At 43.2% G+C, this 288,358-nt stretch overlaps 7 protein-coding genes across 23 annotated transcripts; 1 reads left to right on the top strand and 6 right to left on the bottom strand.

Moving 5' to 3' along the window:
• Positions 1–38,635: 38,635 nt before the first annotated feature.
• On the bottom strand, positions 38,636–59,620 carry B3GNT2 (UDP-GlcNAc:betaGal beta-1,3-N-acetylglucosaminyltransferase 2). Of its 3 annotated transcripts, XM_065632057.1 has the most exons (3): positions 58,884–58,989; positions 41,391–41,519; positions 38,636–40,900 (listed from the first exon to the last, which is right to left on the bottom strand). In XM_065632057.1, exon 3 carries the CDS (start codon positions 40,889–40,891, stop codon positions 39,698–39,700), a length of 1,194 nt encoding a protein of 397 aa, XP_065488129.1. In that variant the 5' UTR covers positions 40,892–40,900; positions 41,391–41,519; positions 58,884–58,989; the 3' UTR covers positions 38,636–39,697. The 3 variants fall into 3 exon arrangements, with proteins under 3 accessions (XP_065488129.1, XP_065488131.1, XP_065488130.1); XM_065632059.1 differs by lacking the exons at positions 41,391–41,519; positions 58,884–58,989 and adding an exon at positions 59,550–59,620; XM_065632058.1 differs by lacking the exon at positions 41,391–41,519.
• A 15,202-nt stretch (positions 59,621–74,822) lies between these two features.
• Positions 74,823–154,013, bottom strand: COMMD1 (copper metabolism domain containing 1). The gene is made up of 3 exons (XM_065632182.1): positions 153,793–154,013; positions 125,918–126,199; positions 74,823–74,958 (listed from the first exon to the last, which is right to left on the bottom strand). Exons 1-3 carry the CDS (start codon positions 153,979–153,981, stop codon positions 74,851–74,853), a joined length of 579 nt encoding a protein of 192 aa, XP_065488254.1. The 5' UTR covers positions 153,982–154,013; the 3' UTR covers positions 74,823–74,850.
• Positions 154,014–155,535: 1,522 nt separating this feature from the next.
• On the bottom strand, positions 155,536–160,806 carry CRLS1 (cardiolipin synthase 1). Its single transcript, XM_065632869.1, has 7 exons — positions 160,265–160,806; positions 159,701–159,838; positions 158,983–159,112; positions 158,429–158,514; positions 157,940–158,008; positions 157,524–157,615; positions 155,536–155,954 (listed from the first exon to the last, which is right to left on the bottom strand). The coding sequence occupies exons 1-7, from the start codon at positions 160,652–160,654 to the stop codon at positions 155,867–155,869; spliced, it is 993 nt and encodes a 330-aa protein (XP_065488941.1). The 5' UTR covers positions 160,655–160,806; the 3' UTR covers positions 155,536–155,866.
• A 2,102-nt stretch (positions 160,807–162,908) lies between these two features.
• Positions 162,909–180,510, bottom strand: MCM8 (minichromosome maintenance 8 homologous recombination repair factor). The gene is made up of 18 exons (XM_065631053.1): positions 180,396–180,510; positions 180,135–180,209; positions 179,548–179,630; positions 179,218–179,367; positions 178,379–178,482; positions 176,335–176,533; positions 175,473–175,558; positions 173,816–173,967; positions 171,718–171,916; positions 170,867–170,897; positions 170,398–170,538; positions 168,633–168,774; positions 167,811–168,006; positions 167,327–167,540; positions 166,083–166,292; positions 165,418–165,494; positions 164,744–164,933; positions 162,909–163,455 (listed from the first exon to the last, which is right to left on the bottom strand). The coding sequence occupies exons 1-18, from the start codon at positions 180,508–180,510 to the stop codon at positions 163,363–163,365; spliced, it is 2,457 nt and encodes an 818-aa protein (XP_065487125.1). The 3' UTR covers positions 162,909–163,362.
• A 375-nt stretch (positions 180,511–180,885) lies between these two features.
• On the top strand, positions 180,886–196,106 carry TRMT6 (tRNA methyltransferase 6 non-catalytic subunit). 6 transcript variants are annotated; one of them, XM_065631056.1, is made up of 11 exons: positions 180,886–181,027; positions 183,193–183,320; positions 183,735–183,844; positions 186,719–186,810; positions 186,899–186,982; positions 188,003–188,127; positions 189,359–189,723; positions 189,961–190,046; positions 192,977–193,079; positions 193,164–193,250; positions 195,172–196,106. In XM_065631056.1, the coding sequence occupies exons 1-11, from the start codon at positions 180,927–180,929 to the stop codon at positions 195,286–195,288; spliced, it is 1,398 nt and encodes a 465-aa protein (XP_065487128.1). In that variant the 5' UTR covers positions 180,886–180,926; the 3' UTR covers positions 195,289–196,106. The 6 variants fall into 6 exon arrangements, with proteins under 6 accessions (XP_065487128.1, XP_065487130.1, XP_065487127.1 ...); XM_065631058.1 differs by having other exon boundaries at positions 195,167–195,291; XM_065631055.1 differs by having other exon boundaries at positions 194,619–195,249.
• A 4,499-nt stretch (positions 196,107–200,605) lies between these two features.
• On the bottom strand, positions 200,606–211,219 carry CHGB (chromogranin B). Its single transcript, XM_065632085.1, has 5 exons — positions 211,161–211,219; positions 207,162–207,205; positions 205,714–205,807; positions 202,097–203,868; positions 200,606–200,911 (listed from the first exon to the last, which is right to left on the bottom strand). The coding sequence occupies exons 1-5, from the start codon at positions 211,207–211,209 to the stop codon at positions 200,828–200,830; spliced, it is 2,043 nt and encodes a 680-aa protein (XP_065488157.1). The 5' UTR covers positions 211,210–211,219; the 3' UTR covers positions 200,606–200,827.
• A 9,544-nt stretch (positions 211,220–220,763) lies between these two features.
• Positions 220,764–283,790, bottom strand: SHLD1 (shieldin complex subunit 1). Of its 10 annotated transcripts, none has more exons than XR_010605912.1 (9): positions 283,661–283,790; positions 283,235–283,484; positions 282,592–282,703; positions 279,753–279,922; positions 239,083–240,000; positions 224,089–224,291; positions 223,609–223,708; positions 222,831–222,926; positions 220,764–221,326 (listed from the first exon to the last, which is right to left on the bottom strand). XR_010605912.1 is itself a non-coding variant. In XM_065630900.1 (5 exons), exons 3-5 carry the CDS (start codon positions 282,681–282,683, stop codon positions 239,480–239,482), a joined length of 783 nt encoding a protein of 260 aa, XP_065486972.1. In that variant the 5' UTR covers positions 282,684–282,703; positions 283,235–283,484; positions 283,661–283,790; the 3' UTR covers positions 234,690–239,479. The 10 variants fall into 10 exon arrangements, 5 of the variants coding, with proteins under 5 accessions (XP_065486972.1, XP_065486973.1, XP_065486975.1 ...); XR_010605913.1 differs by having other exon boundaries at positions 220,764–221,323; XR_010605914.1 differs by lacking the exons at positions 220,764–221,326; positions 222,831–222,926; positions 223,609–223,708; positions 224,089–224,291 and adding an exon at positions 231,557–231,632.
• Between the last annotated feature and the right edge of the window lie 4,568 nt (positions 283,791–288,358).

Genomic DNA, 288,358 nt, shown 5'->3' with positions numbered 1-288,358 from the left:
GTTATTTAAATTGAAAAAGCCCTATACTAAACAGAGAAGTTACATGTCTGCAGCTGGGGAGGCAACTGTGCTTTACTGTCAGCCAGAAGAATTTTGGCGGTGGTGGTGATGCTTTTTGCAACCACCATCTCAATAACCAACATGCATGCAAGCATCAAAACTGCTATCCCCATCGCTCAGCACGGGGGATCCACATGCCATAACCTGGCCAGGAGTCTCTCCAAAAACAAAATCAGGCCTTGCTCGTGTTTATCAGGCAAGCTGCAAGAAGTTCCACTTCCATCCTCAGGTCATGTCAGGGCTTCCTGTAGAGCTCTGTAGCATCAAGCACAGATGCAAGAATAATCTATATTTTCTTAAATGAAGCACCAAACCATTTTTTTTTCCCTTTAAAAAAGTATTTAATTTCAATGGACTGGGGGAGTAAGTCAGAAAAAGGTGTATGGCAGTACAGAGCAATCACCTTGCTTTCCAAGCTGAGCAAGCAAAAAAAAAAAAAAAAAAAAAAGACAAGGAAGACCATGGGATACTTGTGGTCTATAAAACACACCAGAAGGGTTTGCGCAGCCAGTGGTGTGTGTCAGCTGGTGAAGGGAGGACCGACTGTGCAGGTCATCAGGGCCACAGTGTGTTTGGGGGAGCCCCGGGGCCTCCCTCAGAGCTGGGGGCACTGCTCCAGGAAGACCCACTACGCCTGGCTGGGGTGGGCCCGGGCTCCCCACAGCCACTCAGGGGGCCTGGCCCGCAGCTTCAGCTGGAAGGGGTCAAGGCGCAGGCACTCCCCTAGGTCGTGCAGCTCCATCACCGGCTCCTCCACAACCCTCGTTGGTGGCTCCTCAAGGCTTGGGTTCCTCCTGGAGTGCCATCCCTGCCTGCACAGGACACCAGCAGCCACCAGCATCGCCAGGCCAGCCACAATGGCTGCCCCCACCAGGATGTCAGCATGTTGGAGGAAGAAGCTGATCCCTGCAAGAGAGTGCCACGGCCTCATCCTGCTTGCTCCAGCAGCCCCCACTGTGCTCACAAAGTCCCCCACGTCACGGCTGGAGCACTCAGGGGTGAGACCTGGAGCTGTGGGTGCTCCTCCAGGAGCGTCAAGACCTCCTCTGCTGCCCTCTGGAACCACTCACAGCCACCTCTGGGGCAGAGCATCCCTCCCAAACCCTCATCACAAAGAAATATTTAGACCAAGAGCCAGCTTGCAGGATCAGCACAGGGCTGGTGCTACCTCAGGAGAACCTCGATAGAGCAGAGCCATTGCTAAATCCACATGCAGCTACATAGAGGCTAGAAGACCTGCTGCCATTCCCATCCAGACCCGAAAGGACCTTCTCCTTGATCCAAGAGATAAGTATGCATTTGTAAAATCCTTTATATATAGAACATAACACCATATCCAGCCGATCTGTATAGGCTTAGACTGCATAACTGGTTAATGAACTTGGAGCTGAGAGGATGGATGAGAAATGCAATTTGGCTGCAAGCTCACATTCAGGTTGAAGCCACTTCCAGCATTTCGGGGATAAGAAGTACTTTTGGTAAAGCAGCAGCAGTGTTTTGAGCACCTACTGCAGAATATTGGTGTTTTTCAGTCTGGGAGGCCCCATTACTCTGTGAGATTCAATTAGCCAGCTCCAATTATAGTCAAGTACCATATGCCATCTGCTTAGCCTTGTGTCAAATATGTCAGGGGAACACTGGGATAAACACCAGCAACATCAATGTTGTTCTCACAGTGTGACAGGAGACCACGAGGCACTCCGAGGAGTGATCAGGTTTGCTGATCCCATCAGTTACAGTAGAGGTAACTCATACGTCACCAGTGGCCACTCTTGGCTTATAGCAAGAAGTTCAGAGCAGCCAAGGCCAGAAGATGCAGAAGGTCTGGGGGAATAAAGGCTCGCACATGCCAAGTTTTAACCCTGATGCAGAAAAAGAAGCAGACTGTGGAAAGAGAGGCTAAGCCTCATGGAGAGGTTACGCTTGGAAGTGCCAATGCAGCCAGTGAACAGAGCACAGCAGCAAACACCACAGCCTGTTACCAATGTTTAATACTCCAGAGTAAGCTCCAGGTTCAGGTGCTGGATCTCACATTGACTCAGTGTTCCCAGGAAACATGAGCTTGTCCAAGAGTTTCCATTCACAGAATCACAGAGGGGTTGGGGTGGGAGTGGACCTCTGGAGGTCGTCTTGTCCTACCCACCTGCTCAAGTAGGGCCATCTACAGCCAGTTGCCCAGGACCATGTCTAGACAGTTTTTTAATATCTCCAAGGATGGAGACTCCACAATCTCCCTGGGCAACCTGTGATGGTGCTCAGTCACCTTCACAGCAAGAAAAAAAACCAACCAAACAAAAAAAACCAACCATACAAAAAAAAATTCCTGATGTTTGGAGGGAACCTCCCGTGTTTTTCTTTGTGCCCACTACCTCTGGTCCTGTCAATGGGTACCACTGAGAAGAACATGACTCAGTCTTCTTTCCACCTTCCCTTCAGGTATTTATATACATTGATAAGACACCCCGAGACCTCGCCAGGCTAAACAGTCCCAGCTCTGTCTGCCTTTCCTTATAGGAGGAATGCTCCAGTCCCTTCCTTACCCTTGTGGCCCTTCATTAGACTGTTTCCAGTACATCCATGTCTCTCTCGTACCAAGGAGCCCAGAAATAGCAGCATTCACTAACAACTCCAGGCACCAATCAAGAGAGCCTTTGGGAGCACAGGTGTCACACAATTACACCCAACAAGCAGCAATACTTTAACCTGACAAAGTTAACTGATGCAGATCACGCTTATCTAAGCTAATTTCTGAAAGCTAATGCCTTTGGAGTCTGGAAAAGACCATTTGTCCTTGGAGTATAAAACTCTCTTCCTAACTTAGATACCCACACTCCCTAAGCCTCACTCTTCCATCCTCCCTTCAGTTTCTAAAAGGATCCCATTCACCTCCAAGTCTGCTCATATCTGAAAACAGCTCCCAAAGAAGAGTTCCTAAAGCAAAAGGAGGAAGCCTACGGGGACACCCAGCTGGGAACTGCCTTGGAAAGAAAATTATCTATTCTTACCACACCAGGCTTGGACATCTAAAGCCACCACCCCAGTAGCTGTGCCATTTTTAAGCATCACATGCAACTCACATGAGTGGAAGCATAGCTGGTAGGACCCCCCAGTCAAGGACAGAGTCCCTTACCCTGATGTGCTCACTCCAGGTTGCATGTGGCAAGACCAATGCCGCACAAATTGTACACACACGTAAAAAAAAAAAAAAGCTGCAGGAGAAAGCAGAGCTGCTACTTCATCCTCTACCTGATCGGGGAGTGCGGATGCAGAGGGTGCCCGACTTGGTGGGTGAATGATCTTCGTAGCCCTTTTTGCAGCGGCAGAGGTACGTGCCTGCGCTGTTGAAGCACTCTGCCTCCTCTCCACAGAGGCCGACCCCAGCACTGCACTCGTTCACATCTGCAGCAGGGGAAATGCATGCCATGAGTCAAGTCAGACTTGGCATGAAAGAGTTTACCCCAGAGAAAAGTGAAGCACCCACCTTCAACCAACAGTGAAACAAGCTGCAGCTTCTTCATGCCTACTGAAGTGCCAAGCAGCTCCTCCAGCTGGGAATGCAGGAGCAGAGACATGTTTCTCTCCTCTGGCTTCAGGTGCAGCCAGAAGGTGAGCAGCAGGTTGGCATCACTTGTCCTGTGGGTAGAGAGAGCCCAGGGTGAGGCAGGAGGAAAGCATCACCACCAGGCCCAGCTCTAAAAGCTCATTTAGACCTCCTACACTCTCATATTAGATCACGGTGCTGTAGCCTCTTGCAAAGGTTGTTTGTGACAAGAGGCAGCTTCACACTCAGACCAAGGAAAAGAGGAAAGCCCAGTAATAGCTGCTAACTTGAAGCTAGGCTGAAGTGTAAAAGCAAATTGTGAAAAGTGAAAAGAAAAAAGCGAATTGTAGCAGCAATTCACGGCCTCAGGTCAGCTTCAACCAAGTGTCCCAGGGACCTTGCTGACAGCTCCCAGATTTGTCCAGCAGACACCATGCCAGGTGTGAGGATCCTCATTTCCTCCAGAGTTTAAATTCATCTTAGATCTCTAAAAGCCCTACCCAGCACTAAACAACAAGTTTCACCATATTTCCTCTAGGAAATAGATTTTTTTGTGTGTATGTGTGTGTGTTTTCAGTGCAAATTACAGATCACAGGAGAGGAGCAAGGATGGGTCTCCTGAGGAAGGAGGACGAAAACACAAGCCACTGCTATCCAAGAAATATTACAGGCTATAGCAGAGTCACTTGCCAAGCCAGTGGCACAGCAGTAACCCTACCTTTTGATTTCCTTTAACTTTATTTCATTGACTCTGTTGGCAGAAAGTTTCAAGTTCTCCTGGATCTGCAAAGGAACAGAGTGACCAGTGCTGATTTGATGTCTGATGTACAGCAACAAGCAGTTTCCTTTCTCAGTCTACCTCCCCACCATGTTCTTCCCCTTCACAAAACACACAGGACATGTTAGATGTCCCATATCCCAGTGGTTTGAGCCTTTTATCTAGGAAAATACTAATTGCTCCCATCTGCTTAGCTTCAGCTTAACCCCCACAAACACACAAGGGAGTGTGGGGAGAGGAAGGACAATAGTAACCCCAGGTGAGCATTTGAGTGCTAAACCATTGCAAAGCAGTGGATGGACAGTGGCTTTCTAGGCAAGGCAGCAGACTGAACCCTCTACCTTCACACCCTAGGAAAGAAGTTTAGGTGCAGCTCTGAAAGCAGATGCTCACACACTTGCTCTCTTGTAGGCTCTGGCTACAAGCTCCCTGATTTCCAGAGGCAAGTTACAGCCCCAAATTGATTGTATCCCTGTCTCTGCAAGCTCTTCTGCTGCCTTGTGATGGCACGGCACTCTGAATGGCTGCGGCAGCTAAATGCCAGCCACTGCAGCCATGCACCCTGCCAGGGCATTGGCCTCAGAAAACGACAGGCACAAGCAACTCAGATGCTGATTCATCATGTGGAATTAAGGGCACAAAATGGTCTCTTCTAGTTGAAGATTTGGGACATCACATTTATTTTTTCTACTCCTCCCTGTGCCCAGACTTACATGATTCTTCACAGATTCAAGAAGACCCTTTTGGAGCTCACTTCCACCATGTGGAATCCAGTCCTTGGCTTTGATTTCAATAGTTACTTCAAACAGCACATCTACCAGAAGACACAAGATCCTAGCATGTTGAACTTCACATAACACAAACAGGGTCCTTAAATTAGTTAGTCCTTAAGCATTGACACAAGCAGAACAGCTTCCAGAAGGACACACTTGTGTTAGTCAGTACCATATGGGTATTTTCAGAGGTTGTGCACCAGGTATTAACAGAACAAGTTGTTGAGTAACAGGTGGAAACAAACCTCACCTGATGCTCAGTTCTGAATATGGGAATTGATCTTTGAGCAAAAAGTGTACAGAGCATTGATGTGCATCCAATCACTCTCACATTTCTTTAGCTATTATCTTTCCCAAATGTATCATCATAATTTGTGATGGAGGCTAAAAGCCCATTTCTACCACTCATCTGTTTGGGATCAGCTTAAATAAACTGCTGTGGTCTGGCTGAATCCAGGCTGGCACAGAAATACCAGAGACTGTTTTTTAAAGCCTATTTATTCAGCAATATTTCTCCTGTTCAAAGCTCAGGGTCCTTCTGTATTTACTCCTTTTTGCAAGCTGTTTCTGTGGCTTGTTCTACCATAGAAGTCCAGTATTGTGCTGCTTAGTTCCTAATGCTCCCCTAAGTGGGTTTTGCATCTTTCCCCAGTCTGCTCCAGGTGGTCACAAGACACCCATTGGAGTATATTGGAGGAACTGAGGCTCATACACCTCAGAAAAATCTTTATAAAGCCAGCAAGTAATGCCTGAACTCAAACCACTCAGCACTTCTGCCAGGTTTAGCACATGAACTCAGGTTTCTCCAGGGTAAGAACAAAGTGGCCAAAGCATGACTGCAGGATTGCAGTAATACCTTAATTAAAATCTTCAAAGACTCTGCACTGCTTTCTAAACTTAATGAGCACGTGATGTCCATGCACAACTCCAATCAGCACACTGAACCTAGGGCAGTGTTTTAAAGACATGCTTAACTCTGCATCGCTCACCTCCAGGATGGTGCTGGGATTGCAGTGCCACATCATTCTCCAGAGATGCCAGGATAGTAGCCAGATCTGTCAAAGCAAGGGAAAGAGTCAGGCTGCTAACCTCTGCATACGAGTAACAGGACAAAAAGGTACTTTAAGTACATGTCACTTTGCATGAAGAGTGCCACGTGCTAGCTCCTTTCTATATTCCTTGTACTGAAATTGTATATCAAGCTCTAAATTCAATCTACTCTACAGTGTGAAGTTCTCTTCAGAAGGAAATAATCCCAATAAACTTCGTTTCCATTTCCAGAAGTGGATGAAATGTTATGCCTGTGGAGTCACCAGAGCTCCTTCAACTAACAAAGCTGCCCTGGACCATCAGTGAAGCAAAGAAGCTTTTGCTTTGTACATTACATGCCAGCAACTGCAAAAGAGCCTCCTCACATCTACAGTGAAGAGGCAGAAACAGATTGTAGGGGAAGACAGACCAATTGAAAACATCTTCTCTTCAACTTTCAGGCAGAAATTGATATATATCAGTGGCTAAATATTTTTGTAAAAGATGTTTACCATCAATTTGTAGATTTTCCTAGGAGACAAGAGCCTTTCCTACCCACCCTCCCTCTAACTTCTAGAGCTCAAACTCTCTTATCATGGCTAGAAGCATCATGCCAGGCTACAGCCATGGGAATCAATGCAAGCCAGAGCTGTTGAACACCAAGATGGACATTTGCAATCTGCTTTGGGTACAAAGTCATAGCTGAGGGACTAGCTCCTCCATGGATAATACGGAGTACTTGGATTAGGAACCAACCTCTCCCTGTTAAGAGGAGCATCAGCCCACAGATGCCTGTTTTGCAACAGATAACCCTATGTCTTCTCAAGTACCACCTTCCTTGTTTACAGAAGGGAGTCTGTTTACAGAAGAGTGCTACCACATGGACCAACTGAAGGCAACAGCCATGTCTACAGAAAAAGCATCTTAAGAGATTACTGCATCACTGGAAAAGGATGTTGCACAGTGTTTGGCATCAGTTCAGCCACAAAAAACCAAAACACCAAAAGTGCTTACCAAAGAGATCTTCTTGGCTTTCTCTTGTAGACACCATATCTCCAGCAGTCCCACCAGGAGAAGGGAAGAGGGAAGGTTTTGTACTCATGTTTAGCAGTGGCTCTTCCAGCACTGGCATCTGCGTGTTATGTGCAGCAGCAGTGACCACCTCTGCCAACAGACTGTCACTGGCCAGATCCAGGCTAGATGACTTGGCAGAGAGACCTATGTTGTTGCTGGGCACCTCTGAGGAGGGGACACATGCTGAGTGACATTGTACTACAGTGACCGGCGCAGACACCATCTCTATGTCCACCTTTGCAATCTCCAAGGTAGATGGCTCAGCTCTACACCCAGCATCTTGCCCAGCTGGAGCCGTCTCCACCAACACATCATCTGTGATTTCTCTCCCCTCAGTGCTACCATCCTTAAGTATCCTTTCCAGCTCAGTTTCATCCCGCAGCTGATCATGCTTGCTCAGATCAAGCTTCCTCAGGTTAGCACCAGACTGAGCATCTTCCATGATACTGTGAGTGTGTTGAGCCTCTTCATCTTGGCTTACAAGCTCAGGCTGGATCCTGCCACCAGCAGGCACAGCCAATGGACTTGGAGAGGTTCTCAGCATAGACAATAAATGTTTTGTTACCACTGTCCTCCAGCTCTCTTTTTTAGATGTCTCCTGGGGAGCTATGGTAGCATTTGAAGACCCCACAGTTTCAAAGTCTCTGAATATATAATACTGTCCTTTAAAGTGTCTGTATTCACGGCTTAGGGAACCACTCCCTGACAGAAACAATATATGGACTGCAGTAGCTTGTGTAGCAAAGATCAGAGTACCTTGGTTGTGACAGGCATACACCATTTTGGTTTCCACACTTGATGAGACCCCCTGAAAGATTATCTTGTCCTGGTTGTTGCCACAGCCATCGCTCCCCTGGAAGCCCTGGACATAGATGACAATGTGCTTCTGGGAGCCTGCCCATATGGTCCAGTTGCACCAGATGTTGGTTTTAATGTCAGCATGCAGAGGCAGGTAAAACATCCCAGATCCATCCTGAAAGACAGTGTGGCAGCTCCTGATGGGGAAGTACTCCATCACCCAGGGACGTCCTAGCCCTGACACATCAGAAAGAAACACAGTTATTGTACATACCAGGACATGGATATTGCGCTTCTAGGAATGCTGCAAATTATCAAAAAAGTCCCATTTAAAATCTTCTCCTGCTGCAAGATTTCTATAGTTTCAACCCCTAGAATCACATCTCAGCTCTGCAATTGGAGCTGAGCCCAGGCCCCAGCTCCTGTGCAGGTGTTTGGCCCTTTGCATCCCATCCAGCCTCCAACAGTTTAAACTGGGGTTTTTTTGCTTCCAACAGAGGTTTGGCCAACAAGACCACCTTGTTGGAAGTCTTGCCCTCCCCAGACAGCTGGATTTCACTTGCTAGTCTGGGACTGCAGGTGATAGACACAGCCTCCTCCTTGCCCTCACCGAGTACTTTGCCTTCTAAAGATAGCTTACAGGAGATATGAAGTATCGGGAGACCTACCAGCATGTTTCTGTTGGTGTCCTCCTGGCATCCAGGTGTTTCTGGGTATAGGATCAGAGGGATCCTGAGACTTTTGGTCTTTCGACACTGTTTCTGCCCCCCGGGCCACAGGAGGATCAGGATGTGCAGATGTAGCACTTGAAGAGGCATTTCTCCTCTCTCCTGCACCTACTCGGAGAACTTCCGTGGTTTTCTGCATTTTAAATCCCCCAAGGATGGAGGGCAAAGCTGGTTTGTCACTAGCAGTCATGCCCTGATGCTGTACAGGCACCATGTGCTCCTCTCTCCTCACCCCCCAGGTGCCAAGTAAGGAAGCTGTTGCCACCCCAGAGCCACTGCTCGCATGGTCCTTAAGCCGAGGAAGCCCCACGCCATGCTTTGCGCCAGTGACAGAAGCTGGGGAGGGACCCCCAGCCAGCGAGCCCACTAGGGCTGAGGCTTCTCCTTGCTGGCCACCCACCTCCTTCACTGCCAGCTTCTGCGTCCCAGGGCCAAGGCATCCAGGGGGCTCACCCATGCCTGGTTCAGAGGCTGCTGATGGGTGGTGAGGTGAGGAAGAGGACACCATCTCCTGTCCTCCTGGGCTAGTTGTTGAGACACCTGCTCTTTGTCTGAGGCTGACAGGGTCCAAATCAAAAGCTGTTGGTGGAGAGAAGACAACACTGAATACAGGCTCCACTTCTGGAGGAAGAGGTGCTTTGGAGGTGAAATCAGTAGAGCCAAAGTCTGCAGGGACAGGTTCTGTGCAGGAGCCCACCAGCGCAGGGATTTTTTCCGTCTCTAGGGTGGACACAGCTGTGGGAGCATTCTCCACCCCTGTTGGCAAAGGGGGTACAGCCAGCCCCAGCTGTGCAGCTCTGTCAGTTTGGTGGTAGCAGCTTTTTACATCCAAGAAAGACACACAAGCTTTCTCAGTAACTGGATAGTTGTGTGCTTGAGCATTTTGGGGCAGGCTCCTAGGGTCTGCAGGGGCTGACTGCAGGATGTGACTGCTATGGCCACACGAATGGGAATGCTCTTGGAGTGTGTCCCACAGTGTTGTGGGATGCAGCACTGTTTTCCTCTCAACAACTCCCTCAAAACTTTCCACGGGCGAAATACCCATGAGCTGTGTATGTTGGAGGCCAGTTGTTTCCAGCTCAGGTTGAATTGTGGACAAAGCCCCAAAACTGCTTTGGCATCTTTGGCTTCTCTCAGGTAGCAGATGTGAGTGGTCCCCACTTACCACTTCATATGGGCTACTCAAGCTGGGCATCAGGCCCTTTGCAAGGCCATCAGCATCATCGCTCACTGTGCCATCAGCCAGGACACTCAACTGGGCATGGCTTTCACCCTTCTCTAAACCGATTGTACTGAGCCCTTGGTATGTGGCAGTATCTGTGCTCTCCTTGCTTTCTCTTCTGCCGGGGAACAAAGTCTGCAAGTGTGCAGCCAATTCCAGGAAACTTGTGTGTGTTGGTTTAATGGCAAACTGGAGGTTTCCCAGATCTTCTGGCCTCAGGGTAGGGTGCAGGAGGGACTGCCTGTTCTCCAGACCCACACCTTCCGGCTGCAAAAAAGACTCTGTGACCTGCAAGGTACCAAGTAAAGGAGTTTCCAAAAGCACACTTGAAAGCCTGCATGTATAACCAAAACCCAGAGTGATGTCCCCACTCACAGAGAGACTCTGGCCGCAGTTATCCTGTGCTGCAATGGGGATTACACCCCCAGGTGTTTCCTTGTCTTGAGCTTCCTTGCAGCACCTCAGACCTCCTGGCAGCTCAGACCCCAGCACAGAAGCAGCTTTTGTTTCTAGGAGCTGTGTCCTTGCACATTCATACGGAACAAGTGTAACAGGACTTCCCACAGCTGTAGTAGCCAGCGTGACCCCTTTTCCTTGCATCAACACACCGCTTAACACTCTGGTCTTGCCAAGGCTCATGGTGCTACGTGTGGTTGCAAAGCTCAGCACATCTTTAACTTTTTCAGCCCATTCAGTGTGAAAAATACTATCTTGCTTTGGTAGTTTTGGAGCAGAAGTTTCAGAAATCACATCATCTTTGGAAGAAGAGTCACCTTCCTGGTCTTGGAAGATGTAGTACTTCCCTTTAAATTGCATGCCTCTGCAGTTTGGCAAGTACCTCTTCAGCAACACAACATGGACAGCTTGAGCAAAGGTGGCAAAAACATGTGTCTCCTTTTTCCAGCAAGCATATACCACAGTGTCTTCCACCAGTGAAGAAACTCCTTCAAACAGGATTTTGTCCTCATTTTTGTTGCAGCCCTCCTTAGTGATAAAGCCCTGTATATAAATTATTATATGCTTTCTGGAGCCTGCCCATATTGTCCAGTTGCATGAAAAGTTTATGGGGGAATCACTACGGTACATTGGAGGAGAAAACTCCCCATAGTTGTCCCTCAGGACTCTGTAGCAGCTTCTTATAGGCACATATGCCAATATCCAAGGAAACTCTGACCCTAGAAGGCAAGAAACAACAACGTCAAGTTTTCCTCCACTTCCCAGAAAGAGTTACTAGTCCTTCCAGAAATTATTTTCAAGGTCCCTCATCTGCCGATTTTGCTACCTACCACTCCCATTTGCCAAGCAATGTGCAAATCCATCAACAGGAAAACATGCAAATAACCCTGTATCAGGTCCTGGGTCAAGGGGAAGAGGCCACTGGAGCATGCACCCAGGCACCATCCCAGGGCTTGCCCAAAAGCGCCATCCCTTCCAGCCCAAGTGACTGTTTCCATCCATACCTGCAACCTACCTCAAACCTTCTCCCCATCAGCGCTCAGCCCACCAGTACTTGCCACTCCCGAGTACACAGAGGGCCGGGGGAAGCTACAGAAGCCCTGGCCACCACCATCACCACCTCCTGCCCCACAGAAAGCCAGGTTTCACCTCCACTGCTACCACCCCAGAGCAGGGCATGCTTGTGCTTTAAGTCCCCTCCCACCCCCAACATGGCCATGCAGGAGCAGAGAGACCCCAGCACAGCCACGCAGTGGCCATCACTGGTCCCAGGGAGGCAGGTTCCCAGCCACAGGATCAAGCTGTTTAGGGACCAAAGCTAAAGGCTCAGGAAATTGCCACATTAGGACAAGTTACAAAACCAAGAAGCATGGCATTAGGTTTGGTCTCAGCACATGGAAAAGGAAAGGAAAGCTAGCCTGAGAAATAACTCTTACCTGGTTTAATCTTTTGATACTCCCAAGAGGACCCACACACCTATGAAGAAAAGAGAGTCTTGTTACAGACCTAAGCACCACTGCCCAAGCTTGTAACACTGCTCAGAGAGATCCCAGCCCAATCTCAGTGGGAAGGGAGAATCAAGTCTACTGTGTCCTGGTAGGTTAGGGTTTTGCATACACCTGGACCAAGCCCCTAGGCCACTTAATTTTTTTTACATTGGATAGTAAATATTCACCCTTCCTTACTTCCAAAAGCATTACCTAATTTATGTTGTTAGATCACAGCCAATACAAAACCACCCCCAAAACACAGCAAGCAAAGCCTCACTGTACTTTAATCCATAGGGGCCACACAGAGAAGGATTTATAAGCAGGCAGGATATTGCGCCTGGGAAGGGAGTCCCCAATTCCCCTCGCTCACCCCCAGGGCAGCACCAGCAGCATCGCAGCCAGCAGCATCACAGCGGGACCTCAGCGTCACTCCAGGAACCCACCCCCCAGCAGCCCATCCCTGCGCCCAGGGCACCAGGAGCAGGGCCAGAAGCATCAGAGAGAGCAAAGGCTTCATAGCAGAGGTTTACAAGAAACACAGCATTAAAATGAAACCAAGAAAAGAAAACAAAACCATCTCTCTTCCTAAAATAATCCCCCAGGCAAACCAAACACAGGATCACCGCCTTTCCAAGCCCCTCTCCAAAACACACATCCTGGTTTGGGAGCCCACTCACTCATATACTGCCCTGCTACCCCTGTGATCTCAATTAGCTAATCAATGAAATGAGGCCAGCTGTCACTCATTAGGGACAGACCTGCTGTTTCAATTCACCATTCAGTGTTCCTCCTTTCCTGAGTGTTTTGCTGAGAAGGCATTATCCTTTTATAATGCATAATGCTATAAACTGCAATTAAAGTGATGCTGATACCGCAACCTGACCCAGAAGCAGAGCCCAAGTTGCTCGTTCTCTCTCTCTCAAAAAAAAAAAAAAAAAAAAAAGGATTCAATTACTGGAAGGGAAAGAAAAAAAAGCCCTAATGTAAAAGTGAGTGTTTTCATCACAACATTTTAGCTGGCTTCTGCTGAAGGCTGTGATTTCCCCCAGGGCTGCGCTGTTCTGACACAGGACAGAGTGAAACAGGTGGAACTGCCTTGAAAGACAAGTAGCTCCTCTCCTCATCGCTTAGTGAAGTGTAGAAAGCAAATAGCCCAGGTGATGATGTGTAAATTATTAGATGCTTAAAATTCTTTCAGCTGTGATAGTCTAACTTGTCATTAGGAGCCAAGCATATAAGGCAATTAGGCTGTTTGACATGCAGCTTTGACAATATTCCTTTTAAAATGTCAATCATCATTTAGCAAACTAAAATTTAAAAATCCTTTTTTTCCTTCTAAGTCACCACAGCTTGACAGGCTGATAGATGTTCAGGGACAAATACAACTATTTTTTTGTGGGTTGAAACAAGCAGCACGTCAGACCTTCCCAGCCGCCCAGGGTTCACAGTAGTGTTGGTGTGAGCGACCGTGTCCCAGGTCCTGATTTTTAAGCTTTTCCACCCATCCCATGTGCAGTTCCAGTGGGCCAAAAGCCCAGCAAGAGGATGTGATTCTTCCAGCAGCACAAACCTTCTCCTCCCATGGCTGTGTGTCTGCAATGACACCCCTCAGTCGACCCCAAATTCCCTCTTGCTGTCCTACAGCAGGTGCGGACAGACCTGCAAACCCCGCTCCACCATCACCACATCAGTGGGGTTTGCCCTCATGAGCATCAAACAGGGTTGTGCTACCGCAATGTAAAGCCTGGAAGACAAGCATCCTGGCTGGACATCCCATTGCAAAGCGGGGAGGTCACTAAGGTGTCATTTGGTCTGCAAGGAGAACAAGAGCGTTCGCTTGATTTTAACTTAGCAGATGGTAGAGTGGAGATGGTGAAATAAATCATAAGCCTAAGTTTATTTTTAGTTTGCTGATATGTAAGTATTTGAGTGAGGAATTTTAACATATAAGAGTTTTTGTTTGGTAGCTATTTTTTTTGAGTTTTATCGTGATTATTTCTATAAAAACATAAATTGTCCATTAGGATGCTTGGCACTTTTGACTAAACCCTTGTGCTCAGTGCTTGCTGATTTTCTTATTTATTTTGGGGCCATCTAGCCTTAAAGTATCTTTTGGAGGAGAGCTGGTGGCTGCCTGAATGCTGTCACCTGCACAGTCAAACTGCACCATGGGGCCAAAATACCCAAATTGCAGGTCTCATCCTACCAGCTCCTGCACTCCTGCTTTCTCAGGACGGGGTTGAACCTCTCCCAGGATGAGCCAATGGACCCGACACAATCCTTGGCAGCTGGGTTGCCAAACACGATCGCCTTGGCGACCACCACTGTGGGGAGGGCCATCAAAGGGAGAGGCACCAAAATTAAGCTGATTTCAGCAAGTGCTCAAAATTTGTACCCCCCCCACCCCAGGCAGCATGATGTACCGACTGGTGCTACTTACAACTGTTCTGCTGTCATTTATAAGGCAACATGAACCAGCTGAGAGACTGGGATAGATGAATCTGCTGTTTACCTCCTTCTAGTGATTGCATTGCTGCCATCGAAAGAGAGTGAAAATCAAGCTGGAAAATCTTAGAATTTCTTAGAAAATCAAAGTAACTGAACGCTGTCGGTTTTTTTCTGTTGCTTATTCATTATTCTCTTACGCACCAAAAGTAAATGGGAAGAGTTAAAGGAGGATGAGAAATTAGGAGTTCATTCATCACATTGCTAACTAGAAATAACTAGAGTGAAAAAAAAAAGGGGGGGGGGCTAAGGGGTGGCATCTAAACAGTGCTGCAAAAACAACACTGATAAGCTCCTTTTTTTTAACAGCTTTCAAAAGTTATGTTATTCCTTAGAGCTCAGCAAGGCACTCAGCTTAGTACCAGGGGATGTGTCCTGGGTGCCAACGTTAATGGCTCCATCTGTCCAAGTGAGCTGAAAGTGCCGTGCTTACAGGGGCTACTCTATTATTTACATATACATTATGTAGAACAAGACCCCTGTATTTAGTTACCAGAGATAAGCATCAGTTTAATTTTAATTTCTTTGTGTCACTTGTGCCAGACTTTTTTTAGGTCTGTTGGGGCCCAAGATGCAATTATGCACTTAGATACAATTAAAGGTAAGGGATTTCTCAGGAGCTGGATTTTCCCTTAAATACAGAATTGGCTTTCCTTGATTACCAGTTGCTTTTCATTGATTTGGCTGCTAATCCTCTGGCCTGTGCTCAGGGATGTTTTAAATGAGTGATGCCATCGCGCTTCTGTTTATCATGGTAAGCGTTTTACCTGTGTTGATGGTGAACCATAATGCCATTAATAAAAATGATACATAGTTTAGACTTCACATATTGTAGGAGTTCTACAGATTAATAGCATAAATCACACACCTCCAAGATTTGTGTAAGATATGTAGCATGGGAAAGCTAAAGTGATTTTTCTCTGGGCTTTCTAATGTCTTCAAGGCACTTATTCCTTCTTCATCCTGACGTGGGAGTCTGTGGACACTATTATTTAACCTCAGTGGGAGAAAGCTATAGGATGCATGTGTAATGTATACCTTGTCTTAAAGGTTCCTGCTCTTGACTGTGGAGCACTTCATGTTTGCATGGAGCCCAACCCCATAGCCCAGATCTTTGTGTCCAGATATTTCTGTGTCTATGTCCATCTCTCTGTCAAACCAGATAAAAGGTCCTGGAGCTGATAACAAGTGAGCAAGTCTCTAGTGCTCTTCATGTACTTGGTAAGCAGACAGAACTGCACCAGCAGGGCAGAGTCTCAGACCTGGAGACAGTACTTGGGGGAGCACTTAATGCCCATCCTGGCTTGAAAGACCACAAGCTTCTGAGTTTTGACCTGGTTGTGAGGTGAGATGGAAATGAACACTTCTGCATGCCGAGCAAGCAGATGCTAGCAGGCATTTCCCAGCAGACGGGTGGTGGGAGATGTGCCTCCAACCCCAGCAGCCAGCTCAGCCCTGACCCAAAACTGGCTCCTGCAGCCCCCATCCCCACCTTGCTTGGGGGCAGCAAAGTCTTCACCCTTGAAGACAAACGCCACTCAACGCCCCCATCTCTGCCCCCACTTGATCACTGCCCCGCTGTGTTTCTCAGTACAGTTTATCCCAGGCAGGTGTACAGGGCAATTACCCGCATAAACCAAATATATTGTCCCTGTCTTTCCCACAGCTGAGCTGTGGGAGGCTTGGTTAGACCCACTTCTGCATCCACAGAGCAAGAGCTGCTGGTCCTGACCCACTTCTGTCCTCCCCTCTCACCTCAAAGGATGCTCCTGCTCCCCAAAGAAACACAACCAGTTGCACCAGCACCTGGATCGGCTCCCACTGCAGCTGGAAAGGACAATGCCAGCTGAAAAACAGCATTGCTCAAATAAATTAAAATAAAAACCACCAAGAAGGCCAAGTATAACACCCAAGTTGTGATATCTTGTTTAGCCCGTGAGGGCAGCCTCAGATGTTGGCAGTATTTTTTCCCCACGCAATTAACCCATGTGGTAAAGGGGGGCTCATCGGGCACATTCCACTGCTGGACTGAGCATCTCCCTGACACCTTGCTAGGCCACTTCAGCTCATTGGCAAAGCAGGAAACAGATCCCTGTATAGGTTTGGGGTTTTTTTCGTTTCTGTGCCTCTCGAACATCCCCCCGAAACCTGGGCAGTTGTTATTCTCCTTGGCTGAAAATAGCCCCCACTCCCAGCAACAATAATTTGTGATGAAGACGTACGTCTGAACTAAAGGGTCATTGGTTAGTCTCCTGCATTGACGCTGGTTATTTCTTCAGCTGATTAATTAGCCTTGATTAATTAGCAAAGAGTGTATATTAGCCCCATTTCCCATGGACAAGGAGCTTGGCAGCTGGAGGGTTCTGGCTCCTGCACGTCCCATGGCGAGAGCAAAGCCCTGTGAAGAACCACGGCGACCAGCTGAGGGCTGGCCCTGGGGTGGGAATGTCCCATGAGCAACCCAGCAGGAAAGGCTGGAGGAGCTCCTTCATGATCGAGAAGGAGCTAGGACTAGTCCCAAACCACCACCTTCCCTACAGGGGAGATGGTGCCTTTATTCCCCCGTGGTCTGGAAAAAGGAAAGGAAATTAAGAAATGAAAAAGTAGGAGAAAAAAAAAAAAAGAAAAAAGTAAAACCAGGAGGGTGGGAAGGGGAGAACGGAAGAGAAAAAGAGGAGAAAAAAAAGGAAAAATATTTTTAAAAAGGTAAAGAGGAAAAAGGGAGAAAGGAAAAGGGGGGAAGGGAAAATAGGAAGAAAGGAAAAAAGGGAGAGAATGAGGGGAAAGGGAGGAAAAAGGAGTGAAAGAAGGGAAAAGGGGGAAAAAGGAGAAAGCAGGGGAAAGGGGGAAAAGGTGGTAAAAGGGGAGAAAATAGAGGAAAGGCAGGGAAAGGAGAGGAGAGAAGGGGAAAGGAGAGAATAAGGGGGAAATGAAAAAAGCAAAGAGAGAAAGCAATAGGCTTCTAAGTTAGCATCTGGGAGGAATATACCGGCACAGGGCAGCGCTAGAGAGAAAAACACGTGGCAGATACCAAACACCCTCCTCCACACAGGGTATCGGCACCCAGTTTATGAATAACCCTGTAAATTCGCCACCCTTGTTACTGACTGAACGCACCCACCCCTTGCCCTTTTCATTTTGCTTCCCATCACGGGACTGGGGCTTTCCCAGGGCTTTGGGAAATGTCCTTGTCCCTCTATTTAGAAGAAGTAGATTTCCCTGGTCAGCACTTTCTGTGCCCATGGTTGAGTTCGGGTGATGATCGGCCCAGCTGGTGTGTGACAGAGCAAGTTTGCTCCATGCTGGTTTTCTTTGGGCTGCTGGCAGGGGTTGAGCGCTGCCATTGCTCTGCCCTGACGGGAACAAAAAAACCCCAAACAAACAAAAAACCCGACGTTTCCAGCTCTTTGAGTTTAAAGCATGGCATCAACATGATAGCAAATGAGCTGCTTTCCAGAACAGGAGGTAAAATATGTTTCAAAAGAGAAGATAGAAATAAATGCCTGCAGAAACATTTTTAAACAAAATATTTTTTAAATTGAGATTATGCACCCCGTTCATGCAACATTCAAGCTGCTGCTTCATTGTCCTCAGCCTGATTTTTTCAGTTGTTTAATTCTGCATTGCTCTGATTAACTGTTTTCAAAAACCAAGGGAAGTATTTCCCTGCTAATAGCTCCAAGACTGGTTTTCTGTTGGGAAAACAGGTTTATAAGTGAGCCCACATGCCCAGAGCAATACACTGGCAATCAGACTCTGCAGGGAATCCCGAAAGACTGAGAAAACAGAGACCTCACCTCACTTCAGTGGACAGAGGCCACCTCCCCTCCTCTTTGATAGTTCCTTATTTTGGCTATGAGCCCAACACCACTCTGTCTGTGAGCCTTTCCTCTGCCAGCAGCACCAGCGTTTCGTGCTTTACTCTGGTGTTTTGCTAACACCTGTTTTACAGGGCATTGTGAGAAATTCAAACCTAAAATTAAGTGAAGCCCTTCGTTCTTCCCCAAGCCTTAGTCCAGGCTTTCAGTGGAGCTGCTGACCTTGTGGGTACCAAAAATTACAGCATCCCTGCCAGGAGCCACCAGGAAGGCTGGCGAACACAAAGGGGCCAGGAGGAAGGACATGCATTGCTGAATTGTTACGGGACTCCCTGCCGTGGCTACGGATGACCCTCGTGGACTTGTCCTCCTTGGGAGGAAACTAAACCAGACAGAAAACCCTCTACCCAAGTGGGGAAGAAGCACCAAAGGAACAGGAGGTGCCACCAAGGCAGGCAGCAGAGGAGAGGGCAATGTGGAGGGTGAGCAGGGAGGACCATGTGGCTGAGCTGGCAAGGAAGACAAGGCTCCCCAAGGGGCTGAAGGCTTCTCAGGAAGGGTCTGGGGACGGATGCCCAGATGCAGGTGATGCTTCTCAGTTCGAAAGTTGTTTGAGGTGGGCCCTTCTCCCTGTTTTCGGGTATCTGAGGATGCTGAGCTGGATTGCTTGGCTTGGGTGTCCCCAGGGAGAGGGGATTGCCAGCACACTGGGTGGGGGGGACAGGTGTCTGTGATGCTCAGGGAGACCCATGAAAGGACCCCTGAGACAGCCTGGCAGGGGGTGAGCAAACAGCCCACGTGGCCAGCAGCAGCTCCTGGCTGTCGAAAGCTTCAGTGCCTCAGCACAATCCCAGCCCCGGCAGACCTCAGGTCAGCACCAGCATTGCCCACTGACGCTTGACACAGGTGCCTTGTGGTGTAGACGGTGCGATACAATAAGTGCTCCTGAAAAGTGGGAAGGAAGTTATTCTCTCTGTGCGCGTCTTGTTCCATAGCCCTGTAAGTCGCTGCCACTGTTTTCAGACACCAGGCCACATCAACCCATGATCTGGGACAGTACATCTCTCTTTTAACCTTCTAGTTCAAGCCTAAATCCCAGCCCATGCTCAGGATGGATCCTCCATGGAGGTTTCCTATCCTGTGGCTGCAGTAGAGGCTGTTAGAGAAAGTAAATCTCAGTGTCTCCCTAGCAACAGTAACTTCTGCTTGGTAATGGTGGAGAGGAGACCCAGGGCTGGGACAAGACAGATGCCAGAAGCAACATCTGGCAAGAGCAGACCCTCTTCCCTGTACCCACCCTGGTGGGATTTATGCCCCCCCAGTCTCTCCTGACAGGGGCAGACATTGTCCTTCCACCCCAGACCAGGGGAAAGGTGGTGGACAAGAGGGCTGGTGGCTACCTCCTCAACCCCCAGAGGTTACCTAAGCCAGAGCTCACTTGGGAGGACCAGCTCTGGGAGACCTTGGAGGGCTTGCATCCAGCCGGGCATGGACAGGCTCATCCCATTTCCAGAGCAGTTCCCACCTTCTGCACATCCCCAGCAGTAGGAGGAAGAAAAGGCAGAACAAAAGCCCCACAGCAACAATGTCCCGGCCACTGACCCACACGTCCGGCCAGGCCGCTCATTCTGGTGGGAGGAAACTGGGGCTGCAGCCAGCTTTGTGTCCTGCAAACCACTGCAAAACTGATTTATATTAAAAATAAAGAGCACACAATACCGAAGTGGTTGGGGTTTGTCTATTAATCTCTCAACAGTCAGCTACAAATCTAACAAATCCCCTGCAATAGCAGCAGGGAGCTGTGTCCTAGCTCATTCCTCCCTGCCCCCTTTTACAGCTAAAAATATTCAATGATGACTGTCCGAAACAGGGAGAACAAAGCAATTTTACAGGCTGCAAGATCATTACTCATATTTTCACTCGTGTGCTGGCTGGGCACAAAAACCCCACAGGGCTGCATTTCCCAGTAGCTATGGTGGAAAACCACCTCCAAACTGCTGGCCACGCAGATCGGGGGACCGCTGTTGTTAGGACAAACTCCCGCATCCCCTCCTTTTGCCGTGATACTATGGTGATGCTTTGCCAGGAATAAACGAAAATAAAAATGATGCAGCCAGGTTGAGAGCAGCATTTTCCCCTCTGCTTTATGCAAGTGAGCACTAATTGAACCACCCGGGAGCAATAAGCTCCAGGGAGGCAGCAGTGGTGGTTATTCTGCTGGTAATTGCTATTTTCAGCCACCACGGGCAGCAGAAGGGACTTGTCCAGGGTTTTCTGGGGTGGCAACAGTTCTGGAGAAGATTTCTGTCCAAATACCCATCCCAAAGGGCCACCCTCCTCCCCGGGCAGCCGCCCTGCTCGGGTGGGTCCATCCTCCCTCATGCACTTCTGCTTGTGGCCATTTTGCCTTGAGAAGCAGCAGCAGCAGCACCAAAGGAGAAGCTGGCAGCAGCCAAACCACGGCCCATTTCCTCTGCAGTGACATTTCAAGAACCAATAACAAAAATCAGCGTTTCCCACCCAGCTCGCCGCTGCGCTGGCTTCCACCGTGGCTGGGGAGTTTGCTGAGGAGGGGCAGGCGCAGCCTCACCCCTTTTTTCTCTATGTTGGCATCACCGACCTGGGAAAAGCCTTGGGGAGTTCCCCAGCCTGGCAAAAAAAAAAAATGAGCTATATTGCTCCTTTCTGCCCCAAAACAGCCTGTCCTGGCCTCAGAAAGGTGGTGGCATGATGCCAGCAAAGCAGTACATAGTGAAGCAATATGTCAGCTCCTGCCCCAAACTTTCAGAATGACTGTACCTACACCCATGTGCTGAGAAACATGCTTTTTTGGTGGCCGGATCCCCTCTCCCCCAACGCATTTCCTTCCCTGCCACTCTCTCACAGCAGCACGTGTGGGTGTGAGATGACCGCAACCCTTTGCTGCTCCTCTCCATGTTGGTTCAGTATTGCAAAGTAGAGGTAAATAGTCCTGACCTCACCATTTAAAAAAAAGCTGAAATACCTGAAAGAATTAATAAAAAGAGAATTTTTTTTAAAAAATAGGTCTAATATATAACAAGGCTATAGCCTTAGTGGTTGCTCCCTGCCTGCTCAGGAATGGGGTGGCAAGGGACCGTGTGGGTCCTATCCTGACCTGGGCGCAGGCTCAGTGCAGACAGGCACCAAGGCTCTTTGCATTGGCTTGCCCCAATTTCAAGGCAGCGTGACCGTGGTGATGTGCTGGTCTGCAAAAAGACTGACCCAGCACAGCCACATGTAGAGCTGGCAAGCCAGCCTAGTGTCACAGCAAAACACCCCGTGAAGACAAGGCCCTTGAGGAGATATTTTCCTGAAGCCCTAGATGGATCTGCACAGCCCTGGTTGGACAAGCTCCCCATCTACCCCGGGTTAATACGCACCTCATCTTCTCAGCATGGTCTGGTACACACGGGCTTGCATCTGACGTTCGCAGTGCGTAGGGAAGGATGGGGTAACATTGCTGAAACCTTGACCAGATGTGGGCACCAAATGGGTGGGGGTGACCTAGAGCTGGCAGTGGGCTCTGCTGGGGATGCTCATCGCCCCACATACAGACATACACGATGTCGCGGTTTAACCCGAGCTGGCAATACAAGCACGATAGCCGCTCGCTCACTCCCCGCCCCTCCTCTCCCAATAGGGGAGAGAATCGAAAGGGAAGGGAAAACTTGGATTGAGATAAGCACAGTTTAATAAAACAAAATACTAACGCGCTACTAGTAAATATATATATAAAATAGAAATAAAATATAAAAGATACTCAATGCAATTCCTAACGAACTCTGTCCACACTGAGCAGCCAGGAAGCAGCACCTGGTCTCAACAGCTGATCCCAGAGAGACAAAAACGGGAAAAAGATAGAAAGGCCCAGAGGCCTCTGCAAAACAGCAAAAGGCTGAACTAACGAAAGTCCTGAACAGAACTCCCTCAGCTCCGACAAAAACAGCGAAGAAAAGAGAACGCAAGAGCAAGACTGGAAGATCCCGACTCTCCTTAAATATGAAGTATGATGCCAATGGGATGGAATATTTTTATTCATCAGCCTGGATGTCAGTCAAGCTCTGCCCCATCCATGCCCCCCCTTTCGTCACTGCCTCACACCTGGGGGCAGAGCTCAGAATGTCCTTGACCTTCAGAACAGAGCAATTAATAACATTAACTCTGTCCTAGGGTGTTATCTTCTTGTTCTCAAACTAAGTCCAAATAATGACTGTGCTAGCTATGGAAAAGAAAGGCTTCTAACTGCATGAAGAAAATTAACTCATTTTCAGTCAAACCAGCACACATGGCCAAAGGGTTTTGAAGGCAGAGGCTGCAACCTGATGCTTTCACCAGGTGCCTACAATAGATGCTTTCAAATATGCTTAATCCAGGCTGATGACCCCCTCTCTTCCCATCTCCTTTGCCCCACCACAGCCAGCAGCTACTCTGGGATTCTGGCAATGCCATCACCTTGTGACTCTACATTGAGAAAGGTTTCATTCCCAATGTGCTGCTGCTGCCACCGGCTTTGCTGGGCACGTAGCGGTGCCGGGACTGGAAGGCGCTGGAGGAAGGCAGCAGGGACTGCTGCGGTGCGAAAAGCCCCTGCGATGCCTGCAAGGAAACCAGTGCTTTGAGGATGATGTCACAGTCAGGAAGCAGTCTAAGAAAAAGTGCAAAAGTTCAAATCAAGAACACATCAACGCTTTTTACTTTAACGTCTATAAGTGTGCATGATTCTGGAGAAAGATGTTGTTCCTGGTACAGAGCTACTGCTTCCTGCTCTTGCTGAAGACTGACACAGAGGAGAAGCAAACAGAAATATTGAAAAGCCAACAAAGAAGTCATAAAAATGAGGACAAAGCCCAGCTCCAAAAGGCTGCACACCTGTGTGACAAAGCCATCGAGGGACTGCAGCAGCAAAGCCAATAAAAGAGATAGATCCTTCTTACTGCTCCACACGGGGAGCAAATGGCTCACGCGTATTGTGTCTGGCAGGGCCTCTTTGGAAACCATCCAGGTATGAGCCGTCACACTTCCAGCTTCAGCCAAGAGTTGGACACTTGGTGGAAATCCCTTGGGGAATGGGCTACTCAGAAGCGACCTATTGCATGCACCAAGGGTGTTCAACGGAGCTGGTGGCAAAACCCCGCCAGATTTCAAGGCAGACACAAGCTCACTTTGAAAGGTCTAAATCCCAGATACTTTGTATGTGCTTGCAGAGGTGATGACTGGGTCTAAACTGACAGCAGCCACCACCCTCAACATCAGCTCTTTGAGAGAAAAATCACAAACGCATCCAATTCCTCCGGCAGGACGTTCAATCGACCACACCAATAACATGAACGTCCTCAAAGAACAGACTGGAAGAGCTATTGAAGGGGAACTTCCCCTCCCTTCAGCCTGAACTCACTTTTACTTCTGCTAATGACTTCACATGAAGAAATCCAGATGTTAAAAATGGCAGCCATAACAGAGAGCCGGCCCGTGTCCGGTGTGCGACGCTTCCCCATTCGCCTGGCCAGCTGCGCTGGAAAGGAGCTCAGGAGCAAAAACCCAGCTGAGGAACAGCTTGCATCAGCTGAATGACTGCCAGCAGGCACAGCAATTCCCCAAACGAAAGGAAAAAATCCTACCTGGAGTAAACCAGAACAATGGTTAGTTAAAAACAAACAAACAAACAAACAACCCCCACCCTGAGCGAACATCACAGCCCTTCACGGCTTAGAAAATGAAAATAAAATTTAAAAAAGCCAATAAGAGATATGCTTGGAAAGGGTACTTGTAAAATTGTGGCTTGACTTCTCTGGGTCTCTGTCCAAAGCAATTGGGCTGCAAGTGCCTGTGCTGCCACTCCATCAACAACCTACGTGGGGCCATGGGAGATCTTGTGCAAGAGATAATTCTGCAGGAGTCATTTCATCTGATAACACATATATATGTATTTTTAACAAATAGGTCTGTTTGCGGTGGAATGGGACCTTAGATCCCCCAGTATGACTGGCTGGTGTCTATTGGCCACCAGCACCCATCAAAACCCCGCCCTGGTTGGGCCATTTGTGCTCAGCCGTGTATTTTGGGACTTGTACAACTTCAAAGGTCTCCAGCCCTGATTTGGTTAGAAATGGTTCACCCGCTGCCACCCTCACCCCTGCAGCACGCTCGCTGTGGAGCACAGGGGCTGGGAGAGTTGACCACACTCTTTAAAGGCAGAAGTATTTCAACGCCTGGGTTTACGGCAAACGAGCCTAATGAAAAGCAGCTGCCTTGTGCCTGTAAATAGGATTCTCTATGCAGCATTTGCCCTAATAGAGTAAAAACAGGAGATAAGAATTTTTAAAATATATGTAGAAAAAGAATCAAACTTTACTCAAATCTAAACTTTACTGACAGGCCAGCACCATCGGTTGGTGGGGGAGGGTTTAGAGATGATAATTTATTGAAATAATGTATTCAAATGTATTCACTAAGACCTGAAGACCACCCAAGGCTCTGCCCACATCTCCCTGGCTTTGGGGGGGTCTGAGCACGCAGCACCTGCTTCTGCCCCCCCAGCACACTTCAGGCCCCCAGCTCCACTGGGCTGGGACTGCAAACCAGCTGCCATCGCACCAGCGTCTCAGGACAGCATCCTTCAGTCAGGGTATCGCTGGGTCAGAAGACAACCTGCACCTGAACGCCCCAGCCTCTGCAAAAACACTCAGCAGTGGAGCTGTCAAGTGACCTCAAACAGCCTTAAATATCTTCCTCTGCCTCCAGCCGTGCTGTAAAGCCCTCTGACAAGAGGGATACACTAACAATCACACAAACCTCTTCACCCCCTCTCAGGGCTGGTTTCTCTGCCAGGTCCCTCCTCCTTTTTGGCCACCCCATGCCCCAGCTGGTGGCTCAGCCCTGGCTCCTGCCCACCGGGCTCATCCCAGCTGGGTTTGCATCGTGGGGCCACAGAGAAATCCATCTTAACCTTCCTCACCAAGCGCGCATTCGTCCCCATGAAGCTTGTCCACGATGCAAATTGAGCGTAAGCTGGGGCTGCGGTGTCCGCCCAAGCCCAACCATCTCCATCCAGGACAACAGCGGGTGCTCCAGCAGTCGGGTGGGTGTGGACACAAGCGGACAGAACAGCAGAAGCCCGCGTGAGAGGTGAGGAGCGCCGCCGTGGGGCACAGCAGCTTGCGCATCCTGTCCCGCTCCACGCCTGCAGGCATCAGGGCAAAACACCTACTGATTTCCAAGTGGCCTTTCCTTCCCAGGTAGTTTCACAGCCAGCAAAAATGGTTGAGAATTGGCATTTACTCGTTGCTCTAAGGGAGGGGACAGTCTCCTGTGGAAGAAAGGAGTGCAAACCAAAGCATAAACCTCAAGTATTAGGTTAATAGTAGACATGCGAGCAATGAGTATGGCCACCAGTGAGTGACACCAGGTTCCTCACTTTCTCCACTCTCTTCTTCTTGCTTGAGAAGCTGGCACGTTGTCCACAGAGCCAGAGTTACTCTTGCTTCAAAAGCCTGGACTTTAGGACTGTTCTTTTGGGGGAGTCTCTTAAAAATGAAGACAACAAAAAGTTAGTAAATAAGCACTGCCTACATGCAATGGCTTGTTGTGAAAATGAGGAAAATAATTATCTTCAGTGCAGTTATTACAGAGTTGGTGTTCCTGCATGTTGTACTGCTGGTAATTGCGAAGAATTTCCTATATGAAGAAAACAAGGATTTTTGGGCCAGCTCCTGACAAGACTACTGGACATGAACAGAGGAACCAGCACCAGGTCAGGCCAACAGTCCACATAGTCCACTGGCTTTACCACCAGCAGTGGTCAAGAGCGAATGACCAGGCAAGAGTAAAGACAAGACAACCATGTCAGGTATTTGCCCCAAAGTGCTCTCCTGCCTTCAGCTGATTTCAGCCCAGGGGTCTTCTGAGCCAGATGTGATTTCTGCTCAGTGACACCCACCACACAAACACATCGCGTTCCTGAAGCAGAGTCTCTTTTTCAAGTACTTGAAAGTACCAGTTCCCTCTTGAGCCTGTGTAAATTTTTGGCATCCAAAAATCCTCAGACAGGGAGCTTCACAGATCCACTGCCTCTGTGTAAAAAACCCACTGGTTTTTGTTGTGCTTCTGGCTCTCCTTGAAGACCCCATCTTCATGCTTTTCCAGGCCACTCATTATTTTGTAGACTTCTGCCATGCCCGTCTCTAGTAATTTCTTTCCAAATTGTGAGTCATACCTCATGTTAACTGTTCTTAAGACTGAAGCCGCTCAGCGGGGATCCTTTTTGTCTCCTTTTGCAGTTCTCTGTTCTTTTTAGATGAGGAAACCTGAACCACATGCGCTTGTGAAGAGACAGACCACGGATTTAGAGTGCCATAAAGACGTACTTTATTGCTTTCCTTGCCACGTTTGGTGTTTGATGGGCTTTGACTGCTAACTATAGCAATCCCAAGATCCTATTCCAGAACAGCACCAGGTTACCCTACCTTCTCCCCCTGGGGCATTTTCCACCTGTCTTCCTTCACATCTACCTCCCGTTTTACTTGGCCTCCTACAGCCCTTCTGAATTCTCCCCAGGCTCCCCATTGTCCTCACCACCACCACCACCCTCAAAAACTTCATCTCATGAGCAAGCTGTCCCATCCTGCTGCTCACCTTGGCAAGATCATCTTGGCTCCTGTAAGAAACTTCTCTGCGTTTACCACCTACAACTGACGATGGCGAGAAGGACAGTTCAAGTAACAGGGGCCTGATATCTGTTACAGACCATTTGGCTCTTCTGAAGAATGCATCTCTCAAATCTTACTCTCAGACCGGGGCACATATGCCCAAGAGGTTAGGGACAACAGCTGTCCACTGGATTTTTAGACATATTTACATAGTGCACCTCGGTTGCTCTCTTCCCCCACAGTAGCTCCATGAGTCAGCGCAGAAGCATTCCGGAGCTGATTTTCAGAGGTTATCCTTCTTCCCCCAAGAGCAGCCCAGGAGGATATGATGCAGCTGGTAAGAGTGCTGAGCTCTTCTAACTCTTCATCTCATTTCTTAAATACCAGACTGTTTTTCCTCCAAGGGTGTGTTTATAAAGATTTTCAAATCTTAACAGGAACAAAAATTCCCCGGAGTAGAGGCTGGCACCACACCATGCTATATATCATTATAAAAGACAAATTCCAGACACTGGGATATTCAGAACAGACCAGAAATTAAAAGAAGAAACACACCGGGCATTCAAAGAGAAGTAGGCAGAAAGGATTTTTAATATAAAGCAGCACTCGTACGTAAGCAAACGCTGAGTGACCAAATGAAGTGCTGGTCGTAGTGTTTTTCTTTTGCCCAGTTCAGGACTTTTCGTTTCACAGATCTCCCTTCTGGGGATAGAAGCAATAACAGCAGCCCCAAAGCACCGTGTTTATCTGCTCACCCTCACAGAACTACAGCCGCCTGGGTATTCTGGTGGTTGTTTAGGTCCTGGAGACATGCAAGATGTAAACATATACTGTATCTAGAAATAAGTTATCCACAGTGTTTCTGAAGCCACCATGCTTCACTTGGAATCAAAGAGATACAGAACTATGGGGGGGTGTACAGAGGAGGGGGGGGAAGTCACTCGAATATTTCTGTGTATCAGTTTCCCACCAGGTTTTTCAGCAGGTTTTTCCTGGGATGCCGAGGTTCCCGCCTGCAGCTCCTGGTTTGCTGCCGACCACGAAACCCGTCCAGCTCTGATGACCCCGGCTGCCCCTGGTGAGCAAACTGCAGGCCCTCGATTTGCAAAAACACTCCCACACCAAGCTCTTTCATCTTTGTTTATCCACCCTCCCTTCTCCCCCGCCACTGCAGAGGAGCACAGGGAGTCATTTCAGCAAGGCCCAGCTGGTAGGAGGAGTGCGGTGGGTGAAGTCCTTCATTTACTGCTTCAGCTCATCTCCACAGGACTGGGTGCAGCACCATTCCTGCCCGGCTGGATTGCTGGTTGAAGCGTACGAGGGCTTTGTTGCAGGCGTGAGGTAGGCCTGAAATCATGCTGGCCTCTCACGCTTTTTTCCCCCACCCTTGCCTGGTGAAACTGGGAGAGGTGACGCCTGTGTCGTTTGGGCTTCCCCTGTTTACTGCAACGCTTTAGGACACAACCCTGCACACTCATCGGTGAAGAAGGCAAAGGAGAACTCCCACTGGGTTATGCAAGAGCCTCTTCTCTAGACAGACACTTCTGGGAAGGATGTAAATTGGATGGCATATAAAGATGTCTCTTCTCTAGCGTAACTTCCCATTTAGCAAACACAGCTTACGGATTGCCTGAGCAGAAAGCTGTGCTGTGCACAACAGCCATGGGCAGAACTACAGTCTGCGAGCCTCCCTATCCCCATTTGACCTCTGCAACCTCCTACAGAGATCAAAGTTGAAGGATGTCCTCCCCTGGCTTAGACGAGGGACAGTATCGCGTAGCCGAATTCAACCACAACTTTCTCTGTGGAGAGGTTAAACTGCAGCAGCTTCCTTTCCTTCTCTGGGCAGGAGGCACAGGACAGAGTTACCCATCCCAAAATAAACAGGGAATTCATTTCATCAAGTGCCCTTGTTCTTCGGAGGCATGAAAAGTGGGGCAGCACACTGGAATCAATAAAGACCGGGAGGCCCCCCAGGCCCCTAGGGTGAAATCGGTGTACTCGGCTCGCTCCCTGAAATGCCTGTACACCAATGCGCGCAGCATGGGGAATAAGCAGGAGGAGTTAGAAACCTGCGTTCGGTCAGGAGATTATGATCTGGTGGCAATTACAGAGACATGGTGGGACAGCTCACATGACTGGAATGTGGTCATGGATGGCTATGCCCTTTTCAGGAAAGACAGGCCAGCCAGGCGAGGTGGTGGAGTTGCTCTTTATGTGAGAGAGCAACTGCAATGTATAGAGTACTGTCCAGGTGCGGTTGAGGAGCGAGTTGAGAGTCTGTGGGTAAGAATTAAGGGGCAGGCTGGCAGGGGTGACACTGTTGTGGGAGTCTATTACAGGCCACCAGATCAGGGTGAGGAAGTTGATGAGGCCTTCTACGGGCAGCTGAGCGCGGCCTCACAGTCACAGGCTCTGGTTGTTATGGGGGATTTTAACTACCCTGATGTTTGCTGGAAGGACTACTCAGCCAGCCAGCCTCAGTCTAGGAGGTTCCTCCAGTGCATTGACGATAACTTTCTCATGCAAATGGTGGAGGAGCCGACTAGAAGAGGTGCGCTGCTGGATCTCGTCCTCGCTAACAAGGAGGGTCTGGTCGAAGCAGTAAAGGTGGGGGGCTGCCTTGGTTGCAGTGACCATGAGATGGTGGAGTTCAGAATCTCCTGTGGTGGGAGCAGAATACCGAGCAGAATTGCAACCCTGGACTTCAGCAGGGCCGACTTTGGCCTTTTCAAACAGTTGCTGGAGGGAATCCCGTGGGCAAGGCTGCTTGAAGGTAAAGGCGCCCAAGATAGTTGGTTAACTTTCAGGGACTGCTTCTACCAAGCTCAAGATCAGTGCATCCCGACGCGCAGGAAGTCAAGGAAGGGAGCCAGGAGACCTGCGTGGTTAAACAGGGAACTGCTGGGCAAACTCAAGTGGAAGAGGAGGGTTTACAAATCATGGAAGGAGGGGCTGGCCACTTGGGAAGAATATAAGGCTGTTGTCAGAGGATGTAGGGAGGCAACTAGGAAAGCTAAGGCCTCCTTAGAGTTAAACCTGGCGAGAGGGGTCAAGGACAACAGGAAGAGGTTCTTCAAATACATGGCAGATAAAACTAACACCAGAGGCAATGTAGGCCCACTGATGAACGGGGTGGGTGCCCTGGTGACAGAAGATACAGAGAAGGCAGAATTACTGAATGCCTTCTTTGTCTCTGTCTACTCTGCCGGAGGCTGTCCTGAGGAGCCCCGTACCCCTGAGGCCCCAGAGGAAGGCAGGGCAATGGAGGAGTCTGCCTCAGTTGATGAGGACTGGGTTAGGGAGCAATTAAGCAATCTGGACATCCATAAATCCATGGGTCCAGATGGGATGCACCCGCGGGTGCTGAGGGAGCTGGCTGAAGTCATTGCTGGACCGCTCTCCATCATCTTTGCCAAGTCTTGGGAAACGGGAGAGGTGCCTGAGGACTGGAGGAAAGCAAATGTCACTCCGGTCTTCAAAAAGGGCAAGAAGGAGGACCCGGGCAACTATAGACCGGTCAGCCTCACCTCCATCCCTGGGAAAGTGATGGAACACCTTATCCTTGGTGCCATCTTAAGACATATCAAGGATAAGAGGGTCATCAGGGACAGTCAACATGGCTTCACCAAGGGGAAGTCGTGTTTGACCAACCTCATAGCCTTTTATGAAGACGTAACAAGGTGGATTGACGATGGCAGAGCAGTGGATGTGGTCTACCTTGACTTCAGCAAAGCATTTGACACCGTCTCCCACAGCATCCTCACGGCAAAACTGAGGAAGTGTGGACTGGATGATCGGGTAGTGAGGTGGACTGCAAACTGGCTGAAGGAGAGAAGCCAGAGAGTTGTGATCAATGGGGCGGAGTCTGGTTGGAGGCCTGTATCTAGTGGAGTGCCTCAAGGGTCAGTTCTGGGACCAATACTGTTCAATATATTCATCAATGACTTGGATGAGGGAATTGAGTGTACTATCAGCAAGTTTGCTGATGACACCAAGCTGGGAGGAGTGGCTGACACGCCAGAAGGCTGTGCTGCCATCCAGCGAGATCTGGACAGGCTAGAGAGTTGGGCGGGGAAAAATTTAATGAAATATAACAAGGGGAAATGTAGAGTCTTGCATCTGGGCAGGAACAACCCCAGGTTCCAGTACAGGTTGGGGAATGACCTATTAGAGAGCAGTGTAGGGGAAAGAGACCTGGGGGTCCTGGTGGACAGCAGGATGACCATGAGCCAGCACTGTGCCCTTGTGGCCAAGAAGGCCAATGGCATCCTGGGGTGTATTAGAAGGGGGGTGGTTAGTAGGTCCAGAGAGGTTCTCCTTCCCCTCTACTCTGCCCTGGTGAGACCTCATCTGGAATATTGTGTCCAGTTCTGGGCCCCTCAGTTCAAGAAGGACAGGGAACTGCTGGAGAGAGTCCAGCGCAGGGCCACAAAGATGATTAAGGGAGTGGAGCATCTCCCTTATGAGGAAAGGCTGAGGGAGCTGGGTCTCTTTAGCTTGCAGAAGAGGAGACTGAGGGGTGACCTCATTAATGTTTATAAATATATGAAGGGCGGGTGTCACGAGGATGGAGCTAGGCTCTTCTCAGTGACAACCAACAGTAAGACAAGGGGTAATGGGTTCAAGCTGGAACACAAGAGGTTCCACTTAAATGTGAGAAGAAACTTCTTCTCAGTGAGGGTGACAGAGCACTGGAACAGGCTGCCCAGGGAGGTTGTGGATTCTCCTTCTCTGGAGACATTCAAAACCCGCCTGGACGCCTTCCTGTGTAACCTCACCTAAGTTTTCCTGCTCTGGCAGGGGGATTGGACTAGATGATCTTTTGAGGTCCCTTCCAATCCCTAACATTCTGTGATTCTGTGATTCTGTGAAAAGCAAAGGACTGAATCACAGAGGTGGGGAATGAGGAACTCTTCTAATTATTAAGTACCATTAAAAATTTCAGTGCAAAACTCTTCTGTGTAATTAGGTTACTATTAATTATCCTGAGAGAATGATTCAGATCCCTCTAGCATTAAACACCAGCTACATGCAACATCCTAAACCAGGGAAAATCCAAACCAGACCACCTGAGAACAAATGAAAATAAACCAGGGTAAAGGATATTACACTCACAAGCACTCACATGAGAGCAGAACCAGGAGGTCCATGTTCTCTCCTGCCCTAAAACACACTCAGAGCAGAGGAAAAACCTGTGCATGCAGGAGGGGACTCTCACATACACTTTCCTATGGAAACCAGGAACCACTTGGAAAGTGGGATAAAGGACCAGACATCATCTGAGACTTACTACGCTGGGTCCACGCCAGTGCCTTCTCCCAAGACACAGGCACATATTTCAGTTCTCCTTAGGTAGTGAAATTTCGTAGCAGGCAGCCGCAACTACAACACACAGTATTGCTCAGGCGACACACAAGAGAACTGGAAAATATGACAATTTTTGGTGCAGGCAAATAGGAATCAGTTCCAAAGTTTGATTGAATGTGAATATTTTGAAGAAGTTTCAATTAGAGGTCCAAAGGCAACTCCTCCATAATGCCCCTCTTGTGGCGTCTGCTTTCCGGCAGCTCTGAACCTGATTTTCTCACATTTACTTGCACTTGTAACTTAAATGGTTTATTTTGTTTTCCTGTGAGGAAGAAAGTACTGGAATTAAAAAGCAGGAAGTTAGAGTAGAATAAATGGATAATCAGCATCAAATAAGAACTGCTGGCACACACCACATAAAGGTATACTTCATGGAGGAGAAAAAGTTCTGTTCAATGCATCATGTAACCAATAACTGACTACCTATCAAACTCCCATTTTTTCCTGTTATACTTCATTACTAAAAGATCTCAACGGCATCAGGTTTAAGTTACATCACCCATGGCTGTACCACCAGCACCCACTGGGAATGGTCCATTCCAAAGAAGATATAGATAGTAAAATAAAGATACCCTTTCGTGCTAAGTGCACATGCTGTAGGATTCTCAGGGCACACCACCTCCCTACTTTTGTTCATCATCACTAAACATCATGCTCTAGAAACAACTTCTAATGGTGATTAAATGCTCTCCCAAGCTGCCAGAAGCATTTTGTGCTTCCTCTGAGGAGCCTGAAGGACAAATCTAGCCTTGGTTTGGCTCAATACAGCTCATCCTCAAGTACAAGTTCGAACAATCTGGGTTACAGTTATACAAAGAACAGGTGAGAGCTCTAATAACAAGAATAAATTCTCGGAACAGTTCCAAAGAGGAATCTCTCTGAAATCTGAACAGCACAAAGCTACATCGTGCATCTCGCCTCTCTTGAAACTCATCCAGTTTCTAGGGATCAGAAAGCATGGCTTACATTTCAAGTTTTTTGCTAGTGCTATTCATCATTATCTTTATCCAAACATCATTAATATTTTTGCTGAGCACCCGGGATTGTATCAAAACCATGTAGGGCAGATTTAAGAAAAAAAGAACAATCCACTGGCCTGTCTGGCATTTATTTTCATATAAGCAAAGCGGTCAACAACCAAAAAGATTGTGAAATTTTCTCTCTCAGGTCTCTTAGGCAGCTGCCAAACCTACGTCTAAAGCAGAAGTCTGTTTCCTGGCATACCAGAAAGACGGAAAAGAAAGCAAAACAGACAAAATTCCTTTGGTTTTACACCTTAAAAAAAAAATTCCCTCACTTCATGCTGTGCATAACAAGGGATCCATCCTAGTGAGTGGTCACTTTTTCCTCCAGTTTAGCCTATTATTTCCTACCCTGGCTGCTGTTTACCTGAAAGCTTTTGCAGTGTCTGTAGCGGGGGTTTGCATGTTTCCCCCCACCTTTTTGTTAATCATTTATATATGCTTGAATATGGGAAAATAATAAATGCAAACATCAATGCAGATTTAGAAAAGAAGAAAAACACAGGGGGTCTCTAGGTACACAAGCATACTTATATTTTCAATAACGTTACTGAAGAATATTTCAAATATCAGTAAAGTTTTGGTCTAAAATAGGATATTTTTAATCTTGTCTCTACTCACAAGGTGTGTTTTCAGGTTTGATTTCTGTAAAGAGTTGACAGATTCGAGCCTCCATGCTTGGCTGAGTAGTTATATAGCCTGAACATAAACCCCACAACCATTTCCAGTTCTGTCACAACAGCTGATGTTACAGGGTACCAGGAAAATAAGAGCACAAAATGTAATGGAAATGTTATGAAACTGAGTGATTCCACAAGAAAGAAAACAGGGAAGAGAAGACTTGAAGGATGGCATTGTTTTCTGAACTTACAACTCAAATTTACTGCACAAATTAAATGCTTGACTTCTTACAAAGAAGTCACAGGTTTTACAGAGGGCTTTCAAATCCTCATCGCACATGCATTCTTGCTGGTCTGCCAGCATAACACGTGTGATGTCCCCAAAAAAGACAAAAGTCAGACCGCTATGAGATAACTGACTTTTCTGGAGGAGGAATATCAGCAGTGGTGGTAGGAGTAGTGGGGGGAAAAACAGATGACACATTTCAGCTACACGAGGAAACACAAACGAATGAATCATGTACAACCCCCTCACACAGCAGAAACAGCAAAAAGCAGAATTCAGTCAAAATTTAGCCAGGGGGATGGAGGCAGAAAGGGAAGGGATGCAAAAATACAGCCACAACAAATACTAAGATACAGCTCTTGGCTTTAAAAGTGAATAGGGGATATTTAGGGATTATTTCTAACCCTTGTAAGAAACTCTCCAAATCTGCTCAGAGCAGTTTTGTTTAAAAAAATGACAATGGTAGTGACAGTTGAAAAAAGCTAACCTCAAAATCAGAAAGTTCTGCCCCACCACTTACTCCTCTGCTGTAAACAGTTTGAACCAGGCTCTGGTAGAAGTGATTTTTTTTCTTTTTAAAGCTGAATTCCCAGTGAGCACTGTCCAAACTGTTTTTCCTCTATAGTCCAAGGGTCTACTACTGAAGATGAAGACACAGAAAAATACCTTAAGACTATTCATTCTGGGGGAACCACAATCCACCTGCTAGAGGGGGAATATGCATCCATTCCAGTGAATCTAAAGAGGTGTTTCTGTTTCTCAGCAAGCCTTGAGGTTTACTGGAGAGAGAAGCACTTTATGTGCACCAACAGTTGAGACAACACAGGACAGAGTGGCCAGAGACACAACAAGGCAAGAAAGATGGATCAATGTAGATAGGGAGCCCAGCAGCAAAGACTGGAGTGATACCGGTCACCACCTGAGGAAGTAGGGGAAAGTCAAGAAGCCTAGAAATTAGAGAACTGATTGGATATTTCTCTATAAAATTTGAGATTGTGCAAATTTCTATCTTGATAAATCTTTGACAGGAAATGCAGTATTATTCATATGAACCCCCTCTCAGAAAGAAGCAGGGTAAGACAGAGAGAAGTGCCTGACCTAAGATCAGTAACTTTACAGAACTAAGCCACCACCAACAGGAGTGATCCCCAAAGCAGAAATCCTGTCTCTCTGTTGTCATTCAGGGCTGACAGAATTCCCCTTGTGTCAATCACAAAACTGACAACCCAATACACCTGCGGTCAGAACTGAGTGACACTTGCCAAGCCCCTGCAATCATAACACATACCAGACATGCTAGTGCTGACCTGAACAGAGACATTTGGGCTATAAACTTATACGGGCAAGTTTTGAGGCCTCCCTCCACGGTTCTTCAGAGAGCAATGAGGCTGTGTACTGCCAAGCACACCAGCCCCTGCAGCTGGGAAGTGTGCTGAGTTATAAGCACGTAACTCATGGTCTGAAGTCCTTAGGCTGAAGGGCCATTAAAAAAAAAAATCTGCTGTAACACACAAGTATGGAAAATGGAGCAAAATTTGAGATCACACAGGTTTGTTCCATACTTACATAAACGTTAACAGACCCTGAAGTGAAGGCTGACACACAAATACATGCTTATGTCCAACTCACCTCGTTCAGTCGGATGTTGGACAGGGTACAAAGGTTTTCATTGACATATGAAAACAGACTGTTAATCTTTTGAAAAGGCTGGCCTGCAAACTCCACAAGGTGCTGTTCAGCCATCCCTCAGCACAGTCTAGCCAGAGTTAAACACTACTTTGAAAAGGCTGGGCCAATACAAATATTATAAACTGTGATTAGCAACCAAAGACCTGATCTGAGCACAAGAAAAGAAAAACTGACCTGCTCAGTATTTCATCACCCCTGACATTTAGGAAATTTGCTTAAATCTCTCAGCATACAGTTTGTAATGAAGTGGAGCTACAGGAAAACAAGACATGGATTGTCACGAATTCTCTTATCGCCAGTCCTGTCAAGTGCTGCATTTCAGTCAAGCCCACGTAACAAAATAAAACTGGGTGGGGGGAAGCGATCCAAGTGCAAGTGCATACAGTCCAAGTAACCGACCAGCATAGAGTTTTTATTTATGAAAAAGGGACTCTATCCTCTAGAAGATAAACATAATTTGTGCATTAATTATAGCTCGTTTACCTTCCTTATCCAAATGCCTCTATTTCCTCCTCACAGCTGGACCTAGAAGCAAAGGCCTGAGCCTTTATACAAACAAGCTAATGGATTCTAATGGCTTACCCTGATGCAATGTCATTTAATCACAGAAGCACTTTATTTTCCCTGCTGTATTCAGGGAAGGAAAAAAATTATAGACTGCATCTGCATTCAATCAGCTCATCTAAACACCTCTTATTTCAGTTCAAATTCCATTATTCCCATTATTCTCATTATAGTCAAATGTTCTCATTCTTCCATCTTAGTAGTCTTTCCTCTCCCTTCAGGAAAAAAAAAAAAAAATCCATCTTTAGCTCCCTGTGTTTCCCAGATCACTTTTTATTAAGTAATTCAAAAAAAGTCATCCATATATTTACCAGTTTTGTTGATTGTTTCCTCAACTCTAAATTTACTTCATAGGAAATCAGTCCATATTAAAAAAAATATATCCCTGATGTAATTACATTATTTTCACTTTTCATATAAAGTACCTAGTACTCAAGCAATGCTCTGAAAACCAGGAACCGGCAATCAAAAAGAAAAAAACCCAAAACACAACCAGCCAAACCCAGACACAACCACCTAGTACTGGATCTGCCTTTTAAACACTTTTCATCTTTCGTTCCCACCACACATGGTTTCTTTTGGTTGCATTGTTTCCTTATCTCTGTTTTTATTTATTTCACTTGCTCTTTACTCCACACACTCCCAAACCTTTGTCAAGTTCTTCTTGCTCCATGGCAGTGGACTGGAGACCCAACCGGACTGTACAGTCACCAGTGCTTCTCCACACCCAGAGTAAACAAGACTAGTCAGCCAAATTTCTTCTCCAGTAACTTTCACCTCTTTAGCCCATGGGGGCCACCTGCCCAGGCTTTTCCTCTCCCCTCTTTCTCTCCGCTGTGACTTCAGAAGGTGGGGAGATGCTTTCTCACAGCATTTCTCCTTGGCAAGTACCACTCACCCTGTTTTTCCTTATTCTCAGTTGTGTCCTATACAAGAGGCCTGGTTTTAATCTCATGGTTACAGCAAGGTATAAAGTAAATAATGAATGCGGGTACTCCACCAATCCCACCCATTTCACTCATAGGTTAGTATCACCTGTGTGCTCCACCTCATCTTACTCATAAGATTTAATTCTTGGGCTCTTTTCCTGTCCTTTTGTTTCTACAACCTGCTCATTTTTAAGTTTGATCCTTCCCTAGACCCATCACTACATTTAGTGCTCAGCAGCCTCTGCTCTGTCTCTCTCCCCCATGTATCTGTTGTCCCACAGTACCCTCCTTTTCCTCTCTCTTTCTACTCCACAAAGACTCTTAACATCACAGCTCTATTTGCATTTCCCATCAGCGGCAGAACTTATATTTCACTTGGCCCAAACTCTTGACAAAAATCCCACTAATATTTAGAAAGAAACAGGGTGCTTAGCATAGCTAGGAAGAACAGAGCAGGAAGTAACACATGTAAAGCCTCCAGCTCTTTCAGAAAGGTATAATTTCTCATGAGGAATGACAAGGCACAATAGCAGAGCAGTCAGTCTTTATCTGTCCTGGGGTCAGTGAACATCTACAGAACAGAAAGGCAGAAAACCAGAAGACCTCACCTTTCTCTAAACAAAAAAAGCACAACATCTGTTCAAGGTAAATGAAGGAACACGAAAGCAGGTCAAGAAGCCAAAAGAGTTGTAGCTGCCAAGTTATTTCAAAAAAATCTGAAGTGCCAGTAATTCAATCCATTCCTTGACTCCTTTCAACTGTACGAGCAGTTTTATTGTAGAGGTAATTATTTCTGTACGTACTATTTTTTCTAGGGCACTTCGCGTTCCCTTGCTTTTGCCAGAGTTGTCCATCTATTACAGCATCTAACAAATCCATGCGCAATTGCAGCATTTTCTTGATAGTCTACTATATAAGTGCTAGAGGAAGTTCCTGAATAAAGCCTTTTGCTTCTGAACTTCTGAAATGTGTTCGTACAGGATGCCATGCAGTAGAATGCAACTGCTCTGTAAGTCAACATTATGCCTCAAATGAAGTATTACAAGAAATATTTAAATCACGTTTTATTTTTCAAATTCAAAAATAACTATTAGCTTTATTTAACTTGTTACACATCTCACAGATTTAAAATATCATGCTCTATTTAAATATCTGAGTGACAACACTACACAAATAAAATGTTACACAAAATATATTTAAGAAAATGTTTTGGTCTTCAATCTGAACAATAAATAGACAGGCACTTCTACATATACAAAGGAAGCAACCACTATTTAGAATAACTCTTATAAGCAAGATGTGGAAATACAGAAGAAAAATCTGAGTTTTGAGAACATGTTTAACTCTACATGAGACATCATGCAACTTCAAAGGTTGTTTCAAAATTCAAAACTCTTAGGATCTGCACAATTCTAGATCTGCTACCACTTTATAGGAAATCCAAACCATGCTCTCATAAGCAATGTGCAATTTCAGTTATTTGCATCAAATCAAGCTACCTGATCACGTTTAGTGCCAAAACAGAAAACAAGAACTGACCAGAGTAGCTTTTCACATAAATAAGTAACAAGTCAGCTTGGGGCAGGGGGCCGACCTAACTGTACCTAATGCCCAGCCCCAAACAAAATCTGTTCTTCCTTTTCCTTATAGATTAGCTCTTTCATAGGGTGTTTCAAACAGTATTATGCTTTTTTGGGGGGAGAAAAAAAGCATCATCTACTAAAAGGGTAAATCCTTCAGGCACAGGCACACTTTGCACGAAAAGGAGAAAACACTGTTCCAGGGTGCAAAAAGACTGAAAACTATAAATTAAAATAAATTCAGTTGTTAAGGTCTCATAAGAGTGTTTCATACCTAAAGTAAAACTACATTTCTCCGATTTCTGAATTTTCAAATTACAGTGGTTTCCACACACCCCCACACAAACGCTACTCAGGGAAAAGTTATCTTCCACCATCACAATTAAAGAAAAATGCATTGTAGTAGGCAATCCCTGTTTTCAATACAGCTAACCAGTCACTAACAGCTATTACATTCTTGAAGTCCTTTTTAAAATTAAGACAAAGATTGAAACATAATGACCACCAGGACAGTGGTGAAGTCAGGACCAAGTCTTCAAGCCATCCCCTCAAATTTTAATATTTATTCTCATTTTCAAAAATAGAGGAAAACGTTTCCAGAGAAAATTAAACTATTAAACAGAGCTTCAGTGGTCCACCAAGAAAGTCAGACTCAAATTTGCAAAGTTATTTGGACTTAAGACACTTATGCACATTACTTTAACAATTTAAGTGTGGATCTTGCAAGTGCGTCCAAAGCTTAATCATTTCTTGAGGTTTTCTACTATGTACTAGCATTAAGTTTGTGTAGGAACATATGTTATTTCTGTATTTCTCTTCGATATCAAATGTTCTGAAGCCTTTGTGTTTTTCCGGAGCGAGCCCAAGCTTCTGAAGGCACATTCCCGTATAAACATCATCAATAGGGTAAAGGAGTACCTGGTCAGATGCATTATTCAGTCTTAATGCCAGATCACCAGAGTACAGAAACCCACCACCTCCTGCATATGGAGGATACGAACCTTCATAAACACTTTCTGGGATGTAGTACTTCAATTTTTTCTCTCTATGAGGTCCAGCATCTTTGATCACATCACCTATAAATAAGTCTTTGGCTTTTTCCTTTGATAAGCTCTTCAAGTAATCCAGGATCTGATGGGTATTCACAAAAACATCATCATCACCCTTAAAAATAAACTGGACATCTGCGCAGCTGCTGCTGACCCACTTAAGAAACAGCACCTCTTTCAGAGTTAAATTGAAGAAAGTGTCTCTGTAGTTCCAGAGGAGAATGTCTTGGTGGGTTTCACTCTCAAATTTTATCATGTCAGAAAGATCAGGAAAGTTATCCTCTGGTGGGGTCTGCCCAAGTAAGAAGACCCTTTTGACTGTCACATCCCCCGATTTTATTTCCTTGCCCCAGGATTCCCTAATTGCTTGCCTTCTATCAAAATGGGGTGTAAGTGACTTAATAGCCAGCAGCAGAAAAGGTTTATGTTTGCACTTGTTTGGCTGATCCATTAATAAAGAATAATTTCTACATCTTAAATAAAGCAGAAAGTCTTTGAATCTGTCTGGCAAGTTTGCAAAGTCACTAACCTCTGAAGATACCCATGGGTCAGGGTCACACGAACTGAGAACACTAGAGTTTGAAAGTAAGTTCTCTTCCACAGTCATGTTGGAAAGCAAGGTCAGGATAGGGTTGTACAGCAGTTCAAGCTTTTGTTGCTGTTTGTTCCAATAAGCTTTGTGAGGAGTATATTTTCTCCAGAATTTGCTGCGTGGTATAATAACACGGCCTTTTGCATTCTTCTCTTGGCTGCCACTTTTTGAGACTTCCACAATCACATAAATAAAAATGTTTACCATCATCAGAATTCCCAGCAGCTTTAATCTTCTGCGTCCAACACTCATTTCTCATATCTGAAAAGAAAAAAAAATTACAGATTTTTACCCTTCTTCCTATCAAGTTCTTAATCTCATAAAAATGCAAACTACTTGCAGACAAAGAATGTACAAGTTAGTAGCCTAAAAACAGAGGTTACCTACACCTCAAAAAAGCAAAAACTAGTCTACCTCTAATACAGGCACACCTACAGATAGTAGGGGTTTGGGGCTTCATCAGCACACAAGAAGCTGAAAAGACTGTAAAATTTCCATTTACTACTTAGGAATTTTACACAGCATTTCACAACGCGTCTAAATTAGCCAGCAGTTTCTGCTCCTCATTTAAGCCTTCTTGAAGCACTTGACTGTATAATAATTAGAATCTGAGCCCTCAGCTTGGCAAAAGCAGGCAGAGAAACTTTTTTCTGCTAGTAAGGTGAGCTTAAGGGTATAGAATAAATTGCCATACAATAAGGTCAGTTATTTTTAAATTAAGTTTCAAGCTTTTATACTTGCGCTCTTATACCTTCCAACTACATAATAGGCAGAGCTGCATTTTAAAGCACACAATTCGTTTCTGTCCATGTCACTTGGCTGTTCCTTGGGAGAGAGGCTGACACAGAACTGGCCAGCTGCATTGCTGGTATTCAGATCTCTGCAGACAGAAGAGAAGATGGATTTTGGTTTTGGTTTTTGTTGTCGTTGTTTGGTTTTAACTCTAACTAGAAAAGGACATGAATGGCAGCAGAAAATGAAAGTGTAATTATTCCTAGGAAGGAAAAGAAACTGAAGAGAAATCAAAAAAGGATTGATTTTGCATATATGCAAGACCAGGAATAGCAAAGTGTACCTCCTTTTGTTGCAGCAAAGGTTATTCTGTGACCCATCTCCAGTTTTTACTATAAGAGAAAATGCATCAATTCCTCTTTCTTCCACGGCTGTCAGAATGAAGGGTGCACAGTACAAAGAATAACATGGAAACAGTGCATTCCTCTGAAGTAGTGCTTGTTAGCCCATGGGGATATTAATGTACAAGCCACGCAAAATTTAACAAGCCATTCTAATTCAGGACATCAGACTAGAAAATAATTCAGAATGAACAAGGAAGCTAGTAAGGTTACATTTAAGTCAGATATAGAACTCTGTGTCGAAGACACTTTCATTTGTCAGTAATATAAATGACTATTGGAAGGCCAGAAAAACCTAATGAAATAAAAAGATTTGTTATCACTGTTAAAAGCTCAGCTGTAGACACTGCCTCAGAAGTCCTGAAGTCACAGAGCAACAGCAGTCAGGAAGGTACACTTGAGAAGTATACCTTGTACTTGCACACCTTTCAATTTTATTTCCAGCCATCACCAGACACCTGAGGTATACTGACCCTTGCTGTCGTCTGGTTTGACCAGTCTTACTTTCTTTTACTCAGCAAGTTAAACACAAAGTTTAGGAAGAAAGCAGCAAATAAGAATCAGCAATTTTTTTTCCCCTCTCTCTCATTCAACTCCTAGATTCTCATTAGATCCAAAAGGGGGAAGTATTTTTTAATTTAAATTAAAAGGCCCTCCTAGAAATTCTTCCTTCCTTTGATCTCATGTACCATCTGCATATTTATCTCTGTATATACTCAGGCCAGATCTACTTTATTTAATGTCCTGTTCTCAGCCAACTATGAAGTTTGCTGTTCTAATTTTCAAGTAGTTTTCTTCCATACCTCAAAGACAAAAGCATACTTGTGGTCAGTGCCATCATTTAAGCTAAACTGAACTGTTACAAAGCACTGTCCGGCCAGAGTTTAAAAAAAACCCAAACCTTAATTTTGCTTTCAACTGCCACAGCAACTTCCACTAAAAACAGATCACTATATACTATTTTTCTTTACTTCCCTTTCAGTATACACAAAACTACTGGAGAAGCAGCTGTCCTATGTTTTGTACTATTCCATGCAGTTCAGCTGGCACATCAGTGCTTATCTACCCTGTTCTCAAATGTTTCTATATAGCACTTCTCACTACGACAACAAATGAGGTGGTGTTTGACCTGTGATCCCAGTACTCCCAAGACAACGGGGCAAGAAGCTAACCCTCAGTAACAGCTAACAAATGCAGCATTATAAAGAGCTCCCCAGAGCCTTATTTTCCAGGATATGTAGCACTACAAAGCTCATCTGTCACAGCTCCCAGCTACTCAGCTATGACTATTCAAAATCTCAGTAAGTCACTTGGATGCTTGACCCAAGACTGTTCCGAACGCACTGAGACACCATTTGCAAAGACACTTAAAGTCCTTCAGATTGCTAAGTCTTTTGGGCAAGCACTCCAATTCTGTAACTACAAGATCTTCCTTAATCTTTCAGTTTTTCACTTGTAGCCTTGCAATATCCCCTGCAGCAAATGACACCGAGATCCTACACACACACAAAAAAATCTTCTTATGCTGTTAGACTTGGTAGAACTTTTCATCCGAAAAATACCAGTCTGGCAAGATGACAGTGGTTCCATCACATAACGCATGCTAAATGCTATAAGTCCTACATATAAGTACTTCCAGTAGCATTTTCAGTCTCCTTTTTAAAAAAACTATCCAATACTGGTGACAAAATTAATATTTCTGAGAAAAGACAGGAAACGGGTAACATTCAGTATCATTACAAGCAAGACTTAGTTTTATAAGACATAAACACCTCGCCACACAATTTTGCATAACATTATTCTCCTTTGTAATCAAAAGCTATCAACATATTTTTTGTCAATTCATTAAGAAAACAACTCATATTAAAAATACCAAACCAAAACTAGAGGCTAACAAGGGAAAAGAGGGTAAAAATTGTTTTGTTAAAAAAGTTACCTTTTTGTAAACGAGACAAGACTTATTCATAGTATTAGGTTGAAGTTTTTGAACTAATTGCAAACAGAAAACAATTAGACTTCAGAAAGTCTATTTCTACAAATTGGAATAGAATTCTCAGTTCTGCAGTTAATATGTATTAGCTTTAATTATTACACCTGAAGGCAGGATTTAATAAAAGGATGCCAGCTCAACAATTTCACATCAAGTGAACTCATTTATCACAAGATGCAGCATTACAACCCCAAACACACCCACAGCCCATGTCTCAAGACAAATCTCATTTCTTCATCTGCTTTGCTGACACCACAGTGACTAACCAAAGTGTCAGCACGATGGAGATTTTGTGCACCGGGCAGTTCGCTAAGGAGCAGCATTGTAGAATACAAGTGCCCATTTCCTACTTACAGCTTAGCTATAGCAATCTGGACAGATCACAAGAACTTCCTCCTATTCCAATAACAGCTCCTTCTATCACCATTAATATCACAAAATTTCCCAGCTGCCTCCTTTAACTACTGAGAATGGAAGATCTGTTAGGGAAGCCAAAAACAAACTAAAAGTGATCTGGTTCATACTTAAATCTATCTGATGCATTTTTATAGAAATATTGTTGAAGAACTGAGATGAGCAATACAAAGCAATACTCTATTTTAAAAATTCCTGCTGCTTTAGGTGCTAAAAAACGTTAGAACACACAGGTAGCTAGCAGAAAAAGCAAAACACAAGAGGAAACACTATATATTGGTAAAGAAAAACCACAGTACACACAGAACCTCAGGAACAGAAAATCCTGAAGAAATGTATTCCAACTTCAGTGGGTAAGGTGAAGAAAGTTACCTACACTCAAAGATGATCTGACACAGCTTTTTCAATGCCTGTTTTCAACTTCTCAGCTACACTGATATGAAGACCATTTTAGCAATCAGTTGAAGTTTGTACAAATCATCACATTTCTGCTTGTGCAACTTCCACCTGTGCAGTTATGCATCAGTTTCACTGCATACATGAAGCCCATTTGTTCAAAGCCTTTAGAAAACACCCATGTGGCTGGAAAAAAAAGAGTTAACATTAACCATACCAAGGATAAACCAAGGTTCTGCTATAGATACAGTATTTGGAAAGCTTGATTCTGCAGCAATGGGAGGAAAAGAGGGAGTAGTTTCCCTCTTCAGCTCCACTCCACTCTTACAACTTCACTGCTGTCAAAACTAAGGTATTGATAGAAGGGAACAGATTTATGGAGCTACAGAAGCAGCACTAGTAACAAAAGATGGATGGAAAAGGCAAGCCAGCAGAACTTTAAGAAAAACAGCTGTGCTGTGGGATCAGGCAGCAACCAATAAAACAAGATGAACTCCAACAGAAAAGGAACACAGGTATTACACAAAGAAGCCATGAGCTACAAGAAAATATTCCTAACATCCAGAAAGCTTTTAAGTCCAAATAGCACTAATGCAAAATGATGAGAAACTGTTCACAGGTTGTTTTTAAACAGTATCATTCTATGCTTTATCTCAAGAGTGAACGTATTCCAAAAGCCTGTAAGGAACCCATTCAGAAGTCTAAAAGATTTGGTATGAAACGAGAATCAGAATCACGGAATCACTCTCCCAAACTGGAAGGGACCCTTGAGGATGAAGTCCAACTCTTGACTCCACAGAAGACAACAGTTAAACTGTACATCCAAGAGCACTGTCCAAACTCTTCTTGAATACCAAGTACACACACTCCATCCAGTTCCAGGAATTAATTACAGAAGCAACACTCTTTTTGGGAGGCAAGGATTTACACAAAGAGGGGCCGTGATATCCCCTGACAAAAGAGAAGGATTACATCTGGAGAAGGTCAAGCTGAAGGTCAAAACCAGGAACAAGTACATCTAAGTGTTCAGCCCCTAACCAAGGGCACAAGTAATACATCAGTTTGAACTTCTCACATCAGAGTTAGGATCCTGCAGAAGAATTCTGATTAGCCCTGTTTACAGCACTTGATTTTCTATAATGACTTCACAAATTTAGTATGTGAAACATATGATGACAGTTTTAACTTTTTTTTGTTTAACTGATGCTACTAAGACATTGTTATGCACAAAAACAAGCCTTCATCTCTACTGAGGTTTAGCGGTAGGAGACAAAAAGGCCAGAAGAAGATGCGGATGTTGAAAAGAAATGGCTAAAAACCCAAAGTATATTTAAAAGTTCAGAAAAAGTAATCCTCTCTAGGATAGAGACAACAAAACACACTGTATTCAGATGGTACACTAAGTAGTCCTCTATAGCAAGATGTCAAAACAAGCTCACCTAGATTTGCAGTCACTGAGTGCAGCCTGAAATCAATCCAAACAGGAGTTCTAAAGCCTTGGAACTTGCTTCAACATCCAGATTTTGGCAGATGCTGGGCATTGCCTTGAACTATGAAGTAGTTTTTCTTTCCTACAGTTTTTCAGCAAGGCACTACTTCATTTTACTTGGATATATTACCATAGATGGTAAAAACCTTCGAGGTAGCACAGGCAGGTGCTCTTTTGGAAATACCACCAAAACAAAGGAGGGCACTGATGAGCATGAACGCAAGGGGCAAATGGATAAATTTTGACAGTCAATTCTACCAATTTTATCCATGAAGCAACAGAAGACTTCTTTCCTGAAAAGTCAGACCACATTTGTATCCAACTTATTTCATCCTGCTTATATTCAACAAGATGCACTGAGCGGTTAAAATACCAGAGGATTTACTGCTTGCTTACATATGAACTGAGATATCATAAGATAGCTTCAGGAATGCCACTTTCCTAAATGAGCAAAACTTCCTTTTATTCTGGGTTTCTATTTAGCAGCCTGGACACCAAAGAACCATATATTCATACACCAAATATTGATCATATTTGTTGACTGTAATTGATGTTTAATTTAGGTTCCTAACCAGTGGAGCCTCTTACTAAAATGCCCAATTCCCCTACATTGAAGCTTCTTCTGCAGCACTATACACACTACCTCAGTCTCTGTAGAGAGATGAAAATCCATCCCAAGCTCTTCCTTGCAATGCAGTAAGAGTATATCTATAGCATGAAATGGAAGATTAAGCCTTCAGAAGGGAGCCACAAAAGGGAAAACAACTGTTACTTCATGTGGTTTAATACTGACAGAAAAGTCATCTTCCTTTCCCTTAAGTACTAATGCCCATGATAAATTATGCAATCAGACAGATTGCTGGTGACTTTTTAAAACTTGAACACCTAAAAAGGTATTACTTGTTATTGCAGGAAGGCTGCATCATTTCCCTTTCAAATAAAGGGGTAAATTTTATTAAAACCACCACTGGGCAGGATGTAGCGCAACACGACTCGGCAAGCATCCTTAAGAGCAGTTTCAGGTCAGCAAGTAGGTTCAAACAGCACAATCCTGAACGATATGTGTTCGCTTGCATTCAAAAGGCAACGTAGCCTGTGGTGGCACAGTGACCCACGCTTCATTCCACTGCACAGCACAGGCATACCGACAAACTCTTCCAGTAAGGTGAAGAAAACAAAGTATTCCTGTTTATTACATAAAGGAAGAAAGTTTCAGGGAGCAAAAGGCGGGTAAGACAACTGCCATTTTCAAGGTTATAGTTCTGTTTAAAAATAAGTTTAGATTATGTTTCTAGATGTACCAAACATCAATTTATTCACTCCAAGACCAGTCCTTTGCTATTAAAACATTATTTATGCTTTTGCTTATGAATTATATTTATTAATCTCAATCTCGACAGTAGTAAAAATCTCAACAGCAATGTATCATACAGATTTGCAGTTAAGCAAATCACCCAAAGCAGAACTCCCTTAAAACAGCTTGAATATTTAGCATTTAGAATTAACAATTCCCCTGGGAAAGGAATACCAGATAGTATGATGCAGACTACCTCAGGTGGTGTTCCTTTCCACACTGCATATACCCACGCTAGCATTCTTGCACCAGCAAAGCACTCCACAGCAGATGCAGCAATAGTAGCAAATCTGTACTTCGGGGCACTACACCAAACCTAAGCATGCTCATGCAATCCCAGAACAAAAGAAAAACAATACATTTAACCAGACTACCTGCCTCAACCCTCACGTCTTGCAGCAGTTCCAGGCTGTTGATCCACAAGCAGCTGAACTGATCTAATCACCTGACCTTTCTTTTTGATGGAGACTTTCTCCTCCTCCCTTTCTGACTCAAAGAACACAGGCCCAATCCCTCCCTTGCACTGGCTCTAGCGCTCTGCCAGGCCTCTCTGTAAAACAGTTCACATCACTAACCCAGCAGAAAACTAACAAAAGACCAGAGATACACACCAGATAAGCACTACAGCAGCTGCGGTGACTGCACACAGCAGAGAGAAGGGGAGCAGATAGATCTCCCCTCTTCAACAGGTATAATGCACCAGGAACTGAGCTTTGGTTCTGGATCCATAATCCTTCCCACCCTCTAACAAGAGGCAATCTGGCATCACAGCAATGACAACATTACACTTACACCCTGGTGCAGTCATATAACATCACTCTTTGAACATATCGTACAGACGCAAGGTAAAACATCTAATTTTTTCCACCTCCTTCAAGTCTGACAGAAGCCATGACCTTTAACTGCAAATACTTGTATCTCCTACTGAGGACACGAGTTATGCTGTATTTTCTAAGTGGGCTGAGTAACCCATCTACATTATTTGACTGCCAAACCCAAGCATTAGAAGTCCATTTACTTACTGGGGCTGACAAAAGATAAAATAATCCGTACTACCTTCAGGTATTACACCTAGCACTCTACAGGTTCAGGACTAAACCATCAGGAATTTGGCAAAACAAAGCTGTAATTATGTTATCTAACAGATAATACCTTTCTTTCTTTGCAGACACTACCTATAACTGGGGCTATGGCATACTTGGATCTTGCCATGTAACTTCATTTTGAAGCCTGATATCCCTTATAGCAGTTGTACATGCAGCACACCTTCTGGTAGTGCTAGCAGTGCACACAACGGTGACATCGTGGTTCTGAGGATAACTTAAAAATTATTATTAAACACATCACAAGCCGTATGCAGTCCCTCTAACCTCCTATGAGATTCATCAGTTCTCCCAATATCTCAGTTCTGTTCAGTGAGATTCCTGGATTGAGAACAACAGTTTTAGAGCACGATGTTAAGATGTTAAGAGCCCCAGGCTGTTATAAAGTCTGTGCTATTTTCAGCTTTAAAGAACTTGAACACTTTATTTTTCTAACTACACAGAATTGTATATCTTTTTCACCTCAGAACTTTACATAAGTCCACTTCTACACAAGAACATCGTAAGAACTGGCAAATATCAGTATTCTGTTGCTTCCACACAAGCACATCACAGTGGTTACCACTGAGTAACAGAGTGTTTTCCATGTTCCTCAAAGACCACAGATATTCTGAAACAATGTTCCAGTTGGAGGAAACTCACCAAGATAATACACTGCAGAAAGCATCAAAAAGTGCAATGATATTCAGAGCAGTTAATGTTTATTTTAACATTAGTTTTAATTAATTGCATATACCTGCTTTGAGCCATCTTTCGGCATATTACTTAGCTTTGGGAGAAATTCTACTCTTCCAATATTTTAATACCAGAAGATACCAGTGCAACTTGGACATGGAATTTCAAGATCCAAATAAATAGCAAGACTGGGGAAACTTAGCCCGAGGCATGAAGAACCATAAACAATTTGAATAAAAGCTGATCTAATTTCACATTGGTTCCCACTAGTTATCTTCAGAACATTTGCGTGTTTTGCTTAAAAAAAAAAAAAAGGCAAACCCAAATAAAACCACCAGAAAACCTCATTCCCCAAAACACCCCACGGTACAGTGAGGTATTTCTCTAGTAATACTCCCCTGGTTTTCTGTAGTAAGATATTAGAGGGCCAGGAACTGCATTTGAACCATATTATTGAACCTAATCTCCCTTTGTCCAATTCCTCTTTGAACCCATTAATATTTTCAACTGTTATGAATTCCTCAATTTTTCACACAGTGAGAACTTGGAATGACTTGCTTTTCTATCATAACACAAGAGGGGAAATTCTTGGAAAATGCAGTAACAAAAACACAACCCTGCAGTTATTTTCCCTATGTACATTTGCCACACGAGCTATACAATGAACCTTTATCTGTCCTCCGTTCCTTCTTTGCCACAGTAAGAAATCCTAGTCATTTTATCTCTGGAACTATTTTGCGTTTATGACTATTCTGGAATTCTCCCTCTCCACTTCTATTAGGTCATTTTTGATACGGCAACAACAAAACAGCATTTAGTATTTAAAGCTCACAAAAAAGAATTTGTGGAGACTTTTTTAGAGCCATATATCAATGGGGCTTGGTATAAGGCACAAGCCGGATAGTATACTCAAGTCTTTCTAAACATAATGAGAGAGAATTACTTCCAAAAGTAACCACAAAATTTGAGAAATAACACTTTCCCACATGCATCTCGGGGTACTTCCATTAGCTTAGAAAGCTTTCTCATTCTCGGTTACTTCCAGACCATGCCCTACAATTTAAGGGAAGGAAGCATACACTGCACAGAATCATAGATGGTTTAATCAGTTTTGTGCTGTACTTTAAAAGTTACTTTGCTTATCTGATCCATGGCACAACTCCTTTTCCAGATGGATTCTGCCTCTCTCTTCTGAGATGGACTGATGAAAACAAGTAGTAAAATTCTCATAAATATTAAAACAAATCTGAAACTGCCAGTGGGAAAGAGGATTATTAGAAAGTTGCCAGTCTTCCCACGAAACAAGCATTTTTGTGGTCACCTGCTCAATTCACCCTTTGCCTTAAAGGTACTGCTTCCTTGTTACTCACCATTTTTCACTCCACCCAACCCTCACCCATGCATTCAGCCAGGTCACAGAGCAGTTTAAAGTAGCTACAATAATAAACTTGGACCCTTGTCAGCTCTACCACTGGTTTATCTTATCTGTTACAAAGTTTGTAAAAGCACAATGAGAATCCAGAACTCCTTACCCCTAACAGCCTACTTGACTGCCATTCTGAGACTACTAATGTCAGGTTCTGACTGTGGTATTATGACTCAACAATCAGTTCATTTACTGCTGAATGATAAGTTCTGAATATCAGAACTCCAAAACCTTCAGAGTAAGTTATACTACTGCTATGTTTCCAGTGGCAATTTTAGCTAATTCCAGGTGCTTCCCTCCCTCTAGCTCCTCAAACAGGAAAGAGAAATTACCAGAATGTCACCTTTTAAGGTATGCCATTTGAAATAGCAACTATGAGTCGCAAGTTTTGTTAACTTTACATTGCTGCTTAGAAATACTGCAGCAACACCCACTAAGTTTGCATCAAGATACCTTTACAAAGTAATTCAGGACAACGAAGACTTATTTTTAACTTCATTAAAAGCAGATTATGTGAAATTCCTGCCTGACAGAGTACTTAGAGATGGAAGAGATAGCATCAGATCTCCACTGCCTCAAACTAAACGCTCCCAACTCTGAATCAAACTGAAAGTCACAACACCTTCAACTGGAAAGTGATCTGTTCTTTCACCCATTTTCAATTAGAAAGTCAAGTACCAGTGAAACAGATCATCCAACTCTGTCTATATTTTAAGTTAATGTGTCTCTCACAAAATGTCTGGGTTTAATTAAGAAGATATTTAAATATTGTATACCTACTGAATTCAACTCAAGTAAGGCCTAATTATATTTTTTTTACCTGATAAAATTAAATTCTTGGATTGGCTGAAAGACCATTCAGTTCATATTTTCATTGTTTCAAGTGTCCCTATAGAAGATAAAGGTGTATGCAAGAAAAGCCCTCTGGTCATTATAAAAATTTTCTGTAAACTCAGTCCCAGGTTTGATATATATTCCAATTTTTCTACTGGTATAAACTACTTGAGTTTGGTCATGATTTTCTACAGGGGTAAAAAAGCAACAAAGCTCCACAGGTACAGCACACTTATATAAGGCAATTTAAACCATGGCAGTGTTCCTATAAATTAGAACATTGTGCTAACACCTGCAGCCACACTAAACATCTATGAGGGTGTTCTAAGTGCATGTGCAAAATAACTTGTGATTAAAACAAGTTTGGTTTCTTTGTTTAAGAGTAAAAAGGGGTTGGACTGTTGGGTTTGGGTTTTGGGCTTTTTACAGTAATTGAGCTTTCACGCTGACAACTAAGGGTAAGATCTCAGCTTGCTATAAAAACTAAAGTTTAATACCTCAGCATTTGAGGGCCTGTGGCAGTGAGTATGACCTGTTTTTTCCCGATCCTGTATACAAAAAAAGAATCATATGTCATGCTAAGGTCACTTCAAGCTTTAGAATTTTTGTACTGTCCAATTTGTTAGGAATAACCCAAACCTGCCAGCCTCTGATTTATAAGCTTCAGCTGTTACATACATTTGAGAAGGCTTTAGTGTGAATGAACAGTAAATTATACAGAATCAAGAGATGAGGTTTAACTGAGTGGCAGCAGAGAAATATTTCTTGGAAGAAAACTGTCATTCATCACATGGATTATAAGTTGGGAGGTAAAGTTCCATGGCAGTTTAAAACAGTTTGTCATGACTAACACATTCCTGTAATGTATTGCTTCCCCTATAAACTGCACAGTCTTACCCCTCTTTGCATAGATTCGACTGCGGTGAGTCAGTGCTGGGAGCTGAAGAGGATAATAAAGAACCTAGCAATAAATCAGCAGTTAGTTTTTAGCTGGTTCACATCACAAGACTTGCTTGCTGCTGTGCTGCACAAACATCAGTAACAGTGCAGGAGAGGGAAGACTCACAAAGCCAAGACCACAGCAGATCTTACTTTCAATCAGCTTAAGCTTTCATGTACCAGCACATGGCCGTAGCAGCCTGACACTACTGATCCTGTTCTCACCTTCATCCACAGAGGTCCCACAGGCTGGGTCAGACAAGCACCAACACTGGTCCACAAGAAGCAGCCTTTAGGCAACCTCAACCTTATCAAGACATACCCTGGGGTTTGAATTTCTCTTAACACTTTCTGTTATCAAGTCAAGTTAGTTAGCAACTGAACTAGCATGACCCACCCATTTCCACTACTTCTTGTGTGGTCTGCTGGAGTGTCATCTTCCGGTAATTACCGGAAACCTAAGGAAATAGATAACAAACTACCTTCCTTCCAGATATTCAGCATGCGGATCAATGCTAGTTCTGGTAATAAAGAATAAAGAACGGGTGACACATTGAAAGCGTCAGTCAGGTTTGCAATGGAAATCTAAAAATATAAAGTCTTCTGGAGAGGCACTACCTTCTTACTTTTATGCTGTATTTGAAATAAGAGAGGTGATTTAGTATATTGAAGATGCAGATAACCATAATTTCCACAAACAAGACAATTCATCTCCTTCTGGCATCTCTTCCAGCTTTATCTTAAAACCAGTAATCACTACTGCCTTAACCATATTCCAACCACCTTTATGTTTGCATAGAGAGCATTCGCTATCTAGTCAATTAAAAAAACCATTCTTTAAGCACCATACTGCAAGTCATCAAAATTTTACCTCTGCTTTGTCTTCTTGCCCACATTAAGCCACACTACTAAAAACTATGTTTCAAAAGCAAGGAGGCTATAACTTGGGATGTCTGATGAGGTTACTGCCCCCAATAACCTGCTACTTTTGGGTTAAAAGTAAACAGACACTTGTTTTCAATTTGACTTCCACAAGATGCTGCCTTTGCCATCAGTACCTGGGTGATGGGACGATAATCTCCCCAGTCATCTCAAGACGTTTCCTTGCAAGCGCTATGAGGTTACTCAATCAAAAGTCAATTCAAACTAAATTCATGTAGCAAATATGCAGGTCAGAGTCCTGGGATCTGCCTCAAAATTGACAGTACTGAACTAAATACGTATTTAAGAATGCAAAACCTACATTTTAAAATGCAAATACATGAAAAGATATGTTTGCCTTTAATTGGTTTTGGTTTCAAGTGTCATTAACAAGTACAGGAAAAAAAGGTTTAATCTTTTTGAATAATTCATTTGAAGTTTAGAAAAATCAGTAGAGTTCTAAGTAGGTAAGTTCATTTTCCTCCTTCAAACTTGTAAAATGTGAGATACAGGTCTCATTCCAGCCTATCAAGTTTAACGAAAAGGGAACAATTTCTCCACCAGTTTTAGGCAGTTAAAGATGCATGTAAGTACCAGGAGGATTTTGTAAAAGATCTTTAAGCAGGTTAGGCAGCTAACTCCTGGTTTTGTTAATGGCAGATAAGCACGTAACCCAATCAGAGACTCCTAAATCCAAGCAGGAACTTCTGTACCTATTACCTGCACAGCAATGTGAAGTAACTACTACATTTGAGAGCGGTTTGAGTAATCCACTTTAAGACGTTTTTCATGTCTGCCAATTGTTTTTATTCAAAAGCATATCAACAACATCCCAAATACAGTATTCCATTACGATTTGCTAACATTCAAATATCAGATTAAAAAAATATCATTGCTCAAGTAAGATGAAAACAGCACCAAATTTAGTGTACAGTCTGACAATCAGCCACACTGCTCCTTAAACTGAATTAAGAAGTCCCATCATTTCCTAGTCCATGAATTCCCATATTTACATAGCTCACTATATTACACTAGGTATAACCCTCAAGACAAGCAAATAAACCCCTTGGTTCCTCAATTCAGCTCAAAACATAGCTGCACAAACAGCTATGCCAGCACAGCAGACGAGGGGGTGCAGACAGCAGCGCTGCTTTGGCTGCTGCTCCTCAGAACTGCACCAGCCCACAGGACACTGTCAGCAGCAAACCCTGCACAGATGAGTGACAGGTGTCTGCACAGGAAGGCAAGCATCCCATGGGCACACACACCTTGGCCAGGCATATCAACTGTCACTGCTGTGCTGCTACTGTAATTTCATACAAACATGTATAATCTCTGGTGGTTCATAAGCCATTAAGAACTCGTCTTTTACAGAAAAATAATAAAACCAATTATCCACCTAAAAAGATAATCAGGATTTCTTACTCATTTGATTTAGAGAGCTGATTTACAAATTCAGTTAGTCAATCCACTCCCAAAGTAACTCTTCTATGAGTTTAAAATGGAGCAGCTGTTAAATTTCAGAAGTTATTTACAAATATGAACAAAACTACTTCCAAGTTAAATGCTTTTCAGCTCTTACTATTGTATTTCTCTCAAACAACAAAAGCTTTCTTAACCAACTGCTGATGAAATTGTTTCATCAATTCTCCTTTTAAAAATCTCAGCACCACACCCATCACACACTGGGATTCTTTTCCTTATTTAAATGCTAATTGCTTCTCATGAGACATCAATACAATCATTCTTTTGTACAGTTCATCAGAAGACATTTTAATGATCCAGTCTTTTCACTGGGTTTTACATGATCTGGAGACTTGGGGAGGTTTACTTACTTTAAAATCCTAAAAAGCCCAATGAAATTAGTGAAAAATATAGAAGTGCATGATCAAGCCCAACATACCTGTCAGTCCTTCGTGTCTAAAGAGCAAGATGTGCCTGAACATACTTGAGAGATTTATTCCACACCTTTCACTTGTGACTTGTTCGTTCTGTACTGAAGTGATGGGAAGAGCCTGTGTTTCATTACATCATCATCATATTTTCTTGATTATTTTTTGCTGATTTTAAGCACATAAGGATTGTGCAATGCAGCTGTGAAGTAGTAGCAGATTGATAAAACAAAGACTTAAATATACATTTGTGAGGTCAACACATGGTGTAACAGGGAGATTACATTAGTAATTTTTGTTAACTGCACTCACAGGCACTTTTTTTTTCTCTAAATGATGTAAAGCACTTGTCTGAATATAGCCTATGATGCACTAGAAACATCAAATACTAATCTGGTGATTTCTCATGCACACAAGCGTAAAAACCGTACCTTCTTCCTAAACTAATTGTTAACACTTTGGTTAAAACTGTTACTTCACAAACAACCATTAGGGTTTAAAATTGCGTATACTCAAAAACTATTATAAAAGTTTAAATTTGAAAAGCAAATGGATGCCTACTTGCTTCAAAATTACTTAAGCAACTTTTACTGTATAGTAATAGAAAATACAATAAACCGACATACTAGGAAAAAAAATCCCAAACCAACAACCTATGAAAGCGACAAAGACAGTTTCAAGCTTCTAGAAAGTGACCAATCCTAACGGCCTTCCAGAAACATTAACATGAGAACCAGACATATTAAAAGGCTCATTATTTTAATGAAATACATATTTTCTCCATATTCTGTGCTTTCTACAAAAACACACTGATAAAAACAAATAAAACAGATTAATAAAACTTTGCTGTCACAATGAGCACACTCTGGCCAATAGCCTTTTTTTTCTTTTTTTTTATTCTTGGCAAGTTTTAGAATTATACCATTTAAGTGTATGGAAAAACCTACAAGAAACCTACCAGGCTCTACTATTTACAGCACAAATGCTTCATCTGAAAAATAAGAAATTAATACAATTTTTAGAGCCGGAGATATAACCAAATCCAGTAAAACACAGATCTGGCACATCAACCTATGATGCATTTCTGACAGAGCTGCTCTTTCCATCAAAACCCACAAGTTGGACAGCACACAGAAAAAGCCTATCAAGTAACTAACTTCATGAAGTTAGCTAGCTTCAGAAGTTGTCTGAAGTAAAGATTTTACAAGACAATTTGACACATATATGTCAAAAATGAAGTAATCTACTGAAAAAGAAGAAGTGACCAAAGAAGTTGGCTGAGGATTTTAATTGATACTGCTCAATCTTTTTCCCCTCCTTTAGTTAATTTGAAGAAATACGGCTATACAGATTTCAGTCAAGTACACACATCAAAGACAAGCCACCCCTGCTCTTTGACTGTTGTGATAATTACAATATTGGCTGTGCTAGGAGACATATGACTACATTGTGTGTTTCCACATGATCGGCACTGACGCAGACTGTCTTTTATCACCATCATTTGTTCTCCTTCAAGTGGTTTAACACAGTCGACAGGAAAAATCACTGTCAGAGCTAGTCCCACTACAAAAGTAGGTGCACCAGGTGGCAGTAAAATGACAATTGCAAAGGCTCTTGGCATTGTCAAGTCACAATGGAGGAGCACTCCTCTGAAATATTTTGTTCTCCAAGGAGTATGATGGGTAGGCAAGAAGATGAAGACTCTAATCCTGCACTTTTTCTCCCACATACAGTATAACTTATTCATGCAGAAAATTGCATATATTTGTCAGCACAGAATACAAAAACACTTCATCCACTTCCCATTTTTTCATTATAGCCTTTCTGACTAAGTACTACCTTTATACTGATCTCCCCATCAGCATTTTCATTACCCAGAAGCATTTGCCAGAGTTAGGAGGAGCTTACAGGCAATAATAATAAAATTTTTGACCAACAGCGACCATGTGTTCATTAGGAACAATCTCTAGGGAGATTACTGAGCTGTATCTATCATATGACAGGGCATCAGACAATGAGCTAGCACTCCCAGTCATCTAACACATAACCTTCAAAATAAGTCCCTTCAGCAGTGTCACCTTGCTGCTGTACCTCACTTTCCTCCACCTTCCTCATCTATTTATAGTATATGGGGAAAAGAACCAAGCAAAAATTCAGGCAAAAACAGTTTACAGATGACAAAACTACTTAAAACAAATCCTAATTTTTGATTACTTTATGCAGTGTCTGTAGCTTCCTTATAGCTGCACAACAGTATCGCTCAACATCTCAGGTAAGAAAGTCACATGTTCGAAGCAAGCAGCAAAATCAGGATTTGCTTTAAGCCAAAAGATTTCAATTCTAACCAACAACATTATATTTTGAAGTATGAGGCAAACATTCTGTAATATAATTCAACTCCACTGCAATATTGTTTCCTAAAGAATCCATTCTCTTTTCAGGTTGTTCACGGCCCCAGAAAAAAAAAAAGCTCGAAATTACATCTGCCGATTCTCCCTTTCATTTCCTCCACGCGTTTCGTAATAATTCAGAGCTAGTTCAGCTCCTCTGGGGGGTTTCAACAGGCATCAGGCTGGATCATCCAGGTGACAAGGGAGCCGTTGCCCACAGCCATGATCCTGGGCTGGTCACCTGAACGAAGGACCAATGGTCCCACTCACCCGAGTGTCATCCGCGGCCCCCACCCACCTGCATACACACCCCTCCGTGACAGCATGACAGTCTGACTCAAAAGCAGAACTGCAAGAAGAACACGAAACTGTTTTAAGCAACTCTAAAAGGGAACTAAATTTGAGGCCGTCTCTCTTTAAGGCAGGGAGGAATAATTACTCAGAAATTTCCTCAAAGGAGAATGCTATAATCATGTTTCCTCAACAACTTTCGTATTATATATTTGGCACATAATTGCATGCATACATCCTTCCACAGTCAGATTAAACTCTTCTGTGCCCAAACACACTGTGTACAAAATAATTCTATGTTACAAAAACAAAACAGGGAAAAAACTAACCGAACCAAGTAAACTCTTTAAGTTGCACAGTTAAAACTAAACATTCGTGTTTAATAATCAACTCCAACAGCATGAAGCATTTTGGGAGGACAGACTAAAGGATTACTCAAGTAACTTTCACCATGAATTTTTGCAGGATGACTAATGAATTGGGAGCTGCAGTTTGGCCACAATCACAGCTAGTAACCTGAAATCCCCTCCTGACAAGGTACAGTAGTCTCAGGAAGTTTAAAGAGCTAAAAAGCGTTATCTCCTGAAGGAGCACATCTATTCGGGCCAACTCTAGTAAAACCAGCATTTTCTCCCTTTCAAGTTCACCAAAGAACATTACTTTAGAGCCACCACCACACTGTACCAGCAAAATCCTAACACTGCGCAGATATTAATAATTAAGCTACTTCGTCACAGTCTGTTAATCAGCCAACCCCGCGAGCTGTGCGAGTCGTTCCAGCTCCGCCACCACCCCAGAAGAAAACCCGACAGGCGCTACCGTGCCCGCGTCCTCCCGTTTCTCTCCTCCAGCCAAGGAGATGATTGCAGCAGCACCCAGCACTGCAGCAACCCTACGCCTGAGGTTTTCTCTGGAAAAAGCTCACGGTTTCACCATCGACTCCTCCTCCCCACCAAAAAAAAAAAAAAGAAAAAACAAAAAGCGACGACAAACATACGGTTATTTAACCCGGCTGAGCTGGCCTAAGTTTGATCCATGCCAGCAGACTGTGCCTCCGCCTTCATCTCGCCGAGTTTATTGCAACATATGCCGGTTGCTGCCGATGCTCCGGTGCGCCAGGGGACAGATTTAACCCCCTCCCCCGCCCGCGTGATGTAACCCCACCGCTTCCACCTCCCACATCGGAGATAAAATAATTAGGAAAAAAAAAAAAAAAGCCCCAAAATCCCAAATAAACATATACGTCTCCGACCGTTCGCTCCCCACCGCCAGCTTGTAGCTGTCACTACACAAATAAGCTAGGGGCTACGAGGAAGAAAAACCTCACGATCTGGAAAACAAGCGGAGTTAAAAATTAAGTTTAAAAAAAAAAAAAAATTCCTTTTTCGCAGCGCCGCCGCCCCGCGGAGGCAGCGCTGGCGGGGGTGGCAGCCGAGCCCCCCTCACGCCCGCGCTTCACCAGGCTGCCGCGGGTCTCCGCCGGGGTTCTTCCTGCCGCAGCCTCCGCATCCACCAGGCTTTTGTCCGGCCGCGGGCCGCCTGCACGCCGTGGGGGTCCCTCCACCGCGGCGCCGGCCTGCCGCCCTCCCACGGCCCCAGCGCCCGGCGGGGCTCCACGCCGCCCCGCTCCGCCAGCCCCCAGCAGCAGGCGAGGACTCCGCACCTGAGGGCGATGCCGGGGCGGCGCCGAGGCGGCCACGGAGGGCTCGTCCCGTCCCGCCGCCTCCCCGCGGGACGGCGCTCGCCGCCGCTCTGTCCCCTCAAGGCCGGCCGCGCCTCAGCGAAGGTGCGAGCCCGCGCCCCGGGCGGACCGGGAGCGAGGGGAGAAGGATGCGGGGGGGGGGGCAGAAAAACCACCCCAAGTGAAGCGCTCGGGGCTCCGGCAGCCGGGCCGGCCGTTGCGGGGCGGGGGGGGGGCGGGAAGCGCCCCACTTGTTGCCCTGTGGCAGAGCCGCGCGCCCGCCTTCCCGCGCGCCTCCCCGCACGAGCGCGCGCGCACACCGCCCGCCCGCCGCCTACCAGCCAGGCGCCGCCGCCACAGCAGCGCGAGCGCCCCGCAGCTCGCACCACGCGCTGCAGCCCAGCGGACGATGCGGGGGGGGGAGGTGGGCGAGGCATCGAGGGCCGCGCTCCTCCCGAAGCCCCGCCTCCGTCCGGCCTGCGGCGCAGCGGATTGGCGGACGGGGCGGCGCGGGACCGGGCGGGGGAGGAGGGGGGGGGGGGTGTCCCTTCGCCCCCGCCGGCCCTGGTCGTCCCCGCGGTTGTCGGACCGATCGGCCCTGAGGAGACAAGCGGGCGGGCGGAGGGAGAGGTCCAGCACTGTCGCCTCGCCGGCCCCTTCCTCAGCCGAACACAGCCTCCCCATCCCCGCCCCGCCACCCGACGCCGTGCAGCACCACGCCTCGCCGCCCTGCTCCGCGGGGCAGCGCCTGAGCCCAGCGCCCCGTCCAGACGCCGCTGTCCTCGCGCCCGCCCGCAGGCCGGCCTCTCGTCCGCCATGTTCTCCCTCGACGCCTCACCCCCCTCCCTGAGGAGAAACACCCCGAGAAGGTGCAAAACGCACCAACACTGACTGTCGGCACGGGAAACTGTGAGTCGATTGTCACCTGAGGCCTCCCCCGTCCCGAGAGGAGGGCACCTGGTCTGGGGGCCATTTCCACAGGGAAGGAGCCGCACTTGATCCAGCAGAAAGGCAAAACACCAACACATTCACATCTGCCAGCATTGTTTGCAGGAGAAGATGAGGCCGCGCCTCCTTCTCTCCCTCTTGCAATAATAAAAACATGTTTTCTGAGGTAAACACCTACTAGTTTTATAGACTGGTAGCCTCTACAGCCACAGGCTGCTGGTTGCAGCTACAAAACATCCTTGTGACAATGTTCGTTCCTTTGGTTTTTTTCCACATGGCATCAAGCAAAAGAGGAAAATACCCAACCATGCTGAAAAATGCTGTTCCACATCACTTAAAACCATTTTTTTCTCCTTTTTGAGCAAGGTTATTGCAGCTCTCTCAGTTTTATGGGGTGGTCCATGAAGCTTTTGTTATTGAGTCCGGGCGGAGAAAGAAAAGACCGGCTTAGGCTACCAGTGCTTCTCTTAGTAAATAAGTTTCTGAGAGTTTCAGATTTTGGAAATTTGCCCTCCAGAACTGATACTAATCATGCATGACTCGTTCATTAGTAACCCTCTTTTTTTTGTTGTTTGCTCACTTGCTAAGATGATGAGGCTACAAAACCTGGCCAGACATCCCTATTAAAACAAACGAGTGAAATCTCCAAGACCCAGGATGCTTACTGAAATAAAACATAAAAATGTGTGCAGTTACAGCAAGGAGTACGGTCTTCAGTCTCCTTTTGGCCAGATCAATATCTACCAGCAAACAGATCTACACTTCCCATGGACTGTGAACCTCACGGCTTTTTGTCCTCTACAGGAAGAAAATGAACACATGCCATTTGTTTCTATTTTTAGCACCTATATTCTCAATCCAACATAAGAAGAGGCCCAACCAAACTAATTATCTCAGTGTCACCTGGCACAGTCATTTAAAAACTCTTTTCACTGCAAAGGGAGAGGTAAGCATGTCCCTACAATCCACAAATATACACGTTTATGCACTTGCATTTTACAGTGCTCATTTTCACCAAGGCTCAGCAGCTGATGGGCACAGCCATAAACATGACTGGTTTGGTAAAAAGCACTAGTATAAATGGCATGTACTGAGCTCCCTATGCTCTCTGTCCATAAATATTGGAAGCCCATAGAAAACCTGCAACGAGTCTCCTGGAGATGCTCCAAAATCTCATTCAGGAGTCTGGAAGGAGTGTCCCCATCCATGATGCACTGGGAGCGACATTGCATATTTCATTCCTCTTCAAATATTTGTATATGTACTTCATGTTTGAGCTGTCTTTTTCATCAAAGTAGAAAGATTACAGCAAAGGGAGGAATTACCCTAAATTGGCAAGCATCTTTGTTCATTAAGTAACACAAGGCTTGAAAGGAGAATTAAGCATCTGGCACCCAGGAGCTTGGCTCCACTGCACAGCAGATTTCATAACAATGTTTTGAGATCAATTAAAAAAAAAAAAAAGAAAAAAAAACAACTAGAATAGCATGTCATGTAACACTGGGTGATAAGGAGCCTGGAAAAACAAATTAAAGCTGAAAAGTTGGACAATGGTGAAACGGTCTGCTGTGTTTAGGGGAAAGACGTTTCCTCCTCCTGGTCCCATTTGCACAGCCAAGCCTGCACTTCTATGATTGTACCAACTCAGCTGGTCATGGGGCTGGGTTCAGAAACACTAAGTGTTGGGGAGGGAGGCATTTTAATCCAAATATATTCCCTGATCCAACCAGCAGCCAAGCCTCAAAAATTAGCTGGAAGGGGAAAAAATACCTAGAACCTACATTGCCACTGAGCACAGCATGCTTTAAAACCATTGCCTAACTGCAATGCCTCCCCTGTTCTCAGTGCAGCTACACCCTAAAAACCTCAGGAAGGGGTATGGCAGGAGCTCATTTTCCAGCCCCACGGCCCTGAGCATGGGCAGCTCGACCTTCCTAAATCCACATATCACGCCAGGCGAGGTGTTGATCCTGGGGAAGTTTCTTACCTGGTGCTGGCAATTAACAGGTCCCGGTACAAGTAACAGTAGTGCTGTCCTGCAGCAGGGATTGCAGGGCTGCAGTGGCCTGCTACGATGAGATGAAAACTGCTCTAGCTCTAAACTCAAATCTCTTCCGTCAGTCGTCAGGTTTAATGAAGTCTCATTAGCACAAAACAATCCCACGAAGCAACTCCCCCCATGCCGCTGTGACATCCTCTCCAGGCTTTACTCCAAAGCTGCCTCCTTCTTGCACTCTCACTGGGGGCCAGGACGCCGCCCTTATACATCCCTGTCCCCACCTGGGTCTAAGAGAGGGGTCTTGTTTAAAAGCACCTCAGTCTCAGATGTATATGTATTTTATTTTATTTATATTTCTGTCTTTTCAGCAGACCCTGTTGCTTACAGCCACCAAGCCAGTAGAAAACAAGACTGTCAAGTGAGGATGTGAATGCACCTGATGCCCCACCATCCCATGTCGTGACCCTGGTACAACCTGATATATTAATTAACAGGAACCAGTTCCTAACAGCACCCAGACATGCTGTTCCCAAGCTTTTGCTGTTGTTGATGTTGTTGCTTTGACAGAGCCTGATGTGAAAGGGGATTTGGTATCCAGCTGTTGAGACAAGTAGTGGAGTTAAGGAGTAAACTCATAAAAACACACTTTTTAAAGCATTGATGATAGAGCAGACACTAATTACGTCTGCCAGTGTGACTGTCAGGGAGTATGGTCCTTGGGCCATCTCCAGCATATACAGTAGGATGAGGCAGGACATGAGGGACTGCATCTAAGCACAGATGTACAACCTCTCCTGAATGGCTGATTTAGCTTGGGTGAAACTAAGGAAGTCCTGAAAAATTTGAAGTTAAAGTTGTTCTGCAGTCTGCTTCATTAGAGAGGGAACAGAATTTTCATGTTTCAGGTCTGTAAAGCTGTGCTTTTTTACGGGCACAGTAGTAAATTGTTGCTTTTTTGTTTGTTTGTTTGTTTTCCTGAGAAAGGGAGCAAATGCTTTTGATCACAGCTGTTGTCAGCAGCATGTACACACTTTAGTTTGGTCTGAATTTGGAATAACTTTTTTGCTTACATATTCAAAAATACCACCTTCACTCAGCGTCATGATGCAAATTATGAGATCCAGTGTACAGCCCTCCCCAGCGAGTTGTAGAGCATCAAACATTTCTCTGGGGCTGGTTGCAGGGAAGTTGTATGTTTAGGGTATTGATCTTGTGTCACTTGGTGACATGAATTCTTGTTGTCTTGAGTTTTTCCATAGGTAGCATGATATGCACAACAGCCAGAAAAGAGTCTTTTAGAAGGATTCAGCTCTTATTTTTTATCAAGTTCAAAATAGTTTCTATTTTTTCCAGGATATTTATGCATTGCTGTCATAGCAATTGGGTTCATGGGAATAAAAGCTGATTGGAAGGGGCTACTCTGTTTACAGCTGTGGAAATGAGCGATGTACAGTGGCCTTTTCTCTAGCATTTGCCTGTTAATTAATAATTGGTACATTGCCAGGAGTAAAGGAGAAGTAGGAACGAGTCCCAGGTTATAAAACCTTTAAGGTTATCTTGCTCTTCCTGTTCCACAGCAGCGAAGCAAGAGCGAGAGACGTCAGACGCAGCCGGGTTGCAGCAAGATGGGGCCCGGCCATGGGGCACTGGCCCCTGCGGCCACAGGCTGCTGTCCCAGGGGAGCCCCATCGCAGCACGTCCTGTCCCGCCACAGCTCCCCAGCTCATCGCAGCAGCTGCAAGCACATCCTTCCCCAGCTGCGGGAGAGCAGCAGATGCAGGATTTTCCCTTGAATCTGTGTACCAGGGTTCCCAGGTACCTGTTGGCAGCCACCCTTGTGAACACAGTCAGCACCTCCTCCCCCACAGCAGCTTGCCACCAGCACCCATCTCATCAGAAACGCTGACTCCTTTCCATGGGGAACAGCTGTAAATCCCGCATGGCTGGTAGACATTTGCATTATGGAAGTGCTTGCGCCAGAGCCCTCACGCTGCATCCCATAATATTAATGATATCTGTTAGCACCACAGCCCTTGCTCCAAAGCACATACCCACTGCTTGGGCCAAAAATGCTGCTGGCTGCAGGCACAGGTACTGAAACACTTCCCAGCCTCCCTTTTGTAAATACTCACCTAGTTCTCCTGGGTCAAATGCTCCTCCAGTCCAGTGCAGCTGGACTGAGTTTTCTGTGACCAAAGCTTTTCCAGGACACAGCTCTACCTGATTTTTGTGGACAGACTAGTATGGCTAGAGAACACCTGGAAAGCATGGGATTAACCTGAGCGTGCTTCTGTGACTGAGGAGGATAAGAACACAAGATAAGAGGTTAAAATTTAAATAACAACAGCAGAGTAAAGATCGCTCCTGCGGCATGCAAGCACTTCAGCAGCAGCCCTGATTTTCAAACACAGGAGATAAGAAAAATCTAAAAATGCAAAGACAACAGGCAATTGGAGCCGGAGCACCTCAGTTCCTCCAGGAATGAACCTGTTTTTTCCCACCCAAATATGTGAGCCTGGAATTCGGCCAAGCAAAGAGCCTCTCCCAGGGCTGGCAAGGTTTGTCCGCAAGGTTCGTCAGCAAGGTTTGTCGGCAAGGCTTGCCAGTGACATGAACACAACATTTCAGTGGTCTCCTCACACCGTCATTTTCCCCACTTTCTCCCCTGGACACACCCATGCAAACCAGTGCAGCAAGCGCAGCCCCTCTACAGAGCTGTTTTGCTCCACTTCCCTTTGCTTTCGTGCCTGGTGAGATGCGAGTGTTATGTTCAGCTTTTACAAAACCACTCAAGTTGAAGAGATTGGCACATCTATCCATGTCTCCCAAAGCAGCACTTTTTTTCTGGAGTGTTGCAGCTTGCTCTTGCAGGCAAAGTGGGGCAGGGTAGCCATGGCAGAAAGAAAATCGCCCCTTGCTACATTGTTGTGCTGTCATTTGCAAGCTGTGGCCAGAACTGTATTGTGCTTGTATTGATTCACATTTGCCAAGAATAATTACTCCCTGAGGTGCTTGCATTAAAGACAGTGTTTCCCTGCTCTAGAAGGACATACCTGCCTTTTTCAGATGAAGGCTGCAGCATTTTCCCACCTATGCAGGCAAGAAGATGGAGAAGAACCCACTTGAAATGGAACTTCTATATGAGCAGAAACCAGACAATAATTATTTTGCAAACAACAAAAAAGTGCCTACTATGTACAAAACATCTTTTTTGTGTCCCAGAAACGTGAGCCCTTTACGCCTCTCCATACCTTGGTTCAGAGGTATTCCACAGCATTTTGCAGCAAGACCTGAAGAGCTGCAAAACGGAAAACTGCCAGGCAGCAGAGGCTGCAGCTATCTCTGTCTCTTTGAAAGTGAGAAAACTTGTTTACACTGAAGTAAAAAGGTATGGACCCACATAAGCTGAACTGCTTCCATTTTGCGTTTACTTTTTAGCAGATGCAGTTTTAAGCACCAGCAAAATCCCAGCTATGGGAAAACTGCCAGTCGTTATATGTAACTTAGACTTTTAAACCATCTTGACTTCAGGCCATGTCCTGGATGAGGCTCCGCTGTGTGATTTCCCTCGTACACTTGCTGGCGCCAGCTTGGGTAAGGAGACTCGAATTAAAACCAGTCCTGTATATGGAAGGGCGCTGACATCCACACTAGCTGTTATCTGGGTGACAGGTTAGTAAGCAAACTCCACCAACACAGTGCACGGGAGGTTTTTCAATACGCTCCCAACCATTTGGCAAAGCGCTTGCAGCCACCAGCGGGTGAAATCCCGCTCAGCCCGTGGGGGTTGCAGACCAGCGGCAGTGACACAGCGCGTTTCACCACTGGGGCTTGGGGCTGGCACTCCTCACTGTGGGCTCCTCCTTTGGGTGGCATGAGCAGAAGGGTCTCCAAAACCAGGGTGAGGAGACTGGCCCTGTCTCAGGGGAGCAGTGGTGGTTCCTAGGGCTGCAGGGTTGGGGTGGGATCTAGCTAGGCTGTTTGAAAGCTGCTTCCAAGGCACTTGTCGGGCCCTATCCAGAGGGAGATGCAGGGCATCCTCATTTTAGTGCCAGCTCTCTGGGGACCCTACTGGGACAGGTCTGGTTTCAGCCCCACTGCTCCCTGCATCCTCTGTGCTGGTCCCTGGAGGCAGGTACTCCTCCAGCACATTGGGCATCCAGCTTGCAGAGCACCCAGGGGCTTCATTCCCAGCTGGGAAGCTCCTGCCCCACACTGTCCAGCTGCTGATGGCTTCTTGCAGGCACTCGGGGTTCATCTGATTTCCCCCAGGCCCCACATTTCCCCTGTAACCTTTTTACATGTATTTATGCTCCTAAAAGCCACCTCAGAGGCCACAGGCCAGTTGCCGTGCTGCATTGTTAAGTTACACACACCCATCACCACCAGACCTCATTTCGATGAGCGGATGCCAGCGGCACCACCTGGGGTGCAGGATGTGGCCTCCAGCGCATCAGAATTACAATATATCAAAGAAGGAGATTAGAAATCTTTTATCTTGTTATTGTAGGATCTGCAGATAAACCTCAGAAATAAAAAACAAGGCAAAGGGAAATTAAGTAATCCATGTGTCTAGTTTTAACATGCAGTCTCATATCTATGGGTGACTGAAAAATGACCTGGAGGGAAGATGCCTCCTGCATTAGGGACTGAGGTCAGCAACACAATCAGACTAAATTAAGGGTTTTCTTCATGCCACTCGATGGAGAAATCCACCTGACATGGATGTGCTCATTATAAATAAATAAAACTTCAGAAACCAGCACACAGCACAGATGAGATCTAGCTTCGTAAATTAGTAAACCACTGCCCCATGTACAAAATTGCTGCAGGTTTTGTGCCTGATCCCATACATATTTAACCTCCCCCCTGTAAACAGTCCTCTGAAGTTAATGGAGCTGGACTAATTTACAATGGCTGGGGATTAAGCTGTTGGGGTTAAGCATTTCTGTTGGCTCTGTTTGCAGCACATCGTAGTTACAGGGCTGTTAGGTTGACTCGGAGATGTTCTGCTTCAGAAAAAAAACCCAAACTGTGCCCATTACACCGTGTCAGTGGCGGCCCCGTGGCACAGCCCAAGTACGAGCACTCACCCTTCGCAGGCAGCGTCCTCGGACAGAGAAACGCCGCTCCCACCCTGCAGAGGAGAGTGCAGACATTTTGTCAGATACTGCAAGGTAAAGCTCATTTCTCTGTTTTATTCTCACTGGGGACATGCCAATGTTTTCCAGAGACCATTTCATTACTATTATGCTGCTTGCGAGCATCTTAATTTAAATCACATTATAGATGCAGCAAGGCAAAATGATTCTATCCACTGCCGAAATAATAAACTGGAGTGAAAACATCCTTGGGCTGCGAGAGGCTAGAACAAGCACTAATTGAAATGTATAAACTTACATAACATTATTTATAGAAAGGAGTCCAATTGTCAAAGGCCCTGAGAGAGCTGGAACATGGGAATGTTTGTTCTCCCTGCAAAGAAAAATTAATTATGTATGTTTATAAATTCCAGTTGCTTTGTTTGCTCGTCTCCTGTCGTGCCTCAGGACTGCTTGAAAGGTATTTATGGTTCCTGGCCTCTGCTTCTTGATGGCATTTTTTAACCTTGTACTTCTGCATGCCATTGCCTCGCAGGATCTTGGAGCAGGAGATTAGCTTTACACAGTGTTCCTTTGCCGTAGAAAAATGCAAATTTAACCTGAGTTTCTGCAGCAGCAAATTTATTTTAGGGGATGCCTGGAGGACACCAATGCTCACCAAGCCACCAGATATTTTGCAGAGGGTGGTGGGGCAGCTGCCATGTTTTATGAGCACAGGGAGAGAGAGCCCTGAGCTACTTGCAGGCAGCTGGGATGAAATGGACACCTCTTAGCCTGCCATCTCCTCTTGACGTGGCTTTGCTTATTTTCGTCTTTCACTGCCAACAACAGAGATGCTGTGAAGACTCTCATGCTCTACATGGTTTGATTTGCTAGGCAGGAAGAGTGCCACTTATTACTAAAATGCACTGTATCGTATAATTTCCTGGTAATGCTGTATTCGGCCAGGGCTGCCAACTGCCAGAAAGCTCAGGAAATATGGCAGAGAAATTACATATCACCAAACCCAAATGACGAATGTTCCCTCTCAGGCTCTGCTCAGAAGCACTATGGCTTTGGGTTTTGTGCTGTGATTGCTGTTTTTTCCCCTCATCCACCTCTGCAAAACTTCACTCCTCAAGGGTCTGAGATACCCGCTGGCATCCAAAAATGCTATTTATTCAATTACTTGGTTTTACGTATTCTACAATACCATCTCATTACAAAAGCTGGTAGCTGAGTGCTGGAGTTCCGGTGCGGCCAGCCACTAAGTGAATTAAAATGCAAGCTCCAAGTCACCTGCACTCCCAGGGAGATAAGAAACAAGAAAAGATTTCATGCTTCCCTGATGGCCGATGTCCTCCTACAGCAGCACATTCCAGAGACCTCTCCTTGGGTCCTGCTTGCTGTGGTAATGGGACCACCTGCAAAATGCCCCAGGGCCAAACACTCCAGGCAGGCTCTCCGTTCCCAGCCCCCTCCCTCTTTGCATTCTGTGTTGCTACCACCAAAAGGAAGGGGGAAGGGAAAGGCATTTGGGGATCTGAGCATGGGGATGATCAACCCCATTACGTCTGGGAGGAAAGCTTCATAGCACCAGCCTGTTTCATCCATGGATGCTGTGCTGGGACAAGAAGCTCAGATGATACCCCAAAATGATCCTAATCAAGCTGTACCAGCAGTTCGGAGGTGGATTTGCACCAGGTGAGATTGTAGCTGCATCTCCCCTTGCCACCCTTTCATGGGAGGTGACACATCGTGTCCTCTGGGAACTCTGGTGGCCCCGGGAACACCCATGGGATTCAGGCTACTGGAAAAAACATATTTGTTGGTATGTGCATCCCTTTTGAGGAAAGGTGCGCAGCTCTGGCAAGGCTTGGCTAAACCAGAGTAATAGACTTTATGGGTAGAAACAGCTTTATCTTGCTGTGCTGAGGGGAGAAAGCATCAATGGTGACAGCTGCCTGTCTCCCTATGCCATCGCCTTTATCTCCCAACACAGCGAGGGAGGCCCAGGAGTACAGTCTCGCCTCCATGTTGGATTAAACAGCATCACAAGCCCTGCTTCCTTGGGATTTGGGAATAATTTAAGAGGTGGATTTTAACTGTCCCAGCTCCAAGGTGAGGAGTCATCATCTGTATTCTGATTGCAAGCCGCGTGAAACATAATGCATTAAAAAGTCAGCAGTGGCTGCTGCAAAGGACCACTGTGCTTCCCCCGCATGGCTGTCGCTCTGTGGTACTGCATTCTTAAAAAGGCTCCTTCTGTCCCCGGCACCGAGTGCCTTTTTATACATATTTGGAATAAATGAATAAACTGTTGAAGCTCCCCAGAAGGGGAAGGAAACATTTCTATAAGCAACATGGGGTGTCAGGTAAAACTTCTCAGAGACTTGTGCATCTAAAAAAGGTCAGTAAATATCTAAATCAGAAATCTCCTCAGAAAGGTGGTGATTTATTTTATCAATAGATAGCAAAGAACTGACACGCAGAAAAGAAAAATCTCTCAAAATATCAACTAGTTTATCAAAAAGTTAAAGCACAATAAAATGTGGATGTCATGGACTCCAGTGAAAACCCTCCCGTGAAACACAATAAAAGCATGAACATTAATTCGGACATTTACATTAATGCTAACATTTACACTTCAAAAAGGACCTGTAAGAAAGAGAAATTTTGAAAAATGTAAAAAAAAGTGAGACTAAGTAACCTGAAAAATGGGGAAGTAAGTAAACAGCAATATAAAATGTGTGCCTTGTCATCTGCTTTCCATGGCCCAAAGCTTTGCGAAATATACCACTTGCTTATCTTGGATTTGGAAAAACACGGTGTGCCTAAATTATTATTTTTTTCAAATACAGATATGCCTAGAAAAATACTCTAATAATTTAGCAGTTCTGGGAATATGCAGACAAGAAAAAAGAAAATTGCGCTAAGAGGATTCTTTTTGCCAAGCAGAGAGAAAGTACAGAGCTTGCCAATTGTGTAATGTGTGATTGAAAGCGACAGCACTTGCAGATATTTTAGGGAGCACCAGATCATAAACGAGCGGCAACTTGGAGGAATTCCCAGAAAACAAGAAGCAATTGCATGAATAAATTGCAGGGCATTTTAGCAGTGCAAAAGGTGACATCTGAGGAAGAACCAGCTGAAGGTTGCAACAACACGTGGCTGCTGCTTACAAGTCTTCCGTAAGCAGCAGCAGAGCTTGGGATGGGCTGCACATCTGGAGTTGCACATCTGGAGTTGTTACATACACGGTGCCAGAGCCGCAGCCCTCACTCACCGCGGGACAAATCCACCACGACTTTGGCAAGTTGTCACCTGGGAAGGTGCCAGCAAAAGTGGGACCGGAGGAGATTGCTGGTGCTGCTGGGTGCTGTCCCCTGCCTGAGCAGCATCTACCTGGCCAATGGTACCTGGGGTGCGTTAGGAAAAGTGTGGCCAGCAGGTAAAGGGACGTTATCCTCCCCCTCTACTCTAACCTGATGAGGCCCCATCTGCAGTACTGTGGCCAGTTCTGGGCTCTCCAGTTTAAGAAGGACGAGGAATTACTGGAGAGAGTCCAGTGGAGGGCTACAAAGAAGATTAGAGGTCCAGAGCATCTTTCTTATGAGGGGAGACTGAGAGAGCTGGGTCTGTTCAGCCTGGAGAAGGCTGAGAGGGGACCTCATTTATGCTTATAAATATCTCAAGGGTGGGTGTCAATAGGATGGGACCAGACTCTTTTCAGTGGTGCACAATGACAGGATGAGGGGCAATGGGCACCGACTGAAGCACAGGAGGTTCCATTTAAACATGAGGAGAAAATTTTTACTTTTGAGGGTGATCAAACACTGGAACAGGCTGCCCAGAGAGGCTGTGGAGTCTCCTTCTCTGGAAACATTCAAAACCTGCCTGGAGGCGATCCTGTGCAATCTACTTCTAGGTGAACCTGCTGTAGCAGGTGGGTTGGACTAGAGGATCTCTAGAGGTCCCTTCCAACCCCAACCATTCTGTGGTTCTGTGATTCCTTCCATTCCAACTTCCTGGCAGGCTCAACCGGTGGCTCAGGGCACACTGCCACGTGCTCTCCTGAGGGAAGGAGGAAGAGGAGGAGGAGGTGATGGCCCCGGTGTCACACTGCTGGCATGGGTCAGCACGCAGGCATGGGAGCTGGGGCCATGATGGGCTGCAGTGGTCTCCAAATCAGGACGCCTCTATGGCCAACGAGGCTGTGCTGGGATGTTTGCTCAGACGGACCCATGCAGGAGACCAGCCTCCACGCGTGGCCCTGGCCACAGCAAGAGCTGCCTGGCCAGGCGTTTGGGCCACATCTGGTTTACATCTGAGCTCTGGGGAAGGAATTTAAAATCCCTCCTGAGGCACATACGCAGGACCTTTCGTTTGCCAACAACACAGAGATATTTAGTGGGACCATCAATAGCTAGTAATGTGCATGAATCCCAAAAATAAGCCACTGGTGCTTGTGTCCTTCACTATGAAGGAAAGCAGAGAAGCACTGGAGGCCTCTTCTCCTCCACCAAGTTCAGCCAAGAGTGGCCAATAGGTTGAAAACTCCATAGCAAGGGACAGACGGATGGACGCACACATAAACCATCCCAGCAGGAAGGCACAGTCCTGCTCAAACGGGAAAACATCTGTTCTCTGTGCCCCAGAGGTGGGTGGGCATTGCAGCCGCCTGGGTAAGTACAGCATTCTCCTTCCCTGCCCATGTCAAACCTTGTCAAGCAGAAACGATTTTGCTGCCCAGTGACGCTCCTGTGCCCTTACCAAGGGCCGGGCAGTGTGGTCTCCAAAACACTCAGCTTTATTTTTTCCATTTTTGCATGGTAGCTTACAAATATCCACCAAGAAGAAAATAAGTATCATTAGATATTCAGGGGAGGGAAGATTAGGAAGAGACAGAAGCAGCCACCCATTAAAACGTGCCCCTTTTCAACTTCTCACCTCTACTAGGAAAGTATCCGATTATTTCTTAAATGACCCCCAATATTTTTTGCCACAGCCTCAGCCTCCTTGCCTGGTTCACATATTTATTATTCCTCGCATGAAATAATACTTCCTGACATCTGTTCCCAGTTTGTTTCTCTTTAATTTCCATTTATAGCACTTTTTCCTATCCTCTGACCATGTTAAAATAAAACAATAAGTATGTTTGACATGGTGCAAGTTACTTAAGATCATGATCCTTCCCTGACCTTGATTTTTTTTTTTTGAAACGTGCTCTAAACCACAGCAAAACATTTTAATGAACTTTGATGAAAAAGCAAGTGGAAAGCTCAGAGAAATGGCAACCACTCAGCATTTCACACCCAGTTACCCGGGGAGAATCCATTGGTGGTTACGGTCCAGCTCCACTCTGAGAAGTATCAGCTGGAGGCAGATGGGGAAAGCAAGGAGCTGTGGGCTGCACAGTCCCTCCACGAGACCGAGGGGAGAACCTGGTGGCCGTAAGAGGCAAGGTGGCAGTGGGACAGGCACGGCAAAGGAAACGTTAATTCCCAGTGCAGTGATATACAAATTGGCTTGAGTGATACTTTCCCTTCTGACCAGGCAGATGGGAAAAGGTGCCCCTCCCTTGCTCTATAGAGAGAGAGTTTGCTTCGAAGTACAATCTGGCAACTCCACAAGCAATAAATTCACAAGGAGAAGCAATGAGGAGTACTTTAGTTATGGCACAAGAACATTTTGTGTTGTCATCTCTATCTTGGTACAAGCCCTCAATGTAATTTTAGCTCAGAAGGAGGTTGCTTATGAAAATAGAATAAAATGGAATTAATCAATGTAGCCTCCAACCAAATGTGCACACATCTTCTAGTGAAGTAACAAAGCAAAACAGTGAGCTGACGTCATCTCCAGCTGGTCCGTCACCATGGACTATCAGGCCGTTCTCCAGTAGGGACCATCATGCTCCACACAGCTGTTAGCCTGCTCAGAACAGCCCCTCCAGGTCCTCTGGCTCTGGTAAGCCCATAAGGATGGTTAAATATCCTGCTGTGACAAGGCCAACAAGGTTGCACCCCTGAACAGAAACATCTGAAACAGAAAACATTTCTGCACAGCCTTCTTTAGTCGGAAGGACAGCAGTTGTTGTGCAGTTTGGTGCTACAGCAGAGAGATGCGGGTGCCTGTGACCACCGAGAGCCGCAGCAACCTGGGCAGTTCAGATTGTGGTGCCCTGTAGGCACCTTATCGGCCTCTGGAAGCTTTCTTCAAACAACTAGTTTATCTACAGGGCTTTAACCTGCCAGGTTGCCAAGAGCATTTTTGCTTTTACCCAAATTCCACACTGAACACGCACCCACTAGAAATCCTGGGTTTAAACCTAGGGCTTTTTTGAGGTCAAGACAAACATCACGACAAAGAGGACTAAGAGCAGCTAAGTTGAACTGTGCTCTGACAAAGCACTGTCCTCTCAAACACAACACGCAGCTTGGTGCCAGGGCTGCACCAGCACAGCTCGCGAGCTGAAGGCCGATGAGGGTGGCTGACCTTCAGGGAAGCAGGTCTGAAGTGGCTCTGAAGGCTCGCCGGCAGGCTGCTGCGTCAGGCACTTCACACACACCGGAGGGCTGCACCTTTTGGGAATCGCCTCCCACTGCCCAAGAGATGCTCCCCTGATTGTCCCCTGGTTCCCCATGGCGTCGGGTAGGTGTGACTGAACGAGCCAGCAAGGCTGGCTACCTCACACCCTCGGGAATTATTTAATCCTCAGCAGCATAGAGGCCCACAGTACACAGAAATGTATGTTTGTCCCTCTGCTCCCTCAACTTGCTGCACTTCATCTGCTCTCCCAGGCTTTAAGCTCTAAGCAGGCAGAGTGGTGGATTTGTCCTACATAGCCCATGGTTTGGAAGGATAAACATGAGTCCCCCATAGTCAGCCTTTTTTTTTCTGCTCATTTCCCCTCTGCCACAACTGGCCAATTTTCCTTCGCTGTTCACCCAGCCCAGTGTTTACAGCATTTGGAAGACTCAAAAATTGATTGAGGGGAAAAAGAGAAAAGCTACGCTAAGGTCAAAGGCCATATTATGCAAAGCTTTATGAGACAACGCTGCTGCTGCCTTGGAGAACAGGCTTGGAGGAGGGGACAGAGAAAGCTTCAGTGTGACTTAGCCCATACTTGGTTGTGAATGCACTGTGCAGTTACAATTGGGATTTAACAATCATTACCTATTTTATGTGCAGAAACAAGAATTATGAAAAAGTACCGAGGGTCATTTGTTTTCTGAGTTGAAATCTCTTTATTTTGTTAAGTTGTCTGAGTCAACAAAGTCATGCTCTCCTCTATTTCCGAGAGTTTCTTCAGCATCTGGCTCACCTTGGCCTCATCAAACTCCAGACAGAGAAACTCCGATTCCTACAAAACAAAATTGCAAGAACAATAGTTGAGAAAGATTGGCTTTTCAGGTAGACAATGGAGGCAGGATAGTGAGTCCTGATGACTGGTGTCCGGTATCTCCTTTTTTCCTAGTACCAGTTAAATAACCTCAGTAGACCCAGAGGGTGGTTACACACCTACTGAGCAGGAGCAGTACGTGCCGGCAGGCCAGCCAGCGGCTGCCAAAGAGGACAGAGGAAGGCTGAGCTCTGCCCACCCTTCCTTCCAAAGTAGGCACCAGTTTGGGTCTCCCCTTAGCTGCAGACTTTCGCAAAACTTGTAGAAATTTAATTGTATCTGAGACTTCCACTTCTCTTTCCAATCTGGTGATCCTCAAAGTTGTGGCTGCAGATGCCGAGAACTGCAAAGCAGCTGGAGCCACCACACAAACTTCATCATATACGAAAACCAGATTTTATACAGGGGAAAACAAGAATTCAAAACCCAGTCTTGTACAGGACGTTCCAGTCTGGAAATTCAGGAGAGTTTTATATTCTGTTACACATGGGCTCTAATGTCAATAAAAACTTAGAAGCAAGATAAGAAGCAGCACTGATTTGCTCTGAAAAGTCCTGTCACATCTTAAAAAGTAGTTATTCTCTGACAAGATGGATATTGGGATATAGGAAAAGGATCTGGTCAAAGGCCCAGAAAATTAAGAAAATATATAAAGAAAATAAAGACTACATATATGTGTACATATCTATATATATAGTTCAAATGATATGGAACTCATTAATGAACGCTGACGTGATAAAGCCTCTTGAGACCTCCAGTCCATTAGCCTTACTTACTGGTACGTCTATAGTGACAAAGTGTTTCCTACAGTGAGTCTCACAGAAGAAACGTCTGAGATTGCCGGGAGTGCAACTGTACTAAAGGTCATTCCAGGTGAAGTACCATCAGTGACAGAGAAACAAATAGAAAATATTTGAAAATGAAAGTGCAGCCAATATGGAGGGAGGTTTCCTTATGAGGCATCGGAATGGTTTTAGCAATCAGAATCACTGGATATCCACTGAATTTCTATATGTAACACAGACCCTGTGGTGCTTATAAAAGCAGAAGAGCATCTCCAGGTCTCATCTATTTTCTACCAGGCTAAAATTTATATCATTCTATCAAAATGCCTTTTTTTCCAAACTATTAGCATCTACCCAAAACATCACAACTTCATCCTTTACATTCATGGAATTAATAGTTTATACACAAGGATAAAATCATTGGACAATTTAAACCCATCAACTTTGACTAACCACATTTTAGGACAAAACAAGTATTTTTGCCCAGGAAACAGGGATAGTTTTACCTTTTACCTTTTCTCATTCTCCCGTGGATTCACAGATTGTTTCATTTTTTGTAAGAACCAAACCAGCAAGTGAGATATGAACCAAAATGTTGACAGATGTCGTGGTTTGATTGCGAGGTGACAATAAAACCGTGGCAGATGTATTGCTAATCCTCTCTCTCCCCACTTTCCCCTTCGACCCCTCCCTCTCCCCGCTTCCCACTAAGGACAGGCGATTGGGAGGGAAAGAAGGACAGAGAGAAGAGAGTTGGAAAAATTAAAAATGTTTTACTAATGCTACCAATAAAAATAGAGAAAATAATACAAAATACACAAAACCGATCTTGAAAGTCCCGGCAACTGCTCCAGCAGATGTGGGGCCGGCACCCGAAGTCCTGGACTGGACTCTGCAGCCAACCGGAGCTGGATTCAGTCTGTCACTGGGCCTCAGTTCACAGGGACGACTCGCAAGGTCCTCTCCCAATGTCGGCCATAAGGAAAAGGGATGAGATCCTCGTGATCCCCCACTTTTATATGAAGTATGACGTGAATGGGATGGAATACTTTAGTTGGTCAGTTTTTGGTCACCTGTTTCAGTTCACTGCTCTCACGGGATGTGCATCCATCCTTATCAATGACCTCGCATTCCATTGCTATGTCTACCAAAACATGTATCTAGCTTTCAGGAAAACTGCAGTTATTTAGAAGGCTTTAGCTGACAGGGAAATTCACTAAAAGAGAAACTTGTTTTTTAACAAAACCAGGACAACAGAAGAAGCAAGGGGATCATTTTGTGTGCAATTATCACAAAAGACACAGCCAGAAAAACTCTAACGGGAAAGGAATGAGGTGCCAGAAGTCAGTGATCAGGATGCTGTGCATGTGGAAGCACACAAAAAAGTTGTGCCACGGCTTCTGCTCAGACATCAGTCACACAGAGAACTACCACAGTTCAAAGCAGAAATCAAAACAGTGATTTAAACCTTTAAACTTTCTAAGAAGGAAGAATTCACACAATAAGATTGGTGTGCACTTTAGAATTTCTTCTGTCTTCAAATATCGCTGTCTCTCCCCTAATGCTGGTGCTCAGGCACTGGTAAGTCACTCACTGTGGGCCAGGACCTTCTCCCATGGAATACGTGCCACCCTTCCCGAGAGCTGCCGCTGCGCCAGTGCGGTCCAGCTTCCCGTTCTCACGACCAAGAATTGCTCATTCTCAGTTACCCTTTTTTTAAAAAAAATTTCTTAATCACTAAAAGATTATAATTGCAGTCGAAAGGCAAGCGACTGGAAATAGCCAGCGAGGAAACCTAGAGAACTGGCAGAGGGGTAGCGCAGACCTGACAGTAATAACCACACCTTAACTTTGCAAGTTAAAACAAATAATTATACAAACCAGTCAGTCCTTTACACCATTTTTTTTTAAGCAGTGCTCCATCTAGGTCGCTTGGCTAGTCTTTAAGTTGATAGATTTAAAATACGAGGTGGCTTCGGTCATTCCTCAATACATTAGCGCTGCTGGGAGCGGGGGAGCAGAGGCAGCTCTAGAGCAGCAACAGCCCACTGGCTCCAATATTAAAAAGAAGCTGGGAAATAGCCACAGTCATGCCAGCAACCTGGCCACTGCCAGAAGGCATGCTCCATGTTAGAGTTATTTCTCTAACACGGACAGAAACAATAAGATATTACCTTGAAGGTTTAGCTTTAGCTGCACCTGCTTAGAGGCTTGTGTAATAAAAAAATGCCAACGTTCATTAAAAAAAAGGAAAAAATTCCAAGCACCCTCCCCCATCCTAAAAAAAAAGACAAGACAAAAGAAATTTTAAAAATCCAACCTAACCCAAAATTCAAATTGGAAATTAGACACTTTTTAAAACAGTGTGAGGACACATTTTCCTTGGAAAGGTACATCTTCAAGTAGTTTTTGCAATGATGCTGCCCAGCTCTATCACAGAAGCCTCCCGTCATTGTAGACTACTCTTATATACTCATTACAGTGGGAATTTGCTATTGTACTGCCTGAGAGTGGAAAATAAATAAACCCTGATAAACTCACCTCAGCATTATTTTTACTATTACTTGCTTCCAAACCTTTCTAGGGAGAACCCGTCCTTGACACCCGGTGCACACAATTCATATGTGACTCACCCTGGTATCGCTGGCAGGCCCCTGAAGGGCTGCCTGCTTAAGAGGTGTTGGGTTTTGTTCTGCTACATGTCAAAATAGACAAGAAGAGACATTTGATTTTCTCCTCCCAGCACCGAGCAGTTCCTTAGTGCTCCAGGTTTGCTTCTCCAAGGAACTGTTGCTCATGCCATTCCTAGCAGGGCTGGGGGGAGATGGAGAAAGAAACGAAATAATAAAAGAAAATGCATAAGTTACCATGACAATGTTCTCAAAAGTAGGAAAAGAAGCCCCCAAAAGAAGAAAAATATTTGATTTGAGCTTATTTTCACTTCTTCAAGAATCAGGGCAATACCACATTGAACTGGATGATTCACGTTAAGTGGAAATAGTTTGTGTCAGATGTTCATGAGAGTGATTTATTTTTGCTGCTTAGATTCTCAGATTAGGAACACCTGATAAGTGGTAAAAAGAAAACAAAAACCCCAGGCTGCCACAAACCAATGCAGGGTGATAAATGTACGAGATGCTGCATCGCATCTCCTATCACACTGCATCAACAGTGATCCCGCTGCAAACTTCAGAAGTTATTTTTAGAGTCACTAATATTTTGCAAGATACACTGGGGCATTAGATAATGACAGCAAAGTCTACATAATTCCAGAAAAATTGGAATGGATGGCAATCCATTGATTTCATATGACCGCGTTTCTGACAATACTAAATTCACTATTTTCAATTCAGAGATATTTTTGCAACAAACCTATAATCATGGCCTTCAAAAACTCTAAGGTAAAGAGCACTTCATTTCCATAATACTGTATAAAATGAAGCACAAATACTTGAACTGAAAGTTCCTTCTAATTCTTCTACATTATTTTGGTATTACATGAATCAAGAACTCTTAAGCGAATGATTATTACATCCATGCAGAAAAAGAAGCTAACCCGCTTGCAAATTTTTTAATACTTTTAATGTAACATCAAGCCTGTAATATCACAGATTAAATAGATAAAGGATTGTAGAAACTGGAGTAATTCCAGGATCATAAGACTAGGTCTCTGGTACTGCATGGCAAATGTAATATCATTGCTTTTATGATACCAACCTACTGAAAATAGTCCATCTAGTATTTTATACTGTACATGAAACATGAATCTTTATGGCTGCAGAGATGCACATGCTTTAACCTGCTGGTCTTTGTGTCTTTCGGAAGCACAGGTTTCCTTTCAGAAAGCATCACAGGCAAAAAAAACCCAAACCATATTTTAATCAGTGTAACTAATTAGAGGGAAACATACACTGATGTTGTTACACATTTCACATCATAAAGAATTAATAAAAGACAACTTAATACTTTGATGCAAGCTTTATAGACTTTCTGTATGACTATGCTGTTTTGAAACTGGTGATATTAAGCTGCATTGGTGTCTGTAAGTCTTCCAACTTGCTCTCTTCTTGATTTTTAAAAAAAATGACTGATTATTGGTACATGTTCCCTTTTTTGAGCCATTTTAACCTTATATATTCACCATACCCCACCCAGAGAACAGCGTCCTGTCCTGTGTGCTCCCTCTACACAAACTCTGTATTACAGGAGCTACTTATCCACACTTCCACTTAAAAATATTAGACCACAATGTGTAAATACAGAGGTTGACAGTGAACAAATGGTGGATGTCTAACACGAGTAATTACGCTGTGTCTGTGATTAGTGATCTCCTATTTCTTTTCATTATTGAAAGAGTGCTCAGCCATAACCACTGTGTTCCAGATGCTGCTAGGACACTGCTCATTCATTATTGATATCAATTAGCCCAAACTCTCAGCTATTTCAGAGAAAACACCACACAAGGTGCCTTCCTACAAGGGCAAAACACATCCAAATACCCTGAAAGCCGAGACACTTACTGTGGGCATAAAGGAAAGGTTATAAAAGCCACAGTCCTGCTGGTACAAACACAATTCAGAAAAAAAAAGACCTGCTTATACTGACAAAATGCAAATTTCATTCTTATTCACCGATGACTCTTTGCAAGATCATACCTCCAACTTTTTATGTGGGCTTATCTGATTGTCACTTGCTAAGCTTGCTTACCTGGTTCCTCCAACACCTTTTTACAATGTCTTCAAGTAGCTGAGACTCAAATTACCCCATAAAATGCCGTTCCAAATCTGCTGTGGTCATTGGCTATTACAGCTCTCCCTCGCTGAAGAGTGGCGTATGTTTAAACTTATATAATGTACATAGTACTTTGGCCTCCTGTCCATAATTCAAGTAACTAATTATAAAACTGTGAATTTGATAGCGAATTTCCAGTGATTTCTCCAAGCCCGTACTCAACCAGCTTCATACATGTGCAGTGATTGAAATGCATGAATAACAATTGCTTAAAACCAGCCTGTTTTGTCTTCCTGATTCCCACATGCCAACATCGAGCACAAATGCTAAGGTTGCAAAGTCAATCATCCCCATGAAGCTGCATCATCTTCATTTCAGCACTTGGTAAACAGGCAAAGAGATGCAGAACCTAAAAACCCACCAGTGTAGCCACAGTTTGAGATATCTAACCCATTTTTCAGAAACCTGCAGTGTTTTTAATAGTGCTCCATGCCCTTTCAACACAGCTCCGACCACCTCTGGCTGTAAGCACGTGGCTCTTTGCAGATTTAACCGCATCTGCCTCAGGCACCCAGAAAACAGGGAACATCTTGCTGGGAAATGACTCTGAAGTGCCCGGCTGTGGCCAGCTTCTCCGGGCCTCAGGCCAGGACTTTGCGGACTGAAATAAGCTGTGAGGTTGTGTTTCACTGCCTTATGTGTGAGGTTGCCTCTTACTTTCTGGCAGTGCCCTGTGTCGTACCCCTGGGGAGCCTGTTCATCAGCCTGAACCCAGAGCCAGGTACCTACAGCACCCAGAGGCTGCATTTCCGCTCTGGAACGTGTTTGATTCAGGCAAAATCCTCTAGGAACTGAGCTGCTGGACAAAATCTCTATCAAGGATGCACAAGTAAGATTTTCAGAGGCTCTTAAATTTTTTAAGGTTATTTTTTTTTCATAAGGGCACCCAGAGACACCTTCCTGACCTTGCTGTAAACCTTGAGCTTGCTATTTCCAAAGTTTTCTTTCCCCGAAAAAGAATTATGGCACTTCCTGTATGAAAAAATATTTAAGGAGAAAACCCCAGAATATTTTTCCCTCCTAGTCTTGATATTGGAGATGGACAAACCATTCTGGGGAAGGATTCAGCCTGGCACGGGAAATACCGACCATGTAAGTTGGTCAGAGCCAAAGGCCACTAAATATAGGGTTGGGTAATCCTAACCCTATGGCATTGCCATCACCGTTGCCTTCTGTTAGGTAAGAATAGAGATGCGGCAAGAGAACAAGAAGTCTTACTATCTAACTCCTGGTGCAGGAATTTGCCACTGTCACTATTGTGACACAGAAAGCACATCAAGACTGTTTTCAGTTGAATTCCAGTATTTTTGAAAGCACAGCTGAGCTCAAGAGTTCTTTCAAATCCTAAAACAAGCAGTGTGGGATGATTAATCTTTAACAGGAGCATTTTTCTCCTGCTGCTTGACCGGCTTGAAGCAAATAGGTGTTAACAGCATGAAAAATAAATCACTTCACCTGCTTATTCCACTGACACTTTCTTGGTGACACCGGTATACAACTTTGGTTGGGTCTTGAGCCCAGTTATTATGTAGAAGGTGCAAACAAAGAGATAAAATCACCAACTAAGAAATGCATTTACTATCTATTCTTTGCACAAACCTTGTTTCCATTAGGCAAGCTTAAAAGGCCTCTGTACAGATGGGTTGCAGAGGTTTATACCATTTTGTATGCATATTAGGGAGAAAGCCCTACTATTAGCCTGTCCTACAGGCACGTTCTTTCCTCCTTACAACAAGAAGAAAGCAGCAACACAAGTCTAGAGAGCTGGGACTGTTCAAGATCGAGGCTTATTAAGGGAGAACTTAGGGAGAACTTGTTTAAGGGTTGTAGTCTATTTTTGGAAAGAACAGAACCACAGAATAGTTTGGTTTGGAAGGGACCTTCAAATGTCATCTAGTCCAACCCCCCTGCCATGAGCAGGGACATCTTCAACTAGATCGGGTTGCTCAGAGCCCTGTCCAGCCTGGCCTTGAATGTTTCCAGGGATGGGGCATCTACCACCTCTCTGGGCGACCTGGGCCAGTGTCTCACCACCCTCATTGGAAAAGATTTCTTTCTTATATCTTGTCTCAATCTACCCTCATTGACTGGTCATCACTGGTCTAACCCCCATGTGGGAGATGGTGCACAAAAGCTTTACGAGGAATCACGTTAATTCTCTAACAAACATGGTTGCCAATCCCCAATCACCTTAAAGCATAAATGAGACTGAAAGTTTCACATTACTTTTCCTCCTTTAGAAGAAAGCTCTTGGGGATCCTATGCAATTCCAATGTCTGTCATAGGATGTTATCTCAGGGAAAGAGAGGCTGAAATATTATGTTTAACATTTGTATGTATCTTTCTCCATGTGAATGCCTTAGTGCCTGCCTATGGGTATCTGGCAGGGCTTAAGAGGTTTTAAAAGAAAAAAAAAAATACACAGTGATACCTGCAAGTGTCACCAAACTGTACAGAGAAGTATATAAAGACAGAATTAAAAAAAAAATACCTTTGTATCGCTATGAGATTTTAATCAAAATATGTATTTAAAAACTAAAGGAAATACATTATATTTCTGTCAGGGTATCAGGTTCCCATCTTACTTCTTAATCACATTTTTCTCCAGCTAATCTCAGCTCCCCCACTGCTGAGCAGTCCTTCCCCTGCCGGTGCTCACGTGGGTACCAGTGCCGAAAAAGCTCCATCATCATTTATTCGAGCTCTGTCTGCTGTGTCAGCTCTTAACTAACACAGTCTCCCAGGGGAGTCACTGCAAGGTGATGTACCCTCCTCCAAAAGTCCCCTGCAGGGGACCTTAAAGAGTAAACGTCCTTCCTCACTTACGATCATTTCCTTCCTGTGCTGATCTGTGTTTTTCTATTTCTATCTTGTTTGACAGCTGTACTTGTTTTCTTGCACCGTATTTTGTTTGGTTGGTGTTTTTAAGCCTGCTCACGGAAGTGAAATGTCAGTCTACAGCTTCCTCTATACACGTTTAGTCTCCAAATATCTAGGCTAGCTTCTGTTTTTTTCAGTCATGTAGCACTTAATTGCAGTATGAAATTAGACTAAGAAAAAGAGAGCCTCTACTGGAATTATCATCTTTTTTTACCCTAAATTCAGCTTCTCTAGTGAGAACATTATTCAGACCTGCAAGTTGCATTCATTACATTTTAACCTCCCTGTTATCTAACATGAGAGTCATTCAGCATCGCAAAAAAAAATTAAACTCAAGAGTCATTCCGCATCACAATTAAAACCCTTTTCAGAATCAAATTTCCAGGACTTTGTGGTATTATTTACGATTTTCTTAAATGTATTGGGAAGTACCATACTGTAACATCAAATCTTCCCTGCCACCAGGGCATGTTTGTGCTACAGGGTATCACCCAGACTGGAGTTTGTAGACTCTGCATTTAACTCTTAATTACACAAGGAAATTTCTGTGCTTTTAACTTAACTGTGTATTTAATCAAATCACTGTCAACCACATTCTTCTCTGTTACTGCAATATTTACTGGCAGGAAACCAGGATTTATCTGTGAGGCTAAAAACGACTTTTATACCAACTACACAGATACAGTTTAAGTAATCTGCATTTAAAAATAATTTTGCAGAGAAAGAATACAGTCAAGACCTGAGCAGAGACTACCTGACCTTTAGGAGTCTGCGTGACTCGGGATCCTGGCGTACTCTGGCTGAGAGCACTATCAGCTCGCAGGCTTAATAACTCGGTTAGCATCCCCCAAAACAGATCTCTCTTGCCCCCTCACAGCTCTTTAACGTTTTAGTTTATCTATTATATAAAGGATTCAAGCATCCATTAACGTCCTGCCTAAAAGTATTACACCAAATATAAAAGCTGAGTGGAAATTAATACCCTAAGACAGGTCAAATGACTGTATTTTCCAGGACAGCAGGCAATGCTGGCTCCTGTTGGTGGCAATGGCTGGAAGATCTTGGCTTTTCGACTCCAATCTGTCTTCAGCCAAGACCATACCTGGTTTGGTCAAAGAAAGAGTCCAAAGATTAAAATTACTGAGTCAGCATTTGGGAATAAGACGTTTAAAACCTTATTTTCTGCTCCTTTCTGAACAGTACGCACTTGCCCTGGGGTCTAAAAAGCACCTGGATTACCTGAAACAGAAGACCAGAGGAGGGGAGCATGGGGTGTGTTGCTGAAATATTTCAACACACAGACCTGAACAAAAAGTACAACAGTGTTTATTTTGGTTGCTGCCAGTTTTGCTAAAGTGGTTAGTAAAGGCCATGCAAATCCTCTGCTAGTTTGCATCTCTGAGCAGGGACAGGAAATGCCTTCAAAAAGTCCCACGTTAAAAAAAAAATCCCTGTATTCTTGCACCTAAACTCAGCACGACCTGGCTACAGGAAATACACTGTGCCCACAAAATGGAAATTTTTACGGAGCAATTTTTCAAGGGCATCTGTTTATGCACATCTATCTCGGCTGTGTTTATAGCATCACAGTGATGCCAGATCCATTTTCTCTGGGGTATTTTACCACCTAGAGGGGGGAAGAGCACGAAGCTGGCAAAACAGATCCTCGCAGGCACACACCACCAGCAGCATCCCCATCTCGTTACAAAACCATTAATCCTCTGTCCCTGGCACGCTGGTGCATCACGCAAATTCTGAATTACACACAAATATGCCTCTAAATGGAGAGTGAAAAGCTACACTTGTTTGAGCAGAAGGGCTCACCTAAAAATACGAAAACGGTGTACCAAAGGCTTGAAAATATGCCTGCAGTTCAGCTGGGTTTTCCTTTTTAAAATATATCACAAAGTAGTTGGGCCAAACAGGCTTTTTTCCCCCTATTTTTAGGGCACTTATCTATACCCTTTCCGATGAGCTGAAAATAGAATTTATGGGAACAAAAGGGGCTACTCAGAGTTACACTGCCACTGCAAACACATACTCCCAGCCAGACCAAAATAACTATACTTGTTTCTTTTTAGTAGTTCAAATGTATGAACTTACAAGGGGAAGGGGAGGGGAGGAGCGGAAAGTTTTATTTCATTTTTGATATTTTTTTCTCATTTCTTTTAGAACAAAAACTGCTGTCTTTCTGTCTTTTGATTTGCCATGAGAAACCTCCTGTGAAAAGGAGGGCAGCCCCATATTCGTAGTCCAGCCTGTTTTACAGCCCCTCCAGCACCGCTGCTGGTGCTGCGTCAAAGCCTCGGCGCAGGAACTCGCACTTGGATTTATCAGCAAAACAGCAGCTCCTGCTGAGCGAGGTGCAAAGCCCACTGAAGACAGTGGGAATCTCTGCACTGACTTCAGTGACCTTTGGATCAAATGCGCTAAAATAACAGCATCATGTGCCAGCAGGGAGACACTGAAGGAATACATCTCTCTGCTGAAAAAAATGGGAGAAGCAACAGATTTGCATTTTTCTTTGCCTTTTTTTTTTTAAACCCACAGAATATGTCCTTGCTAATATTTGCTGCATGATACATAACACCTTTTTTTTTTTCTCACCAGCCTCTTTCCTTGTGTAAGAGGAAAAGCAAGGGCTTGCCATGAAAGCTGAAGCTGTAGCACAATCCTGCAAAGAGATGAGCGTGGGAGGACACTTCTGCTTGTGCAGAATCCCACTGCAGTCGAGGGGCCGTAGGCTCTGCCCACACACATCTCTTTGCCTCAGTTAATATTACAACTTCGTTTTATTCAAGCTGCAAGTTCAAAATTCATCCTAGAAATGAATACAGGCAATAGAACATGAACTCTGCTTTACAGTCAACGCACCACACCTGGGTTCATCTGTTCAAAAGCCTGACTGGGACACCAGTCCCCAACACGATCCCGAAAAACAGCCTTGCCATGAAGATTTTTTTAATGCATTGCACTTCATAGTCTTCCTGACAGGCATCATGTTGAACTGTATCTTTTTTTTGAAAGATAATAGATTCAAAGAAAAGTTATCTAATTTTGGTTGTCCTCTCATTCTCAATTCAAGGGCAAGTGGTACTTCAGTACAAATCATTTCTGTAACTGAATTGCAGAGCAGTCATTTAACAATTAATAAGTGATCTACTCGGCGTATGAAAACTAAATATGAAAATAAGCATGTGAGAATTGGAGATACCTCTGCACAAAGACAGGCTGCAGCTCCTCCACATCAGCTATTTAATTGGTTATCTCTTTCTCCTTTTCCCCGTGAACGAGAGGAGGAGAGGGCAATGAAATACAAAAGAACTTAACCACTTCTCCAGAGGAAAATGGAGCTGATCTGAATGGCTCATTTAGCTTTCTGTGTCTTTGAAGCAAAGGAGAAGTGTCTGGGTTTTTTTTTTTTCTCTCCACAACAGCTACCTTTCTTTTGTAGCACCACAGCCTTGTTCTCCTACACCAACAAAATGTAAGATCTGTGACCGGTTCCCCTTGGCGGATATAAGGTCATCGCTCTTGCTGAAGGAATGCGAGAAATAGGATGTGTTTCACCTCCTTCCCATTCCTGCGATCAGACTAAATGTGTCCTCCTGGGAGACCAACCTAAGCACCGAGGACCTGGCCTTGTGGGCCTCATGCTGGTCTGGCACATCATGGCCATGGGGGTGCAGTGACACCACCTCATGTCTTCTCACTCCAGCTCTTGAGTGGAGGGACAAGAACCGAGTCATGATTTGTAGCAGCTCTCGGATAAAAGAAAAATGAATTGTGCTGTCGTTCAAGGTAAGGAGAAGAGCAATATTAAAAAACTCAGAGCTCCCCCTTCCTGAACGCCAAATGCTGTTGCCTGGGTTTAGACAGCTGTCCTAAAGTGGAAATATAATAAAATTTGTGAGTGGGCCTGTGTCCTTGTTTCTTCTCCTGCCAAACATCAAAGCATGACACCTTTTCAATCCTTGCAAGCCTAGGGGTTTGTACCAATGGCTGATCTCTCTGCAGCACTCTTGACCAACAGACACTCCCAAAGCCAGGACTAACTGTACACCATAGCAACAAAAATACTTGTTTCTGGTTTAAATATCTTGCTTTTCAATTTCCCTGCATACTGTCCTACCAAAGGGCTGGGAGGTAGTAGGGATTGTACAGAAAGATTTGGACTATGTTGTGGGCTGGGGGTGACAAAAAGGGGCCTATATATAAAATAAAAAATGGTGATGAGAACAGGGAACATCTGTCTCCCCTCCTTGCCCGCAGGATTTTCACATCTCTTAACCCTGGTAATGCTGGTAATGCCCTATTACTAATTTTTCTGTATCTATTCCATCTTTCTTCAAGGGTAGGAAACAAGAGCTAGCAAAATTTTTGCAGGAGCAGTAAATAATTAGATTTTCAGGTTTATTTCCTCCCATTCTTTAAGCTTGCTTTTACCTGCACTGCTGCTGAATGCTGAATGGGGATATTCACTGACCATCCATCACTTGCACCCCTAGTTTTCCCTTCCTTCACAAGCCTTTACAGCACACAAGGAGCTCAGAGAGGTTTACAAAATCCAGACGACTCCTTCTCCAAAGCATCATTCCACCTCCTCTCCAGAGATTTAAAAAAAAAAATCTCATTACGGCTCTATTAATTAGCAAAGCTGGGTTCAACTCATGCTAGCTGTTGTTTGTATCTACCACAAAACGTAGTGATGAATTTTTGGAAGCCGGCCACGTGGTGTGGAGGAGGAGGGCAGGAAAATGAAACCAAGTTTGATAAGTAGCTGAGAAGTTATAAGAAAAATGGACTTGGTGGCATGCTGGGCTTATTGCATTCATTCTGCTCCGCTGTAGGCTCAGTAATGTGCTGCTGGACATCATAAAATGTGCCTTAATTTCCTTGGATGAAAGGATTATCCTGAGATGAAGTATGCTGGGAAGCAGCTTTACATTTGGAACAGCCTTTCTCCCTACAGGCCAAATTAACAGTTCCGGAAACAAGTTGTAGACATGTAAAGAAAATGTTAATACAGTGGTATTTTCCAAAATATCAGCCCGGGTTATGAAAAAGGTGTTTGTGCTGTAATGAGCTCCTAAAATAAACAGGCAGTGAAGATGGCGTTCTTGGCCACCTTTGACTGGTTCTCCAATAAACAAGTTCTTGATGAGAACTCAGCATTACCGTTTAATGGGTTTCTGCTATTCTGTGTGCACTTGTTTAACAAACGGCTGTAATTAAATGCTGAAAAAATACAGACCTCAGCTTCTCATTTCAAGCCAATGTGATGGCAGCAATAGGTTTTTGTTTGGGTTTGTTGTTGTTGTTGTGACAGCAGAGCAGGGGAGGACACCATGAGGTGTCCATGCACCATGAACATCCCTTGCACAAAAAAGTAACTTCCAAAAAAAGCAACTTCCACTATAACTTTTAACAAAGCCAGTCAGTCAACGCGAAGAAATCAAACACATCTTTGGTGCACTATAAAAACAGAACTACATACCCCTGCCAAAAAACATCCAAGAGATGCTTTCCAGAAGAACTTCTAATGTGCTGTTGAATCCTGTGCTATTGTGAAGGGGTTGATATAGATTTCAGGACACTGCTGAATTTTAAACAAAAAAATAGTTACAGACAACATTAGACTTGACTTTTCTTTTTTAACCTCACTGGATTTATCTTACCACATTGCTCTTCTCAATATGATTTCACAATACATGGCAATGATGGAGGGAAGAAAGACTAAGACAAACCATTTGTTGTCTTTGATATATAGAAAGTACATTATCTCATCAGATCTGAGGAAACTCTGATACAGCAGTTTGGATATCACTGAAAAAAGATGGTCTCTTCCAACCAAAATGATTCTAAGTGACGAGTGATTTCCCTTGCTGGAAATCTCTCCTGCGTAGTGCCATCCCTGGGTGGAGAACGCACTCTTCTCCCTCCAGTGTCCTCCAGCGCTGCTCTTGAAGAACACACGTGATGAAATCTCCACCATGAAACCTCCAAGAAAGCCAAAGTCTTCTGGAAAAAGGGACTAATTTTTAGTGCTTCCACTACAGATGAGCCTCAAAAACATGGAGCAGGACTTGCACTGCATCACTGTAGAGGAGTTAAGGAGGAGGCAAGAGGATCACTGCTCATGATTTTGTCATGGCCCAGGTTAAAAAAATCACCTCAGACAATATTTTCCATATGGAGCAGTCCTCCAGTGTAACTCCCTTTTCCTTGCTAGTTTTTGGTTGCTTTGGATTCTGTGTCTCAAAATGGCCATGAATAGGAAAGAATAAGCAAATACAACATCTCCACTTATTCCTACATTATAGATCCTTTGTGAGCAAAATGACCGTGACTTTTTAAAATTGTGGTGAAGCATATTTTTAACTTGTACTAAAGATATGGTGAGTCATTAATGACCTGGGCGCCAGAAGACTCTGCTTTCTCAAGTCATCACTGCTCATTATTTCAAGAAAACAATTAGTCAAAATTAAAAACGAGGCCCTAGAGCTTCCAGAAACTGGATACTGTTTTTCGAATCATTCACGAACAGGATGAAGACAATAAAGGCCGTCTGGACCACCCCCTCACCCCTTTGTAATGGGTATAATAACTACAGACAATTTCATCACTAATGGACAATAAAAATATAGATCCCCTTCAGGAGCTCTGGATGGGGAGGATGGAAAGACTGAAAAATTATTGTTATTTACTGACCTGGCTGTGTTAAACTCCAAGCTACATACTTTTTATTTTTAAACAAGCATCTGAAGCATTGAAAAATAATAGCTGGAGAGGAATACTCATAGTAGAAAACCAAGGCAATAAGTTCAAATAAAAATGTAGGGTTTAAAACTGGGATTAGACTTTTTGAAGACAACACATTTAAAAGATAGCATATTACCAGAACAGAACAGAAACCATTTCTTTTCATTAAAAAATGAATCACCATACTTCTCCCCAGCTATAACCCATTTATCTGACTATAATGAGGAGCTAGCATTTGATGTTCTAATCTCTACAGATTCCCCCACTAAAATATAACTACTGCAGGAGCAAAACAACTCTGAGTCTAAAGCACTGGTAGCACTGTCTGAAGTTCTTTAGCCTCAGAATAGCCGTAGCTGTAAGGACAGATGCACTCTGCTCGATGAGATTTACTGCTATTAGATAATATGGCCAGAGAATCAGCTTTACTAATTTTTTTGTCTTAGGTAAAACCTCTAATCACTGTCCTCTTAGTTTTCAGTTACAAAGGGCAAAAGCAAGTGGTTTTTGGGTTGTTCTGCTATTTTTTTTTCTGTTATTTGTTTTGTTGGTTTAGGAGAAAACAACAAAACAAACAAAAAAGGAAAACAAACCAAACCAAAACCAAAAAACAACCCCCCAAACAAAACCCACCCCACCATATGTCTGGAGTTTCAGTTACATCATCCCTCCCCGCGCCCTTGCTGACATGAGAGACGCTGCCGCAGCGAGATGTCCCTGTGAGATGTCCCTGTGAGCACAGACACGTGCCACCAGCTGACAGCTCCAAAACAGGTGAAGCAACCAGCACAGTTGCTTGCACAGGTCTGAATTTACTTGCGAAAAAAAAAAAAAAAAAAAAATCAGTTTATTCCTCAAAGGAAGGTTGGGAAATCTGGGTCATGGAGCCCAGGAGATATTTCTCCCTAAAGATACCTTGAAGTTTGCTGCCTCTTGTGCTTAGTCTGTGATCTGCTTTTTCCTCCTCTTATAGACTGTCATAGCTTGTCTCCGTGCGATTTGGAACAGGCATTTTGGGACCCTTCACTCACAGCAGAAAACACAGTTTTCAAGTAGAAAAGACAAATCCTCTACGAAGCCAAGTCTCACATCTCTTCTTTGGAAAACACGGCATCAGCACTCCCCAAAAAATAAATAACCTGAATGTGTTACATTCAATCAATATTTGAAACTTCCCCCTCGGTAACTTCTCGGCATCGCAGTTGTGACTGCTGGTATTTTCTAGCAGCGAGTAATGGCTCTAATGCCAGTGTTAAAAGCACAGAAAGGTTATAAACATACAATGAGGCCAGAGAAGAGCTGCTCGCTGCTCTTTCTGTCGGCTTAAACATCACACTTCGGTTTGCGGTCCAGACTGTCCCATAACGATAGGGTAAATAAGCAGCTGTCTGAGGATTAAATCCACCACTAAATCTAATGCATCTTTCTCATTTTCACACTGGTGGAATGCCCTCTCTGGTCTCTACCGTACGTCATCAACTTACAAGCTTCTCTATTTTAGCTTTTCCGACTCCTGCCTCATCTCTCCGTCTCTGCAGAAACAGAGAAGTCCACCACTTGCCACTTTGATTGCAATAACCCTTCCTTGGGACAGCCTTTAGTATATGTTTAAGGCATCTTTACTTTCAAATTTCAATACAACATTTGCTTCTACCAGGATGACTATTTGATCACAGCACAGAGAGTGGAAAGAAAAAACAATGCAGAAGAATGGCATTTATTATTTCAAAAAGGAGTTGTTTCTTCCTCTTAATCTTCCCTTATTGCTTTCCATTAGCAGTTGGGTAACTAGAGATCATTTCTTACAACACGTTTTCGACACGCCTAATGCAGCAGGTTTTATCCTGGAATCCTTGAACCACTTTCAAGAGATGAGGGAGACTTAACTAAGACAACTAATTCCATAGTTCTGCTTTGGAGCCACCTGTGTTTACCACTTCCAAAGGGCCCAGTACTGCCAGCAAAATATTTTGGGTTCTGCAACTCAAAAAAGATGATCCCACACTACAAGCACCATCCCAAGACTATATGAAATGAAAAGGGGCTTAATATAGGCCACGTGATATTCTCATTTTGAGATCATGTAACTTCTGTCCCTAATACTGCTGTTTTGCTGGGTTTTTTTGGTCCATTGTCCATGGATTGAGCATCTCCAAAAGCATTACGGCAGATTAGTACCTCTCAAATGCAAAACCAAGGCATTTAACAGCAGCAGTATTTAAAACAGCGGTCCTACAGCTACTGGTGGACCTGCCAGTTAATATTTATCTCTCGGCTAAAAGTAGCACTTTTTCAGCCACATGTATGAATGTTAATGATTAATGTGCTTCTGCATGAAGAGTGGAAGAGGAACAGGTGTAGCAAAAAGATAACAATAGCAGGAAAAAGGCTGGTAGGGGAAAAAAGTGTATAGGTCAAAGACTGCAGAACCAGTCCATCTTTAGAACTAACAAGCGTAGCAGCTCACAATAAATGAAGGACGGTATGGTTTCATTTTGGAGAGAACACAATTTGCCAGTCAGTACAAAACTCCCCTACAATGATTTTCCAACTTACCAAATTGGTCCACAGAAGAAACAATTTTTTCAGGTACTTTTTCTGCCTTTCATTTGATGCTTTCATAGGTGAAACAACTGGGCAGCACTCTTTGAAGTAAACAAATAAATGCTTCTTTTGGGGAGGGAAGAAAGCCACTGCAAAACCTTTAGCACTCCTTTTACATCACTAACATCGGGCACTACAGATGTAACTGCCTAACACACACAGAAGACTTCTGGCTGAAGAAATCAAAATTAGCATGTATGTTCTTCTTCTTTCTTTTAGCAAACAAGCAGACATGACAGAGCATCTAAATGAGCCATTTGAGACTTAATTTCCCCAAAGCACAATACAACTTAGGATGGAAAAACAAAATTTGAAGCAGCCTTTAAACAAAGTCTCCTATCTTAGAAATGCTCTTCAATATCTTAGCATGATTTTGAAGGTTTGTTAATGTGTTAGAATATTAGTTATTAAATGGCGTGCATAATAAAAAGCCTGAAACGTGATCAGACCTTTTGCTCCTCATGTGATTAAACATCATTCCTGGCTGGGGAGGGGAAGGCTCCCTCTTGGTGGCCTTTCTGAGAAAGGACTATCAGAAAGCTGCCACGACAGCGCTGAATTCCTCTGCTGGAGATCCTCCTTATCTGCTTCTCTAAAGTTTCCTCTTGCTTAACCCAACAAATTCTTAAAATTGCCCTGCCATGTGCCCGGAGTGCTTAGGAAAAACCCAGCCAGGAAGGCAAGTACAAAGGACCTCACTTATTTGAAGAGAACAGCAAGGCATGAGTATATTTTAAATATCTAATCAAGGACCAGCTTTACTGTCAGAATTTTATATTATCAAGAATTTTTATTACTATAATTTTATTATCAAGGACTGGTTTTATTACCAGAATTTTATATTCTGCACTATTTTTAAGGACTACACAAGAAAATAAACATCCCTAATTGAATAATGTGAATCCTTTAGGAACTACCACAGCAAGGAAGTTCACGCAAAGCTCTTGCTTTAATGCCTGAGCCCGTCTGGTTATTTGATACAGAGATGCCATTTCACAAGGCAAGTGACCACCTTTAGAGTTTCAAAACATGAAATCCAGTAATCCATCAGTAGTCACCAGTCATTTCTGATGCCCTTACTGTTTTGCTCATGGATCATCCAGCTCTGCTTTAAAAATTGCAGATAAAGCATCAGACTCATATTATACAAAGCCATAACACTAACACATTCAGCATGAGAACAGTTTGTATAAGATTGCAAACCTGTTGCATAAGCTTTAAAGGAAACCAGATTGTACGTGGAATTCATCTTGATCAATGTGTCCAGTCTATAATCTAGTTTCCAAAAATGTCACTGTAGTTCCCCCTTTGTAAGAAAAAGAACCTGAAAATATTTGAGAGGAGCTGATGAGATGACGCTTGCTATGAATACTTATATTGGTGATGAATTAATGTTTGCATAAATGTTTGTGTGACACTTGCTTTTTTTCCTTCGGAGTGAGCTTTAAATAAATTTTATATGTATCTACCATCCATTAATGATGGTACCTAAAAATCCAGATTGATTTCAGTTGAAAAAAAAAAGTTAAAGATGCAGGGAAAGAACCCACAAATCAATTGCCTCTGTCAGATGACAACAACTGGACTTTTTAAAAGTAATTGGACTTATTCTTAAGTCATGGTTTAGCATGAGATCAATACAAGCTGGCAATATCAGCTACCAGCCCAGTTCAAGCTTGGATGAATTTTCAGAGCTGCAAGATAGGCTTTGCATCTTAAGACTTGGAGGAAGGTGAGGGGATGTAAAAGACCCAAGATGAAAGCCAAGGAATCTTTCAGCTCCTCAAATCTACAGAAGAAAAATAACATTTAAGACTTGCCACCTTAGAAAATGAAGTCTCCAGCAGCAAGCAATCCCATCCCTCCTCCCATCCAAATCATGGAAAAAGCAAGCGGTGGCTCTTTGAAGCTGTCTGCTGGTGATGGCTGATCACCAATGACCACGAGAAACAACAGCCAGAACTAAAAGCAATGGGACCGGCTCCTGTCTGAAGCTCCAGACATTGTTCCAGGACCCTCCAGGAGACTGAAGGAATTTTAAGTCCTTTTCACCTATATTTGACTTTTTTTTTTTTTTTTTTTAATGGGATGCCTATGGGAGCATGCCAGCATCAATCAAGTACTTGTGAGGAAAGCATCTGGCCTGACAAAGAGATTTTTCCTGTTTTTCAGCTTTTACAGTGCATGCTTTTGAAATTAGGCTCTAATTGGAGTGCTCTTTCCACATCCATTAAAAGGCAGAAAACCAAAATACAATCCAAACCCGAGACTATAAACTACTGCTATCACATCAGGCAATCTTCATTAATTCGAGGCTTGAATATTCTCAGTAGAGTAAGGAAGCACTAGCGTAATGCCCTATGCTGATGTGAAAGTGCCTTGCTCCAATGCATTTTACTCTCATTTGGAGGTTTCATGAGCAACAATTACTTTTTTTTAGGCTACAAAAGCTTGTTTTTCTTAAGCCTTGCAGTACCTATCAGTATGTTTCTATTGGAAAAAACCAGTACACTTACTGCTTGCACATCTTGGAAAATCCAATGTGATTGACAGAGCAAGGCACTCAATATCCTAATCAGTGTAGCACTCGATGTGGTGACTTTCAAGAGGTTGGTAGTAAACTCGCCCATGAAATACTACCTAGGAATCTCAGCGTTGGGTTAAGAAGTTCACAGTGAGAGAGGAGAGAAACCCCTGGTTCTGTTCGATTACAGCACTTGGGCTGCAGCCTCCTGGCTTGGGCCCTTCCGACCCCAGCCAAGTAGTTCATCCTTCTGCACATAAGAAATTAGCTTAGCATCACCAGAAAGCTTCGGCATTTCTGTTTTATAACTCTGTTTATTGATGCCTGTCAAAATGTTTGTTCTAAAAAATTTAGGAAATGGAGGTCTGCTAATGAAAGGTTTATTACATTTAATTGAGGCTGATGTTGCACCTGGGTTCGGTTTATTCATTCATGCTGTTAAGCACAGATAAGCTATTGTATCATTAGCAAATTATGGAAAACAGTCAATACTCTCTAACATGAAAAGAAAAGTTATTTTGGGCAATGAATGTTAAAAAAGGCATAAACCATCTCCATGGCCCTTTCAGGTTTTCACCCTGCCTGCATTTGTTTTAGCAGTTGCCCTTGTTATCCATGTCCTCCAACTTCTCACAAATGTCGTCCATGAAACACTGACAGAGTAACTAAACACAAATTTCAAGTTACAAAACAAAGTTGTTCGCATTTGCTGCTAAAACAATCTCTGATCCTGTCAGAGTGAGCTTTAAAACACCTCAGTGAAGTCAAGCTGCAGATAAAGCTCTAAAAATAGGTTGCCCTTAAGGCAGTTTTGACCAAAACAAATTACCCAGTTTAATAAGCATCGTTCCCTCCTTATCCTCCAAACGTTATGCCTGCCAAAGGAATTAGAAACAAAAATAGCAGTTTTATCTTCCTCAAAACTACCAAACCCACAGGCTCCTAGCAGAGTTCCAGCTCGGAGGAGTGCAGCAGCCTGAGCTATAGTGTCTGAAATAAAAGCCAGAAAACTGTTAATTAGCTGTGCAAGTATCTGAAAGGGTAGAATATATTCTAGTCAACAATTCCACAAGTTCAACCTGAGCTCCTGGTCCTGAATTATGGATTGTTGATGCTCTCCTCAAAGCACGGGATTACAAATATTCTCCCTGAAGCTTGCCATTGAGCGTCCCAAATAAGCTCCAGAACAAACCCAAAATTGAAAATATTTTAAGTAACAGATGACTGTGAAAAATATAGAATGAACACAGGAAAAGACTGCAACTTTCAATTTTTGTTAAAACAGCCATGCTTGAACAATCTGCTTTTCTTACAAGTGCTGTTAAATGTTCACTTCAAATTCCATGTTTCAAAAATTCCCTTTTCCACTACCAGTAATACTGGTAATACAACCTGATTATACTGGTAATAAAACTTGGTGGTTTATTCACATCAAACATGTCACAGAAACTTTTGTTATAGGTGTTTTTTTCCTATGGAGCTGTTTTCGATGTCATACCTGAGCATATCACCCAAAATAGAAATCCCCTGCCTCAAATCCCAGAAACCAACCCATATTTGCAGATTACCAGTCTACTAAGTCCATCTGCTGCACTATTTTAAAATATCACATTTGTTAACAAAACTTCACCTCTGAGTTCCCTGACCTGCTTGTTTTGGCCCAAATACTACTGCTTATATTGGTTAAAACACTAATGAGAAAGAATCTTTTTGTGTAGCCATAGTTAAAGAACAACCCTTTTTAAATGCCAGTGTGCACTCTTGCAAAGCTACTTGCTGGTAATTTCCATACTTTGCATGTTTCTTGCTTTGAAATATATGCATGCTTTATACTGTACAATGCATTTCTACCTAATACATTGTCAGAAATAGAAATTATTAACAGCAGATTCATAAGGCTTCAGTTTAACAGGAATTTACAGCAGTTTATAATTTATCTCTGCAAGTGAGGGAAAAGTCATCAGTCTTCTCCAGAAAGACCCTGAAAACCAGCAGAATGACCAATGCCTGAAGAGAGAATTACTGTGGAAGGAGAGATGCATTTCATTAAAACAATGTAAAATGGAGTGTGAGTGGTTATTTGCATATGGTTTAAGTACTCACGGGAGGAGTGGGAAGACAGCTGGATAAATAGTGACCACCATCAGTTTCTCCCTCCTCAAAGACAGGGAGTACCCACAGCCCATTTTAAGAATTAAGTATCCTTTGAAGGGATAACAATGATTTTGGCAGCAAAGTTTAATAATAAATTAAGCACAAAATGTCAGAATATTTTTATAAAGCTGCAATGAATTCTAAATTTCCTGAATAACAGTAATCATTAAATATTTTTGCATTTGATAAGATTTATCACTAAAGTAACAAAGAGAATTATTATGAATAGGCACTTCCATTCAGAACTAATAAAAATCAAATTTGTAAGTGCCTAAAATATAATTGTTTGTTTTTACAAGGCTAATGATTTCACAAAATACTGCTTTTGCTGGACCCTAACCACGCACCATTTAGCTACAACAGCTATGGTCACAAAAGTATTCATTAACGTACTTTACTGAAAGTATTATCTATATGCTTAGACTGCATTAGTGGTTTGTGTCGCACCCTCATGAGCTCCCAAGTTAACAAGTTTCAGCAGCAAAACGTGCATGTTTGACATGTGTGCTGGGGTGTGCAATGAAGTGAGCAAGTCCACAGCCAGCACTTCCATGCCATTTAGCTCCTTGACTTCAATCCTGAACATTTTTGACTTCTTCGAGAGGAGGCGAGATTAATTGTCTTCTCAAAGTGTTAACTGAGAGTAAATAAAAATGAAGCCCATCTTACCAACAGCATATTATTAAACACAATAATGCAAATGGGAAAGAAGACTTGTGAGAGTTTGATCATCAGAAATCTAGGATTGTGGCAAACAAGCCACAGGAAACAAAAAACATGTTTAACACATGACTCAAATGTCTTCAAAACCTCTCCTAGAAAATTATGTTTATCACCTCAGGGATGGGTGACACACGTCTCAAGTGTATCACGAGCTAACAACAATTTGTAATCCTTAACACTTGCCACTAACTTCATATCAGGTCTGTGACCGACACTTTCCAAAGTAGTTATCAGACTCATTTTTGAAGTAGCCAGATAACGAAATTTCAGATATTTTGATTTTTCTTTCTCAACAGCAGTATAAAAACCTAAACACATGCAAAAGACTGGATATGGTATGAGAAAGTGTTGCTCACCTCAGCTTTTTTGTTGTTCATAAACAACAGAAAAACCCCAGGATGCTGATGAAAACAGTTGTAAGAAGTGCAACCTAAGAGCTGTTAATGTTGTTAACCAGCAGCGCAAGAACACGCACACAGGAGCCTTAAGCCCAGCACGAGGAAAAAGTGTCACTAAATGGCACAGGTTACAATCTTGTCAAGGACATTTTCTAAATAAAGAGGTGAGATCTGCTGCTGAGGTGAGTCTGAGGCAACTTCAGAAAATGGCAACATGCTGTGTCTCCCCAATAAAGTTGTCTCTCAAACCAAAGGACTGTGTCGGTGCATGAATGACTTCATGAGAGAAAATCCAACATGTAATTGCCGGGAAAAGCTCACCACGCAATTAACATGTGGTGTCCAGAAAGGAAAGTCCAAACTAGTCATGTTTATCTGAACAGCAGGAGATGTAAGCCTTCCTCCCTCAGTGATGGAAGCTGGGAACGTGCCCGGGGCCCTGACACTGGGACGAGGGGCTGGGCTGGTTCTCGCCCTCTGAGCACGGCTTCAGGTCACAAAATGTCCCTGGAGCTCTCTGGGAGACCTGGATATACCATGGTTGAGGAACCACATGGCATCCTGATGTCAGGGTGTCATGGGTGGCTACCAAAACACCTGTACAAAGCTGTGGTGCAACAGTATGGTGGACAACGCCTTGAAAAAAAAAAAACAAGCGGTCTCCCTGGGTAAAAATACCCTGCCCGAAACCTTTTTCAACTGTTAGAGGCATCAGGATCTTCATAGTTAAGTCATCAAGAAGCGGCTGGAAATCGCCCCGATGAGACACCACTGCGGCCTGGCAGGCCAGGCCTTGAAAACCAAGTGTCTGCAACTGCTGCCCAGCCCGCCTTGCTCACAAGCGTTCGGCCTCCTACACTTTACCAGACAAAAACGTCTTTCTTGGGAGATGTGACGTTATGGTCGGGCACCATAACAAAGACTTCAATTCAATGCCAAGAAAACAATAGAAGACACAAATCCTTCCCCTGTGAACAAGCTGAATGCTTTATTTATTCAGGTCGCTGTAAGGCAAGCCATGTTTTAGCCATCAGGCCCACGTTTTTCATGTAGCAAAGCCAAAAGGTGTTAAATTTAAATACTGAAAATAAAGGAGAAGCTGTTCCAGTTCTTCTTTGTGAGATGCTCTCCCTCACTACTCTTCTTTCACCAGGCACCAAGCAAGCCAATGTGAGAGAAGCCGAATTTTGTAGGAAAATATCACTTTCCCTTCTAGAAAGAGGAGACTTGACTGATTTCCCAACGGCACAGCCGCCGTGATGCCAGGGAAAGGGGCTCTGTCTTCCCCCCAGGGCTCTGTGCATGCAGGCTCACCATTATACACCTCTGCAAAAAATCACTTTGTGGAGTTAATCTATAAATGTGTCACTCCGGGAATTGAACTAAAGTTATGCAAGTGCAAACGCTATGATAAATTACAGCACGTGCGCATGTGACAGAAAGCAGAATATCACATGACAGAAATAGCCCTGTCTCCTTCATTGTTTATTGTTTTTCTTTAATTTTCATTTAAAATGCACTTCAGAGATAAGCACAAAAGACCTTCCCCTCTCCCCCCGCCAGGTCAGATACAATGAACTTGTCCTGAAAGAATTTAACCTTACTTTTTAGTTGTTCTCCAGAAACACTACAAAAACAAAGTTTTCCACGTGCTGAGCAGAACAGAAACAAACCCAAAGCTTTAAAAACCAGCCGCTGTGAACTGCAGCTCTCCCTGTCCTAAAGCCAAACGCCTCGCTCACCCTTGCCGGGCTGCACTGGCCATCACCTTGGCACCTTTCTGCATTTGTTGGTTGGTTGTTGCTTTGGGGTTTTTTTTGGACATGCAAATACACGTACAGTTTGACAACATAGATGTGTGGCTGTTTGGGCATCAACATCAAATTCAAGGGTACAGCTTCTCCTTCAAAGCTGTACAGCAGAAACCCTAAGCCATGGACTCCCGTGCTTTATATATAAGCCAGCCCTGTTCAGTAAGTCCTTCCTGAAGAGGCCCCTTGGTTGCTGCTGCTCCTAAACCTAGAACAGACAGCAACTCAGAGCTTGGTGGTCAGAAACTCCTCAGCCTGACCTACAGCTTTCCGTTCACTGCAGATCTTGTGCTAGATCTTTCCGGTATGGTCGATAACACTGAAATGTGGGAATTTGAAGCGTCTTTTTAAGTTGGTATCATTTGCACCACAGTATTTGACTAGACAGCTCCTTCCACTGAAAGCCCTGCAATGAAATCCAGTAAGAGTTTTTCCCTTAGCAACAAATTAGCTGATATGTAATTTCAAATATATATATTTTGTATGTAAAAATCTTTTAAGAAGCAAAGGTGCATTACACTTTTTGTCTGGTTTACTATTAATACAAAATATATTTCTGTAAAGTGATAATAATAAAAAAATTACCAATAAAACCCTGACTAAAATTTCCATCTTGTTCTTTACTTGTATATTTTTCTTGAGGAGGTTTCTGAATCCCGAGTATCAGCAGGGCTGCTCTCAGTGTGAAATTTCCTTACCCAAGGAGAGCGCTGGATAAACAGGCAAGCCAGACTAAGCCAAGCTGGAAGTTCAAGACACAGAGAGGTCAGCAGGCGTTCCTACGGATTTATCCCCAATAGGAAAACTCCATAGATAGCACTGGCCACTTCCTGCTCAGATGGAAAGGAATTCATTTTACCATTGCAGATCATGTTTGAAAGTTGAATAATTGATTGGTTTTTAGGATACACTGTCATCTTTCATTGAAAGGATAAAACAAACTGGATTTAACTCTGTCTTCACAGCTGTGCTGTCAAATGAAGTCTGTCCTTCTCCAAACACTGTGTAAAGCGCAATTTGATGCATCACAGTTTCTTACAATTTTACAATAAATAATGTTTGAGTCATGTATTAACCCTATGGTAAATCTTTCTTACTATGACTGGTATTCACTGAAAATATTTACATGACATTAAATTTGAATTATTCCATATTCCTAAGATGTAAAGATATACTTACTAAAGATTAATAAAGGCAGAACAGTCTCAAGCACAAGAAAGAGAGAGAAAGGAAAAAAAGAATTAAACAGGTTTAATTGTTTTCGCATAAGCATTCACATCTTTGGCTGCAAGTTTAGATAACTACTCGGAGCCACACAGAAATATTTCTGTTGGCAACTGCTGATCAGTTTGTGCATGAAGGTTTTGTTTCATTTAGAGCATTAGAGGAACAAGTTCTTCAGCCCCTTATTTTTTTATAAACAGAAAAGTATTTTTCCATTATTTCTATTACAACTTAGAATCATAGAATCATTTTGGTTGGAAGAGACCCTCAGGATCATCAAGTCCAACCATAACGTAACTCTAGCACTAAACCAAGTCCCTAAGAACCTCGTCTAAACGCCTTTTAGACACCTCCAGGGATGGTGACTCCACCACTTCCCTGGGCAGCCTGTTCCAGTGCTTGACAACCCTTTCCGGTTATCCAATCTGAACCTCCCCTGGCACAACTTGAGGCCATTTCCTCTTGTCCTATCACTTGCTACGTGGGAGAAGAGACCAACCCCCTCCATGCTACAACCTCCTTTCAAGTAGTTGCAGACAGCGATCAGGTCTCCCCTCAGCCTCCTTTTCTCCAGGCTGAACAGCCCCAGTTCCCTCAGCTGCTCCTCATCAGACTTGTGCTCCAGACCCCTCACCAGCTTCGTCACCTCCTCTGCACTCTCTCCAGCACCTCAATGTCTTTCTTATGATGAGGGGCCCAAAACTGAACACAGGATTCAAGATGCAGACCCAGCAGCGCCAAGTACAATGGCACAACCACTTCTCTAGTCCTGCTGGCCACACTGTTCCTGATACAAGCCAGGACGCTGTTGGCCTTTTTGGCCACCTGGGCACACTGCTGGCTCATGTACAGCCGGCTGTCAATCAACACCCCCAGATCCTTTTCTTCCAGGCAGCTTTCCAGCCACTCTTCTCCGAGCCTGTAGCGCTGCCTGGGGTAACATGTTGTGACCCAAGTGCAGGACCCAGCACTTGGCCTTGTTAAGCCTCACACAATTGGCTTCAGCCCAACGATCCAGGTGGTCCAGATCCCTCTGTATGGCCTTCCCACCCTCCAGCAGATCAACACTCCCACCCAATTCGGTGTCATCTACAAACTTACTAAGGGTGCGCTCAATCCCCTCACCCAGCTCATTGATAAAGAGATTAAATTCGTGACCTTTATCACAAAATTGCACTCATCTTGAATTTCCATCTTGTTTTAAAAACTGCCTGAGAAGTCAAAGTGTAAAAGACCAAGTAACCACTTAACACAGGATGAAACAGGACACCCCTCCAACACCAGAGGGTAAGAATCAGCAAACTCTCAGCTTTTATTTAAGGACGATGTTACAGGCACAGCTATTACAATGTCACTGAGATAACATGAGACAAAGATGAGACTCGCTAAAAATTCCTCTCGTAGCACACCCTTCCTTTTGACTCACTTCTTACCACCGGCAACAAAAAGATTATATAGTGTGACCTACCAAAAAGATGCAGGAAAATGCTGCCACTCAAAGCATGGGTGCTGATTTTGGAAGACGACAAGACCACAGCAGAGGCAGGATAGGAAAAGATGACAAATTGTCATCTTCACCAAGGACAGACAGTCAACATACATACTAGTATCACAAAGAAAGTTCTCTTTACTGCATTAGCTGAACTTGGAAGATGGCTTTTTTGAGATGATGGCAAACCACCAAAACTCTTTTACAAATATTTGCATCATGAACCACACTGAGGAGTATTCACACCAGGTCCAGGTAGCTATGCGGCTTAAGACAGTCTTCATCAGGCTAAATTTGTCCTCTGAATCAACCCTGAGTCATTCCCTGGAGAAGCCTCTCCCTCCACTGACTACACAAGGAACCTACACAGATGAGACTCAACACATACAGTTCAGAAGCAATTTTGGTTGCCAAAGATTAGGTAGGGAATGACTCTCCCCAGCTGTCCCTGGCACTTCTTGGAGGTAGTTGCTTGAATTTTTTGTTTAGTTGTTGGTTTCTTAACTGTTTTTATTCTGATGGCCCATCAGGTCACGTTAATTTTGTATCCCCCTAGAAAAATATGTTTCCCAAGGCTATCTCTGGCACCCTGGATACAACCTCCATGAACCTGTTCCCACTATAAGCAAACTTCAAGAACAGCCAAAAGGTCTGTAAGTGTGACAGAATCCATAATACAGGGGGAAAAAACCCCACCATGTTACTTGCAGATGAAGGCTGCTGCAGGTCCGGCCAAGCGGAAGAACAAAGTACTGCTGTGGCCCAGGAGATCAGCATCCGTCAGAAATTTCAATGACATTCTGGCACTGTACTTTGAAAACAAATCCTCTCTTTCAGCTGCTGGTGGGAGGGGGAACAAACTAAAACGCAAGCAATTCCATTCATTTCACTATAATTCACTTTTTCAGACACTATCCTAAGCCCCTGAGTAGCAGGAAAACAGGCATCCGGTGTAATGAGGCTACGCTAGGGAAGACAAGCATCACACGGAAAAGTTAGAACTGAAGTCCTCATGAAAGTAATAAACCACTGCAGTAATTTCAAAATACCTGCTGTAACAACATCTCTTTGAGCAACTGATATTGCCAGATTTCAGTTATGTCCTCAGTGAAATACAAGCCTTTAGTAAAACAGACCTGTAATTCATCACCTAGGGCGTCTTCTCTCCCTCTGTACTCTTACAAAAACCAAGGACAGCCCTAGAGACAGAGCTTTAGGAGAATGAGCAAAAAGCCATAGGAAGCGTGACCTGCAGGAGGAATGACTCAGCAGGGTTGCCAACACCTAAATTCTCCTTTCTGGGTGGCTATTTTGCTATGAACTCAACATCTCTTTCATCATTTTAAATTTGAAATGCTCTGGTTCTTCATGTTGCATTCAGCAGCCTGTAACTTCCCCCACCCAACGAAACGAGGGGCCAAACTCTATGGGTCTATCTCCCATGGAGTTGTCCCACGCGTGGCATCAGCCCTGGGAAAAGCCCAAGAGCCTGTGACCATGGTACGCACAAGGGACGGAGAAAGAGCAGGATCCAGTGTCTGCTTTCACTAATTCTTGGTAGATTTTCTCTGCTGGAAATGTGTTTTAGCTGATGGCCCACTGTAACTTTCATGTTTCTATATTCAGTTAGCTCCACATATTCCTGGCGGCTAATTTTTTTTTTTTAATATACATGTCACTCTTAATTTCTGAATTTAATTATTGCTAATATGACTTAGCTTCACTCTTCTAACATCCTTACAAATTCACAGACAAACAGGCTCCTTTCTGTGAAATTCAATAGAATTATCTTCCTCAAGCCCATGGCAACAAGACTGTGGCTTTCTTTTTGAAGGAGGGGAAAAAAAAAAACTATTTTGAAGCTCAGATCCTGAGAATAGAAACAAATAACCCTCCAAAAATCAGTAAAAGGCCTCTTTTACTTTAGATACTGAAAATTAGCCTATGTCAAGCCAACATGACAGGTAATTTAGATATAAAAGAACTGTATTTTCTGTGATTCAATGTTTATATTCTTCAGAGTTTTCCCCGGAGAAAGCCATTCCACCAAACAGATTTATTTTATTCCCCCAACTTCCTGGTGTACACTAAGTTAGTTTTTATTTTTTCTGGCTACTTGGTCCTTATGTGACCCATGGAATAGGAGTAAAAAAGAACTATGATATGCTTATGCTGTTGAAGTTCTCATTAACTTGTTTGTTGACTTACCAAACGTAATGGCCCCTCAAATTCTTAGCTTATTTTAATTGTTGAAAACAAATTATGCTTCAGGTAGGAAGAAACAGTAATTACATCATCGCTGGTTCAGAGATGAACTCTTGAGAATCATGACCACCACAGCCTTGAGTTACACAAGGCAGCCAGAGGCCCTCTCCCCCTTTCCAGAAAAGCCTCAAGAAATCCAAACCACATCCCCCTCTCCAGGCCCTAAATCCTTGTACAAGCAGTTGATCCCCCCGTGCCAGCCCTGGTAATCATTGGAGTCTTCTGTGAGCCGACTCTGTTTACTAACCTGGCCAAAGATCAGCCTTGTAAAGCAAGCAAAATACTTTCCGGGAGAGGAATGGACCAGAGGGGACAAAAACCTCCTTCAGCTCTGTCAGACCCGCTCAAGCATGATGCATAACTTCAATCTTAATCCCTGTGGTAAATTCTTCCTGGATAGTATTAGCTAAATCACGGTACTACCCGCTCTCCTACCCCATAAGGAGTAGGATTCTGTTCTACCTGTAATTCCGACATGATTCTGGAATCACAGGATGAGTTGCCACACAGGGACAGAAATGTCTAAATACAATTCTGAGTTCTGCACTCACACCTGCAGCCGTGGCCTTGAGGTCTGTATGCAATGCATCTTCCCGTGTTTTAGAAAATTCTGTTCCAGGCTGCAAAACAAGACCATTAAGAATGGCTTCCTGAATAAACTAAAGGCCAGGGAATTTAGGACAATATTGCATCATTTTGTATTTCTATGTTCAAAGTAGATGTACAAAAGAGTTCCTTACCAGCATTCTTTTGAAACACATTCCTGGAATTAGGGATCCATTTGTATTTCAGTTAGCAGCACTCATACACAGGCAGATTCCCATGTCAGAAGCTATTCTCCTGAAGCTGAAGCAGTACAAAGCAATGAGGTGCTGATGAGCACTAAGCAAATCATTAAAAAATAGTTTCTTCTAAGGTAAATAGCATTGACATTGTAGTGGGAATTAGATATGCCTGTTTGTTTAATCATCTTGGAATCAAAGCAATGAAAAAAAAACCCTTATAAAAATTATTTGACAAGTACATGGAGGCAGTGTGACAGTGTTTAAGATCACCATGGTACCTGACTGCAATGCTGCCGCAATGACAGTGACAGCAAGCCAGAAATCTGGAGGTGTTTCAAATGAGACAAGCTCCTTTTAGATTCTGATTTCCTTGGGCAGAAAAAGAAAGGGGAGGCAAGTGCATAAAGGAAATATATTATTCATATTACTTACTGCAAGAGAAGAGACCGTGCAACTTGAAGGAAAGAAAAAAAAATAGTTATTTCCTTTAACACTCAGAAAATCCAGTGATGATGACTGTGTTCAGAGCACTGGGGGATGAAACAACTCCAGAGTGATGCGGGTTACATTAATAAGCAGTTTGGTAGTTTAAAAGCAGTAGGTACTTCCCTACCCCCTTTTAAACATTCTAGGGATTATTAGGAAAGAGCAGAATCCATGTAGGTTTAAACCATCTGCAATACAATAAATGAAATACACTAGAGAATAAGAAAATCTTTGAAGATACACAAATAAAGCACACAACAGCATCTTTGTAAGGTTAGAATGGGACTGGTCATTCATGAGCATGACATACAGGACTAACCCATCTCTCTTCCACATTCAGAAAGAAGTACAGAATTTCTGTTTCCCTGCACCCCTGAGGAGGGAGAGCTGCGGACAGAGAAGAGCTGCTATGGCAAATATTTAATGCAAACAGTAATTTTGATAACGAACTAGTAAATGATAAGCACTGCATTCCCCCCCATCTCCATCCCTAACATTAAAAAATTGTCTGTATCCCAGTCCTGTGCTGGAATAGATGAAAATTATTACCCATGTGTGACATTTTTAATATGATAGAAACAAAAAAATAAATCAAGGGGTACATAGATAGCACTGGTACTAACATGAGTAGAGCAGACCTCTACATTTATTTCTAGTGACAACTGGATTTCCACTGAGATAACTAGATTCCTAGCCTTGCAGGAACCTCAAGAAATCCTCTGTGGGTATCTCCACCCTGGAAATTTCCCTCTGTGTCAGTAATCATAGAATCATTTTGGTTGGAAAAGACCTTTAAGATTGATACTTTGCAAGATGGCAGGCATGCAGCCTTGTGAGTTTGATCACAAGTTTCCAAAAAAGATAAAAGTCCATGGGCATGTATGTTTGCAAAGAGGTGAGTTACAAGAGTACCCAACATGTTGCAATGACTCAAATCAGAGTGAAAATTTCCAAGGTAAGAAGGAAGAGGAGACAAAAGGAAAAGCAGAAAACGCCAGAATAGCCTGTTATGTCCAGATGCTTATGCAAATGGCAGACTGCACATGAAACAAAATATACTCAGAATTTATCAGAGGCATGGAGATTTGCCATTAGCTTTGTAAAGCACGACATTTTCTGTCCATGAGCACACAATTCTGTGAACGATACAGCGCAGCACTTAACTGGGTACAAAGGCAACTTCTCTGGTGATGCAACACGCCCATAACTGTATGACATATTCTTTCTGTTTAGGTTCTTACTTCAATACACAAAAATACCGTAGCAGCATATGAAAAAGTCCTCCTGCTTATTCATAAGTATAGACTGTATAGGTAAAGCACTTTGCTTTGGTCCCGAAAGGCCAAACCTTTTCCTCACCATCTGACTCATTGCTTTCTACCTGTTTTGTCTCTGACTAGTATCAACCAAGTTTAAACTCTATACACAAGCCTGAAAGAAAAAGATGTGATTGTGCAGAGGAGAGAGGAACTATAGACAAAATGCATCTTAATTTCAAATGTAAGATGTTTGAACATGTTTGTTATCAGCACAAAAAGTCACATTCCATTCACTCTGGTGACCCGACCCTCGCCTCTGTCAAAAATATCATCAAGTGTCAACAGGATGCTGGGCTTTGCACTAACAATGCTCGTAGTGTGAAGTATGTTTACCACTAGGGAAAGGAGAAGAAAAAAAAGGATCTATTTCTGTGTGCAACATACAGAGCTAGTCTTCTCTAAATAAATGGACCAGTTTGTTCACATATGTTGATCTTCAGTTCTCAGAATTTATTTTCAAGTGAGTCCAACTCAAAAGTAAAGGTCTAAAGAAGAAGACTTTTGTGCAGGCTACAAACAGATGACAGATGAAGCAGCAGGCAAGAGGGGAAAAGATGATGCCCTTTGGTTTGCTGATATCTAGGGAGACATCAGAAGACTTCATGCAATTCACGCACAATTGATTCTCTTAGTAAATCTATTAAATCCCTCGATGGCATCCTGTTTGAAGCTGAGATTGCTACATGATCCACTAGTCCAAAGAGGAAAAAGCATCAGAAAGAAGAACCGGTGTCCTCACATCCCTTAGAACCACATGTAGGAGCATTAGCTTGCAGTATCATTTGTATGGTCTGACATACAGTTTTAATTGAGAGTGGTTTGCATAACTTCACAGCAACTACAACTCGCTTAGAATGCAAATATTCTTACTTTTAAGTTGCTCTCTGCCCCATCCCAGTACTATTGCTAATCAAGCCTCCAAAGTAATAAGCCTGGGTTACGTTCATGTGTACCTCAACTAGCAAAGCTGATTCTCAGTATAATCATCATGAACAAAATTTTAAAGCTCAGCTACATAAACTTACCACATAAAGCTCATTATTTAGAATACATTAGAACATGCAGGTGCCAAATAATTCCTATATGCTTCATCCTTGTTTTTAAAGCTCTGCTTTGATAATACAGTTCACTAAATCCAGAGAAGAAGAATTATAGACAAGGAGTTTTGTGCACAATCTCAAGTGAAGATTTCATACACTGCTTTAAAAAAACCCAAACCACACACAAGCCCAAGAACAGAATGCAATCTATTCACAGCTTCCTAGAAAAATAAGCTTTGCCGTGGAGCAAGAAGAACGTGCTGTTTCCATAACACCGCACTGGTCTCGGTACAGTAACGTAGAGAGGCAGCAAGTGGAGACACCTTGCAAAACTGAACCTTCCCCAGCAGAGTGTCTGTATTTCCACATGGTCACGGGCAGCTTTGACCTGGGATGGTTCATGGCCCTCTGCTGTGCTACACAGCACTGATAAAGAAAAAATCCTAGGTAGTTCTGCTGAAATGAAACAAAGAACCACGTTTGAGAGCATGGAAGAAGCCAAGGGGGTGAAAAGAGCAAGGCAAGAGGAAGAGCACCACCCTGAGGGTGCGGTGGCTGAAGGGAAAAGAGGAGAAGCAGAAGAAACGAAAGCAGAACTGGCAGAGAAGGACAAGGGAGAAGCGGGAAGACTCAAAGCGAGGAGCACATTGCTGCTGCTGAGAAGTGACCTGGATCTCAGGAGCTGCTGGAGACCAAGCCCTCCCTGGGACTCTGCCCCAGGCAACTCTGGTAGAGCCTCCTACTCCCAACCAACCCTTCTCCAGCATCCTCTGTTCAGCAGCCAACCCTGGAAATAGTCCCCTGCCTACCAGCAAATCCATCATAACGGATGTCTGGGAAATCTTCGAGCAATGGCCTGTAATTCAGAAAAGCAGCGGAGTTACCTTAAAAGCAAATCCTACACGTTGACATGCTACACATTGAATGATGTTCTAAAGAAAATGACCTTTCTCCCCTATCAAAGATGACAGGCACTTCCTTGGACAAACACAGCCCAATGCTGGTTGTTTGACAAGGCACTTCCTGCCTTGTGTTCCAGCCTTGCAAAATATGCACTTTAGCCAAGAAAAAAAAAAGGCAGCACCTGCCCAGGATTTACTTCAATCACAGCTGGGCAGGCTCTTGTTTCCAAAAGCACAGGTGCATTACACCCATCCTACCACACCAATATAATTTAGATTTTTCTGCATGACTGCCTACTCCCTTAGCTAAGCCAGAGATTCACCTTATTGACTAGAGCACATACAATATAATTGTATTATTACATTTCACTATGTATAAAATCCTATTGCTTCCCATTTAAAAATTTGGAAAAAGGAAGATGTTAAGAAAAGTATGAGGCTGGATCATACACAGTCTTGCACAGAGCACAAGTGTCTGGAAAAACCACTTCAGATAAAAGTCAGCATTTGACTTTGGTTTTAACAATGGGGAAAAAAAAGAGAAGTACTAAAAGCCATTTCCCAGATTCTGGATGGAGAGGTATTAATATTCTGCTCCATTATACCTCTATCTCAGATTTTCTTTGGCTGGAAGAATCCCACTAATATTCTCTCCAGTGGCTTCTGAATATCATGAGTGTTCTGCCTTTATTTGCATGCAACCATTAAGTAAACTTATGTGCCCGCAGGTAAATGTTCTTGTATGCATAAATGAGGTCGGAGCCAGGGTTTTCTGCATGCATAATCTTAAGAAACTCTTTCCAACCCCATTCTTAAAAACCGTATTTAAGAAAACGAGCACTACAATGCAAAGTTATCAAAATTCAGAAAATGTCAGAATCACAGTTGCCAGGCAACCTTAAATAACCTTCTGCCCTTTTGTGTACGCGCTGTCACGCAGGCTGCCATGACAAGATCCAACAGCCTTTATTTTCCAGCTGAGCTCAGACGCAGGCAGTGCCCAGGCGGCAGACGGGGCTGTGCAAGGACACACCTGCTGGAAGGTGCAGAGGGAATCAGATGGGAACCGCAGGAAGAGAAGGAAGGATCTCACAGCTAAACGATGCCCTGGAGAACTGGGCTGTGCCTTTACAGGAAAGCCCCTGAAATGGTGAGCAAGCCAAACCTTGTTTTTCCAGGTGGCCACTCACTGTGTGTTCCCTGTTTTCTCCAGGCTCAGTCTGGGCTCTGGTTTGCCGAATGACTGCATTTATGTTCTCGACCCTCAGATTATACCCTTGAAATGGGAATTATAATACCGTCATAACTGTTTATAACTATTTATTTATGAGATTTTTATGGCAGGAAGAGGGTTTGCATAGGAGTCTCCAAAATAATAAATACTATTACAATAAACTACAAAGAAATTCGTAATTTTGTATTCAAAGCACACTGAAAACAAATGTTAAAGAAAAAATGAATGAAGACAAACTACTCAACAGCACCCTTTCAACAAGTTCCTTATTATTCTGGGCAGTGAATGAAACAGAAACCATGTGGGAGAGAAAACAAACACACAACCAGAGCCAAGAAAAGGGCATAAAAGAAAGGAGGATGCAGAGGAGCCTCGCTCAAGCAGGGAATGGTGCCAAATGAAGAAGGCAGTGAGACGACAAATGGAGAGCCCTGGTGGCAAGTCTCTGCCCAAAGGAGAAAGCTCTGTCTTCTGAGCAGGGGTGGGTTGCTGGACACTGCTGTCACTTCTTAGGACAGGAGATCACAAGCCAGGCTGACCCAGAGAACAGTTCCTGGCGGACAAAAATTTCTCATGTTCCTTTTGCACGTAAATTGTTTGCAACGCTCAGCCCTCTGGCCCAGCGCTCTGCTTGCTGCCCCGAGAGAAAGGTATGAGTTAAAATACCTCCTGGGAGCCAGAAGAGCTTGTGGAGAACTCTGCACATTTTCATGCAAGTAGGAGGTTGCAAGGAACATGCAAGAAGGGGCAAAAGGAATGATGTGGTGTCGCACGCTTGGGGCACAGCATCACACCTTTGACAGCCTTTTCCAAAAACCCTCTTCCAAAAAGCAATGCCCAAGAAAAGCAATGTCCAAAGCTCTTTGATATAAAGTTCTGCCTGTGCAGAGCAAAAGTCGATGGTTTAGAATAAAATCCAAAGAATCACTACGTGCAGTTTTCTTACCAGGCAGCTTCTGCATGAGGATCATTGCAAACCAAAATCTCCCAGGCAACCCCAAGGCCACTGGGATGTGGCAGCACCGTTCAACCCCCACAAGTCCCTCAGCTGAGCTGCTCTCCTCCAGCAGCTCTGGGGAACAGTCTCCTTCAGAGGTGAGCGAGTCTCTTTGATCTCCAGGCTCTGTGCCTGAAAAAACAAGCTTTGCTCTTTCCCCCGCCTCCTCCGCCCCCACAACTGAGAGAGAAGCTTCAGGTCCTTGAAACCGATCCATTTGTCCACTGTCTTTCAAACCCTTGCTCTCAGCTGGGGGTACTGTCTTTCTTCTGTTTATCTGACCACTGCTTATCAGTGCCATTTGGGATGTCTAGACCTGGAAGTACTTCTGCTCTGCAAACTTAATACTTGTTTGTGATACTTTAAAAAAAGAAACATACATTTAAAGAAAGTTTATTTATCCTTTCATTTATATCTTGCATTAATTTTACCCTGAGAGTTTTGATTTAATGCGAATGCAGGTCTCGGTCACCCAGAGCCTGCACTTCTTTGGCTGACAGTTTAATGACATTCACTCAACCACTCTTCCCCCAGTATAAATGAAGAAGCTGCCTTTCTCTTCTGGTTTTGCTTCCTTGAAAACAAAGGCTGAGACAGTCTGCCTCATCTGCCCTGAGCTGAACTAAGCAACAAGGATTTATCCATACTGTTCATCTAAGCGGAGTGGTTCTTCAGCCATCATTAACCACTATGTGGTTCAGACAAAGGGTGGGACCTATCTCACCAAACTTTAGGCCCCTCGAGCTGAGCTAGTAACGCTCCCTTTCCTTTGGGAGCCCATAGAAACAGATGCTTTGAGGGAACGGTCCTATGCAGACATCTGAACTGTACAAGATTTACCGCCCCCTCAAACAGCCTGGGTTTCTCCATGTGCTCCCCGGTGAGCTCCAGGTGACCGGCTGGATGCAGACATGGCTCATTGCTCAAACTCCAACGGTGGCAACCTAAACACCACAGGTCAGCAATGGCAATGGAAAAAAAGCACGTTTTACTACACACAGAAGCTGATTGGACTCAAACAGTATCTTTTCTAGCAGGAAGGGTCGGTAAGAAGAGAAACAATACAGGAAGATGCTGTTGCCAATGTCTGCACCTCAGCGAGAGACAGCATGTAAATCAACAGCTCTTTTTCACATCCTCACAGCAGCAGGTATCACAAAAGCCAATTCTGTCAAGTGTCATGTTTGTTCTCATTGTATAATCAAGATTATTTGTAGGCAGCAACAGGTTACAGTCTAATTAAGTTTGATCAGACTTGAGCTCTTTCTCAGGCAGTCACACTTTATAGTCGTCTCAGAGCATCGCAGTGATATTTACTGGGAAACGCAACCCCTCCATTTCCATAGAAGCAGGCAGTTTAAAATCAGCTGCAGATAACTCAAAATGACTGCTTAGAGCAGAAATGTAATTTTCTGAAAGGAGTTATTGGTTCTGAACATGATGCACTGCACTCATGAACTGTCACGCCTCATTACTTCAGATACTGGATCCCTACTGGATATGTTGCCAAGTTCTTTTAAGATGCTGCCTTCCAGGGAGAAGTCTTAAAAAAATAAAAGCCATTATCAAACGCATTTTCTCAAGTCCTGTGGCATATTTACAGGTTAAATGGAATTAAATTTTTTAATTGCTCTTAAAGTACAGCTCCGCTTTTGAGAGCGATTCAACAGAAATTGAATCAATTGACTTAGAAGTTTATTACCTGTAAGTGCTCAAATATCACTTCATGGATTTAAAGAAATAGATATTATAGCAGCTTTGCATGTTCAACCAAGGTTCAGAAACTGTCAGAGAATTTATTCTAATTCCAGTAGCAATTTGTGAGTATCTCATTTGGTTAGGTCGCGGCAAACTAAATATAGGGTGAGCACGTCCCTGATTTGCATTGGTGGAGCTTAGCCATACTGGAACACAAGGATACTTTGTTCTTTCCATCTTATATCTGTCTAACTCCACCTAGTACAGTTTGGGAACCCAAATTACAATGCCATAATCTTCACGAGATCTCCATTGCTACAATTTATTACAATTAAATCATTAGGAATGTGACAATGCAGACAAGGAGGACTAAAATTCAGCACAGAGGTCCTCTGGTTGTGCAGGGTCAGGGTAAAAAGCACTAGAAACTTTTGTCCTTAAGATAAGAGGCTTTATACCCCTTCTTGGGACTTAAAAAAAACCCTGAAAAAGTGACATCATTTGTACGGTTACTTTTAAAAGTGGAACTATATTTCAAGCGTTTATTAATCAAATCAAGCATATACAATTTAAATTATGCTTTCCTTGTCTTATTAGCATATTAATGAATATACATCAGCGAGTTGTACTAAAAATATATTGAAGATTTGCATGTCTGATTATATTTGTGGAGTTTTGCAACTGACAACTTGAAAGGAGGACGGAAAAAAACCACCTTGTGTCAAGGTCTATGCAAAATTACAGCTTAGACAGGTTCCTTAATCAAAGGGTTGCTTTGTATCTTTTATAAGCTAAAAGGAGAATGTCTTTCTAAAAGAAGAGGACTTGCTCTTGGAATTATGTTCAAAGTAGTCACTTCCTCAACTTTTAAAGCAGTAAATAGGACAATGATGTCTCAACCAAAAGCACTGCCAGTGATCTCCCAACATCTCCTTTCATAGAAAAGAAGGGAAACATAATACTTCTACACACTGCCTCAATAAGAGGTTATCCTTAGCACTCAAGGAAAGCTGCTTTACTTCTCATGTTCAAGAGACCAATAGCTAGGATCTAAAATGGGCCACCCTTTGGACACCTATGTTTAAGAGAGCATTTTTTTAATGGCATGGCAGAGTTCTCAATTTCTTTTGCCCAACTTTGCTCTCACTCTGTTCCTTCAACAAATTGATCCAGACCAAAAATAATTGGGGAAAAAACGAAAAGGGTGTGGAGAGAACAAAAAAAAAAAAATTAATTTGGACTCAGCCAATTTTGACTTTCAGTAAATGTGTAACTACTGGGGTAGCACAATGATGAGAATAAGTAGCAAAGGTCAGGAATTGTTTAAGTCAAGGTCACTGCAACAAAAGGATCCATAACCCGAAACTACCATCGAAGACTCACATGTGCTTTTCCATGGTAGTTCAATTTATTGCCTTCCTTTCGGTCTGTTATTAACAAGATGAACGCCAGCACACTAAGGTGCACTGTAAGACAAAACCAGTTAATATGGAGGTAAGCAAACCTGCAAATGCAGATGAAATGTTTAAGCTTCTCCAGTGCAAATTCCCACCAGTCACCTGCTGACAATCTGACCTACACAACATGGAAGTTGATATCTACAGAAAGAGCCTTGTTTCCTATACTCTTCATTCACTCCAGTGGGAAGGGGCATGAGCATCTCCCAAAATTTTCTTGGTGGCATCTAGAAGTCCGTAGGTACCACTGGTAGTGGTATGAACTGATACAAGTGACAGCATCTGCAGCAGGAAAGAGAGTTTTGTTTTCATGCACAGTGCCAGTATTCCAAGAATTTCACACGCTGATTAACTACATTTCTGTACAGTGCGCTCATGATATCTCAGCATTAATGCTCAGTTACTGATTGCCCAGAACAGTTTTGTACACCAGCAAATTCCAGCAGCTACCAGTGACATTCCTCAGCTGGAGGTTCTGTAAATTGACAGGTAAGAAGGAAAAAAAAAAAAAAAAGTCTTGTTTATCTTTTTTTCATTTTTAACTAAGACGATACATATGAGTAGAAGCACTAGGATGATGGAAAGCTACAGCATGCTACAAATGAGAAGAGAAATATCTCCTAGATAAAAAGATTATACTGGGAACTGCCTATGTATTGCATTCTCTTGTGCCCATGCCTTCTGCTGCCTAATGTATTAACAGAACTGCTCACCATGTGGGAATTCAATTCATGAAGAAAGGTGAGAAAGCAAAGGTGCTAGAAGATAACATACAAGCTCCTCAAAAGAAATGACACAGGTTCAGTCTTCCTTCAAAACGCTAATATATCCAGAGAAACAGGGCAAGTTTAATGGTACGGCTTGCTGTGATTTTGCTTTGCTACTGTGAACTGTGTAGGGTTTTTGTTGGATTAATTCATGCACAGTCAAAGCTGACGTTCAGGTTTTATAACAAGTGTATATATATATATATTCATGTATTTAATTAATATTATATATATCTATTTTTAAAATGGGATAGTAAGAATCCAAAGGATTAAGCAGCAAAGAAGGGTGTGAGTTTCAAGCATTTCTACCCAATTACGTGCCAGTTTTCCAATTTTCTATCCTCTGACACCGTCTCCTACAGTAGCTCTTTCTAATTAAAATAAATTAAGAACCTGTTCTTATTTACACCCCTAAACACTACTATTCCAGGATCTCAAGAGAGACCATAGCGAACCTGGAAGGATCTCCAAAGAGCTTTTCAGCAGCAATGTGGCATATTGTCAAGAGTGGGAAGGCCGGCCAACTGGCAAAACAACAATTTTAAATGTACTTGGCCAGGCTAGGCCTGTAAAAACAAGATGCTTTGTCAGCCAATGCAGTGGGCACTTACATTCGTAACAACTCCTTTTTTTCCCTGAGTTTTCTAAGAACAAATTACTTTCTAATGTTGACATCCAAGTCCTTTGAAGAATGTAGATGGCTAGCAACACTAGAGCTAAGATGCAAAGAGGCCAGTTGTTTTGATTTGCTGTATACGGACTCTTCCTCTTCTTTTTGAGAATCAAACAAAACTTCTTACTTTTGTTAAAGAGAAGCTAGTGGTAATTTTTGGTTCTTCATCCATGTTCCCCATGTTCCCAGAAAAGCCACAAACAGACAGGGATAACATAGGGATGGTAAGAAGAAGGAAGCATGTGTCCTGACTGACTCAAAGATGTGTAGTGCCAATTCCAGAAAAAGGTGTAACTGAGTGATGAAATGCATTTCCTGGAGACAGTTTTCAACAGACAGGTCTGCTGAACCCAGCTGCTCCCATCACAGCCTCACTATAGTCTCTATCCCAAGGTTGCAAGAGGCAGCTCTGGAGGCTGTTTTATCAAAGCTACATAACAATTTATCACCGCATGAGAATGCCAGGTTGATGTTAGATTGCAAAATATCTGTTGAACACATGAGATACCTAACAGATGGCAAGATCCCTGTCATAATGTCCAAGACCTCAACGTATTATCTGAGAAGGTTAAAAATTTCAAATATGCATTGAGGCAGATGAAAGGTAGTAAATATAATAGAGGTGCGCTGCTGGATCTCGTCCTCACTAACAAGGAGAGTCTGGTTGAAGCAGTAAAGGTTGAGGGCTGCCTTGGTTGCAGCGACCATGAGATGGTGGAGTTCAGGATCTCGCGTGGCAGGAGCAGAATAGCAAGCAGAATTGCAATCCTGGACTTCAGCAGGGCCAACTTTGGCCTTTTCAAACAATTGCTGGAGGAAATCCCGTGGGCAAGGCTGCTTGAAGGTAAAGGGGCCCAAGATAGTTGGTTAACATTCAGGGACTGCTTCCACCAAGCTCAAGATCAGTGCATCCCGACACATAGGAAGTCAAGGAAGGGAGCCAGGAGACCTGCGTGGTTAAACAGGGAACTGCTGCGTAAGCTCAAGTGGAAGAGGAGAGTTTACAAATCATGGAAGGAGGGGCTGGCCACTTGGGAAGAATATAAGGCTGCTGTTAAAGGATGTAGGGAGGCAACTAGGAAAGCTAAGGCCTCCTTAGAGTTAAACCTGGCGAGAGGGGTCAAGGACAACAGGAAGAGCTGCTTCAAATACATGGCAGATAAAACTAACACCAGAGGCAATGTAGGCCCACTGATGAATGGGGTGGGTGCCCTGGTGACAGAAGATACAGAGAAGGCAGAGTTACTGAATGCCTTCTTTGTCTCTGTCTACTCTGCCGGAGGCTGTCCTGAGGAGCCCCGTACCCCTGAGGCCCCAGAAGAAGGCAGGGCAATGGAGGAGTTTGCCTTGGTTGATGAGGGTTGAGTTAGGGAGCAATTAAGCAATCTGGACATCCATAAATCCATGGGTCCAGATGGGATGCACCCGCAGGTGCTGAGGGAGCTGGCTGAAGTCATTGCTAGGCCACTTTCCATCATCTTTGCCAAGTCTTGGGAAACGGGAGAGGTGCCTGAGGACTGGAGAAAAGCAAATGTTACTCTGGTCTTCAAAAAGGGCAAGGAGGACCCGGGTAACTATAGACCAGTCAGCCTCACCTCCATCCCTGGGAAAGTGATGGAACAACTTATCCTTGGTGCCATCTTAAGACATATCAAGGATAAGAGGGTCATTAGGGGCAGTCAACATGGTTTCACCAAGGGGAAGTCGTGCTTGACCAACCTCATAGCCTTTTATGAAGACATAACCAGGTGGATTGATGATGGCAGAGCAGTGGATGTGGTCTACCTTGACTTCAGTAAAGCATTTGACACAGTCTCCCATAGCATCCTCACAGCTAAACTGAGGAAGTGTGGACTGGATGACCGGATAGTGAGGTGGACTGCAAACTGGCTGAAAGAAAGAAGCCAGAGAGTCGTGGTCAATGGGGCGGAGTCTGGTTGGAGGCCTGTATCTAGTGGAGTCCCTCAAGGGTCAGTACTGGGGCCAGTACTATTCAATATATTCATTAATGACTTGGATGAGGGAATTGAGTGCACTGTCAGCCAGTTTGCTGATGACACCAAGCTGGGAGGGGTGGCTGACACGCCAGAAGGCTGTGCTGCCATCCAGCGAGACCTGGACAGGCTGGAGAGTTGGGCAGGGAAAAATTTAATGAAATATAACAAGGGAAAATGTGGAGTCTTACATCTGGGTAGGAACAACTCCAGGTTCCAGTATAGATTAAGGAATGACCTATTAGAGAGCAGTGTAGGGGAAAGGGACCTGGGGGTCCTGGTGGACAGCAGGATGACCATGAGCCAGCACTGGGCCCTTGTGGCCAGGAAGGCCAATGGCATCCTGGGGTGTAGTAGAAGGGGGGTGGTTAGTAGGTCGAGAGAGGTTCTCTTTCCCCTCTACTCTGCCCTGGTAAGACCGCATCTGGAATATTGTGTCCAGTTCTGGGCCTCTCAGTTCAAGAAGGACAGGGAACTGCTGGAGAGAGTCCAGCGTAGGGCAACAAAGATGATTAAGGGAGTGGAGCATCTCCCTTATGAGGAAAGGCTGAGGGAGCTGGGGCTCTTTAGCTTGGAGAAGAGGAGACTGAGGGGAGACCTCATCAATGTTTATAAATATATAAAGGGTGGGTGTCACGAGGATAGAGCCAGGCTCTTCTCGGTGACAACCAACGATAGGATAAGGGGTCACGGGTTCAGGCTGGAACACAAGAGGTTCCACTTAAATTTGAGAAGAAACTTCTTCTCAGTGAGGGTGACAGAACACTGGAACAGGCTGCCCAGGGAGGTTGTGGAGTCTCCTTCTCTGGAGACATTCAAAACCCGCCTGGATGCCTTCCTGTGTAACCTCACCTAGGTGTTCCTGCTCCGGCAGGGGGATTGGACTAGATGATCTCCAGAGGTCCCTTCCAATCCCTAACATTCTGTGATTCTGTGAAATATGCACCATTATGGTAACATCTATCTTCATATTGCTCACCTTCAGTTAACACAGAATTCTCCCTGTAATACCTTGAGCTCCACTACTATCAAAAATACATGTCTCACTTAAATTATTTTATTTAACTACGTTGGAAAATCCAGTTCCTGAGTACAAACAGTTGACAAGAAATATATATGTGTGTGCTCATGCGTGCCCATATGTGTGTGCACAAGGCACAAAACAAACAAGTGACTGTTTGTTACTGTCACTGTTAATACCATTAACCGTAGAATATCCTTTCTTCATTTAGGATGAACAGGTGAGGTACTCATCAAAATACAGTCAAATATACACAGTGGAAAAGTGACAGTTCAAGTCAGACACTTATTTAACTAATACATCAATTTAATACTCTTCTCTCTGTACCATATTACACTTAAAAATCCTGACAGCCACAAACAACAAAGTTCTCTTCTCCGTCCCCAAATTTCACTTTGCTTTCAGGAGAAGGTGATGAAAATTGAATTGTCAAAGCAAAAGACTACTGAGAGTGCCATGTGGAGGATTAAGGAAATAACTGAGTTAAGTCAGTCAACTGTGTTCCAGTTTTCGCTGTGCTGCCTGACCCGTTGCCCTCTCCGGTTTTTATTTGCTTTTGCACTGTACTGCTTTATGTAACTGTTCCCTCCAGCTCATAAATTTCCAAGGTGAACAAAAGCTCAAGTGATTACATTCGGTTTGGCCACAAAGGTGATTTTTTTCCACTAATTCCTACTTACCGGGTTTTATATTTTTAATTACATGAAAGCATTAAGGCTCTTGCAGTTAAGTTGATCGATTGGGCTTCTAAATGCCCACACTTTCCCATTTTTGACTGGAACAATAGTTCCAATAATATTACTAACTGCAAGGGTTAAAATGGATTAAGGCTGGACATGAAAAACAGTTTGGTGGTTGTTTTTCCTTCCCCTTTGCAGGCCAGGCTGCCCTTATTTTGGTTCGGGTACCTAAAACTGCTTTTCATCTCCATAAGCATCTTTTTGCCCATACCGATATCCTATAAAAGGCAACTCTTTCTTTTCAGAATACATCCTACATAAAAAGGACTGGAAGTCCATTATCTGAAGTTCTTTCTGGTGGCAGCTCTGAAGCAGCCTCACCTGGAATCACGCAAAAGCAAAAGCAAGTGCAGCCATAATCCTTCCTCCCTCTAGCATGAGTTTGCTCATGGTGTTTTCTTGATCTGACCTTTCTTCAGCAGTGAAAGCTATTGGTGGAGGTAACTGCAGCCTAAGGAAACCAAGAGACCCGTGCTTACAAAAATGTGCAAAACACCAACAGATCCTCAGTGGCATTCAGTCTGTAATCCTAGCAAGGTAATGAGATTTAGAGAAGCTAAATGCTAGGTTTCTTTATTATACTGCAAAAGCACATTCAACTTTAATATTTGTCAATGTGTGTGAAGCAGCTTATCATTTGTTTATAGCACAATTAATACAAATTTCAACCTAAATTTGTGTAGAATACACATAATCAATGAGTCAAAAACACTTCTGATCTCCCAGAAGTTTACTTTGGGACCTACTTCAGTCTTTCCCAGAAGATCAAAAGACTTCAATCTCCACAGTCACAAAAACTAAAAGCTGATTGAATTGCAAGCTTCAGTCCTTCAAAATCCTAGCATCATTTTACCTCCCACGTATAGCACATGACAGTTGTCTATGCTCATTATGAATTCCTTCTACATTTGAATTATCACCTGTATTATTGGGTCAGGATCCAGCTGTTAGCAGAGGTCAGATGTGATATACCTGAGGTAAACCCTGAGCTGACAGTTCTTACTTTTTGAGTATAAGATAAATTCTTGCACTGGAATAGGATTACTTCATCTAGTAAGCCCTTTCATTAGAAAGTATCTATCTCACCAGTGAGAGTTTAAAATGACAATCAAGATACAGTCAGAACTAGGAAACATTAGACTTTCCAATATATCAAAAGCCAGTAACCACTGCTTGCCTGTTCTTTAAAGAAAGATGTTTGTTTTATATGAAGATATAAACCCCTGGTGATTTCAGACTTCACAAAAATGATACGGAATGAGAAGCTGCCCTTTGCCCTTAAATTTGAAAGAAATTATCCTAATTTCCTAATTTATATTGTGGTTTTTAGTATTTGCTATATGGTAATATTTACTTGCCATATACCATTAACTAAGTTTTACAATACCTCTCTCAGGTAGATGCTTTAAAAAAGACATAAACAATGTTGTGGAAGAAAACCCTCTAATCCATAATCCTGATGCAATTTCCTCAGATCTTTCTGGGAAGAATCCTGCTGTGGAATCCCAGATTTCATTTTAAATTAGGGCAGACAATACTCTTTGCTCAGAAAATGTGCTTAACACCCCATAAAACTCCAATAAAAGTGCTATTACATGGATTACCAATATCTTAGACACTGAAAAGAGATGCATGTGAAAATACCCACTCTGTAAATAAGTTCAAGCATAAAAGAGCAAATGCTCAGGCTAACCTGTAACACTTGATCAGTGTCAGATATTAAACTGCAAAGTATACAATGCTGAAAGAAAGTAAAACTTCTCGGCAAAGCAGCCCACAATATTAGTGGCAAGAACACGGCCCCAAGGGAGAGGTACTTCTCATTAGGAAAATAACATGACAATGTCCATAAAACAAGTTTAAACATATCTTAATGCCAATCCACAGGGCAAAACCAATGCATTTAATTTCTACTAATGACAAGGCCAGATATAAATTTGTGACTGAAATCTGCAGGTACCTGAACATTGTGGAGCAGCGACCATTTGCCATATGGAGCAGCAAGGGCACGACAAGGGCGACTCTCCAGCTCACACCACTGTCCCTCCCGACAGATTTGCATCCGGCTGGAATTTCATGCCAAAAGAGTTTTACAGCGATGCTCAGAGAGGGAGAACAAGATGAAAAAGGATGTAAAGAAGGGGGCAAGGAGCTATAGATGTTTTAAGAGAAATCCAGCAAGGTGTAGAGATACAGGAGGATAAAGCCATTGTGCAGAAGAAAAGATGGGCTGTTCAAAAGAAAAGAATGGACTGGCAGGGATGAGCATTGAATATTGCGAACAGATGAAGGCAAATGCAGGCTAAAGTGCAACTGCTTTAGGATTTTATTTTTAGTCATATTGTTAAAGGAAATGGGCTTTCAAAGCAGAGTACTTCATGGCTGGCATGTTCATCTGCCTTTAACCAGGGTGTATAAAGACTGCATCACCAGCACAAAGGAAACTTTAAATGTCACTGTAAAATCTTTACTGAAGAAGAGTTCAAACTGCAGCTCGCAGATCCTGAACCAAACTTCTCAAAGTTTGGAGCACCAGTATTTCCAAATGTTCATCATTAGAAGTGTTTTTAAGGGCACTTAAAGGAAAGGGTTCATATTTTTCTGTTATCAGTAATGCCAAGGATAGTAAGAATTAATTCATGAAAGCTGTAATGGGTTCTCAAGCCCAGAAACATCTCACTTCCATCGGAAAACATTCATGAGATTTGACAAACTTCATGTAAACTTGGTCTACTGACATTTTTGAACGAGTTACATCAAATTCCCCATTTCTAGCCATATTAGGTCTAACACATACATTCTTTCCATCATGAAAGAACTGACTGATGAAAATTCAGAGATGGCAAGCAGAAAGCGAGGTTACTTATTGAAGGAGAAGGAGCGGACACTTCACCAAACTGCCTGGCCTTCTGCTGAGCAGAGATCTAAATCCAGTCCAGAGACACTGAGAAGAATCAGAGCAATTTTAAATTCTGGAAGGGTACACTTTTTCCAGGGTATTTCTTTGCTTCTGTTGAAGTATATAAAATATTAATGTCAATTCATTCCACATCAATACATTTATAGACTCCCCTGTTATCAAGTATCCAAATGAAAACAGTCTGCTGTGAATAATTTACTCCTGAATCATCAGCCAGTTTTCTTCTACAAATCCAGGAGATCTTCAGCATTTGCCAAATCACATCTATGACTGACAACGTTTTAGAAAAGGTGTTCTCCCTGTCAAGTTTCTGAAAGGTACCAGCATATATGTATTTGATGAGCTACAAAACTCGATATTTAGAACAGATATAAATTGCTCACAATAAAGTAAAAATACACAGAAAGGCTATAAAACATGACAGTTTTAAGTTTGTGGGCTGGATCTGGTGTGCAAGAGCAACTTGTTCAACCCTCAATAGTAAAGTCTCTATGACCATCTTTCCAGGAGGTTCACAAACACATGTGGGAAGAGGCTGAGGGCTGGATGAACTGTTCTGGCAACCCACTTGCTGCTGTTTTGGTCCTGGGGTTCCCCCAGCTCCCTTGCCTCAGCCCATCAGGTGAACGTGCTGCGGACTGCCTCAGACAAAAGCTTGTCAGCAGACAATCTATTCAACCCAAGGCTAAAGAGTATGTGAAACCACAGCCCCTCAAAATAAACACCAATTTTCACTCAGGTGGTGACAATCCCAATTACTCCATGATTACTTCTCTAAGTATTAGTCTAATACCCGTATTTGCTCTGAGCATCAGACTTGCTCACAGCTCACTACTGCACTGTCCTCGGCAAAGGAGACAAAAGTTGTGCTCAGTGACAGTTCAAAAAATACATTCAGACAACCACTTCCCTTGGTACGTTTGAAATATGAAGCTAAAATAATTCATTTGGTTTTGTTGTGGCGCTCTTCTGTAAGTGTCTTAGAAATGTGTATTCTTGCTTCATGTTCACATCCCCCTTCTCTCGCTGCACAAGGTGGAAGAAATATAAATGTACTGGCTGATTGATGTTACCATAATAATCCATTACAGGGAGAAAAACAATTTCAAAACAAGAGTCACTAACTACATAATTCCCTGATGAAATACAACAGTGGTTCTGAGTTAAGGATTTTTTTTTTAATGAACACGGCTATTCTGCCCATTTGCTCAGTAATGTACTCATTCTAATGTACTCAGAGTAACCTTTAAAAACAAAACAAGCCAACTTTTTCCATTTGTTACTAATACAATATAATTATTGCCAATCTCAAGATCCTGAGCAGAAGGCTCCAATTCTTTAAGGCTAGGAAAAAACCTAACAACGCGCACCATTATTATATTGGTCACTGCAGAGATACACGAGTGGATGGCAGAGGGTCAGCACTTAGGAAGGGTCAGCTTTCAAAGACTGAGAGGAAAAGTGGACTAACAGAACAACTTCAACAACATATACTGCCTCACTAGAATCCCAATTTACTTGTACTTTCATTCTGGCCTTGGTATACTTTCAATTAAATCATTCAGTCTGCACAGATTGGCTCCAGGTGTGTGTATATACGTACATGCATACGCATTTTAGGTATACATAATCCAGAAAGTCTTTTGCTATACGCTACTAAAATATTATGAAATCCAAGGAAACTTGCTAAATGTTAACTATTAACACCAAAACCCCCAAATTAGCTCATGGTACGATCTGCGGTAGCTACTGCTAAAAAATGAGGTTTTAAGGTCCGCTAACACATTGCAGAGGAAAAAGATACCAAATCGAAACACATTTCCTGTCAGAAAAAGACAGAAAAATTGAAGATGGGAAGCCATGCCTTTAGTTGTACATTCATATGAATTATAAAGATTAAAAAGAAACACGGTGTTCAGCACTGATAGAGCTATATATCTCTTTCAGGCAGATAAGCCCAGATTGCAAAACGTGACTAGTAATGAAGATGTACTTGTAACATGAAAATAGGTGTTATGCAAAATAGTCTTTCTCCTCATTGGTCCTAGAACATAACACATTATGATGCATGATCACCATAATTTGTGAACTTTATTCTTTTTCAGCTTCTACTTTGCAGATGTAGCCTAATTTTATTATTTAATTTTTTTAAAAGTGCATACAATACAAATATAATTTTAATATAATTGCTGGTACAGCTGATTTTATGTTTTATTTTTACATTTTCAGATTTTCCAAGCTCAGTGTAAAGAAAGCTGTTATTACATGTATGAAGATACAAAATAATCAAAAATAGCATACACTACCCAGAACATATCTTTGTACCCAAAGATGGACCACAAGTTCAAGTACATTAAAGGCCTGGTGGTGAAAAATACAATTACTTGATTTGGATGCAGTGAATTCAGCAATAGGTAAAATGCCTCAGCACAAAAGTAGCTAAATCAGGTTTATATATTTTGCAAAAGAAAGCTTACCTGCCCATTTTTTCCCAGTTCCATTTCAACTATTGCAACAGGGGTGTTTATCTGATCGATGTGTCTTGACTGTGACTTCAGATCCACTCGCCAGTTCATGTTTTTCAATAAATTATCCCAACGGCTTTGACTGATCAGGCTCTCATGGATCTTCATTCGATGGTTCTTCCAAAATTTTGCAATGACGGCAGCTTGATCAGATGTGATGCCACCTTGTTTTTTGGTTTGGGCAGTGAGAAAAGCATCCAGCTGATTCAAATCCATGTCCGCTGAAGCAATTGACTGTAGGGAAAATAAGAGGAGAAAAAGGAAAAAGCTTGCCCAAAAATATTCTTTAGCAGTTTAAGCTGAACGGTCTACCAACAGGTCACATCTTTAGGGTTTTACAAATACTGGATTTTAAAGGGATAGAATCATAGAACAGTTTGGGTTGGAAGAGACCTTCAAAGGTCATCTAGTCCAACCCTCCTGCAATGAGCAGGGACATCTTCAACCAGATCAGGTTGCTCAAAGTCCCGTCCAGCTCTGGAGCCCTCAGTACAGGAGAGACATGGAGCTGTTGGAAAGGGGCCAGAGGAGGCCACAGAAATGATCAGAGGGCTGGAATAGCTCTGCTGTGAGGACAGGCTGAGAGAGTTGGGGTTGTTCAGCCTGGAGAAGAAAAAGCTCCAGGGAGACCTTATTGTGGCCTTTCAGTGCTTAAAAGGGGCTGTTAGACACATGGGGATAGACTTTTTAGTAGGGCCTGTAGCGACAGGACAAGGGGCAAGGGTTTTAAAAAGGGGAGATTCAGGCCAGACATGAGAAATTTTTTCCAATGAGGGTGGTGAAACACTGGCCCAGGTTGCCCAGAGAGCTGGTAGATGCGTAATCACTGGAAACATTCAAGGCCGGGCTGGACGGGGCTCTGAGCAACCTGATCTGGTTGAAGATGTCCCTGCTCATGGCAGGGGGGTTGGACTAGATGAGCTTTGAAGGTCCCTTCCAACCCAAACTATTCCATGATTTTGTGATGCTACTGAGAACTCCAGAGCTGGGCACAGAACTCCAGGTGGGGCCTCACCAGAGCAGAGGGGCGTAATCACCTCCCTTGACCTGCTGGCCACCCTCCTCTTGATGCTGCCCAAGATATGATTGGTCTTCAGGGCTGCAAGCGCACACTGTCAGCTCACATCCAAACTTTCATCCACCAGTATCCCCAAGTCCTTCTCTGCAGGGTGGCTTTCAATCCCTTCATTCCCCAGCCTGTACTGATACCAGGACTTGCACCCCCACACAGCTGCAGGACCTTGCGCTTGGCCTTGTTGAACCTCATGAGGTTCACATGGGCCCACTTCTCAAGCTTGTCCAGGTCCCTCTGGATGGCATCCCATCCCTCAGATGTGTCAACTGCACCACTCAACTTGGTGTCATCCACAGACTTGCTGAGGGTGCACTCGATCCCACTATCTATGGCACTGATGAAGATATTAAATAGCACTGGTCCCCATACGGACCCCTGAGGGACACTACTTGTCACTGGTGTCCATCCAGACACTGAGCCATTGACCACTACCCTCTGGATGTGACCATCCAGCCAGTTCCTCAGCCAATGAACGGTCCACCCATCAAATCCATATCTCTCCAATTCAGAGGGAAGGATGTTGTGAGGGACCATGTCAAAGGCTTTACAGAAGTCCAGACAGATGAGATCTGTAGTCCTTCCTTCGTCCACTGATGTAGTTACTCCATCACAGAAGGCCACTAGGTTGGTCAAGCAGGACTTGCTCTTGGTGAAGCTGTGCTGGCTGTCTTGAGTCACCTCCCTGCCCTCTATCTGCCTTAGCACAGCTTCTAGGAGGATCTGTTCCATGATCTTCCCAGTCACAGAGGGGAGGCTGACAGGTTGGTCATTCGCTGGGTCCTCCTTTCTACCCTTTTTAAAAATGGGTGCGATGTTTCGCTTTTCCAGTCACCAGGGGATTCACCTGACTGCCATGACTTCCCAAACATCAGGGAGAGTGACTTGACAACCACATCAGACAATTCCCTCAGGACTCTGAGATGCATCTTGTCAGGTCCTGGAGATTTATGTTTTTTCAGGTTCCTCAAGTGGTCACAAACCTGATCTTCACTTACAGCGGGAGGGACTCTGCTCCCCCAGTCCCCAAAGCTGGGTTATGGAAAAAACCTGACAACTTCCATTAAAACTCGATTTGCAAGTGCCTACCACTTATCCTAGATTCCTGCCCCTGAATAGCTGGAGGGTAATGGATCGGTAACAGTGATGAGGAAACTGGGAGCACGCTTGGCAGTGCAGTACCAGTGCAGGATAACAAGGAGGCTTCTTATTGCCCACCTGGCCCTAGTATGCCCTATGCATACTCAACTGGTGGCTGCTGGGAGCTGGGTCAGGGGTCTGGCACGATACTGCTGTTCTGATGGTCAGATAGCTGGGCCGTATACACAGAGTGTTTCAAAAAGATGGACTCAGTTTCAAAGGGATATTGATTTTAATTATTTTTGAAACACCCTGTAGCGTGCCCTCAGCCACAGCTGAAACAAGTGAGGAGACATCCCAGCTTGTTGCAGCATCCACAGTTTTGTCTGCTGCCTCCACACCACAGACAAGGAAGCAGAACTGGTAAATACTACACACCAGTAAAGCAGAGCCTGCAGCACTAGCCACAGTGGTGTGTTGGCTGCAGCAGCAAGAACACGAATCTTCCAGGGAGCAATCCTTAAAAATGAAACTGCAGCTTCTTCCGAAGCATCAGTGAACCCTCTCAGGCTAAACACGATATTTGTGTTTTGCAAGGTAGTATAAGGGGTCATTTACTCCTCCTCCCTGCACAGCAACATAAATTATTCTTCCCAAACCCTTTTTTTAATAGAGATCCAGTTTTTCCATCTATTTTTTCCAAAGCTGAAAACCCTACAGCCTCAAACCCGCAGCGTCTAACTGGCAATGGTTGCTAAATACAGCAGTGAAGGGAGGGGAGGACAGGAGGTGTAAAGAGGAAACTGCGGCTAAGTTTCCCCATCATAGTTTCAAGCAGATGCTTTTGCTTCATTCTCACCCAAAATGGATTCAGCTTGCCCTAAATGAACCTGCTACCTTCAAGCACGCGCAATATGGATCACAGTAAGGTGAAGCATGGCCAACACTGCAATCGCTGGGATTTGCCTCAATTTAATTTTCCTTGACATGGTATTCCTACTGCTGAATCCACATGTTCAGGGAAATAACAATCTCGCCTTTTTAACCCAGCGGGTGACACCACGTGGCGTTTGGCCAGAAGCACACTGTGCAGTTCACATTTCTTGTCTGCAAAATTGGGCATTGTTTATCTAAAAACTGATGAGTTAGCGCTCCATGAGCTTGCTGAGGACATGAGACCTGCTGCTTCTCCCGGTTTCATCAGCAATGAACTGTCAGTGGTACGAGCTACTGGCAGGCCTTGTCGCCTTCCTCTAGACCAGCTTTATGTCAAAGTATGCTATCAGACAGATGTCAAAGTCACATCAGGAGTGGCCTGAAACAAAACAGCAGGTAAATTTAAAACAAAACAAAACAACACACACACACAAAACAAACCCACAAACACAAGAACTAACCCAAAACAAAGAGCTCACGCATTACCCAAGCAATGGAAGACAGGGGCAGGTTTGCTGCTTTGAAGGGAGTAAAGCCAACACTGTGACATGCTCAACCTTCAGTAGATACATCACCGTATCCTTCTTACCCTGAGCTTTTTTCAAGAGAAAAGGACACCAGCAACCCTCCCCCACCCCCCTCCAAAAAAAAAAAAAAAAAAAAAAAAAAATCAACACAACAAACAACTTGCAATCTACGACGGTTACCCTGCATTTTATCTTCCAGGGCACAAGATCTTTCTCCTGAAGCTTTTGTAACACTTTTTAGAAGAGGAAGCACTGCCCTCCCTCATTCTCACAGCGGATTAGCTGCCATCTGTTATGCAGTCAAGAAAAGAAATGACAATTCACATGAGTAACCAGTTGGCTGTATCAGGGTTCCAGCTTAATAGAAGTATCTACCAATTCATTTTAAAATTTGAGATGCCTAGTGCCCTGCTCTGTCTTTTCTATAGGGCATTCAGCATATCTGTACATATTGTTTGCTTTTATCATGAAGATATTTTACTGAAGAGGTAATTATCCTATAATATCTAATTATGCTGTAAGAGAGAAAAGCTCTTCATTTTCAAAATAAAAGCTATTTAGACTTATAGTCCTTTCCTACATCCACATCTTACAGGAATAGGACCTTCTATGAACCGCTGCACGAACTATTTTCTGCTTTAATATTTTTCGTATCACTACATGTGTGTGGTTTGCATGTTGTGTGACACCAACTACTGCTTACGTACAGTTGAGATCAAGTTGAGATGCAGACTTTCTTCTCAGTTCAGCTGTGCAGAAAATTGCCTTCTGTTTTATTCCTGTGCAGGAACCAAGAACATAAACTGCATCCTCTGCACTGAATGAAGCAAAGGACTAACAGAGAAACATCTAACCTGCATTAAATGTGAACCTAGTGCGCATTCCCTGGATCAGATAACAAGGTAAGCCTATTCTTGGCTTGATTTTATAACCTTCAAATATTTCACATTTGTGACTCTTGGAGCTTCTTTTAACCTCACCCCCTTTACAACTCATTTTGCAAGATGCCATAAGATTTCTGGCCACGCTTTGCTAAGCTGATAAAAACCATACACGCAAAGTTCCTTATTGTGCTTGACACATGATATAAATCGGACTTCTAAGTGTATCTGAAAGAGGAAGCTTATAACCAAACTTGCAGTTTTAAGCATAAGGAGGACAAACCAGAATTGCTAGGGCTTATACAGGACAGCTAAATTTGCCCATTTTGCAAAGATCATCAACAGACTGACAATTAGCTAAGATCCAGCACGAGCTGTATTTAAAACCTCTGTATGTTCACATATTATAAGCACCCTGAAATAGTTTGCTACCAAAATACTATCACATAAAAGAGAGGAAGGAAACCACGTATCACAATTAGCAATCTCTCCCTCTCTCACACAGACACATGTGCACATGTACACACAATATGGATTGGTTAATACTGTGTCTGTACACAGTCAAGAATCCAGAAGATAACAACCACAGTGGATTTTGATGGAATATTTACCAGATAATGCGTGCTTTAAATAGCATAGCCATATAGTCCATTATTCAGAAAAGAACCTCTCACAGCTTGGAAATAGGACTACTACTTAAAAACTCCACTAAAAAAAAAAAATAATAATTTGAAATGAGTACAAGTAATCAATGAGTAATACCTCAGTAGAGATGCATGAATATATTAATGACTATCATTAATATCATGCAAAATGTACCAGCAATAAAGCTTTTCAAGTCACAGAACAGCAACTTATTTTAATATTCTTTTTCATCTTAACTTGGAAACATTTCATTTTGGACAGCAAAACTGATACAATTACAAAGAATGAGATAACAATTAAGTTCTTTGCTGATCTTTTTTTATCGTACAAAAACTTACACAAATCATTTTTTAAACACGCGTAGTTCTACTCTCTTGCTCATCTGAATGACCACAGTTAAATTTCGGAGTATTTAAGCTTAAAGGAATTTTTTAATTTAACTCTGCAAAAAATATATATTTCCAGTCATATTCAGCACAGCATTACGAACAATTCTTTCCATTACTTTTAGCAACACTCATTTATTACATAGAATATCAAATTACAGTAAATACACCTTACTGATATTTCTAAGGATTAATTTACAGTTAAAACATAAGGGGTTCTTCTGTGTTTAATAACTAAAGACAGGTAAAATATGTCTGATTGTAGGTCTCCCTCTCATGCTTTTAAACCCCAGAAGCTTTGGATGAGCATTTACCACCACCACAATGACCAGCTGTTGTCCAGCTCCCACAGCAGTTTCACCGCCGGAATAAACAACACATGCACATTTTAGCATCATTACTGGAAACTTCTCAGGACTTGAAAGGCGTTGAAACCTATTTTATCCATCAGCTCCTGCGGCTGAATCGCCATCAGCATTGGTTCAAGAAGGATACACCTTATAAATGCCAATGACTTGTTCTACAGCCCGTCAAGAAATGCTGTGTTAGAAATATGACACCAAGGGAAAAAAAGTTATGTGTGACCTAACTCCAATCACAAATGATTTACTATTTCAGCATAGAAACCTTCAACTAACAAAAAGCAGAAAAGTTTTCTACGAATGTATAAAATCATAGCTGCTCTATGCCAGTGAGCAATTTCATTTACATTACTATGACTAGTAACTTAAGTGACTAAGTAAAAAAAAACCACCTATTTTCAAAACTACAGTCTGTATGAGAACACCATGAGACATTAAAAATTTCTTCACATAATGTATTTTGAGATTTGTTAAAACATGCCTTTTTTTTTTCCTCCTTAGGAAGTACAGTTTATAGACAGCACATCATACTAAGAGCACACAAATCCCATCCTAAGCAGCTGGGTACACCTTTCTTTCTAAGGGCTGGGCAGATGCTTTTAAACAACAAGAAACAGTTTTGGCTGTACTGACTTCTCCTTGCATTCACCTTCAACACATACTCACTACGTCTTCAAATATAATCAGACAATAAAAATATGACTTCAAATACTATTTCCTTAATGGAACAATATTTGATAATCTCGAGAGTTTTGTATTGGCTTAATTAGATCCATTAGACATGTGCCTTGGTACACAGAACAGGAAAACAGACTTAAATTCATTATCTCTTCTGAGAAATAAAGCCTGACAGGCATGCAATACTAGTGAAAAAGAACAATTGGCAAAACCCACTGGGAAAAAAGAACACACTTCATTTCCAGAAATAAAACATTACTTGTCAACCATTATGGAAAGGCTCCAAGAGCTGGCCGTGCCAGCATGTGTAGGCATTTTCTCCAGCTGACCCTCAAAATCGCCGGCTGCTGCCAGCCTAAAGCACAAAGAAATCACAGCCTCCGAGAAACAAATACTGCAGTGCTGTGTACTGTGCTGATGAACTCGCCTCTTTGGGTTTTGGGGAGGTGAGCGTGAGAGGCTATTCCTGTACCACAACCCTTCTAATTCAGATGCTTAGAAATATAACCTCAAAAACTGTTTTGCAGACCCTTGGAGCACATGCATGGAAGAGAGTGCCAAGGGAACCCGCTCAGCCAAAACACTCTTTGATCACACAAAGCCAGCTCCTGTTAACATCAGGATGCTGGGCATTTCTTTCACTTACCAACCTTAGAAGAAAACCTTTTTGGGGTGAGCTGCATGCAGCTTCGGGGCAGGTAGCTCCTTTCTCCTTATCTAAAAAGAAAGGCAACCCTGGGAGAGCACAGAGGGAACAGAAGCATCTCTCATCATCTTTGGGCACAACAGCACATGCGGGTCCTAGTGATGCTGAGCTGTTAGTCAAAGTTAGTTCAGCATGTGCTTCTGCAAACACTGGCTTCACACAGGAGGAACATGAGAACATGTCTGCAACCCTCTGGTTTCTGGGTCCTCTTTTGTAAGTATGTACTAACCAGACTCTCTCCCAAGGGCTGCTGAGATACCCAGTCCCGTAATAAATGAGCTGTTCCCATAGATGTTCCCTGGATATTAGTCCAGCAGACTTTCCCACGCTTCTGGAGACAGGGAGGTTTTCAACTAGTTGGTAGGTTGTGCCTCACAAACACTGTTATTAGAGCCCAAAAGCTCTCCTGAGAATTGGAATTAAGATAAAATTAGATGCAATAGCATGCTTCTCTGTACTTGAAAAGGGTGACCCACCTTTTGGAAAAAAACCCCGAAGCTAAAGGCCTCTACACCCCTTCAAATTTCTAAGTCAAAAATCATCAGTGACCTTAACAATACATCTAGTATTTCTACACCAAATTAGGAAGATTTTAACTCATCTTTAAGTCATCTAATCCATGGCAGATGACATGAATTTCTGTTATTCAAGTTCCATACTATGTTCCAGTATTATTTTAGCTTGCTTTTTATTGAGCTGCAATGTACAGTTAAAAGTGACATGAAACTGTTTGCTAATAGAAAAAAGCTAACTATAAATCATTAAGAGGATAATAAAATACATATTGTTTAAAAGACTGTAGCTTAATTTTTTTCTAGTGTGCAATAGATCTTCTGCAACACCTCTTTCTTATTCTAACCTGTAGAGCCTTTTGATTGATTGCCAAGGAAACACTAACGAGGTCAACGGACATTCAGCAGACTTGTAAATATTTTTAAGTTTCAGTTATTCTGACTTTCATCAAGCTTTCTTCTTGGATGGGAGGACTCGCAACACATAGCAACAAAAAAAAATTACTTGACTGCTACTGCAGATGGGAAAAATGTGTGTGCATGATGAAGTTTCAGACAAAATTACATCCTTCCTGCATTTCTAATCTTATTAAGCTTGATTCTACCCAGACTTGTCAAATGTGCACATGGAAGATAAAACTCTTCTCAATGGGTTGCTTCCATGCTTCTTGACTGACTCCTCTGTTTTCTTCCCCAAGGTCCCCAAGCAGAAACCCTCCCAAACCCACATCTTATTTTTTCACATACAAGCTCACCAAACCTAATGTTCTCTGCTAAAATGGCTTTTTTATTTGAACATGAAGTTCAATAACAGAGGAGTAGATATTCAGCTATTTTTTGCCTAGCTTACAATTGAAAGCAAAAGAATCACAGAATAATTTTGGTCGGAAAAGACCTTTATGATCATTGAGTCCATAGAATTATTTCAGTTGGAAGATAGCCTCAGGATCATCGAGTCCAACCATAACATAACCTAACTCTAGCTTCGTCTAAATGCCTTTTAAACACCTCCAGGGATGGTGACTCCACCACTTCCCTGGGCAGCCTGGTCCAATGCCTGACAACTCTTTCCAGGAAGAAATTTTTCCTAATATCCAACCTAAACCTCCCCTGGCACAACTTGCGACCATTTCCTCTCGTCCTGTCGCTTGCTGCTCAGGAGAAGAGACCAACACCCTCCATGCTACAACCTCCTTTCAGGTAGTTGTAGACAGTGATGAGGTCTCCCCTCAGCCTCCTTTTCTCCAGGCTGAACAGCCCCAGCTCCCTCAGCTGCTCCTCATGAGAATCATGCTCCATCCAGACCCTTCACCAGCTTTGTTGCCCTTCTCTGAACTCACTCTCTGTTCAGCCAGGCCGGTCGTCTTCTCTGCCAGCTCATCTTTTGGCACACAGGGACAGCCTGCTCCTGTGTGTCTAAGATTTCCTTCTTGAAGAGCAACCAGCCTTCCTGGACTCCTTTGCCCTTCAGGACTGCCTCCCAAGGGACTCTGCCAACCAGCCTCCGAAACACGCCAAAGTCTATCCTTCAAAAGTCCAAGGTAGCAGTTCTGCTGATCGTCCTCCTGACTTCTCCAAGAACAGAAAATGCAATCATTTCATGATCACCATGCCCAAGACGACCTCCAGCCATCACCCACCCAGGGAAGGACTTTTCCCTGTTCAAAAACAACAGGTCCAGTGGAGCGCCTTCCCTAGTTGGCTCACTGACCAGCTGTGTCAGGCAGTTGTCTTTCATACACTCCTGGAGCCTCCTAGACTGTTTCCTCTCTGCAAACATCTGGTAAGTTGAAATCTCCCACAGAACAAGGGCTAGTGATCACGAGACTTCTCCCAGCTGCCTCCAGAATATTTCAACTGCCTCTTCATCCTGTTTGGGTGGTCTGTAACAGACTCTCACCAGGATATCCACCTTGTTGCCCTTCTCCTTGATTCTTACCCATGAACACTCAACCCTATCATCACCTTCACCAAGCTCTAGACAATCAGAACACTCCCTAACATACATGGCTATCCCACCGCCTCTCCTTCCTTGCCTATCCCTTCTGAAGAGCTGATAGCCATCCAATACAACACTCCAGTTGCACGAGTCATCCCACCATGTTTCCGTGATGGCAACTATATCATAGTTTTTCTGCTACACGATGGCTTCCAGCCCTTCCTCTTTATTGCCTGCGCTGTGTGCATTGGTGTAGGTGTGCTTCATTTCGGCTTTTGGTACAACCACCTTTCTGGGGGAAGAAGCTCCAACTCCTACATGACCATTCTCAGGTGCTTCCATGGTTTCTAACACATTAATAACCCTTGTGCGTTTGCTGCTGCACAGCTCTCTGTCTCCTGCCTTCACTGAGATGGCAGACTGAAGGGCCTCACCGGCACCCCATCCCCCAAACATTGGTGTGCCACCCCCTGGGTTATCTCTGGTGAGCCTGGTTTTCTCCCCTTACCCCTTAAAATCTAGTTTAAAGCTCTTTCCATGAGCCCTGCTAACTCCTGCCCAAGGATCCTTTTTGCCCTTCGAGACAGGTGTGCCCTGTTTGGTGCCAGCGGGCCCAGTGTCATGTAAACCGACCCATAATTTAAAAAAAACCCAAAATTCTGCTGGTGACATCAGCCCCACAGCCAGGTATAGATCTGCTGGGTCTTCCTGTATCTTCCCTCCAACTGGGGGGACAAAGGAGAACACTACTTGTGCTCCTGACCCCTTAACCAGTCATCCCAAGGCCCTGAAGTCCCTCTTGATTGCCTTCAGATTTCCCATTGCAACCTCATCACTGCCTACCAAAAAAATGAATAACAGATAATAACCCAAGGGCAGGAAGTTTTCTCTTCACGTCTTTAGCCCTGGGAGGCAGCAGACTTCCCTACGAAGTGGGTTCAGTCTGCACATTGGGCCTTCTGTTCCCTTCAGAAGGGAGTCTCCTATGACAACAACCTGTCTTTTTTCCTTTATAGACATTTTTGACACTGACTTGACCTCTGCAGCATCTCCAACTTAGTTGAACCATCTTCCTCAACAGTGTTGTTTGGTTGACTTGCAGAGCCTCATACCTCTTGTGCAAGTCAACCTGGGAAGGTGGGGTAGTCACAGCAGAGACCCTCCTTCTGTGCCAGGTGGGAACATGTTGCTGACATCCCTTGAGTCACCACATTTCACCATGCAGAGGGAGGGCAGGGAGTCTTCTGCACCGTGTGCCCTGTCTATACGCCAGGCCTGTCCCAGGGAAGGTAGGGTGCGGTCTATCTCCATCTCACACTCCCTGATGCTCCTCAACCTACTCACCTCCTTCCAGAGCTGTGTCACTAAGGGGAAGAGTTCCTCCACCTGGGCACACCTCCCACAGCTGTTCTTCCTGCTGTCTTCTGGTACTGGTGTCAGAGCAGGGCACACCCTGCAGCCTGATACCTGAGTGGCAGCATCTTCCCACCAGGTCCTGGTCTGGGTAGCTGCATCACTTGTGGTGGGTGCTGACCTTACAGAGGCCATTGCTCTGAGAGCTTCTCTGCCCTCCCTGTGCACCCGTCCGTGTGAACTGCCACGCCATGCTCCGTCTGCCTGCTCTGTTTGCAGCACTCCTGATCACCAGTGCCCCCTGAGCAGCTTTTCGTAGGCGTGGGGGTGGTCACCATTGCCCTGGCAATGCCCAGGTCTCATCAGCAACTGCCATGAGAGCTGGTGGCTCCTGGTGGGTCTGGCTGCTGCCCTGGCCTTTCCCTGTCTAGAGAAAACCCTCCCTGCACCAAGACCTGCTGCTCCACTGCAGACCAGGTCAGCCCTGGAGCAGCTCCCCTCAGTGACTCACTGGTGGTGTTGGTTAGACTGTGATCTCACCATTAGTTTTTAAAAGCATCTGAACAAAGCTGGTGAAGGGTCTGTAGCACAAGTCTGATGAGGAGCGGCTGAGGGAGCTGGGGCTGTTCAGCCTGGAGAAGAGGAGGCTGAGGGGAGACCTTATCGCTGTCTACAACTACCTGAAAGGAGGTTGTAGCATGGAGGGTGTTGGTCTCTTCTCCTGAGCAGCAAGCGACAGGACAAGAGGAAATGGCCTCAAGTTGTGCCAGTGGAGGTTTAGGTTGGATATTAGGAAAAATTTCTTCCTGGAAAGAGTTGTCAGGCATTGGACCAGGCTGCTCAGGGAAGTGGTGGAGTCACCATCCCTGGAGGTGTGTAAAAGACAAATAGACGAGGTTCTTAGGGACATAGTTACAGTGTTGGGTTAATGATTTGACTCTATGATCTTGAAGGTCTTACCCAACCAAAATTATTCTATGACCACAACATTTTTCTCCAGCCTGCCTCTGTCATTAGTCTGTATGTCTGCTAGAAATGACCAGTTTGAACTCATAATTCCATAAAACACCACTTCCTAAATTCATTTGCATGTGGTTTCTTTTTCCTGTGGTATGAAGACTCATTTGATGACAAAGGAGGATGGAATGTTGATTAAAATTGGCATCCACCAAATGAGCCGCAACCTGAGCCATGCTCCTGTTGTCGGATCATAGTTCCTGCAAGTCTGCTGTGCTGAGCTCAAAAAAGTGGCTCCCCCACCCCAACGCCTTCCTAAAACACTTCTTCATCTGAAGGAAAACTGAGAATCATCAGGATTAGACTGTCTGGACCTACTTAAAGACTCTGTTTAGGCCTTATACCACTTAGGGAATACAAATAAATCTAAAAAAACCCCACCAGAACAAGCCCACCCCCTAATAACATTAGTCATAGCTAGATCTCCAAACAATGCCTGCGTACTCACATTACAAATAGATATTCAAAGCCTGGATTTTAAGCAATAAAAATTAAAAAAACAAGCACCACCCCCTTCCTGAATAGTAGTTTCCAAACTGCTTAAATTATTTAAAATAGAAATAAGAAGATATGTACAAGAAAAAAGACAATGGAAAGCACTTCTCAGAGAGCTCAGCTAGGTGTTGGACAGGCTAAAGAGAGATAAAACAGAGAACTGAAAAAAAAACGTTCTATTAATAGCAGATACACTTGCAACTACAAAGGCCAAACAGAAGGACTAAAAATATAAATTGCCCATCCTGTTCTGTACTTAATTGAATTACAGAAAAAAAATCCCAAGTTTTACTATCAGTTTTCTCCCCATTTGAGACAAATTCTTTGTTATGGTTTACAAAGCATTTTGCCGCTTGGGGTGGAGGCAAAGAAATGTCACATTTCCAGTAGTTCTTAAACATGCAGCTGTATTACAGACAAGTTTGACAGGTTCAACCTTTTTCAAAACGAATGTGCACAGGCATGTGTTCCCTGAACTATGCTTCAGTAGAGGCAAGTTGTTTTCTTGGAGAATGTCTAAATCTTCACAGGTTATGTTATTCAGTCTAAAACAGTGTCTTCTTCAGTTCTCCTGAAGGAGCAGGTTTCAGAAATAAGGACTCTCAACAGATGGAAGCCATTTAATGCAGTATTGCTAAAGACAGAGAGGAAAATAAAAGGCAGAGAGAAATCCAGATAGGGCAGAATAAATATCAGATGGTAAATACAAAAAAATTCGAAGGAGGGAGTAAAAGCTAGAAAAGAGACTGACAAACACTGTGATAGTCCTGGAACTGGTGACATGACCCGTTGTTCCCTTAACAGACCACGTGGTCGGCCTTTTTTCTGCTCCTCCGTTCTCTCACAATAAAATAAATGAGAACTGTGTTTATCAGGTTTCCACAATCATTCCGGGAAAATTACTTGCTGCCGCAGACTACTGCTCCATTTTTAATCTTGTTTCACTTAGGAGGGCTAAAAATAGAAGTTACAGCATCTCATATTTTGAAGGCACGTGGGAAAAAAAAAAAAAAAAAAAAAAGCTGCAGCCCTACCTTGCATGCAGTAATGGGTGCAGACATTAGCAGAGCTGATTGTAGCTCTCTGCTGGCAGCAATCCTGTCAGTGAAATCAGGCAAAGCACAAACTAAATCATGCTCACACCGCAGCACGTCGCTGCCTTAGCCCACAACCCTGCAGACACATTTCACAGCAGCAGAGCAATCGGCAAGTAAAGGAGACGAGTTTACAGACTACATAGTTTCAAGGGAAGCAAACAAGAGCGCTCTGCCATCTGGTCATTCATCACCTATTTTGACAACTCGTGTTACACGTTGACAGGTTTGACAGGCGAAAGGTAAGCTTCCAGTCTCAAGATACCAGCCGACAGGTCTTCCTTTGGCACAGATAAAATGGTTTTCCCTCTTGTCAGCTCTGTGAAATACAAAACATGTTCCCCAAACCAGCAGCAGCCATGGTAGTTGTTAACAGCTGAGCCTTTATAAGGAGAAAGAAGCAGCAGGTCAAACCCTTCACAGCTGCTCTGTAAAGGTCCCCCCCAGTGCTGGAAAACAATACTTGATTGGGAGCAAAGCCCAAGCTGGGGAGCTCAGAAGAAACTGCTTTCCCATATAGATTTAAAAACCATTTGCCATATGAAAAATGCTCTTAGAACTAAATGTAATAAAAGATTTGGGGAAAAAAAAAAAGGCTAGAGACTTAATGAAACAGTCAAAATATCAATCTGAAGGTATTATCCAACAGAATTATATTAAATATTAATGATTGCTTTAGTTACCCCAGAGGAGGTTTTATATTTCTATCAGGTCAGGCTCCTGATCAAGACATGTATCAGTACAGCTGGCCAAGTAATCTGGTTTTCCAGCAAGTTTGTGGGAACAACTCCCCACATTTGTGCCTCCAAAGACAGTAGTAATATTCGGGTCTGGGGTCTTCCTGTTCATCTTCCCATTCTTCATTGCGTCCTTTTATTGTCCCTAGATGGGCAGTTTCTTATCTCTAACGCTGCAGCTTCTGTTACTAAATGTAGCATCCTTATCTTCTGGCTTAACTGGCTCTGGACCTGTCTTTTACTTGACTAGATAAAAGTTCAGCACATCTAGGTGAAAGTTCACAGCCTGTGGCCTAAGGCTTCAGGAAATTTAGCTACTAATGCTAAGCAAGTTATGCAAAATAAGTTCTATATAAGTAGTATAATAAATTGAACAACACACATCACCAGTGAAAACTGTTTGGTGCTGAACAAAATTCGGCTTTGGATTTCACCACTGCAGGCACAAACAGCTAAAAGCTTCAGCACTCAAATGCTCTAAGAAACTGCAACTCATGCCATCAAAAAGAATTCAGTTAATTTTTCCCATGGCTTTTCTTTGGCTTTTAGTCAAATTGGAAGCTACTCATATTCAATAAACTCCTTACCATTTGTCCACACAAACTGGAAAATTTCTCTAGTGCTTTCTTTTCACCATGAGACTTTTTATAGATTAGACATGCCATAAACTGAGATGTCGTAAGATGAATCCTGTGAACAAAAGCACTGTCCCTGCTGAGCAAGAACAGCTGACGCTCTTCTAACCTGGTTCACAACACACCAGAACCAGATCCCTCTCTCTCAGTCATGCAGGAGGAGATTTTATACAGTAGGCACAAAACAGAGGAACACACATGAGTACACATCATGTACAAGGAGGCACATCCAGTAACTGACGTGGAAAGAGTCCTTCTGCAAAGTTGCGTCAGCTATGTGTGCCTTTGGGCCCCTTAAGGCCCTCAAGAGAGAACCATCCTAGAGGTCTCAAGAGTTCTGAAGCAGAATAGCAACCTCTAGCTTGAGGACCCGTCAGTAAACCACAGCTCGGGCGACCCATGCATCTCACCCCTAACGCTGGAAAGCAAACTGTGGGGCCATCCTGCAAGACTCCAACCAGCCTCAGAACCACGGGTTATCATCTTCATCCTAGGCAACGTATAAAACACAAGTGTGTCACTGCATGGTGTTAGAAGGTCATGCACTTCTGACTTCTCTTGTCTCTGCATGTGTGCATATATACTGCATGAACATGTACATATGAGCATCACGTGAACAGCTGACCACCTACTAAAATAATAGCACACTGCCTAAATGTGCCATTTCTTCTTCTACAGAAAAAGGGAGTTATGAATATTTTGTTCACTTCAAAAAAGGTAAAAATCGAGTTTAATAAAAAATGCAAACCAAATCACAACTAATTCAAATGTATAAAATATTTGTACCATTCTTGACTATGTAAAACTAAAGGGTACTTAAACAAACAGCTTGTTAAAACAGAATATAAACTACACTTGAACCAGAAATGGCAAGAAAAGTATAAAAGAACGGCACATCTGATGTGACAGTCTGAAGAGAGACAAAGCAGCCATGTGTAAATGTCAGACAAGGAGTAAAAATGTCTGTTGCTTACTTTCCTTTTACACAGATAGTACTTAAGTGTCTGCATATATCAGAACATGTTTCACAATCCTGGCATCATGGTTTAGAGAGACTGAAAAGAAGGGAAAGAAAAAATGACCCACCAAGCTGAGGTAGGAATCTTTTGGCAGACATCCCAAAACATCCCAAACAGAAAAAAGCCCCTAACCTTATTTGGAAAAAACACAGAATTTCACTCAAAATATATTTGTATTGCCACTTTTTATTGTTAGGGGAGAGATATGAAAAATATGCTTTCAGAAATATATTAACATATGCAAAATGAGATAATTACAAAAATATTTTTAAAAATAATTAGAAAACCACTTATTTTAAGTCTAAAAATTGTTTGGACAAGTTGTCTATTATTTCACATTTTCTCTGCACAGTACAGTTTTTGTCTTCTTTCAGTGAGATTCTGTTGTAATTTATTTTTACTTACGTGGAATCATACATAAACCAGCATTTTTAAGAGGTAAATATAGAAGACGCCAAAGAATTACAGGGATAAAACACGTCTTGGAAGATCACCATCACCTTTAGAAATGAAACACGTGGTCCTCAAGGAGAGCAGATAAACAGATACCAAACTCCATGGGGAGTTGAGAAGAAGGAGGGAGTCACAGGCTTGCTACACAAGTACAAAACTACCAACTTTATAGTAGATCAAGTACTTTGAACTATATCGTGGGCTATCAGCTATAAACAGGTGCTCGTGCACTGTAAACAAAGTGAAAAGTAAAACCCACTTGCTTTGTTCAAACAGTCCAATTCTAATTCATTGGGTGGCTAGAAGAAGTACAGGATGATTTCATTTCCTTGTATAATAATCCTTTCCATAATAATCCTTTCCATAATAATAATAATAATAATAATAATAAAACATAGTTTGGTTTTCCCAATAATGAACTCCTAATCCTAATGGAGGCCATTCATGTTCCAGTGAGTTCTGACTTACTCCATACATTAATTTTTATCTGGTTTGGTTTTTTGGGTTTATTTTGTTTGTTGTTTTAAGTTACTGTGTAAAAGCATGTATTTCTAATTATAAATACAAAATTTTTAAAAGGGATATTTTTGGCTCTGCCTTTAAAGAAAGTCACTCGCTTCATCTTGTTCTAAAGCCAATGATCCTCTGGGGATGAATGTGGAGCCCCAGGGAGGCTCCCAGGGAACCAGATCAGCTCTTTAGGCTGGAGCTCCAGTTGCCAGAGGTTCTTACCTGACAACTTCTGCCCTATTGGGCTCAATGACTGAAAACATCAGTGAACGAAAGACTTCACGTAACAACTGTACCACTGTCGTGCCTGTTATTTTGTGCTATTAATGTTGGGTTTTTTTCATTTCTTTAATTAAATAAACTGTTGCAAAAAATCAATGTCATCTAGCCACGTTGAAGAGTTCAAGGCTCCAGAAAGTACAAACTGCAAAATGGACTAAATCTAGCCATACGGTATTTTCACCACTCTAACTTTTTTGGTATTGTCAATCTTTTTTTTTTTTAACAAGTTGTTGGACATACTGCATCCAGTTGCTACAAACTAGTACAGTAGAAAAACTAATGTACATCATATCATGACTGTAGCTGCTAAGAGCTACAGGCAATGGGATATGTCAGATGTTCAACTAGTAAAAAGGTTGACTTGTATCATCCAAATTTCCTTTTCATATGCTAGGTGTGAACTTCAGTGGCTCAAGCAAACACCACAGTTCTGCATCTTTGACAGGGTATTGGTTATTCAATGCATTAACAGTTATCTCTGTGGATCTCTTCTTGTTCTGAACTTTCTGTGAAATGAGGATATGTAGGTTAGCAGAGTAGATTATGCTCCCCGCAATGTAAAGAATCCATTGACTAGTCTTTTTTCCTGATAAGATTAATCTTTATTTGCAATCCAAAAAATATATGTATATTTGAGGAGAGGAAAAAAAGAGGCGGGGAGGGAGGGAGAAAGAATAAAAAGTCTATTATCTGCTCAGCTGTGTGGCAGCCTCACATGAGACCAGCAAGACCGGAATAAGAATTTTCACTCCATTGCCAACATCAGTACCCTCCTGGAGCAAGCAAGCACTAATCTTTCTTCATGCCAGTCGTAACAAACACAATTCTAAAAGTATCATGATAAAGAACAACATTCAGTGTACAGCTTCTCCTTTCCTTTTAGCCCTTCTTCATGCACCAAACTGAAGAAGAGATAACTCAAGTTCTCCCCTTTTCATAGGCTGCACTTAAAAAGGAAAGACACTAGTCCAGAAAATCACCAGTGCTGAGACGATGGCAGTGAACCTCATCACCAACTTCAGCATTTCCCTCCCACTTTGGGGAACAGAGAATGGAGCATTAGTGCTACTGAAATAAAGGAATGAAAATACGTGTGAAGCCTAAGGGAGTATTTTTACCTTTTCAAATATACTCCATACAGCATGTGTTTGATGAACACTAATTAAGTATAGTAGAAGCATTTAATTTGTAGTAATGAACTTCAAATCAATCTTCAGTCAGAGTAAACTCTTATTAAGGTCAAGGGAAACACTGCAGGGATCAGACTGGACTAATGAATTTCAGCATAATCAAAATACTTGCCTTTCTGTGCATGTGCTTGTAAGTGCATACCCAAACATATATATACACAACATATGCTAATCACACACATACATATATGTAACATATGCTAATCACACATGTGTGGGGTTGTTTTTTTGAGAGATAAAGAATGCATCCAAAACTTGCTGGTGTTATTAATGATGAAAATACTACTTGGTGGCAGAAGTTCTACAAATTCAACAAACTGAACCGTACATTTGGATGGGAAAAGGGACATCAACAGGATATGAAGCATTGCAACCACCAGGGAACCCAACTTTCTCAGCAGCATGCTGTTCTGGAAGTCCATCAACACACAATTAGCAGATTTTCAGTAGGGCATTATAAAAGGAAGATGTAATGCAGAGTCATCATAAACATGGAGAGCTGTAACTGACCTTTCTGCTCTGGTCATAAGGTCGCCTCCACTTTGGCAAATGGGACAAAGCAACTAGATCTCTACTTGCAAAGATATAATCAACACTCTAATTGAAGAAAAAGAGAAAGACTTGCTTCTCGTTTGGGCAATACAGAGTTTACCACACCTATTACACGTCAGTGCCACAGGTCTGCTGACTTCTTTTGATTTACCACTTTTCCATAGATAAGAACATAGAACAAAAAAGACACAAAAGGTCAGGTAAACCATTAAACGTAAGGTAAGCTGTTTTCACTGAAGTGGCACAGTTATGGCATATCGGCACTTTACAGTCTCAGACGAAGTGAGTCTTGGATTGGCCTTGTTAAGTAATAACCTTTCACCTCGGTCTCACGTTTGAGTTACACAAATACTACTTATTAAATGAACTACATTGTAACAGAGGGAGCCCTCCTGTTTCTGCCCACCTTCAGGAGTTGCACTCGTAGTCGCCCAGTAGTAGGAACACTATGAGGTTTGTGATGCAGATGTGCGGATGGGAAGCCTTGCTCACACCACGTTATTCAAAAGACAGTCCAACTCGTATAGGTCTGCTCACAGTGCAGAATATTATCACGTCCACATCCCACAGCTACCAGCAAAACCACTGCCATCTACACATCTCTACAATAATTAAAATAACAATGAAAACCATACTTCAAAAACAAAAGGCCTTAACTTAATACAAACACCAAGTTTTGCAACTGGAGAAATGGCAAAAGAATGAGTATTTTAAAAATCCAGAATGATACAGGCACACTGTTTTTTCTAGCTGACACATACAAGCAATAAATTGGTGCTCTGGGCAGGCAAGCACTGATCTTACCACTCCTGTCAATGTTCTTCCACCATGTAACATCTTGCAGCCAACCTTCCTCTCCAATTCATTCTTCTGAAGAATTCTCCCCCTCCATTTTATGCTACTCCTCCAGCTGCACCACTCCTTATTTGAACAGACCGCTCATATACATGCCTAAAATCACTCATATTGCAAGCACTAATAAGAATGCTTTGGGGCAGTATCCATGAATATTTGCATCACCAAAATACAGCAGATGCTAGTTCAAGTAAACATGCAATTTTCTGTCCTCCTAAGATGACACTGAAATAGTGAAAAAAAAAAAAGAATCAGTAACTGTAGGTTTTACATACTGAGAAAAGAAAACAAATGCTGCAAAACCAGACACTGCAGAGGTCGCAACAGAGCTATGTTCATATTAGCGAGCTATATAATAGTAATGTTTCGCTAAATTTAAAAAATAAAAAATAATTTAAAAAAAGGACTAGGATTGTTATTTAGTTCCAGGCAAACATCAATTGAGATAATAATTTTCTCATGTAGGTCCAATTATAACACTGCAGACATTCCGTCCCTCCCCAAATTCTGTGCAGTTACTGTCAGTGTATTACTGCCTAGCCCAATAACAAATGCAATTATTCATAATAAGCACAGTCATTTGCTGGAGTAAAAGGTGTAACACTATGCAGGACACATATTTGGGTAGAAAGCACCTCATAAGGACACAGTACTTTTTAATGCTTTACAAGCAACTTATTTCCTTTTACATGAATTGAGAAGAATGGGCATGCTTACTGAGTTAGCTTTTTAGTTGGTAGATGCAGGCACAGTTGCAATTCCAAAACAGCAGAAAGCAAGCAGTCTCTCCTATCAACTCTTCCCAAATGATTTAACCTCAGTCTTCCAACTGAAGCTGTTCTGCCTCTCAGTCTTGCAGAAGTTTGGACAACTGCAAAGCACTTGAGAGTTCATGACTTGGCCCACATACTTGAGGAATCACAAGGTATCTGGGGAGAGAGAAGAATGACAACTCTCTTCCCTTATTAGAAAATGCAAGAAGTCTTTCATTTCCCACCAGTGGCTGTCAACAGAAATCCTGCTGAAGAAGAGTCCTTTATGCTCTACAACTGAGTGAGCCCTACAGCTGTTCTTCTGCTCTGACTTTCATCTAAGGGCAGATCCCTTCTGTGAAGACCAAATAGTCCCTTCTCAAGCAGAGGCAGTAACGCTTTGGGACCTCCTCTCTAGGTAACAACAGCAACTTCACAGGGAAAGGACCACGGTCCTCAGCAGGACAGCAAGTCTTTAGGGACCACACATGACAACGGCACTGATCAGCCTCCAAAGACTCCAGAGCATTTTACACACCAAGCGACTGCACCCACCAGTGGCACTCAGTTTTTGCCCACAGCCTTTAGGTCAGATTTTAATCAAAAGCTTTCTTATTCAACAGATGTTCTCTGAAGGCATGAAGAACAGTAATCACTAGAAACAGCCGGGCATCTCACAATATAGAAACAGCTTCAAGATGGGACACACATACATCGTGCGTGCCAGTGGCACAGCAGAGCCAAATAACAACGGTACCATCAGCCTCTTGGCTGAGCGACAGCAAAATGAAACACGACGGTCATTAGAAAATGTGGCAGAAATATCAGCATGATTTCTACTGACAATAATCGATGGGAGAGGGCTAGTGAATGTTATGAAGTGTATATATAGAGTTTGGATAAATCTTATATGGCGGATATTGAGCTCTGGGTTGTCACACATCACGTAAGTACAGTCTGATTAATATTTTACCAATGACATACCAGTATATTTATTACAGATGGTGACACCCTCAGTATTTGCGAAAATAAATACTTAGGAATCAAATACAATAAAATATTCAGGCTCCTCACACTGAAATTTTTATTGTCATTTAGCCAACATACAGTTCGTTCTGCAGCAGAAGAGCAAACCAGAACATTTCCAATACGGCAGCAAATGATCACATTCAATAAATCCAACAGCCTACTGCCACCAAAAGGAAAAGAGTGGAATTACTCCAGATGTAAAGTAACTTTTATTACCAGTGGAATACAGTAAATTAAACTTATGTAAGGAAGAGACAAATATAATATTTTGATCAGAATGAACAAGGCTTTGAAAACAAAAAAAAAAACCCATGGGAGAGAATTTGCAAAAGCTGAGCACCACAGTTTCTCAATGTTCTGAAACCTTATGGGATAGGACACTGGGAAGCATGAAAGCGAAGGGTAAAAAAACAATCGATAGAAGAACATTGAAAAGGTACAGCTCCCCAGGGCCAGCCTTCCTAGGGCTTTGTTCTACCTTCCAGGATATTCCACACAAGAAAAGAAATGAGGTTTTTAAAAGAAAAAAAAAAAAGTAAATGTAATAAAATAACATGATTTCTCTACAAAATAAATTGGGCATTTTAGAAAGAGGTCAGATGACTCGTGCGCATTCAGGAGATCTATGGGCAGGAAAGGAAACAGCTGTAAGAAGTACATCATCATGACACCTTTTATAAAATCAAAACCAGAACTATGCTATACACAAACCAGGCAGAGGGGGAAACTGAATGCTTATTGCTGCAGTAAGTATTTTTGTCCTGGTTTTGTTTAAAACAAGACCAATTCTCTTTTAGTGAATTTTCCTTTCAGCTAAGTCCATCTAACTGCATTTTTCTGAAGTTAGTTGGCTGCATGTTTTTCAGACACTGTTTGCTCCGGAGCTGCTAACAGTAGGAATGATATCCAGAAAAGGTCCAGGTTTATCCTGCCAAGGTCGCTGATACATTTTGTACATCCCATAAGTGAGAGGGGTGTACTTGCAGGGAGGGGCAGACAGAACAGATGACCAAAACTGACCAGCCAGGTATTCCATGTCATCTATGCCATCCAACGTCTAAAACTGGGAGATCATGAAAGTCTTGTCCCTGCCTGTCCCCCTGAGATCCTGGGCCTGGTTCCAGTCCATACATCCCTGAATCCAGTCCCGGTTTACTGCAGAATCCAGCCCAGGCCTTCCAGATGCCTGCCCTGCTGAAACAACGCCCACTGCGCTGCGGGAAATTCAATATTGGTTTTGTGTATTTTGTGTTATTTCTCTCTCATCAGTATAATTAGTAAAGCACATTTAACCTCCCACCTTGTAAGCCTCTCTCCCTTTTCCTCCCATTCTCTTCACTTTACTGGGGAGGGTGGGGGGTTAACGGAGAGCATCTGCCACGGTTTATTGTTGCCCTGCAATAAACAGTGACAAAGAAACACTTTTGTGGCCCTTATTCATCTCCATACTTTTCACAGGTGGCATGCTTTGCACAGGTGGAACACAGGATGGTACAGGAAAGTCCTTCACCTTATCTATACTCATCTCTAATAAAAGAAAGTGGCTTGATTTATGGTACAGATCTATGATTACTACTTCAAAAACATGAAGTACTACAGCAGTTAAGTCACAAGAGCAATAAACTTCTCTGCTTCTAACCATCAAGAAGATGGGTGTCAGATAAAAAAAAGCCTCAAGAGACAAGAATGAGGTATAACTCATCCCATCCAATCTAGGTGCTTACATTACCTATAAAGTCAACAGAAGATAGTATAAGACATCCAGTCTTTTCCATATTGGCCATACAAAGGACCTGGGCATCTAAATGAGGTATTTGAAAATAAACAGTATGGCCACTTTCCAAAAGAACGTATTTGGTGCTATTAGGTATTATCATCAATGGAGACATAAAAGTTACCCGTCTTCTTCTGAGCTTCCTGTGCAGATCACTGCACACAAGGGAAACGGCTGCACAAATAAGAACTCTGACTTTCTGTCGCTATTCTGCTGTTTGCTCCCCTTCCGCCACCACCCAGAGGAGAAAGGAAAAAAACACACAACAAAAAAGATAACACAAACATTACTGTTAACATTTTAATAATGCAGATCTCTCACAATAAATTAAATATCAAGACTGGAATAACATTGCTCAGAAATTCATGTGACAATAGACAAGGAAGGGACAACACAGATCTTCAAGTGGAGCTTGCTCCTTCAGGTGCTGGGGAGACACCAGTACAAGACATGTGCTGAAAGACTAAGATGTTGCAAGCACAGCGGAACACTTTTGAAGTTTGCCATTATCAGCAAACACAACACAACACACAAAAACCCTCAACAACAACAACCCCCCCCCCCCATATTTAAATTCACAGAGATACTAAAAGTGTTCCAGGCAACTCTCTGCAGCGTGCAAATATGTTTTGCAGTTCTCAGCTGCTTGAACATTTAGTTAAGCAACTTGTAGGGGCCAAGACAACTTTCCCATCACCCTTTCTCCACCACCTTGTTCAAACAAAAGGAAACCGCTCACACCATGTCTGTGCGGTGGCGTCAGACGAGTCAGTTTATGCAAGAAGCAGAGATTTGCTTGTTAGCTGTAAGAACCGAAAAGGAGGTATTGCAAATAATAGCTAGGACAATGGGTTTTCCCAGTAGGTAGACAGAAGAAGAGGCAAATAAGTTTAAGCTTCCCTGCTTCAAAGCACAACTGTAATATCAACCTTTCTCCCCTTATATTGGGAGATGTGAGAGAGAGCGAGCCCTCAAAATGACCAGAAAACCAAGGGATTTTTTAGGATGCTCTAGAACAGAGATCCTGAAAGCATCCACAGGACCCAAGTGTTACTTCCTTTAAGTCACCCACTAGAAATAAGCAGCCCAAAAATCCATGCATACGCGACATGAAGTAGTGTCTGTACAAAGTAGTCTGTGTATTGCTTAGCTCAAAACTTCAAGTTTCAAGTGTGTTGAACTGCATCAACTTTGGTTACTTCCCAGGAATTTCATCCATAAGGAGGTGAGCAGAGTGGTGGCCATGAAGACCATGAGACACACCTGGTAACAGCAAGATGCTACTCTACGCTGGAAGGAATGACCTCCAAGATCACAGGTGTTACCAGTTTTGGTTCTTAAAGAAGCACATGGGGAATATGATATCCTCTCCCCAACACATCACCATCCTCCTAAGCTATATGTCTGTTATAACCATGGCTAAATATGCAATAATTTTAATTATCTATGTTTTTTTCTGGGGCCTGAATTAACATTATGTCCAGAATGTGACATTTCAACAGTGCTTGAATAGGAGTTGTCTTCCAAAGAGAAAGAAAAAAAAGGACAAAACCCAAACAGAACGCAGACAAAACCAAGGAGTCTTCAGTCCTGCAAGAAACAGTCTTTATGACAGAGCTGGTAATATTCATTCCAGGGTTTTCAGGTCATCATCTGAACTTGATCATTAAAGAAACAATGAATCCTCCATAAAAGCAGAAAATGAGTGTCAGCATCCTCATAAAATTCCAAGTCTGTCAACTATATTTGCCTACCTAAGCTTCTCTCGCTATTTCCTCTGGTCGTGGCACTGTCTTTTCTTCTGGCCTCAAACACATCATAGTGGCTGAGCAGCTGTGACATTTCAGTGATGGCTAAAGAGCCACCCATTTCCGCAAACAGAAAAACAAAGCCTATACAGAGTTTGGAGATTATTCATATCACACTAACATGTACCTAAAGTTACTATACTGCAGTACTGCAGTGAAACAAATAACAAAAGAAGCACAAGTAGTATTTTTCTATCTGCCATCTCTCTGAGGTAAGACAAAAGCACGAAGAAAAACAGGTGAGAAAAAAAATAAAGATATAACCATCAGGTCTGAAAAATTACAATCAGATTAGGGGAGAATGGAATACCAGAGTAAAATTTGGCTTAGGCAGATTTAGAGAGGAAACTAACTTTTAAAGTAAAACTGAAAAGCAACTCAAGAATTGAACAGGAATTGCTGAAATACCAGCCAGAATACACAAGGATGGGGGAAGTATGTATGGAGTATTAGTTTTGTTTTCTAAAAGAAAACGATACAGCAGAAAGACATCTTTTTTTTCAGTGAAACCGTCAGGTAGAACTCAAAACTTCTTGGCTTTTTGCCATGGATTCAGACACTGATCCTCACAGGGTTTTGGTTCCTGAGCTCTGGCAATGCCCAGTCACCACCGCCCCACGAGACAGAGCAGAGAACAGGCAGTGTGCCCAAATCTGAGAAAGTCTAGTTCAGTGCTCAGTGTATCAACAGCCATGGATTTCAGTTTACTTCAGGATGCCAGCAAAATAGCTTGCTACTTCTGAAAGAGCACATCTCGCCTCCTGCTTCCCTTCGCTCCTGGCTACGCAGCACCAACCATCCCCTTTGATCATCTCGGATGCCCACCACGTCTTTTCATTAAATAACAAACTCAGGAACTTCGCAGTAATTCTCTTTTTCTTCCTCCCTTCGAGTTATTCCATAATCCAAGAGAAAACTGTCAGCTCACAGAGCAGTCCAGAAAGTGTTGTAGTTGTCAAAAGGTAAGAAGTGGCAGTGGATGGGCTGAAAGGGGCAAGACCCCCAATTTCGGCAATAACATACCTCCCAACTGGCATCCTGCGTCTTGCAGAACACGCGGCAGATCTGACTGCTCTGCCCACCACGGCGATTTTCTTCAGGCACAAGTGACCATAAATAAATATCAAAGCGATACATTTCGCATGTGCAGTTCCTTACCTGACACTGCTGCTAACAGTGCTGTGAGCACAGTGTCATTACGAGAGACTGAGCTGCATTCTCTGCTGAATCCGGTGACACTGTATGTAATGATTCGGTCACTACTGCAGCACCATCAGGATTTAAAGCAGAAGTTAACTGCTTGTCTGCTAACACGCATGTTTACACTAACATACTGACTCCTGATACAAAAATAGCAATATAAGGGGGAAAAAAAAGACATTTCACAGTAATTTTTCTGTTTGAAAGCACGAACTTATTTTTGACCTTGTAACAAATAAGAACACACATAAAAGCAAGAAAAGCCAACTCCTTTTCAAGTTTCTGACTTTTTTTCACCATAGAGACCAAGACAAGGTAATCCCAAGGACTCTTTAGAGGACTGTAGTTTAAAATATGTTGCTTTGAAAAACAGATTAATGATCTTCAGCAATACAAACAGCATATAGTAAAAATAACACGTAGTGACAGGGAAAGCACAGCAAGCAAACATGTGGCAGCTTTACTTGTACGTAGAAAAAGGACATTTTAGAAAAAGACAACATAGAAAGCTCACTGCTAAACACAACGTGAGTTTAGGCACGAAAATTTACCCAGCCAAAACCGCGCTACTGCATTTTGTTGTATTTTCCTCAGACGAGTGTACTAAATAACCACCAAGCGTGTAAACCCTGCGAAGCCGTGGCGGATTTGCCCACCAGAGGGCACCGGTTCCGCACCTGGAGGCTCCTGTGCCACCGGGAGCTGCGGCAAACTACGCGCTTCCCTCCGGACGGGGCGGGGGGAAAACCTATTCAGGAGAAAAATACTTTCTTCTCTCTGACGCATAAAGTAAAATCTGTCTGCTGCTTAAAATAGCTTGCTTCATAGCTAGTGATGCTTTTCCCAAAATACAGTTTTCCTTTAAGAAATCCGTATTTCGAATAGTAGCTCTTCTTAGAAAGTTCTCAAGCAGCGGTGTTTATTTCCAGGAGCACGAGCGCCCAGAGTCGCGCTTTGCCCTTCGCAGCGTCCGGGCTCCCGCTTCTGAGGAGTCGCGAACGGAGAGCCCGACCACGGCCCGGCCGCAGCTCCGAGCCGAGCCGCCCGTTCCCCAGCCGTGCCCGCTGAGGGGGAACCACAGGCGGGCCGAGCTGCTTTCACCCTCCCCAGCACGCTCCAGAAGCGCCCGGCGCAGCTCAGGGCCCCGCTGAGGGCGGCCGGTTCCGGCCCCGCGGCAGCGCCCGCAGCCCCGGCTGCCGCCGGAGCCCCCCCGGGGAGGAAGCCGCTCGTCCGCGTGCGGACACCAGACACCCCGACGCGGAGAGGCCGATAAAATGGCTTTAACCCCCCGGGCAGGGCCCCCACAGCGGGGCCCCTTCCCCCTCCAGAGCCCCGTTCCGGCCGGTACCTGGAGGAGGCCGCCCATCTTGGCGCGCAGGGCATGGAACTCCTCGGGCGCCGCCTCGGGGTAGAGCTGCCCGCGCAGCAGCTCCTCCGTGATGTCGGCGTTGCCGTAGTAGACGGCCTGGGCGATGCCGCCGAGAAGCCCGCTCAGCGGCTTCGAGCCCTCGGGCGGCGGCTGCTCCGGCGCCGCCATCCTGGAGAGCGCGGAGCCACCGCCGACCCCGCCCCGCCCGACGCGACGAGTACGGCGGCCGCGGGGGGACAGGCCGCCCCGGAGCGGGACCACCGAGCGTTCTCGCGGGTGTAGCGGGGGTGGGATGGATTGTTCTCCGAGCAAGCGATGCGTAACTATCAGGCACCAAACACGTACGTGGAAAAAGCAGCGGCACTACCACTCAGACGAATTTTATTTAACACATTTAGGCACATACCACGGAGTAATTGTACAATTAACTTCTTATCAACACAAGTAATGACAAGTGTAATGACACACACCGAGAAGCCTTCACTGATTGGTATTGTTCCATTTCCTGACAATTTCATGCAAAGTTTCCAAGGCATCTATGATTGAAAAAAACAAACACACACAAAACCCCCACACCAACCACACATGAGAAAAATCCCCAAACCCAATCCCATCAACCTGAACCAAATGGGAATGACCTGACTGGGTACAGTAAACCTCTGCTTTCTAAACTATTTCTTCAAGAAAAGTATCTCGTTTTACTAAATACTCAGATGTTTTTAAGGAAGCTCCCACAGGCTTTGCTCTCTGTCCCTTCACTGTAAGATGCAGCGTAGACCACAAAAATAGAGAGAGTCTTGAAACAGGTACTAATAAAAAACAAGTGTTTTCTCTGTGCACCATTCTATACAAGTTTAAATATTAAAAAAAATATTAAAGTGCTTTGTATATACAAGCATATGCAGTCACAAAACAGACTGTGCCCTCAAGAGATGCCTACAGCAAATTTTCTCCTGCCAATAATAGTGGTATCATATACCACCTGATTTCAATTATTTAAGCCCTTCATAGTTGCACCTTTTTATGGCATACAGGAAATCACATGTTGCTCAAAAATAGAGAACATGAGTTTATGATCAACATGATCTGTTCTGCCTAGTGCTTTATTCTGCAGCTTCTTGTAAGTAGAGAACAGGCAAAGAACACATGAAGCCATCATTGTCTGATGGGGATCAACCAACACCTCTTGAAGTTAGAGGTACAGGAAGAATTAACAGTACGGGCATCTAAAAGTTTCTTCCACTCTCCATTGATTCGGGCAATATTTAAGACGTCCTTTTCCTCCCATGATATATAAACAGCCTCTTTTGAAACTCTAAAGAACCTGGAGATACGGGAGTTTCTCTCAGTCACTAGATGTGAATTTATAGTATGAGAAACTTATTGGCATTTGGGTACAGACTCTTCACTGCACAGCTGACCCTTCCGAGACTCAAAACTCTTCTCTGATGAATACAGTTCACTGTTGCTCGTATTTAAAAAGGAGCAGGGTAAGAACTCTTCATGGCTAATCCATATCACCAAGGAATATGAAGTAAAAATTCTATCACTCCACTTTAAATTTCTGAAGATACTGTTCCTCCATGGCATGCTTTTCTTCTGCTGAAGGATGTCATTAAGTTCTAATGAGCAACGCTGGTTTACTGACTCAGGTTGAGGTACAAAGACAAATTTGTCATTATAATTGCTTTTTCTTCTCAGATCTCAGCCTACTCACTGCCTTGCATGAAGACAGGAAAAAAAAAAAAAAAGCTGGTGAAAAGTGCATATTTTGACTTCAAAAATAATACGAAATTATTCAGGATGCACATGGCAGAAACCAGTTACCTGTGTCTTTAAGATTATTTATTTGTTTTTTGTAAACAACATCATTTTTAAACAAATGAAAAATACATTGAAAAGTCTCTATATACACAGTACATGTTCAAACTTCATTGTGATGCCATGGTTTAAGCAGAAAAAGACAGTCTTGATCCAAAGCTCAACCACACTATAACCATCTTCAGCAGCACAGCACACCATGCTGCCAAGACCCAGCCTGTTCAGGAATACTTCATTTGTTATTTATCACCTGAACCGTTTTTTGGCCATAGTGGTAATAGCTGTATGCAGATGTTACTGTTGTGAAAGCTGTGATGCACCTTTGGGGAAAACAGTTCCTGTAAGTCATTTCAGTCCAAGTACTATAATTGAAAGTGTTATTTTTAAGCATTTTCTCTATTTTCAGTACACAGACTATGCCCTACAGAAATGCAGTTTACAGTTTATATGCTGAAATTCAGTGCTAAGTGGAGGATTAGATAAACAAAGGACCTGCCATCTAGTGCTCAGTTGCATGCTTCTGTTTAATTGCATACTAGGCCAAATTTTTATCATATTAACACTTGTTTTAGAGAAGGGAAGACAAAAGGTTCAGAACTTGTAGCCTACATGATTTTAAACAGCTTGAGAACTGACTGATCTGAGAAACTATCCCTTAGTGGTATGACAGAGGAGCATTCAAATCACACAGGACTTGAACTTAGGATTTTATCAAGTTCCAAAGCTAAAGCCCAAGTTTTGGCTTCAGCCTCTTTTGTTCCCATCCCAGAAGCTGGGTAATAACCATATATATTTCTAAATCAGCAGATCTCTGTGTCAAAGGCTGACACCATCCAGGTGTGAGTCAAAGCTACAGTCCGGCTCCTCCACTACAGCTGTCCTCCCTGGACACACTGCCAGACTCATCCAGGTCATTTTTGAAAGTGTTTATAGAGGAGCCTGACAAGTTACACCTAGCGTTTCTCCATGACTCACAACGTAGTATCTCTCTCATAAAGCCCCATACAAGCAGCAAGGTGTCTGTCACAGATGCAGTTCCAGATTTGGCTTTCCAACAGGTTGAAAAACCACATTAGCTGTTAAGATCAAAGTTGCTTGTTCCTGAAGAGCTTGCATTTTTTTTGTTCTCTAAAATACAAGTATCACTGGATTTTCCACTACTTAAAACTTAGCTATTAAGTAATTCTGCCATCTGCTGTTCAGCGTCTTTGTTCTGAACTCTTACCTAACTGCTCAGAAGAAATAACTGCACTTGTAACACCTGCCCTCAGCTACAATTCAGGTTCAGATACAGTTCAGATGTCCAACTACAGCAGTGAAAGAACAGCCATTATTTAAGGAGATATGCTCCTGTATGCCTGTTTTCATTCAATCCCTCCCTTTCTTCCTATCATGTAGCAGGAATCACCGGATTTTTTCAGGTGCTTTTCAAATAGGCTTCAGAAACCTAGATTTCAAGATAGCACATATAGTATAAAGCAGAGAAAACAAAATACTTCGTCTATTTTACAGATATCAAAATTGCTTTTTCAAGGCCACTTACAGCATGAGTAGATAAAAGATCCATACAGTCTATCTTCCCACTCTCTTCTGTTAAAAAGTGTACACTTTGCCTGTGTACACTACATCTATTCTGCAGACTTGTTTGTTAGCTATTCCTGGATCTTAGCTAGTTTCACTTGACTATTTTTTGCTTGTACAGTAAATTAAGTACCAATAAATATCTAGCTCGTGTGTCAGTTAAGAATAAACATGTACAAATTCAGCTGTATGGGCCTATTACATCATCTAGGCACAGGTTTTTTGTTCCACACAATTAGATAAATCTCAATTAGCAGTTTCTTTAGGAGTACATTAAATTATCTGAAAAAAGTGAAGATATAAGTTACCATAATGTCTGCAGATATATGCTGTCCACATAATTGAAAACAGGAGCTGCTAAAGAAGCTGCCACCAAAATTAGCTGAACCGCTGTATTCATCTGATAAAAGCAAAATAGGAAATGTGACCAAAACAAAGACATGTACTATGCAAGGAATATCAATATACACTTTTTAATCACTAGTTTTAGCCTACATATAGAAAATTTATTTAGAAACTTCTTTTAATGAAGCATCTTACACACTCCAAATTAAGATGTGCTCTAACACAATTGGAAATCTTCCAGGATTTAAGTTGCCTCCAAACGAGTTGGCACTATTTTGAAACAGCACTCAGCAGTACTAGTAAACAGCCCCCTCTGTCCAAACTACACACCACCCCAAGTACTGAGGAGTTATGTTTGGTAATGAGTTACTACTCTTACCTTGCTAATGAATGTTGGTTTTAATTGGGCGGTAGCATAACAGGGGTTAAAATACCTACTGAGTGTTCTCTGTTGGGGGAGAAAAGAGAAAAAAAAGGCAATTCTACGATTTTCAATCTGATACATCTCTTCACATGACACACAAGTGTCAATCGTAGCACTAAAAAAAAAATACACTGCTCTTATACAATTTATTAGACATCATACAAAGGAAAAAAGTTATCAGTAGCTCTGACTCATCTTTATAAAACCTGTTTCATGAAATCGTGTTCTGCCTGCAAAACTACCTGGCAAAAGAACAAGCACAGCATTACATCTTAGGCTATCCATGCAAGTTTTGAGCAACCATCAAGCATCAAGATAAAAAACTCCTGGTTACAACTTTGTTAAAGGCCTATTCATTTTTTTATACATGCAAAAATACAGAAGATGTAATCAAAATAAAATTATTACATGTTCATACAATTTTGCTTAATGCTATACACTTACCGGTGGAGAAAGAGTTTTGTATCGAACATAAAAAACAGCAGCAATGAGCGCTACATCCCTCAGAATAATCATGGAAGTAAGTGAAACTGAAAAATCAAGTCAACAGGATCTAGTGAAAATCACATCCATGATTAAAAAGAAAATAAAGTATGAAATAAGAAGAAATCACCACTCCCAAATTCTTCTGAACAAGATTTATGCACGACTGAAGATTTTTAACATAACATCCAAAAGAGTTTAATCTGAAGTCCTAAAACAATCCAGTTTATGAGATTTTTTTTTTTAATATAGCTACTATTATTGCTTTACAGAAAGTACATTTGAAAATGGCGGCATATGATTTTTGGTTTTGTATATGGCAGCATGTGCTTTTTGTAAGGTCTACTGGGGGAGGTGGTTTTTAAGTCTTTAACAGGAGCAAACAGCAAAGGGCAACTGACAAAGAACAGTTCCCAGCGAAACAGTTTTCCTGCCAGAAACACAAGAAATATTATTATATATAAAATTAGCTTCTTTACCTTATATAGTACATGCAAGTAATGGCATTTCCTCACCTGGGATAAGATTTGCACAAGTTAGGCTTACATAGAGCACACTGATGAGAATTTTATCAGCCAGAGGATCAAGAGCACTTCCCAAAGCTGATTTCTGATTAGCCCACTTTCGTGCGATAAATCCGTCCAACTAGGAAAAACAGATTTCAGTGTTCCTCTGTTAGAAAACTAAGAATAAAAATAGCTTATACATGCTGTTACAAAGATATTTCATGAATGACATCATATAATACAACTAGCTTAACTAAAATGAAATATGATACCTGTTAGCTGATATTTTTATCGTGCTTTTTTTCACATTACATTCCAAATTTTGGAAACCTCTGAACACATTCAGTTCTTGTTATAAGAAAGAAAGGCAAAAAGACAAGAAGAAAAAGAAAAAAGGTAGCTGATGCTCTAAAATTCATACAATTGTTCTCACGATGGGTGCACTGTGTACACCTGCATACGGTCACAGACCACAAGATGCACAAGCACTGATCAGGGAACCCTGATAGCCCCTCTACTCCACCAGCACTAAGTCCCCTTGGGTTATGCACGAGCTCCCTTCACAATGTCACAAAAGATGTATATACCACTTCTAGAAAACAATTCATATAAACCCTAATCTGTTTATTCATTTCCATTCTACACTGGAGTCTAAATTTCATCAGGTTAATGGGATCACTGTAGCCCACACCACCCCCAAAGTATTTCCAAACTGATGTAAACATACCAAATCCGTTACGCCAGCCAAAACAAAGACACCTAGTGCAACGTCGAAATTTTCTTCAACAATCAAATAGCCTAAAACTGGCGCCAAACCCATTCTTGCCATTGACAGTATGTTTGGGATCGTCCAGGGGTTTTCATACTGTAAAGCAAGAAAGCAAAACTTCAGGCCAGGAAGGCAAAGTCTAACTTGGCAGGTGAATTAATCAAGACAAAACCACGCTTTAATTCGAACTAGGCAGAAAGCGTTCTAAGTTCTTGGAAGCAGCCCGCCGTTTGCGCAAGACACACAGACACGGCCTCTAGCTACTAAACGTTACCTCAGCATTCAAAAGGAAAACGGGCCGCCACGGTGAGACCCCAAAAGCCTTTATCTGGTTCTAAGACTGGGCGTGACACCCGCTTCCCGCCGGCCGCGCGTTACGGGTACCGTGCGCTCCCCGCCGGGCTGTACCGGCCCGGCCCCGGGCACCTGCGGAGCGCGCCCGGGACCTCCCCGCCCCGACGAAGAAAGCGGCCGCCTCGCCGCAACCCTCCCCCCCGCCGCGTCCCGTCCCGGGTCACGTACCAGCTCGGCGTAGCGCCCCGCCACACGGCGCTCCCGGGGGGGCTCCGGCGCCGCGGCCCCGCCGCCCCCCGCCCTTCGCGGCCCGGCCCCGCCGCTGAGGAGGCGCCAGGCGGCGGCGGGCGCGCGCAGCAGCCGCTGGTGCTCGCGCAGGAGCCGCGGGCGCGGCCGCAGGGTGGGCGCCGCGCGCGGCCCCGTCAGAGCCCCCGCGGCCGCCGCCAGGCAGAAGACGCCGCCGTTGCCATGACGGCCGCCCGCCCCCCCGCCGCGCCCCTCCGCCGCCGCCACCTCGGGCCGGCTGGCCAGAGGCCTGGCGCCGCCGCCCGGCCGCCGCCGCCCCGCCCCGCCGATGAGCCCCCAGAAACCCCTGCCCAGCCAAGCGGCGGCCAGCATGGTGTGAGGTGGCGCCTGCCCGCCGCCCCTACGCGCGCCGCGGCCCTGCCCGCGGGAGCGAGCGGCCTCCCACCGCCGCCGCCATTCGCCGCCCCGACGGACTGGCAGGGGCTCGGGGACAGGGTACGAGCCGCGGGGTGTGCGTGTGCGACGAGGGGGGGGGGGGACGTGCGACATTTTTGCGGCGCTTGACGGCAGTCCCCCTCCCCGCTGGGCCCCGCGCTTTACGGCAGGCTGCCACCTGCGGGGGGCGCGGCGGCTGAGTTAAAAATGAATCTTAACTGTGGGGAGAAACACGGGGAGAAGCTGCGCTTTCCGGCCTACCTGCAGAGCGAGGCTCTCCCGCGAGGGTCCCCGGGCGCTGGCGGCCGCGCCCATGGCAGGAGGTGCCCGCGGTCACCCCGGTCCTCCCGGCGGGGCGGCTTCTGGGGCCGCGCTTGTCGATCCAGCTGTTCTCTTACAAGCCCTTAACGGAGAACGGCGAAGGTTTGCTTTACTAGTGCCACTTCTTAGGGGACCTAAGTAGTCTCTTGTTCGTGGTACTTGCTCTTCACCCTCCCTCAGCCACATTTACTTTGGCTCAAGAAGGAAGAGTTTACTTTTCCAGGTGCAATCACTCATTTGCTTCTGTGACTTGCACCTACCCACCTGTAACGCTACGAAACACTGTTGTTTTTCATATTTCTGGCACCAGTTTATCATGCAGCTATGGTTTGACCCCCGAAGTGTTCAAACAACTTTAATTACAGCAGTCAATTAACTGGCGAAGCAAATGGAGGCTCTTACAAAACAAAACCAAACCAACCACCACTGGCTTGTAGGATATTTCACTCTACCTGTTCTACAGATGTTTGAAAGGATCTGGAGATAGTGTATGATACTGTTAATTAATTACCACATCAAGTAGATGTAGTTATTTCTTTTTTTAGACATGGGGAGGGTGAAGACAGGAGTAGAAGCACATGAGCTGGATGCTGGGACAGGGTACACTATCAGCAAGTTTGCAGCTGATACAGAAGCAGAAATAGGGACCTTTCAGAGGGACCTCACCAGGCAGGACATGGAACCCCAGTTCTGTCCTCTACCCATTATGCCCTGGTTATATTGTGCAAGTCTGAGAAGATTTCTTCTACATGGAAAAAACACACCAAACCCTGCATTTATCTGTTGGCAAAGGTTAAAAAAAATCAGTGTCTAACACCAGCTTCCCATTGGTTGATACAGTAGGTTACCTTCTCGTGTAGGATCAATTCCCAGTTTACAAGAACGAGTCTTATCTGCTGCCCAAATGCTAATGCTTATGGAGAGATGACACCTACTGACAGTTCATACATTAAAAAAAGCCAGTAACCACAGTTACCATAATCATAGAATAGTTTGGGTTGGAAGGGACCTTCAAAGCTCATCTAGTCCAACCCCCCTGCCATGAGCAGGGACATCTTCAACCAGATCAGGTTGCTCAGAGCCCCATCCAGCCTGGCCTGGGATGTTTCCAGTGATGAGGCATCCACCACCTCTCTGGGCTACCTGGGCCAGTGTTTTACCACCTTCATTGGAAAAAATTTCTTCTTCATGTCTAGTTTCAATCTCCCATCTTCTAGTTTAAAACCATTACCCTTGTCCTGTCACAACAGGCCCTGCTAAAAAGTCTGTCCTCATCTTTCTTACAGGCCACTTTTAAGTACAACTCCAACTCTCTCAGCCTGTCCTCAGAGCATAGCTGTTCCACCCTCCGATCATTTTGGTGGCCTCTCCAACAGGTTCATGTCTTTCCTGTACTGTTGTTGGTTTTGTGTGTTTTGTTGTTGGTTGTGGGGTGTTTTTTGTTGTTTTGGGGTTTTTATATACTTACTCTGAAAGCTTCTCATCTGCCATTTACTGCACTTGGCAATGACTCTGATTTCCTAGAAGTCAGGCAATGTTCAGCACTTCACTCTTGCAGAACACATATTCTGTGTAACTCAGAGAGTTACATAGAAGCATAACATGTTTGTGTTATGTTTCCTGTAGTGGCCATTAATACCCACACCTGTGTTCACTGTTACTTTATAACACTCTTGAATAAATCAGATTTTTCAGAAATATATTTAATAAAAGTCATAAATAAAATCCAATTCCTGCTTTACAAATTAAATATCAGAAGAGGGATATTTTCTTAAATCAGACTTGCATTTCAAATACAATCTTAGCTAGAAAGACCAATAAATACAGACCTGCAAAGCTGAAAATTTAAATCAGTTTCAATAAGGTATCACTTCTTAACTGCTATAAAACTGCATTATCTCAACATGAAGTAAACATTTCTGTACTTCAGATTCTTCAAATGAACACAACTCATATGTTCTCACTAACAATTTCTATTCTTATATCTGTGGGCCTGACATCTTTTATAGAAGTAGAAACTGCTGTGGCACTGTGACAATGTCAATATCAAATACACTTTCCATTCCTCAAGGATGATGAAGCACACGCTAGTCTTACACAGTTGCATTTGGGCTAGCAGACCTATAGGATGAGCCACACAGCAATACCACATGTCAGTTCGTCCTATGGCAGCTTAAAGGAAAACTGTTGGCAACTACAAGTTTTGAAAGTGGATGTCACACCTCTGTGAGTGACAGTGCATCAACTGATGTGGGAGGCTGCAGTTCAGTGTTTTAGTCCATTGGTCCATTCCAGATATAATGAGGATGTCTCAAGAAAGTTTGTCACATAGTTTGAAGCTGATAAACTCTTGAACCTTTTTTCAAAAGATAACCCTGATCATTTAGGGATCCAATAAAGCTTTCAAAATCAGATACCTGAAAAAAGAAGAAAAAAAAAAGAAAAATATGTAAACATCAAATTGTAAGAATGACATTTTATCTCATGTAAAGCAACAAAAAGTTTGAAAGAACTCGGTGAAATAAAGTGAGCTGAGAATAGGTTAGTTTTCTTAATAAACAGCTGACCTACTAGGAGGTGGCATAGAATCAGTTGCACCCTTTTGTGCTTTACTTACACACCGTTTTTACTGTGGTGTTACATAGAAGAAGTGTTCTCCATAACAGAAAGTACACAGGGTTACATATGTGTAAATCTAAGTTCTGAAACACAAGTATCTTACCAAAGAAAAGTCTGATTTCTACAACTCTCACTGATTTCCAAGTATTTGTTACAGGTATAGAACTTTGAACGGGCAAAAATATTCTATATATGAAGGGAAAATTAGATTAATTGAATTAGCTTTAAGTAACTACTAGATGAATGAATGTTCATGTGAGAAGAGAGCTTACAATAACATGGTCTGTCAGAGCAGATTCAGACCCAATGCAGTCTTATGTACAATCAACATTTGAACAAGTTTGGTGACAGAAACCATCTTGCCCCAGCAGGATGAAGGAGGCTAACCAGGTAACAGAAAGAACAGCATTATTGCTCAAAACAAATTCCGTAAATTCATTATCACTACTTTCCACTCATTACACTGAAATCCATTTTTAAGTTTTAAATTGGCATTTAAAGCTTTTTATAATGAAGCAAAAAGTAGAATTAGCTCTCTATTTTTGCTTGGCTGAATTCCCCCACAAGTACAAAATGCAAAACCACATTTGTGGCCATGTGCCCTACATGCTGTTCCTATCAAGTTACAACATCAGAATGCTTGAAGCGGGAATGAAAACCTTAAAAGCATATTTGGGCCAGAGGAGGCCCACTGCACTGCCGAGATAGAACATGAACACCACACTAGTCTAAATTTGGGAACAAAACTAGGCGTGGCCCCTGGTGAGCTGGAGGAGGTAAAGTATACTGAAACCAACTGCCTTTTCATGAAACAAAGCAGAATCTTGTTAAGGTCCAGCTTCAGAAGTAGAACCAGCCCTTACTTGTGCAAGGAATTGTTACTGTCAAACCAGTAGTAAGATTAATAAGGTTTACAAACACAAGTAATGCAGGAAGGGTGTTCAGCCTAAAACCAGCAAACACTGCTTATTTCTGTTGATTGCAGAGGCACAACAGATGTGCCTTTTCCAATTTCCATTTTGCAATAAGTAGTTTTGAATGGTACTGCAGTTTGTTGTTGAAGAAATGCTTGGTTTCCAAACTTACTCGTATTTGTAGCTCCTTCGCAATCTGTCGAAGCTGTTGCAAGTCAAAGAGATTGTTGTAAGTTCTCTCTGCAATACTGTTGAGGGCAGAAACAAATCTTTTTGCTTGTGACCGATTGCTCATCCCAGACCCATGCTGTGAACGTTCAAAGTCCAGTTTTCCAAACTCATCTGAGTAGGTTCCCAACATGCTAAACATATATAAACAAAGATCAACAGGAGGTAAAAGCAAGGGTGCATAAATTTGCTTCCTGAAACATAACTGCTTGAGAAAGCTTTCAGAAGCCCCATAGGAAACCACCCCCTAGTAAGAAAGTCACTATCTAGAGAACCTAGACTAAGCATCTGTACAAATCACTTTTAAACTTAAATTGTTCAAATGCAACAACAGAGAACAATCACACAAGAGAAAAAAACCTTTGGTAGTGCCTCACGTCTAAGTCACTGTGCATTGGTACACGTAACTGCTGTGATGACACAACTCAAAGGCCTAAGCAATCGTATCCAACTTAGGGCTTCTATCAGTTTTAAAAGAGCTAACAAATCTGAATATTATCAATGTACGTAAACTTAAGTCATTTCTTCACTGTGTTTGAGTATCTGTATTAAATAAAAAGGGTCTTTGAGTAAATAGCGCCATAGTACTTTATTTACTTCTAAAGCAGTGTGTATTACCTGTATTTCATGATTTCTATTACATCCTCAGCATCTCCTTTGGTGCATTTCTCCCTTAATTCTAGCCTTGATCGTGCCTTAAAACAAAATTAAAAACCCCACAAAGGTATATTTAAGATACATTATAGCTTATGTAATTGCCCTACAACAGGCACAAATTTTAGGAGCAAAGATGGAACGTACAGGAGTATAGATAAGCCTACAGGATTTAAGTATTTTTTTGGATAGCATATCAACATCTCCTTCACACTCACATTATTAAGCTGTATCTTGAAATTAATTTGCTTTTTAACAGTGTATTCTTGGGAAAACACAGATCACAAATAGTGTTATTAATGCATCGTCTTAGGGAAAACAGTGGCACTTTAAATTCAGAATGGGCAGCAGCTTGTTCCTGCCTGCACCTACTTTTCTTTCTTTTGGGAGAATGCAACAGATTCTCTTTCCACTCCCTCAAGAGTGTTTCACTTTAAGAGGCTTTAAGCATCACTAGCTCTTAAGCATTTGTAAGTCTCCTGCATTGCCTTTTTTATTTTTTTTCTTAAGCACAACAATGACAAAAAAGCATAGCCATGAATAAGATGGCAAAAATTATAGCATATCAGTAGTAGTTTAGGAATAATCTCTTTGCTTTCAATCCCTAAAGTATTACATCTTGAATTTACCTCTGTTAATCGAATCAGAGACTCCAGTTGCCTTGTGGTGATTGGCGTGCTGTCTGCTCCTTGGTTCTGTTTCCGGAGCTCAAGGTAGAATTCCTGGAGAACCTGAGCAGCTTCTGGAGATAAACTTGGGTGAACATACTGCCGAGCATATCCAACATACTTCCTCAGCAGCTGATGTGGAATGGCATCGAAGTTTTCTCCTGGTAAAATCTAACCCAATTACAGAGAGTTCAGATTTCTGTCAGAACCCTATACAATACAAATTTTATCATAGAATCATTTCGGTTGGAAAAGACCCTCAGGATCAGAGTCCAACCATAATCTAACTCTAGCACTAAAATAATTTTAAAATAAAATCCTCGTCTTCTATGCTTTATCTGGTGAAATCTTCAGTGTAAGGGCTTTAGTGCTCCATATATGAATTGTGTACTTAAAAGTCCATATACTGTCCTTAGACAAGTAATTAAACACACTTGTCCATTTCAGAAAAAGCAGCTAAAGCTTCTCATTTGCAATGATAGGAAGTGCCCAATATCATTTGACTGTATCAAGAATTCTTTCTTAAAAATAAAAAGACCCACAATTTCCCAATTGTTTTATTATGTGTCTCCACAGAAGAGTAAACCATCACTGCTGATATCTCATTTCAAAAAGTGTGTGGGTTTAGCTCCAGTAGGGGATATTTCTCCCAAGACCTGGCTTTTGACAATATCGGCCCTCAAACTGATCACTTCAAGTTTAATAAGAACTAGCATGCTTTCCCTTCTATGATCCCTGAATCTGTCAAGAGTTGCAGATGTCCAAGGATTTGTTTACACACTGCTTTATTTGGATTCAATACTTCACAGCACATTGTGTTATATCAAATTATATCTAGTCTAGTTCTGTAGCTCTTCATTGAAATCTAGCACAGCAAATTTACTTTGGAGCATCTCATGCAAAGTGCCTTCTCACTACCACAACCTAAATAAACCTAGCTCAGCTTACACATTCTCTTCTATATGGAGATGAAGATGGCTTGAGACACATTTTTAGCAGCTCCAGCAGGGTGGTTAATGTTACTTAAAACAGACAATTGGTAGAAACTGGTGGTTGGAGCTTTTAAATGCTTCCTCTTTAATTCAGGGCCAATTATGATGAGAAGAATGAGAGACCAGAGACATCCAGCAGGTCAGGGTTGCCAGGTCCCACTGCAAGGAACACCACAGGAAGGGGCATAGCAACAGTCACAAGACAAGTCCTACCTTTAGTCTTTCAAGTAGTGGTCGATCTGAAATGACTTCGAGAACAGAGCGATCCTGCGTGTTGGTGCGAGTCACAACAGCACTGCTGCACACTGCCTGCTTTCCAGCTCGGATTGCCATCACGTGCTCAGAGAGCAGGTGGTCATGATCTTCATTTGGAGTGTCCAGCAAAATGAAAACTAAATCAAACCTCGACAGTAAGGCACTCCCCATTCTAGAATAAAGACAAGAAAACCACAAAATGCTTGTAAAAAAGCAGAAGAACTACAGCAACTCTGCTCTACTTCAAAGACATTTAAAAATCCTGTCCCATTCATTCAGAATAAAGTAGAACAGCAACTTCTCTCTCAAAAACCACAAAAAAATTATTACAGCGAGCTTGTGTTCAAGCTCCAAGAAACTAGAAAGTGATTATATACAGACTACCAGAAGCACCTACTCCTGGATGCGAACTATATAAAGCAGCATTTCAGGAAGCGCTCACTTTAAGTTCTCAGACACTGTTTTGGCTTTGTTATAATGTCCTCCAACTGGGTTTGCTGCAGCAACAATAGACGTCCGAGCTGGCAAACTGCAAACAATGCCAGCCTTGGCAAGGCTGATGCTTTGCTGTTCCATGGCTTCCAACAAAGCCTGGTGTTGGTTTCCCATCTTATCGAATTCATCTATTCCACAAATACCTGGAAGCAATTAAGACAAAGACTTATTAGAAAACACATTAACAGTTGGATGAGCATACACTACAATCCAGTGCTGATCGTACAGTCTGATAGATTGTATGTTACAATGGATCAGAAGTCCAGCCTAATGTCTTAGGGACTGCAGGAGACATTGGACCAAGTCTCTATTTCAGCCAGGTTTGTTTTCATTTCATGTTGCTGCAGCTGAACCTTTATGAAGTTGGCCTGGCTCATGAAACCAGTGTCTTAATTACACATTAAGATGACAAAACAAGCTTTTTAAAAATAGAAGACAATTCTCATAAGCAAGCAGTTTTCCAAAACAGTAAGAATCCAGTAGCTGCCATTAAGTCAGATGTTTCTCAACAAGGAAATCCTAGTTCTTTGACACATTAAGTAAAGCTGATATACAAATTGCAGAACTCCGGTTTCCTATACATACTAAGCCCTAGGAAAGCAGAAACCACCTCCAGAGAAGTCCCTGGAGAAGCTCAGAACTTCCCAAGGTGTGGAAAGCCAATATTCTTCAAATTTAAGTTTTTAATCCACAGTAATGCAAGCACTGTAGTCAGACTCAGCAGCACGTACGTGTGTTCATACCAAACCTGTAGCATTACACATATTACCTTGATCTCCAAGCACTAAAGCACCAGCTTCCAAGGCAAAATCTCCAGAAGCACCATCTCTAGACAGCGTAACAGTCAGGCCAGAGCTGGTTGAAGTATTACCACAAACATACACACCTCGAGGAGCAACATTACACACTGCCTAGGAGAGAAATAAATAGTTTTTCCCTCCCCAAGGTGAAGAATTTCATAAGCCTAATCCTAGAGGAACAAATCAAAGTAAACCCAAATTTGTTTCTTTCTACTTAACGTGGTCCAACAGTAAAGTTATAACTCCTTGCAATCCCAAGAGACATACTTCTGCAAAACAGTAGAAATAACTTTGGTCACAATACTTGCAGCATGGCCATGTCTACTGCGTTATCAAAACTACTAGGACCTGGGGCACAGCACCTACATTTCAAGGTAGGTTGAAACGCCTGGGGACATGCTGTCCGTCACAGAACTACAGATAGTTTCTGTATCTTCAGACCTCAAGGTCTTTTTAGACTAATATATCTTGTCCTAGTGTCCAACACATGCTGCTTTAGAGGAAGTATGCACAGATTTCCCCTCAGCCAGGGGATAAAGGACAGTCCAAGTCTTCTCCATGCCTCTAGTATCCAGAAAGCAGCTTACAGTTTGAAACTTGAACCAGAAAGCAAAGCATGGTAAGCTTGAACATAGACATGTTGCAGTTAAATTTGCCTAGAATACAGTTATAACTGGATTTTCCCAGTAAATGTCTATAGTTACTGATGTGTCTATTTTATTTAAAAGATAACACCTGAAGTATATTTGTTCAGTACCAGATATGTGACAGGTACTGAGTATTTGCATTAAAAAAACAACCAACCAACAAACTTGGCTTCTTTTCAGCTTTGGTTTTTTGCTTGTTGTTTTTGTTTGATTGGTTTTTGTTTTGGTTTTTTTTGTGTGGGTTTTTTTTGAGGGTTTTTTTGTTGTTGTTTGGTTTGGGTTTTTTTCCTGTGACAGTAATGACTGATAAAAGCCTTGTCTCTGAGTCTAATCTGAGGAACAGATTAGTAGCTTTTCTTGAATGGCATTCCATTATTTAGTAACAATGTAAAAAACAAATCATCTACTGTATGCTAGAGAGTCCCCATTCAGTTAAAAAATAATTTAAAAATGTTTGCCAGGATGCTTGCATACAAATCTATCACTTTGGTTAAGTTATTGCGAGTCATATCCTAACACAACACATCCATATTAGAAAGACTTGGACTTTTTAAATGAGGTATGCAGTGCTGGAGGTCTAGGTGAACTCTGTTAGTCTTTCGCTTCATAGTAACTAAGGGAAAACACATGGAACTTTAAAATCATTCTGTTTAAGACAAAAACATTCTATTACTAACTGATTTTGTCACAGTCATGCAGAAATGCCCACCACGATTAAAACCCAAATGCAGCAGCAGGTCCCTTTCCCAAAAAGCCAAGACAAACAAAACCAAACCACTCCAAACTACATAAGGCAGGATGGCAAGGCTACACTTGAAAGCCCACAGGCTTGACCAAGCATACCTGCTTTGGTAACTGTTTTAACAGGTTGGATCCCTTCCGCAAGGCTCTCTGGAAGGAGAGGACAGCAGGGACCCCTTTGGGTACTATCCTATATTTGGGGCATTCTACATGAAAACATAGCTCCAGCTAGGCGCAAACAACCCTTTGGTCTTAGCACAGCTATCCTGTTATGCTTACAAGAAGTCAAGTTATCAAGGAATTAGAGAAAAATCCAGTCAGACAATAGAAATAAATCAACCCATACTTGCAACATTTGACTTTTTCCTAATCCTGGATCTCCAACAACCAGAACATGCGGATCTCCTCTCACCGGGATTCTGTTCTTGTCATCCACAAACTTCTGACATCCTCCAAATAACGCCAGGGCCAAACCTGCCTTTACAATCTGTAAGGGCACATACCAACATTAATAAGTATCTGATCATAGTGACCAATACTGACAGCTCCCTAGAATTGGCTGTAATAACGCTTTCCTTCTGACTGGCTGAATTTATGGGTATAAGACTGCCACCTTCTTGTCACTGAAAGTGACTGCGAGTCAGTCACCTGTAAATACAGTTCCTGCCCCTTCCCCCCACCCCAGATAAGCTTTATAAATCCTTTAGGAATTTACTGTGGCATAAGCATTTCAAAGTGAAATTGCAAGCAGAGCTGGTTTTGTTGTGGGTTTTTTGGTGTGGTGTTTTTGGTTTGTTTGTTTGTTTTTTACTTACCTCATGGCCATAGATTGCAGGACAAAGAGAGCTGAAAAACAAAGACCACTGTAACATAAGGGGAATATAAATATTGTATTATGATTAAAGAAAAAAAAATCACTTGTTCTGTCTCTCTTGTCATACAATACCTCTATAAACATACACAACTTTTGGTTAGCTGTTGCTGAATCTCCAACAGAATCCGTTTAAATCAGTTTAAAAGCAGCATCAAATTTCTTGAAATTTTCAGATAACCAGATATGCTTGAAATGATAAGAAAAGCCTTTGAGTTTGCACAAACACAGAGGAGAGACAGTTTCCCAGTGGTTTCTGCTCCCGTTATCTTTATCAAGTAACTACCTGTAACCCTCCTTTTAAAGGTGCCAGTTTCATGTTCTTTAACTCCACCTGGAGGACCCAAGGGACAGCCCAGCTCAAAAGGTACTTCTCGGTCTGAACGGAGGGTCTTTCACACCCTCTGCTCAGTTCTCACACCTCTTTCCTCTGCTGTAGAAAAGCAGAGCAGAGAACAAAATAGTGCTCATGAGTTGAGTTTGCTCAGTGAGGAGCAAAATTAATTAAGTGCTTGCCTTTTTTTTTACCCCTGGCTTTCTGTCTCAGGGTTGAACTGAAACGCTCCTTATTTTCCTGGATCCTTAGATCCCTCCCAGAGTCCTAACACCCCACTGCAATACTTTCACTTCCTCCCAAGCCCCTTGATCACTAAAGCTTGTTAAATCTCTGCAGTGTCTATGACACAAGCCTCAGACATTTCATAGCTTTAAGATTAGCTGCCACATTTGTCTGAAGTTGGTCATGCTGTTTCAGGGGTCTAATCCTAGACCTAGTCTAGATCTGGCACAACTTACTTCACGATGAGCCTGAACAGGTTTTCCTCAGCTTGAATTTCTTGAACAGCATAGAGGTCTTTAAGTGAAAACTCCATGAATGATCTTTGAAAAGTCTCATCATCAAAATTCTTTGGTTTTTGTCCTTTACTGTTACTGACAGAATTTGCCTCGATGTACAACAAGAACATACACTTGTCACTCTTATTTTTAGAAGCTCCTGTTAGAAAAATTGAGAAACAATGGAGAAATGTTTAAGTACTGATGTTATTTACAAATGACATAGGGTAATTAAGAAATATTAAGAACAGTCATGTGCAAAGTATTTATATTTAATTGAACACCTACATTTTCAAAAACTCATGCAAAGTAAGTTTCCAGTTACATATATCCTTAAAGTTCCCTCCATTTAAGTATACAATAAAATATTTTGCTAGATTAGAAGAGTATACATGTATATAGAGAGAATATTTTCCCAGAATAAATAAAATTTTGACAGAATTACACAGAATCACAAAATGGTTGGGATTGGAAGGGACCTCTGGAGATCTTCTAGTCCAACCCATCTGCTAAAGCAGGTTCACCAGAGCAGATCGAACAGGAATGTGTTCAGACAGGTTTCGAATGTCTCCTGAGAAGGAGACTCCACAGCCTCTCTGGGCAGCCTTTTCCAGTGCTCAGTCACCCTCAGAGTAATGAAGTTTCTTCTCATGTTTAGATGGAACCTCCTATGTTTCAGTCTGTGACTGCTGCCCCTCATTCTATCATTGGGCACCGCTGAAAAAAAGAGTTTGGTACTACCCTTTTGACACTCAACCATTGAGTTATTTATAAGCACTGATAGGATCTTCTCTGCCCAGTCCTCCATCCTGTTCAGGTCTTGCTGAATAGCAGCACAGCCTTCTCGTGTGTCAGCCCTTCTTCCCAGTTTGGTATCATCAGCAAACTTGCTGAGGGTGCACTCAGTCTCTTCATCCAGGTCATTGATGAACAGGTTAAACAAGACTGGACCCAGTACTGACCCTTGAGGAACTCCACTAACTACAGGCCTCCGACTAGACCCTGCACTGTTGATCACAGCCCTCTGAGCTCTGCCATCCAGCCAGTTCTCAGTCCAACTCACTGTCCACTCATCCAGCCCATACTTCCTGAGCTTGCCGATGAGGATGCTGTGGGAGACGGTGTCAAAAGCCTTGTTGAAGTCGAGGTAGACAACCATCCACTGCTCTCCCCTCATCTACCCATCCAGTCATACTATCATAGAGGGCTATCAGGTTGGTCAAACATGATTTTCCCTCGGTGAATCCATGTTGACTACTCTCCATAACCTTCTTTTCCTCCACATGCTTGGCGATGATGTCCAGAATAAGTTGTTCCATCACCTTTCCAGGGATGGAAGGTAAGGCTGACTGACCAGTAGTTTCCTAGATCATCCTTCTTGCCCTTTTTGAAGACTGGAGTGACACTGGCTTTCTTCCAGTCCTCGGGCACCTCTCCTGTTTTCCAAGACCTTTCAAAGATGACGGAGAGCAGCTTAGCAATAACATCTGCCAACTCTCTCAGCACTTGCGGGTGCATCCCATCAGGGCCCATGGATCTGTGGGTGTCCAGTTTTTCAGGAATTTTAAATTACTACATTTTGGTCAAATAAAAGTTGCATATAAAATGTTTCTACTCAATATTTAGATGAAAAAATCCATAGTGCAGAAGAATTAAACATGTAGCTTAGTAATTCATCATTTTCTGTATCCCCCAATGATTACTGAGCAGAAAATGGCATCTCACAGTAAATTAGTATGGCAGTTCTCTGCAATATGTTCTATTACGGGGGAGAGGAAGCGGGGAGAGCTGCGCAACCTCCTGTCTATCAGTGGACATTAGGGACAGTGCTCCTTCTGGCCTTTTCAAAATAACTCCTCATTATAGAATGTCCTGACTTGGAAGGGACCCACAAGGATCATTGAGTCCAACTCCTTTGGGAACTTCTGAAGAAATGTACACTAAATGCATTTACAACTTTGAGTGCTCAAATGAAGGGGGATGACTACTGTTGTTCTTGTGTAACCAATTGAAAAATCCCCACCCTAGGAAAAAGCTATTCTCAGATGATGCATTTTACCTTCCTCAGTGCTCGACACCTTAACTATCCCTGTAATTGTGACCATATCTCCTGGGACACAGCTGTCCACAAGATCTTGAACCAGTTCACATTCGATTGTGCGAGGGATTCGGCCTGCTTCTCGCTGATCATCTGACATGAGCTCCTGCACCCTGCAAAACACGAGATGAGTGCACACTCCATGCATAACATTTCCAATTCAGTTACAGCACACAAGATCTCCAGCTGTGTGCTTCCAACCAATCCTTTCCTACCTGAAAAGGGAGACAGGAGAAATGCCCTGCTAAACACTAGAAACAGCAATGCTTAATTTGAAGAAAAAGAATCTTTCAGTTCAGACTTTAATAAATGAGTATACATTATGCACAAAACCCAGAAATAAAATAACTATGAACTCCATAATAATCAATGCTGAAATTCAGATTTTCTGGCACTGATCGGCATGTTCATGTAGAAATAAGTTCAGTACATGAAATAAGATGGACCTCATATACAAAAATTAAGAGGTCAGATATTATAGCCCTGATGAATGCTTAATTGGCATTTTTACCCTAGCAAAGCCCAAGAAATTCTTCAGACCACAACAAGAACAGTAGCTCACTCTTTGTATGCTTGTAAAAGGCTGGCAACTAACAAGTTCTTCAAAAGTTTCTGGTTTTGGCTCTGCACTTAAGGCTCTGATAGTTTTCCTTGAAGCTTGGAGTCAAGTGGTTCTTAAGAAACTCTGATAAACAGCACCCTCTAGAGCTGCTGATAAGAATGGTAGCGCTATTTTTTAAACGAATTTTTAAATGGCTTTTATTACAGAGGGTTAATAAAGAAAATCATATTTAGTTGTCATTTGGCACAATAAGACTTTTAATACAGAGCACATGAGCTTATAAAATCTGAATGTAAGAAGTGGGGAAAAGTAAGCAGAGTCCTGTTTTTTTCCAAGCTAACACTCTTACTGCAGTAAGCGAACAAGATGCAGAAAAAATACCACATCAAACTCTTCTGAGTGTATGTTATAGGGCAGTAGTAGGATGGTCATAGCAGCATAGTTAAGATGGCCGCAATGAAAACAAGATCCACTGTCCACCTTCCCACACTTTAACATTGTTAATTTTTGTAGAAACAGTAACTTGTTCCCCCACAGCAGTGGTCTCACAAATTTTGGGCTGATTAGACATAGAAAGTTATGGTCAAGCACAGCACTATTTCCTTCTATTAAGTGTGCTGTAAGGACTGGGGGACACAATCAATATTACTTCAAATTCAGATTTTTAACCCTCAAATTTACTTTTGGTTCATTCAACTGTCACAGCTGACCAGCTTTTCTAGTTGACTTAGAGATCACTGAAAGGAATCATTAAATAAGAGATGAAATTAGAAACGATCAAGAAAAGCTGCAAAGATCATAAACTGAACATTTCTCAAAGAACTCAGTCTCAGTAGGAGGAATTTCCAAGCAGCTACTACATTGATTAAGTTTAATATGCAAAGCATATTATTGCTCTGATAAAACAAATGCTTTGTAATACAGATTTTGAAGAGCACTTGCCACAAAAGAATAGGATTATTGAAGCTACACAGTGTAACATGAAATGAGCCATCCTGTCACTTTCTGACTAGCCTGTTGCATTACATTTTTGCACAGAAGGGAAGACGTGCTTACTTAACAGACTGCCAGTCCACGGTAGTGGTTAAGGGAGAGGTTCTGTCAGCTGTGAAGGATCGGCCACGGCACTCAGGAATAAAACACTGTAACAATAGTAGTTCTAATTAATTTTCAACCTTTTTTTTTTTTTGAAAAAATAATAATTTGAAACTGCCTTATTGCAAAGCAATGTGATCCATTAACACCATTTCAGGAAAAAAAAGCTAGTTAAATTAGGGCTACAAATTAGCACTATGTATAATTAATGACGAGCTATCAAAGACAGACACCTGAACTCTGACTCAGTTTTGGAGCAAATAGAGCTGAATACACTTGGTGAACAGGTTTGAGTTTTCTTGAGTTTTGGGAGGAGGTAACAGGTGGGGTTTTTTCTGTGTGTGTAGGGGGGTGGTAGTAGTGTTTGTTTATTTTATTTTAATACTTGTAAATGTTCCAGAGAAGATTTTTTTTTCACTTAAGCATATAATGTAATGACTGGGCACTGTCCTAAATTAAATCAAATCAGAAAGTTCTGAACAAAACCCACAAACACCCCCAAATCTAACCATAGAAAACCACCACAGCAAGACAGAGGAAGCTTTTTAAACACAAGTGGTGAAATGGAGCCAAAAAATTTTTTCTAGATTAAAGGGAGTTTCTATATACTGCTTTTGTTTCAGCAGGATACAATTTTTTCTAATAACAAGGTTATGCTGTAATGCAGTGTTGCATGGTAAGTTTAATTTTTTGTTCTAATGTGTTAGTTGTTTAGCCTAGCTTTAAATATCAGATTTTTTTTTTTTTTAACACCAGCAGTGTTGCTTTTTTTCAAATCACTACAGATGAGGGAAAAGTATGACGTTAGATGGTTTTAACTGACCTTAGTTGGAAGGGTATACTTTCCATCAGGTAGAGGAACACTCTGAACATCTCCACATGTGCCACATACAAAAGCTAGCTTAGTGCAGAGAGGCTTTATGTTACTGACACGAACAACAGTACCACGCAAAGCAATATATTTTCCATAGCAGTTGGCCCGAACATTTTTCAGCTGAGTTAGTGGATCATAGTTGTACACCCTACACAAAAGTTAAGCATAAATATTTCAAAAGCTTACAATACTTAAATAAAGAAAACAAAACAAAAAACACAAACAAAACAAAAAACAAACAACAGAAAACCCCACACCTAACAACAACAAAATGTTTACACACCAATTAGTAACAGTAATCCACAGCAATTATTATTTTGGCCGTGGACCCATGGCATAGTCTTCAATTCCTATTCTAAAGAGCAGTGTAACATTTAATGTTCCCCATGTGTTTACACCTCAACAGCTGTACAGCTTGTTTCTATAGTGACACCTCCCTCCTGTAAACAACTGAGACTAATGATACAGCAGAAAATACTTTATAGTCACCTATAACCATCTCAATTTTTTCAGATTAACACCAGAGTTTAGACTTGGGACACAAAAGGATCAAAGATTTATTATGCCTACGTTCCAAAACGAAGGATGGATTTTCATATTTCAAGGACATAAAAACCTATTAGGTATAACATACTGCACCTTGTTAAGGACAAAAAAAAAGAATACCCAGCTGAATAATTCAGAATAACAAACTTTAAACAGAATAATTAATTGGGGAATGGAACTTTTTAGCAGGGCCTGTTGTGATAGGACAGGGGTCATGGTTTTAAACTAAAAGAGGGGAGATTTAGACTGGGCATGAAGAAGAAATTTTTTTTATGCAGAGGGCAGTGAAACACTGGCACAGGTTGCCCAGAGAGGTGGTAGATGCCCCATCTCTGGAGACATTCAAGGCCAGGCTGGATGGGGCTCTGAGCAACCTGATCTGGTTGAAGATGTCCCTGCTCATTGCAGGGGGGTTGGACTAGATGGGCTTTAAAGGTCCCTTCCAACCCAAACTATTCTATGATTTTGCTGTGTAATCAAAAGGGTGCGGTTTTATAATAATGCAAAACTTAAATACATATTGTAGTGTGGCAAGCCCCCAAATTCATTTCAACTGCCATGCCAAAACACGCTGCTTTCCCATAGCAAACCAGCACCAGCAGGGGAAAAAACAAAACAAAACAAAACACACCAACAAAAAACCCCAAACAAACACCAAAAAAACACAAGACAAACCAAACTCAAATACGGCTTATATTCCCAGTCACCCTCAGACTCCTAAAGTCTCAGAAGCCATTACTTCTGGCAAAGGAAAAAAAAAATGTGCTAAAGGCTTAAGAACTCAAAGCAAGTCACATTTTTAAAATAACAGTAATTATTATTCTTCTAAGTATATGCTTGTTCAGAATCACTGTAACCTCAGCTTCTTCATTTGAAATTAAAGTTTGATTAATCAGAATTAATATTGTTGACACTTTCTACCAGTAATCCTTTAAGAGATTTAAGCTAGTATAAAATAATACATCCTCATACACCACTATCAAAACATCCATAGAAAGAATAAAGGAATACTACCAGTTGTAGTTTAGGTCTACACCTTCCAAATCAGCTTCCTTATGAAGACAAACCTTTTGGTAACAAAAGGCTAGATCATAATGTCTTCCTAACTTCTCCAGTAAACAGCAAAAATTGAAATACATTTCTGTTTTTAATCAATACATCTTTCCCAGAATAGTTTTTCTACTTAGAATTTACTTTTCTAGTCAAAAGCTGTTCGTTCAGCTTATAAGAAGGTTTCATGTCACTTTTGTCTTCACAAGTTTAGCCTTTGTCATGGTGAAGCAAAAACCAAAGCGTAGACCGGTTTTCTAGAAACAGCTTCACAAAGTCAAGTCTCCCAATAAAATAAACAAGTAAGCCTTCAGTAGCACCCATAGATGCTGACGACCGTTAGACAAGAGGCAAATAGATCCTCCTGAAAACAAAACAAGGACTCAACACCCATTACCTAGCATGAATGAGAGGCACATTTATTATAGGTTCTCCATCAAGTGGTAATCCTTCCTGCACCTGCAGCTCTGCAGCATGTCGTTCAAGGTCCTTTGTTAGCACCTGGACAGAACAGAAAGGCAAACACAAATGTAGCGTGGATTCAATTTGCTATTAAGCTCGATTACCATTCCTTATGATTAGAGCCTCTGCTGAAGTCTAAAGAGCCTTCTGCTCTTCTGCTGAACAGTATTTTTCTGCTTCTGAATAGTTTTAAGCTTCTTTTTAAATGGAATTTAAAACCAATATATTTGTTTTGTTAAAAAGAAAAAAAAGAAGGTATACAGTAATCTTTAATGCTGGTCAAAGTGGAGTTTTGTTTGACTAAAGCACAAACATCTGAGAACTTGCCTGTCAACAAGCAGTGAATTGCTACTTTCAAGAGACATTCAACAGAACCAGATATTATTGAATCTGCTCATGACTTACCCACCAGAGCCATGGTTCTGCTGCATGAGGTGGGACACACAGTACAGGTAACTCACAGCACATTACATAAATATAAAGGAACTAGGACTCCCAATAGGGAGTAACAGAAACATTAGAACTACAATTAGTTTCAGGCAACTGCTTCGATGATGAATAAGCAAAATGCACCAAAACTAAAGCATTTTCAAAACAAGATTTTGTAGGCCACAGAGGAACGGTGGAGAGATCAAAAGTTTTGAATAAACAGTAAATTTCTGTAAGACAGAAAATCATAGAGATTTATTTTTTATAACATAATTGCCTCTAAATTCCACTGATTCTTCATCATTGTGAAGGTTATGGTTATATATGTTAGAATGTCATGTTTACCTGATGAATTGCCAGACCCATACATTGCAGTATTTTTTGAGGCATATCCCTTAATTCGGTAGATATATTTGGTATTGATTTAGTTAATTCTCTGTCTTGGATCAGTTCTTTATAATCCACAAGAATGCTTCCTTTTCTTTCAATTTCATCCTGTGAAATATTTTAAGTTATAAAATACACTTCAAATTACAAACAACACTTCCAAATCATGTCATAAACATTTCATGTCTATGATGAAGATGATTCTTGGTGGAGAAAATACACAAAATTTGTAACGTTATTGTATTGACAAGAGGTTGTTTGGCGGGAGGTGTTCTGTTTTGCTTTTACCTTATCATAAAGTTCAATGCGCTGCATGAAAAACTTTTCAAAGGCTTGAGTCTTCAGGACAAAAGGAGACTTGTCAGCATAAGCTGATTAAAAACACAGTGCATTAGTAATTGACATAATTAATCCAATTTCACAAAATAACATAAACTGGCAGTTTCTCTTCCATTTTTTTTCTGCATTTCAAAACTGAGGAAGATGAGTACCTCAACAGTGTCACAGTAATGTTCTGCCATAAGAGCCGTTCCAAAACAGAACTTTGTCTAAGATGACATAGGACAAGCATATAGGATCAAGAAATGCCCAGCAGTGCTATGTATATTCCAGTCTTTGGCAGACTACATGTCTTATGTGGCTAATTGAACTGGTTTAAGAAAGTTCATATTTTACACTATTCGAGATTCCTTTCCAAGTTTTGGAGCCCACAGTGAACACAGTGTGCCACAAGACCAAAATCTCTACTGTATTCACACATTTATATTAAAAAAATACAAATTTCAGTTGCTTCCTGTTGAACTTATCACCTCTAATTATAAACAGGTCTAGAGAAAATGGAACACTTGCTACACGTAATTTTGGTCTAAAGATACCTTCAGAGAAATAAAGTTTCCAGCCTTTATAGGGGATAAACTGGTCCAACGTTGATTGAACTAGTGGACATTTTACTGAAAAAACAAACAAACAAACAAACAAACACAAAAAACAGGGATTAAAACAACATGGATACTAAAACTTTGCAAGCTTTATTCTCAGTGATTCTTTCAACGGCTGAGAGGCAAACAGCAATAACTGCCTCAGCGACCAAACACGACGGCTTCAGAGAACAGGAAGAAGAACAGAAGCCGACTCACCAGGTTCAGGCATCCTCCTGCACTCCACCTTCTGCGCCCTGCCCCGCCACCCGCCCCGCCACCTCTGGAGGCCTCTTCCCCGGGCGCCTCCTCTGCCTCGGGGGTCCCTGCTCATCTCGCTCCGCAGGTGTCAGTCCGGTGACGCCACGGCAAACTGAGATGATAAGAGAGAAAATTTCAATCTAATTTAAACTGAAAATTATTTGCCAGGGGTCTTGATCTGCGTGACTGGAGCGAAGGGCCTGAGGAAACAAGAAAACCTTCACCCCGTCCCCCCATTCTATTTTGGCGCCGCTATGTTCCTTCCGGCGCTGCAACCAATCCTGAAGGAGCATGTGGCGTTGCCATGGAGCCGGAGGCGCGGCCCGCCCGCTCTCATTGGCCGGCCTTTTCCCTTCCGAGGGGGTCTCGCTCCGCCCACCCGCCCGCCCTCTGCTCCCGCTGGCCCCGCTGCAGCGCGCATGCGCCGCCGGCTGCGCCTGCGCACTGACTGCCCACGCGGCGGAGGGCGCACGAGCTGCGGCGGCGGCGATGGAGGCCGGCCCGGGGCTAGGCCCGCGCATCCGTGAGGGGGATTGCGCCGTCCTGAAGCGGGACGACGTGTTCAAAGCGGTACCCGTGCTGCGGCGGAGGTGAGGGGCCGGCCTGGGGCTTCCGATGCCACTTGTCACCCACCCCCTCGGCAGATGATTGCGCCTTCCTGTCTCCGCCCCCGCCTGTGAGGCGGCTCCGGCGGCCATTGCGCCAGAGGGAAGTGGGCGTCTCGGTGCGGCCGGTGTGACCCTCAGCTCTCCTGCCGTGCCAGCCGGGAGGGACGGCCTCGCTAGGCTGACAGACAGCGTGAAAGATTTCAATGCTGTCTTAGTTACTATGTCCCAGAAAATAAACCCAGGAGATTTCCGAGCCGCGTTTCTTGTGAGAGTTTGTAAGATATTTAAGCTGGTTTTGTGTTGTTATTGTCAAACTGGTGCCGGCTGAGAAAAGGTGCAGCAGCCCGAGAAGAGGATCTTCCTCAGACTTCTCTCACTGTGGGGTGTGATTTCTGCGAGGTGCAGCATTGCCTTGTTATGACAGGGATTGGATTCAGTGTTCTCATCGGGGTTAAACTGTAGGAGGATGGCAGCTGTCAGCTCTGGACAGTTCCTGCTTTGGAGAGGATGCTATGAAAGGTCTCCTATCTCTCTTTCCTAGGCCAACTGGCATAGCAAGAAGCGCATGCGCCCCAGCAGGAAATGCTGCAGTCAGTGGACACAGCCTGGGCTCTTCCCATTGCAGCAGACAATTTTATAGACCAATGTGTAGAAGTCAGTGTTGGGTAATGTGGCCAGACATCTGATTCAGTAGCATGGAGATTTAAAGGTACTATGCTTGAACGAGGCTGGTTTGAAAATGGGATAGCTCAGACCTAGGAACTTGGGAGTACTGGTTATCAACAGGCTTAATGTTTGCCAGTAGATTCTGGCATCAAACTCAGGTAGTTACTCTGTTAGCCTGCAGAGCACTGCCAAGATCTGTTCGTTAGGTCCCTCTTCAGTTGTTTAATACCCCATCGCAAAAGAAGGAATTAAAAAGGCAAAGAAGAAATGTTGCCACAGAAAAGTAAATAACTTTTGCATTAATTTTTTCCATTTCTATAATCTGCTGAGGGCAAGGACATTCCAAGAACATGTGGTTGGATATTCTGTTTAGAATGGTCATTAGAATGAAATTTGAGCGCACACACGCCATTTTTTATCTATCTAAATTATTTTCAGCCATTTCAAGTCTTTTATTAGTCATTTTATCTTTAATTGGTCTTTTAAAATCTGGATTGGCAGGGATTAATAGACTTCACATGAGCAAATATAGTGCCTTTTTTATTAAGAGGGTTTGGTAATAAATGCCTCTTGAAAAGTTTTTATTCTTACGCTTTATTTAAATTCTGGATTGTATTTCGGGATACAAGTAATACTGTGTGTAAGATATGTGCATGAATTTCATACTTCAGTCAGCAGAAAACTGAAAATAAGAAAGAACCCAACCTTTTTGCTTAGCTTCAGAATTAGTGCTGAGTATAATCAGCATAATAAGAGCTTGTGTTGGTAAGTTTTCATTCAAATGTGAGTGCGGCATAGACACTGGTACCCATTTCATTTGGCAAGATCGGTATTTCTCTGGTCAGCAAGGAAAACTTTGTAGGTCAGTCTGGAAGTTAAAGGCTTTGTGAGTCCTTTTTTGTGTGAAGAAGGAAAAATGCAAACCTCCCTTAGTACAATCAAAATGAAAGGCAAAATCAAATCCTTTTTTTATTAAACATTTCTAGGATTACATGACACTGTGCTGTCTGTTTTCTTCATAGTCTTTTGGCAAATGTTGTTTCAAAGGAGCTCTGCAAAATACAGGTTCATGCTCATGTTTTTGCACTAATCTGCATGACCCAGCCTAGACTTAATATACTTTAGATTAATTTCATTCATTGCCTTTTTCTGGCTTTCTCTGTCAAAACTGGTACTATATAGTTCAAGTACTATATCCTTGTTTTATCTGCCAGTTTAGAATTCTTTTGAAAAACAACAAAAAATTTTTCTCACTATATGCTCAATTTAAGTTCTTTGTTCTTTTCCTAATTGGTTTCAGTGTAATGTGGTTTTGTAGTTAATAGTAGTTAGCATTTCACTTTTTATGCTTTTCTGGGTTTTCTTCAAGAACATAGATAAAAATGGCATGTATGAAGCTGTAGTTTACTTTCAGTTATTGTGGGTTTCAGACATAGTAAAAATTAATGCTTTTAATATTATTTTTTAAATTATTATTTCAGAAAAATTATTTTTGAGAAGCAGTGGTTCTATCTGGATAATGCTATTGGACATATTTATGGAACCACATTTGAAGTAACCAGTGGTGGAAACCTCCAGCCAAAGCAAGAGGTGGAAGAGACTACTACAGGTATTACAGAGGATTGACTGGTGTTTGGAAAAACGAGTTCAAATTAATTTGTTTCTTTGACAATACCAAAGATGATGAAGAAGCTTTCTGTTAATCATTTGTTAACTTAACATTACTTATATTATTTCTGTCATAGAACTGCATGGTTTTGTCTTGATCTGCTGTAACTACTCCTGTAACAAAAAACGTTTTTAATATGGGAGAAAATTTGAACCTTATTTTGGGTGAATATATATACTAAGGTGTGCTTTACATGTTACATTTCATTGATTGCTTAGGCAATACTTTGCAAGGCCATGAAGCATATGGGTTTAATCCTGAGAAGTCTACTTTCTGCGAAACTAAAGTCATATGTTTCTCCTATTTAAAGATATTTAGAGCTAGATTTTACAAGTCTATATCCTTTTCCTTTAGAAACAAAAGAAGCAGGTACAGATAATCGTAACATAGTTGACGATGGAAAGTCTCAAAAACTGACTCATGATGACATAAAGGCTTTGAAGGACAAAGGTATTAAAGGACAGGTAAAAATAAGGTTTTGGTGTCATTTCTCTGCTAGCTTAATGGTTATATTTTAGTTTATGAAATAAGCTATTCTTTTCATCAGTGCATAGGCTTCAGTGCTTTTTCTTTGTTCTCCTGGCCAAGTCATGTTTTTCCTAAAGATCTGTTTTTACAAAAATGCAAAGGCTGTTTTCAGAGAAAATAATGTAAGGTTGGCAACTTTGTCAATAGAGAGTAAAGTACAAATTTTTACAGCATTGGAACTCATAAGATACAAAAAGAAATATTAAAACTGTTAAGGAAATACAGCTAGTATAATCGCCTTTTAGTTTGCTTTTTATAAGACTGAAAATATTTCTGTATTACGGACATATTAAAATCATGCCATAATTAAACTATCAAAGGTGTAGGAAAGGATTATGGATAAACACAAAAGTATTAACAAATAACACCCTATGTAACATGTGCTATCCATGTGCCTCCAGGCGGTACCTGCCAAACACATGTGATGCCTGTGTTTTATCTGCACCTCAAAAGCTAAGAATATTCTCGAGAGCTCAGTTCTGTTCTGTTAGAAGAGGGATTTGATTTTATCCTGGACATTGTCCGAAAGAAGTGAGACCATCTTAAATGTTGTTAAACATTTCAGCCAGTTCTGTTCTGCACATGTTGCCAGTCTAAATTCTCTCATCTTTGGTTTACCCTTTGAAATAAAAATAAGATATTGCTCATCAAGTTCATCTTTTCTTTGTGTCTTGCTGTGTGCTGCTGCTTTTCAGACCAGCTGTTCTGCTTCTGCCTGCTTAATAATGGATGGGTTCAAGGAGTTTAGAACATTTTTTCTTCTGTTTCCATAGTTGCTGCTAGTGATGTTAGCTCTTTGAGAAGAATGTACTAATCAGTCTGATGGCTTTGACGTTTTCCATTTGTTCTCATTATCTGTGGCAGAATATCACTCCGGCTTTTCTGTATGTCCTCAGGATGTCTGTGACGTATGTCTACTGTGCTGTTATTTTAGGTTATTAAAATATCCTACTTTGTTAACTCTGGCTTCTGAACTGTAGCTGAATATTCATTTTAGACTGTGTTGTATTAGCAGCAATAGATATTATTCTTCCATAAATGTCTGGTAAAATTTGAACTCATGTTTGTGAATGGCATGTCTTTGTGATGCAGGCTCAGTTTAGAGATGATTGTTCTTTGAAATAAAGCAACCTCAGTGTTAATGGGCTTTGATTTTGCCATCGCTTCCCAAATCCTTCCCAGGTCTGAGGGATAGGTGTTGGGATGAAGGCATGAAGTGGCACGTACTCCCAGGGCATTGCATAGTGCTGCAGCATCCCTCTGACTTTTGCTTACCCTAGAGAAATAGTCCCCAGTTTCCTCACTGTAAATTTTACTGGAACGAAAGAACAAAAAACACCCAACTCAGACGCTGCATTTAACTTTTTCCAAAAATAAGGCAAAAAAATAAAGGTATGCTGTTTCATGCCATTATTAATACATTTTAAGAGTTTGAAGGAAATAATGGCTTGAAAAGCAGCGATAGCAGGTGAGAATTACTTGCACCACTGTATTTTGTAGCAGGTTCTTGAAGTACAATGGGAGATGCAGTGTCCCCATTGAAGATACTCCTTTTGTCATTCCTCACCACCCTCTCCAGACTCCCGTGAAGCCAGGTTATACTATTGCTCTTCCTGCACATTTAATATAAACTTACAATTTTAGCAGTTAAACTACTTCGAACATAACAACCAAAACAGCGCTTTGCGGCATTTGTTCTTGTATTGCAGGCATGGAGGGAAACCCCGAGCAATGAAAGCTTTTTTCTGTTGGAGGTCTTAATGATCCCTCCAGCTGGAACCTGAAAGTACGGGGAAGACGTGTTGGACTGGCAAAGGGAGATTAGAACAAGGAGACCAGGAAACAAAACCTGGGATTCTGGGAAAACCTGGGAGCTAGAGAAGGAAGAAGTTAGAGGGAGTAGTGTAGGAAATAGTCAACGCTAAGGAGTTTGATGTTGTGCAAGGAGCTGGTACAGGAGTCTAGTACAATTTGGGAGGCAGAAGAAATTAAGTGGAGTAAGGGACATGTCTGATAGATGGCCAGGGTACAGGGCAAGAACTAGCACAGGGTGGGAAAAAAGGATACTCTCAGAGACAGAGATGCTAAAGTCAGACCAGAGACCCAAAGAGGGACTTGAATTAAAGTAAATATTACATATGACATCAGGTTCCTTGTTTTGTTTTATTTTTGTAAAACATTTTTGCCTGTATAGCTTCACATAGGACATATGGTACTGTCACGCAATCTGGTTACTATGGGGAAAGTGAGACTGACAGAATGTATGTCAGTTCCATAATAACTGCCTCATTCTAAATAAATTAAATTTAAAATAGCTAATCCCTTGGAGAAAGCAGGGTAGTCTTTTTCACATTCAGCATAGGATAAATAGGTGCTGAGGCTTCACAGAAAGGGCTGAAGTAATGACTTGCTGATGCTGAGAGGACCAGTCCTGCTTTTTCTTCATTCTGGCTGCATGAGTCTGCCCTCTCTTATGAGTCAGTTCTGGCACCTACCAGACTGCTTCCCACAAAATACCCTGTTTCCAGGATATGCATTTGCAGTTTTAGCATTTTTTTGCTGGCATTATGTACTTAAAGAACACTTAGAGACAGACGTATATGATTAAATTCCTGCACATAGTCAGGGTAGTGCTTCACCTTTCATGTTGATTAGTAGAAATTTACTTTGCCATTAGTGTCAGTAGAAGTTACTGGTATACATGCCTCTACTGGAAGAAAGTATTTTCCGTGTTTGTTTAAAAAATACTATATATGAAATTAATGAGAAATAAATACCAGCTATAATAAAAATAAATTGTCTTTTCCAAGGAAATAGTTCAACAGTTAATAGAGAACAGTACAACGTTCAGAGACAAAACAGAATTTGCTCAAGATAAATACATAAAGAAGAAGAAAAAAAAGTAAGTGAATTTTAAAATCTGGAAAATACTTAGTAGTTCTATCATCTGTTGAGCTTAAAGTAAGACTAATACTATGTGTTTCTTACAGATATGAGGCAGTTATTACAATTGTGAAGCCATCCACTCGCATTCTTTCAACAATGTATTATGCAAGGGAACCCGGAAAAATTAAGTAAGTTTTCATTTGTTTATTTTTTCAAATTATAACATAAAGATATTTTAATAGTTTTTAAAACACCTGTATTATACCAGAGTATATAATACTCACATTTCTTCTTTTTTTCCTGTTAGTGGAAAGTTTGCAAATTAATGAAAAATAGTGTGAAATAGAAAATGAATCAATATGTTATTGTGGCAAAAAGGAAAACTTTTGAATGCAGCATCAGCTTTTACCATTTTCCTACCATCCCCAGAGGCTCTTTGCATTTTCAGAGATATCTCTTAGATGGTTTTGGTCAGTGTCACATTGTCTCTGCTTTCTGGCTCAGTAATCAAGATAAGAAGCCAGCTGCCAGAAACAGGAATTGTTGGGTTTAATGATTTATTATTTTAAAGTAGGAATAGTAGATCTAAGATGCTGAGCCTTAAAAACCCCAAATTTATGTTATTTAAGGTTTCTCAAACCTTTTTTCCTTCTCCTTCCCCCATTTCCTTCACTTGGCTTTATTTATCTGTTAAGATTATTTGTAGTTTCCTTGGCCATCAGTGAGTCTCTTCAGTGCATGCACTGCAGTCAGTGGAGTCAGTTTTGATCCTGGATTGCAGGCAGGGCGTGCTACTGTGAAACAGATGAAAATCACTGAGGATACATCACTGGATTAGGAAATGCATTCAAATACCATCTAGTCTTTACTAAGCTGAGAGCAAAAAAATGAAGTTTAAAAAATATTTTGGCTGGCTGGCACAGCCTGAGATGTGCACTTTATTATGTGCACCCTACTTCATATCCTACTTTTGCTGTTTTCTTTGTAAACCTGAACACCCATTCCCTGCTAATTTCTTGTTGGCTTTATTTCTAGAGCTTCTTTATTACCAGATGGTTAATCAGAAGTTTCTGCATGGTCACTCTGAAGGCCACTGATGCTGTTATCTGAAAATCTACCTGTAATCCAACTTTTTGTTGACAGACTCCTGAGTATTTCTAACTGTAAGAAAACTAATTTGGTGTTTCTTAAAACCCTCTGTCTTCTAGCCACTTGCGATATGACACCTTAGCTCAGATGTTGACTTTAGGAAACATCCGTGCTGGCAACAAGATGATTGTAATGGAAACATGTGCAGGCCTTGTGCTGGGTGCAGTGATGGAACGAATGGGAGGTAAGGAACACGGCAGCTTTAGTAACGTACAGACCGAGGGCTTACTTGAAACTTAGGAAACACACGTCTCTGTGATACTTTTAAAGGCAGTACTTCAAAATATTTTCTCAGTTTTTAAAATCTTTTACTGTTTCCAGTATTCAAAGAGATGAATTGTATTTCTATTGGAGAAAGTTGTATTTTGCATATTTCAGTTGGAATTTATTTTTCACTATTTTAAAAAGTATGAAATTTAAAGTTGTTATCACTGGATGTCGATCTATTTTAGCTTCTATCTTAGTATAATGACATCATGTTTAGAAAAGGCTGTAAAGAGCTTGTATGGAGGTTCTTCCCAGGCACCTGGGAAGTCCAGGACAGAGAATGGCAGAAAACAGGAATAGGAACACTGGGATTCAGACAGCCCACAGCACTGGAAATGTTGTCGCTCCTCTTGTTTACTGTGTCAGAGATTTAACATCAGTAAAATGTGCATTTTAAAAATGGTATATGACATTTTCTTGAGCATATTCTAGAAGTTTGACTTGGTTTTATTTCTCAAGGTCAATGAATTAGTTGCTTTGTAAGTCATTCAAAGACATTAGACAGAGGTGACAATTATATTCCAGAGCTTGCAAGGCAGGAAGCGTGATGTGATGTTGTGCACCCAGATGTGCTGTCACACAGGCAGTTATACTGTAAATTGGTTTTGTTTCAGCAACTTTTGGCCATTCAGATACTTTCTGAAGTAAATGAAATAATATGCAATTTCAATACAACTGTTGAAAAGTTCTTATTAGTATATTTAAACATCTGACATCTCTTTCTTTAGGGGGAGCATCCGAATGATGAAGAAATTCTTTGCCTATTAATGCTGGTTAAATTAGCTTTTATTTTTTATCAAAACTACTCCATAGTTGTGAGTAACAAATATTACAGAAAATTTGTCTTTTTAATTCTTAATTAAATTAGCTTTTCTAACAATGTCATTGCTTGTATTTAAGGTTAGCACAGAACATATATGTTTAATACATCTTTCAGTTATCTTGCCCTTCTGAGTTGCAGTCCTTCCTTCTTTGCAGTTGTCCTTCCAGTAAAGATTTTCCACCTTGAGGCATACTTCAACAGCCTGTCAAATTTGATGAAGGTTAGATTAAGAGCAGGCAATTTACTTACCTATTCTTAATTTATGCTTCATTGGCCTCAGAAATCCTGGCTTTCCAACGTGTTTTTGATTCTTTTGCTCTCATAGGCTATGGATCCATTATTCAGATGTATCCAGGAGGGGAACCTGTTAGAGCTGCTACCAGTTGTTTCGGATTTCCAAAGGTTTTTTTTGATAATCTTCATGAATTTCCTCTTAGCAAAGTGGATAGTCTCCTCTCTGGGACATTTTCTACAGAGACTCTGCCTTCAGAACCTGAAGATAACATGCTAGTGGAGGAAGAAAGCAATGGAATAACTGATGGGAAGCAAACTTCCCTGCAGGAGAAAGAAGAGGAATCTACTACTGAAACAGCTGTGGAGGTCAAACAAACAGAAGAGCAAGAAACAATGGACATTAACACTGAAGATGTAGAATTTAAAGAGAACAAAGAAAAAGAAAATAAAGAAAATGTAAGATTATTTGTTGTGGCTATTCAAGTTTTACAGTGCCTATATACTTAAAAATCTACCATCTGAATCAGACATGCTGAAATACAGCTTATTCAGGTGTTATAATGGAACTCTATGTTGTCTTTTGTTTTACATTAAGCCTTCTAAGATGCAAAACATGAAAATGCAGTCTATGCAGTAGTGATCCAGTACATAATTACCATCTAAAGTGCAGACTATTTGTTTTTTTGTTCAAAGGTTCGGGAAAAGCAAAGAAAACAATGGGAGAGAAGAAAAAAGCTAATAGAAACCGCTACTTTGTTAAGAGAGAAGAATGCTGATGGGTGAGTTTGTTTGTGGTCAGTAAAGTCACCTGTTTGAAAACACATCTACAGAAAATAACTTCATTTGAAACAAAAGCTTTGTTTTAAAAATATCCTATTTTTTTCCCTAATGTCTACAAGCAAGCAGTCAACCCAGGTGTGTTTTGTTTGGTTCTTACCTGGTTGAGGGGTTTTTTTCCTGTGGTTTGAAATTTCATGATCTAAAAGTCATAGTTTCTTGATTAGCTATGAGTAAACATTAAAAAATCTATTCTATCCAAAGAGAAGCAGAACTGAGGTAGAACTTAATAGTAAATGACTGCTGATAAAAATCACAGATTTCTAATTAGCAAAGTAGAACCTGAGGTCTTAAGTTTATTAAATTGGAATGAAGTTTGTTGTTTTGGAGGGCTGGTTGGTTGGTTTCTAGAAACACTTTTTTTTTTTTACACAGGAAAAAACACATAATTTCATTTTAGCTGCTTTGCCCGGATCAATTGTTCCCAAGGAACAATTTAACATGAAGATTTAATATCAGAAGTTTAAAACAAATAACGATAAACATATCCCTAGAAATTCAGCCCCGCAATAGTGAAAGAGAGTTTGGTGATTGTGACTTTTTCATTATGTTCTTAGCAAATGCTGAAATGATTTGAGTTAATCAAGTAACATCGATTTAGTTAATTTAATAACATTCATATTCATTTTTTCCTCCTAAGAATATTGGCTCACTGGGAATAAAGCCGTTCTACTCAGATAAATTTTAATACCTGCTTATTGGTTATGTTTAAATGCTTGTGTGATTTTTTTTTTTATTATTATTATTATGAAATGTTTTAACTCTCATTCATTCATATTTTAGTATATCTCATCTAGTACATTTAAGTGCTGGAATCAGCCTTTTCTATAAAGATTCAGAGAAAGGTGTTCTCTGAAGCAATAAAACATTCCTGGAGGTTTGTAGAAGTCCTGCACATCTATGTGGCAGCAGCTGCACCGCTGGCAGCGCCTGTGGCTGGATGACCATTAAGCTGCCTAAATAGCGCCAGAGTTTTGTTCTGGTTTTACTGCAGTCTCCTGCACCCATCATTATAATTAATGTCTGTGCATGGTCTGGCAAAGTGAAAGTTAATATTTGACTTGATTTTTCCTGGAGTGTAAAATAGTATATTTGGTTGTCGATGGAGTTCAGGGAAGCCTATTCAGTATTTACCTCTTGTTAATATGTTTTCAGTTGCTTGTGTGCTTCTTTTGTTCTTTGTAACTCATAAAAGCTGTAACAAATGATGTACTTGAAGGGATGAGTGATTTATTGCTTTAGGAAGCCTTGGGCATGATGAGGGGAAGAGAAGTGTGTGGTTGCCTGAGGATGCTCTCCCAGATGGCCCAGTCAGGATCACCTTTCTTTAGTCACCAAGCCCACTGCTTGCCCACAGGGTACCTATACTGCTAAGCCAGGAAAAACTGGCATGGAATAAAGAAATACTTCAAACTAATGACTTGTCACAGGAGTAGAAGCAGGCAGAGAGGTCAGGATTTTGTTTTGTTTTGCAAGAGAGAAACAGGGAAAGGAAAAGTAAAAGCTAGCTAATGTTGGAGGTGGGGAGAAAGATTAGGATTTGCTGTCAGAGTAAAGAAATTTCTATTTTGTCAATTCCATTTATGAGAGTTGACGTCTGTCATAGGTCTTTGAAGGAGAAAAGGAAGACTTTCATTAGGGATTTGGTATTCTTTTAAAGACTACTTCTTTAAGATAGACTATTACATTTTTCTGATACTATGGAAGGTTGAAATTGGTTTATAGACACTCCATGTGTTCAGAATTAGATCACACCCCCTCTCTCTACCCTTGTCCTTCTTCTACCTCCTCCTGCCCTCTCACCAATTACATTAATTTTGCAACTGGCCAGACTACCTGCTGACAGCAATATGTGCTGCCATATGAGAGGACAGAATTTGATATTTCACAGTCTCTCTCATTTCTCACTTACCTTCCTGTTGTCTGGCAGTGTCAGTGCAGCACTCCAAGCCTTCTGAGACATAGTTTGGAGTATTTTTTTTTTCTTTATAGTCTGCTTGATTAATTACTGAGCACAAAATTTTTGAAGTTTGGATTTGAAGTAAATAGCCCATGGCTGGCAGAAAAACGAAATGGAAACAACTGTAGAAGAGGAATTGTCTCACTTCTTTTTATATGTTGTGTTTAGGAAATTGAACATCCATTTTTACCTCCCTTTTGTTAGGTAAGTTTAATGCTGTCTCCAGTGCTGTACGTTCCCCTGGAGAGCAAATGTTAATTAATGGGTCATCTCATCTAGTATCTGTATAGTGGAGAATTAGTTTTACAGCCCCATTCTTTCTGCACAAGTACAACTTATTAACTGATTTACTTGACCATTTCTTGCAATCTAGTTTAGCAGTGATTTTTTTTTTTTATTAAAACTCTAGGTATCACTAGAGAATCTTAACCATCTGTAAATCCAAGTTATACCATTAAGAGATTGTTTTCTCCTCAAATACTAACATTGTTATATAAAACTGTATTTAATGAAGATTAGCCAGTTTAAAGAGTCACGACTGGGGTTGCATTCTAAGCAACAATAGGCAGTCACAAATTTTAATTGTATTTGGACAATGGTCTTAGGGTAGAGAAAGCAGCATGCAAATTCTTAGGTTGCAAGAATTACTGTGGAGTTCAACAGAGCTGAAATGAGTGGTTTTGCAATGTGTTTAATATCCCACACTTCGGGGAACAAGTGTTTTATCCTCTTAATTATGCAAGTAGGAAATCATGATTTGTTTTTATATTTTGGGAGTTGTTAGAGCCATGAAAACAGGCTGATGAGCAACATCTAAGCTATAATTGATCACTGTGCTAAGTAGGAGAAAATGTCACTTGATGAATAGGTTTTAGAAGCAGAAAACTAATGCGCATGAAATTTGTTTTGCAGCTTAATTGTAGCCAGCAAGTTTCATCCCACTCCTTTATTACTTTCTTTATTGGAATTTGTTGCTCCTTCAAGGCCTTTTGTTGTCTACTGCCAGTATAAAGAGGTAAATCAAGTATGTTATTTTAGCTGTTATAGTTCAAGTTTGAGACTATTTGCCTGTATAACCTACTATTTGGTTTTTTTTAAGCCATTACTAGAATGTTATGCAAAGCTGAGGGAAAGAGGTGGTGTTATTAACCTAAAGCTGTCTGAAACCTGGCTACGAAACTACCAGGTAAGGATCGCAGTAAGTGGTTGTCAAAGCTGCGTGAATACTGGGGAACAAAACACTCTGAAAATGTGGGGTTTGGACTGACTATGTGTAAGCTCATGCTGTTTTACCTGACGGCAGTGGGAAAATATTCTGAAGAGTTTTAATGCTTCATCGCAACAATTTAAAGTGGAAATACTTTATTTTCTTCTTCCAAAGCATTTCATTTGAACAGTTGCCGAAATACTTGTAGCACAGTGACAAATTTAAAAGTTGTGCTGCTTTAGTGGCTAGTCTGATGTGAGGAACAATCTAATGTCGTGTAAGAGAGATGTATAACAGCAAAATATTACAACTGTTTATTCATTTCCAGTTGGTTTGATAGCTGAAGAAAAATTTGTAATGTTAAGAATGGTGGTGACTTACAAAGTCAGTGTCTTTAAATAACACATTTCCTGGAACTAAAGTAACAAGAAGTTTCTGGTCTAGGAACTGAACAATGAGAACAAGATGAAAAGGAGTGAAAAATGTCAGTTTGACTAACTTTGTTTGAACAAGATGTTTGCACATGTGGAGTACCCTGTCAGCTGTGAAGCAGCAGAAGCATATCTGATCTCTAAGCAGCTCACCGCCTCTGAGGAGGTTATTATTGCATTTGACTGATTTCCTCCTTGCACATAGGCTTCTGGAGCCTGTAGGAAATTATTTTTAAGGGGATGATTTAATTCAAGGGTGGCCATGATTACTGACTATTGATCAGGTGACTAAATTGGGAATGATGAGGAGATTGATAGATGAAGACATTCACACAATTTATGCTTGGGAAGGGTCACTGTGTCCCGGTGCAGTTTGGAACAATAGTGCCCTATCTCCTGTACATCAGCTTAGACCTGTGGTGACGGCCAAAGCAAGGAGGAAGCGTAACCGAAGAGAAAGCAGTTCCAGAAAAGTGTAATGTAGCTGAAAGTGGTGGTTCATTGCCCTGTCTTACCTTAAGAGCAGCTATGTACAGATTATAGTGACAGAGCTGGAAATTACTGTATTAATGCTGTTTTGTTACACCAGCTGTGGTTTCTTGCGAAGTACACCAGTTCTGAACAGATTAATAAGACTTTCGTGTCTCCCAAACCTTGACTTTGTAACTGTGCTGGAAATGCCATGAAGAAGTCATCAGTAAGGCAGTAGCCTGTAGTCTTATGTATTTCTATAGCTGGTTTCTGGTATGCAGATGTTTTGCCCTTTAAGTACAAATACACTTTCCAAATGAAATGGCTGTTTGTTGTGGTGGCTGAAAAAAAAATACATCTTATACTGTAAGTTTAAATTACACAATTTGATGTGCACATATAGAGTGACTTTTTACTTGGTTTTTTTGGTTTTATTTTTTTAAAGGTCTTACCAGATCGAAGCCACCCAAAACTGACAATGAGTGGAGGCGGAGGGTACCTTCTGTCTGGTATAACTGTTATCTTGGATAAGGGCAGATCTGATTCCAGTAATTTAGAAGCACTGAAGGTGGAAGAGCCATCCTCTAAAAGATGCAAAGTTCAAGACCTTCACTGTTAACATTTGAAGAATTGATTTGTTTTTTTAGATCTCAGGAGTCCTACTCTTAGTAAAATAACAAGTATACTTTCTGTGCTCTTGACAGCACAGAAATTGTACCTGTCATACATCTGTCAGAAAAAGCAGCAGAACTGTGTGGTAGGGAGGATTGTCTCACTCTTTACCAGTTTGTGATCAGAATAGGAAGAGAAACCCTTGGAAGCAAACTTCCCAGTGAAAACACAGTAACCTCAAAAAGAAAAGAAGATCAAAAGAAGATAAAGCAACAGCAAAGGCATCCTGTTTGTTTGTTGCCAAAAGTGGATATGATGAAGTGTTTTCTTAAAAGGTTGAATCCAAATTAACATATCTAACTTAGCTTCCTGTTTTCCCAGAACAGCATCAGGGTAAACCATTCTGCATAGTGATCTGCTCCCACTTCACACACAGAACAAACAGCAAAATGAACAGGAAAAATCATACACTTTTCAAAGGAAAAATAAGAAGAGAATGCTAATACCAGAACCTTACAGCATGACCCCATGTTTTCCTGAAATAAACACAGAAGAGAAAGTCCATGTTTGTAAATTAAAATACCAAATACTTAAGCAGAATGTCTCTGTTAATACTGCCTGTCATTTTCCTGAGTTATGTTTTTACTTTAAGATACAACTGTTTTGAAAACCTCTACATGTATATATGTTTATTCTACTGTTTTATCTTTCATGATGTGTAGCTTTTTATTATTTTTTTTTTAACTTTGCATTTGCCATTTCAGTTGAACTGTGGGATGTTTTTCCTAAGGAGATTTACTTCCTTCTTCTTACTTTTCCCTCTCTTTGGAAATAAAAAGGTCTAGCAGAGAACACCCTTGGCTGCACCCTAGCAAACCCCTAGTGGGCAGCTGTAGGCCCATATAGGAGCTCACAGAGCCAGCAGGACTTGGCTTCTGTTCTTGAACTTACTCATCAGTGAGACTCTGGAGCTTTGGGATCAAGTGATCAGCTTTAAAATTCTGTATATTGATAAGAGTAATGCTCTTCTAGGACACCACTAGCTTAAAACAAAGCAGGTGTTACATTTTGTGTAAAGAAGCAGTTAAAAATTTCTCTTAGATGAACAGTATATCTTAAAGTTTTTGTCTACCTCTGTTCTGTTTTTTGTAAACTTCCCTTTTTTTTTTTTTACTATTTTTATGGAAAGCTTTTCTTCTCTTACTTGTGTGAAAAAGCTGTAACAGGAGAGATTGCAAGTTTCACCATCTCCTCTGTGTTTCACCAACCATGTGGATCTGAAAAATGTCCTTTGCCCCTCTCATCTTTCTGTACAGTATGAGTGTTGCAGATCACGTGTAGGAAATAGAAACGTGATATCTGGTTTTTATTAAATTTGTGTCTTTTTTTTTTTAAATTCTGGATTTCTCAGCTGCTTTCAAGAATTAGTGAGGAAACAGGGGGAGAAGATAAGTTTTCCTTTACCGTGTGTCCACACATACATACTGAAGGTAAACTGAGACTTTGAAAGCAGCCAGTGCCCAGAATGTGATGAAATTCTGAGACAACCTAGATCAGAGCAATGGATAGGAGCCTGGAAGCTGGGGAAAGGCAAGAAAATTATGAAATGAGTGTAAGCCAGGAGATAAAAACCAAGTAAGTCTCTTTTGCTTCAGTTTTCTTATCTGTAAAGCAGGCATAGGTACTGCTCTGCCACTTTGATTGAGCAGGTAAGTATGTGGCTGTCATAGCACTACAAAGATATAAAACCTTACACAGTAAAAGTTAGGTGAAGCAACCAACACACATTTTAAATCCTACTTCTTACCATATATAATACACTAAAAATAATAAGCTGAGAAAAAAAAAATCTGATGTATAATAAAAATATCAAATTTGAGAAATAAACAATGTTGGAACACCTGAAAAATTACTTTAGATCAAAGCCAAACTGGCTTCGTTTCACTAGCATTAACACAAACACTCTCAGTACTGAATCCTGTACCCCAATTTTTAAGTGCACCATAATACTTGCAGCAGTGAAAGGTAACAAGAATAATTTACGTAAAATATTTTAAATTATTGATGTTTCAACTTCATGGAACATATTCTATATGTAATAGTAGAAGAGCACCTTAATGTAACACTTCTTATTTTAATTGAAACAAATAAACGAAACCTAAAAGACTATAATGAGAGAAGCATTGTTGAAATGCAAGTTATGAAAACGAGGGAGCCTTTCCATTTTTACAAATAAAAAATTAGGGAAAACAGAACAAATGAGAAGAGAGTGCATCCTGCAAGATTTTAACATAAACTGAAAATAACTGATGTAATGGAAAGCATCTCCAGGACTAAGGGAGATGAGGGAAAAGGCAGGCAATATGTGCCTGCTTAGATTTAGTCTCCATAAAGCATAGCTCAGGAACTTGATAATCGCTAGAGCCTCGAAAAGAACCAAGGGCTTTTACTTCAGATGAATAAAACATAGCTAATCGGTGTCATTTGATTTTGGTCAATGATGCGTAGATAAGGAATGAGGAGAGGTAGCAGGTATTAAACAAGAGCTGGGTTCCGTAAAGCAGGATTAACATTTAGACCGCTGAGTTCTGCAGAAGCCCCTTTGTTTTTTGAAAAAGCAGAGAACTCAGTTTGGATGGGCAGTCTGAGAAGCCACCTTCCACCACACTGGATGAAGGGCTGTCACTGGGGTGGCACATCAGCTCACAGCACAAGTGCTCCCCAGACCTACCTCAGCTGTGGTTACAGTCCTGTTAGCTGAACTGTGGCTGCCTTCAAATGATTTTTTTTTTTTTTAAATACGCAGGCACTTTTGGAAAAAAAAAAAAACAAAACAAAAAAAAAAAACACAAACTTGCCTACAGCTTGAAGTGGGCCGTTTCCACCAGAAAAGGGCAGTACCTGTTTTGTGGTCTGGAAACGTGCGCATTGTGTGTGTCTGCCTGTGGCTGTGTCTGCCTGCGGCTGTGTCTCCTGAAGTACTCACCCAAGCTTGACATCTGCCCTGTGAGGGTTACAAGGGTGATCCAGGTGCTGTTTACACCTCAGAGGAACTTCAGCCTTCCTCAGGCAACTGGCAGCATCCCAGCTCAGCAGCCACCTGTGGTGCTCAAGCCTCTGCTCCAGTAACAGCGCTGTGGACATTTGGCAAGGCCAGGGCCTGGTCCGATGAAGGTATTACTGCACTTACAGTGACTTGGTATCTGGTTTTATTCTAATCTTTAGTCACAAAGCAGAACACACAGCTGCCCCCACTATGCAAATTTGCTGAAAATAGCAGATTAGAATAAGTAGTTACCAAGATTTCCATTCCTGTGTTTTACTGAAACTAAATTTACCATTAGCCAAGGGTCCATGAACCAGAAGCTAGATAACACTTTTTCAGAAGCCAAAACCACCATTTCTGCGTCACTGGATTTTTTCTGGAACAAGATTACATATCTTATACACCAATACTTCTTTTAAATTGTACCACCTGGCTTCAATGCCAAAAGCAGGCAGTTTGTCTTTAAATAATGCAAATTAATGTAAATGGTATTAGCTGTTTAAAAAAAAAAAATCTAGTGTTACGCATTAAAAAAAAAAAAAAACCACAACTTCAACAGGCAATGCGAATGTGTAGATAAAAATGGAACAGGTAGGAGCAGTCAGAACAGTGACTGGGCTCTCTGTGCCTGTGGCATCAGTAATGCAGAGCAACACAAGCAGAACAGAGAAAGATGACAGAGGAAAGGGCTGTCATGAAGCTCTGGGAAGCCATGGAGTGATGCTTGGTTTTAAAGTCTTTCAAGGGACATATTTTTAAGTAAAACATTGCTGATTCATGAATGCATATTTGCATAAGCTTAGCTTAAAAAAAAAAAAAGATAACACAATTACTAAAGTTGCATACTTGAAGAACTTAGAAATTCTGTTTTCTGTGCTACAGCTAAAGCTATTTGCTTCTAAGTAAGCACATAAGCACAGACACGCTTTTTCTCATACCGGCTGATGAAAGAAAAGTACCATGCTGCATTGCTTATTGTACAGTATGGTAAATTTTAAAAGGGAGAGAGTCTCAAAATTTGTAGATACAAAAAAAATATTTCTACAGCTGGATGTCATAGCTCCCCACCGATCTGGCAACTAAAACATGCCGCCCATTCGCCCCTCGCCTGCCCCAGTAGGATGGGGAGGAGAATTGGGAAACAAGACAAAACTTGTGTGTTGGGATAACAACAGTTAGCCAGAACAGGGAAAAAAAAACAAAAAAAAACAAAAAACCAAAACCAAACCCCACAAATAAAAACAGTGAAAGAATATAGAAAGCTATGGATACACGGTGCAATCTCTCACCACGTGGCAATCACAACGCTGCAGTTCGTCTCCTCTGAAGCAGCAAGTGGATTCCCAGCTGCAGCCTGTGCTGAAACTTCCCCCATCCCTCACAGCAGCTCATGCCTGAAACACAATAGCTCCAAACCAGAACATGCCCAACCACCTCACTCCGAGTATCAAGAGACAGTCCCTCCCCTGCCAGCCCTCCTTTTATAACTGAGCATGACTTTACATGGTATACAATACCCCTTTGGCTAGTTTTGGGTCAGCTGTCCTGGCTGTGTCATTCCCCAGCTAGCTGTGAAAATTAACCCTATCTCAGCTGACCCAGCACACTTGAGGTTACTTCCTTGCCATTGCTGGAAAAGTCTGGTGAAACCACAGTCCCACTGAAGTAAAAATTCTGCCTACTTCTCTGAGGCAGCATTTAATCTTCATATACTTCAACCAAACAAGATGAAACACTTGAGTGGTGTTACCGAACTCCCTCAGCATAGCCATGCTCACATAGTTCAAGGATCAGTATCTCACCAAGTATTTTCACTTCATATTGGCTTACAGTTAATTGGAGAGTATGTGTTTTAATGAGCAGGTGGATTAAATGGGTTAAGCTGGGATGATGGATACTGTACATTTACTGATAATGTGACTCAGCTGAATTCTTTGTATAGCACCTCTCTCCTGCATGTGGTGTTATACAAGCAACTGAAAATATGGTCACAACACACACCCCACACACACATTTGGATAAGTTAAATTAAATCAAACCCCAGATATTTGGAGTAATTTAATTATGGAATAATTTATTTTACTGCATCATAGCTGTCATGGCTCCATGGAGCCTTGAAATGGCTCCTTCAGTATACTACTCACTCATTCTCCACCAAGACATTACCCAGTTTATTACAGAGACCCCAGCCTTCCCCCAGCTCACCAGCTGCTGAGAAACTCGCCTCATGCAACATCAACCACGCTCCAACACAGCACAGGGGCTCTGACACCGCTCACCACAAGCTGCTGCCTGCAGGAGGCAGAAAGAAGAGTGGGTGATTAAATTAATGGAACTGCTCAGTCTGAGTAAGTGGCAAAACCAATCCATGATGTACTGCATTGATTTGGAAGCACCATGTGCTTTTCAAATTAACAAGCATCCATTTGGTGTTGCAACCTCTTCGCTGCTTCAATGACTAGTTTCCAGAGCTAAATAATTCACAGGATGTTTCTGACTTACTGGAGCAAACCAATCAGCATTCCTTCTTACCTCTTGTGATCTTGCTGACTTTCAAATACAAGGCACATATAGGCTCCTTGTAACTTTTAAAAAATATTGGTGAACCACAAGTCAACATTTTGTCTACCCATTGTGTCTATAACACAATCAATGAAATAAGCAAGGAGAAAGTTTGGTCCAAGATTAATGGTTTTTATTATTTCAAACTCAGACAAATATATTTCTGAAGAACACTAACACAATTACTTTCACAAGCATATTAAAAATATCTGCCTTGCATGAAAGGTTGTATTACTAAAATTCATGCTATTCAGATAGCATATTAGCAAATTAAAGACATTTTCAGCTATATAAATCACTACACTATAGTGGACAGTAAATAGTATTTCCTGGTTTTAGGGCAAACGACAATCCAGTGGCAGTGAATTTACCACAAAATACAGGTATTGTGAGAACAGCTACATCAAGCTTTGAAACGCCAAAGCAGATCATCTTCAGCCTCTCCTGTTGTCATTAAACTTTTCGGCTATTTTCTGTAGCTCCAAATCCATAGCTGCCAGGTTTTCCAGTTCTTTTTCCTGTGAAAACATAAACCAGCACTTTACACAAAACAATAACATTGGCAAATGTTTTGTTCCATAACAGTGAGAGACACAGCCAGTTTCTGAGGCAAACACCTCCTGCTACTTACTTGTCCCTGGGCAGCTTGCTGGGGTGGAGATTGTCAACAGCACTGCAGTACAGACTTCGGAGATTTGTGCAATTTCCTGCTTTTAACTGAATTAGGGCTGGGAAAAGTATAAAATACTCATTCTGAGAGCTAGCCCTAACAACAGCTTGATTTTTTTTTTTTCTTTAAAGCACCATTACGTATCAGTGACCTCCTGCTATCCCGCCGCTGCCGCCCCAGCAGCATGCAGTCACTTCACCCAGCTGAAAGTCCCTCAGGAGGCTACAACCTGCAGGATGATCACAGTGGCTCAGGCTTGTGACACACAGCAAGCACAGCATGCAACAGGAGGAACACCTCCACACTACCAGATGCTAGCAGAAGAAAAAGATTATGCAGCCAATTTTTGTTTATTATGACGACTTGGTAACATTGTTTAACCTCTGTATTAATTACTGTTAAGCCTCCACTGTTCCCAGCCCAGCTTTGTGCAATAGTGACACACACAAGAACCATTTAGCTGATGGGTGCAAACTCAGTTATCCTTGACACCAAAGCAGAACAAGTGGTCCAACAAGAAAAAGACTCACATATGTGGGAACTACATGCACAAATCAGGCTTACAAGCACAAGTTCTGCTCCATAATTAGTGCCAGCTGAATTTCAGTCTAAACGTCCAACTTGCTTTTCAGATGTACATGTTAAACAACCCAATAGACCAAATGGTCCTCGCTAATTACCCCTCTTCTCCTGCTGCAATGGACAGCTTTGTTTTATTAGTCTTTAAGACCCTAGAGGGAGAGGTATGGCTCAAAGAGGAAGAAAATCTCCTTTCACTTCCTGACTTGCACCAGGTGGGAGCTAATGAGGATGCACACTGTTCTTATTTTACAAACTGTGCCCTGGGATAGTTCCACTGAATTCATTCAAAGAAAGCAGATTTTTAAATCACTGAAGGTCTGGTTCTCAGTGTGACTTAACCTTGTTTCTGTTTTTCTGTGCACAGTTTACCTGTACATTTCTAAATCCATTCCCAGAGCAGCTGGTAAAGTCAGCTTCCCCCAGCTTTCCTGAGAAACACCTGTACACTTACCTCCTCTTCTGTCAGAGGCCTCTGGTTCAGACTTCCTCTGTCATTCCTGACTATGTGATGGTTTTTCATGTCTTCTCTAGAATTGTACAACTCCGGGAACTCAGCTGATTTCTTCCTGTAATTCAGAAGTTGTGCTAGTTGATCCATCTTGTTGGATTGCCTTTTCATATCGTATCTGTTCATTTTGCCCAGATTCCTCTTCTCAGTGTGTCCCTGGTTCAGAGAATTCGGAATTCGCTTTTTCTTCCACCAGTCATAGTCATTATATTTGGGGAAAAGACCCTTCTCGTTCAGGGTGGGCCTTCCTCCCTCTTTGCTGTCCAGAAGCTGCTCTCCTGTGCTGTCCCTTTTCTCAAAGCGCTGGCTTTTCCACCACAGCAGTGGGTAGAAAGAGCTGTAGGATGCCAGGGCTCTCTTCTCATTCTCAGCAGGGAGATGGCTTCTGTACTCTTTCCTCTCTGCATATCTTCCCTCCTCCATAGTCTCCTCTTCATTTTCCATCTGATCACTGCTGTGATGCTTCTTCCTTTCTACTTCTTCCTCCTCCTCTGCACTGTTGCCAGGGTAGTGCTGATGCTCCACACTGTCCTCAGTGCTGTAGTGTCTTCTGGCCTGCCCGCTGCGCTCTCGAGTGTACACTCTCTCCGACCCTTCATCCTCATCATCCCACAAGCGGTATCTCCCTCCAGCACGATGCTGCTTCTCTTTGCTGAGAAATCTGTCCAGCTCTTCCTCGCTTCCGTCTCCAAGATACGTCCTTCCCTCAGAATGGTGCCTCCTTGCTTCATGTGCTCCGTCATGGTGTCTCCTCTCCTCATGCCATTTCTCATTACTTTCTTCACTGTGGTGACGCCTCTTGTTTTCTTCTTCGCTGCTCTCCTCATTCTGCTGCCACCTTTCTCTGTACGCCTCACTTCCCTGGTCTGCATGCCTCTTCTCCTCCACCTCTTCAGACCCATGCCTCTCACGATAACCACTCTTCTCCTCACGCTGCTGCTCAGACTCCTCATGATGTTCCTGATGGTGGTTCCTTTTGTCCCAGAGATGGGCCTCCTCTGTGTCCGATTCCTCAGCTAGTTCCTCTTTCTCCCCACCACGACCCTTCTTCTCTTCTGAGGAGTCACCCATTCTATGCTTCCCATGATAGCGTTTGGGTTTGTAGGGTTGCTTCTCCTCCTCTGTTTCTTCACTCTCATCAGATTCTTCATGCTCTTGCTGATGGGAAAAATCATGTTCCTTAGACTCATGGTGGTATTTTTCACTTCTTTCTTCCTCTGCCTCTCCCTCTTCACCTTCCTGAACTCTCTTGTAAGGGCTCTGCATTCCCTCCTCCGAATGCCAGTGGCCCATGGGGCGCTGGTCATTCTCATCCGGGAACTCATCTGTGCTCGTGCCTCCAGAGTGGGACTTCTTGTTGACAACAGCATGCTCCACCTCTTCATCATGACGCTCGCTCTCTTTGCTTTCTTCTTCACTGTGGTAGCTCTTTTCCTCCTCTCTTCTGATTTCCTGATAGTGTTTCTTTTCTTCTGTATGAAGTCTCTCTTCTTGAACAGGTGTGTGGTGTCCATCCTCCTCTTCCTTGCTTTTACCTTCCTTATGAGCAAGTTTCTCCTCATCACTTCCTTCCATGTACTTTTTAGATTCTTCTTCTGCCTGACTTTGTTCTTCCTCCACGCTCCCACTACGATGTTTTTCAATCTCTGCTGGGTTTTTCAAATGCCTCATTTCAGGTTGGCTGTTTTCACTTCTCTCTCTGTCATTTCTACCACCTACAATAACAAAAGCAGCATAATGAAGTAATCCAACTCTCCGCTGAAGTGTTATTTCAGTTTAAATACATAACTGGCTTCCTAAAGTAGCAAGAAGATTTGGACAGAATTAAGTTTTTAATTCTGCTTTTAAAATTTGTTATTTTCTAATGTTTTGCATGTTTGCCTAGAAAAACATTAACTTTTTTTAATTAGACATTTTAAAGTTCCATTGAAATTTTCAGAATAAATTTTCCTCTTTGGCTTTTTTCTTTGTCTGTGATTGTATTTTTAGTATTAAAATAAATTTACTCTCATTCCCACTAAAAATCAATGGGATCTGGAGTTGTGTTCAGTTCTTTGAATGTCAGGCCTTAACCATCACTTACGCTTATTCACAAAAAAGAAAACCAACTATTTCATCTATTTGAAAATATCTGGGGCTTTAATCAAATTTTAAAAGTCCTAAATTGACTGGAAAAAAAAAAAATCTGTTACTTTGCAACATTTATATGTCATCAAATCATACTCCTGCCACTATTTCCAAAATGCTAAATGAAAGCCTGACTCTGATCACAATGGTAACAGTGTATTCCTATGAAGATATTTCTGCTTCACTTGTGTCTGAGTAACATCAGAAATTGATCACAAATCCTAAAAGTTTTCACACAAAAGCTGCACAGGTTTAAAAATAGTTCATTATTTCTGAAAAGCCTCTCATCTCATATTCTTGGAGAATCTGTCTAATGGAAAAAATACAGTCCTTACCCTCTCCTTCCAGTAAGTAGGTTGGTTTTTTTTTTTCATTTTCCAAAACATAGCAAATATATACTTTCTCGCTGAAATTAACACCAAGCTTGATGCCTGGTGGCATTCAGCATCTCCTAGAAATTTGAGGCTGAGTTAGATACAAATACATGTATTCCCAAATCCCAAAACCCACCCTCTTCTGACAACTGTATTAGAGCCATGCATTATTCCTTTATAAATGAGTGGGAGACAGATGGGTTTCATTATTACTTCTTGCTGGCACGTATGTTCAAGAGCCTTTTTATTGTTCTCTAATCAGATAAATATAACTGCACAGAAAAGAAAGATGCATTCTGCAGTTGGGCACAGCATCAACAACAGGCTGACCATGAGCCAGCAATGTGCCCTTGTGGCCAAGATGGCCAATGGTACCTGGGGTGCATTAGGAAGAGTGTGACCAGCAGGTTGAGGGAGGTTATTTCTCCTCCTCCTCTACCCCGCCCTGGTGAGGCCCATCTGGAGTATTGCATCTAGTTCTGGGCTCCCCAGTTTAAGCAGCGTAAGGAATTACTAGAGGGAGACCAGCGGAGGGCTACAGAGATGATGAGGGGTCTGGATCATCTTTCTTATGAGGAAAGGCTGAGAGAGCTGGGTCTGTTCAGTCTGGAGAAGGCTGAGAGGGGACCTTATTTATGCTTATAAATATCTCAAGGGTGGGTGTCAAGAGGATGGGACCAGACTCTTTTCAGTGGTGCCCAACAGCAGGATGAGGGGCAATGGGCACAGACTGAAGCATGGGAGGTTCCACCTAAACATGAGGAGAAACTTCTTTGAGGCTGACTGAGCCCTGGAAAAGGCTGCCCAGAAAGGTTGTGGAGTCTCCTTCTCTGGATGCAATCCTGTGCAATCTGCTCTGGTGAACCTGTTTTAGCGGGTGGGTTGCACTAGATGATCTCCTAAGGTCCCAACACCAACAATTCTGTGAAATATGAATTCTGGCACTGAAATTTGGAGGCACCAGATCCACACAGGCTGAAATAAGTTCACCAGCTCCAACACAAGAGATAATCCCATCTACCAAATTCCTTTCACAAGTTCAGGTAATGTTGTACTTACTCTTCTTCAGGATTTCTTTGCATTCAGGATTAATCGGTGGTGCATTTGGCTTAGATAGAGCATTGGACAGAACTTCCACTATGCACCGTGTTACCTAGAAGAAACAAAATAGGAGAAAAAATTCTCATAGCAAAAATGGAAATCCTACTTCTGACCCAGCTAGTGAGGAAGGCTAGTTTAGGATTAGAGTTCAGCCTAATATTTGAGTTTTGAGTAATCCCTAGCTCTACCACAACTTCCTGTGCATTTGGGCAAAGTGCTTTGCTCCTCACTCCCATGCCAGTAAGAGAAAATAGTCATTAGCTCTTTTTATCTCCCCTTTTGTTTGCATAGGTAATAGGCTCCTTTTGTACATTAAATAACCTTGTCAGTACAAAGGAGAGTCAAACAACATATGGTAACAGCATCCTACAAAAAAAAAAACCACAGTGGTTTAGAGGTGGACTTGGCAGTCTTAGGTTAACAGCAAGTCGGTCATCTTAAAGGTCCTTTCCAATCTAGATAATCCTATGATTCTATGTTCAAAAGATGAGGATCATCCTCTATATCTGCCCAAATGAGGGTTCTACAAAGGTGTTACTACAAGTATTGCTTGGATCTCCAATGAACCAAAACCACCTCTGTAAATGACAGGCTCCATGTTTTTTCATACGTGTCTGCTGTAAGCTCTGCCTCTTTTAGCACTTAACATCCAACAGGGCAGTCTTCTGGAAGCACTGGAAATCAAGTGATTTAGGAAAGTCGCACAACCCCCTCTAACCCTAACCGCCCAAAGCAGGACTTCAGTGCAAACTCCTGCAAAAGGATCTTCAGGTGTTGAAGTTGTTGGTTGTGGGTGAGCACTCAGATTGTCACCCCGAGACTCATCTGGGTGGCTGGCTGGGAGGAGACAATAAAACATGTATATGGCCATTTGTCTTTCAACTGTTTTTAGTTATTACTAGATGTTAATTAATCTAAATGACCACACTATCAACCAGTGAAGAGGGTCTGATGTCAGCTTACAGGTGCTGAGAGCAGCTGTTGGCATTTATTTAATCAAACAGGTTAAGAATCTCTTTCCAAAGTAGGAGACGAGAGTACTGCATTAGAGAGTTCATTACATAGTAACTGCAGATATTTAATCCATTTTCAAATTTGCCATCTCACTTTTTAGACTCCAACAACATGTACTATCAAATAATATTTCAGATCATTTTTCAGACAGCTGTAAAACAGAGTTTAATAAGTACTACACTGGCACAAGAAGCCAGCTTCCATTTTCATCAAATGCACCAAAGTGCATGCAGGTATCTTCCCACAGCTAAAGGGACTCTGAGTTCCACATGACTTTAAGAGTTTACCCTTAGGAAAAAAACCCAACACATTACCCTGAAAGTTTAAAGACAAAACAGGGAGAGCATGTGACTGATATTTTCTGAAATTCACTTTGATATGCATCTACTCACCGTTTCTTCAACATGGTCTATTTCCACTGGAACTGTCCTGACACCTAGAAGAAAAAAGTTATTACAGACTCATTAAGCCTGGCAACAAGCATCACTGACAAGAGTCCTCAGTCAAATTGGTCTGATGAGATGGCTTGAATTCTGGGTTGGCAGGTCAGTAAACCACACACATTTTGCATTACATCTTTTTTTATTCAAGATGGAAAAGCAATGTAAAGTTGCAGCCTAGCATCAGAGAAGAGGCACGTTGACATTTCTAACACAAAAAGAAAATACATCCAAAAATCAGAAAGCAATGCTTAAATTCCAAGATGGGAGCTTTATTGCATGTCAGGTCTTCATGTAGTTGTACCTGTTTGGTGGTAAAAAGAAACAAAAAAAACCCCAAACAAAACAAATGAAAAAACCCCAATGACAACAAAAACAGGAAACAAGCAAGGATTGTTTGCACCCCAAGAACCTTTTGGCTTCTGCAAGGGGCTCTGGGTGCCCCCCATCCCCAACAGGAGACCACTCTTCAAGGCTTTAAAGCAACCACTGTCCCAGTCCTACTGGAGAGATCCTATCTCATTTGGATAGGAGGCAGGTCCTGAAGGGAAGGACAGAGGCAGAAGGGACAGGAAAATTTCCATTCACTGAGTGGTCCATTATCACCCCAAGAAATGAGTAAAAAATAAAAATCAAATCCCAGTGGAAAACACTACTCTGGAAGGAAGCGGCACAACCTGTCTCTGTCTCTCTGTCCTGAGGACCCGTGGGGTAAGTAACACCTCCTTCCACCAGCTCTACTGCACCTGGTCCAAGGTATTTGGTCTTGGAAAGAAGCTGTTGCAAATGAAACCTCCACGCTGCTTTATTTTGCCACCACTGTTGCAATAGGTCTCCAGCTGGTTAATGAGTTTGTCTGCTGTGCATATTTATAAACTATGTTGTCATCCACCTTGAGATTTGCAGAAATGAGGTCAAGCAAGTCTGCCAGCCACACACGGGTACGTAGAAGCAAGGTTTATTGTATCACGGCTTCACAGCCTTACTGCGTGGTACATAATCACAGTACAGAAACATACAGCTTGGAGTGCAGTTCTGAAGTCCTTATACAGGTCAGGACAGCCTTACATATACACCTGCCACCCTCTCTGCAATGCTGCTCAGTTGGGACAGCGAGAGATCTCCTGGAACAGATGAACACAAAGCAAATGATGGAGACGAAGGGGGTCAGTTTACCTTACAGTGTCAGGAAAACTAACGCTGCCCCAAGGAAGTTTCCTGCGAAGCGGACAGGAGCACATAGCCTTGTGCTTTTGGAAGCAGCAAGACCTTTCTTCTTTTCTGTGTCTGCGGAGGAAGCAGACATCTCCTTCAGCAGTGGCTCTGTGTGTACTAACTGAACGCAATACAATAATACTCTCTTGATATTTCTACCATCCTCTACTTTTGCTCCCCCAAACACATATGTAGGAATGTGCTTCTCCAGCCCCCGTCTCTTCTCTGCACATACAACTGTGATCAGAGAAGGGAACCCACACAAGGATAGCACAGAAGGGATTCCCCTAAAATAGCACCACATCCCTACTCCATCATTGCCCCAGAGTGCCAGGTGGTGTACGGGGGAGATGGTGCTATACACAGCCAACTCCCTCCCACATCTTTTGCAGTCAGTGCTGACTGAGCCAGGCTTCGGTTTTCTTTATTTACCAACTTGGTACGCAAATAACTACCACACTGCACAGTGTTGATGTCACTGCAGTCTAACCTGCCTGCATCCTCCACCAGAGCACGGAGGATAAGGATGTATGTACGCACAGGGGCAGGAGACTGGCAGCAAAGTTTCTTCTACTAAAAAAAGCGTTATCCACTAAAAGGGCTTTCTCCAGTCCCACGGGGCTTGGAGACACTGCTCTTAGGGCATGAGCTGGTCACAGTCACCACTTACACATAAGCAGAGGTGATGTCCTGCTTCACTGGCTCTTCTTGATGAAGCTCCTCTGGTCCCCCAGCCCAAAGGCAAACATCTGATTTTGTCGTTTTAGTGATATTGCCACAGCACATCTCCCACAAGTTACACCCCGTTGATGTAATAAAGCACAGAACAAACTTCTGAATGTCTTTTGCTATTAGAGGTGCCTCTCGAGCGCTATGTTGCTGGTGAGGAAATATAACGTCAGGTTGTACTGACTGCCTTTGCCCTGTCATTCCAAAGCTCCTGTCTCTCCAAGGACACTTACAGAGAGATTAATGACCATTGAGCAAATGCTTAGTTAATGATGAAAGCTGACGTGCACAGAAAAAGAGGAAGCATTAGGCTATCATAACAATGTCAGAAGAAGCAAACGGTATTGGACACGTCATATTAACCTGCCCAGAGGAACAAAATGAACATTCAATCCATTGCAGAGCCCGAAATAACACATTGAGGCATCTGCTTTGCCAGAGCCAAGATGGGAAGCCCGTGGGGAGCCAGCATGCCTCACTTCACAATGGTGCTGGCAGCGCCAGCCTGTGCCTGCTGGCAAGAGCTCCCTCGCGGCCACCTGCCAGCTGGAGATGCTGGCCAACACCTCTGCCTGCCTCTCCACGCGTGCTCTGGAGGGGTGAAGCCATCGTCCCAGCACCATTGACAGCATTGGGCTGCAGGGCACCCACCCACGGGGCCTGTGGGGCCACAGCAGACGGCACAACTGCAGGGTTTCACAGCAGAAACAAGGTCAGAGCACCCCTGCCCGTGCCGAAAAAATAGACCACAGACCCATGAAGTAAAGCAACGCCTTGGGTCTGCTTTCCTCTCCTGAGGCAAATCTACGCAGGCAGTTACCATCAGATTATCTGATTTTGCAGAAGTGCTGAGAACTGATGAAGATTGTGAAAAAGGCTGAGAAATGCAGGATAAATTCATGTGACTTCTGCTTGCATCTCTGAGATTGGAACAGATTTTCTCACCAGTCTCTGATGAAACCCCCCCATGGCTTTGTTTCATTAATGTCAATGACTCAGTGCAGTGCCATCACTCATCAAAATGTCACCAAAAACCTTTCCTAGGAAAGATCATGGAAACTTTGGCATATTGATTTGCAGAAGGAGCACTAGAAAGTTCTTGAAGGTAGTGTTTCACTGATTCCCAGCCCCAAACAAATTCCTTAGTTGATTCTAGCTGGCATTTCAAAGCAAGATAGCCAAAAAGGATGTGAAAAGGGACCTGACCTGTTTGATGGGATAATAAACAGGAAAAAAATTCTGGTAAGAAATCCCCACGTGGTCTGCAGAATAAGTCTGGTGAGCTTATCTGGGTTGGGGGGTCTCCCCTCCCATCTTCCACCCATCCCTTTGATTACAATAAAGGCACTTGAAGGGAGTCAACTTCGTTATAGAGTTTCTGTACACGTCCCAGACGCACTTCCACGTGGAGACCTCTAATATACCTAAAGTTGAATTACTCAACCCGGAATGACACCAATTCTTTCAAGAAATGATACAGTATGCATAGAAAGCTATAAAGCCATGATCTCACCTCACCCTGTTGTGCATAATCTTCATTTCACAGCTTGGCTTTAATATTTAATACCACATGCCTAAAACATTTTCTGTTAGTTAAAGCCGCAGACCTGCTATTTTCCAATCATCTCTCTGGTATCAGGAACTAGCTAGCAAAAATCCAGCAGCACAGCTCAAATAATATTACACCAAGTCTTTGTGGAAAGAAACTGCACTGGGTGGGGGGGGGTAATAACTGAAGAGTAGCTAATAAGTAATAACAGACGCGCAGCCGAGCAGCCCCCGCACAGGGCGGGGGAACGGGCCGGTTGCCCCCCGCCCTGCAGCAGCCGGAGGGGCGACCCGAGGTGACGCAGGGCGGGCCGGGCATGACGTCACACCCCCCCCCCACCCCACCCATGGCGTCACCCCTCTTCAGAGGCAAAACCCCCGTCCAACCACCCCGCGGCCGGTGGTGGGGCTTTTCATTCGCCTCCCCCTCGGGGGGGCCGCGCCCTCCATCCCGCTCACCTGCCAGGGCGGCGGCCGCCAGCAGCCCGAGCAGCGCCGGCAGCCCCATGCTCCGCTCCGCTCCGCTCGGCTCGGCGCGGTTCGGCCGCTCGCCGCTATTTAAAGGGGGGAGCGGGGGCGGAGGAGACGGGCGGGGGGCCCCGCCGGGAGCTGCGTCACTGCGAGCCCCCGGGGGCGGTGCCGCCGCCGCCCCCTCTCCCCCCTTATCCTCTCCTTTCCCCCCCCTTATCCTCTCCTTTCCCCCCCCTTATCCTTTCCCCCCCTCTTGTCCTCTCCGCCTCTCCTTGTCCTCTCCTCCCGACTTGTCCTCTCCCCCACAGCCGCGGGACCCCCCCGGCCCGCCCTCCCGGCCCCCGCGGCTCGCCAGAGCGGGGGAAGTTTCTGCCAGGCTGGGAAAGCCGAGCTCATCTTCCCTTCCTTTGCAACTACTGCATCTCTCTTCCTCCTGCCCCCGCTGAATATCCCCAATAGCGCTTTATACCCCCCCAGCCCCGCCATCCCTTCGGAAAAGGAGAGAAGCGGGATCTCCCTGCCCCTTCCCCCAGCCCAAAGGCTGCGGTGTCACCTTCGGGTCTTTCCCACCGTCACAGGGAGCAGGTGCAGTAACCCATCCCTCTGGAACAGCTTTCACAAGAAATCACCGCTGTTTCCACGTCCATTTCCAATTAAAGCCTCTTCAGGTGCTGCAGCAGGCTTTTTTTTTTTTTTTTTTTTTTTCTGCAAGGTTTCTGTCCCTTCCACTCATGTCATTGCACACCCACCCTGCACACAGCAAACCCAGAACTAGAGAATGACGGGGAAGTGACCCCTGTACTTATATCATCTGGTGAGTGAATGACACGCAGCGTTCCCCAAGAGCTTTACCAGGGAAATCACTGCTCAGCATCCATCTCCACAGGCAAACCTCCTGTTTACCGTGATGATGCTCTGAGGAGCCAGAGCAAACCTACAGAGATCCAGTTTTACATAATTTTCTTAAACAGCTCCCACTGTCCCGATTAGTCCTTGGTGGGCTGGAAAGCACAAATGACAAGCTATGATGAGCTTGCCACAGAGCAAGTCTGAACACTCTCCCCAGTTCTCTTCAGAGCCAGGCAAAGACACTGTAAGACTAGGACTTGTTTGGCTTTTCCTTTCATTAACTCTTAGGGGGGCATTTGCAAATCATGTGTATTTTTCAGCTGTTCTTTTTTTTTTCTTTTTTTCCTCAGTGCTAAGCAGTTGGCCCTCTAATTGCTGGTGTTCATGGAGGACAACGGATCTATTTTTTACACTGGGAGTGGTGAAACACTGACCCAGGTTGCCCAGAAAGGTGGCAGATGCCCCATTCCTGGAAACATTCAAGGCCAGGCTGGACGGGGCTCTGAGCAACCTGATCTGGGTGAAGATGTCCCTGCTCGTTGCAGGGGGTTGGACTACATGAACTTCGAAGGTCCCTTCCAACCCCAAACACTCTATGATTCTGTGATTCTATACATCAAAACCGCAGTTCTCTCTATTATTGTTCTGTGTACTGATTTGTGTATTAACAATGACAGGCTGCTATAGCCATATATCTTTTAAACATAGAAAACAAGACACAAGGACACAACACTCCAGTAAAATTCACATGCAGCTTCATCTGTGTGCAAAGCAAGCCAGGAATTTCAGTTCCATTTGGAGCTTGTTTCAGGAGATGGCCTTTAACTTCCAGGAGGCAAAGCCAGATACCTCGTTCACCTTGCATTCAGATTACAGTTCCTGCAAAATAACAGAACCTAGTTACCTGGCCACCGTGAAAAGCAAAGCAACCCTGCAACATCTTCTCTGGTTCCTCAGCCTCCCGCTGTTCCAGTACTGCCCATACAAGCCCCATCTCCACAGGCAGATGCTTCTTTGGAAATTACCAGCCTTGACTGTGGGAAGTCGAGAGCCCAGTTCAAAAGACTGAAGAAATTCATGGGCTCCAGGGCCCCCATGTCTGCGCTTGTCTGTGTGAGGAGTCAGCCTAGCCTCAACCTTCTCAGCTGCTCATGAGAAAGAATTTTAGGTGAAACATTTGCCATTTAAGCATTCTCTGCTTCCCCAGGCCTATAAATAGCACTCTCTGGTTACCCTTGTGTAACCGCTCTACTCCAGCATTTGCTTGACTATACTTATCTTGGATATGACAGTCAAAAGGGGCAAGTGATACAAAGATGCTGAATAAAAATAGGCAGTTATTTGAGCATTTATGAGGTATTTGTACTAAGTACCTATATTGCACAAGTCCCATTGATAGTTGGTATAACCACCGCTACAGGAACCTTGTTGCTGCAGAACAGACGGCTGAGGTTAAGCAGTTCCACATCCCTGCCTCGTGTGGCTGCTAATCCACTCCTTGCACCGCAGCAGCAACCACTGGGGCTTCCTGGCTGTTTTCTCTGTGTTGGTTCATTTATTTGTATTTGACTTGTAGGATTTCTCTGAAATGCTCCCTCACCTCAGCATTGTGTGGGCTGATGCCTGAGGATCAGTAAGTCCTGTGTTTGTCATTGATAAGAGAAGATGTTAAAGGACTCTGGGGGCATGTTTTGCCATCAGTTATATCAGGGTCAATTGGGAGCACATGTTAATGCCTTCAGATTTGATCAGAATCAAGGTTACAAAGATTTGCACAAGTTCTGCAGGAGGTCACCCAAGAGGTCCGTGACAAGAGCCGGGACCAAACTGGATGGATTATATCTAATTCCATCTTCAGCATCCAAGGGTAGGATTTCGAAACATCCTACCATCCTACCTAACATCCACAGACTTTTCTGCCAGCGCTGGAAAACCAGACAATCCAAGCACCTTGCCTGCAGTTAATTAAGTCAGGCTGTATTTTCAAAACAATGTCGTTTCACATCGATTTTTACAGCCAGGTATCAGCTGGCATGAGCTTACCCTCAGGTTAGGAAAGAGATGTGACTGCATTAAGTCAGAATTACAGCAAGCAGTGGCATATTTCACTCCATCAGTTGATTGGCACACTCCAACCTCCCTTCTCAGATGTGTCAGAGCTCCGATTGCAGTGATATACACGCCTCATAATGTTGTGACAACCTATCACTCTACAGATAAACAGTATTTGTCCTTCTGGATTCTCTCAAATGCTTTAAAAAAAATTCACATTTGGCTCATCCTAGAAGCTAGAACTTCAAAGGATGACAAGCGAGTTTCTGTGTCTGAGCTCCTTCTAAATTGAGAGGAGACTGCTCAGAGAATATGAGGATTGCTCTCCTCTAATTAGTTGTGCTAGGGGGATTATCTTCATTCTTGGATGCCAATTAGTTTTCACAGAATGAAAATCCCGCAGCCCATTTCATTCAGAAAGTGCTAAGGGGATGGATCTGGAAAAAAACCACAGAGCTGAAAAGCCAGCATCTCAAGGGACATCATGTCTCTAGCTTCACTAATGGCAGTGCAAATCCTTTCAGAGGTTTATGCGTATGCCGTGCTGGTTGCAACATAATGGATAATGGAGTTGCACAGATGGCTTTGCTGCCATTATACAGTACCATATATATATATACCCATAGGTCACTAATATCAACTGTTACAGTGGCTTAGAGCTTGAGCAACATGTAGTTGAACCATATACCAGGAATTCAATTATCGTCTTAGTAGCTCTACAAGTGAGGCAGGATCAGGTCCCCAGCTCATCTCCCTGTTCTACGGCAACAGACTTCAGAGGAGTTAAAATCCATCAGACACATCCACTGGAGAGGGAAGAGGCCAGTGCTCTGCCGGCTCTCATCTGTGCTGCATCCAGACAGAGAAAGGCAGAAGGGGCAACCCTTCAGGGGTGCATATGCCTGCATACACCCCCAAATCTTCGCACGCCTCCAGTCAAAGCCTCTGTGAGAGGTGGTAGCCAGGACCACATTCGGATCTCCTTCTCATTGAGCAAAGAGTATTATATTTATCCCGTATCAAGCACCTGCAGTGATGCTGATGAATGGAGCTTGCTTGTTGAGCTACGGGAAGAGCTGACAAATGACAGGGACAGAGGTATCAGGAACAGTGTCTGCTTGAGCTGAATTGATACTGCTATTAGATAAAGCAAAATGCTTCTAAGCACACTCTGCAGCAGATTGCAGGGTGGATTGGCCTGGTACAGTTTGTTATTTGTAAAGGGTGGTCAGTCTGCACGTTTCAGTTTAGCCTCTCTGTCATCCGAAACCCAACAGTGATTAAATATGCACCTTTATAGCAATGCTGAATCCACGTGATGCAAATCACCTAAGTGCACCGAGATAGAAAACCACCTAATTCTGTATTTACACAATAACCAGCTTCCAATTTAAATCTAAAATGTACATGTTTTGCCTCCACCGAAATGTTTTGGGGACATTTTTCCTTGAAAGTTAAACACGCCTGTCACATGGTATTGAGGAACCACCCAGCAAAGTGAGCTCCAGTTGAGAGACACAGGCGCTGTGAAGAGACCTGGTGTGATACAGATGCGGAATTTCTGTAGCATGGGCAACTATCTTTTTTTTCCTTTCTATATTTATGTAGTACCTCACACGGTGGGGTTTTGTTAATGCCACATGCTCTTAGGCAGTACAGAAACTGCTAGAAACCGACTATACTTATCTTTAGTCTCAAAGACTTTATTCAATGAAAATCTAAAGTTCAGGCTGACTCTTCTTGAATTGTCTTTCTCATTTTTTTTTAACAAAAGAAGATTTTGCTTGCTTGTAAACCTCTTCTCTGCCATGCGGGATCCTCCTAGCTCCTCTTCAGTGATGTACCTGTACCACAGAAATGAGGTCAAATGGCCAGACTGAAAAGAGGTTTAAAATATGCCTATAAAACATGTCATAGATGTTACGAGATCTTAAAAATATAGGCACAGACACTGCTACGGTCTTCTGGAAAAAGCCCTATGCCAGCTGATAGAAATCTTCATAGTCTGTGGATATGTTCACAGTCTTCAGAAGATGTAAAGATAGCAGCAGAAAAAAACCAAATAACCAAAAACCAGGAACCCCAAACACAGGCAAGTGAGAGAGGAAAGACAAAGTGTAAATGACCATGTCCCCAACATCCCAGGTTTTCCACATGGACATCTTCACATACGTCGCCCACACATACCTATCTCCTCTCAAGTCATTCCTCTCTCCCTCCCTCCCTCCCTCCCTCCCTCAGTGTTTGTCAGCTTGGATGGGAAAAAAATTAGATTATGCTGCAATACAAAAAGAAATACATAAATAAACCCCAGACTTCGGGGCCTACAGAACAAAGGGCAATTTTTCCATACTGCACTGTCAGCGTGATCACCACTAAAAAGCAGTGACACTTCTAGGTCCTTCCCCGACAGCAGCTCGACAACCTTGCTTGCTCCAGGAGTAAATGCAACTTGGCTCTTGCAATTACATTGGTATGGCATCCATGGGAAAGGTGACACTGATGAGAATCAACATGCATGTTTCCTGCCCTCCTACAAGAGAAAGTAGGAATTTGCCTAAAACCATTGCACTGCTGGGGTTTTTAGTTTCAAGTCTCTTCATTTTATCTGCACTGCCACTTTTCACCTTGGTATAAGTTCCTGATTTGCTGTCATAAAATGATGTGCTGGGGTCCCAGTCAAAACCTGCCACTCCAGGTGAACCAATCATCAAGCTAAAATGCAGCTGTGGATCCATGGGAGCTCAAAAAGCTCGTATATGATTACTCACGGCTTTACAAATTTGGCAGTGACTAAATCCTCTCCTAGCCTCAGCTGTAATGAAATTGCCTTGCTGACAACAGCAGCAACCTCTGCAGCCTCAGACGCCTCCTCCTCTGCAAGGGGGGAAGTACCAGCACCCCAACACCCTCCTCACCAGACGTGAGTCCTGGGCAATGGGCAGCCCCAGAAGCTGCCCCCATGTCTCCCTGGCTCCACTTTCAGATGCTTGGCATCTGCAGGACTGGAGCTCACAGGCAGCTGATGCCCAGAGAGCAGCCCCAGAGCTACGGGGCATCTCGCACTACAGCTGGGTACAAGGGAGCTGCACACCTAGGCCCCAGCGCCACCCCCCCCCCGAAAAAAAACCCCACAAAACAACCCCTGCACAACCTTCCCCAACACTTATTTTTAAAGTATGCAATTAGCCACTCTGGTAACCTCACTGGTGAAGTTTGGGGCCTGTGCAGTAGACGGTGAAACAGGATGGAAATTTCTTTCAGCATGCGAAATGCCGACTTAGGCCCTTGTATTTTGAGTGCTGCTTGTCACTAAGCAAAAACGACTTTTACAGTTGCCTTTGCATTGCAAATAATTTCATTTAGACAATGAAACAGCCCCATTCAGTGTTTCTGCCTGCATTTTGTCAACTCTGTATGTTCCATTTAATATTTACAGACTGGGGCACTAGTCTGGCTTACTTAGTAATTAATTTATTTAAATATTTATAGCACATCAATTCTTGGCAAGGGTTCTGTTTGGTAAGAACAATACTGTTCTGTGGTTGATAGTGTCATGGAAATTTCAGAGGCAAATTTCAGTTTCATAAGATAAAAAGATACAGATTTCTGCAACAGACCGTAACGATTTCAAAGGAAACTTATGTTGAACAACATATGTACCAAAGAAAAAATCCCATTGTGCTTTTGCACACAATTCCAGACCGAAAACAGTGCTGAGAGATCTATTTCATGACACCAGTACTCACACGGCAAAGGGAATTGCCCAATATATTTTCAATCACCTGTTTTCAGTCGCCATTGGCACTAAAAACAGAAACCCAGCTGTAAAATGACCCTATGAAAGAAAACAAAACCTGCAAAATGCAAGAGGAGTTTTTGCTAAGAACCCTTCCCACTAGAAAAACATTTTTTTTCTTTTGCACATCCTGATTTTAAGACTTTTAGGCTCTCTGTGTGAAACACATGTGCTTATAAAAAAAGACTTAAGAGGCTTAAGTTTAAAGGCAGCCTTGGGAACTCAAAATACCTGGTAGATACTCCGTCAGTATAAATTTGTCTCGTTCTACTGACTTCAGAAACTGTGTTCAAATGATACCGGCTGAGAGCCAGGAGCAGAGAGCGCATCCCTGGCCTGTCATTTTAGGCTTTGCTGCAGACACCTGAGTTTTCAGGCATTCCCTCCTGGGTAAGAAGATAATTACCTATATTTGTGATGGAGGGACAGTTTTCCAGAGGCAAACGATAGTTGTGACTCCTTTGCAAATTGCCACACTGACACGGCAGGGCCTGGCAGGGATGTCGCCTTTCTCACACAGAGACCCTCGTTCACTGGACACCACCACCCTTCGGGTCCCAAGTTTTTTTCCAGTCTCATCTCCTTCCATTACAATTCCAGGGACCTCAGACTGCTCTGACAGTGAGGCAGAGGACCTGTGTTTCACTGCTGACCTGATGTTGTGTAAAACACCCTCCCCGCCACTGCAGCGTTATGGCTGGGAGAGCAATCACCCCGACCTCTGGAAAAGCAGCCACCATCATTCATAAAGACAGCAGGAATGAGCAGCTGGGAATGAGAGAGATCAGTGGGAAAAAGCCAAACAGCAGCTCTGCAAGCCAAGCGGCAGCAACAGCTTCTCCTTGCAGGAAGAGTGCCCAGAGTTTGGCTCTCCAAAAACACAGGGTTTCAAATGCAACCTGAACCTTCCCTCCACCCCTGCAATAACCAAGAAACCACCCTCTCAAAGACAATCAGCAGATTCTCAGAGTGGAAGAGCTATTCTGCAAGAGGCAGAATCGATGACACATGAACCAAATGATTTTGCTCCCCAGGGATCCCAGCTTGCTCCTGCATCCCAGCCCGGCCACCCACCTGCCCCAGCGCCCTATTTCCACCTCCCTCCCTGTCGTCCCAATGATTTTGGTGGGACAAGCTGCAGCCTAGAGCTGTGCAAGTACTGCCCAGCTGGCAGGACAAGTGCTGAGTGACTGCCTGGCAGGATAGACATGAGCTGACTGACTTAATTGCCTTTCCCTCAGGGAGGCGTTAATTTGGGTCTTCCTTCTCCATCCATCTGCCAGTAGCATTAATTTAGGTCCTTCAAACACGGATGGTCACAAACCTTCTGGCTTTGCCACCTCTGTACAAAGAAAACAGGCACATGGGCACACGAAAGCTCCAAGCACAGATGCTACACGTGGATCTCTTACTGGGGAAAAATACTCCTTTGCATGAGCCTATGATGGATTTGATTTGGTAATGGAAAAGCATAACCTCCTCTGAACTCTTCTTATGGAACAGAGGGATATAACTGAGAACCAACAAATTAAGTAATGTCATTTGCCTAATTAAAACCTTATTCTTCAACTGGATTAGATTACTTTCATTTTTTCTTAAAATCCATTATTTTAAAATGAATTCTACAGAAGATGGAAAAATCAGTTCTTATTTCTCATTAACCCTTTATTTTGTGTACTATGATTTGAATGCTGTCAGTGTAAGAAGAAATCAGAACATAACTAGCAGTCTGAAATCTGAGCATTTCTAGTAAAATCCTTATTTTTTCATGCCAGTTCACTTTCCCATGGCCATTCCAACTGAAATTCCATTCTTACATACTTCCAAACAGGCTTTTTGTTGTTGGTTTTTTGTGGGTTTGGTGTTTGTTTGTTTTGGTTTTTTCATATTTTAAAATATATACATTTGCTAAGCAATATCGTATAAAATCTCTGTGGTATTCTGTGCTGGTTTGACTGAAAATGAGTTAATTTTCTTCATGCAGCTAGAAAACTTTCTTTTCCATAGCTAGCATGGTCATTATTCGGACTTAGTTTGAGAACAAGAGATAACACCCCAGCACAGAGTTAATGTTTTTAATTGCTCTGGTCTGAGAGCCAAGGACGTTCTGAGCTCTGCCCCCAGGTGTGAGTCATTGAGAAACGGGGGGGGCATGGATGGGGCAGAGCTTGACTGACATCCAGACTGATCAATAAGAGTATTCCACCCCATTAGTGTCATGCTTCATATTTAAGTAGAGTCGGGATCTTCTGGTCTCTCTCTTGCTTCTTGGTCTTCTTCACTCTTTTTGCTGGAGCCAGGGAAGTTCTGTTTGGGAAATTTAGTTCGGCCTTTTGCTGTTTTGCAGAGTCCCCTGGGCCTTTCTGGCTTTTTTTTCCTTTTTTCTCTTTCTGGGATCAGCTCTTTGGGACGAGGTCCTGCTTCCTGGGACTGGTTGCTTGGTGTGGACAGAGTTTGTGAGGAATTGCATTGAGTATCTTTTATGTTCTATTTCTATATATATATTACTAGTAGTGTATTAATATTTTGTTATTAAACTGTGTTTATCTCAATCCAAGGTTCTCCCTTCCCTTTTGATTCTCTCCCCTATTTGGGGGGTGGGGAGAGGGTGAGTGATCGGCTATCGTGGTTGTATTGCCAGCTTGGGTTAAACCAGCACATAATCTCAACATTTCCTATTCTTCTGCTACAACCCTTTTTCAAGTTGAATTTCATGTGGAGTACTCACAATAAGAAAGGGTCTCGGCTTATAAAAGATGCAGTAATAGCAAAAGTCCAGACTGTTGATATATGAATAAATTTTTATTTAGCAAAATACCTACAAGCTACATAATCTAACGCTTTTAACTATCATTCATTGAAGCATCTTATATAGCTTGAAAAACAGCCACTACCAAATTTGCTTCTATCTTAACCTATGACTTCTGCATAAAAATTTCTACAGTTGAAGATCACAGAACATATTTTTTTAATATAACATATTAGCTGTGTTTTAAAAGCATGGTCAGAGCAGCCATTTTCCAGTAATTTTCGAACAGTGCTGAACTGGAACAGGCTGCCCAGGGAAGTGGTTGAGTCACTATCCCTGGAGGTGTTTAAAAGATGTGTAGATGAGGTTCCTAGGGACGTGGTTTAGAGGTGGACTTGGCAGTGTTAGTATAATAGTTGGACTCAATGCTCTTAAAGGTCTTTTCCAACCAAAATGGTTCCATGATTCTATGGCCCCACACCAGGGCCACCACTCTGTCCCTTCTCCAAAGATCTCTCCCTAGTCAGAGAGAGGAGCACGGTCTGGCAGGAACTCGGCTCCACACTGCCTGGCGCTCATTCACCATCCCATCCATGTAGCCAGTCTCAATGAGAGAGGTTTATGACCTTGCGGCTGCCAGAGAGCGGATATTGGGTTCCTGCTGTGCTACCTGGAAAAGCACCGATTTTCATGGAGCAGCACCTGCTGAAAGAAGTAGAGGTTCATTGCAGCTGGCACCTGGCAGCCTATGGGCAGCACCAGGCAGAGAGTGATGGGCACCTTTGCTGACGTTCAAAATCCCATCACACATTTGCCTCTGCAGATTTCCAGCCAAAAACCCTTGCAGTGTGCTGCAGGCCCCCTGTCAGGGATGCAGAGCCAGCACACAGCCTCTCAGAGCATATAGAGAAAAGCTCTTTCAAGATTAAATGTCTTCACAAGGTGGAAAACAGCAGATGCCAAGAGCTGTGACCTGGAGTCGGTATTCAGGAGTACTAATGTACTACTACCTGCCCCTGCTTTCCTCTCCAGACCTGACAAAGGTGGCCTTGACCAGCTGGGTGCCAGGGTCCCATGGGAAGGGTGTGGTGCCAGCTCTCCCTGGGGTCCTTAGCACCTTTGACGCTCACACCACCTCGTCCTCAGGCCTGTCTCTTGAAAAAACATGTGTGGGATGTTCTCTTTGTCACAACCTGTCTGGATTTCCAACAAGCGGCCATGTCTGCTCCCTTGGACCTGTCCCCGTATCTCAGCCTTAAGTGATGCCCCAGGGTTTCCTCAGCCTTTCTGCTGGCAGCTGGTGCTGGTCACACTCAGACAGGAGGCCTTTGGGGGTGACTCAGTCTAGCCACTACATGTGACATTTGAAAGGCTGAGCCGAAAGCATTTTAAACACTCTGGGAGGAAAAAAAACCAAGAGATGTGCTGATGCAAGCCCTGCTGAAAGGTCCAGCATCCAGTTGTAACCCTGGGGCAGGAGAAGTGATACAAGCGGGAAAAGCAGGAAAAGTGACCCTGAAAGAGACTCTGCTACCCTGGACAAGAAGAGCAAGCCATAGTGGGTGGTTTCACCAGCTCTCACGTGAGGCATGCTGAGCCTGCAGGGTATCATGCCCGGGCTTTGGGAAGAGACAACTCCTGCATGCTGCCGCCTCTTCCAGGCAGACCCATGTTGGATGGCTGCCTCAACGGGGGGATATTTCGGCTCAAATGGGTCACGTGTGGCAAACTTACACTAGAGCAAAGGTTTCCATTCAAGGTTAGGAGCACTCAACACTGGCCAGACAGTGTATATGGGTGACTGTCTCACCTAGGCTGAGCGGCTCTGGGGACAACCCAGGACTAGGACTATTGAGGGTGCTTGGTACAAACGCTGAACCGGGTGTGTTTGTGCTTAATTGGTTTCATTTCTTTCTCCTCATGGCAGGCTGGGTGCTGATACCATCTCCTCTCATGAAGCGCTACCCCATGGTAGCAGGAATAAGAAGAAGGGGCCCAGCGATCAGTCTGACCCTTGTCCAGCACAACACCACATTCTGAGCCTGATCCGCTGCTACCTCTGGAAAGAGTCCTCCAGCCTTCAAAACAGCCTTTAGCCACAGTCTGTGTTTCCTCATCCGAATTTTTTTTTTCTTAGTAATTCACATGCAAAGAGCTTATTCTTGACCACCAGACAAAACCCCAGACATGGGACTTTGTCTACACACACCTTTTTCTCGTTGTTTCCTGTGGTACTCGCCTTGTGGGGACCTCTTTCTGCTTCCAGCACCAACACATCGCCAAACTTGAGATCGGTCTTTCCTTTCTGAAGTGAGAACTCAGATCATAAAAAAAGCCCCCCCAAAATACAAACCACAGCAACTCCCCTATAGATCCAGCCATCCTGTTGAGGGGAAGAAGTGCTTTGAGAATGTGTATGCAGTTATCCTACAGCCACCTTCAGCTGTGTCCAGATTCTCTTGGTCCCCAGCCCATGCCTAGAGCAGCGATGCTCCCACAGGGACCCCCCAGACCCAGGGAGGATGAGGGGGCAAGGATGCAAAAACACGTCATCCTCACAGATCACACGGTGAATCGCTTCTTAAACAAGGAGGCCTAGATCACAGGCACAAAACCATATTGTTCCAACCTCTAACTGCAGCTGTTAGGCAAAGATGTGGGTGTAAATGCCCTGTCCTCTCATTCCTTCTTGGAAGATCTCGGCTACCCAGAACAAGCTGCTGGGAACTCAGAACAAACCAATTTGTGAAGGTCACACTGAAAACATGTTGCAGGGCATAGCATCCATCTCCCCTATTTCCCACCTCAGTATCTTTAACTACAGAATCATCTTGTCTCCCTGGATGAAGGTGCTGATTTTAGCACCCATTGAGCAGCATTCCAGGTCCATGTACTGCGTCTTACCCCAAAATGCCATCATTACATATAACGCTGGATAGTGTCACTTGCCCTGCGGTTCACTGGCATTTCTCATTACAAAAACCTACCTTCTAGTGTGAGTGAAACTTTGTTCAGCTTGAACTGAGGTGAGATTTTCCATGCCAGATGTTCTTTCATTACAAAACTTTCCCTCTTGATTCACAGCACCTGCAAATAAATAGGCCATTGCAAAGGCAATTTAAATAAAGGTTTGACCTTTCTGCCATGAATTTTCTGGCTTTGGTTAGCTCCAGCTACCGTCTTAATCACATCTTATTATTTCATGCTCTGTGTGCTATGTGCCAGATTTTACTTTTAAGGAAGAAATGCTGTCATGTGTTGTTGGCTAACAGATGTGTGTGGAAAAATAGTCATTAGGGAAAGCCTACAGAACAGGGTATTTTTAAAATGAACTTTAGTGTTGTGGGAAAACATATGCCCCACATAAAATCACCTACGTTCAATAATGAAATAGACGCATTTATATAGGATGTATATACGGCCTGTTGTACACTGATTTTAGTAGCCATATGTCCTGATATACTCACCCACACCAAAACACCTCAAACTCCTGGGGTAAGATCCTCCGCTGGTGTAAATGGCCCGAGCTCCATTCACAGGCTGGGAGCTATTTCATCTGATGCCTGCTGAGGATCTGCTCCTGCCGCAGATGCCCAGCTCACTCCCTGGCTACCTTTCGGCTCCAGGATCGGGCAGGTCATTGGCATGAATCAGTGCCTCCCACTAGCAGCTGTGTGGGAAGAAAAATAAAAATTCTGTCAGAGTAGGCATGAGTGAGGCCATCGATACCAAACATCCTGGAGGAGCTCTGAGCTGAGGAACATGGGGAATGACTTAATAGCAGGAGGATTCATCAAGGATGACAAAATAGTTTGGGTCAGGCATTTGTATAAGGTTCATTCTGGGAATAGAGAGGCAGCGCTCACTGCCTGCCAAACTTAGTCCAAAGATGAGCCTCAAGGCAACCTAGGCACCTTTGTGCCTGCAGCAGCATGACTCACTCCTCTGAGACACCGAGGGACACCAACCCAGCTCAGCTGGTAAATACCTAAGCCAAAGTGCACACATATCTAATGACAGCCCTGCCCAGGATCTCAGGTGGGCTTTGGATCTGGGCAGTGCACGATGGAAACACCTCAGGCGCTGGCTGTCCTTACCATGTCCTGTGTTCCTCCTACTTGGTAATGATGGATCATTTTTGGCCTTCTTTGTCATACCCTATGGGGTGGATGTTATTGCCCATCTTTTACTTAATTTATGCCTTCCACTTGAAGATCTTGCGGGATCATGTACACACACAACCCGTGAAGGGTGTTGTGGGTTTTAGGTGTTGTCAGGCCAGGACACTTTATTGAATAAGCACAAGAAAAAAAAACCCAAAACTCTTGGATTTGTTCTGCAGTGGAAGACACCCAATGCATTTGCAAAACCAGCCTCCACATACTACCAGAGCACACAGGGGGATGAACAGAGGTGTCACTGGGCTTGTGGGCAGCCCAAACCTCAGGCAACAGCACCTTGGGAATATCCCCAGGATGGTGGTGAGGGGAGGTGGGTGGAGGGAAGATGGACTGCAGAGGTGACATCTTCACTGCTTCAGGCAGGGCCATTGCAACAAGGGAGGAAACAAATGTGACACGTTTGCAATTTTCGTAACAGGACTCAAGAGTCCCTGTTCTTATTCTGTGCAAATTGCCAGAGCTGTAGCAGCATGATTTAGGGAAAATTGGGAAAATTCCCTCCTGCAGCCCTCGAAGCAGGCAGGAGGCGGAGGGCAGGAGAGCGCTGAGCACCTGGGATGGCCCTGCTGGGCAGCTCTGCCCTGGCATCATGTAGCCGGCCCCACTGAGCAGCAAGTTGTGCCTGGCCTAGAGCAATGGAAAAACAACAACTCTGAGGGATGTTTCCTACTGCACAAAGGTGCCACTCACAAGCCCTCCTGCCCAGAGTATGCACACAACATGGGCAACAACAGGCAGGAGAGCATAAAGTCGGGTGCACTTTTCTGCCCAGTGGCTACAGCAAAGTCTGCTTTTGAAAGCTGAACCAAAGCAGCGCAGCTGCCTACTGAACACACGGTGGTGGAGCATGTTTGGGTACAAAGCATCACCTGGTTCCTTGCCTCAGGGGAAACAAGTTATTCCTGCCTTAAATAATGAAGTAGAGGAAAAAAAAAAAAGATGCACTGGGTTACAGAAGCAAACAAAGTGAACTGAGAGAAACCAAAAGCAAAGGGCATCTGAAAAGATGATTTGTGCTTCGCCAAGTGCTGAAACCAAAGAAGCATCAAAGCGAAGTCAAGTGCAAACCAGGCAGAGAGGAAAGCACTTCACCTCTCAGAAAAAAAATGCAACTTCCCAGAGGTTATTGCACAGTCTGGGGAGAAAACTACAGAATGCAGGACATTTCTGTGAGGGCCTTGTACCACTTTTGGTACTTAAGCATTCAGAAGAAACTGTTGTTTAGCCAGAAGGAGCCATCATCTATCCACCCATGGCTGGCCACACTTCCAGGCCACTACTTGAGTCCTTCTGAGGGCAGCAAAGCAGAGTTAGACCGAAACTAGAGCCTCTGACTGTGCTTCTGTGGCTTCTTCCAGTCACAGAAGGAAAAGCAAACAAAACTACAAAACACACTGAAAACCACTCCCTCCCCTCAAAAAAAACCCAAACAAAACCCCCAAACAAACGAGAAAACAAACAAACAAAAAACCAACACGCACCCAAAAGGCAACAGGGCTGAAAGTTCTTTAAATACTTGAAATTCAGGGAATAGCGACATGACAAAGGCGGCAGATACTTGCATAGTAACAAATACCCAGATAGTGTAAACTCAGCAGCGCATCTGGGTCGTGGCAGCAGCAGAACTGAGACCAGACATGTCTAAAAGTGGGAACATTTGCACAGGAGTGTCCATCCTGCTCTACACGTAGGGATAAGGCAGAGGGAGTATTAGGTCACTTCAAAAACATTGGGCCTTTGGAGTAAGAACATGGGTTGATTGTCTTTGACTTCAGAAGGGGTGAAAAATTGCCAGAGTGCAAGTCCTTTCTACATGTAACTGCTACAGCTATCTGAACTTAGATATCCTAGATACAGACTCCCTCTCATCCCAGGAAGGAATTTCAAGCTTCATGAACTTTTGTTTTTTCCTAGAAAAATGCCCCAAGCACGTAATTTCTGCATTTTTTTGCAAAGGCCACAATTTTCCTGTCCTTCATTTTGCAGCAAGCCTGGGGGCTCTGTCTGTGAAGAGAGAATCACTTTGGCCAACTGTTTCCAAACCAAGCCCCAGGATGCCAGATTACCACTCACCTAAACAAGTGCTGAATTAAGAGTTATTCCCTATGCATTTTCCTTGTAGGTAATCTACTCTTCCTCAAAACTTGGCCTCTCAACCACCTAACGTGCAAATCAGCATGGACACAGGAATCAGACTCGTACCCCACAGAAACCCAATATAGTTAAGAAAAAAAACTCCCTCTCTTCTGTGCCAAATTTATCACCTGCTCCAGAGATGTTTATTCCAACGGGCTCTGTCTTTGCCCTTCTGCCTCAGTGTGAGACACACACCTATTTTTGGCAGGCTTATTGGCATAAGCTGAATATTGTACCTGGAAGCAAGCAGTGCACAGAAGAACCGCGGGTGCTCCTGAGTGGGGCACAAACTTTTCAAAAGACTGCGTGTTTCAGTAGCACAGAGCTTGCCATGTCCCCTGCGAGATGCCAGCCACGATTTGTGGATGTGAGTCATAATCCAAAATTTTCAGCTGCATCCAGTCTGTTCTGCCTACATTGCTCTTTAAATTCAAACAGTTTCACGCTCTCCTCTGCTGCTATCTATCTTCATGCTCTTTCAGCAGCCGCCTCTGTTTTGTCATTGCTTGCATCTCATTTCCTCAAGGGTTGAAGAGTCATTACTCTTATCCCTCTTCTTCCCGCATCAGAAATTTCTAATAAGCAAACTTGAATGTTGAAGGCAGTGGCTGCGCAGCTCCAAGAGCCCGGAGGAGCTGAAGCAGCAGCATGACCTCTCCCAAGGCATCTTCCCTCTGGCCCCCCGTGTGTAAAGCAGCAGCACGAACCCCCCCTACAGCAGGACCCCAGATTAACCTCCTGCATGGACATGCACCTTCTGAACTAAGATTGCTTAACTTTGCCATCATTTAAAATCCTTAAAAACAAATGAACAGCTATTCCCTTGAAAGTTTTCTAAAACTCATTGTAAAAGCGCATAAAAAGACAGCAGTTTGGGTTTTTCCAGGCTCCAGAGGAGCACTCTGTGTGCACCCTTTCTCCTCACAGCCCCAAAGAGGGGCTCCAGGCAGATACCTCACGTTTGTTATTAGTGGAGAAGGCCACATCTGGCTCTGGGGCTGACCTAGAGTCAGACTAGAGTCCATTAGGGCTTCTTTTCTCTTCCATCAAAACCCAGCAGGTATCTCCCAAACAACAGTAGCAGCAGGTCTCTCTTAAACAACAGAAATCTCAATTTTTGCTCTGAGTTTTCTCTGTGTAAATTGTATGGGTTTGACTTTTTGGTTTCTTCTTTAAAAAAAAAAATCTGAATGCAAGACCAGGGGGTTTCAGAGCTACTCCAAAGCAGAGGTCAATCCATCACCAAACCAAATACAAGAACTGATTTAGATACAGTCCTCTGACGCCTCCAGCTCTCTCTTTCTGGGAGGTTATTTCCTTTAAAATGGCAGTTAAAATGTTTTGCACAGCAACTCATATTTAACCATGTGGAAAAGCATAAATACTGGCAAAAAAATTATAAGGCAACAACATCTGATTCACAGTGAAGACCTTCCTTCCTCCCTGCACCTCCTTAGCAATAGCTACCTACATCCATCAGTATGAATGCCCCTGTAGCGGTGACTGATCTGTGGTGGTTAAGCAACGTGAGCTGTGAAGACACTAGTACTGTTACTGTAATTACTGATAATATGCTCAAGAGCACGTTTGTTTTTTCCAGCTTGTTGTGGTTTGATCGCGGGGAGACAATTGAAAACCACGGCAGATGTATTTTCCTTAACCCTCTTCCCCTCTTCCGTTTTTCACCCCCCCCCCCCACTTTTTCACTAAGGACAGGTGATTTTGAGAGGAAAGGAAAAGAAGAACAGAGAGAAGAAAGCTGGAAAATTTGAAAACGCTTTACTAATGCTACTAAATAAACATAGAGAAAAATAAAGCAGAACAAATATTATAGAACCAGTCTTGCAATCCCAGCAGCTGCTTCGACAGGATCCTTCAGCCAACCAGAACTAGATTCAGTTTGTCACGAGGCCTCAGCTTGCCCCCCCTCAATGACCCAGGACATTCCACCCCTTATAACATACCATTCATGGCATATTTAAACCTCATCAGCACAATCTAATTAATACAATCTAACAATGTGATCTAATTAATTACAACAACTATACACATATATATATGCAGGTGTAGCTCATCATTCTCTTAGTCCATGGACCATCCTTTGGAAAAACTCATTTAAGTTCACTTATCACACATCTAGTACATCTCATGACCACTGTTTGTGGGTTAAAGACATCAACTTCGAAGAAGTTGTCAGGTGCCGCTCCAAGAAACTAGCTCTGGTTCCATCACCACTGTCTTGATCTGAAAGACACTTATTAGACACTGTTAGTATGGAAATTAACATCATGCAGTTCAGTCTTGACTATTTTCACCTAAAATCAAATCCCTTTGAGGTACACATTGAACTTCTCCATCTTTAAGCATCACCCACCAGGTGCTACCAGGACGTTGGGCAAAAACAATCCCACGAATAGGCTTGCCTTTGCCTGAGGTAGGAGTGACCCAAACTGCCTAACATATTTTTCATGCGTACTACAGGGACTTTATCTCCTTCTACAGTACGTAGAATTTCTGATTGTGCAGGCCCGGCTCAATTAGTTGATCCTCTAGTGTTGACCAACCAAGTGGCTTCTGCTAAATGTGAATCCCAATTTTTAAAGGTTCCACCACCCAGTGCTTTTAGTGTAGTTTTTAACAAACCATTGTACCTTTCAATTTTCCCAGAAGCTCGTGCATGATATGGAATGTGATATACCCACTCAATACCATGTTCTTTGGCCCAGTTGTCTATAAGACTGTTTTTGAAATGAGTACCATTGTCTGATGCAATTCTTTCTGGCGTACCATGTCACCAAAGGACTTGCTTTTCAAGGCCCAAGATCGTATTTCGGGCTGTAGCATGGGGTACAGCGTATGTTTCCAACCATCCAGTGGTTGCTTCTACCATTGTAAGTACATACCGCTTACCCTGACAAGTTTGTGGAAGTGTAATATAATCAATCAATCTGCCAAGCCTCTCCATACTTATACTTTAACCATCGCCTCCCATACCATACAGGCTTTAACCTTTTAGCTTGTTTGATTTCGGCGCAAGTGTCACATTCATGAATAACCTGTGAAATAGTGTCCATAGTTAAGCCCACCCCTCGATCACAAGCCCATTTATAGGTTGCATCCCTACCTTGATGCCCTGAAGCATCGTGGGCCCACTTTGCTAAGAAGAGTTCACCTTTATGTTGCCAGTCCAAATCCACTTCAGCTACTTGAACCTTAGCAGCTTGATCCGCTTGTTGGTTGTTTCGATGTTCCTCGGTGGCTTGACTTTTAGGCACATGAGCACCTACATGACGAACTTTCACAGGCAGGCTCTCTAGCTGAGCAGCAATGGCTTGCCACAGTGTGGCAGCCCAAATGGGTTTACATCTGCATTGCCAGTCGTTTTTCTTCCACTGCTGTAGCCACCCCCACAAGGCATTTGCCACCATCCATGAGTCAGTATAAAGTATTGGCCACTTTTCTCGTTCAGCAATGTCCAAGGCCAACTGGATGGCCTTCACTTCTGCAAACTGACTAGATTCACCCTGTCCTTCAGTGGCTTCTGTGACTCGTCGTATGGGACTCTACACAGCAGCTTTCCACCTTCGATGTTTACCTACAAGATGGCAGGATCCATCTGTGAACAGGGCATACTGCTTTTCAGTCTCTGAAAGGGTATTATATGGTGGTGCTTCTTCAGCACGTGTTACTTCCTTCTCCTCTGGGGACATCCCAAAGTCTTTACTTTCCGGCCAGTCCGTAATCACTTCTAAGATCCCTGGGTGATTGGGACTCCCAATTCGAGCTCGTTGCGTGATCAATGAAATCCATTTACTCCACGTAGCATCGGTTGCATGATGCGTGGAGGGAACCTTCCCTTTAAACATCCAGCTCAGCACCGGCAGTCGAGGTGCCAGGAGGAGCTGTGCTTCAGTACCAATCACTTCTGAAGCTGCTCGGACTCCCTCATAAGCTGCAAGTATTTCCTTTTCAGTTGGAGTATAATTGGCCTCCGATCCTTTGTATCGACTCCAAAAACCTAAGGGTCGACCTCGGGTTTCTCCTGGTGCCTTTTGCCAGAGGCTCCAGGTAGGACCATTATCTCCGGCCGCAGTGTAGAGCATGTTCTTAACATCTAGTCCAGTCCGAACTGGTCCAAGAGCCACCGCATGAGTTATCTCACACTTAATTTGTTCAAAGGCTTGTCGTTGTTCTGGTCCCCACTCAAATTGGTTCTTTTTACGAGTCACTCGATAGAGAGGGCTCACAATCTGGCTGTAGTCGGGAATATGCATTCTCCAAAAACCTACAACACCCAAGAAAGTCTGTGTCTCCTTCTTATTAGCAGGTGGAGACAGCTGAAATTTTGTTGATCACCTGCATTGGGATCCGACGCCCACCATCTTGCCATTTTATTCCTAAAAACTGGATCTCTTGTGCAGGTCCCTTGACCTTACTACGTTTTATGGCAAAACCAGCATCCAAAAGAATATGAATTATTCTCTCACCTTTCTCAAAGACTTCTTTCTCTGTGTCGCCCCATACGATGATGTCATCAATATACTGCAAGTGTTCTGGAGCTTTACCTTCTTCCAGCATGGTTTGGATCAGTCCATGGCAGATGGTAGGACTGTGTTTCCACCCCTGGGGCAAGCAATTCCATGTGTACTGCATGCCCCTCCAGGTGAAAGCAAACTGCGGCCTGCATTCTGCTGCTAAAGGGATAGAGAAAAATGCATTAGCAATGTCAATGGTGGCATACCACTTGGCTGCCTTTGACTCCAGTTCAAATTGCAGTTCTAGCATATCAGGTACAGCAGCACTCAACGGTGGTGTAACCTCACTCAGGCCACGATAATCTACAGTTAGTCTCCACTCATCACTAGACTTACGCACTGGCCAAATTGGGCTATTAAAAGGTGAGCGAGTCTTACTGATCACACCCTGGCTTTCTAGTTGACGAACCAATTTCTGAATAGGAATCAGAGAGTCCCGGTTGGTGCGATACTGTTGACGATGCACCGTCATGGTAGCAATTGGCACCTGCTGATCATCAACCATCAGCAGTCCTACAACAGAAGGGTCGTCTGAAAGACCAGGCAAATCAGACAGCTGTTCAATTTTCTCAGTGTCCACAGATGCTCTACCAAATGCCCACTTATACCCTTTTAAGCCCTTAAAATACCCTCTCCGGAGGTAGTCTATGCCAAGGATGCACGGAGCATCTGGGCCAGTCACAATGGGATGCTTTTGCCAGTTTTTTCCAGTTAGGCTCATTTCAGCCTCTACAACAGTCAGTTCCTGGGATCCCCCAGTCACTCCAAAAATATTGATGGATTGCGTTCCTTTATAATCTGAAGGAATTATCGTGCACTGAGCACCAGTGTCCACCAAAGCCTTGTACTCCTGGGGGTGCATTGTACCAGGCCATCGTATCTGTACAGTCCAATAAACTCTGTTATCCCTTTCCTCCGCCTGGCTGGAGGCAGGGCACCACTAATCTCTGGCTTGCACAGTCTCTGAGTGTGAATTAGAGGTTCCTTCACGAGCATCAGAATCTCTTCTGTCCCTTCTGTAAACTGGGGCAGCCCTTTTCTTAGGAATTTTCCCTTTTAACTCATGTACTTGTTCTTGAAGTTCTGAAGTAGATCTTTTATGCCACTTATTCATATCTTCTCCCTGCTCACGTAGGAAGGACCACAGTGAACTTCTGGTGCTGGTCTGCCTCTGCTCTCTCTCCGCAGATTGGAAACACCTTCTCCTAATAGCTGCAGCATTGGTTCGTGAAGCGTGTATGTCTTCTCTGAGTACTTTGATTTCTTGCAACAGCTTTTCAAACCGGTCATCAGATTTTTCACAGAGTTTCTCCACAGCAGAGACACAAGCCTGTAGAGAACCAGCAAGGCTGTCCTCAAATTCCCGGAGCTGCTCAATCACTTCAGAAACCCTTTGTTTACCACCACTTGACAAGATCATTCCTGCCAATGATTTAGCATATGAAGGTGGTGCACTTTGTACTAATCTGCGCCACATAGATCGTGTACACTTGATTCTATCTGGGTCTATCCCCTCTTGACTGTTCGGCCCAAAATAGATGATCTCTCGCACAGCTAATTCTCTCAGGAACTGGATACCCCTCTCCATAGTATTCCATTTCCCTGATGTGCACTGACAATCGTCCTTGTGACAAAATCTTGTTTTCATAGCTGTCAGGAGTCGGGTCCAGAGGGTAGCAGAGTTGTGCTCGCTTGCAATTGACCTATCAAGGGTGGAATCCTTTGATAGATATCCCAGCTGTTTTGCTTCTCCGCCCTCCAGTTCTATCATTTCAGCCCCATTATCCCAGCATCGGAGCATCCAGGTTACAATATTCTCGCCATCACGATGACTATAGTCTTTTCGCAGATCTCTCAGCTCACCTGGAGAAAAGGACCGAGTAGTGGTCACTTCCTCCCTTGATGATGCCCCTTGGGATGAGTCTGGCCTGTTGCCATCATCTGCAGTACGAGTAGCCTTTCTAGTGACTTTTTTTACAACCGGCAACTGATGTTGATATGGGCTCACCATTATCACAGGGGTTGTTATTGTTGCAACCATGCCCCATGTTTGAGGAAGGAGGGGCCCTGTTAGCCTTTGGACAAGCAACATCATCCGCAGTCGAGGAAGAAGCTTGAGCCTGTGTAGCCGTGGTGTCTGCGACCGGGGGTGCAGTGGCTGCAGCTGCAGCTTTAGCTGCCCTTCCAGCTTCAACAGACACCGTGCAACTCTCTTTGCTCAAAAGGGACATAAACCTCCTGTTTAATCTAATTTCTCTTAACACTAGTATTAATACTAGCGCATTCATAATGGCAGAGAACACTGCTATAGTTCTATCAAAACTCCACGGATATTCAAAGCACTCAAAAATGTTGGTAATCTGCTCAAACAAGAAGGCAAAAGTGTGGTTAGTCAACCTTTCTAAAGATTCGCTAGCCCATTTAGCAAACACATAGCTGGATTTTATCTCTCTCAGAGGTTTCTCAAAGTAAAGCAGAAACAAATAGAAACTCATTATCGGTTGCAATAACATAAAGTAAGCCAATGCCAAACCACACAGTACAATCATAAGCATTGTCCAGTTCTTTGTTGTGATATAATGTAAGATTCTATTCCCAAGAAACACCCAACATACATAGGGTATTGCAGTCCATAAAGTAGAAAATAACTGATACCAATTATACCACAGCATTTTGAAACCAATGTAATTCACTTCTGCCTTAATACCACTAAATAATATCCTAAGCACCCAGACCCACAAGTTTTACAACTCTCTGAGTTGGCACTGTGCCAAGAAAATTGAAAGGTACGTCTGACCACTTCTAAGCGCCAAAAGATCCCCAAATTTCGCGCCGAGCCGAGCCGCAGCACGTGGCTGAGCCGAGACGCGGCGCGCGCAAAGACACGACAGGCAGCGCACCGCCTGGCCGCGCCGCGCCACGCTGGGCACAAACACGTGGCCGCCAGACGAAGAGAAACGCGCCAGGCGCGGGCAGCGCCACCCCTTTTTAGTGCCAAAATATTAACTATTTCTTGAGCTCCAGTTTTGCCCGCATTCTCCACCAATTATCTGTCGTGGTTTGATCGCGGGGAGATAATGAAAAACTGCGGCAGATGTATTTTCCTTAACCCTCTTCCCCCTCCCGTTTTCCGCCCCCCCTCTCCTCCCCTTTTTTCACTAAGGACAGGCGATTTTGAGAGGAAAGGAAAAGAAGAACAGAGAGAAGAAAGCTGGAAAATTTGAAAACGCTTTACTAACGCTACTAAATAAACATAGAGAAAAATAATGCAGAACCAATATTATAGAACCAGTCTTGCAATTCCCAGCAGCTGCTCCAGATCCTTCAGCCAGCCAGAACTAGATTCAGTTTGTCATGAGGCCTCAGCTTGCAGGGACAGCAGAAAAACACAGAGACAAAGCAAAGCAGCAGGAGACCCAGCAGAAGAGAGAGAGAGTCCTTCGGGTCCACCTTTTAAATCCAGGAAGTCGTGAATGGGATGGAATACTCCCATTGGTCAATTTGTGGTCACCTGACTCAGACCACCTCCTCTCGTTGCCCCCCGTCAATGACCCAGGACACAGCTGCATCTATTGCTGAAGCAGTTGGTATTACCTTTCTCCATAATTTGTGCCTGCAGAATGCTTTTCTCTGGATTCTGACAGACTAACACCTGTGGATACATTTACTACTACAGAAATGATACTGGATCCTCATTTCTCATCTCTTTTTTTTTCCCTTAGCACTATTAACTTGAGTAGCTGAGGGTCTGCTCCAATATTTTGTGTCTTCCAGCACACGTACAACACTCCTGCCATAAAAGCAAGCAAGCCACATATCAAGTAGAATCACCAAGAAGCTGATTTATCAGTTTCAAGATGGCTCAAGGACTGCAACCTAAACCCAGACAATCCCAGTATAAATCTATTTGCAAAGAGAGATTGCAGCAAGTCCAAAGATCTTGGCCATAATTTGCAGCCAGCTGGGCTAGCAAGGGCCTCTTTCTGCTCTGGTTAAAGTCAGCAGCCAAATTTCCATTGCCTTTGCTGGAGACACCTGCAGAGCACAGCAGCTGTGCCAATCTGCCAGGGGCAGCAAGGCGGGAACAGCAGCCCCATGTGAAACTGCAGCAGGGAATCTGACATGCATGAAACACAAACACCCTTGCTGGGATTTGGCCTGTGCAGAAAGGGAACTGATGAGAGGTCTCAGCAGCTGGGCTGGTAGAGCACAAGCAATCTCCAAACGGAAATGCTGAAGATCAAATACTAAATCTGGTGCGAGCAGTGTGGCTGTACTGGAGTGACCGCATTATCTGGAAACCTTGATGTTGACCTTTGAGATCCCAACTGTCCTTTCTTCTTTGCCTATATGCTGTCACCTTCTGTACATCCTTTTGCTCTCCATGCTTCCTTGAACATATCCACACCGGAGAATGAATGGCTTCCCCAGTCAGCAAACAACATCACCACAGCAGATCAACACTTCAGTGGGAAAACTGGTGGGTGGAAAACATACACAAAGGCACGTCGTCGTGGCAGAGGGAGTAAAGCAGCAAAGAACCCACTGAGCCAGGAGATAGGAGGCCTCCAAGGGAGAGACCTTTAGTGGTTTCTTGTGAGTTCACTGCTCTGTTGCTGACTGACATCAGGCTCTTTGGACTCAGGGAGATGTTTCATTTTGAAGGGAAAACTCCTCCAGGGATCTCATTAGCACCATCATGAAAGACAGAAAGGAACTGGAGGCTGGAGCAGGCCTGATAGTGGGGAAACAGGACAGAAGCGTTGTCAGGCTGCGTTTAAACAGGCAGGGGAAGGAACCTGGGAGCACTGTGCCCTCTGGGGACAACCTCACTGCCCCAGGGAAGGGATGCCTCCTTCCCCTGTCTGCAGGGTGAGTGGCTGCTCCTCAGGAAAGCAGCTGCCCAAAAGCTCAACCTGAGGCACCTACTCACTCATCTGCATTCCTGGGGCAGTTCTCCCCTTGCCAAATTCCTTCTCCTCCTCCCTATGCTCTCACTCTTCCTAGGGTCTGTCCTCCTCCCTCCCATCACCGGCTGGACACTGTTGTTTGTGGGGGGAAGCAGCTCTGGCCAAGTTCATGCTTCTACAACTGGCTGCAGAAGACAAGGCGCCATGGTTGTGTTTGCAGTGGTGGGTGGTGTGCTGGCATTGCTACACATTTGTCCCGCTTTGCAATGCTGAGGGCGGGTTTGACACAGGATCCTGGCAGCCCTACACATTTTAAGCTGATTGCTCCTTGAAAGCTGCTTCCACCTTTCTGAAGACTCCATTGCAAGAAGGGAGTGAAGCAGACCGTGAAAGAGCAGTTTACTGGATCCAGAACACAAGTAGATTCCCATCTATTAGGCTGAGAAAAGCCACAAAAGCAACACACAAAAAAAGCAAAGAACTCACAAAAAAAGGAGGAAAAAAGATCCACCTTAGTTAATTTGAAGCAACACATCTTAGTTAAAACTGCAAATCAGCTTCAGAAATTCAAACAGACATAAGTTAGGCTCCCGGTGCTATTGCTCACCAGAGGTAATATTAGTTATTACAATTTCTTCTATGTAGCTTCACAAAATGCCAAATAGGACTGTGTTTCTTTCAAGTACAGCCTGTCCAACGCAATTGGTGAGTCTTGCTTGGAGCACCTGGCAAAGGAGAGAGATGCATTCATCCCTCCGTGTCTTGAAGAAATCCAAGATAGATGTTTATCAAGGAAATGAGTAATACAATTGGTTTGGCTTTCAGCAGATTTGGAAATACATACAGCAGGTTCCAACACAGGTTTGTGAAAAATCAATTAGCAGTGAGTGGGAAAAGGAGTGATGAGTGTTATTCTCTGTGCTGCAGTTTTGTTTAACTTAATAAAAGAGACTGAACAATAAGATCCCAGCGAAACATCTCCTAAAATTAAGTGTTTCTCCAGAAATGGAGCAGTTCGTTCCACAGTAGGAATGATCAAGTGTCGCAAACTCTATCATATTTCAGCTCCAGATATCTGACAAGACTCTCAGACTCCCCTAAACAGTTAGGTTGTTTTGTTATCATTAAAAATCAACGGGATTTTGGAGCCTCATTTATCCAGCTGAGTTCCACTCTGCTCCCATAAGCACCTAAAATATGAAAATCTGCCATAAAATAATTGGTTTTACTCTAAATTTTAATGAAAATTTAACAATAAAAGTTTGGAGAAGACAAGAATTTTTCCAGAAGGTTTGTTTACTTGCAAGCCCCCTCCAGCAAGCTGTGAAACAAAGCAAAAACTAAACCAACGCAGAGGGCCTGGCAACTCTGGTAAGGACAACCACATAACTACCTTCTCCCAGCCAAGCGTCTCTTTTAGAGCCTGATACATCATTCAAGAACAGAACATTTATAAGAATAACTGCAGTCAGTAAAGTACAGCTTTAATGACTGACAACCTGTCCAGAGAGGGATTGGAAGCTCTGCTTGCTCCTGGTGACCATATGCTGAGCAGAGGGGCCTGAGCTGCAGCCTTGCATGACAGCAGCACCCTTCCCACTAAGGCTGTGACAGAGGGAATCCAGTCCTGCCTCCCTTATGCAGCTGTTTTCCTTGGAATTCACTCCCAGTTTCCATAAGCACAAAGCAAAGCAGAATTAGGCCCGCCAAGTTTATCAGACCCAAGGCACTTTAAATTCCCCAGGTGGCAGTGACCAAAACCAACTGCTGGGAATTAGTCGTTCAGGTCACCTCTTAATGTCATAGGGCAAGCAATAGTCACCACAACTCAAGCTGGGCAACCAGTGTATTGGGCCAGTTCCCACAGTAGCCAGTGGTGCTCCTGCCAACTAAAACCAGAGCAAGAAAGTTCTGGGTATAAGCAGCAGCAGAGCTTGTTAGAAGCAGCAAACCTTTGCTGTAAACAACCAACACCAGATGATCCCTACTAGAGGGCAACCACCTCCATGGTTTAAACATCTTGCAGAACATTTTCCCTCATCCATCGACACACTAGGAAAGTAATCACGAGGTCTTGTGCAGTGCCAACAAAGATAACAAGAGTGTACTCAAGCAATGAGCATTGGCTTCCTCTCTGTGAAAGCTCTGGGCTCAGGCCCCATGGCAGCAGAAATAATCAGGGGCTAATGGGTAGGGAGAGAGCTGGAGGAAGCAGCATTGCCCCTACAGAATCAACCAAGTGACCCAGCCCTGGGCATGCTGAGATGTGATCTCTGCTTTTCCTAGACACTCTGCATCTTACAGCAGGCAGCTACCAGAGCAGCTGGCACTAACTCTGCAGCTTCCCTATGGACACCTCTGCAGAGCCCTTACTCATTCATCTATTTCAGGTTGCTCTTAAACCAGCTCATAGAGATAGGAAAAAGTCCCCAGTCTGCTCAGCTGGTGCATTTGAAGTGTTAGAAACACCGCTAAAGCAAAAAAACTTTCCTCTTTTTTATCCATCCTGTTAAAAAAAATAAATAACCTGCACAGAAGCTGTCGAAAAAGCTAACCCGCATTGCAGTCACAATCTGTGAGATCATACGTCTGTAGGTAAACACACACAGCTATCAGGCATCCCACGGGAGCATCGGTGTTACAGTGTCAGTCAGGTACAGAACAAAATCTTCAGTTTCCTCCCTAGGTCTGGGGCTTACCATGCCAAACTCCTTCAATCAGTCTGTTACGGTCAACAGTACTTGGACATCCATGCCCACATTGGGGCTGAATTTGGGCTGGGCCATCGTTCAGCTGGGGTAGGGACGTAGGTCAATTTAAAAGCCTGGTACATAGAAATCATCGTGTCTGATGTCCCAGCAATGGACACTGTATCACCCATCCAGATTAATCAACACATCTCAAGCAGTTACATGGGGACCACAGATGCTCCTTATGCAGTGCTGCTCTGCAGAGGCCAAGGTGTCAAGGTCTGCTCCAGAAGATCCCCTCCATAGAATGTGTGGTGTTGAAGGTGGTGCTAAGAAGAACAGTGTCTTTCCAAGAAAGTCACCTCTTGAAGTGAAAGCCAAGCTCAGCAATGAATCAGCACCTTGCTCACTTCTCACGTGGCACATCAGGGCTATGTTCTGTCTGTGTTTGTTTCAAGAGGAGTTGAAGAACATCATCTGAGAGTCCAGGTGTTCTCCTTCTGTCTTCCAAAATAACTTCTCCCTCAGCTGGCTTTGCAAAACAAGCAATAATGGGGTGGTTTGGAAAGATCTTACAACCATCTCTGTTCAAGACCACCTGGGCCATTTGCAGGCAACGTAATGCATAGGTTGTTCCACGCCTGTTTGCTAGCTCTGAAATCTTCTGCGACAGACATTGCGATGCAGCCTTGTAGGTGGGATCCTTTCTGTCTGGCCGGTTTTTGCAATATATTTTGTAGAAGACATCAAGAGACTTCTTGACGCTGGTATCTTCCGCACTATCATGTTCATACATCCATGAGACAGCAGCATCGCTAGGCTCAGTGGGCTCACACAGCCCTGCTTTTGGATAACATCTCACGTTTGCTTTCTCAGAGCCTCCAGGAGAAAAGCTTGTAGGAACTGCAGAGGGTAGATTGTTCTCTCCTGCAAGCACAAGATCAATGAAAGTCATTAGTCACCAGGCCATCCCTCTGGCAAAATCTTTTTTTGTCGCCTCTCACTGCAGTCTGGCAAACAGGCTGTGTGCAGGAGTGAGCTCGGTACTGCTTTAAACTTGGCTGGGCTGCCAGAGTAGCTTGGTGCAGAGATTCATACAAGACGGGCTGTATTTGGGGATCACATAGCTGTCCCAGCCTCACCCTGCTGCAGTGATTGAACCTACTTGGTAATACGTGCCTCCTAGTTCCTCTCAGTCATACTTCCAAAGAGGTGGAAATTGGGATCTGTTGCCGACAACAGCCGACCCTCAGGAAAGTCTAGTTTGCAGCTGAAGCAGTTCTCCCTGTTTCCTTTTTCTCCCTTCGTCCCCTGGTCTAGTTCTTTCCTTTTCATAGTTCTCTATTTTACTCCTACACAATGTGCAGTCCTGTCCTTCAGCTTTCAGCCAGATCTAGAGCCTCCAAACCAACACTGTTATGGTGACTGTATAGAGTTTGGGAATGGGGACTGCAAAAGGGGACCCTGTCCTTCCCGATGAAATCCTATTTTTGCAGCCTAGCTGCACTGAACACTCTTCTCGCATCCTGCAGGAATTTTTACACATAACATTTATCTAAAGGCTGAGGACTCATTCTCACCTGGGTCTTCTCCTTCCTTGCTCACCCACATCTCTGGGTAACAGTCTGGGCTATGGTTCTCTTCTGGTCAAATGTAATCAAGGGGGATGTCTTGTACTTGCATATAATTAATACAGCATCAGCACAGAGACTCTTGTCAATGATGTGACCAGGACAATCAGCAAACTACACACAGCTTCTGGTAGGAAAAGCCTCCATAAAGAGACCTTGAATTGGGCTCTGGTACCCAGTGAGTGCCTCTAACGGCAATTTCACCTCGGAGTCTGCTGCACCAGCCCGTTTGCCAAGCACCTGAGTCACCAATAAGAAAATTTTCCAGGGCTCAGGCAGAGATCGCACAGCTATCATCTGCAAGTTACATAAGCAGGAAGCAGGGAGTCAGAAAACAGCTTGGTCTTTTCTAATTACGTGAAATATGAAGCAGAGTGCAGTCCTTCTTATCAGTAAGAGACCATGTTCAAAGGAAATTTCAGCATGGTGGCAGAAGGCTGCTCTTTCCCTCCCAGTACACAAAGAGCTACCCTCCCCTTCCTGAGTGGTCAAATTCATAAAATGAAATTAAGATGTCAGTGCAGCCATATTGTACATTGCCTCTTTCTTCCTCTCCCTACTTTCTACCTTTGATCTCACTTTTCAATTTTACTTCATCCCCAATTCTGCAATTTTACATAGAACTTTTCCTCTTCTTGCAATGTGTCATTTCCAGCGCAGTACAAAGAAAAGCTTAGTGGCCTTCTTTTGATATATGCCACCGTAGTAGCAAATCAGAGCTAATCAAAGGGAACAAATCCATTTCGCCTCAGTAATCTCTCAGCCTTGGTGCCTATGTTAAGTTAGAACTGAAGCCTCAAACGTCTCTGATAATTCAATCAAGTGGCACTTGTGCTCAGACTCCTGTGTCACTTGCAGCCCCCTGTGCTGTGCTGTCACCTTGCTCCTCACACACGGCTCACAGCCATATTTTTTGTAAAAGAGCAGCAGCTGCCTCTGGCCACAAATCTCAACCCTACATGATCCAGGAAGAACAAAATCCTATTGGTTTCGTGGTGTCAGGGGAGACCTTTGTAATGCTGTTCTGCCTTTCTCCTGCGATCTTAGATTGGATATTAGGAAAAATTTATTCACTGAAAGGGTTATCAAGCATTGGAACAGGCTGCTCAGGGAAGTGGTTGAGTCACCATCCTTGGAGGTATTTAAAAGACATGTAGATGTGGCACTCATAGACATGGTTTAGTGGTAGACTTGGCAGTGTTAAGCCTACGGTTGGACTCAATGATCTTAAGGGTCTTTTCCAACTTAAATGATTCTATTCTATTCTATTATAGTCTAGTCTAATCTAGGCTAGTCTAGTCTAAAGGCAGTATCACCTATAAAGCAGCTATCTTCTGCTGAAGCACAATCCACCGAAGATGTGACTGGTAAGTATTTCAGGGCTATGTTTTCGCGTTTCATTAGTCAGAAAGTACTCAATTATATTATTGGGAGAACGGTTTTCTTTCAGTTACTGATTCAAATGTATGTTTCTCTATTTTTCAACAGCAGGATCTATCCTCTTAGTGGATTACTTTTCCAGCAAAGCCTTCTTAAGGCAAGACATGAACAGTCAGACACAGAATTCCCAGAACCAACCTATATCCCATGAAGTTGCACTTTTCCTCTGCTTTCCTGATAATTTCCCAATACCTTCTCAAACTATGTGCCAAGACTCATCTTTGCAAATACACTCAACCCTTTTCCTCCCTAAAAGACTTCAGTCGAGGTAGAGGTCCTTACTCGACACCTTCTAAAGAGCTGATACTGCTGTCGTAAGGCACAAATCTCCTGAATGATTTATAAACCACAAGGTACATGCCCAGTAGCTGGATGCCTGCGGGGTCCAGAAAGAGCTTCTCAGCTGGAGCACATGTACAGCGCACAAGCACGCCACGTAGGCCAGCAAACATGCTGCTAAAGACAAATACAGCATTAAACTAATCAATCCCTTTCCCTCTCCATGCGCCTGCATCCCTCAAGAACACTGGGATTCCCTGATAGCACACAGCAGCATTGCTTTAAAGCTTAGACCTCTCTGGTCTGGCCTCAGCAGCAAGAAAAATGTGGTTTTCTAAACTCTTTATCCTTCCATGGCAAACTTAACAACACAGCTGTCATAAAACCCAGGTGTTGGCTTGACCCAGTGCCTACAGAAGTCAATGCAAAGATGAGCGGGTCTGAAAACTCACACTCCACTTGCCTGTAATGGAGTTTCATCACCAGAGCATCTGGCCCAGATTATTTTTAGGTATTTTCACTCATTTATACTACCAAGCATGTGCTAAAGGGGATAAACAAACAAACAAACAAAGCTCTAAAAACTGAAACAGGTCATTACTCATGTCTTGATTTCATTCTCACATGACGGATAAGCATCAGTAAGGATATATATTTCATCTGCGCCTCCACTCCACGCTAATTGAAGTTCAGCAATTGCAGCTTATTAGTAAAAGACCTGGGGGCTGATAAAAGGATATTCTTTGTGTTTATAAACCTGCTGATGAAAATTTAAAGTCTCCATCTGGTACAAGCACATAACCCTGCCGCTCAAAGCACACAATGAAATCCTGCTTTGGACTTGGGCCACTTTCAGTGATGCAACAACTCTGCAATATTATTATTTGTTCTTCTACAAATGCAGCTCACGTACCGATTTGAGCCTCTGTATAGCTGTGTTCAAGCACATGCAGAGTGTAAAACAAGACATCTCTCAAACAGCAGAGCTCCTACACTGCCAGCTTTCTGGGGGAAGAAATCCCCCCCAGTTCAAGTGGGCAGCGATTCCTGCAGCTGCTGGTGCTTCACTAGAGCTGGTGTTGCTGTGATCTCTATCTCCATGTGTTGCAGGGGCTTAGCTGGATGCCAGCAGCTGCTAAAACTCTAGTTACATCTGTAGCTGCATTTGTCCAAGCCTCCTGCGCTCTCCCACACTGCCTGACTGCCTCCTGGGAACCCTGCATGTGGGGTGTGTAGTTCCCCTCCTGCCCAGTATGCAAAGGTCCATCCTATCAAAAGGGTCTGCAAGATTTATACTGTAGATCTGAGTACGACAGACCTAAACAACAGTGTTTTGTCATCATCAGTTCTGTGAAAAGGGCAATTACATTGCTTGTTTTAGGGCAGGAATCGTTTGTACCAGGGCTTAGGAATTACTCATCCCTGGCACTTCTGGAGCTGGAGTCCAAGCCCACCAAAATGAATGACAATCCCATATCCACTCCAGCGCTGCTCTCAGGTGTTAGAGACTATTGGAGCAGACACATTCAACAAGGGCAGCAAGCCCTTGACTCTTTTCAGCCATCTGACTGACCACATATTGTGGATAACTTTGAGCAGGGGCTGAACTTCACTGGGTGCCTTGATTGTGCCACCCTAAACAAGGACAAAGAAAACTATGAGACTGAGAAAAGCAAATTATTTTTTGAACAGAACTAAATTAATCTAGAGATATACAAATTGCCCTATGTTCGCAGTACTGATTGAAGTTCAACCAGATGTTGGTTAGATGATGCTACAGCACATCCCTATGTTGCAACATCAATGATGGGACTGTTATCCAGTGCATCTCAGAGTGACAGAGATTATTTAGGTACTCCACTCTGAGATGGTGAACTGAGAAAACATGTGTCTGCTTCCTGCTACAGCTGGCTGTGAAGGCCTGCATAGACCAGCTTATCTGAACAAATGTCCCTAAACAAATATTACTAGAGAACTGAGCAACAGTGGAAAGGAAAAACAAAGGAAAGCAGAGAGCTAGATGAGAGAAAACTCCTTCCTTGGGTGAGACCATCCCAAAAGTCATTCATACTTTACCTACTCTCCCTGGGAGTAGATGGGGCTGAGCATAACTGAATATCACTTTTTTTTCAAAGTAGCTGAACAGCAGAAGCAGAAGACATGTTCTAGCTGGGGAGACAAACTCCAGCTATGGACTCTCATGTCAGTACTTAAAGTACTGCCTCATCCAAGGCACCGCCATGAATTTATGCCAAGTTCAAGATTTGAAAGAGACCACATATCCTGCCTCTGGGCACAGAGCAGTTAATTGGTGCTCCCAAACTTTTCCTCAGAGAGGTAGACAGAAGACTCTCCTCTGTTGGTCATAAAATCAGACACTTCTTGACCTGAACACCTCATCTGTCCTAGACACTGCCACCTGCACCTCAGCATGCTCTTCCTACCCACGAGTCTGCTCCCCACTGTGACTTGTTACAGCTAAAGTCAACACATTCTCAGCATCCATGAGGCATGATGAGTCATATAAGCAAGACATAAACCACCAGTTGTTTTTGTTGATGGTACCCATTAAAAAAAGGCCATTCAGAAGTTCTCACAGATTGTACTATTTCTCTTTTCCCATCAACCTGCCAGGATGACCCTGGGCTGAAAGCAATCATCCACAAACAAGAAAGGGTCCCTAATTCTGTGCTTGCTGTTAAGCGGTAAGACAAGTGCACACAGATGGCGTCCCTGAGGGCTGATACAGCCCTCTCAGCACTCCTAGAAAATCCCTTCTTGCCTCTGCATCAGGCACGTCCATATGGCACGGAAAAGTTCAAATAGAGGCAATACTACTAGGGCTTGAGCAGAGCTCCCAACTAACAGCAAATCTATGTCAAATCACATCAGTTGGGGGATGCATCTGTCTGAACAGGAGGCAAGAACAACTCCCATGTCGCAGTAGAACTCCCCAGGTGCCCATGCACCTTACCATTACATGTGTTGAGCACTTGAGACAGCTAAAACAGAGAATATAATATTTTTTAAAAATTTCCACCTGGTTGATTTCCAGTGGGAGTGCATGTATCATCACAGTAACACAATTCCACTCAGCTCTGGGAAGAAAGAAGAAATTTAAGGAGAATTTAGCAGGAGCTCATTATACCACAAACACACGGCATCTTAGCCTGCCAGTAACAACATACCAGAGCACTCAGGCATTGCAAAGCTAAACATTTTGGGACCAAATCCTATTTCCCTTACTTGCATTAATAAAATTTCCATTGATTACGACAGTTAAAAACCCATGTGTGAACTGCTAATTACATCCCTTTACATGAACTGGAATATATTTGCATTGTATGATTTCCATTACTAACATTTAAATTGCAATAGCACCGAAACCACAAATATCAAACAAAACAAGTATCATTCTGATAGGTGCTGCACAAACATCTATTACTTTGAGTAAAGGACAGAGCCCAAAGCATTTCTTGTACAGTATGGAAGAATTACAGTAGTTTACCATTTCTCTGCACACATGTCTGCCTTGCAGAAAACAGCTGTTTTCTTCTTGCATTGTTGTTAGAGGAATCTTCCAGCATTTGAAGGAAAGGCAAATGGAATTTTCAATAACATTGTAATTCAAAAATACTGCTGTAAGCAGACAATATTTGTTCCTTGTGTGTACTTAAGTTATGAGTTGAAAGTGAAAATAAGAATTTCATAAGCCTTGCTACTTTGCTGTCTCCCTGATGACACACAGAGCAGCCTTCTCCTGCAATAACATGCAGTAGGCTGTAGCTCACAAGAGAGACTCTGCTTTACACATGACATAACCAGTTATGTCCTTCATCCACCAGCTCACTGGAGAGGCACATGTGGCTGTGTCTGGTTGCTGAGGAGCTGGCTGGGAGCTGTGCAAATGCTGGGTAGGCAAAACGCAGCAAGAAGGGAAGAAAGAGGCTGGAGGGATTTGGGGTATGGAGTAGAAAAGGGAGGCAGTGATGGAGGAATAGCCCTGGGTATAACCCAGTATTGAGTCAGGTTCCCTGCCTTTTTTTTCTACCTGCTGCACACTTGTGTGAAAAGTTGGGAGGGGGCTATCATTCATGTGGGATAAGACGTAAGCAGTTATTCTGAAGAAGCATAAATCCCTCCCTTTCTAACTCCCTTAGTAATTTGAAATTCAAGAAAAATAAAAAGCCTGCTAAATGGTAAAGTGCTTTTGAAATGCAATAAGCAGGCATAGTGCATCCCCCTAGACACTCTTCCAAATGTCACGCTTGGTATTAAGCTCTGCCCTGCTCTGAGAGCTCACAGCTGATGCCTGCTGGGCCATACTTTTAAGACAGCTGGAAAACTCAGCTAAATGAAATCTTTCGGAGAATGCTCTAGTCAAACATGCTGGATTTAATAAACCACAGAGCAAGTAAGGTACAATATGAACTCCTACAAATTAACACTCCTTGTTTGCTGAAAGCCGAGAGACAGGCACTGCTGTCATCTCACAAACCTGTTCCTAAGCAACCAAGCCCCATGGTCCAGGGCAATAGGTATGAGCAGAAGCAGCAGCAGCATTGTAAATACCATCACTTATGGCTGTGCCCCAATAGCCTGCTGCAGGTAGATCCTCAGCTGGGCCCCAGAGCAACGGGCATTGGATGTAACTGTCTGTGAACAGCTGCTGTAAGTGCCACAGCGTACAGGAACATCTCTCCTTGCAAAGATACCAGGTATCTCCAAAGAGATGGGCAGCAACATAACTGGGGTACCCGAGATATTATTTTTACAAGGCAAGTTCCTGCCTTGGAGCTCATCACCATTCTAAAAATAGAAATAGCAAAGTTAAGAACTCTTCAAATAGGTATATTTAGAGGGGTTTAATTTATATTATTCTGTAGTCAACAAAAATCCCTAAAGCATCCTATTTGTCTCAAGTTGTGATTTTTAAAAAAGCTTCTTAAGATCTAATGTTAAAGATTCTACTATAAAGAATAATCTTTCTCTGGAAGATAAATAATAAAAAACCTGTTTATCTAGCTGAAAACATTAACTGTCAATTAAAGTTATTATCCAGCAGATGAGGGCATCAGGGGCTTTATTAAACTGCAACTATCTGTTGCTTTCCTATTATATATACAGTCTTGGGAACTGACAGTCAGACTCACCTTGCCTGTGTAACACTAAAGGCACCAATTTCCAAAAAGAAACTCTGACAAGGCTTCTTAACCTAATTGCTCAGTTTCCAATTAGGCATTAGGAGATCGTGGGGAAGCAACTGCAAGAACAGCAGCACATGTTCATGTGCACAGACAGCAGTGCTGTGCTAGACCAGCGTCTCCTTAGCCACACCAAAACATCCCAATGGGCTTTCAGCCTTTAACAGGTAAGAATCCAATGTGAGTATCCCCAAGCCAAGCCCCTGCCTCCTCTGTAGCTGAAACTGAGAACCATCCTCTCATGCCAAGCCCCTTACTCACCAGGAACACAGCATTGCTCTGCCCACAAGGAGGAATTACACCATTTGAGCCAAGTTTGACCCCTTTCCTCCTATGAGCACGCAGAAGCCTTTTATTAAAAAGATCGATTTTTCCCTCTTTTAATCAGCAACTTGCAGTGTTGCTTTTTTATACATGGAAGGCTCTAATTTAGCCCCAGATCACATTTGTCTTTAAGCACATCCTATTTCAGAATAAAAGCAAAAGTCTAGTGCTTGAAACCAGTGAGAAACAATTCTGCCTGCCTGATTTTCACTGCTTAAGATGTGTAAAGAATTGTATAAAGGAAAACTGGGCTTTGTGGTTTATGGTGCCTGAAGGAGCTTTTCCACTTCGTTCAAATTGCACAGCTAAAGCAAAAGGTAGTTGTTGTCCTTCGTATTTTTTTCCTTCCTAAAAATTATAAATTCCAGTCATGTCTATTGTCTTTTTTCCAGCTTATTCTATGGAGTCAGGTCTTCATGAACTGTTAGCTTTCTGACATAAAAAGAATTTCCCGAAGAACCCTTATTAACTGAGAGGGAAGGAATTTTTATTCAGCCACTGGGTTCAGTTACTAGCTACTTAATGGCAGAATTCGTAAAAGGATTTGCTTTGCCCACCTCTTCAGTGAAGAGCTGAGAAAGTCCCTTGGGAACCTGAGTCATCCAAGGAGACCTCTCGAAGAGATGAAGAGGGACTGGTGAAAGACAACATTCTTCACAGTTCTAAGGTAGAAGATGGGCAGGGAAAAATCCCTCCTGTTTCTGGCAAGACACACAAAGGAAAGACACTGTACTTCTAGACATACTGCAGATGTTGTCATGAAGAAGTAATGAAGCTGTGAGTTGAAATTAAAAAAAGACTTGAGCAGCTATCTGGAGGACAATTAGCAATCATAGACAAGTCTAGCAAAAAAAAAGTCTGGAAGAGTTATTAAATCCCATTCTTCAGGGCTTTAACAAATCCTCTGCTAGAGGCAAGAATGGGGCCCAACAGGCAGCATATTCTATGCTGCAGACACCCATTTTGGAGGATGGGGATGAAACAGAGGGAAACTGCCTCTTATCCTGAAATATTCAGTAATGGCCACTGCCAATGACAGGAAGCAACTCTAGATTACAAGTATTACTGAGTAAGACAATATCACTGTATTTGCAAGTACTAAAAAGAAAACAAAACCCAAAGCAATATCCTTTCCTGATATACTAAACACTTTGTCTTTCATTCAGAGTCACACATTTTCAGTACTCAAGAGGAATAGGAATAAGCAGACAGCTCTCACTGGAGATCAATAGTTCAAGTTTCAAAATCAGTTCACAAAAATTCTACCTTCAGCATCTCCTTGCAGAGTGATGTGCATGACAGTTTGCCTGGAAAAACAAGAATATGATGCTATTCATACAGCTAAAATACAAGAGGAAGAGCCTGTCATGACAGTATTTCTTTAATGACAAGAACAGACTAGAAGACCAAAATATTATATAAAATTCAGCAAAAGATGTGCTTTATTTACAGATTGTGTGAACTTGGAAAAGGAGAGGTGGGAGGGACTGTTCAGTGTACACTGCCTTCCCTTGCCATTACAGCACATGAAAGTCCAATTCATTACAATGTTAGCACCCGCAAACACGCATACAGTTGACATTGCAGAGATTCACGTGCGTTTCAGCTCACATTCCAACCAGCTCCGAACACTGTGGAGGTTGAAAACTGAGTCAAATAAGGCAGATGAAGGTGAAGGCTAACAAATATAACTTTGCTCCAATTCTTTACCCCCTTCAACCTGCACAACTGTATGTCTCGTAGTCAAATGCATCTGTGTGAGTATGTCCAACTTTCTACCAAATTATTATTTAGGCCCAGATCCCAAATGAGTGGATTGATCTTCAAAACTGCTGAAGACACAGGTGCTCTCACACAATTTAAAAGAAGCCATAGAGATTTTAGCTCTTTCGAAGGCAATGGCATCTAAGCTTTAACTTTACTAATTCTTCAGCAGCAGACCACAAGTTGTACAACAGAAAGACAAGAGAGGTACCTTTTGGTCTGCAGATTTTATGGTTCTCATCTTTCTTTTTTGTCTAATGCCTAAAGCATGAGGGTGGGAATAACACAAGAAATGCTTACAGACAGATTGATTCTCTCTAGATGTGATAGAAATAGTCCCTCTTCAGATCAAAGCTCCTTACCACCAGTCAGGATTGATCTTTCACTAAGAACAACGGAGGAACACCTGCAGACGTGGTTTCCTGAATTTACTTACAATAAGATGACTTCAAAACCACGCTTCTTGTCTGTGTCATGCTCCTGGATATACACTGCGTGTCAGACAAGCACAGAAAGGCTTGCATTTCTTTTAGAAGTGGGAGTAGAGAAAAACAAACCAAAACCAGAAAGAAATAATCTTAAAAAGCAGGTACTAAAGTAATCTACTGATATTCTGGTGAAGATCTGAAGGCAGAGTGAGGCATTTTCCCAGTCTCCCCGCAGGCCTGATGGGGCTGCATTGAACAGGCTGAGCAGAGACCCAGCCAGGCCAGACCTGCAGCTCAGTCCTTGCCCCAGCCCCATGGTGCAGAATGTGGGACCACATGGCTTGGGGCTGTTTTTCTCTGCATTGCCAGAGGAAGCATTTGCACCAGATATTGATCAAAAATGACAAAACGGAAATAAGAATGGAAGCAAGATATCAATCTGCACCTATCAGCTTTCTGCAGGCTAATAAATGAAACACCTTCATATTGAAGAAGTCAGTCAGGTATATCAAACAGTCATCAAGGAAATTTTCAAGAGACAGAAAATGTGGTTTCAAACAGAACACAATGAAAAGCAAGCAAGATATACAAGTTTAATAATTTGGAGGTATTTGTTCTTCACTAGTCTGAGGCATTTTGGCTTGCCACTTTAAAAGTACACTGGATAAAAATTTGAGCCATCTAGTTTTGCTGCGGTATTACTTGAAACCAAGTAGTGAAGAGAAAGATTATTGGACTAGAGTGATAGGTACATTTATAGACTATTCACAAATGCTGGAGGCTTGAGAACCACAAGGGCCTTTTCTTAATCATCTACCTGCCGTTTTGGGAATCACTGAATATCTCTTCCATCAGAACCAGCTTGATAGAAAATTAGGTTTTGAACAGAAGTGTTTTGCCACTTAATCAGTCAGCTTTCTGCAGGAATTGCTAATAAACCAAGGACCTAAAACTGAAATCGAAAATGGTTATAGTGTACGAATTGCCTTGGGAGTGAATCCTCAGGCTGTTAATGGGCTGCGCTACCTGCCAAACTTTCCTCAGGTAGTGTCATGGCTGTGGGACTCAATACTCCTTTGAATGGACTAAAGAAAATTGAAGGGCAGGGCAGAATGGAGAAAGGAGAAAGTCCTTAAGAAGGAGTATGACTAAAAAGTAGAAAAATCACTCACCAAGCAACTAGAGCACTCTCCATTCCTGTCTCCTCGCTTTGTCCTCTCAGTCAGTCCCGAGAAAGGCTTGGCAACACAGGCATTTCCCTGCTATGATTCAGCTTTGCCCTCAAAGGCCTAACAGTAAAAGGTTTCAGTCACTCCAGATTTATTTGCATGCCTTTAGCTGGCTGCACAGCCTATTAGTCCTGCTTTTTAAGAAAATTTCTTAGCCATAAGCAGATCTGGGTGCACTCAAACCTCTCAGTTCTGCCTCGAACCAAAGAGGTCACCTGAATTACAACTGGACACAACTCTGTGTAAACTGTGAAGGTCAGTGAAGAGCCCAAAACCTGTTTAAAAAGCCAACAAAATAAAACTCCATATTGCCCATCCCATATTACCACCCCACAGCAATTCTGCACCAGGATGACTCTGCTGAGAGGCTGCACAGACTTTATCAGGCAAGAGCCTGCTGCTGTGTGTGAACCACTTGCTTGGACAGTTTCTCAGTAACACCTTCAACTACTGACGAACTGTGGTTAGTGATAGTTACTGCAACCATGTAATGTTTGTTCACCACAGTTTTATGACACAGATGTTTTTAAGACACACAAGAGATATTAAGATCTTGCATTACCACACATAGCATGAAAACATCTTGTGATGTTCACAAATACTCGTGAATAGGAAAATTAATTAATTCCTGCAAAACAAGGAAAATAAAAAGACAGGTAAGCCAGAACAAGTTAGGGCAATTCAAATGTTCCTTTACTGAAGGATGTGTTTTTCACCCACCTTAGGCCATGAGATTGCCTAACTGAAAACACCTACTTTGTTCAAAAATAATCACACAAGTAGCAAGGTAGAGAAAAAGATAAAGCTCCTTTAGGAGAGTTAGGGCTTATTGCAGGGATCTGTAAACACTGTTATGTGTGTTTTTCATAATCCATCTGATATTTGCATGTGTAAATATTTGCATCATTTACAAATAGTAAAGAACAACACTCCAACTATTATCAAGGTGATGTGACTTTCAACAGAGTAATTAGATGAATTATGATCATGTTTTTTCAGAATTTGTTCTCTGAGTATGGGCTAGAGAGACTATAGAAACAGACACTCAGATACTGGGAAGTACCAGTAAGTTCAGAATTTGCAGCTTATTGATCAGACTTTCAAAATTGCCTGGCTCTTTTTTCAAATGCGAAGCAACCAATGTTATCAGAGCATTCAGCAATTCCCATTGCTCTTTTGTCATCCGGGTAAGAACACAGGTCTCCACATGCAACTGCTCCTCTCTCCAAAACAATATCAGAAGGGAAAAATAGACAAGAAATTAAAATTATGAAAATAAACATGAGTAAAGCTGAACAAATGGGCAATCAACAGATAAGAGAGACTGGTTTTGAGTCCAGACAATCGGGAGCTGAACCACAGGTGGTAAATGCATGAAAATTATGTTCCTAGAATAACATAGAGACTAAAATCAGCCCAGCTCTCTGGGCATGCAACCAACCTTCTGCACCAGGAATCATCAGTCAGATGGGTTTAGAGGTATCCTCGGACTAGTGATGGGAACTCTTTAAGAAACAACAAATTCCTTCAATATGGTAGCCTTGCTCAAAGTTAGGGTTTTTTTCACTCTGATCTCAATTGGTGAAGATACCTCAGCATCTTCCTCTTGGATGTACATTTTAAAGAGAACGTGGACATGGGGATGGATGCTTGTGAATATCGCTCTACTTGTTGAGAAAGGCTTGCTGGCCCATGTGAAAAAATAATTTGAAAAGATAACTTTTTTTTAAATGAGTCTACACTGAAATGGAAGGCAGAGGTGTATATAAATTAAACCCCATCAGGGTGGTATTTAGTTACTTTTAGTACTCTGGGAGCCAGTTAAGGTGACCTAGACAAGGTGAAAAACCCATTACAAAGTGGAATGGCTCCCTGGGGCAAAACGGTTACAGAAGCCTGAAAACTCAGTTCAATTAACAAAGTAGCTTCAAATTCATGGAGCTCATAATTCCTACCTAAGCAGTAACAATCCAGGCCCTGAAATTGTTCAGAGAGTGTCTGGAAGCAAGTAAGGTTTCCAGACCCATGTGCACAGCCTGAACCGCTGGACCACTTCTCAGTGATGGAGAAAGAAAGGTTAGTACCACCTAAAAATTTGGCATGATAGGGCTGTGCAAATTTTGCTGGATCATTTCAGATTTTACCACTCAGAGTCAAATTACAATGTGGCTAAAATTAATATAGAAAATGGAAGACAATTTTGATCAAACTGTGAAACTCACTCATTCCACCATTGGAAATAGCTGCCAACTTCAGCCATCAAATCTCATTTTCAGACAGGTATTCAAACAACAAAAGTTCACACATATTTTTGAGTAATATTTCCTCTTCTTTTAAAAATGTCAATGAATTAGTGATAGGTCACCACTGCTATCACTCCCGGCAAACATTAATACAAACATAATTAGTAATATTAATAATATTAATATAGCCACTCACCTATTCAAAGAAAAAGGCAAATACTTAATGCCTTAATATTGGACATGTTTATCCAGTGATAAAATTGGATATGTATGATATGTGTGTGATACAAACCAGATCCTTAACAGTGACAGTAGATTAAATTTTTCAAATAAAATGGTAAGTTTACCACTATTTGATTTCCTATGTCTATGCTGGAGATATTCCTGACTGCTGTGTTTTACTACAAGCTAGAGTCTCCTGTTTCTTACTTGAGATTGTTTGGTGCAGTCGGATTTGACGATCCAAATAATTTCGCTGATCATACATCGAGGTAAATTTCTTTTAATTTTTTTAACCCTAAAATTTATTATCAGCTTAAGAATTTTGTTTTAGAGGGCCTAAAGAAAACTTAATTCAAATAGACTGTATTCTGTGATTGTAGTAAATACATCTGGCTTATTTAGAAATAAAGCAGGAAATTCTGCAACAAAGACTTCAGTGAACACTTCTAGCTCAAGTTTTGGGATTAGTCTTCAAAGGCTACTTAATAGGGTTTTTTAGATCAAGTGTGGACAACATGAGGACTTAAGTAACTAATTTGTATTCCACTACCTTGACCACCCACTTCCTTAATCTCTTTCATTTTTCTCATAAGCCATCCACAAAGCCTCAGTACCCTCCTAAGGGAGGACACTTCTGCAAAGCATATAGATGCTTGTGCCTCTTAAAGAAGCGTAGCTACAAAAGCGTATCAGAAAATGCTCATATCCAAGAATGACTTGGACTTGAACGTTATTATCTTACAAATAAGGTGGGTAGGTGCACTTCCCATTAATTAAGTCAGGCAGAGCTGTCAGAAAATAAACCTGACATTTAGGAGATCCTCAGCTCTGAAGTTTTAAAACTTCTGTGATCATAGCACTGGAGTCCTTCATTTCCTCCACTCTACAAACAAATCCACTGCTACATTCTTTTGCTTCCTCTTGGTCACATTCACTGCTGAAGGTTAATCGTGACTCTTAAGACAACAGGAGATAGATCTGACACTTCCTTTAGCTCGCAAAATGTTTAATGCATTAAGAGCACAAAAAAGGCTGGCACCTTAGAGTGAGCAATTGAATCACAGTAAAATAAAGGTCACTGAGAATTAAAATAAAACAAATGTCTGGCTGGCTGCACAGAGGTTCAGTTGTGCCCTTAGTGCCCCCTCAGCCTCAAGCAACCGTTACTCATTCTTTATAATAAAAACATAAGAGGCCAGTCTGCTGCAGCATAGACTTGAAATAATTTAGAGATTAAGGTATTCAAACACAGGTGGAGACAAAAGGTAAATTTCAGTGACGGCAGCACTTGTGATCTAACGCCAACATGCAAGTACAAGCAGAGCACAAAGAGCTAACAAAGTGAAGACATCTTGAAGAAGGCATGCAAGGTTAATCATGGGGTGTGATCCTGTTCTTTTTAAACTCAGCTGCATCATCACTGGTATGTACCATGGAGCTCAAAAGAGCCTGCATTCTTTTGGTTTGTTTTAACCTCCAGCACAACAATGAAGGCTTATTCATCCTCCTGCCAAGCAGTAAGGAAAAGGAGGCACAAGAAAAATCATTTAAATCAGCTGATCAACAAAACACTGACACTACAGGGAGCACAGAGTCAACCTGAAGACAGCAAAGGAGTGGCCTGTCCTGGAGGAGCAGGGATTGTGCAAAGCAGGAACAAAGACACATTTGCTACCTTGCAGAGAGGCTTGGAAGGAATGATGCCATCAGCCTGTGCTGCCTCCTTTCAAAGCCTCACTCTCTGTGGCAGTGCTCACGCTGTGTGGTCAACTGCGTGATGAGAGTTCCCACAGTTAAAACAGTGCATGCATGTGAGGTGCGATGCTCGCCTAGTCCAGGCTCCAGAGAACCCTTCAGAGCAGAAAACAGGTTCATGACAGCAGCGTCTGTGCCCGCCCTGGCAGCTGTGACCCTGGGGAGGAAGAAGCTCTTGCTGCTTTGGACCATGAGGGAAGCGGCGCTCTCTCTCCAGCTTGGCCACTGTCCACCCTGCACAAGTCATTTCAGCACGGAGGGGTGGGATTTTTTCCCCTCCAGGAAACCACAGCGTGATGCTGAGCCATACTGATAGACTGAGGAAAACCTCTTGTTGAAATCCCACAGTGGACGTCCGCTGGGAATTTCAGATGTGCTTCTAGGAATGAGGTGTCACCATCAGTAGCTGCTTTCTGACATCCACTGCTCCTCTCAGTTGGGTCCCCTCTACCCTCATGCACTTACACAGTGTTTGAGAGACCAGAATCCCAACAAAGGTTTTCATAGATCACCACCAAGGTAGTAGCAGCGTTTATTTTCTCAACTACACTAGAGAATTTTCTCTCACATTGCAGGATGTGAATGTAACGACAATTTGAAATAAATGGAAATTATGACAGTTCTTATGTTTGTACAAAAAGCCCTAAGCTTTTAAAATGCAATTCACATGAAAGGAGACAAAAGGATTTTGTACTCTTTAGCAAAATACAGCCCAAGGAAAAACAGGTGATTGAAAAGTAATTAAATCCTGGCTACACGTAAATTATATTACAGACAGGTAGTTGTCCAACAAGAACACTTTGGACTGTGATACACATCAAAATAATCTAATTACCCTTAAAAATTGGAGAATCTGTAACTTTACCTAAAAGATAGAAGATGAGCTTTTAATTGTTTTCACTGCAGACACAAACAAAATGCACTGATTAACTTACTGGGCTCAAGAGAGGTAATTATTTTGCAGCAGATGCATCTGTAAGAGCAATTCTGTGATAGCTCCAGATTTAATCTGCCTTTGTTTTATGAAGACCATCTGCACAAATTATTTTTCCCTTAGATTTTAGGTTTTGAGATGAACTCGACTCAGACAGAATGCAAAACTCAATTACAGCCCAGTATCAGGATCTCCTGATGCCAGAGACACACGTTACAAACTAAGTCTAATGAAAGCTCCCTAGCTGAAAACAGAGTTTAATTTATTTCAAAGAAAAAATAACACACTCCTCGTTTTTGTAAAAATATTAAAAGGACGATGGAAATCAGTTGAACAGATTACTGAGCACATATCAAAGGGGGAATATTTTTAAAAGTTTTTTTGCCTGGAAACAACTAAGACGTATTTTAATAAAATATTCTTACAGCTAATGTGCTGGTTCATTCTGAAATATTACCCAAAGAGGAGAGCATCCAGGTAACAAAATTCTGTTATATCACAAATCCACATACTTGAAAAAGTGTTTAGCTAGAGATGCTGACATCTTCATATCAACTTTCCCAATGCTGTTTCCCAGATCACAGCAGACTGTAGCACTGATATCCTACTCTCTGCATGCTCAGAAGTAGCAGGAGAGGAGAAAAGTGCAATATCTGTCTTACGATAGACTGTTAGATCAGCTCAGGCTGGCTTTGACACTGGGCAGACCCACAAGCAACTCAAAGCCCCACAGGTGCAGGGAGCACTCCAGCTCCAATCCAAGGAACTAGTCGGAGGGTCAGCACAAGAACTGACCGTGAAGAAAAAAGCCCTAGCAGGCAGAATTACAACCAGAGTCTCCAGAAAAGCAGAGGAATCCTTCTTTGGACAGCTTTCCCAAAGATACTTTTAGCCAAAATAATAATAAAGATACTTTCAGCCAAAATGTCTACATTCATTCTTGATACAGTCATGAGAAGTTCAACTAAATTTAAGGCAAAGGCCAAAAGTGGTGGATGCAAAAACACCTGCAACCCCCTTTCTCATGTCTCAGGCCAACAGCTTATCAGTATTACCAAGAGAGCATCTGTCAAGCAACCTGCACAAAAAACCTGAAGTATTTTTCAAACCTATTTGCCCTCGCCGCCATTTTAATGGTCCAAGGCACAAGGCAGGACACATCGGTTTCCATAGTTTTGACAGACAAAAGCATTAGCTGTGTCCAACCGCCAAATAAGTTAATGGCTGCTTCTGAGAAACCTGGTCATCTCCCAGGCAAGGCTTCTCCAAGCATCCGTACCCATGCCCGTCCACCAGCACCTGTCTGCCCTGTATTAGCACCTCGAGCTCCACTCAGAGAGGAAAAGTGCAGTAGGTTTTATTTATTCAAATTAATCCACTGAATGAACTATATCACCCATGTCAAATCTTCTCTAATGGGCACTGAGCAGTATGATTTCAGGAGGCATCCACAGACTAAGACACCGTACACAATGAAGCAATAAGTACTCACTTCCATGTTCTCCTTTGGATGCACACGCTCTGCAGGGTGTCACGTGCTGCATGTCATCCAGCCCCAAGAGTGCTCTTTGTATCAAGACATAGCTAAGGTACAACAGATGGTTTATTGCATCTCTTTTGTCTTAGGTTTTTTTCCTCTACGCTGGACTTAACGTGCACCAAGGCACACTGGGGAAAGTGATATTTTTTCAAAGACAGCATTGAGCTTTAGGGAATATTCACGTGAACGTTAATGAAACCAGAGATATTCCCACAAATACCCCCAGAGGAAAATAAAGATGGTTTGGGGCCAAGTGTTTTAAAGACAAAGCAAGAGTTAAATTAACATAGTCACATGGATGATGTTCTAACAGATGCAGAACTGAGAACATTCACCTCTTCTCCATGTTACTAACAGCAGCAAGAAGAGCCACGAATTTACATTAACCTTTTAGTGAGTTATCACCAACCAGCTGTAGTTCTAGATACCATTTAAATTCCATAAGTAGTTCAGCTCTTGCCTAATTAGTTATGTTCTGTGATAATATGCAGTAATGTTACCAACCTGACTGGGAAGACTGAGCAGCACTCAGACTCATGGTCATGGTTTAACCATGAGAAGAGGGAGGAGAAACCAAAGGGTGATACTTGACACACCATCCCCTTTCCCATTTTGGTTCCTCTCAGTCGCAGCCTTACTAGCAAAGCAAAGGCTGATAGTTGATATATTCATATTCCAAATGAATATATTTTTTTAATAGTCCCTGCAGTGTTTATTTTCACAGTACTACTCCTCCTTCTGCAAGTAGGAAAGGCATAGAGAGGGGAAGCCTGGCAGGTACTGTGTGTGGCAGCAAGCTGTCCAAGCAGAGCAGGGGGTGCCCACAGTGCTCACCCACAGCTCCGGTGCTTGTCTGGTCCCTGCACTCCTGAAGAAGATGGGCTTTGCTTCTGCTTCATCACTTGCTCCCTTCTTTCCTCACAGGTAGAAATGCAATATTGGAGCCAAGGCTCAGGGATATTCAGATACGTACTCAAACTCTTCATCTAAGTTTCAAGCAACAGGTGATCTCTGTTGCTCATTCATTAGTCCCTAAAGCACAAGCAATTAGGGATACTATGGTGTCCAGATGAGAAGTAAAATCCATAGGAACACATGGTTGCTGAGAGAGGAGCAAAAGCAACTGTTTTCAAATGAGCAGTAAACAGTATTTTGCAAAAGGAAAACCACAAACACATTATCAGATGTAAGAGCTTCCAGAACAGCAGTGAAGCCTGCTTACTTTCTCATGCAATAATCAAGGGAGGGAACCCAATTTCCTACAACCAGCCAATAACTTGCCAGCTGTGAAAAGCCATGGAGATCTGTTTGAGAGGTGAGGAGAAAGGGAGGACCCTTTGGTGGGGCTTTGAAAAGCTTAAAAAGATTCAGAGTAAATCCCTTCACTGTGGCTGCTGAAGCAAACGAAGCTTCCCATCTTCTCTCAAACTTGGCCACCTGACTGTTTTGGGATCACTCTGGTCTTAGCAATATCTCCTCCAAGACGAGCAGGATCTTCAGGCACAGAGAACTGTAATATTTCTAAGCAGGCCAAATTTGCCCCTACTTGCAGCAGTACAGCTCTGTAATACTGCATTCCTTTCCATGCTTACATTCTGCGTATCAGATCCAACTTTAAACCTCATTTTTGCTTTCGTCCTCTGCGAAAGAATGATTCCTCTTCTTTTTATTAAAAGAAAAAAATTCAGAGCTAGATCCCGATCAGAAGTAAGTTACTAGCTCCTTATCAGCAGACTGTTGAGAGCTAACAGCAATATATGATCTCTTAAAAATGCAAAAATATTTCCCTTTATATTCCAAGATTGCTGAGCTGAAGAATACTAATATTTCCTCACATTCCTTCTAACACAGGAATGAAACCTACTGGTGCAAACTCAGTGACTCAGATGCTGGAGCTAACTTTACTTCTGGAATGCTGCCACAGGCTCTGCAGATGATTCACATGCACACACATGCTATTAGACAAATGTCTCATATAAAATAATAATTAGCAGCAATAACAAACATCCTACCACAAAGCACTGCTGCAGTATGAAATGGATTTTCTCAAGTTATTTTATTTTGAATCTTCTGTTGCCTTCATTATAGTTCAATTAAAACTGCACCAGGAGAAAAATTAACCTAGGAATAACCTCATTAGACATCCGTAGAAGAAGCAATGTAGAGCAATGTTAAATTCAGCAGGGATTGCAGACAGTAGTTCTGTAAATCACGTTCTGCTTCAATTCAGCACTTCAGTAGGAAGTTCATCCTTTCAAGAAATTACTGAAGGATTACAAGATATCACAAAACAGATCCTGCCTGTGCTACACCATGACCAAGATGATATATTTCTCTGCAATCTTTATGGACTATAACTGCTTAATTCATTAAATTCTGAATAAGTTTATACTATGAAGAGTATAGAAGGACTTGGGGTTAGGCACCACGTCAGCATATTAAGGGTGAGCATTCCTTAGGTCTGCACAATGTGCCGTATTTTTGATGTATGCTATCTGCAGGTTATCCATTAACGAAGTAAAATACCACTGAAAAATTTAGTCATGCATAAACATAACCTAACCTGAGGGCTAAAAATGTTTGTCCCCTTCTCCAACACTCTATTGCCTGCTTCTCTACACCAACAATCCCATTACTTCAGTCTCCCTCCTGCTTCTGCGTTTGGGCAGGTTATCCAAGGGTTTGTTTTCAAGCAACAGTACTTATGAGGCACAGACTATCGAAGGCTAGAGTTGTACCCACTAAAGCACTGGTATCAGCATTGCCATCTACAGAATGGGAATCTCTCCTTCTCTTTTCTAAAGGGGAAAGGAAGGAGGTGCCATGCAGGACCAGATCCAAACTACATCTGGTCTAGTACTTCCCCTCCACTTGTGGTCTGTTCTACGTGACCACAGGAGATGTGGTAGTGGGGATACGCAGGTGTGATCCGCCGTTTGAAATTAGGCGGCAATTAGTACATGCCTTGAAACACCACCCTATGTATCCAGTATCTCGGCAACATTAGTGTCTGCAAGAACCACTGACTTAGCTTGTTCTTATTATCCAAATCAGTGTATAATCCCCTCTCTTAATACTGGTAAGCTCTTAGCCTCAATAATTTCCTGTAGCACTGAGTTTTATAATCTAATTACCTGCTGTGTAAGGAAGTGCTTGATTTTGATTCTACTACCCTTCCTTTTCCTCGTCTTCCAAAACATGCAGAATCAACATTCAGATTTCTCTCTAGATGATTAATATTTTATGGTTTAACTTGAAAGAGAAAAAGCCCAAGTTTTGTGTTATTCTTTGCAACAGAAGTACGCATATAAAATGGACCACTATGGCAGTGCCAAAGTCCCAATTTTTCTAGAAGATGTTGTATACTTGTCTGCTTTCCCACACTTACTTTCTTCTGGTTCTTTTTGTCTCATCTTTTCAGATTTAAAAAACCCACAACTTTTCCCATCAGACATCACAGCCTGTAAAAAGCTGGGACCTCCTTTAGTAGTAACACACATCATATTATTACTTAGATATGTATAAAACAGTTGGTGGTCATTTATGGAAGCTAGGAATGCAAAGGACTTACTTTCTTGACAAACCCAAATAACTTTTGGAATAAGATGACCTTTGTAACATAGGCAGCACTATCTTTATAAAATATAGTCAAACTGCAAAACTCAAGCTGCCACTTGCTTCCACCTCTACCCAGGAATGAACATAAACAGAGCACAGCTAGAAATCCCTTCACATGCTGAAAAGAACAGCAAGCAGCACACAGCACAAAATATTGTCATTTGCTTGCCAATGCTTATTACGGCAGTAAATAACCAGCTGCCTGCTGCCCTTCACATATAACCTTAGCATGGAGGCTTGCTGTAAACACAGAAGCACTGCTCAGCCTGACAGCATTCCATCTTTCTGTGGAGGAGATTCTATAGGAATCTATACGTGCATGTGTAAGCCAGCCAAGGGGCTCAGCTACTATGAAATCTACAGCATGCACCACCAAGAAGGAAAGGGGGTGGGAGTTGTTAAACTCATGAAATGAAGGAAGAAATCAGACACAGGAGGGCTCCAGGATAAAAATTCATGTACTATAACCCACACCAATGCTGAATCACTAGCCTGTGCTGTTTTGTTTGAAAAAAACATTGTGGATGATGAAAGTGTGCTATGTTTTATGCTCACAGTCTGCTACTAAAGGGTTATGAGTCACTAGTTTTTGTGCTTTTATGCTGCAGCCTCCTCAGCTACATACCAATGAGCTCAGTAAACTAAACCAGAGAAATGGGCAAAAAAAATTAAGGCCTGAACTAAGACACATGGAGCACTAGTTTAAATCCAGTGCCAGATCCTCCACTTACATCATTTATTTTTGTGACAGGTGCCTGAGCTGGGAGCCTTTAGGAATATTTCAACTGGATCCCATCCATGTGGTGTGGTGCAAGCCAAATGTTACAGAGGGGAAGCAAGGAGACATTGAGAGTGGTATGTGAATGCGAAGGCAGGGACTAAGTAACTACACAAAGCCAGGAAAAAACTCCGCAATGATCCCCACAATCCTGGGATTAATACAGGCCACATCACTGCAGAGAGCAGGGACCTCCGTCGGAAGATGGAAATGGCTGTCCAGGCAGTAGCGCCGTGTCCCACCTCGTCACACAGCTATGGAGCACCCCCTGCAATGCTCCAGGCACTGCATCCACCATAAGCTCTACTCATGCACAGAAACGAAGGCATCCCTACCCACAGCCTCCTGCTCAGCTCTTGCTTCAAATTTGCCACGGCAGAATTGGGTAGAAACAAGCTGCACCCTCTCACAGCAGTAAGTCTGGTCTCTACACAAAGCAGAGTCCCGGGAGCACAGCAAAGAATACAACTGCTCGTTTCAACAGCACCGATATCCCTTTTTTTGCCTCCTCCCTGCCACCAGCCACAGAGGATTCTCCGATATGTATTTCTCTGTTACCAGTTCACAGCAGCTTCAAAGAAGCTTCAAAGTCAGGGAATAAACTCAAAAGCAATACGAGATCACAGCATTCAGGGCAGATGTACCTTATTTTCTCTTGCTGCACTTCAGTGACAATTGTCAGTGCAGAGCCTTTTGGGTCCAATAAACTCTAGATCATTTTTCTAGCACATAGTCATGCTATATGTCTGAGAAAAGGTTTGAATGATAGAGACGTGTAGTGAAACCCTCTCGTTGAAAAGGATAAAATCAGGCTGTGCATAAATGATCACTGGTTTAACAGATCCCCAGAAGACCCTGAACTTCATAGAGAGAATTTAAGCCTCCGAGGGTCCTCCAAGGTGTTTTGTGTAACACGATACGTGAATTTGACAAATTACAAGGCAAAACCCCAGGGGAAAAAAAAAAAAAATCTTGCTAATAGAGTAATCAAGAAGCATCATTACTGTTCAAGTTCACTGCTTAGGCCACGCAGGTACTTCATACAGGCTCATATACCGTATTTCAGTGACATTCAGACATACTCAAGAGATACCAGTATTTCAGCACACAGTGCTCTGGTACATGTTGTTTACATAAGCTACCCCTGCAAACTGGTAATAAAAGAACATTCTCTGATTATGTATTTATGCAGACCGAGGGGACTGTTTGCTATCTTAGCAGTAACTAGGATGAATTACATAAAAGCACCATCAGAGTGGGAGGAACACTCATGGACAAACATGCTCCAACATGTAAATGTGGCACTTAGTTTAGTGGTGGGCTTGGCAGTGCTAGTTTAATGTTTGGACTCAATGATCTTAAAGCTCTTTTCCAACCTAAATGATTCTACGTGGCATGATGCAAACCGCTGTCTGTCCATGGACTGCACCAGAAGGCAAAGGTTTTCGATGCAAGCAGCGAGGCTGGGTGCAGCACCAAAGAGACAGCACCAAAGAGACAGGCATCCACCAAAGAGACATATGCTTCTGAAAATCAAGCAGAAATGAAAGCCACTGCCAGCAAAACAGCGTATGTAAGAAAACAAACATGGAAACAAGAATTTTTGAAGAGTCTTGAGGAGTCACATTTCTTACTTGTATGTTATATCACCAGTGTATCGAATCTCCATCTGAACTACAGACATTGCTCACAACTGGACGGGAGGTGATATACCTTGGAACATCTGATTAAATGTGTGAAGCTCAGGGTTTACTGGGAGCTCCACAGCATTGTTACCTGGGCTCTCCACCTAGAGTACAGCTGCCTTTCAGGCCAGTGCAGCTCTACTGCTACCCCAAATGCTCGTGCTAACCTGAGTGACCCACACAGTGCCATGCTAGCAAAGAAATATCCTCACAGGCTGGCACAGGATGGGCTCAGCATGGCTTTCCAAGCCAACCTGCCCTTCTTCATTGTTCTGTCATAGCCAGACATCCTTCATGATTTAAATTGGGATTTTTAAGCCATTTTCACAGATCTTTACCACCCACACGTAAGTGATGCAGCTGACAAGCTGAGACACCAAGGCACGCTCTGCAGACAGCAGGGAAGGGTAATGTTGGTTTTACATAACAAGGTTATTATAGTCGTTTCACGTTTTGCCACTTGCTGGCTGCTCAACACATATATGAGGAGACTGGGTCATTTCAGCAGCATCTTCTCTTCATCAAGACCATAACACCAAGCTGCAAAGAGCAGCTTTATTATACAAGAAAGGAGCCAATATCTTGGGAGCCCCACACAAAAGAATCTAACACTGATGAAAAGATGCCATGAACAAGTGTCCAGGTAACAGGAATAGCCACACCTCTATATAGCCTTCCCCAGTTAAATAAATTACTTAAGGATCCATGGCACACATTTTCATTTTTCTTCAAGGAAAAAAGAAAATATTTAGTGGAGATATTTCAGCTGCACAGTAGTTCTTGCACTCCAAAGTGACTAGAAATATTCATGCATACACCAGCATGTTTCAGAGATGCTATTACTGTATTATTGTAGCGCTTTATTATAAAAACACATACCCTGGCTTACAGGCCTCATGATTGCTTTGTAGCTGCTTCTCTCTAGCTGTTAAGGAAAACTGGAATTCACTGAAATTGTTTCCTACAAAATGCTTCTCTTCCTTAAAAGCAAAACTAAAAATGGAACGATTCTAACCTGGACACCCTACAGCAGGGCCTGCAGGAGCTATAGTCCAATCCCTTTGCATTCCCATTCTCCTCTGCAGTTTTTGCCTCTTGTGTAACTCTAATGTCTGTGAATCTTTCAATGCAAACTTCTTGCATTTTAAAGCTAAAAATACATCATAGAGGTTTTGTTGTTGTTGTTGGTTTGTGTTTGGTTGGTTGGTTGGTTTTGTTTTGTGGTTTTTCTTTCTTTGCCTCTCAATGTTTCAAACACAGAGCACTCACTGCTGAGACATACAATGAAATCTGGTTCATATTATCCCTGTTTAGACATATACCAGTGCAAAAAACTCAACCCAACTTTTACAGGCACACAGTATTGCAAGAGGGGTGGGAGCACTTGCTGGATTTCGCACCAGAAAGAAGAGATGAAAGGAGCCAGATGTTCAGTCTGCCGTGGGGAGGGGACAACTCCCAATCCAGCACAAGAGTAGATTTGTAAGGATGAATTAATCTCCAGGACCTGCTTCCAGGTGTCACAGCCTCTGTACATCAGATCCTGGGGAAATCTTGTCAAACCTCTGGTGCTGTGAAGAAGGGTCACTTTATGAAACCCTCTCCTAAGGGCCCCTGAAGAGCAATTCTCAAAGTTGGGAAACAACACAGCAGAGAAGGAAATTCTGTCTCCCTGCAGCACGGCCTTCCTCCAGTCCCTGCAAAGCCTAGAAGAAGAAATTATGATTGTGCCTTTTGCTGCACACAAGTGGCACTCAAATTCACTGCTACATCAGGAAAGCAGCGGACACTCTCCGAGCCCTCTGCACTTTTCTTGGCAAAATACTTTTTGGATATCTGCATCCAAATAACATAAACACGCTAATCAATTGTCACTTATCAATGCCAAGAAGTACAGGTATGGAGGGTTATCTAGGAATTCAGCACATAAAAACATAACTTGTCTGAAAAAGAGGAACTGTACTGCAGTTAAAATGGTAACCCGAGGTGACTGGTAAAGACGGAATGCTGCCTAGCTCACACACACATGTACAATATTTTCTCCATCACTGCCATTGCTATCCATCTTTCCACACCCTTCCAGCCCCACAATCACATCTGTGTGTTCCTAGAACTCCTCAGCTTCAAAATAATGACAAAATGAATCAAAACCTATTAGCTAGAGATTAAGCAACAAAACCCATTTTGCACAGGTTTCCTGGCCTCTCACTCAGTCTCACAGACATTTTAGTTTCCTCTTTCCCTTTCCTGGATCCTGCGCTTTCACTCAACCCATATCCTTTCTACTGGTACTTCAGCACCCTTGCGCAAAGCCACAATATTGCTGAAGGGAATGGAGTCCGGCAATGAAGCAAATGAGGAGCTCTGCAAGAGCTGCCTGTGTTTTTGATTCTAATCATGCGAAGGAAATGACTCCTGCTGCTTGCTCAAAGCCAGCACCTGGGTGAGAAGCAGGTGGTCCAAACAGTCCCTGGGCAAGATCGAGCCAATAAGTCAAAACAAAGCATTTATCTCTTTTATAAAAATCTAATGGAACTTGAAGAATTTATCCTACAGCTTGGCACTAAAATAACTGTCACAGGAAAAGAAGAATCTCTAATCTCCAACTCCCTGTCTGTGACAAACCAAAGGCTCATGTCATGGCAGGCCAGAGTCCGCTGCTCTGGAACATTCAGTAAATCCCTTGCAGGCACACACACAGAAGCATGGAAGAACACCAACACCAGTGTGTGAAACTGGTATAATGGGAACCAGTGCATTTTGGAGTCACACTCTTGAAGGACTAGACAAGGAATGATACTTGTTTGCTGAAATATCATCCTAGGCCACGGTTTCCATGCTGGCTACCCAGAGGCGTACCAGATGCCACACAGACTTGTTAACACAGCCTCTCCCTGAAGATTCTGGAGCCCAACTAAAGACAAGGAGCTTGGTGCAGTGAAGGCAGCTATCTCAAGTGGAGGTTTGTTTTACAGGAAACTATCAACATCAGTCAACACTCTGCTCCCTCCAGCAGCACCAGTTGACTGCCAACATCTGGCATCCAGTTGCTGCAGGACAGGTCCTCTTCCACTGATGAGTCCAACAAGAGAGGAACAGAGATAATGTTTTTGAAAAAGCTGAAAAGGGCTACAAAAGAAAGCTTCAAGCACAGAAGAAACTTCATGTTACATACGCAACAAAAACCTGTTTATGGAACAGGGAAGCACCCATTAAGGAGGAACCCAAAGCAAGGATCAGCTTTTCAGCCATGTCTGTACTGTATTTTGCAGCTTTACAGAGACAGTAGCATCTTCCTACTCAAAGACACCCCCATCCTGACCTGATGTCAGTCTGTATCTTGACCAGGTCTTCTTGTACTACCTTACAAATTCTTATTTGTCCCCATAATATTTAATAGCACCATGCTGGTACCAAATGATGGCTGAAAGGCACAGGCTTTATAGAGTCTAAGCTTGTCTACCATTTCTCTGTAAAACATACCTGAATGGTTTCTGTTCCCAATCTACAACCTTCCATGTCAAAGGAGTCCACATCTGCAACTCGAGGATGGAAAACTATTCATAAAGAATTGAACAAAGTCTTGTTCTCTGACATTTATTTACAGGATTTAATTCCTTCTTATTTAAACAGCTAACACTAACTGGCCAGGCAAGATACAACAGTATTGGCAGAAGTATGTACAAAATTGCCTCGCAGCCACCTCAGGAATAATTGCCATAATGATATCACTGCAGTCTGAATTAGATTAGGTCACAGCAATGGACAAACAGTGATAGCTATGATGAGAGAAAAAAAAGCCCAGGTTGGAATGACAGTTTAGATAAAGATAAGGAAGAAATGGCCCACAGGGACTCTTAGACCACAGCCACAGGGCAAGGCGAGATTAAAATACCCCAGTTGCGCTGGTGGGCAGACACAGCTTTATGTACCTATCACAGGTCGCACTGTCTGGCACTGATCCGTGCTGATAGCGTGGCTCTTACTGCCAACAACTGAATGAGGCCCCCTCTCACACCAGACAACTGGTAAAAGATTAATGAGATCTAAAATAGATATATATTGCTTGTATATGCCATGTGTGCAGTTTTTAGAGCTTTATGACACTAACTGGCTAACAGCCAGACTGCTGTCGGCCGTGTAAAGTAAAGCATTCACAGTCGGTCATCTCCAGTAGATGGAGCTTTAAGAAAAGCTACAAATGCATTTGTTATAATGAAATTATCTATATGGCATCCTGAAGCAGGTACAAGCTTTTGTGCACCCTCCCTTTTGAAATGAACATCAATAATGGTTTGTTATCCTGACATTTTATATAGATACGCAGATTCTCCTCCATTCTCAATATTCAGTAAATCCCTGCTCTGGCTACTGAAGCAGGATCACATTTATTTTCCTGAACCTGACTCCCAGGGCTGTCTGACCTTTAAAAAAAAAAAAAAATTCACTAAACCACTGTCTTCACATTTTAGTTTTGTCATTTCAAGTCTAAGCCAAATCCATGAGCCTTATAACCAGGAAGGATCAGAAAAACACCTTGGAAAATACAAGGACTACAAGCACAGCAAACATCAAAGGCAGAGGCAGAGCAAACATTTTACTGAAAACTGTACCAGCGAGGTTTTGGAAGTAAAGCCAATAAAAACCATTAAGTTTCCTGAAATAAAAGTGCGGCAATAACAGTTGATTTAGGGCTCATGTTGAAGACTCAGCACACAGCACGGGGTGGGAGGATATTACTAAAGGGCTTCTAGTCTTTAATTACAGGCTGACAGAGAAAATATTTCCATGCTGTTTCAAGGGCCATTGACTGAAAGGTCTGTATACTTTTGAGGATAAAAATGACCACATTACCCAGAAGCCACAGCAGGCAGGTGGCTGTATGCAGACAATGGAGACATGGGAGGAAGAACACCACCACAATTTAGCACAAAATAGGACATGAGGCAGTGAAAGCGCAAAAGCAAGGAATATTATAAGGAAAGAAGAGAACAAAGCCTGTGAACAGACTTCAATGAACAAAAAGACTCAGAAAAGAGCAAAAGACAACTTTGACCTGACTGCAGGGATCTTAGACTTACATTACTATGCAGTAAGAGAACTTTCCAGAGAACACCTTTTCAAGACCACTGTACTAATAGAATCGTTTAACCATAACTGTTAATAGAATCACTTCGGTTGGAAGAGACCCTCAGGATCATCGAGTCCAACCATAACGTAACTCTAGCACTAAACCAAGCACCTAAGAACCTCGCCTAAACGCCTTTTAAACACCTCCAGGGATGGTGACTCCACCACTTTCCTGGGCAGCCTGTTCCAATGCCTGACAATCCTTTCCATGAAAAAGTTTTTCCTAATATCCAATCTAAACCTCCTCTGGCACAACTTGAGGCCATTTCCACTTGTCCTATCACTTGCTACGTGGGAGAAGAGACCAACCCCCTCCATGCTACAACCTCCTTTCAAGTAGTTGCAGACAGCGATAATGTCTCCCCTCAGCCTCCTTTTCTCCAGGCTGAACAGCCCCAGCTCCCTCAGCGGCTCCTGATCAGACTTGTGCTCCGGGCCCCTCACCAGCTTCGTCACCTCCTCTCCACTCTCTCAATGTCGTTCTTATGACGAGGGGCCCAAAACTGAACACAGGATTCAAGATGCGGCCTCACCAGCACCGAGTACAGTGGCACGATCACTTCTCTAGTCCTGCTGGCCACACTGTTCCTGATACAAGCCAGGATGCTGTTGGCCTTTTTGGCCACCTGGGCACACTGCTGGCTCATGTTCAGCTGGCTGTCAATCAACACCCCCAGATCCTTTTCTTCCAGGCAGCTTTCCAGCCACTCTTCTCCGAGCCTGTAGCGCTGCCTGGGGTAACATGTTGTGACCCAAGTGCAGGACCCAGCACTTGGCCTTGTTAAGCCTCACACAATTGGCTTCAGCCCAATGATCCAGGTGGTCCAGATCCCTCTGTATGGCCTTCCCACCCTCCAGCAGATCAACACTCCCACCCAATTCGGTGTCATCTGCAGACTTACTAAGGGTGCACTCAGTGCCCTCATCCAGATCATTGATAAAGAGACTAAACAGAATTGGCCCCAATACTGAGCCCTGGGGAACATCACTCATGACTGGCCACCAACTGGATTTGATTCCATTCACCACAACTCTTTGGGCCCAGCCATCCAGCCGGTTCTTTATCCATCTCAGAGTACACCCATCCAGGCCATGAGCTGCCAGCTTCTCCAGGAGAATGCTGTGGGATACGGTGTCAAAGGCTTTACTGATGTCTAAGTACACGACATCCACAGCCTTTCCCTCATCTACTAAGTGGGTCACCTTGTCATAGAAGGAGATCAGGTTGGTCAAACAGGACTTGCCTTTCATAAACCCATATGCCCAGGCATAGTTCAGTGTCCCCCAAGGAAAGATACCCTTTCCTCCAATATAGGTACTAAATTGGGGAGAAGAAGAGAGAAAAAGAAAAGATCTAGCAAAACAATGCACAAAGAACTAAAAGCAAGGACAAGTTGCTCTGAGTCATGTCACAGACATTGAATTGTGCATGTTTCTTGTCCCCATATCTCTAAAAGATCAGTGACAAGTGAGAAGGGACCCAGAGAAGGATAGTCTAAAGCTGGCTAAAGTATTGAAATGGCTTTTCTTTGAGATAAAAATCAAATATACCAGGTTTCTTTAGCCTGGAAAAACACAACAGGGAGAAAGCGTAAGATGTCTGTAAGACCACAAATGGCTTGGAGAAAGAAGTGATGACACACTGTTTCTTAGCCTGCAGGAACTCAGGAGATTCAGAATGTCAAAGAAAGCAAAAGATGCAAACCAAAGCCAGTGGTTCCCCACAGCCCAACTCCCACATTGAGAGAGACAGAGAGAGATCCAAAAGCAATTAGACAAATTCCTGCTAGGACCATTCTTCAGGAGCTAGTGATACACTGGTATGACTTCTGTGGCTCCTAAAGCAGAAGTCCTGGAACCTAAAGGCTTGCAGGGACAGGATCACTTCTGTTTGTACTGGTCTTTAAATCACTGTTACCTGCTGCTGAGGACAAGTTACTACTCAAGCAGTCTTCACTCTGACCCACTTTGGGCATTCTCATACTACCCTGTTCTGCATTTTGTTCTTTGGATAGACTTCCTGTTGTATTGTGTGTCAATTAGAACTGACAAAACCACTTAAATCCGAAGTTCATTTGTGTGAGGCATTGCCAGTGAGACTCTGACACCTCATGGCTCCTGTCAAGGTGGCTCAGTATTTGCAAATGAGGAGTCTGAAGCATTTAAGAGAAAGCTCCACAAAGTGAAAGGTGTCTGAAAAAATAAAATAATCCAACACGTTTTTGCACACAGGAAATCAAAAGCATCACTAAAAATGTTTTAGCAAAGTAAGGGATGCAGCGGCATACATTCAATTAGTAAGCCTTGCTACACATAAGCACATTTGGCAACTCAGTACCCAGGCTCGAGATTGCACAGGGAACCACAGCAACTCTGCATCATCTTTACAACATACAGACTTTACATCTAAAATGCAAAATAACCTAAAGAGTTATGAGCTACCACAGAAACACGTCTTGTTCTCAATGGCAAATGGGACGAATGTGCTCTCTGATTCATGGTTTAATGGTTCCATTGGGATTATTTACCGTTCCTTACTCTGAACCATATTTCACCTTCTCTGACCAAACAAGGACTAAATAAACTTCCTTCAAAGGTTTAAAGCAACAGGTTCAGACAGGAACAAGATGCTGCTGGGCTCTGTTATCCCAGAAGACAGCTAGAGACTTCACTCTACATGGCAGATAGCTAGGGAGCACAGCATGGTTGCTGCCCGATGGAGCTTGACAACCACATGAATGAGACACACAGAGCCCACAGGTACAAGAAACAGAGACTACAGCAGTGAAGAATCACAGAATCACAGATCACAGCAGACCAGTGACAGTCAGTGTGACCACCAGCTGGGACTGAGCCACCAGCTGCCAGCTCTGCACTAACCATGCAGTAATTCTCAGTAGAAGGCTACAGCATGCAGTTACAATTTGATAGACAACTGCCTAGGGTTGACTTCAGGGAGGAAATAAAACTCCTTCCAACATTTAGAACCACTAAGAAGCATTTAGACACTTACAACATTTAGAACCATTTCAAAATGACTTCACTGTTTGATGGGAGCGTCCCAAATTGGAAATCAACCCATTCTGTTTCTACCTCTACACAGAGAGGCTGGCAAGGGTTTAATTTGCCTATACACTCGACTAAGAACAACGAATGAAAGGAAACAACTGTGAAGGTCCCTTGAAGTGACCTTCAAATATACAAATTCCAAGTTCTGTTTTGTGCCAGTGCTTTTTAAGAATTCAGGGATAAAAAGCAGAACTTGTATCATATTACGCGCCTTTCCATGTTAAAAGTCTTGGTAATTAGATTGGTCAATGTAGCTGAAACTGTGTGCCTAATAATAGCGAACCTACCAAATACTTTTTCTAGGAAAAAAACGAGATGGATAACAGAAGAAAACTCACTCTGAGCAGAAGACTCAACTCTAAACAAGTCAATACAAAACATTAGACTACAGCACACAGTTGCGCTGCACAGTTGTCCCCCCAGCACTGCTGAGAGCCAAACTCCCAAGCTCTCCTTTATGCACAAAACCACATGATCCCATCAGACAACTTAAATGCACACGTGCAATTCCTTGTCTTTGTTACTGAAGCATATTCTCTGGACTTGATATTGTTACAATAACAATTAGATATTGTTAATGGTTTCGTACAAACTGTTCACTTTCACAGAACACAGAGGTACTCCGAAGCATTAATGTCTAAAAGGCAAGTCATATGCCTCAGTTTATTCCTTTACTGGCCACATACAGAATCACGGAATGGTTGAGGTTGGAAGGGACCTCTGGAGGTCATCTAGTCCAACCTACCTGCTAAAGCAGGTTCACCCAGAGCAGATTGCATGGGAAAGCATCCAGGTGGGTTTTGAATGTCTCCAGAGAAGGAGACTCCACAACCTCTCTGGGCAGCCTGTTCCAGAATACAGTGCTCTAATTCTCCTCAAAATTGGCTTTGTTTTCTTTCTCAGACTGTGAAGAATAAAACACTGTCTTTTTCTCTTCCAGGATCTATTTTTGGCTTGATGCATTATATAACACATTGCTGAAAAATTAATCTACAAAAGATGTAAGACCTTCAGTGACTTGGTGGTGCTGAGTGCTTTATTATTTGTGTCGTGTGGTTTGCCTGTATTCCTTTTATGTAAGGTAGCATGGATTCCACTTTGCAGCTTTATTCAATATTCAACACAACTCGGCCACAGAGATGCCCAAAAAGTTAATGCTGCCAATCTCACCACAGTTGTGTAGTTACCCAAACCAACAGATAACTGCCCATGGCTTAGTGGAGATGCACAAATTCAAGTCCACTGAGTATCTGCACCACTGGATCACAACATCTATGCAAAATTATTAGGATTTTAAACATTTCACCTTCTTTTTCCTCTTAAGAAGACCAGAGTATTAAGAAAAATCTAGTATTACGATCATATTTGAGAGTGTTCTTCATTAGAAATCATCAATAAATCAAAAAAGAACACATTCACTTGAAAATAGATGCTTCTTTGCTTTTGATAAGCTGAATAAATCACCCACCTTGACAAATAACTGGATGTTTATACCAATATCAGGGATAAAAGACGAAGTTGCTAAAAAGAGAACTTTTGGAAAGGCAAAAAGATGACAGTTGCATCCCAAAAAAACATAATATAACCAAGCTTTAAAGACTCTTCATTTCAATAACAAAATCAGACCCCAGCACAGCTCTAACTATAAGACACAGAAGTAGGAAAGCTATTGCTAGACCAAAACAAATACTTCATGAACAGGCAACATTAGCCACTCTGTCCCAAGATCCATGCAGTAAACAACATGCAGCCAACACTCCTGAGAAGTATCCCACAGCAGCCTTGGGGGTTGTTTAGCATCATTTGTCAACAGCAGTAAACTGACACAGGACTGAGCTCGGTACAGTGACATGCAACCCACCACCAGCTGAAGAAAAAAAAAGTCACAAGCCTATTAAGTTCCAAGCATGCAAGGCTGGTAGCATCAGAAACGGGTAACATTGCTCACTAGAGGGCAGCAAGAACAAACCTAAACCAATAAAAATCCAGTAATTCCCAAAATAGGGGCCATGATCTTCAGAAGGCCAAGGCAGTTATGCACAGGTCATCTACCTAAAAAACATCCATTAATTCTGATGGTGTTTGGGATCACAGTTCAAACCAAAGTGGGTTTTCAAGTGGGAGCGCACATTAACTTCTTGCAGTCAAGGAGATTGTTCATAACAGCACAAAGCACCTTTGTACATCACCATCCCCTTCATCTCTGCATCAAGCTGAAATGTAAGATACTCTTTGAGTGATCTGTATCTTTTTGGTAAAGGGAAGTTTCCGTATCTAACCATGACAGCCAGGAATGCAAGTACAAGTCCTTCTTATTCAGCTTTGGTTCAGTCTGAAGGTGATTTAAAATATCATGAGTGTTTTGGATTTACAAAGTTAAAGTTGGTTTTACAAAGTCTGGTTGACATTTCAAATGAGACTATATATAAAGGCCTTTAGCCTTCGGGTTGTCTTCAGCATGGCCAGACAAAAAGCAGTTTTGGAAATTCTGCTACTTTGGGTAACAGTTGTAGCTGAGACAGACAAGCTATAATTTCTAAACCAAGTAATGAATGAATGCACTAAGTTCTGGGCTGAACTGAACCTTCAATCATTCATCAAGTACCAGCCCTGAAAGGTCACTGCTGACATGGCAAGTACAGCCTGCTCGTTTCACTTTCAGCTTCTATGTCAGCACTTCTGCACAACTCCCATACAGAAAAAGCGCAAACCACGCCAGACTTCTTCAGTAAACACAACCCACTTCTGCAAAAGAGATTAAGCAACTCTTGACAGGCAAGTGGACGTGGTAAACAGGAGAGAACATTTAAGGACAAGTCAGAACACATGCACCAACATTAGCATGACACCTCAGTTGCTAATAAAAGACATAGCAACTCACTGCAAATTTAGGCATCTACTGGGTATGTGTAGCTTTTTTTTCAGAGGAATCCCAATTGCCTATGGAACTGACAGCTACATTACAAGCTGCAAATCTCTGCTTTGTTTAACATACGTGTTTGGTTGACTGAAAACCCAGAAAGTAACTGGAACAGTCCAAAAATCACAATTGCTTTTATTTTTAAACTGAGATAATCTTGTGATCGGGTGTGTTCTTGATTTAAGTGGCCATTCCAACAGTAGTGCTGTGGCCCAGACTCACTGATTTGCCTGGAGCTGGTGAGCCCCAGTGAAATGGTTCTGCTCCATCTTCCCCAAGCTCTCATAACTTGTTCCAAAATATTCTTGAAGGAAGCCTACAAAAACCACAACTGATCCAAAGGAACCTACAGCCTGGCTCCCCACAAGGGCAAAGCTATTAATACTGTAACACTGCTTTTTCCAGAAACCACCATTCTGGAAAGACTGTAACCCCATATGAAACACAGGAGACACTGCAGACCGCTGTACCTTGGCGTATACCTATGTTGCTGCCAGAAAGAGCAACTGTCCCCATCTCATCCACACAAATATTCACATGGCTGCCCAGCCTACTGGGTCAATCCCCCGAGCTGACTCCTCGTGTGGCCACCTGAGTACCAGTGCTAAGGATGCAGAAGGAATAAGCACGGTCAGGGGCAGCCTGGGACTCTTGTTGCATTAGAGAGGTCAGGGCAGTCCATGGAAAATAACCAAAGGTAAGCCTGGGCTCAAACCCAAAGCAAACTGCAGGAACAGTAGTGCTTTTGGAGGGGCAACTGAAGGTTGAACACCTCCATCATCCCAAACCGGCTTTTATTATTTTTTTTAAGAGCTAGACAGCTTTTAGGTATACACAGGCCTCTCTGATCACATAGTGAACTGTCTTCCTTCACTACCACATCAGTCCAGTATCATCCTTTCCCTCCTAACTGTCATCCTTCCTCTATTTTCTCTGTTCCTGTGATGCCACATTTTCCATGTACCTTCCCCTTCCAGTAAGTGACCCTGTCCACCCATCCATTCTCCTAAGGACACACCTTTTTAACTGCTTTTCATTAAAAATATAAAGCCATTAAGGGCGAACCTAGAGGACAAACAAAGAATCCCATCCCTCCACGATGGTGCTGACCCCAGAGAACCACAAGGCAGGCAGGTGGGGCTGAGCTCTGCCCTTGCTTCAGCCAGCCCATTTCCCAAGCATGGTGCCACAGCTGAGCTCTCAAACGCTGCCTCTGGGTCTGGTAGCATGACCCCAGGGCTGCGCTGGCAAACCCAGCTCTGTCAGACCACGGAGCAAGGGCAGAGCCCAGGGCCCTGCCTGCACCACATCCGTAGTCTATTCTCTAACGCTGTTTTTAGCCTGCAGTTTTTCCAGGCAAACACTGTTTCCACTATCCCTGGTATGCTCTGGTTCAGTGCCCTACAAGAAAATTGAACACAGCCAGTGGCCTATTGTAAACAACCTTTATTAGCAGTCTTTCAAATATTAATCCAAATAATTTAAGCTTTCCCCCACACAACCGAGTGCTGCCAAGTAGGAACTTCTGCTGGCAACTTTTCTTAATCCAGAGGAACTAGCAGGGTACTGCTGCAGCATTGTGCTATTCAATGATACAGATTGGAAACACTATAAACAGAGAATTTTTGGTATTATTCTTTTCCAGTATGGAGTTAAAAAAAAGAAAAAGGCAGCATGCTGAAAAGTTCACTGATCAAATGTAATTTTCTCAGGCTATCAGTGCCTAAACACTTGAACTCTCTATGACGATAAGCTAAAAATATGCATCTTTGTTGCAAGAGCAGAACCCTCACTCCCACACAAGCTGTAAACCTATTCAATTATACACAACTTAGACGTTTAGTAGTATTCCTACAGGACTGTTTTCTTGCCTAGGGATTCCTGCTTTCATAAGGCCCTCTTTTCATGGCTAATGGGTACGATCTTCTGCTATTACAAGTGCTGGAGCCTCTCCAGACTAACACAACCTGTTACAAGTGACTCAGGCCCTACGAATACCTCCATATCCATTTCCGATTCCTGAATACCTGGGATGGCATGGTATTTCAGCCAGTCTCAGTCCAGTTCATGTGACATATGCCAAACACAGCTGTGCTGCCAGTCTGCTTCTTTGATAAGGAAGCTGCCACATTCCCAGAGACCTGATGGCCTTTTGGAAATGTTTTTGAATCACTAAGGAACACCCGCACCCCTAATAAAAATTTTTCAAGTTTGATGAGAAGACCTATCATCCATCCTGCCCAAGGGCCAGGACGCAATCTTCTGGTCATACTGTGGGGTGCAAGCTGTAGCCACTTCCGCTCTCCTAATTTATCTTGTGTCATAGCAGCAGTTTACATCATCTCACAAGAAAAGAAACAAGCAAAGGACCTTCCTTTCCCAAGATAGGTTTGACTGAACTTGCTTGTGCAAGCATATCTGACGCAGGCAGACTGTTTTTAAAACTGTCTTCCTGCCTCTTCTGCCACGCTGACCAAACTCAGTGGCTTAGAAAGCTGAAGTTGCATCAAAAAAGAGAGTTTAAGCGAGTTTGTATATTGGTCGGACAATGTTATAAGGAGAAAGGAACCAAGATTTCAGAGCATGAACTGAGTCCCAGGAGCACAGGGTAAGGAACCATTTTACAGCATGCATCCCACCATTATTGTCAAGTGGTCTCAGGTGCGAGGGGTGTCTAAAACAAGCAATGAAGGAGAGGGTTCACAGGCTCCACCTGCCCTCCTCAGCACACTGACACCAGGGGGTGTTGGAGACAGCAAAGAGGCAGGATCTGACCTCTCAGAATACCTTGGTACTGAGCTTCAGCTACATATTCCACACAAGTACCATAAATGACTTGCCCAGTGGTGCCATTTGGGTTTAAAGCTGCCCATCTTCATTTTTCCACAAATGCCTCAGACCAGTCTTAGGACTGCTGAGTGGTCAGCCAGTTCTTCTGTGCATCCCATTCACCAGAGCAATCACGTCCAGTTGTCCTGAGCCACACTAAATGGTGTCTGAGCAACTAAACCACCTTACATATACTGCAGGAACTGCCTCAGAGCTCCCAGAATTTCTTCATACATGCAACACAGGGCTTGTGAAATCTGAGTAGACAAAAGCCTTCCGGTCTGTTAAAGGAATTTCCCTATCCTCCTCTCTCACAACAGTGGAAAAGGCTTGCTCAAGACATTTCTCATGGTGGTGGTCACCCCTCTTGTGCATGAAACACAAAGCAAAACCTCAAATCAGATATTCCTCTAATGCAAGATGGAACATTGAATGTGATATGGCTCATGGTTTAAAGTAGAGGTTACAGTAGATTTGCATTATTAGTAACATAAGACACATGACTTCTTGGTCTGCATATGAAAACCAAAGCAAGGATCAGTATCTACTGTTTGCAGATTTCATTACAGTTCTGGATGTCCCACAACTACAGGTGAAGACAACTGCACAGGCAAGCAGTCAACATCAGAGCTGGATTAGTTGGTAGATCCTGCTGCTTACCTGTTTAGCATGGAAAACAGCAGAATTCCCACTGAAAAAACTCACCTGTCGAATTACAAGCTGACTTCTTGGAACTAGTAAACCACCCAGTGCCAAAGCAAGAAAAGGAGCTAAACTCTACTTCTACACTACTTCAGACTCCAAAGCAACCAGAAATGTCATCAGTGACATTTCACCTGCTCAGGTGCCTTGACAAATAATTTCCACACATTATTTGCTGATCAGATTTTATTTTCCTCCCACAATATTAAAGATAATTACTACAACCTTCATCCTAGCCAGTATGAATACATGCCAAGAAATGCCACTGGGCCAGCATGTTTTGATTTCACACTTCTTGCCGTATATTCAGACTGACTGGGCTGTGTGTCAGCTGTCCCTTGATCTTCTCAGGTACAACATCACTCCTAAGAATCTGGAGTAGTGGCTGACGTAAAATGCTACTTCTGCAGGAATGAGTCCTCCTTCAAGTGAGGGAACTGCTGTCTCCCTGGAGCTGAACTGAAGCACTTCTCATCACACTCATGTCATTAGCACAAGCAAACAGTCATTACTATAATTTTAAAATAACGGGCTACAGAGGCCACATCCTGAGCTCATGCCTGGAAGATGCATGACAAGCACATAAAAGAACATAATGGAAAGTTTAAAAATAATTCTTACTGACTATCGTAATTTCCTATTGATGCCCAGGGGATTGCTCTGTGGGTTAGTTCAAGTAACTCTCTTCTTCTGAGAACACACTAAACATGAAGAAACAGTGTAGTCAAAACATTAGCAGCTGATAGTATCCTCTGAACTTCTCTACTGTGTCTCATCGACCCATAGTTCACACTGCATCTGTCAAGATGGAATAAATTGTAGCTGAGGTAAACTGTGTGTTAAGACAAGGCAGATGCACCAGTATCAGACTGCTCTTCTCAGTCAAATGATATACTGCCTAAGTAGATAATGCACTGGCTAAAGAAAGAGTATGTGGAAAGGCAGAAGCTGTTACCTATGGGTGGAGAGGGAAAAGTATCCACAGAACAAAAAAGTTCCTCGCTGTTTTCAGAGCTGTGTAGAGGCAGAAAGCACTCTGCTGGGTCACAAACAGAGGGCAGGTCCAATACGCTGCTCTCGTCTGAGTGAGAACTTGATGATGTCTCTTTTCCTTCCATGGTCCCACTGCAGAAACACAAATGCAACTGAGCTGGGTTTTTAGAGTGTGAAAATCCAAGCAGAAATCAACACAAACAATTTGGCATTTTTGCACTGTGTTCTGAGCTGAGAAAAGCTGATCAAGCATATTGGTACTTCATTTAAGAAAACAGGAGCAAATTTAAAGATGTAAGGCAAACAGTCCTCAGCCTTAATAACTAGGATAACTAGGAATCCACAACAAATCTGGCTTTCCTAGAGGCTTCCTAGAAGTAAAGATTCAGGCCCCCAACAAGAGAAAGCTATGGAGTATATTCCCTTCAGGGCACATTATGTGTGCAGTTTAAAAGGAAGTAAGTTCTTCAAGGTCCCTGATCATTCATGCTTCTAGAAGTCACAAGTTAAGCCCCCGCCTCCTGGCTCTGTTCATGAAATTCATCACACTCACTAGCAGAATAAAAGAGTATCTTAAAACATGGTAGTCTCAACCCCACAGGGACAGCAAGGATTTCCTTGTGTGGAGACCCTAGGGCAGCTGTATACCCTGTGCACAGCACGTTGGAAAGCTGCAGTTGAAACATCCCACATTCCAACATCCTTCTCTTGAGCTCCCTGAACCAGCCCACCGCCACAGAGGGCAGGAACACACAGCTGGGTGGAGAGCAGGGCAGGGCTGGTGCCATCCAGCTCCACACCAAGGGCTACAGTGGATGGGCACTTGTTTTGGAGAGGATGAAATCAAAATGTTCCACTCCAGCAGCTCCAATCACAGCCACACAAGTGTCTCAGGCAGGAGAGGAATGAAAGGCAAAAAACTTGGTGGGGTAGGAGCTCACAGAATGACAGAGAGAAGCAAGTAGGAATCCTCAGGCCAAAGCATGATTAGCACTGCCTCAGTAAGAAGGACCCTGTAGACCTCAAGGAAAGATGCAGAAGAGCCCCAAACACCCTCAGTTTCTACCTGACACCTCAGTCACCGGCCTTTGTCCGCCCTGCACAACCCCTTGTGAGGCAGCTGAGACTCTCCACTAACAGTAACAGCTCTGAGCAGAGCACTCCTGTACTCCATCTGTAGCAACACCAAATAGAGAAGGAATTGACCCAGTCCTTACTGCAAGGCCTTATGCCAGAAGGACTTTTGCACAGGAGCTTCACTTAAATACTTACTGAGCACTGATGATGACATTGAATGGGGTAAATGTGAGTAGACATTGTGTTTTCCCTTCACTCAAGTAACAGATGCTACTTTTCATGGAAAAAATGTGGACAGAACAAGAGCGTTTCTCGTGAAATGTGAGTTTAGTTCCCAGACTCCAGGAGATTTTGTGCAAGTTTCTTCCTTCACCTGTTCCATTTACTTATATGTATCAAAAAAATGCAGGTTGTGGCTATCTGTGCTGCCCCCTCCACCAGCTGTATCCTTCTGCTATTTTGGTAAAGAGTGACAGGACAGAGGAACCAGATCCTGTGGTCGGGCAATGGCTTGGGACCCTACAGGCTCACATTTATTTCCTCTTCCATAAAATGAAAAAGGCAACATACTCTTATCCCAGGGATGTTGTCAGTGAGGAATGTTAGAGCCACGGGGTCCAAATAAATGCCTAGAAGGGATTAATACTGAAACATGAAGTAAATACCTCCATGCAGAAAAAAAAAAAAAAATCACCTTTCCTTAGGTGCTTCTGTGCGGAGTCAACTTGTAGCGAAGATGCACCTCTGACCTTTGCAGAATGCTGACTCACTAATGAACAGAGTGGAGATGTTGGCTGTTGATACTGGAGGAGAGCAGCTGCCTTGCCTTGGAGGGACAAGCAAGGTCAGTGCTTCCAGGAAAAACAGAGTGGAAGGTTAAAAACAAAACAGAGCACCCAACCCTCTGCCCCCAACAGTCACTTCAGAGGGAAGCTTTTCCTCCATTGTTCTTCATGTCCCAAAACACAGATGATCTATGCATACAGAACACAGTGAAGGATAAACTTTCCTCAAATATTGTTTTCTTATTTGTTCTACTTTTAAAGTAAACTAATATTTTAGAGAACAAAAGTGCCTGTTTCAGTCCTTGGTCTGGAAAAAACCAACAACAAAACAAAAAAGAAAGAAACCGAACACAAACAAACCAACCCCCACAAAACAAAAACCAAACAAAATACCACAGAAAAACCCCAAACCAAACAAACAACCCGCCCCCAAACAAACAAACAAAAAACCCAACACAAAAAAACAACCAATCCTATCCCTCCAAGGGCAAATGGGAGATTATAGCAAGAGGAGCTGGTGGTGTGGTACCACGGGAGCTTAAGGCTGTCATTGATACAGGCTGCTGTGATCCTGGCCATCTCTGCCAGCTGCCTGTGCCAGCCTCCTTCCTCATATTGCCATGACAGAGCTAACATCATGTGCAGTCATGTGATGATCAGGTTCAGATAAAACAAATCACCTTTTTTTTTAAAAAAAACCCCAAACAAACCCCAACAAACAAACAAACCAACCAACCCCACAAACACATTTTCCCTTGGATCTAGCTCCTCCAACAATTTCAGAGTGTAGTTTGACCATATAAGGCAGCATAAATCAACGCTACAGTAGTTCTACTCCCAAAACTGATGGAGAGACTTGTTTGTGAGGATAAGCAAGACCTCAGCTTCGCCCTGGACCTTCAGGTACTTGAAAGAGACACTATTACCTCTGTGCCTTACCTGGGAACAGCACTGATGCGGAAGCAGTCCTCTTGGACAGAGTCTCTGAGTAAACAGTCTGTCACTGCTTCAGGATCTCCTTCTTCCTTCATGGTTTGCCAATCCCAGCTTGCTGGAATGAAACAAACAGGTCGGTTACATGTTTCACATCAGCTGATCGGGCTGACGGACAGTGTGACCATTCCAAGCCCATACGCCAGCTGTCAACAGTCAGTCACCACATATACCACTGTCTGTCAAGTCTGGCAAAGAGAAAAGTTTTTTTCTAGGAATCAGAAACACCACATCTAGCAACGCCCTTGAATCTTTTGACAGCAATTGAGACCTCCTGGAAACAAGGGGTCAGTACACTCTAGAAATAAAGCCAAGATTTTCTTTGCAAGAAGCTGCCAGACGGACTGATTATTCAAAACCCATAAAGCAGAGAAGCAAATTATAGCTGGCATCCTTCCCTTCCTCTTGTGGAGGAGCAGATATATCCCCAACAGGTTTATCTAGCGGTGCTTTTGACGCCAACATTGACACTCTGTGCTGCGTCAGACCTCAACCAGAACATGTGTTTTATGAGGGCACATAACCCAGCATGTGGAGCAAGCCACAGGCCCGTGGAACCCAAATCCTGTTTCTCACCCTCTGCCATTACCTCATTATTTTCAGTGAGCAACCAGGACAAATGTTCTTTCAGGGTGAAACTGGATTTTCCTCCAGGCCACGCTTGAGCAGCAGCATCACGCTGCTGCTGGGCGTCTCCCAGGCAAACACACGCCACCCAGTGCAATGGGCACGTCGCGGGGTGCGAGGCACCGGCCTTACCAGCTGCCCTGCTCAGCTGGTTTTGTGGGGCGCAGAGTACGGGGTCCTCTTCCTCACAGTCTCATCTCTTTCCACCTTTCCTGCAGACAAGAGGCGCGTTATTGCAACAACCGCTCCCTGGGCAGCATAGGGAAAGGAGAGCAGCCCCCGCAGCGCCCCCAAAAGCCAGAACCACCCGCGGCGTCACCAATCTGCCTCCTCCTCCCCCGCCCCGCCGCTTTCTAAGGAGAAAATGAGGCTGCAGCATCCCACGGACCGCAAAACATGGTGCAAGGGAATAAAGGGAAAGCAAAAGCCCACAGGCCCCTCCAGTCCCTCCTCCTCCCTGCCGGGCGGAAGCCGACGGGCCCCAGCAGAGCCCTGCGCTCCGAGGCCGCCGCCGCCATCTTGGCTGCGGGCAGGGGCGGGGCGGCGGCGGAGCCCAGGCTGGCACGGAGCCGGGCGGCGGCGGCAGTCGCGGGGGTTCTGGCCGCGCTGCGCGGGAAACGGGTCCGCCCCCGAGGGCGGCTGAACGGAGGCGCCCCGTGGGGCTGCGAGCGGGGCTTTGTGTGGGAAGAAGGAGAATAAGAGGAGAGAAATACAGAGAAATATGGACAGGGAACTGCTGGAGAGAGTCCAGCGCAGGGCCACAAAGATGATGGAGTGGAGCATCTCCCTTATGAGGAAAGGCTGAGGGAGCTGGGTCTCTTTAGCTTGGAGAAGAGGAGACTGAGGGGTGACCTCATTAATGATTATAAATATGTAAATGGTGAGTGTCACGAGGATGGAGCCAGGCTCTTCTCGGTGACAACCGAGAAGACAAGGGGTAATGGGTTTAAACTGGAACACAAGAGGTTCCACTTAAATGTGAGAAGAAACTTCTTCTCAGTGAGGGTGACGGAACACTGGAACAGGCTGCCCAGGGAGGTTGTGGAGTCTCCTTCTCTGGAGACATTCAAAACCCGCCTGGACGCCTTCCTGTGTAACCTCACCTAGGTGTTCCTGCCCTGGCAGGGGGATTGGACTAGATGATCTTTCGAGGTCCCTTCCAATCCCTAACATTCTGTGGTTCTGTGATTCTGTGATTCTGTGAAATATGGCGGGGGCGGGGCGTGGCGTCAAAGCTGTTTCCGATCAGGTTTTTCTCCAAAACAAATTTGATTCGGTTTTAATTCTCTCGATTCAGGAGGGAGACGTTTTGGTTAGAATCGTAGAATATCTTGAGTTGGAAGGCACCGACGAGGATCATCGAGTCCAACTCCTGTCCCTGCACAGGACAACCCCCCAGTTCACACCGTGTGTCTGGGAGAGTTGTCCAGTCTCTTCTTGAACGCTGTCAGGCCTGGGGCCGTGACACCTCCCTGGGGAGCCTGTTCCAGTGTCCAGCACCCTCTGGGTGAAGAACCTTTTCCTAATGTCCAATCTAAACTTCCCTGGCACATCTTCCTTCTGTTCCTTCAGGTATCATCGCCCTTCAGCTGGGTGAGGTGAGGCAGCAGCGGTGCTGCCAGCGGCACCGTCCCACAGCTCGCACACGTTGTTTTGTCTGCTCCCGCTCAGGACGCGGTTGTTTCACACCGCTGCTGTCCAAGCCTTGACCCAAGGTGCAGCCTGGAAAGCCCTGAGGAGTGGTGAGTACAGGGCTGTGCTTGTTCCACGGGGTGGAAAACATAGCGGGGCCCAGAGGAAAAGAGGAAAAAAAACCCAGCAAACCGCACAAACTGCAGTTCTCACTTGGAGGGTCAGCGGGTGGGTTGGTGTGAGTCTTTCTGCTGGGGCTTACAGAGCTCATCTACAATAATTCATATGGAGGTGAAGGAAGCAGACAGCCAGTCGTTGGCTGCTGCGCACTGAGGGCGTCCATGCTCTCCCACCTGGCGCCCAGTTTAACAGGCAGCACCATGGAAGCTTTGCAAACCCTGCTGGAAAACAGGATATGCACCACATTGAATTTGGGCCATACACACCACTTTAGCACATGGCACAGCTGCCACGTGCTGTGACGGTGTGGTGACAAGGACCACAGTTGCAGTCGCGGTGGAGCGACACAGGACAGTCCGATTCTCTGATGGGTGCAGCGAGGGTACCCAGCCACACACCGGATGCTTTTCCAGCAAAGAGAATATATCACAGTGCTGCCTGACAGAGCATGCATGGCACAGCCAGACATCCCGGGACAGCCCCGCCGGCTAAGGTCAGGGAGCAGCCCCTTTTATTGTCCGGATAGGTGGTTTGGGAGGAAAGCTGCCAGCCTGTCGGGGAGAAGTGCTGCCAGGGGAGAGCTGGCTGCTCTGCTTGGCACACACACTGCCAGCGAGACTGGGAAGGAGCTGGTAGTTTTTTTCCAAGAGCCTTTGGACTGCAAAGCAGTGATGGCAAACTGATGTGTTTAGAAGGAAGAGGTTAAAAGGAAGAAAATAAATTGGAAGTTCCATAGTTACCGAGAGGATTTCCTTTTGCTCCAAGGTGAGCTGTCTCAAGCCAGGGAGAGTTCCCACAGGCAGAGCCTTTGAGTCTGCTTTTCAGGCACCACGGCTGCAACTCTGCCTTACGCTTACAGCCTCCGTCAAGCCAGGCCTGCGCTTTCGGGGTCACTGTGCAAGTAGAGATACAGCCCAGCTACCTCCTAGGCTGTAACCTAACCCAGACACTGCTCCAGTGCCAGGCTACCTCTTGCCATTCACTAACTATCCCTCTGGGGAGTGGGATGGTCCCTTTTTTGATGAGCTGGAATGCAGTACTCCAGTGCTTTGTTTCCTTGCAGGGAATGGGGCTAGAGCTGAGCTGGGGAATGAAAAACATCAGCACATCTGCCTTATTTAGCTATGGAAGTACATGCAGTATTACAGCATCCAGAAAACAGCTGTCTCTATGATTTCACTTCACTGGATCATCCCAGGTCTCTGCCATCAGGAAAGCTTTGGCAGTGGTGAACTCGGTAGGTATTGCTGTCTCCTGGAAAAGCAAGGAGATCCAGCAAACAGAACTGACAAGGAAGCCGTAGTGCTTATTAACAAACATCTCCAGCTTACCCATTTCTATTTGTCATATTAGGTGTACAACCAAATCTTTGAACTTACCTTCATTTCCCTCCCTTTCCTCACCAGAAGGGAGAGGTCCCACACCCTCTTGATAGAGCTGTGCACTCCCCTGGTTCCCCTGCCATTGTGATCTTCAGTCTTTACCTTTATTCCTTCCGGACTGCATTATCAGCAAAAAGATTACATTTGCCTACAGTATTTAGGGCAAGTCTTTAAGTGTGTACTATGCTCCTTTTTTTAATAATTTGTCAATGTTAGCACATGATAAAACTACGTCAGCAGCCGTGTCTGAAGTTGATTAAAGCAGAAGGTACATGAGAGCCAGGAAGCAGAATTAAACCGCACACTTGACATTTAGCGAAGATCAAACTGCTGAGAGTCACACATGGGGAAAAGGAAATACATTTTCTGACTATTGCAGCTCTGTTGCAATGTGAGTTTTCAGAGTGTTGACAGTCTCAAGGGCAGAGTCCTAGGCTGTAAAATTTCCTGTCATTGAAGCTAATGTGTTATCTGCCAACTAACTGTCTTAAAAACTTAATACATAACATGAAGAAAAGAAGTCTGTCTTCATAAACAGCAGAACAAGCAAGTTCATGTCTTTTCATTCCTTTCCCAGTGTCACACCACAGGGGAGCAACTCTGTCTACTCACTTCCTTCTTTCACAGTAGCTAGAAATGAATTTAGTACGTGAAAACAGAGTAACAGCTGAATAGCTTCTATTCAGCAGGAAGTGCCCAGGGCAGAAGGAATGCTACGGAAATACGAACAAGGTTATTTTCTCACTGACGAACTATACAAAGATTGTTCTGTTGTTTAAAAGAAATTATAAAGCCAAAGTTTGTAATCTGCATACTTAAGTGCTTTGAGTTCACTTCAACACGATGAACTAGCCCGTTGTTCTCCAAACTGAAAGCAAGAAAGAATATCAGTATATTTAAATCTATTATTTGCATGCATTTTATTTCCCAGCTCTAGAGACTGTTAGTAAAATGGGTGTTGTCAGGCTTCAGACAAGAAAATCTGAGAAACGGCTCTTTGACCCCATGAAATGACAAACGGCAACTGGCAACTCATCACTCTTTCCAGACCACTAAGGCTTGCTGATGGTACTGCAAACAGCAAAGGGCAGAGGAAGGCTGGAAGAAGAGCTCTTTTCCATCGCCCCTCCATCCCATGAGAGGTTAGACACTTGGCCACTTTCTCACAATCATCCTCCCTTCACCTGTAGCTGCGTCCTTTGTGTGCACACCATAGTACAGCATGGAACGTGCATTTTGCCTGTAGAGGCAAGAGACATAAAAGTTGCATTGAGACAGCAGACACACAAGGGGCATCTCCAAGCTTCCAGGTCTGGGTGTATTATCTGTCTGATTCCTACCAAGGCCAGACCTGGGTTAACATACTTGGGGGAATGTACTTGCTACCCAGAAAAAAACCAAACCAAAACAAAACCCAAAACAAACCATACCTGTGCAACCCCTAAATGAAAGTTTTGGTTGCTCTAACACTCATTGATTTATCCAGCTGTGTTAGCTGATCAGACGAAAAGTGTTACCAGTCCTCACAGATAAGCCACAGTTAAGCTTCCAGGACCACGTAAAAAATCATTGTGTGTTTCACATTTTACCACATCAAAGGCAATTTTTCAAATTGGCAAACCTCTCTCTGAAGGGTCAGTTCCACTTAAACTGAAATACTCCTCCTTGTCATCACTGTCTCCAAACAGTGATAACTGCGCAGCTAATGCCTTGCAGAGTTTGACCTGAACTATCACAGAGCACTTACTGCTGATTCAGGTTCCTGGTTAACACTGAGGTCGACAAATAAAATATCCTACTTGTCTTTCTCATGCATAGTCAAGTAGGCATCTACCAAGATAGCCCAACCCCATAAACTGTAATTCAGTAACTACTTCAAGACAGGTTAAGGT

This window comes from Caloenas nicobarica, chromosome 3 (assembly GCF_036013445.1).
Source record: "Caloenas nicobarica isolate bCalNic1 chromosome 3, bCalNic1.hap1, whole genome shotgun sequence".
NCBI lineage: Eukaryota > Metazoa > Chordata > Aves > Columbiformes > Columbidae > Caloenas > Caloenas nicobarica.
Note: the sequence above shows the minus strand (reverse complement) of the source record. Positions and strands in the feature narration are given on the sequence as shown.

Bases quoted from the DNA above. Each gene is read 5' to 3' on its own strand.
- TRMT6 (XM_065631055.1), top strand. From the start codon at position 180,927: ATGGAGGCCGGCCCGGGGCTAGGCCCGCGCATCCGTGAGGGGGATTGC. The intron at 183,845-186,718 runs GTAAAAATAAGG...GTCTTTTCCAAG, and splicing joins ACAAAGGTATTAAAGGACAG to GAAATAGTTCAACAGTTAAT. The intron at 193,080-193,163 runs GTAAATCAAGTA...GTTTTTTTTAAG, and splicing joins TCTACTGCCAGTATAAAGAG to CCATTACTAGAATGTTATGC.
- COMMD1 (XM_065632182.1), bottom strand. From the start codon at position 153,981: ATGGCGGCGCCGGAGCAGCCGCCGCCCGAGGGCTCGAAGCCGCTGAGC. The intron at 126,200-153,792 runs GTACCGGCCGGA...TTTTCCCTACAG, and splicing joins AGATGGGCGGCCTCCTCCAG to TCAATTGCTTCAGCGGACAT. The intron at 74,959-125,917 runs GTAAGCTTTCTT...TTTGTTTTGTAG, and splicing joins AACTGGGAAAAAATGGGCAG to GAATCGGAGTTTCTCTGTCT.
- CRLS1 (XM_065632869.1), bottom strand. From the start codon at position 160,654: ATGCTGGCCGCCGCTTGGCTGGGCAGGGGTTTCTGGGGGCTCATCGGC. The intron at 159,839-160,264 runs GTACGTGACCCG...CTTGCTTTACAG, and splicing joins CGGGGCGCTACGCCGAGCTG to TATGAAAACCCCTGGACGAT. The intron at 159,113-159,700 runs GTATGTTTACAT...TGTTTTTCCTAG, and splicing joins TGGCTGGCGTAACGGATTTG to TTGGACGGATTTATCGCACG.
- SHLD1 (XM_065630900.1), bottom strand. From the start codon at position 282,683: ATGAAGGAAGAAGGAGATCCTGAAGCAGTGACAGACTGTTTACTCAGA. The intron at 279,923-282,591 runs GTAAGGCACAGA...GTGTTTCTGCAG, and splicing joins CGCATCAGTGCTGTTCCCAG to TGGGACCATGGAAGGAAAAG. The intron at 240,001-279,752 runs GTAACAGCTTCT...TTGTGCTTGCAG, and splicing joins TTTTCCCTCTCCACCCATAG to GAGAGAACAATCTACCCTCT.
- MCM8 (XM_065631053.1), bottom strand. From the start codon at position 180,510: ATGAGCAGGGACCCCCGAGGCAGAGGAGGCGCCCGGGGAAGAGGCCTC. The intron at 176,534-178,378 runs GTAATGGGTGTT...ACTTTTGTGTAG, and splicing joins GTGCCTCTCATTCATGCTAG to GGTGTACAACTATGATCCAC. The intron at 163,456-164,743 runs GTAAGTTTGGAA...TTCTTTTTTCAG, and splicing joins CGAAGGAGCTACAAATACGA to GTATCTGATTTTGAAAGCTT.
- B3GNT2 (XM_065632059.1), bottom strand. From the start codon at position 40,891: ATGAGTGTTGGACGCAGAAGATTAAAGCTGCTGGGAATTCTGATGATG.
- CHGB (XM_065632085.1), bottom strand. From the start codon at position 211,209: ATGGGGCTGCCGGCGCTGCTCGGGCTGCTGGCGGCCGCCGCCCTGGCA. The intron at 205,808-207,161 runs GTGAGTAGATGC...TGTTTCTTCTAG, and splicing joins TAGACCATGTTGAAGAAACG to GTAACACGGTGCATAGTGGA. The intron at 203,869-205,713 runs GTAAGTACAACA...TTGTTATTGTAG, and splicing joins CAAAGAAATCCTGAAGAAGA to GTGGTAGAAATGACAGAGAG.